The following is a 288358-nucleotide window of genomic DNA, read 5'->3' as shown; positions in this document are numbered from 1 at the left end:
ATATAAATGTAATAAAAACAAAAAAGAGGGGAAGGCATACAGCTCTATAAAAGTACAGTTTCTGTTTCTATCTGGAATGAACCTAGTAAAAATCTGAAGAGATTCTGAGATGTATTACATAAGCCCTGGTGCAGCCATTACTCAAACAATGTGGTTAAAAATCATTAAAGGAATTACATGTTACAGTAGAAAATATCTACTTACTATAAAAGGAAAATGGAGGAACAATAACAAAAAAACAAAAACATGAGACATGTAGAAAACCAAAGGTAAAATGATAGACATAAATAAATCCTACCATATCAATAATAAAAACTAAATGTAAATGAATTAAACAATACAATCAAAAGGCAGATATTGTCGAACTGGGTATTAAAAAATGTTTTCTATAGCAGGCACTGCTTGGATTCAAAAGTCTAATGTGTACAAAGTAAAAGGATGAAAAAATATACATCATGCAAATGGCAACCGTAAGCATTGCTGAAGTGGCTATACTAATACCAGAAAAAATAGACTTTAAAACAAACAAAAAAGTTACTAGCTATGAAAAGGGACATTTTATGATAAAGAAAGGGAAGATACAAAAATCTTTAACATATTTGCCCTGAATAAGGTAAAACCAAAGTACATGAAGAAGAAAATACCAAAATCCATGAAGAATTGAAGGAAGAAATAGATAATTGCACAACATTAGGTAGAGGCTTCAGTACTCCACAGTCAATAATGGATAGAACAGTTAGGCAGAAGGTCAACAAAGATATAGAAGACTTGGACGAGACTATGAATCAACAAGACCTAATAAATGTTTACAAAACACTCAACCAAACAGTAAAATACTCATCCTGCTCAACTACATGTGAAACGTTTTCCAGCATAGATGACATGCTAGGCTGTAAGAGAAGAGATTGAAACCCACATACATTGCCGGTGGGAATGTAAAATGGTGCGGCCATTTTACAAAACAGCTTGAGAGTTCCTGCAAGTGTTAAACATAGAGTTACCCTGTGACCCAGCAGTTCCACTACTAAATATATACCTAAGAGAAATAAAAACTTATGTCTGCACAAAAGCTTCTACGTGAATGTTCATAGAAGCATATTTCTAAAAACAAAAGGTGGAAATAATTCGAATGACAACCGGATAAATGAATAAACAAAATGTGGAATATCCATACAATAGAATAGCATTCAGCTATAGAAAGGAATGATCTATTGATCCATGTTACAACATGGATGAACCATGAAAGCATTATGTAAAGTAAAAGCAGCCACTCACAAAAGATCACATATTGTACGGTCCCATTTACATGAAATGCCCAGAATAGCAAATCTGTAGAGACAGGAAGTAGATGAGTGGTTGCCTAGGGCTGAGAGGGTTGAGGAGATTGAAGAAAGCTTGTTAATGTGTAATGGTTTTTTTGTGGGGGGACAGAAATCTAAAATTGGATTCTGGTGATGCTTACACAAGTCTTTTAGTGGTGACACTGAGAACCACTGAATTGTATACATTAATGTGTTGAAATTATGGTATGTAAATTACATCCCAATAAAGCTGTTAAAATTATGATAATTTTATATTTATAAATTTGAAAATTCATCGAAAATGACAAATTCATTAAAAATGCAAGCTAACAAGACTAACCCAAGAAAGAAAAAATATCTAAAAACCCTATATCTACTGCAAAAGTTGTTTGTATAATTAAGTACCTTTACAGAAGATGATTTCCAGGGATAAATGGCTTTCCAAGTAAATTCTTCCAAATATTTAGGGAAGAAATATTGGTAATCTTACATAAAAATCTTCCAGGAAACAGAAAAGTATATATTGCTCAAAATGTTTATAAGGCCGACATAAGCTTCAGATCAAAACTAAAAGGAATATTACAAGAATAGAATCACAGGCCAATTTCTCTTTTGAACATGCATGCAAAATGTGTAAACAGAAGCACAAACTGTATCCATGGTATGTAAAACAATCATATATCACAATCAAAGTAGCTTTATTCTAGTAATGCAAGGTTGGTTTAATGTTCAAACATGAAACTGATCCCAGGAATGAATTAGAGTGGGAAAAAAAGTCATTTAAAACAGAAGTCTTGGGACTTCCCTGGTGGTCCAGTGGTTAGAACTTTGCGTTTTCACTGCTGGGGCCTTGGGGTCCAATTCCCGGTCAGGGAACTAAGATCCTGCAAGCCATGAGGCAGGGCCCCCCCCCCCAAAAAAAAAGGAAAAAAAGAAGCCTTAACCAGGAGAAGCACAAGATCGAATAAACATAACAGATAACACCTTATGAAAAGTAGGTGAAGATTATGGAATATTCTAAAATTTTAAAACAAAAAGAAACATTTAAAGATTCAAGAGGATGTGACAAATATTGTACATAGGCAAAAAGTAAAATAAAATATACGGATGATGGGAGCCCAAAAATCCAGATGCCCATGTCCTGTCTCTGAAGATTCTCATTCAATGGGTTATGGATTTCCTCTATGTTTAAAAACCTACAGGTGTTATAAAGCAGAAACTAACACACCATTGTAAAGCAATTATACTCCAATAAATATGTTAAAACACAACAAAACAAACCTACAGGTGATTCTGATATGATTCACAGACAATGTAAAGCTTCTGCTTTACAGGAAATAATACCAGATTATTTTGTTATTTTATAGTTATAGTAACAGGTTGTACTATTGACCGGTAAGTCTGATGTCAAAATGCACTCCCCACTAGGGATATAAAAGGAACTAATAGTCTGTACGGCTACTTGGTGGCAGCATGCATGTATTGCAAGGGCAATTATTGTAGGAATCCAAATGAGTGGAACATTTTAGAATTGGAAGACTACATACAGATCATCTAGTCAAGCTTCCAACTATTATAGTTGTGAAAACTAAGGCCCATATAAAAGAAATGATTTCTCTCCAAAGAGCGTTAGTGAAAGAGTATGAAATTAGAAATATCTCTGAACTTTTAATTTAGTGCTGTTTTTATTAATCTCATGTATTAGCTTAAACTTCAGTGTGACAGATTTGGGATTGAATTCTTGCTCAAGTTTACTGATTGCGTGCCTTTTAGGAAGTTACTAAAACACTTTTTTTTTTTAAAAATAGATTTATTTTTGGCTGCGTTGGCTCTTCCTTGCTATGCGCGGGCTTTCTCTAGTTGCGGTGAGCGGGGGCTACTCTTTGTTACGGTGTGCGGGCTTCTCAATGTGGTGGCTTCTCTTTGTTGCTGAGCGCGGGGTCTAGGTGTGTGGGCTTCAGTAGTTGTGGTTCACGGGCTCTAGAGTGCAGGCTCAGTAGTTGTGGCACATGCTCTTAGTTGCTCCGTGGCATGTGGGAGCTTCCCGGACCAGGGCTCAAACCCGCGTCCCCTGCACTGGCAGGCAGATTCTTAACCACTGCGCCACCAGGGAAGCCCTACTAAAACACTTTTAACTTCGCTTTTCACATATGTAAAATGGTGAGCCTTGGCTGATATAGAATATGAGATAACCTAGCACTGTTCTTAACACATACACGTAGTTAACATTTTTTGGCTCTCATCCCTCTTAAACAGCCTCTATCCTCTTAACAATGAAAGTGTGTTTCAGCTAGCAAAGCACCCCAGAGCTGACCACATTCTGGCAAGAGATATAGGATTCTTTTTCTTGCTGGTGGTTCTTTATACCTGATATTTGAACTGCACTGAAACATGAACATCTCTTGTTTATACTGTATTAATGGATTGATGAATTTGATAATTTGATAGATGAATTTTAAAAAGTAATATGCAGGAAAAAAAAAGTAATATGCAGGAATTGAGCTGCCTTACTCTCAAGAAATATAATTCGATAGTGGTGGCTAAAACGATAAACAGTGTTTGGACAGGGAGTTCATATTGGATGTGAACTACCTGTACTCCCATTCGTCTATTAAGAATAAATAGAATCCTTTCAAAATCTGTTTTAAAGGGCAGTTATTTCCTTCTGACTCATTTAAGTTACCTGCAAGAAAAAGACAATCTCCTGAATCCTTGCTTAAAAGGCTTTTAATATAAAGCAGATAATTTTTTGCAACATTTCCCAAACTTTTCATTATCAAATTGGCTGAGGCTTCTCAACGATTATCATTTGACAACAATATCTCCATTTTCACCTTTTTTAAAAGAATTGGCCTCGTAGATGTGCCCTTAAAACAGAGCTTCACTCTCAACTTATTTTAAATTTTGTATTCAAACAGTATGAAGAAAACAGGATCAGGGAATTCAGCCATAAAAGTGAATGGATTACTGATACATGCTACATCATGGATGCAACTAAGTGAAAGAAGTCAGGCACGAAAGGCTCTATATTGTATGGTTCCATATTTATGAAATATCCAGCAGTGGCAAATCCATACACACGGAAAATATTATACATTAGCGGTTTCCAGGGGTTTGGAAGAGAGGGAAATAGGGAATGACTCCTCAAAATGGGTGTGTGTTTCCTCTTGGGGTGGTGAAAATGTTTTGTAGTTGGACAGTGGTGATAGTTGCACAACATTGTGACAGTAGTAAATTCCACGGAATGGTACAGTGAATTGTAAAATGATCAAAATGGTGGATTTTGTGTTATGTTCATTTTACTACAATAAAAAGGAGAAGGAATTAGGGAAAGACTTAGAGTTTGGGAAACTAAGGTGAACTGGTCAAGAAAAAGACAGCTGTACTGTTCAGTGTTCTCTCAGCTCTCCCAGTGCATTAATCCTCAGCAAAAAGTAGCCTGAACTTGTCGATGACAGTCATTCGACACAGTCCAGGGAAAAGTAAATAAGATAAAACCCAACTCTTCTTCTTTAGCACATCTGTGAAAGGTTAACTTGCTGCTCAGCCACGTGGACATTCATGAAGACGTTTCACTTTAGGTGTCCTCTACTTCAGTACTTTACTCACAGCTCATTCACACATGTAGGCAACAGCATTCCTTAATTGGATGGAATCTGCAGTGCTGGTTGTGATCGGTCTCATGAAAAGAAAAGGGAAGGAGGAAAAAGCCTCCACATTGACTTGGTGGTCTTGACGAAATGGATGCAGAAGACAGCTTGAGTGTCAAACTGGAAACTGTTATTTTCCTTTTCCTTTTCTTTTTATCTTTGCTATCAGGTCTTCTGCCCACTTCCCACCCCCTTCTTTCAAACAGGAAAGACACTAATTAGCTGCTTTTTTGTGTTTTTGGTAAAACACCTATTGTTTTGCGTTTCTTGTTGTTCGGTGAACATTATTGTTTTTACTGCCAAATGAGCTTCAGTGGTTGATGTAGGGGGTCTCTTGGGAACTTAACTTCTTCCAGTTTAAGTGGAAAAGCTTTTTTGTTTGAATTGGCTTTTACTGGGTGCTTCAGGGTTTGCTCTTGGCTCTTTGAAGGGGGACTGAATAGCACTGTGTTTCCTTTGAGGTTCCAATGAATAAAGGATCCTATGTCCTGGGCACTTTTTGTTGATTTTGCTGTGTGTCCTCTCTAGTAGCCAGATGCAGATTCCAGGAAAATGACATTTAAATGAATATAAGTAATCTAATATTTTTACAATTTGCTTTGGCCATACTCCTGGTCTTATTCTACTTGTAGCAGATGGCTTTAAAGAGCATTAGCTCTGTATATATTAAAAATAATATAAATATACCAATATTAAATATTATATTGATGTATAATTGTAATATACTAATATTTATATTAGTGTATAACAATTATGTATTATATTAATATATATTTTTGCCTAGCATATATTATATACAAAATATATGAGTAATGAAATGTATTTCTATGGTTAATATGTTCATAATATTAATATGATATATCCTGTAATATTATAAAACAATTATATCATAATATATAAATATATATTATTATCTGGTATAATACACTATAGTTAATATATTCTATATAACACAATATATAATGTATTAGTATAATTGTATTATATAATATAAATATAATACATATATAAAACTATATATCTTTTAGTTATACATTACACATACGAGTATGTATAGCTATTTATAATTTTATTTACATAGGAATCTGGTCATCATAACAATTGATGTAAAAATATGCAATATTTTCAGTCAAATGGGCCTTAACCTCACTACCTACACATAACTACTTTTAAAATCTTGAACCCTGTCTAACTCATGCTTCCATATCTCTCAACCGGCTTTTCTACACATGCACGTAGACACACATTTATACACGATATACATGTATACTACCAGTTTTCAGTTCAATGTATATAAATATGTAATATATAATTATATTCCTGTGTATGTATACAACTATAAATCAAAGGTATGTGTATAGGTATGTATTTCATATGTTTATATAAATATATCATACAAACAATGTATGTGTATATCAATACATGACTGTATACATACATACACAGAAATATACTTATTTAAACAAAAGGGACCTAAATAAACATAGTTCTCTAAGAATAAAAAGTTATGTCTCACTGTTTCAATAACAGTTTATAGTTTTCTACTGTATGTGCTTCTATAATTGTTATGAACATTTCCCATTTTTGTTGAATGTTAAGTTGTTTTAATTTTTTGCCTTTTTTTGTTTTATGTTTGTTTTTTTTTTGGTACGTAGGCCTCTCACTGTTGCGGCCTCTCCCGTTGCGGAGCACAGGCTCCGGACGCACAGGCTCAGCGGCCATGGCTCACGGGCCCAGCCGCTCCGCGGCATGTGAGATCTTCCCAGACCGGGGCACGAACCCGTGTCCCCTGCATCGGCAGGCGGACTCTCAACCACTGCGCCACCAGGTAAGCCCAGTCTTTTGCCATTATTAATGAAGTTCTGAAGAATACGGTGGGCAAGATTACTTGAAAAACTCTCCTAAAAGAAATGGGTTAGGTATGCTAGGTTAAATGTACACAACTTATTTTTAAGTGCGTGGTTGATTTTGGAAGTGTGCAGTCGAAATTTCCAGGACCCATGAAGGAAGGGTGGTACATGTGTAAGAGTTATAGCTCTATTAAGAGTGGATTGAAGATCTTGATAGCTTAGAACAGAAGTTGGAAATCCTGTTTTTATGGAGCCAAATGGCAAATATTTTAGGCTTTGTAGACCAAAGAGGCAAAATTGAGGATATTATTTAGGTACTTAGGTAACCATTTAAAATGTTACCAGTTAAAACGTGAAAATTATTCCTAGCTCATAGGCCATAAAAAATAGGCAGCTGTCTGGATTTGGAATACAGGCCGTAGTTGAATGACACACCTGGTATAGAGACTTGTTTTTAAATGGCCATGACCACATGGGAGGCAGGAGGTAAGACTCCATCCCTACTAGATGGGAAGTTAGAACTAAACCTATCTATCCCTAGCTTCACCTTTAATGAAAGGGTGTGCCAGGAGAAAAAAATATCTGCTGGCAAAGGGAGACTAAGAGCAAATTCTCTTGGCCTCTGCTCTGGGTAGGAAACAGGTAGGAAATCTTGAGAATTCTGAACCGCAGATCTGTGTTCACAGTGTTTGGGTTGCAAATTTATTTGCGGTCTTGCAAACAGAAGCCAAGAAATTAACTTAAAATGCTCCCAAATCGGTGGTATCCCAAACACAAAACTAAACCCTTTCTGGAGAGGTAGACCCTCAACACAGGCCTATAGCGTTCCCACAGATAAAGTTTAGCTAAACGTGAGCTCATGATCTAAATTTACACAATAATGAAGAAATCAGCTCCAAGTGGAGAGAATCAGCAAAAACAATCAATACCAGAATGAAATTCCCAAGGCCATCCATCAGATGTTGGAATAATCAGGTGCCAGGCAGAACATATACATAAAACTAGAACTGAAACGAGGAGCAAGGATGTTTTAAAAGACTGGGTAGGATCTTTCAAACATTTTTAAAATACATGTCATTGATAAAGCTAAAAACTCGAAGGTTGTGTAATACAGCAGATTAATCGTGGAGAAGAGTGAAATGATGCTGTTTTTTAAAATATGGCAGATCAGATTTCCTGCCTAATTATATAAGTTGATTTATCTTAAAAAATACACAGTATTTTAAAGACTTATTGGCTGTAAAATAAGTTGAGGGTATTTCAAAGGGCTTCTCTGCAAAGAAAAGTGAGAAGTAGCAAAACACAGAAAGTCGAGGGGAAAAAATGTCAATATATACATTGCTATAGGGTGAACTAAGCCTTAGGCCAGCAACTATGAGGAGGAGCGGACCCTTAGATACGTACAACTAAGCTGGAACCTTCAAAAAGTTCAACTATTTATAAGTAAAAAGATTTATTAAAATGAATAACCAAGTGTTTTAATTGACATCAGAAGAGTAAAACAATAAACCCTGAGAACATAGAAAAATAGACAATAAAGATATGAGCAGAACTTAATAAAACAGAAAAAAGTATAAAATTGAGGTGATTTAGTAAGTCAAAAGAATATTCTTTGAAAAGATTTAAAAAAACAAAACTTTGATTAAGCAAAACAAAAACGTAAGTAAATAATATACAGAAAGAATCAGGGCAATGTTATAGCAGAGAGTACAAACAGAGAATATATGAAATGCCAGTAAATTTGAACATTTCTGTAAAGTGGACAATTTCCTAGCTCCTAAAGTTTACCAAAACTGACACAAGAGGAAATTTGTAGCTGGAGTTCTTGCACCAGTAAAGGAATTAAGTCAATAGTTTACAATCTTTCACCAAGAAAATACCAGACCCGGCCAGATCATTTGGGAGGTGAATTCTATCAAACTTCTGTTAAACAGATAACATCAATATTAACAAAGAAAAACTTCTAGAGAGTAGCAAAGGAAGAATGCGCCTTTATTCATCTTATGAAGTCTATATAATCCTAATACTGAAAACAGATTAGGACTGTAAGGAAAAAGAAATTTACAGGTCAAATTTACTTGTAAATATAAAAGGAAAAATTTAAAACTATGATATTAGCTACCCAAGTTCACTAGGGTAAGAAAAAGCATGAGCAAGTTAGGTCATCCAATGAATGAAAAGGTAGTTTAATGTCAAGAATATATATCAATAGATTGAAATCACCACATTTTATTTCTTTCATCTGTCTCTTTAAAAAATTGGTAAGTACTTATATTGATCTCTCTTGTAGTAGGCACTGTGCCAAGTCACTTACATATTTACTCCTTTAAACCTTCTATCATCCCTGGGGGAAAGTTCTATTTTGCTTCCATTTCTTAGCTAAGACTCTAACCCCCAGGAAAGTAAAGCAACATTTGTAAGTTTTTGTGGATGGTCAGTGACGGGACCAGTACAGGAACATCCAAAGTCTGTGCTTGGAAACAGTGCCCCATGTTGACACTCACATTACAGATGAAAGGAAAGGAACCATGCACTTACCATATAGATTAAATCTCACATTACAGGTTAAAGGAAAGGAACCATGCACTTACATTATAGATTAATACCCACATAACAGGTTAAAGGAAAAAGAAACATGTGCTTCTCTCAAAAGTTGTAAAGAAGGCATATCCATTTCTAAATATATTTCCCAATTTCTTTGGCTTGTTTTCTGACCTTTGTAGTGCATTTTGCCATGAGGAGAATTTTAATTCTTATATAATTAAATGTATCCTTTTTTCTTTGTATCTTAGAAAGGTATTCCTCATGAATAATTTATTTCAAGTCTCCCAGGTTTCTGATACTTTTACACTTTCATTATTTTTTAACTTTTAACTCGTTGCTGTATCTAGAATTTACTAATTCTATGATAGCTATATTTTCCCACTTTTGTTGAATAATTTTTGCTGATCCAAAACGTGAATTTTATTTTCATCTCAATTCCCTTATGCTCTTGCATCTAATTTTAAGATGCTTCCTATTCCACTGGTTGTTTTGTCTATCTAAAACAAAATGCTACCTTAAAAATAATGTAATTATAATATAATAAATGTCATTAGTAAACAGAATACAATATATGATAAATAACATAATATAAAATAACAAACTATAATTTACCATATAACAAGGTCAAAGGAGAGCAAAACTATACAATCACTTGAAATATCCCCCAAAAGATATTTTATAAAATTCAATATTCATTTGTAATTTAAAAGAAAGAGTAAAATAGGGATTGATGAATGCTTCCAAAATAAGAAGAAATTATATGTCTAAAAGAGAAAGAGGTAAGTGGTAGACTTTAGTGACACTGGCAATAAATGCAGGACAAGAGGTGGATGCCTGATATAATGTTAAAGAAAAAGTATTATGTAACATTGTTTTTGCAGGACTGATGAGTTCAGTGAAAAGAGAATCTCATAGAAAAGAGTATCTCGTTCTTCTTAATGTATGTGCACTTGTCCATTGCATGAACATAACAGCTTATTTAACCAATATGTTACTGATCTGCATCTGGAGTTCTAGGTTTTCATGGAATTTTATTATGCACAGTTGTTTCAAACACTAGGACTTCCTCTTATGTTTATATCTTTTGAAAGAAACAATATCTCCACAGATGATTTATCCGTGCTGGCTGCTAGCTGACTTTGGGTACTTCTCAGTTCTTCCCTTTACCTTCCTAGTCAATATGAAAAGGGAAGGCAAGAAGGTCTCCTGTTTAGAGACTGTAAAGATAGGTCTTGGTGATAAAGTCTTGGTGGTAAAGGCTAAAAGTATTAACCCAGAACAAATGTTTTTCCAGCTGTAACTGTGTGTGATTCCCTTGGCTTGATTCCGTAGAGGATGTAAGACAAGACTGTAGAATCTGCCCTCAAAGTGCTTCCGGTGGGACGAGCTAAGTCAAGTATGGTGGCATATCTAATTCAAGACAAAATATAACGTCTCCTTTTCTCCCCTGGCAAAACTTGGTGGAGTGAATGTAGAAGTCACTGTATGCTTTAAATTAAAGCAACACAATAAATCTTGTATTGGAAGGTGCTTATTCTGGTCTCTTTGTGGAGACGAATTGGAAATTGTCTAGAAGAAGGAAAATTAGGTTAACCAAAGTTAAACTCATAAATAATTGAGCATTAATTAAATATCTGTGGTCTATGTTTCTCTTTGATCATAATTTCTGCCAATTTATAGACCTCTTTGATACCTGATTAATCCTTGTCAAAGATGCAGTTAACAATGATTATTGCTGTGTATTAGGTTTTGCCTGGGCCCTGAAGAAACTATCCTAAATCACCAGCTATGATTGTCACTTGATTTCCTCACAGAGAACAATCAGAACTCCTTGTCTTAAGTGGCTTGGGATGAGAAACTAGTTAGTCTCTTAGATACTGTTAGAGGACCCTACAGAGCCCATTGGTGAAAGTTTGGAAAACACTGGGCTTCTTAAAATTGATTCTTGTAGTGCTTCAGGAAAGATCACTGAACCAAAAGGATAACGGTGTTTCTGGTTCTGTTGTTAGTGCTCTCCATGGAAACATTGCTGAAGCTTCTGGACTCAATTTCCTTCCCCATGTGTGAATGTCACTGAAAATATCCAACTCCATTCTATCCCCATATAACTTCAGAAACTAAGCAAAATGAAGACTCAAAATTCATTTCAAATAATGAAATGAATATATAATGTAGAATGGAACTGGGAAAATACCTGGTTTAAATTCTGGAAAGTACCAACTCTACAATTCTGGATAAGTTGCTTAATCTTGCTTAGTCTAATTTAATGCCCATCTCACAGGATGTTATGATGATTAATTTAATATCTTTGTATAACATACAGTGTTACATAATTTCTTCTTGTTTTTCTTGAGTAAATTCATATCCTTAAGCAACTCACTGTAAACAACAGTTACTTACTTGCTTAAATTACTCTTATCTTCTATTATCAGCTGAATTGTGTCCTGCTCAAGTTAATATGTGGAAGTCTTAACCCCCAATACCTCGTAATATGACTGTATTTGGAGATAAGGCCCTTACATAGGTAATTGAGGTCAAATGAGGTCAAATGGGTGGGTTCTAATCCAATATGACTGGTGTCCTTATAAAAAGAAAATATTAGGACACAGACATGCACAGAGAGAAGACCATGTGAAGACAAAAGGAAAACATGGCATGTACAAACCAAGAAGAGATACTTGAGAAGAAATCAATCCTGCTGACACCTTATCTCAGATTTCTAGCCTCTAGACCTGTGAGTGAGTAAATTTCTGTTGTTTAACCTCCTCAGTCCCTGGTACTTTGTCATGGCAGCTCTAGGAAACTAATACAACTTTTTGTGGCCTCCTTGTCTCAAGTTGAAAGTTCAATATTTGGCATCATAGCTAGGAAACAAAAATATCATCTACATTCCTTGTTGTAGTCTTTCTTCCCCATTCTCATTGCTAGTAATTTCCATATTTGGGTCTGTTTTCTGTGCCTTGTAAACAGAGCGTTACGCTCATTTCTGGTCTTACCGCTAATATACAGTAAATGTACAGATACTGAATAGATTTTGGAGAAGTGCAACATATAGTTGGCACATGTGTGTATGTGTGTGTATTCATATAATTTATACTTTCTCTTTTTTTCCTTTGGTGTGAGCTAAGATTCTCTGCTTTTGTGACGAGTACTCCTGAATACTAATCCCTGAATTTAATTCACCAAAAATTGCCAAAAATAATAATAATATGGGGAAAGAGAGAGTGATGGAGAAGAACAAACAATCAGGCAAGGGCAGTACTGTGAATTATTAGGGTCTTATTAATAAGATTATGTTAGTCTAGAGGAAATGACCGTAAATATCATCAGTGAGCCCAGTTGGTCTTTACTGACTGCTAGACACATCCCTGAGTTCTGTTCTTAGTCTCCAACTGTATGATTACTGCTGTCTGGAAGTATTATTTGAACAACTAAAGTCACTTAATGGAAAAGGAATATGTCTTTAGAGAATCAACAGTAATTTTTCTATCTGATTAAAAAGGACTGTTGACTGTCTGGAAACCTCAGTCATATTTGTAAGCAGGAAAGCATTGGCTATTAAAAGTGGATGATGTAAAGAGATGAGCAGAAACTTTGGAGATAGGTATACGTGGATTTAATTCTCACTTCTACCACTTGGCAGCTGGATAGCCTTAGGCAAGTTTCATACCTCCCTGAAATTCACTTAATTCAGTCTGTAAAATGGCATAATAACTTATTATAGCATCCTTTTAGGAATTTTAAATCAGTTCTTGAAATAAAAGTACACAATATATAGACAAGTATGGATTCCTCAATAGGTGTTTGACCTTTCATTTCTCCAGTATCCCACCCGCATCAAATAAAGAAAAATACTTTTTAAAATTTACGAATATTTCATTGTTCTAAAGGTAAAGCCATAAAAATAGAAATAATCAAATGGCCTACTATCATACCATTAGAAGAAAAAAAAAACGGTGTTCATGAGAGTTCCATATTAGAATACAAGTTTTCCTTAGGTACCTGTTTATGTATGCTATTCTGCTCTTTACAATAAATAATTATATTTAAAAGACTTAATTCCTCACTTTTAAGACCTTATTAGTTTACAAATTACATATTGACCTATGCTAAATTTTATACCAACCCATGCTAATGAATTCAGTACAGAAAACAAAAAACACTGCACTCAAGCAAACTATATATATATATATATATATAACTCAAATGCATTTATATCCTACCGTGTCTCATAAAGCATTGTGGTATCTCAGCGGAATACAGACAATCAAATATAATGGCAAAAGCACTTAATATAAACAGGGCCAAGGAAACATAGACAGAAGATGAAGAAAAGATGAGGGAAATGTGAACAGGAGGACGTGTAGTTAATCGAGTTGTATGTTTTGACCTTAAGATTCTCTGTGTGGGGACTTCCCTGGTGGCACAGTGGTTGGGAATCCGCCTGCCAGTTCAGGGGACATGGGTTCGAGCCCTGGTCTGGGAAGATCCCACATGCCGCGGAGCAACTAAGCCCGTGCGCCACAACTACTGAGCCTGTGCTCTAGGGCCAATGAGCCACAACTACTGAAGCCCGCGTGCCACAACTACTGAAACCCCAGCGCCTAGAGCCCGTGCTCTGCAACAAGAGAAGCCACAGCAATGAGGAGCCCGCATACCACAATGTAGAGTAGCCCCCACTCGCCCCAACTGGAGAAAGCCCATGTGCAGCAACAAAGACCTAACACAGCCAAAAATAAATAATAAATAAATTTATTTTTAAAAAAAAGATTGTGAATAAAACAACATGTAAATAATTGGTTACAAAGCCACGTTATTTGAAGGTGCCAGACTGCACATTAACAGTCTGACACAAAGGGACAGCACAGGAAAACTATTCAAACATAAAGATTTTTAAATCTTTGCAGTTTGAAACCTTTTAGAGCAAGCATAATGAGCTCGACACACATTTCAACACTCAACATGTTAATCACATGTTCAAAGTATGTCTCAAAGTCATTGGAAATAGTTGCTGTCTCTGTCTCTGATATGTAAAACAGATCTGTGATGTGTAAAACTCAGGAGGTATTGATACCCACTTTTTGGCATCTGAACAGGAAACAAAGTTGTTTCGCAGTGATAATAAAGAATGAAGTAAGTGCAACAGTCAAATAAAAGACAAAGTACTGAAGGAATGTATTAACAAAACGAATCCAACTAAATTCTGGTGACCTGGGGCCTACGATTGTACACACTGCATGGAAATACCCCAGCCTAAATACTGGCATAGGAGGAAGGGTACTGCTAAGCCCATCACAGTATAATCCTTTTAAATGTCCCTTTCAAGGTTGTCTGCACTCAACACTGAGTATAGGAAATCTTCCCATCAGGCAGAAACACTGGCTGCCCAATGATTGACCAAGAAATTAACACACTAATGAATAATTGATGCTAATTTATTTCTATCCCTGACGACGGGAAACAGCACACACTCTGTGTCAATGATATGTCCTCTTTCCCACTTTTCTAAATGGTCAGTTATGTTTTTCCCTTCATTGCTTTATATCATGTGTGGCAGGCATGATGGGAAATGGCTACCAATGGTTCTGTTATTGATTTCTACCTTCCTTTCACTGTGGTTAAAGAAGATACTTTGTATGATTTCAGTTTCTTAAAAATGTATTGGTACTTGTATTGTGGCGTAACATATGGTCTTTCCTGGAGAATGTTCCACGTGTACTTGAGAAAAATGTGTATTCTGCTGTTGTTGAGTGGAGTGATCTATATATGGCTGTTAGGTTTAGTTGGTTAAATGTGTTATTCAGTGCCCCTACCTCTCTACTGATCTTCTGTCTAGATGTGTTATCCATTATTGAAAGCAAGGTATTGATCTCCAACTATTATTTTAGAACTATCTATTTCTTCCTTCAATTCTGTCAATGTCTGCTTCACATATTTGGGGGATGTTTGGTACATATATGTTTATAGTTGTTATATCTTCTTGATAGATTGAACTTGTTATCAACATATAGTGGCCTCCTTTTCCTCTTGTGATAGTTTTTGATTTAAAGTTTATTTTGTGTGATATTAACGTAGCCATCCCAGATCTATCTTCCTTCCTTCCTTCCTTCCTTCCTTCCTTCCTTTCTTTTTCTCTCTCTCTCTTTCTTTCTTTTTGTTACTATTTGCATGGGATATTTTATTCTATGCTTTAACTTTCAACCAACTTGTGTCTCTTGTAATCAAGTGAGTTTTTTGCGGACAGCATATACTTGGATTATGGTTGTTTTTAAAGTCCATTGGCCAATATGTACATGTTTATTGGAGAGCTTAATCCACTTACTTTTTCAAAAATTACTGATGAGGAAGAACTTAATTCTGTCTGTTTCCTGGTTGTTTTCTGTATGTCTTATGCATTTTTTGCCGCTTATTTACTCCATTACTGACTTCTTCTGTGGTTTGCCGATTTTCTTGTAGTGAACTCTTGATCCCTTTTTCATTTCTTTTTGCATATAGTCTATTGATATTTTCTTTGTGGTTATCAAGAAGATTACATTTACCCTTCTAAAGTTCAACCAATGTCATTTGAATGGAAACCAACTTCAATAGCACACAGAAACTCTGTTCCTCTACAGTTCCATTCCTCCTCTTTACATTATTGTTGTCACAAATTACACCTTTATACTTTGTGAGCCCAATAACATGGACTTATAATTATTTTATGCATTTGTTTTTTCAATCATGTAAGAAATAAAAAGTAGGGTTACAAGCCAGTAGCGCAATACTGGCTTTAGTATCTGCCCATGTATTTATCTTTACTGGAGACTTCTATTTCTTTATACAGCTTCGAGTTGCTGTCTAGTGTCCTTTCATTTCAACCTGAAGGTGCAATTTAGCATTTGTCATAGGGCAGTGTTAGGAAGTTGTAAAACAAACGCCCTCAGCCTTTGTTCATCTGGGAATGTGTTAATTTCTCCCTAAGTTTTGAAACCATTTTGGCCAAATATAGAATTCTTGGTGGACAGTTTCTTTCTTTCAGCACTTTAAATATGTCTGGCCTCTTGCTTCCGTGGTTTCAGATAGAAAATTAGCTATGAATCTTTTTGAGGATCCCTGCTTTGTAACAAATTTGTTTTTTCTTTCTCCTTTGGGAGAAAAGATTCTTTCTCTGTCTTTTGGCATCTGAGAGTTTGATTATACTGTTTCTTGTTGTGGGGTTCCTTGAGTTTCTCTTAGTCCTGAAATCAGCCAAAGATTTACAGCAACCACACACATACTGAACCAGGGAAGAGGCAATTGGAAAATGGCAGGAAAGCTTTGTGGCATTTTTACTTGCCCTTGCCCCATCCACTGTTAGTGTAGAGATGGTCTTAAAGTGGTGGAGTCTTAATGCAGTGATAGTCTTAAAGTAGCGGCAGACCATTCGTAGTATGGGACCCTCAATCCTGCTTCAGGAGGGAGCAGAAGAGACCGTACTCTCAGATTATTATGTGTATCTGTTGTAACCTGTCTGGGAGCTACCTGAAGGACTGACACAAGATGCTTATCTCTGTCTTAGCTAACCTGGAACACAGTCTGGAAAAGCAGCGGTCATTGCTGAAAAAAAGTGCAAGGTGAACTAACAAAGCACAGATGGCTGGGGCAGAAGACTGTGCATTGAAATACAATAGACCACATAAGATGCAGGAGCAAAAGTTGGGGGAGATTCTTTGGGAACTTAGAACATACAAAAAGTACACATGTGTCCAGAGAAATTAGGAAAGCCGCATGCATACTCAAGATAAGATGCGTGTTCTGAAAACACCAGAGGAGTCTCTAAGCTTTCACCATGGGCTGAGCCCTGAACTCAGTGCAGGTCAGCTAAATGTTGAAGGAGTGATCCAGCAATCTGCACAATGGGGAGAGGTGTGTGGTTTTGAGTGTGCATGTGGATGTGCTTGTGTATATTTGTTTTTGTTTGTCTTAGGTGCAGGAATTCAAGGACATCTCTGTCAAAACATTAGCTAAACATGAACTAAAGGGACAGAGACTTCAGTGCCTACATACGATAAGGAGTCATTGCAAAGCTATTTTGGAAAGTCAAAGTCATTACAGTCATTGCAAAGCTAGTTTGGAAAGGTCCCTAAACAAACAGACTACTACAGCCTTCAACAATCAAAAGCCCAGAAAACCCTGGGAAAGTGGGAGAATCTGATTTCCATAGACACCACATTATAATATTTGAAAGCCAAATGTTCAACCAAAAAACTCACAAGGTATACAAAGACATGGAAAAGTATGGTCCATTTAAGAAAACAAATTAATTGATGAAACCATCCCTAAGGAAGCCCAGACTTTTCTCCATTGCATATTCTTGCCTCCTTTGTCATAGATTCATTGACCATAAGTGCATGGGTTTCTTTCTGGGCTCTCTATTCTGTTCCAGTGATGGATGTTTTTGTGCCGGTGCCATACTGTTTTGATTACTGTAGGTTTGTAGCACAGTCTGAAGCCAGGGAGCATGATTCCTCCAGTTGTGTTCTTCTTTCTCAAGACTGTTTTAGCTATTCAGCATCTTTTGTGTTTCCATACAAACTTGAAAATTATTTGTTCTAGGTCTGTGGAAAATGCCCTTGATATGTTGATACAGACTGCATTGAATCCGTAGATTTCCTTGGGTATGATGGTCATTTTAACAATATTAATTCTTCCAATCCGTGACCATGGTATATCTTTCCAGCTGTTTGTGTCATCTTTCATTTCTTTTATGAGTGTCATATAGTTTCCTGGGTACAGGTCTTTTACCTCCTTAGGCAGGTTTATTCTTATGTATTTTATTCATTTTTGTGCGATTGTAAATGGGATTGTTTCCTTAATTTCTCTTTCTGATAGTTCACTGTGAGTGTATAGAAATACAAAATTTATATATAGAAATCTATTGTATCCTGCAAATTTACCAAGTTCATGTTTGAGCTCGAATAGGTTTTTGATGGTGTCTTTCAGATTTTCTATGTATCATGCCATCTGCAAACAGTGACAGTTTTACTTTTTCCTTTCCATTTTGGAGTCCTTTTATTTATTTGTTCTTGTCTGATTGCTGTGGCTAGGACTTCCAAAACTCTGTTCAATAAAAGTGGTGAGAGTGGGCATCCTTGTCTTGTTCCTGATCTTAGGGGAAATGCTTTCAGCTTTTCACCATTGAGTATGTTAGCTATGGGCTTGTCATATATGGCCTTTATTATGTTGAGGTATGTTCCCTCTATGCCCACTTTCTGGAGAGTTTTTACCATGAATGGATATTGAATTTTTTCAAAAGCTTTTTCTGCATCTATTGAGGTGATCGTATGGTTTTTAGTCTTCAGTTTGTTACTGTGATGATAAGAGACCTAAGACAGCTACAGAGGCTAAGTGACCTTTCCTTCCCTGAATGGGTAGGTATCCTTGTTCTGCCTTCTAATTGAGTTAGTATCTGAGGAAAGAACTGCCAGGTGTCATTTAGTTCACAATACACTGCTGTGGCAATATAGAAATGAATTTGCCTAAGTCATTTGGCTTTTCTCAATTATAGTAAATGAATATACTGAATGAATACTTCAACTTAAGGAAATGCTCTTAAAAATATATTAATGTAGGCAACTTCAGTGGAGAACTGAAAACAAAACAAAACATTCAGGTAAAGGGTTGAAATAAAAGTACACTCAGTTGTATCCAGTTTCCTCTTGTAAATCTCTCTTTTTCATTTGAGTGGACAGTCACTTGAGAATATCTGACTTGGGGCTAAGGCAATCTAAGCCTTCTTGGCCGCACTGTATTCTCTTATGTCATTTACTAAAGACACCAGTTGGGTTGCTGAAAAAAGCGTGGGAAAAATCAATCCCTCACATCCAAAGGGCGGCTCTTGAAAATATGTGGGTTGTTGTAGTTATTTTGCTCTTCTGGCCTCAGAAGTTCTAATCTTAACCTTAGCCCCTCATGGAGAGAGACTTTGTAAACCAATTGCCACATTACTCATTATGTGACTGTTGAAAAAAGAGAAACCCAGCTCTTTTCCTGTGCTTTCAACCAGTTATCTTCTTCAAAAATCTGTTTGGATTGTTATACCTTAATCTCGCCTGGCAAGGGACTTACGGGAAGGTTCTTATTGTTTGAAAGTTTGGTGCCAGTATCTGCAAAGAAAGAAGAAAGATGTGTTTATCAAACATCCCAATAGTGAAGGTGTGTGAAAGCAACTTTTGAAAAGGTTAAACTGTCAGAGTTTAGCCGTATTATTACATTTTATTTTATTCATTGAAAATAAATAATTATCAATGAATCCTTTCTAGATGTTCTAGTTTCCCAAAGTTCCCTGCATTCACATTCTAAGAGAAAAAAATGGTATTTTAAGTCACTGCTCTCCACCTTATATTATTTATAATCACTCCTCGTGACCTCTTCCTTCCAAGAAACGTGATCCTGAGAAGTGTCCTTTGTTTGTCTTTGTGGAATAAGTGATGAGGATGCATCCTGGAGACCTGTGAGATGTTCAACTTGTGGCATAATGAAACTAGGATGGAGAGTTGTGGAAAGATCTGGAAAGGTGGCTGGTAGAGTGTGGCCAGATGTGGGAGAAGAGAGACATACAGAGAGAGGGAGAGGAAATTTTCAGAGGGAGAAAATGAAACAAATAATTAAATAAGTTTTGTTGTGTGGTGTGGGATGCAAGCCTTTCTCTCCCCCTTTCCTTCACAATGTCTTTGTTAAAGACTGTGTTTTTCATTAGTTTTACTAAGATAGGATTTGCCGTTTTGTTTGGATACTGAGAATGGACCCATGGAAACAGTTACATTTGGGTTATCTCTGACTGTCTTTAATGAAGAACGTAAATATTGGCCACACTATCTATGCACATGCTATCACCATGCCTTTTTTGTTCTCTGTTCATATATCTAAGTCCTCTTCTTTCTTTAAGGTCAATCTCAAATCTCATCTGAAATGTACATTTATTGATAGATTCAACCCATAATGAACTGTCCCTTCTTTGTCCTCCTTAGGCTCTGATTATTTATAAAAACTCATTTTTGAACTTAGAAGCTGTCCAATATGATATATTAGTTATTTCACCAGCATGTGTTATATCCTCAACAGAATTATATGCTTTTGTGGGGCTGGGATCGTACATTCTGTAATTTTTCTCAGTACTTACACTTACTTTGATAAAAAGCGCATTCATTCATCTAAACATCATTTATTGGGTGTTAATTAAATATCTCAACTCAGTAAATATTGTTTGAATGAATGCATGCATGAACGAGGGAGTGTGCAATAGGTAGCCTAATGTACCGCCCAATGTGAGAAAACCAAAAACATAAACACAAAAGCAAGCCAAAAAGTGGACCAGGACTTCCTGTAAGATATCCTGCTTTTTGTTGGATGATGCCATGAAAATCAAGATGCTCCTGAAAGGTCTTAATAGCTGACCAAGAATAGTAAACAATTGAAATTCTCTCAGGCTTCTTCAACCCTATCACTGGACACATTTATACCTCTCAGGAATGATATTAAAAGAAGAGATTAATAAAGCTTTTATAGATGAGTTGATAAATCTCTAAAGATTTAAGTCTTCATTGCCTCCTAGGTTTTCTCTATTTTGGGTTTCCAAAAGATTTCAATAAACCACAGGATAATTAAAAATTAGACATTCTCTTTCTTACCTTGATGTTTTTTGATGGTAAACACCTTTTTATTGTCTCCATAGTGCTGCCCAATTTCCACCAGTACAGTACTTAAGTGAATTTTGCTCTGGATGGTCGGATATATAAGATGTAAACGAATTGTTCGTATATGTTTTAGAATTCTTCAAAAGGGCCTGGCCATGGAAATGCATTGAATATTACTTAAATAACTAAAGTAACTTCCTCAGAATTATTATTCTGTTCTGGTTAGGATACTCTCTGCTCTGGTTTGTTAAAATTTCCCTTTAGAGTGGTTTTAATTTTGTTTCTGATAGGGTCCTAGGATTTATTGCCACACCCATCCTGCATCTGTTTTTCTTTGAATTACTCTCCTTGCAGTTTCTGATTCATACAGGGCCTTACAGGTTAGTGACAACCTGGCCATCACAACGCTGGGAAGGACAGGCCTACTTTTCAGAGGTGTTGATGTTTTCTGTAGCTGAAGGTTTTCAAGAGATATCAATCTTCCTCACCACCGCCCTTGGCCCTCTTAATGGACTAAGCAGTTCCTCATGAAATTTCTGTAGGATATCTGTACCAACTTCTCAGTATTGTTCCATCCTGAGTCTAAATTCCTGGCCTCAAGGTAATGTTAGATTTCTAGCTCCAGCCCCTATTTACATAAGGCCTATACTAAGGAACGGAACCCACAGACATCAGTCCGCTCTTCTTTCTCTGGATTTAATTTCTCTGTTACTTTCTGAAACATGCAGGTGTTCCTTTCTTTCTTTTAATCTCAGCTAGGTGCTTTTAACTTGTTCAAAATTGACCCAGAATTTACATGTGTCTCCAGTAAGAGTACATTAAATTGAGCTTAGTCTGCTATTCTACTGGCATGTTTGAGATCCAGATAATTTGCTACTTAACTGGATTCAATGACCTGTATATTTCAGGCATCTAAAACTCACCATGTTCCAAATTTCCCTCCTTATAGTTAGTAATTTTCTTGGGAATCTGGATGACATTAAATGGAATAAAGTTAGTGAGTGGCCCAGGAATGCCTGAAAGTTTGTTTGTCAGAGTGGCCAGGGAAAGTGAAGCAAGGAAGAAAAGCAAATGAAAAACAGAATCACATTATTATGGCTGAGTTTACTCCCAGGATTCCATGCAGAGCTCTCTGTAGACCTGGGTTGGGTTATAACTTATGCCAGAGCTCTACGTGGGGCTGACACCATCTCATGCCAAGCTCTCAGTTCTGGGCTAACGTCATCTCTGGTCCACTCTGTGGAGTGGAAACTTTGGAGGAATGGCCAATGTGTTCCGCGGCATAGGAAGAGGGAAACTGTGAATGTGACTTTCTAAATTGTGGAGGAACTAACCACTGTAAATGTGTCTTGAACTATGTTGTTTAATTTGACCAGTCAGATCAATGACTTTCCCCTTGAATGAAATGCTGCTACGTATATGAGCAGAAAAACAAAACTGGTATAAGGAAGAGATAGCTAGTGGGAAGCAGCCGCATAGCACAGGGAGATGCGCTCGGTGCTTTGTGACCACCTAGAGGGGTGGGATAGGGAGGGTGGGAGGGAGGGAGATGCAAGAGGGAGGAGATATGGGGACATATGTATAACTGATTTACTTTGTTATAAAGCAGAAACTAACACACCATTGTAAAGCAATTATACTCCAATGAAGATGTTTAAAAAAAAAACTGGTATAAGGAGATGGAGAGACTGGGAGTCTTATTTTCCCACCAATTAACTTTGCCTCTGACCATGACCTTCCCTTTGAGTTTCCTAGACGTTGGGGATGATCGCAGCCCCTTGGGTTGGGTGACGGCAACCCCATCTTCACTAGAACCTCTATAGTTAACTTTGATTTTTCCCACTCCGTCTATCCATCCCATGTATGCAGTCAGACATTTGATCTTGGACTTTTCCTGACAAAATATGCTTGAATATAACCATTTCTTTTCACTCCCACTGCTACTGCTATTGTCACTGCCTTAACTAGGGCTTTATCTTTAAGTTCTTTATATAAATATATAAATATCTATATGTAAATATAACATACAAATAAATAAAATATAATATTAATTCTGATGATTTTGAAGTCTTTTCTTGATAAAGACTCTTCCTGATAAAGATACACAATATCTTATATAAATATTTTTGTATTATCTGTTCTTCTCTTAGAATTTTAGCCATATGATTCTATCTCTTGGTTTGTCTAGAACTTTTTGATTGAATGCTGGCTATTTCATTTGGCTTTTTTTGTTTTTCTCAGTGGAAACGTTGTTTTGCTTCAAAATATTTTATTCTACCTGGAAGTAGCAAATCTTCAAATTACAATTTTTTAAATGCTTTCAAATATCAATACTATAGGTGTCACAAAATCTAGAAAAATGACATTTAAAAATTAACTACTGCCAGATGTGTCTCTATAAAACTTTTCCCCCACTCTTTTAGCTATATATTCTTTAACTGCCTCCTCATACGACAGTTTATGTATTTTCGAAATAAAATTTTAAGAAATAAACTTTGCAGTTTTTAGACATAGATTTCTTGTAACATGGTTGATTAGAATTTGCTTCTAGTTATGAATAGTTTAGAAAAGTTTATTTCAGCTTCACAATTTATTATTGATAATGTCACATTAATTTTCATGGTTAACTTTGAGAAAACCTCTATGGATTACTTCCTCATAAGTATTTACTATTATAAATGCATTACTGATTTCAGTACTGCTATAGGTCTGTGCATTACAGGGATTCTGATAAAATACACCATTCCATTACACACATTGTTGATGGAGTATATTCATTTATTTATTTATTTTTGGCTGTGTTGGGTCTTCGTTGCTGTGCGCAGGCTTTCTCTACTTGCAGGGACTGGGGGCCACTCTTCGTTGCGGTGCACAGGCTTCTCACTGCGGTGGCTTCTCTTGTTGCAGAGCACGGGCGCTAGGCACGGAGGCTTCAGTAGTTGTGGCTTGCAGGCTCAGTAGTTGTGGCTCGCAGGCTCAATAGTCGTGGCTCACGGGCTCTAGAGTGCAGGTTCCGTAGTTGTGGCACACCGGCTTAGTTGCTCCGTGGCATGTGGGATCTTCCCGGACCAGGGCTCGAACCCTTGTCCCCTGCATTGGCAGGTGGCTTCTTAACCACTGCGCCATCGGGGAAGCCCCTGGAGTATATTCCTGACAGAAGAAAATTTCCGTTTTGACTAAGCATTGATGAGAACTGAATCTTTGACTTATCTTTCACATGCCTGATGATTGAAATAATTTTCCACAGAATAGCTTCTGGTTTTGTACTTTTCAGTTGTTTTTTTCTTCTTCAAACGCACATGCTTTGAGAGCTGTGAAGTGCAAGACATGGCTATATTGTAAGGTGGTTTTTGTCCTTATGCTTCTGTGTCTTGTGCTAGGTTAAGTCAGTAGAGTAGTCAGTATGAGTACTGGAAGTTATTCCTGTAATGGGATAGTATATAGTCAATTACATACGGCGGTGTCTGAAAATCACATAATAGCCTCACTTAAAACATCTCCTTAGGGCTTCCCTGGTGGCGCAGCGGTTGAGAGTCCACCTGCCGACGCAGGGGACACGGGTTCGTGTCCCGGTCCGGGAAGATCCCACATGCCGCGGAGCGGCTAGGCCCGTGAGCCATGGCCGCTGAGCCTGTGCGTCCAGAGCCTGTGCTCCACAACGGGAGAGGCCACAACAGTGAGAGGCCCGCGTACCACAGAAAAAAGAAAATCTCCTTAGCCAGATTTCAAAAAAGCCTGTGGCCATTCCAATATGATCCAACATAGCGGAATATGATAGAAGGAAAATTGGCAAAGAAAGAGACGCTGGTCTTACCTGATGGAAGTTAAAATATCTCACTTTTGACAAGTTTGCAAAAACTTATAATTCCATGAACTAATTCCTAGGGTTCTTCATAGGACCTAAAAAGGAACCCATAGAGTTGTGGAACAACAATAGAAGCTGCTGTGATGAGAAGCCCGGGCACCGCAACAAAGAGTAGCCCCCGCTCGCCGCAACTAGAGAAAGTCTGCACGCAGCATTGAAGACCCAACGCAGCCAAAATAAAAATAAATAAAGATAAATAGATTTATTTTTAAAAAAGTAATACTCGGGTTTGAGGCATGAGAAATATGATGAGGAGAAATTAGCTAATCCTTTCAGAACTTTTAAAATATCAAACTCAGTCTCTAAGATTTGAGCATTATATACAACGTTGGTTACTTATTAGTGGTTTGGGAAGGCCAATTTAAAATTTTCTGATCTTACTGTATTGAAATACACGGCCCTAATGTTTTCCACATTGACTACATGAATGATGAAGTAAAGTCAATCATGTATTTCCTTTCCAACTGGACAGAAAACAAAAATTTAAAAAGTGTTTGGACTACTGACTTTTGATTTCTTCTAAGGCAAGTGTATAGGTAATTTTTATTCCCTGATTAGGAGAAAAATGGTGGAGGAGGGCAGGGTTAAGAATTAAGATTTCAAGAGCGTGAGAGGTAGATGGCCAACCAGAGTTCCTAAGGTTCGGTGCCTGTAACTGTTGCCGCCGCTTAAGCCTGCCAAAGCAGTGGTACGGCTGCTGCCCTCGTATTTGCTACCTCTGGAAACATTCTTGCCAGTAGTGGCGGCAGCGGGACTCAATTACCCCCTTTTCTCACTCTCTCCAGAAGCTCCAGATGGCGTCTTCTGTGGGCAACGTGGCCGACAGCACAGAACCAACGAAACGTATGCTTTCCTTCCAAGGGTTAGCTGAGTTGGCACATCGAGAATATCAGGCAGGAGATTTTGAGGCAGCTGAGAGACGCTGCATGCAGCTGTGGAGACAAGAGCCTGACAATACTGGAGTACTTTTATTACTTTCATCTCTACACTTCCAGTGTCGAAGGCTGGACAGATCTGCCCACTTTAGTACTCTGGCAATTAAACAGAACCCTCTTCTGGCAGAAGCCTATTCGAATTTGGGGAATGTGTACAAGGAAAGAGGGCAGTTACAGGAAGCAATGGAGCATTACCGGCATGCATTGCATCTCAAGCCAGATTTCATCGACGGTTATGTTAACCTGGCAGCCGCTTTGGTAGCAGCAGGCGACATGCAAGGGGCAGTACAAGCTTACGTCTCTGCTCTTCAGTGCAATCCTGATTTGTACTGTGTTCGCAGTGACCTGGGGAACCTGCTCAAAGCCCTGGGTCGCTTGGAAGGAGCCAAGGCATGTTATTTGAAAGCAGTGGAGACGCAACCGAACTTTGCAGTAGCTTGGAGTAATCTTGGCTGTGTTTTCAATGCACAAGGGGAGATTTGGCTTGCAATTCATCACTTTGAAAAGGCTGTCACCCTTGACCCCAATTTTCTGGATGCTTATATCAATTTAGGAAATGTCTTGAAAGAGGCACGGATTTTTGACAGAGCTGTGGCAGCTTACCTTTGTGCCCTAAGCTTGAGCCCAAATCATGCAGTGGTACGTGCCAACCTGGCTTGTGTATACTATGAGCAAGGCCTGATGGATCTGGCAATAGACACCTACAGGCGAGCTATTGAATTGCAACCACATTTCCCTGATGCTTACTGCAACCTAGCCAACGCTCTGGAAGAGAAGGGCCGTGTTGCCGAAGCAGAAGATTGTTATAATACAGCTCTGCGGCTGTGCCCCACCCATGCAGACTCTCTGAATAACCTGGCCAATATCAAAGGAGACCAGGGAAACATTGAAGAGGCAGTTCGCTTGTATCGTAAAGCATTAGAAGTCTTCCCAGAGTTTGCTGTTGCCCATTCAAATTTAGCAAGTGTATTGGAGCAGCAGGGAAAACTGCAGGAAGCTCTGATGCATTATAAGGAGGCTGTTCGAATCAGTCCTACCTTTGCTGACGCCTACTGTAACATGGGAAACACTCTAAAGGAGATGCAGGATGTTCAGGGAGCCTTGCAGTGTTATACTCGTGCCATTCAGATTAACCCTGCACTTGCGGATGCCCACAGCAATCTGGCTTCCATTCACAAGTATTCAGGGAATATTCCAGAAGCAATTGCTTCTTATCGCACTGCTCTGAAGCTTGAACCTGACTTTCCTGATGCTTATTGTGATTTGGCTCATTGCCTGCAGATTGTCTGTGATTGGACAGACTATGATGAGCGAATGAAGAAGTTGGTCAGCATTGTGGCTGACCAGCTGGAGAAGAATAGGTTGCCTTCTGTGCAGCCTCATCATAGTATGCTCTATCCTCTTTCTCATGGCTTCAGGAAGGCTATTGCTGAGAGCCATGGGAACCTCTGCTTGGACGAGATCAGTGTCCTTCATAAACCACCGTACGAACATCCAAAAGACTTGAAGCTCAGTGATGGTCGACTGCGTGTAGGATACGTGAGTTCTGACTTTGGGAATCATCCTACTTCTCATCTTATGCAGTCTATTCCAGGCACGCACAATCCTGATAAATTTGAGGTCTTCTGTTATGCCCTGAGCCCAGATGATGGCACAAACTTCCGAGCGAAGGTGATGGCAGAAGCCCATCATTTCATTGATCTTTCTCAGATTCCATGCAATGGGAAAGCAGCTGATCGCATCCATCAAGATGGTATACACATCCTTGTAAATATGAATGGTTATACCAGGGGTGCTCGAAATGAACTCTTTGCTCTCAGGCCAGCTCCTATTCAGGCAATGTGGCTGGGCTACCCTGGGACCAGTGGCGTGCTTTTCATGGATTATATCATCACTGATCAGGAAACTTCACCTGCTGAAGTTGCTGAGCAGTATTCTGAGAAACTGGCTTATATGCCCCATACTTTCTTTATTGGTGATCATGCCAATATGTTCCCCCACCTGAAGAAGAAAGCAGTCATCGATTTTAAGTCCAATGGGCACATTTATGACAATCGGATTGTGCTGAATGGCATCGACCTCAAAGCATTTCTTGATAGTCTCCCAGATGTGCAAATTGTCAAGATGAAATGTCCTGAGGGAGGAGACACCGCAGACAGCAGTAATACAGCTCTTAATATGCCTGTCATTCCTATGAATACTACTGCAGAGGCAGTTATTGAAATGATTAACAGAGGACAAATTCAGATAACAATTAATGGATTCAGTCTTAGCAATGGACTGGCAACTACCCAGATCAACATTAAGGCCGCCACTGGAGAGGAGGTTCCCCGTACCATTATTGTAACCACACGTTCTCAGTACGGGTTACCGGAAGATGCCATTGTGTACTGTAACTTCAATCAGTTATATAAAATTGACCCATCTACTTTGCAGATGTGGGCAAATATTCTGAAGCGTGTTCCCAGTAGTGTACTGTGGCTGTTGCGTTTTCCAGCAGTAGGAGAACCTAATATTCAACAGTACGCACAAAATATGGGCCTTCCCCAGAACCGTATCATTTTTTCACCTGTTGCTCCTAAAGAGGAACATGTTCGGCGAGGCCAGCTGGCTGATGTCTGCTTGGACACTCCACTCTGTAATGGACACACCACAGGGATGGATGTCCTTTGGTCAGGGACACCCATGGTGACTATGCCAGGAGAGACTCTTGCTTCCCGAGTTGCAGCTTCCCAGCTCACTTGTTTAGGCTGTCTTGAGCTTATTGCTAAAAATAGTCAAGAATATGAAGACATAGCTGTGAAACTGGGAACTGATCTAGAATACCTGAAGAAAATTCGTGGCAAAGTCTGGAAGCAGAGAACATCTAGCCCTCTGTTCAACACCAAACGATACACAATGGACCTAGAGCGGCTCTATCTACAGATGTGGGAGCATTACGCAGCTGGCAACAAACGTGATCACATGATTAAGCCTGTTGAAGTCACTGAATCGGCCTAAATAATGACCGTGTGCACAGGAGAATTACCCTGTACCTGAGCCTCAACCTTCTGGGGGAAAGGGAACTACTTTTTCCTTATCCGTACAATACCATGTTGCAGATGGGTGACAGACAATGATAAGAAATAGCACAGCCAGACTTGCTTCCTGCATGATCATGATCGTGATAGGGAGAGACACAAGAGATGGGAAACTGCTGTTCCACAAGGAGTCTCCATAGAATTTTGCAGCAGCCAGGTGTCTGGAAGGTCTGGAAGGTAAGTCTGGAAGGTCTGATCTCCCTTGGTCTTCCATGGGATGGATGGTTAGTGTGGAAGGGAGATAGAGATTGCCCAGCCGTTTTGTGATTATCATGGATCGATTGAGTCTTCTGGATTAATATTTTTCTTTATATTTTGGGTATTGGAGCTTTTAAAAATGTTTGGTTTCAGGTATTTTTATTCATGTGAAGTGTATATGATTCTCTTGAGATAAGGTTTTAAGCTAAAATATTCCTTGTTTTAGTTTCTGAACTCTACAGATAAATGGGGACTTTGCTGCTGTAGTCTTTTTATAGGTTTTATAAACCACTTGAGCCTACATCAGTCATTTTAGTTTGTGACATAATGTTTGGAACTATCAGTGCTTTGTTGGTTTATAGATGATGGCTTAAATTCTTTTCCTGGTCCGTTTCCTTCTTCCCTTCCCCCCACTTTAAAAATTCTCCTGTAACTTGGCGAACAAAAAACCAAGTCTGATTCAAAACCTCCCAGAGTGTTTCTCTTAAACACATCTTCTGATGCCAAATGAAGTTTCTTAGGAGCGATTATTAATTCTGAAGGGCACAGTTGTGGTACTGTCACTGATGATAATAATAATGGATTTTTGGCCTAGAGTTTTGACCTATTTCACCAGTGTTTTACCGTTGACTGCCCCTCTATGCTGCTTCCAAAAGTGATAGTGTGTGTTAAGATTTTTACTTTCATTGCTAAAGTTTGTTTTCTTTTTTAGTGGGTCCTGTCCTTCCTTTTTCTTTCAGCAGAAATGAAATCCCAGGTAAGTATAAGTATTCAGATATTTGATCAGTAAGTCACAGTTATCTCCAGTACATTAAATAACTTTCATCAAAAAACATGTTATAGGTAAAAAGCTCTGAAGGACCAGCTATGTATATGATAATTATGTTTCAGACCTTCTAGGGTATTATATATAATAACTTGTCTTCTGGACGTGGTCTTGAAGCCTTTATGGATTCAGCCTCAGTAGTAGCGAACTGCACTGCTACTTGGTTTGGAGTACAAATTAGACTTTAGCCCTCCTGGAGGCTGAGTTTTTGGTATTGAAAACCATAGGAATGAAATTATTGTATTTCTACAAAGGATCGAGGGCTTGAGGCTTAAACAAGGCAACATATGTTTGGGAAGCAGTCAGCCTTGAGAGCAGGTAAGGACATGCCAGGCATGCGGCCGCTGCTTGAAGGGACTGTCCCTACTTGTTCCCCTCCTTGTTCCATTCCATGGGAGATAAATCACCAGGGCCCAGAGATCAGAAAGAATGTAAAATGAGACAAACAAAGCTGTCTCCCCCCTGCACATGCAGGTTATTTTTGATGCTTCTGGTTTTATGGGTTTTCTCCCAGGGAATTTAACCTTGAGCCGAGACAGTCTGTAGATAATGTAAACCACCATCTGGCCACCTTCCGATTTCTAGTCTATATAATCTGCAACTGTAGCATAATAAAATTTGCCTTGCAACCATCAGTTGTCTTGGTCCTTCTGACCCCATCCGTCGGTGCTACTTCAGTTCCTTACCCCTTCCCTTCTGACCCTGGGCGGTGAGATCCTCTTTCTCCGGCTGGTCCGCGGCAAGTGGCACTCGAACAGGGACCTGAAGCGTGAAGGCAATTAAAAGAAAAAGAAAGTGCAGGTAAGAGAACCCTTATGCAAAATATGTGTGGCCACCAGTAAAAGTGAAACTAATAGAGGCATAAGGCAATAGTCAGAAGTAAAATAAGATGGGGCAGAAGGGCTCAAAGGAGTGTGAATTATTTGCTCAGGTTTTACTTTCGATGCTTAAAGCTCGGGGTAATAAAGTTTCTACCTCACGGTTGACTGAATTTTTACAGCATATCCATGGTGTATCTCCCTGGTTTCCTGATGGCGGCTCTGTTGACATAGAAATCTGGCAGAAAGTTGGAGAAGATTTAAAAAATTATTATGAGTCTCGAGGGCCTACTCATACTCCTGTTGTTACATATAGTTTGTGGACTCTGATAAAAATATGTTTAGATTCTTCTCATGATAGTGTTGATTTGAATGTAAAGTCAGAAAGACATAAGCCTCTGACAGAAGGAGAGACTGTATTATCAGCTACTGTGTCGCCACTTCCTAAACCGAAAGAGCTAATTAATTTAAATATTTTAGATGAAAAGGAACATTTGGACTTAACAGATGAGGCTTTTAAACATAAAAGAGAGAAATATCCTGAGGATGATTTTCTAATGGCTATGATAGATAAGTCAGTGAAAAAGCTGCAGGTTAATAAGGACTGTCTTCCTCAAAAATCTACATCTGTAAAAATGCTCAGTCCCTTGCAGCGCGCTGTACAAGGAGCAATAAAACGAGGAGAAGATCCTATTTTCCGTTGTCCCGTCATAGAAAGACCTGATTCTAATAATCCTCAACAAGCTACTAAGGAGCATCAGTCTCTCCCTTTTAAAGTTTTGAAAGATTGAAAATCTGCCTGTGCTCAATATGGGCCCACTGCTCCTTTTCCTACTGCTATGGTTGACAGGAGAAGCTCTTCCCCCCCGCCGATTGGAAGTCTATTGCACGAGCTTGTTTAAATGGTGGAGATTATTTAATATGGAAGTTTGATTTTTATGAACGGGCTGCTGAACAAGCAGAAAAGAATGCTGCCCATAATATTCCAGTTGATTATCATATGCTGATTGGGGAAGGACAATATCTTTCTTTACAAGATCAATTAACTTATCCCTTTGTTGCTTATCCTCAAATAAATCATTTGGCATTACAAGCCTGGAGGAAATGACCTTCTACACACAAAACTGAGGATCTTTCAACAATTAGACAGGGACCTGATGAACCATATGCTGATTTTGTAGATAGATTGTCACAGGCGGTGGGGAGACTCATTGTGGACGGACTCACTGGTACAATTGTAGTTAAGCAGCTTGCTTTTGAGAATGCTAATAATGCATGTCAGGCTGCGATTCGACCTTGGAGAAAACGGGGAACATTGGAGGATTATATTCGCCTTTGTGCAGACATTGGGCCTACTTACATACAGGGTGCTGCTGTGGCTGCAGCATTAACTAAAGTGGGGTTTAAAAACAGTCAAAAGAAAACAAAGACTTGTTTTAAATGCGGAAAGGCAGGTCATTTTGCTAGAGAATGTAGATCTTTTAATTCTAACCCTAGTCCTTCCTTCCCTACTCAAAAACCTCCAGATGGTCAGAAAATCCCTGGTTTATGCCCTAAATGCAACAGGGGAAAACATTGGGCACAAGATGGTTGCTCAGTGGCCCACAAGGATGGGCCACCACTGTCGGGGAACTCCTCCCGGGGCCTTCCCCGGCCCCAACAAATAATAAGGGCAATGTCTGTGTATCCTCCTCAAATTATCAATCAGACATTAACCAAAAACAAAAACATACAATATCCTCGCTCTCCAGAGCAACACCAGGAAGCGCAGGACTGGAGCTCAGTACCTCCGCCCGATATGTATTAACTCCTGAAATGGGTCCTCAGGCCCTCTCTACGGGCATCTGTGGACCTTTACCCAAGGGTTTGATGGGACTATTATTGGGAAGAAGTAGTGTCACCATGAAAGGTTTAACTATTATGCCAGGAGTCACAGATTCTGACTACGAAGGAGAAATAAAAGTCATGGCACAAACTATTAAAAATATAATAACTATTTCTCCTGGTGATAAAATTGCACAATTGCTACTTTTGCCCTTTGTACCTCATGGACAAATTTGACAACATCAAAAGAGAGAAACAAAGGCTTTTGGATCGTCTAATGCTGCCTACTGGATTCAGAAGATAGGGAAAGAACGTCCAGAAATGAAATGAACCATTAATGGAAAGGTTTTTTCAGGTTTGTTAGACACTGGAGCTGATGTCTCTGTTATGACGCAGATACACTGGCCTAAACATTGGCCCATTAGTCCTACTATTACAGAACTTCACGTAATAGGACAAAGCTCTTCTCCTATGCAAAGTAGTCAGTTTTTATTATGGCAAGATAGTGAGGGCCATTCAGGATACTTCCAGCCTTATGTTTTGCCTGGGCTGCCTTTAAACCTCTGGGGCCGAGATATATTAAAAGAAATGGGAGTATTACTTTATAGTCCAAACTTTCAAGTCTCTAATATGATGTTGGATCAAGGATTTCTTCCCACAAAAGGGCTGGGAACAAATCAACAAGGAACTGTCTATCCTATTGATGTGATAATAAAAAATGATAGACTAGGTCTGGGTTTTTCTTAGGAGCCTTGGATTCTCCTCCACTCACTGCTGATCCAATTACTTGGCTGACTGATGACCCTGTATGGGTGGACCAGTGGCCCCTCACAAAGGAGAAATTAGAAGCTGCAGAACAATTAGTACTGGAACAATTAGGGCATTTAGAAATTTCCAGTAGTCCTTGGAATACTCCTATTTTTATTATCAAGAAAAAATCTGGAAAATATAGGTTATTACAAGATCTAAGAGCTGTTAATAAAACTATGCTAATAATGGGAGCTCTTCAACCAGGCCTACCCTCTCCAACAGCCATACCACACAATTATCATCTTTTAGTTATAGATTTAAAAGATTGTTTTTTCACTATTCCTTTGTTTCCTGAAGATAGAAAACATTTTGCTTTTAGCTTGGCTTCCTTAAATTTTAAGGAAGCCATGAGGAGATTTCAATGGGAAGTATTGCCTCAGGGCATGGCAAATAGTCCTACATTATGCCAAAAATATGTGGCTCAGGCCTTGACTCCTGTGAGAAAAAGGTTTCCATCGTTATATCTCATACATTATATGGATGATATACTTTTAGCCACTGATAATATTTCTTTATTAGAGACTGCTTTTCAGTTTTTACAACAGTCCTTGCAATCATTTGGCTTGGTCATTGCCTCAAAAAAAATTCAAAGACAATCTCCATTTTTATATTTGGGAAAATACATTGATAAGACTACTATTAGGCCTCAAAAACTGCAAATTCGTGTTGATAATTTAAAAACATTAAATGATTTTCAAAAATTACTTGGAGATATTAATTGGCTAAGGCCTTCCTTAAAACTTACTACTGCTCAATTACAGCCTTTCTTTGATGTTCTTAAAGGTGACTCAGATCCTTCTTCTTCATGCTCTATGACTCCAGAAGGATTTCAAGCTTTACAAATAGTCAATAGATCTATCAGTTCTACACAATTAACTAGAATTCATACTCACCTTCCAATTTTCTTCATAATTTGTCCAACTCCTCATGTGCCTACTGCCGTCTTATGGCAAACTGTTGGAATTACTGAATAGATTCATATGAAAACTACACCCTCTAAAGTTATTAACCCTTATTATGAACTTATTAGTAATTTAATAATGCAAGGTAGAACTAGACGCTTACAACCTATAAGTATAGAACCTTCTCAAATTATTATCCCTTATTCAGTTAGTCAACAAAATTGGCTTTTTCAACATAGTAATGAATGGGGTCTTGCTCTTGCAGGATTTTCAGGTACCTTGGAATGCCATGACCCTGCTGATAAATTGATCCAATTCAGCAAACTTAACTCATATCTTTCCTTCTATAATTAGGCAACAGCCTGTTCCTCATGTACCTTTGGTTTTTACGGATGGTTCTTCTTCAGGAGTGGCTACTGTAATCATTGACGACGGAGCAAACCTCATTAAAGAAACTTCCTTGACTTCAGCTCAACGTGTTGAACTGTATGCTGTCATTATGGCTTTTAAACATTTGCCTTCTATATCTTTTCATTTGTTTTCTGATAGTAAATATCTTATTAGCTTATGATTTCTTCTGGAGACTGCGACATAGGACATACTAATAACCCTGAATTATCATCCTCTTTTCGTTTGCTTCAACAGCTTATTCGTTCCCACGATGGTCCTGTTGCAGGTCTGTATATCCGTGCTCATTCTAACTTGCCTGGTCCATTGACTAAACTTAATGCGACTGCAGATGTTTTAACTCGATGTAAACGTGATCTTTATCCTGTACATTTTCCTCCCAAGAATAGAGTTGAAGTTACTCCTCCTCCTCAATCTCTTTTCCCTAAAGCAGGACATGTCCCAATTTACTGTACTCCTCCTTTCCGTTCGTCATGCTGTCAAGAATGGCTAATGTACTGCATTCATTATCTTCATACTGTTGATACTCATGGTCCATGTCCTGGACACCCTCATATTACGGTAAGTTATGATCAGACTGCTTCCCAAGCAGCACAGCCGTTGCACGCTCTACACCGTCAGTCGACGGCTACATTACACACACAATCTTCCCTTACTCGTGAAGCCGCCCGACAAATTGTTAAGCAATGCCCACAATGCTTACCTCACCTTCCTGTTCCACATTATGTTGTTAATCCTCGTGGATTATTACCTAGACATTTATGGCAAATGGATGTTACTCATATCCCGTCTTTTGGGAAATGACAGTTTGTTCATGTCACTATCGATACTTACTCTGATTTCCTCTGTGCTACAGCACAGACCGGAGGAGCTACTAAACATGTTATCACTCATTTATTACACTGTTTTGCTTTCATGAACCTTCCCAAAATTATTCAAACAGATAATGGGCCCGCTGCTTTTGCAACATTTTGTAATTCATTACAAAATTACCCATATTACAGGCATTCCATATAACCCTCAAGGACAAGGTATTATAGAACGTGCAAATAGATCTTTAAAGCTAACTATTGAAAAAATAAAAAGGGGGGAATTGTCTAGAACAACACCACGTAACCTTATAAATCATGCTCTGTTTATTTTAAATGTTCTCACTGTTGACAAATTTGGCTGCTCTGCAGGGGGAAGGTTTGTGGCTGAGCCAAGATTGGCCTCTTAATCTCCGGAGGTCCTCTGGAAAGATCCGTTAACCAGCACTTGGCGTGGTCCTGATCCTGTGTTGATTTGGGGACGTGGTCACGTGTGTATCTTATCCCAGATCAGCGCCTGGACCTTGCTGGCTTCCTGAGCGCTTAGTCAAGCAAATAGATGGCTCGCCACAGCTCACCTAGTTCAGAAGATGAAGAAGCTCTGCACCTCTCCGGAAAATTTGACAGTGTTGATTCAGAAAAAGAAGAAGAAGAGGAGACCACTTGCCAGGACGACTCAAAGGAGTGATGTTCCAACTTGGGGACAAATTAACTGGTTTCACGAGCTCAAGAGTCAGTGAAACAACAGAATAATCCTGTTACACCTGTAACTTTATTTTTGGTTCTGTTGGCAACCATTTCATGTGTTCCCTCTGTTAATGCAGCAACTTACTGGGCCTATGTACCTGATCCTCCACTATTACAACCCATATCTTGGTCTGAAGCACAGTGTCCTGTATTTTACAATGATAACTGTTTATGGGCCTCTTATTGGGAATATAAAACAAATCAATATGTAAATTATACTAACTGGTTTAGTACCTATCCTGTCTGTCTTAGCCCATTGCATCTGGAAACTGGATGTGTAAAGGCTATTAGTTATGAGCATACAGATGTTTATGAGGGAACGGATCAATCAATTAGTTTGTCAGGCTGTCCAGGCATCCTTCGTTTTACAGGAACCAACATTACTCTTACATGCCCGGCTACCAGCCGACGAGAGGATCTTAATGATACCATCATTTGGTATAAAATGGGCAAGCTATTAATATTAGAGGTCAAATCTCATACGCCTCACCACTTAGGGATTCCGCTATTACTACAGCCAAGGTTACAGGTGAAGATTCAGGAAATTATTTCTGTATGAAGCGTTTACTTGGAGGACAAGGGATACTTATATCTGGACATAAGGTTACTATGCTTAACAGAAAATCAAAAAACCAATTGCCTCCTTTTATGACTGTTAACTTTCCTGGATCCAGTTTTGAACGTTGCAATGCATCTTGGAATAATAACCAAATATGGTGTACTATAGATTATACCAAGGTGTCAATTCTTATCTCTTCTTTTCCCATCATACATAGGTTTATCACATTTCAAAAGAACAGGGATATATGGAAACTAGCTCTAACTTATTCCAATACACCTGTTAAAACTTGTGTTGCTCCTCCATATACACGTTTGTGTGGTTCTATTAACATTGGTAATTCTTCCAAAGGAGGATATAATATTAGCTGTGTTAATTGTACTTTTAGCAGTTGTATGTTCCCTTCTGCAGGAAGGCAATCTGTGCTTATACTAAAGCAACCCATGTATGTTATGGTGCCTGTACATCTGAGAGAACCTTGGTATGAAGATACTGGAGTACAGGCATGGGTGGAACTCTCTAAAGCCTTGCAGAGAAGGAGACGCTTTCTTGGGTGGCTAATAGTAAGTTTACTTGCCTCGGCTGCTCTGTCTGCTACCGTGGCTACTGCCGGTCTTGCTCTTTCACAGAGTATTCATCATGCTCACTTTGCTAATCCGTTATCTCAACATACCAGTCTTGCTTTATCTTTACAAAGTCACATAGATTTACAGATTAATAACAAGTTAGGTGAATTTAAAAAGGCAATTTTGGGGATTGGAGATCAGATGGCAGCATTAAAATTGAGGATGCGTGTAGCTTGTCATGCAAAGTATACATGGATGTGTGTTACTCCTTAAAAGTACAGTGACTGTATTTGGGAATGGGAAAAAGTAAAAATGCATCTGCTGAGTGTTTGGTCAGATAATAATATTAGTCTTGATCTTAAGAAATTAAATGCTGAAATTCAGGATATACAAAATACACATCTTGTTGATGTTTCGCCAGAAGATGTAATTCAAACTTTACTGGATCATTTAAAGTGGTTAAACCCTCAGTCTTGGATTACCGGAAGGTTGTCAGGATTTATTACCCTGGCCATAATTTGCCTATTATTGATAATAATCTTCTCATGGCTGTTTCGTATCCTCATGCAACAGTATACTACTCTCGGCACTAAACTTCATGGAATTATTTTGCAGCAAAAGTTAAAACATAAAAAAGGGGGACCTGTGGGAAGCAGTCAGCCTTGAGAGCAGGTAAGGACATGCCAGGCATGCGGCCGCCGCTCGAAGGGACTGTCCCTACTTGTTCCCCTCCTTGTTCCATTCCATGGGAGATAAATCACCAGGGCCCAGAGATCAGAAAGAATGTAAAATGAGACAAACAAAGCTGTCTCCCCCCTGCACATGCAGGTTATTTTTGATGATTCTGGGTTTATGGGTTTTCTCCCAGGGAAGTTAACCTTGAGCCGAGACAGTCTGTAGATAATGTAAACCACCATCTGGCAACCTTCCTTTTTCTAGTCTATATTATCTGCAACTGTAGCATAATAAAATTTGCCTTGCAACCGTCAGTTGTCTTGGTCCTTCTGACCCCATTCGTCGGTGCTACTTCAGTTCCTTACCCCTTCCCTTCTGACCCTGGGCGGTGAAATCCTCTTTCTCCGGCTGGTCCACGGCACACATGAATATATGGTTTTGTCTTGCTGTACTGCACCTGTGCTGTCTAGTAACAGATGTTTTGTCTGCTAGTAGCGTTCTGGATTATGTCTCTCCACAGCGCTGAGGCAGTGCACCTATTCTGTAGTTGCAGCTCATGCCTGAATGTATCCTAGCTGACAAATTATTGATTAATAAGAACTTGAATTTCTGAAAGATTTGTACTGTTAACCAAAATCTGAGCAAGGAGTCTCAAATGTAATTCTTAGCCAGAATTACATGTTAATGAACCATTTAACAGTGTGAATCAAGGAACATCAGTGTAAGGATTTCTTTTAATTTATTTTTTACCTGCTTGAAATATCAGTTAAAGTTTGCCAGCTTGGTTGCAGATGAACGGACGTTTGAAGTTCACCAAACTACTTGATGTGGGATAGGATAATAGACTTCCAGTGCCCTCAAGGCTGTGACCTTGCAGCCATTTTACATAGCACATCCTCCTCCTATAGGGATGAACCTTTCCCTGGCCCGAAAAGTAGCAGCTCTGTTGAAGCTTTGCTTATTGTAACAGGCTTTTGTTTCCAGGTTACATGTCTGTGGAAGACTTAATTCTGCATAGAGATATAGATATTACTGGAAACTAATTGTTTTCTCTATTATACTCTGATTTATCAAAAAAGTAAAACATTTAAATTGTGCTACATAAATTCAGAAGTTGTCTTGCAATCTGTAAACAATAAATGAATGAGTTGCCCTTAAAAAAAAAAAAAGAATTAAGCAGTTAGGCTTTGTGGGCCTTATACAGTTTCTGTAACTTCTACGCTTTTTTCTTCAACAACCTTTCTAAACGTGAGAACCATTATTAGCTCACAGTCCCACAGATCCAGGCTGAGAGCCTGATTTGATTTGTGGCCATTTTTTGCCGATTTCTGCTCTGCGTCCTTACTGATGCAGAGGAGGGGGACCATGTTTGAGTAATCACTTCTTTGAATCAACTATTGGTCTTCTGGGGCTTGTCCTTACTCTCCTACAGTCTCTAATCAACATGGCGTCCAGAGAAATCTTGTTAAAACATAAGTGAGATTATGTCACTTAAGTCTCTTCAATGGCTCCTTCACAGGAAAAGCAAAGTCCTCAAAGTGCGTCCACAGCCCTAGAAATGTGGGCCTCTGTTTCCTGTCTGACTGTTTCCTTCTCCTCTCCACTTTGCTCCCTCTGTTTTCCACACACTGACATCCTTTCTGCTCCTTGGATACTCCAAACCCACTCTTGCCTCATTGCCTTTCCATCTGACTGTTCCCTCTGCTTGTACTATTCACTTCCCAGATATGCACCTTGCTCCCTCTCACAACCTTAAGTTCCCTCTTATATTTTATCTTCCCCAGAAAGCCCTCATCGACCACTTAGTTTCAGATTGCAGCCTCCTCCTACCAGCTAACAAACAATCTCCATCTCCCTTCCCTGCTTGCTGTTTTTCTCCAACACTTACCTGATATACTATTCTATCCATTTATTTAATTTTTATTTACATATTTATACTTATGATCTTTTTTTTTTTTTTTTTTTGCGGTACGCAGGCCTCTCACTGTTGTGGCCTCTCCCATTGTGGAGCACAGGCTCCGGACACACAGGCTCAGCGGCCATGGCTCACGGGGCTAGCCGCTCCACGGCATGTGGGATCTACCAGGACCGGGGCACGAACCCGTGTCCCCTGCATCGGCAGGGGGAATTTCAACCACTGTCCCACCAGGGAGGCCCTATACTTACGATTTTATATTTGCTTATTTACTTTTCTCTCCCCTCTCAGCTCAAGAGAGACTATATTCATCTGTGTTAATCACTGCTGTGTTTCCTGAACATGCCTATAAATCATACTGAAGAATGGTGCCTGAAATTTGGTAAGGGATCAATCAATTTTCTTGGCTGGATGAAGAAATGTGTTCATAAATTAATGAACAGATCTTCGGGGCTTCTGACTTGAGGACTAATGGGAAGAGGATGGCAAATGGTTGGGACAGGGTACTGCAAGAAGTAATATTTGGAGTACTCTGATAGCTATCCTAACAGATAAGATTGTGTTCATTTAAGTAGTTTTAATGAGAGAGCTGGGAACTAGGGACACACAGCATTAAGGTTTTTATAATGCATTCTGTAGAGTTCTTTTTAAGTCTGTACAAATATCATTGAAAATATATGCATACATATACACCGCTGTTACTTTACTTAGTGCTTTACGAGAGCCCCTCAAGGAAGGGGTAGTAGCAACTCTCAGCATCCTTCCTTTATGATGAGCTTAATTTATTCAAAGTTACATCATAATTTATTTGTAGCTGTGAAACTAGACTTAGTTATTTAATAGACCCTCCCTTGAAACGTATGACATTAATAAAACCAACAAAACTTTGTTCAGTTTCCAATGATAGACACACTACAGACTCAATTATGGGCCATCCAGTTTAATGAAGGGAAGAAGTGATTTAACAAATATAGAGCAAACGGAATATGAAGTTTTATCCTCCATTAATATTAGTAATGGATAGTGTGGGCTCCAATGCCTTCAAGATAGCGTGAGACCATCATCTCTGTGTCATGGGCAGGGGGATGTTCAGCCAGGATGTCTTTCACTGTCACTGAGAAAAATTTCCATAGTATATAATGATACCTACTGAAACTGATATGGGGCATTTGGGTAATAAGGAATCCATTAGCATATTTTTCCGGAAGCGTTGACTACAAAATGAAGACAGTAGATTTGGACACTTTCAGCCATGAAGAAGTTGTTTGGATATTCATCTTTATGCCTAGTGAAATAAGCTTATTTCATCTCTGCAGCTTCCCGTATACCATTTTCCCACCTCTGTTTTATGTTTGGCAAGACTTTTAGAAATTCAAAGTCAAGTTAAAAAGTGAGTGACAACTTAAATGATATATGGAATATTTTGCTGACTTACAAGAGCATGCAGAATTAAATATGACCCAGTTCAAATGTTTATTTTAACGTGTATGTTGAGGTGGAGTTTTCAAGGTGCCAGAAAACGAGAATTCACCTTCCAGTGTGTGTTACCAGTTCTGTTCATTGCACAGAATCATCTTCATAAAACATACTGTTTTCTATGTACCTGGTATATATCTCAATTAGTTTGAAGAATTTCTCAGATACCTCTTAATATGTAGTGCTCCAATTCCAATCTTGCCATGCCCTGTACCAGTGACACAGCACACAGGAGTTTTGTTTCTCTTTATTTCTCTGGGTTGTTCAGAACCCAATGAAAGAACAATGGAATGGGATCCAAGAGATCAGGGTTCGTGTCCCAGATTTACCATAAAATAATTGTGTCCTCTTGGGAAAATTATAGTCATTCTAGGTCCCTTTTCTTTACTTTGACAGAGCTGCACTAGATGACCCCAAATAATATAGCACTCTTTCAGTAGTAGCTTAGATGTCATTGGTATTCTGAAACAAAGGAAGACAATGACACATGGAGCTGTGCAACATCTCTGTAACTCTGTTGTCTTAGAGTTGCCTCCATTTTACAGATGATAAGATGACTGTGCATAGAAGTAGATGTTTGGAACCAGCGGTTCCAAAGTAAGTGGAGGTAAACCACAAATTTCCTTCCTTCCTGAAGCTCACTTAGCCAAAACATAGGCTTCTGAATATTAAGCTGTAAAGCATATTATCAGTACATTTTAAAAGAAGCTATTCTTCTAGAATTTCCAATTAATAGCAGGAGGTTTTGAAATTATTAAAAGATCATTTAATTTTGTGAGATTTACAGTTCTATTTTCCTGTCAGGCAAGTTGTATTAGTGCCAGACAATCATCTGAGCTTCTGGATGCTTCTCTGAACCTCTTGAAGTTTTCTTCTTGCTATCTGAAATTCATGCCAGATAAGCCTTTTTCTAGAGCGTATGTACAGACTTGTGTATTTTTATATAGGAAAGCGATGCAGTGAGTCAAGTCGGGGGTTCAGCCCTCATTCTCAGAGTGGTATTGAGCTCCTGGTGAAATATCATCATCATTTCGTCAGAATCGAAAAGCAGTTATCTCAGGTGTATAATCCCATTAACTAGTTATACATTTACGTATGACACATGTATTCATTGTACCTACGAGGTGTGTTCTCTCTGGGAAGTACAAAGCTCTTAGAGACATAGGTTGTTCATTTTTTGGTTTCCCACAAATATTGTGACCCTTTGAGCAGGAAGGTCTATATTTTACTAACATCTAGAAACAGCAGTTAACACGGTGTCTAAGATGTAGTCAATAAATATGAAATAGATAAATGAACACATTTTTATGTAAGGGCCAGGACATGGACAAATAGAAATTTTTCATTTTCAGTCACAAAGCAACAACAGACATAAAAATGATACAGACGACAAGTGCTACGGTCGTTCAAAGAAGGCATAGAACAGATAGAAGGATCTCCTCTATGGCACAGGGAACTATACTCAATATTTTGTAATAACATCTGTATGGGGCACCTGCTCCCCACCAGGCCCTATGACAGGTGCTTACATACTTTCCCTCTCCCCCATCCTATGGGGAAAGTACCTCTGCTATAGATTTAACATTTGCCTCCCCCAAAATCCATATGTTGAAATCCTAACCCCCAAAGTGATGGTATCAGGAGGTGTGGCATTTGGGAGGTGATAAGGTCATGAGGGTAGAGCCCTCATGCACAAAATTAGTGCCCTCATAAAAGAGACCCCGCAGAGGTCCCTCGACTTTTCTGCCATGGGAGGTTACAGAGAAAACACGCCAACTGTGACCCAGGAAGAGGATACTCACCGGACTGTGAATCTGCTCGCACCCTGATCTTAGACTTCCAACCTCCAGAACTATGAGAAATAAACTTCTGTTGTTCATAAGCTACCCAGGCTCTGGTATTTTGTTATAGCAGCCCAAATGGATTACGATAACCTCTGTCCTTAGGTTTCAGACCCAGAAACTCAACTTTGTAGAGGTTACGAGAACCCTAAAGCCACTCAACCAGGCAGAGGCAGATTTGAAATTTAAGTCTCCAATTCCACATGTAAGTCTATCAGACCCTGTCTCCAGACATGATGTCATGAACAAGAGCTAATGCAACAAAGAGTTTACATGCAGCAAAACAATTAGCAAACCAAGTAAGAATATAGTAGACCGACTGTTTTGGTCACCCAATAGCCATTCACCACTCTTCCAGTTGAACAGAAGCCATGCCCCGTGGGCACATTCAGCCCTGCTGTTTTCACTTCCCAGATTTGAGGGGTAGGAAATTATTATCCCTCCTGGCCATCAGCACCCTGACCTCTACCACCCACCGGGCCAGCTTCAAGAACAGCTGGATCCACCTGTTCAAATGAAACAGGTCTGCTCTCTGTGGTGTTGGCTTCTAGTTCAAGCAGCTCTCCCCACATGATAGCAAAGCTGGCTCCCAGCGGTTGCAAGCATGAATCCTACCAGCCTAGCAGTCCCAACAGATACCTTTTAAGTATTTTTTCCCCAAAGCTCCAGTTAAAAGTCCTAGGCTGATTCCAATTTGATCTGCTCTGGACATTTTCTTTAGAACCTAGAAGGCTGCCAGACAAAACACAGGATGCCCGCCTCGTTAAAGCTGAACTTCAGATAAACAGTAATTTTTTTATAGAAGTATGTTGCATGCAATGTTGAAGACACCCTAAAAAGTCGTGGTTTTCACCTAAGGTTCAGCTTTAACTGAGCGCCCCGTGTGGGCTTTGCCGGCTGTGGTGGGCGCCGAGCGGGGTCGGCGGGGACGGGGGTGTGGGGGTGGGGTGGGGGTGGGGGGACTGTGGCCCGAGCCGTGTTGCACACCCAGCCCACAGCGTGCAGGGAGAGAGGGGCAGCCTCGTCTCCGCTGCAGGAGCTGAGACGGGGAGAAGGGGAGCGCCCCAAAAGGAAACCAGCTGCCCCTCCCAGGAGAGAGGAGATGGCTGTTCAGCAGCCAGAAACAGCAGAGGAGCCCGAGCACCGAAGCGGCGGCCTCTGAGGGCGCGGCGCACATATTTCAGGTGGGCGAGCGGCACGCGGGCCGGTCCGTGGGAAAGAGGGGAGCCCGCGCCGGCCCCTCCGCCTCCCGAGCCTGTGCGTTTCCCTAAAAGAGCAGCAGCTGTGCAAACTGACGGTTCACAGTTGTGATAAATCTCCTTAGGAAAGCACTTCGATTAAAGTCACATCTAACTAGAACGCAAGAAGTCACCCCTGAACAAACCAATTGGGAGAGGGGCAGCTCTGGGCGCGCACCCACCCCGCTGCTGTTTTGCTTTCCCCGCAGGACGAGGGCCGCTCACTGGGTCGCGGGGACAGCGCGCTGCCTCAGCTGGGGAAGAGGCGCTTTCTCAGGACACATGCAAAACCCAAAGTGTGAAAGGAGGCCTTTATTCCATTCCTTTGGGGGATTTCTTAATGATGTAAAGCCCAACTTGGTTTCAGATCTGCCTGTCGTTTCCGTGACAGGACCTTCCTGGGGGGTCCACCAGCAGCGGGGTGGCCAGGCGCCACAGGGCTGTGCTCTCCTTCCCAAGCCAGTTCATCTCCATCTGTAGCATTTTCAGAGAAACTCTCGGATAGGTTTTCTCCAACAGGTTCTTTTTCCTTCACTTTATAAAGTCATTCTCCTGCACAAAATGAACGGCCTGAAGACATCACTGAGCCTCTTTTTCTCCCAGGGTCAGGGCCAGCACGGCCCCCAGACCACAGGGGCGCAGGACCTCACAATGGGCTTCAGGCCTTCCCCTCCCCTCCCGCCCCTCCCACCCTGCCCTACCCCTCCCCTCCTCCCCTGCAGAAATCACATCCCTTTCTCCAGACTCCCCACTTCAGCTTGAATTCCAGCAGATCTTTACCCTGCCAGTTAGTAATTCAGGACTAATTAGATGATTGCTTTCATTTATGGTTGCAGTTGGGGCGGGGGGGGGGGATGAAATGGCTTTGCCCCTATTCTTGTTGGAAAAATAAATCACACCCACTGTCACTTGAGATCTTATTTTTGCCCCCAATCAAGCAAATTAGCAGCGTGGTTCATTTTCCCAGCATTCACTCCTGAACAGACGGCAGTGCCCTGGAACGTGGCTTAGAGCTGTGTGGTCAGTGCAATTGTTTGGGGCTGTTTGTGCCGACAATGACAGGAGACGCCTGCCTCCCAAAAGTAGAGTGGCCCTTGTCTTGATTAGGCCAACGAGCTGCCCGGAGCGCTGCCCGCCCGGCTTCTGAGGTAGATGTACTCCGCCATCTAGTGGACATGGGGGCTCACTGCAGTGTGCTCGCTCTCCCGCCTTTCCTTCTGGCCGGTAAGGACAAGCAATAATGCTTCTTGTAAATTCCTAAAAATAGGGAGGTCTCATTATATCACCAGGAGTGAAATGTTTGCCTCAACGTCTGTAATGAAAGTGCAACCCCATGCTTGCACAACGTCTGTCTTGTCAGTAGCCCTCTTTCATCCCGATGTTTAGGTCCAAGACAGGATCGTCATTGTCTGAGCAATGGCTATCTCTGTGAAGCTGGGTGATTCTCCCCTGTCCCAAGTAGTGTGGGAGGAGACAGTGAGCACCTTCAGAGGCGCCTTCATCTCTGCAGCCTCGCCATCACTCCTCATCTCGCCCACAGCAAGCCCGATTCCAAAGTGCACAGGGTAGAGGCGTTCGAAAGTTGGCTTGTTCAACCAGGGGCATTGCCACTTCCCAGCCGGAGCCACAAACACACCCACATCCTAAGACTCTTTTCACTCTTGGCGTTGAGGAGGTTCCCACTCTGTCCCCTGACTACACGCAAGTCAGTGTCTTTTTCCTTTCCGCTCATTCTACCTACATGAAGAGCACGTTGATCTCCCCAGTTTTAACACAGGAACCATGATTTTCTTGGGTTTTGTGTACTGGGGAGGGGGGGAAGAGATTGGGAGAGAGAGCAAGTACATCCCAATATGGAAGGGCTTGGGGCCGTGGTTCTCAACCAGGGGCAATTTTGCACCCAGGAGACATTTGAAAGTGTCTTGGGACACTTTGGATGGTCACAGCTTACGCGAGGCTAAATGTTCTTCCATCACAGGACAGGCCCACAGCAAAGAAGCATCCAACCCCACCCAGCAGTCGTGCTGAGGCTGAGAAAGCCTGGTTTAGGCTCTCAGATATCACCCTCCAGCAAGCCGGTGAGAGCACTGATTGTCCTCAAATGGGCCACACTGCAGAGGCTGTGGATAGATAATTCATCCTCTCCCAAGTCAGTACTGACCACCGTTTTTCTTCTTTTAGACTCTTCCATTTTAAACATAATTTAGCTGTCTCTTTTTTGTCCCTCTGCTCTGCTGGGAAGAGAAAGGATTGGAAAGGGAGAGGGGAAGGTGACAGAAAAGGGGGATTAGAGGCCTCACCTGTTTCTCCTGGAGAAGCTGGGCACATTCCTCCCTCACAAGCTTTGTGACACAGCAGGGTACAATTAAAAGCACAACAATTTGCTTGTTATTCAAGTCAGGCATTAGTCTGGGTAATGGCATGCTTGGTAGAGAGATGGACTTCCTTGTTTGGAGCTAAGCACAGGACTAGCTGAATTCTCCATGGAGAAATCTTGATTTGTTCAGGTCTTTCACGTTTTCTACAGAGAAGGGATTATGTCTTCCTAAAGAGGGGCCTTGCTTAAAAAGCTACAAAAGTATAAGAAAAGGATTTAGGGCAGAGGAGGCTGTGGTTACGTAGCTGAGGGGTACAGGGAATTTCAGAGCCAAGGATTATTTAAAGCCATAAAGTTAAAAAAATAATTGGTTTAGGGACTCCCCTGGTGGTGCAGTTGTTAAGAATCCACCTGCCAGTGCAGGGGGCATCGGTTCGAGCCCTGGTCCGGGAAGATCCCACATGCCACGGAGCAACTAAGCCCGTGCGCCACAACTACGGAGCTTGCACTCTAGAGCCCGCGAGCTACAACTACTGAGCCCAAGTGTCACAACTACTGAAGCCCACGCGCCTAAAGCCCGTGCTCTGCAACAAGAGAAGCCACCCAATGAGAAGCCCGCGAACCGCAACGAAGAGTAGCCCCCGCTCACCGCAACTAGAGAAAGCCCGCGCGCAGCAGCAAAGACCTAAGGCAGGCAAAAATAAAAATAAATAATTTTTTTTAATTTATTAAAAAAATTAGTTTAGCACTACTGCATCCGTGCTGGCGAGTACGCTGTAAAGGCAATTAAGCATGAGCTAAAATTCATTTTACTTTGGCTAATTACTGCATGGATCCAGGAGAGGGAGCGGAAAGAAAACATGCCCCCTCCCTGGCAATCAGGGAGGACGTTGGTTTTGGTTTCTTTGCCTTATAGGCACGCTTATTAGTTGGGGTGCCCAGAATCCAGCCATCACAAGGGCCTTATTAGTTAAAACACAGGAAAATTGTTCCCTCAAGGCAGAACAGTGAATGCTCTGCTGTCCCAGTGACCAAGCAGAAGCCACTACTAGTTTTAACTCCATCAATTATTGTTAGCCAGAGAGGACATGACATACACAGTCCAGACTTCACCCATGTGCCTGCTGAGTCTGGGTCAGGGGCTCTCAACCCAGAGCAACTCTGCCCCCCTCCCCCCAGCTCCCCGCCCCCCGGACAATTGACAAGTTCAGGAGGCATTTCTGCTGTCACAGCTGGGGAAGGACTGCTGGCGTCCGCTGGGCAGAGGCCAGGGATACTGTAGGAGCATCCCACAATGCCCAGGACAGCCCACAGCAAAGAATTATCGGACACAAAATGTCACCAGTGGCAAAAGTAAGAGGTCCTGGTGTAGACAGAGGCAATTTCCTCTCCTTGAGTAGGTGAAGGTCTTCAGAATCTCCACTTCCTCAAATACATAATGGACAAGTCATCAGATGACCATATTTCATGCTAACACGCTTTTCTTCCCCCTTTTCTACACTGGGTATTCATTCTCCCACTTCAGGAAATCGAGTGACACTAAGAAAAACTTGCCCTGGAAGGATGGTCCGCGGGGGCGAACCGAGACCCAAGTCGCTGCCTGCCCTCTCCTTCTCCGATTCACACACACACAGCCAAGAGAAAAGACAGCGAGCTTCTCTGCAATCCCCTGGTTCGGAGTTTTGAGAAGTTTTATTCCCTTCTCTGAGATTACCCATTCTTCCCTGCATGAAGCATGTTCAGCGAAGTCATTTGTCCTGCAGCTTTACAGGAGTTCAGATCCCGCAGCAGTGAGATATCAATTTCCTCCCTGGAGAATGAGGACTCCCCCTGAGGGAGGTTAATGCTCAGGACAGGAGCATCCCTGGAGCTGGTGACAGCCAAGGGGCTGTGACTCAGGACTGTCCCAGGCAGGCCATCAACTCTCTGGGAGAGCCTCAGGGATGTACTTAGCCTCCCTTTACAGGAGGTGAGGAGGGCAGAGTGCTGCAGACGGGAGCGGGGCGGCCACACCCAGACTAAACCCTAGCTGGCACCCTGCAAGAGACAGAAAACCTCTCCCCTCAGGTCCCACCAGCCCTGCTCTCCCCTTCTGTGCACGCCTTTCAAATGCGTTTTCCTGCGTTGCCCCCTCCCATTCAATCCGTTCTAGGTACAGCAGTCAGGGTGATCCTGGTGAGTCCCAAGTCAGATCCTGTTGCTCAGAGCTCAAAACCCTTCAGAGGCTCCCATCTGGATTCGAACAAAAGCAGTCTTCTCCCCCTCTCCCCCTCCCCATTCCTCTCTCTCTCTGTCTCTCTCTCTCTGTCTCTCTGTCTCTGTCTCTCTGTCTCTCTGACACACACACACACACACACACACCATCCCTTCCCTTCCCTCAAGCCCTTCCAGACACACTGGCACGCTGTCCCTGGCTGTTCCTAGCAGCTCCCTCCCCATATCCCCCTGCACTTACTATTCTCTCTGCCTAGAATGTTCTTTCTCTCCATAACTACAGGGGCTGCTCTCTCCGGTCTGTCCACATGTCCCCTTCTAATTAGGGCAGCCCTCTTTCCCTTTGATGCTTTATTGTTCCCGTAACCTACATCATCTGGTAACATGCTAAAAACTTCCATGCTTTTATTTGCGGGTCCTTCCCTACCCCACCTCTCACTCCCAGATTGCAAGGATCTCTGTATAATTTTTTCACAGCCGTCTATCTCGAGGACCAAGTACAGTGCCCGGCTCCAGCAAGCACTCAGATATTCGCTAAAGAAATTAGGAAATGGACCAGGCTACTTAGCTTCAGAAGCTCTTTCATGGAAGTTCCCATCCCCTCCGTACCAGTTCTCAGCTAGTTGACTGAAGACTAGCACCCTGACAATGAGGCAGCTCTAAACTGTGAACGACAAAAATATTTACTGTGTCTCCGAGGGGCACTTTTGTTTGGTATTTTATTTTTTAAATAATTTTGTAAATTAATTGTTAAATTTATTTATTTATTTATTTATTTTTGGCTGTGTTGGGTCTTCGTTGCTGTGCGCGGGCTTTCTCTAGTTGCGGCGAGCGGGGGCTACTCCTCGTTGCGGTGTGCGGGCTCCTCACAGTGGTGGCTTCTCTTGTCGCGGAGCACGGGCTCTAGGTGCATGCAGTTCAGTAGTTGTGGCACACGGGCTTCAGTAGCTGTGGCTCGCAGGCTCTAGAGTGCAGGCTCAGTAGTTGTGGTGCACGGGCTTAGTTGTTCCGCGGCATGTGGGATCTTCTCGGACCAGGGCTCGAACCCGTGTCTCCTGCATTGGCAGGCGGATTCTTAACCACTGCGCCACCAGGGAAGTCCATGTTTGGTTTTTATTTGTAGTGAAATGCACATAAAATTGTATCATCGTATCACTTATGAGGGTAGAGTTTAGACACGTTCAGGACATTCACGTTGTGCGGCAGCCAAACTCCAGAACTCTTTTCTTCTGGAAAAACTGGAACTCTCTGCCCTCCAGCAACCGCTACCCCCAGCCCCTGGCACCCACCATTCGACTTTCTGTCCGTATGAACTTGACCACTCTAGGTGCCTCATACAAGTGGAATTGACAGCATTTGTCTTTCTGTGACTGGTAGATTAGCATCATGTCCTCAAGATTCATCCATGTTGTAGCCTGTGTCAGAACTTCCTCTTCAAGGCTGAATAATATTCTGTTGTGTATATACCCCGTTTTGCTCATCTATTCATCTGTCAGTGGGCAGTTGGGTTCCTTCCACATTTTAGTTATTGTGAACAATGCTGCTATGAACAGAGGTATACAAAGTATCTTGCAAAACCTGCTTTCAGTTATGTTGGGTATATACCCAGAAGTGGAATTGGACCATATGGTAATCCTACTTTTAATTTTGAGGAACCACCATGATATTTTGCACAATGGCTGTACCATTTTACATTCTCACCAGTAGTGCACAGGGTTCCAATTTCCTACATCCTCATTAACCCTTGTTATTTTTTGTTTTCACAGTAGCCACCCTAATGTGTGTAAGGTGGTATCTCACTGTAGTCTTGACTTGTACTCTCCTAATGATCGCTGATGCTGAGCATCTTTTGAGGTGTTTATGGGCCATTTATGTATCTTCTTAGCAGAAATGTCTAATCAAGTCCTTTGCCCGTTTTTTAGCCAGGTTGTTTGCTTTGTGGTTGAGTTTTAGGAGTTCTCTGTACACTCTAGATATTAATCCCTTATCAGATATGTGATTTCCAAACATCTCCTCTCATTCTGCGATTGCCCTTTTCCTCTGTTGATAGGGTCTGGATGCACAGATTTTTAAAAATTTTCATGAAGTCCAATTTCTCTATTTTCCTTTTGTTGCCTGTGCCTTCGGTGTCATATTCAAGAAATCATTGCCAAAATCTAATGCCATTAAACTTTGGGGCACTTGTGCTTTTTAAAAGACCTTTTAATGACAAGTTCCCCAGTTTGGGGAGTTCAGAGCCCTGAAACCTAACTATAAGTGTTCCCAATGCAGAAAGTACATAAGAACCAGAGTGCTTAATCAACATTTCTGTTGGCAAGCGAGGTCCCAAGGAGCCTGTGGAAGCACAGCAGAAGTAACATGGAGGACTTTTAGGCATGTTCTCTGCCACCTTAGTTTCCTCCCTCTTTCTCCATATATCCCTCCCATTTTTCATTCCTTCCTTCCTTTCAGATAACATGTCTGGGGAAGGATATGGTGAGGAAAATGCTTTTACCTCACTCCCCTATAACAACACTGACCACCCCATGAGCCTTGGAGAAACAATTTGCCTAATTTGGAGAGAAAAACTCCATTCAAGCCCTGCTGGGATGCACGTTCAAATCTGCGTGACCACAAAACCCACGTTCATGGACCCACTTGCCTCTATTGCTTTTTTAAGCTATAGGAATGCTGGATGAGGAATGTTGTCTGTTATTAACTAGCAAAACACGATCCCCCTTTGAGCCTTCATGTCATTATCTATAAGATGAAAATGGACAAGAACATCTCCAGTGTTACTTTTGAAATTTTCAGTGCTATCTTACATGAAAATAACATGAAGACACAGAAGCAAACCTGCCTTATTCCCCCTTATGCCTTGACTTCTTGGCCTGCAGAGAGGCCTCCAAGACCCTCCTTGGACGATCCAGGGTTCAGCCCAGCACTGAGCTAGACGACCATGGGCTCCCCTTCCGTGAGTGAGTCTTTGCATGACTGTTTTGGGTTTCTTTCCCTAGACTCCCATTTCTTAAACGTTTAACAGGAGAGCCAGTCACAGATCTCCCTTTCACCCGAGGGCTGGCAGGTCACGAGGTCGCCAATATTTGTTTTATGTACTGCTAAGAGATTAAGGGGCAGTATAATTTCAGAGAAAAGTTAGGTTCTCTGGAAGTCAGGAACCCCAGCATCCTGCCCTTAAACACTCGAATGACCTTGAGCAATGAAAGGTCCCCAGACCTTCATTTCTCATCTTCAAATGAGAAGACAAATTGGACAACATCACTGTTTCCTAAAGTGTGGTGTGTACACCGCTGTGGAAAGTAAGCAATAGGTAGAAAAAAGTTAGGTGCTTTTATCTTATGTATATATCTATAAATACTTAAATAGCCTCTCAGCTCTACAGTATCTTAGCTATTATTGCTACAGCAAGGCTGAAGTCGGTGACACACACACAAGCAAGACCCAATGCTAGTACATGCGGTGAAGGTATCGCACCTTCAGGAATTGTCCTTTCCACCCAAACTGTCCAGAAAGATTGACACCGATGAAATGGATCGCTATTGTGGATCCTCATGTACCAAATTCCCATGAGCTTTGCTGAGAAGACCTCAGCAGTGCATCAAAGCATCCCTTTGATGCAATGTGAATAAGGTTTAAAAAAGTTATTAATGTGGTTAGTAACTGACTGCAGTTTGGGAAATCCTACACTTGATTTCTTGGTTTCTTCCACGTCTAGCTGTCTTTGACGTGTGACGTGTTTAGACAAAAGTCAGTGTGCTCTCTTCAGGTCAGTCTTAATCTATAACCTGTGTTATACATGTGCCTCATTAAGGACAAATTTCTAGTTCCAGATGGGGAATTTGGAGCGGGCTCTTTTTTCTCTAAATGAATGGGGCTCTACTCCAAGAACACAGACTTCACATATATGGGTATAAACACATACATACACCAGTCAAGTCACTTTCTATCCCTCTATTCACTGTTTAGGCCCTGAAGGTATTGTTTACAGCTGGACACTTGGCTTGCAGGGAAGAATCTCATCCACCTGAGATCTTAGGCCCAGTGCCTCCAATCCCCTCCTCTCTTTCTGTTAAATTTCTGCAAAGGCAGGAAGTACCAGAGTGATGCAGAGGTTGGCTGGAAGGTTGAGAAGAGGCCCCAAAGATGTAAGGCTTAGGATGACCCTGAAGAACAGATGGGGTTTGGGCAGTCGGCATGGAAGCTAGAGAAAATTCCAACTGGGCAAGGAAGGAGTGGGCACTATAAATGGGGGACAGGGAAAAGACTGGAACACAGGGTTTGGACTGGGAAGTAAAGAGGATGCTATAAGGCAGGTTCGAGGGGTGGGTTAGAGAGAGCATGATGGCCCGCTAAATCTTTTAAGCTCCACTCTGTGCCACTCACGTGCTACAGAAGGATTTATTTCAGTGTGAGGTAAGATGTAAGTGCTACTTTAAGAATTTAACTGAACCAAAATGACCTGGGGACCAGGATGCTAGTCTACTGTTCTAGGTACCGTTCTCCTGGGGAAAAAAGCCAACATACAATGGTGCATTAGTCTGTTTGGGCTGCCATAATAGAATACTAGAGACTGGAGGCTTAAACAACAGAAATTTCCTTTCTCGCAGTTCTGGAATTCTGCAGTCTAAAATCAAGATGCCAGCAGAGTTGCTTCCTTCTGAGGCCTCTCTTCCTGGCTTGCAGACAGCTGCCTTCTCACTGAGTCCTCACATGGTCTTACCTGTGTGTGTGCATGGACAGAGAGAGGCCGCTGATGTCTCTATCTTCTTATAAGGACACGAGTCCAGTCTGATTAGGGCTTCACCATTATGACTTTATTTAACCTTAATTACCTCCTTAAAGACCCTATTTCCTAATACAGTCACATTAGAGGTGAGGGCTTTAACTCAGGAATTGGCGGGGGCGGGGCGTTTCTGCCCTATGTGAGAGGGCTGGGAATGGCACAGAGCACATCCCGCTGAAGGCTGTGCCTGTGCTGCCCTTCCCACCTTTTCCAGTGGTAAGATATAGGCAGAGAGGGAAGAGCGTTCTAGAACAGGCTTCATGACTTGCTTCAGTTCAAACCTATTCAAACCCAAGGACAAGCATTCACTCTTGTGGACCAGCACAGCTTACCAGATTTTCAGGGGTTGGGGGAGAGTTTAAAGCCCAAATAAAGTGTTAATTTCTCGTTGGCCGGGGCCACAAGCCGCCCACACAGTGTGGGCAGGTAGCTCCCTCAGCATCCAAACTCCCTCTGTGGGGAAATGAAACCCCCGGGGTCATTTGGAGGAAAGGTGCAGTTTCAATACACCCATACAAAGGGAGTAGAGTCATAAGATTTATTACTTTCAAAAATAGATAACTAATGAGAACCTACTGTATAGCACAGGGAACTCTACTCAATGCCCTGTGGTGGCCTAAATGAGAAAGAAATCTAAAAAGGAGGGGATATACGTACACGTGTAACTGATTCACTCTGCTGTACAGCAGAGACTAACGCAACACTGTAAAGCGGCTGTGCTCCAACAAAAATTAATTAAAAAAAAATGATTTATTACTTATATATCCCAGAAGCAAAGGGACACAGTGAGCCGGGGGAAGGGCAGTCTTCCACCCCAGGTCACAAGCCAGCAGGAGATAGAGCAGGGTAGCAAGCACCTAGTCCTTACAAGGTGATTGGGGCAGAGGCTACTAACTTTTCACAGGCTTAACTCTAAGTGGTTATTTTTTTTTTAACATCTTTATTGGAGTATAATTGCTTTACAATGGTGTGTTAGTTTCTGCTTTATAACAAAGTGAATCAGTTATACATATACATATGTTCCCATATCTCTTCTCTCTTGCGTCTCCCTCCCGCCCTCCGTATCCCACCCCTCTAGAGGGTCACAAAGCCCCGAGCTGATCTCCCTGTGCTATGCGGCTGCTTCCCACTAGCTAGTTTACGTTTGGTAGTGTATATACGTCCATGCCACTCTCTCACTTTGTCACAGCTTACCCTTCCCCCTCCCCATATCCTCAAGTCCATTCTCTAGTAGGTTTGTGTCTTTATTCCGGTCTTACCCCTACGTTCTTCATGACCTTCTTTTTTTTCCCCTTAGATTCCATATATATGTGTTAGCATACGGTATTTGTTTTTCTCTTTCTGACTTACTTCACACTGTATGACAGACTCTAGGTCCATCCACCTCACTACAAATAACTCCATTTCGTTTCTTTTTATGGCTGAGTAATATTCCATTGTATATATGTGCCACATCTTCTTTATCCATTCATCTGTTGATGGACACTTAGGTTGCTTCCATGTCTTGGCTATTGTAAATAGAGCTGCAATGAACATTTTGGTACATGACTCTTTTTGAATTATGGTTTTCTCAGGGTATATGCCCAGTAGTGGGATTGCTGGGTCGTATGGTAGTTCTATCTGTAGTTTTTTAAGGAACCTCCATACTGTTCTCCATAGTGGCTGTAACAATTTACATTAAAAAATTTTATTTTATACCCGCTTAGCTCTAAATGTTTTTAAACTTTTATTTATTTATGTTTTCTGGCCACACAGTGTGGCATGCAGAACTTCCCTGACCAGGGGTCAAACCCATGCCCGCTGCAGTGGAAGCTCAGAGTCTTAACCACTGGACCACCAGGGAAGCCCACTCAGTGGTTATATTAAAAGGTTCCACCAGGGAAGGCAAAGCAGGAACCTGTGGGGATACCCTAAACCTATCTAAAAGTCCAGACTCTGAACTTTTGGTGTTAGTAGGGTCACCATACTGTAAAATGCCTAGGCAGCCACTCAGAAAAACAAAATCGTTTTCCTCAAAGTTGTTTTCCTCATCACCCCTTTCTAGTTTTGACCCTCTTGCATTATGATCCCAGCTAGGACAGCAGGTGACATGACGCAGCTGCAGGAAGGGCTTGGGGAATAAAGCTCAGTGAGGGCAGCCTGGAGTGGAGTAAGATAGATCCTGGGTGAAATCCCAGCTTCACCACTAGCTGTGTGACCTTGGGCAAGTGACCTCACCTCTCTGAGCTTCCATTAAAAAAAAATTTCCATTATCAAAAATTTTAAACAGAAAAATAGAAAGAGAATACAATGAACACTTATACATCCGCCCAGATTCAACAAGTCTAAACTCTGCCATATTTGCTTCAACTAAGCCACTTTAAAGTAAATTACAAACGCTAAGGACCATCGTCCCTAAATACTTTAGCATTTGTGTCCAACAAAAGAGAACATTTCCCCCCATAACCACAAAACTATTACGCCTCAATAAAACAGTTCCCTGGGGCTTCCCTGGTGGTCCGGTGGTAAAGAATCCACCTTCCAATGCAGGGGACTCGGGTTCGATCCCTGGTCAGGGAACGAAGATCCCACATGCTGCAGGGCAACTAAGTCCACGTGCCACAACTACTGAGCTCCCACGCCTCAACTAGAGAGCCCGTGTGCCGCAAACTACAAAGCCCACACACCCTGGAACCCACGCGCCACAACTAGGGAGAGAAAATCCGCACGCCACAACTAGAGAGAAGCCCGAGCCCGCACGCTGCAACAAAAGATCCCGCATTGCCACAACTAAGACCTGACGCAGCCAAGAAAATAAATAAATATTAAAAAAACAATTCCCTTATATATATATATTATTTAATATTCTGGCCACATTGAAATTTCCGCAACTGTTCCCAAATTATATTTTACAGATGGTCCATTCACACCAAGATCCAATCAGAGACCTTGCATTGCATTTGGTCATTATGGATCTTAAATCACTGAGTTTCCATTCTGCTCATCTGTAAAATGGGAAAAGAATAATACATACCTCACAGGGTACACAAATTAGACATAATACATGTTAAGGGGTTAGGCTAGTGCATCCAAAAATGTACACTATTATTATTAGCTTCCTTACTGGACTTGCTCTGCTCAAGGCAGCAGTGCATTGGGATGGAGTGTCTTGAGATGTCAGTAGCATGGGCTAGAGATAATGAGGCAACAGGTCCCAGCATCCTCAGGGATGTAGACCCACAAGCTGCATTTTGCCCAGCCCTGGCCTGGGGATGGAGGGAACCAGTCTCACCTTGACCACCTTCAGCACCCCCGATTCCTGGTCCAGCCCATGCTCCCCCTGGAAGCTCTGCTCCCTCAGGAACTGCTCCACAGCCTGCACAGTCTCCAACACCTCTTTTTTCCACTTCTGGCTGGGATGCAGGCAGTGAGCCACGAAGGAGTTCAGCCTGGAAGCTGGGGTGACAAAGAGCTTCGGGGGCACTGCCATCTCTGTCTTGAGAGTACCACTGGTGGCTAGATATATACCCACACACCTACCCAGCTCCTGGCACACACACTCTTCTTTAAGGGGACTCCTCCTCAGCTGACCTCCAGCACCCTGTGGAATAAAGGACCAGAGTGCAGAGGAAACAAGGGGTGTCTGGCTGACCAGGGGATCCTCTTCCTGGAGGCCATTCACTGCAGCTGGGGTATCGAGGGACCCTGGGTGAAACCACATTAACAGGCGGGGCTTTTAGTCACCCTTTCTGCTGTAGGTTTCATTTCTCACCTCTTAATTTTCCTTTTACAACTTGGAAACTGAAACTGGCTTGAGGATGGCTCTGGGAAAGGCAACTCCCCCAGGAGATGGGAGCTGGATGGTATCCACCAATCCCATCCCCACAACCTTGTCACCCAAAACAGGCTCAGTAAGAGCAGGCACTCGCTGGAGGTTGGGCTGAACAGTGGGAATTCTAGGGTTCCGCAGAACAAACTCTGGAATTCCAGTCTGCCCTTTGCCAGACTCTTAACCTCTCTGACCCTCACAGAAATAATCCTTAAAATGGGTTTAAGAATAATACCTACCCCATAGGTTGTGTGGATTAAGCAAGAGAACATTTAGCAGAGAAAACATTAAGTAAATGCAAGTATTGTTATTCGTTCACTGGACATCTATTGAGTGCTGGCTGGGTGCCAGACATTGTGCTAAGAAGACAATGTAAGACGTGGTTCCTGCCCCAGGGGCTCCCAGAGCAGTGGGGGAGACGCAGGAGACACAGAGAGTCCAGTGTCCTGTGTACTAGGAGAAAAGAGGGCACAGAAACTTGGTGGAAATTCAGGCAGAAGAGTTTCTTTGGGGTCACCTGTGGTGTCAGTGAACACCTGCTTGAGATGAGTCTTAAAAGACTGGGAACGCGGCCAGGAGACAGAGGGCACAAGACAGGATAAGGCTGAGAAGTGTGAATCATCCTGGTATGTGCCAGGACTCGGCTGTCAGATCCACGTTGGCATGGAGGGCAGGGAGGGGAGAGGTGAGAGCTGTGCCTGGACAGGTGGGCAGGGATTGAAACTCGGAATGCCATTCATTCATTCATTCAACAAACATTTGTTGCGTGCCTGCTATGTGCCAGGCAGGTGTCCTGGGGATACAGCAGTGAATAGGCAAAATTCTCGGACTGCAGAGAGCTAACCCTCTAATGGTGGAGACAGATAATAAACAGGATAAATAAGTAACATTATAATAATTAAGACGGTGATAAGTGCTAATCAGGAAAATAAAGCAGGGAAAGAGGTTAAAAGATACTGACTACGTGTGTGGGGGGGGTGAGAAGTGGCAATGTTCAGGGGTTCAGTCTCAAGAAAGGTGGCTAGGGAAGGTCTGAAAAGGAGACATTTGAGCAAAGACATGAAGGAGGCGAAGAGTGAGCGGTATGTATGTCAGAGGGAAGAATGAGAGAAAGTGGGACTTCCCTGGTGGTCCAGTGGGTAAGACTCCACTCTCCCAATGCAGGGGGCCCAGGTTCGATCCCCGATCGGGGAACTAAATTCCACACGCATGCCGCAGCTAAGAGTCTGTATGCGGCAACTAAGAAGTCCACACGCCCCAACGAAAGATCCCGTGTGCCGTGACTGAGAGCCGGCTCAGCCAAAAATTAAAAAAAAATAAAATAAATTAAAAAAATTAAAGAAGAATGGGAGAAGGAACAGCAAGTGCAAAGGCCCTGTGGCGGCAGTATGCCTGGTGGGATTGAGGAATAGCAGTGTGACTGGAATGGAATGATCAAAGGGGGAGAGTGGGAGGGGATGAGGTTTGAGTACAAGTGTAGGGGGCAAATTGTGTAGGATCTTGAAGACTACTAAGACTTTGGCTTTTACTCTGATTGAAATGGGGAACCACTGGGGAGTTCCAAGCAGAAGAGGGACATGGATGGACTTTCATTTTAACGGTATCACACTGGCTGTTCGTGGGAAGATTGGATTAAAAGCAGAGGGTGGGGAGTGGAGGTGAGAGCAGAAGCAGGAATTCAGTTAAGAAGCTACTACAACAGTCCAGGCAAGAGATGTGGCGCCTTGGATCAGAATGGTAGCAGTGAAAGGTAGGGAGAAGTGGTATGATTCAATTTTCTTATTATGGAAAATTTCAAACAGGAACAAAAGTAGAATAATACAATGAACCTCCATGTACCATCCCCCATCTTCAACAATTATCAACCTGTAGACAGTTTTTTAAATGTTTATTCAGGTCTTCTGCCCATTTTTATTTTTATTGGCCACCCGGCACGCGGGATCTTAGTTCCCCAACCAGGGATTGAACCCATGCCCCCTGCAGTAGAAGCACAGAGTCCTAACCACTGGACCACCAGGGAAGTCCCAACCTACAGACAATCTTGTTTCAATGATATCTCCATCCACATCTCCCCTCCTGTATTATTTGGAAGTGAATCCCAGACCTCATATCATTTCACTGGCTATATTTTGAGTATAAACAGGTCTTGCTAAAGGATAGAGTGTGATGTGAGAGAAAAATTAGAGTCAAGGACCACTCTAAGGCTTTTGGCCTTAGCACTGGAAGGATGGAATTGTCCTTAACTGAGAAGGGAAAGACTGGGCCAGGGCACAGTGTAGGCATGAAGGTCGGGAGCTCGGCTTTGGAAGCAAACTTGAGTGTCTAGTGAGAGAGATCCAAGTTGGCTAGGGAGTTGCATATTTGAGTCTGGATTTCAGGGACGAAGTCTGGGGTTGAGATACAAATTACCAGCATAGATATATTTAAAGCCATGAGGCTGGATGGGTTCACCAAGGGAGTGAGTATAGAGCAAGACAAGAAAAGGACCAGTGACTGGGCCCTGAAACACTTAATAGTATTAAGTGATTGGGGAGAGGCAAGCATCCGGCAAACAAGAATGCGAAGGAGTAGCCAGGGAGGTGGAAGAAAAATCAGCAGTGTGTTTTGATAGCCAAGTGGAAACATTGTTCTAGGAAAGAGAAAGTGATCCACTGGGTCACATATCAGGTGAATCTGCGCTGACTTTGTCCTGAGGGCAGTGGCAAATCAGAGGAGCGACCAGAGGTGAAATGACCATTCTGGAAAGATTGGTCTGGCTGCTTCTGTGGGGAGGATGGATTGCAGGGGCCAGGGGTAGATATGTAGGGAAACGTGTCAGGACACTGTACAGTGATCCAGGTGAGAGGGAAGGTGACCCGGACTTGGCCGGAGAAGGGATGGGATTCTAGGTCTACCTTGGGGGGAGGGTGAACAGGACTTGGTGACTACAGGTAGGAGGTGAGGGAAAAGACAGGATGGCTATCAGCTCTCTGGCTTGGGTACCTGGGTAATGGATGGAGGGTACTGTTAACAAAGGGAGGAAGATAAAAGGAGGAGTGGGAAGTGGGGAGGTCTACAAGGGTAGCTGTTTAAGCCAGAGAGCTTAAAAAAGTTGTCCACATTGCCTAATGCTTCCGATAAGTTCAGGAATATAGGTCTGAGAAGCACCCAAGAGGCTACTGGTGATCATTGTGGGTGAAATGTAAGGGAGAGCTGGGAGCAGAAGCCAGATTTTAGGTGCGGGGTTGAAGAGTAAGTTGGGTGAGGAGGATGGAGACCAGGAGTGTAGATAACACTTTCAAGAACTTTGTCGTGAAAGGGAGGAGAAAGACCAGGTGTTAGCTGGAGGAAGTGGTGGGGTGGAGGGTGTTTGTTGTCTTAAATACCATTTGGGGGAAAAAAAAAACCCTCAATCATGACACGTTTCAATTTAAACTTTCCAACTGGCTAACCCCAAACGGAAAGAATCACATTTTTAATTACATAAATTCTAAAAGTCTCCATATTTTCAAAGTTTGGTAGTGCCTGGTCCTTAAACAGTCCTATATTATAACTGTTTAAAGAGCAGTGGCAATTTCGCAAACCAAAGTCAACAATAAAGTGAGATTCCAAACATTTGTCCTATGTTTATAATGACAGATAATGAGCTTCAAGGCAATATAAAAGTTATTCAAACAAAAGTTATTCAAACATTCAGACCTTACATCTTAGTTTAAAACTTTTTTTGAAGTATAATTGATTTACAACACTATATCGGTTTCAGGTGTACAACATAGTTATTCAATATTTTTACAGGTTGTACTCCATTTGAAGTTATTATAGGCACTTCCCTGGTGATCCAGTGGTAAAGAATCTGCCTTCCAATTTAGGGGACACAGGTCTGATCCCTGGTCGGGGAACTAAGATCCTACAGGCGGCAGGGCAACTAAGCCCGCGTGCCACAACTACTGAGCCCATGTGCCCTGAAGCATGCAGGCCACAACTAGAGGGAAACCTCCACACCACAACGAAGAGCCCACGTCCTGCAATGAAAGATCCCGCACGCCTCAGTGAAGATCCTGCGTCTCGCAACTAAGACCCAATGCAGCCAAAAATAAATTAAATAAATAATAAACCTTTGAAAAACTAAAGTTATTATAATATATTGGCTCTATTCCCTGTGCTGTACAATATGTCCTTGTAGCTTATCTATTTTATACACAGTAGTTTGTACCTCTTAATCCCGTCCTCCTATTTTGCCTCTCCCCACTGGTAGCCACCACTTTGCTCAATAGACTTTACATATTAGTTTTGATTCATTTCATTATTCATTTTCATGAGATATCTGGGAGTTCAGCAGCTTTCAAGATTTCGAAAGGGGGAATTCCCTGGCAGTCCAGCGGTTGGGACTCTGGGCTTTCACTGCCAGGGACCAGGGTTCAATCCCTGGTCTGGTATTTAGGAACCTGCAGGCCTTGCAGAGTGGCCAAAATAAGGAAAAAAAAAAACGATTTAAAAAGGGAACATGGGGCTTCCCTGGTGGCGCAGTGTTTAGGAGTCCGCCTGCCGATGCAGGGGACATGGGTTCGTGCCCCGGTCTGGGAAGATCCTACACGCCGCTGAGCGGCTAGGCCCGTGAGCCATGGCCGCTGAGACTGCGCGTCCGGAGCCTGTGCTCTGCAACAGGAGAGGCCACAACAGTGAGAGGTCCGCGTACCGCAAAAAAAAAAAAAAAAAAAAAGGGAACATGCAGTCGATTGTGTATTGGTTTTATGGTTTGTAGAAATGCCACGTAGTTGGGCACATTTCTATGGCGGTGGGGGAAGAGCTAGTAGTTAGGAAGGGTGTGGGCTGGGTTTTAGGAAGAGGAAGATACATAAAGATGGGTTTTCTCTTAGCTTGTGTTCCTCCAAATGCAGAGCCTGAGACAAGGAGTTGCATGAGACTTGTTTTGGGAAATGATCCCAAGGGACAGGTGTGGGGGATTGAGAAGGAGGAAAAAACAGTCCAAGAAATATCATGAAATTGATCAGTACTGTGGGCAGCTGAGCTTTGATCCCACTGGGGACCCTCTAAGGAGCAATGCAGAACGTGCCTCAAAATTATCCACCTGAGAGGTGGAGGAGGGGAGTATGCACTCGCTGCACTCACTGGTTCCTGTCTTTCAATGCGCCAAGGCTTACCCCCTGGGGTGTTAACTCCCTGGAACTTCCATATTTGCTCAGAATTACTTGGAAGGCTTGTTAAGACACAGATTGCTGAGTCCCACTACCAGAGAACCTAACTCAGGTAATTCTGGGCTAGTTGCTGAGAAGTTTTATTTCAAAGAGGTTCCAGATGATGTTGATTCTGCTGGTCTGGGGTCCTTACTTTTGAGAATCAATAACTTAGAGGTTTGAGCTTTGAAAGGTGACAACATGGGGGAGAAGGAAAGTTGACTCAAAGTCATGGAGTTGTGAGCCAGCATTCAGTGTTCTGGAATTGCAAGTGTTTGGCCACGTCTGGTATGTTTTGAGAGTGACGAGGAGAGACTGAGAGGTCAGCAAGAGCTAAATGGTCAAGAACCCTGAATGCCAAGCAAAGGAACTTCAACTTGATTCTGTAGGTAATAGGAGCCATTGGAGAATTTTAAGCAGGGGAGGATTCTGTTTCTATTTATGCTTCAGAAAGAGCACAGTGGTCTGGGTAGAAAGGGGTGAGCTAGGGGGACATGACCATAGAAGTCTACAAAATGAACAGCCTGATCTTGGCACTCGTGGGGACGTGGGGCCTCTCTTAACGAGCATGATGGTGTCACAATCCTTGATGTGCAGTCTGAGAAGCTATTGATTCCACAGTTTCTGGCCCCGGAACCTGAGTATCTGATCCTCCATGTAAGGTCCTCCAGCCTCTTCAATCTTCTCTTTCAAGTCGTGGATGGAGTCATCAGGGTCAATGGTGTAAGGCTTGCCCTGGCCACTGGAGTCCTTCATGAAGACCTGGATCTCAGGGGGGAAGGTCTCCAGCACCTGGAGGCTCCTGAAAGGAGAGACAGTGGTGTCCACTGGGGCCACATGTCCTCTTGTTTTCATAGTTTTGCCTTTCCCAGAATGTCATATGGTTGGAATCATCCAGTGTGTAGTCTTTTCAGACTGGTTTCTTTCAACTAGCAATATGCATTTAAGCTTCTTCCATGGCTTTTCATACATCACCACTCACAGTAACAAATTATTTTTTTCTTGTGATGAGCGCTTTTAAGATCTACTCTCTTAGCAACTTTCAAATACACAGCAATATTGTTAGCTATAGTCACTACATTATACATGACATCCCCAAGACTTATTTATCTTATAACTTGAAGTTTGTACCTTTGGTCCACCTTCAGCTATTTCACCCACCTCCCACCTCTGGCAACCAGTCTATTCTATGTATCTGTGAGTTGTTTCTTCTTTGCTTTTAAAGATTCCACATATAAGTGATCTCATACAGTATTTATGTTTCGCCCTCTGACTTAATGCACTTAGCATAATGCCCTCAAGGTCTATCTGTGTTGTCACAAATGGCAGATTTCCTTCTTTTCATGTGGCTGAATAAAATTCCATTATCTATCTATCTATCTATATCTATCTATCTATCTATCTATCTATATCTATATGTCACATTTTCTTTATCCATTCACCTGTTGGACACTTAGTTGTTTCCTAGTCTTGATTTGCCTATTTTATTTTATTTTTTTACACACACTGCATGACATGCGGGCCTTAATTCCCTGACCAGGGATCAAACCCATGCCCCCTGCAGTGGAAGTGTGGAGTCTTAACCACTGGACCACCAGGGAAGTCCCCTGCTTTGCCAATTTTAGAATCAGGTTATTTGTTTTGGTTTGTTTGTTTGTTTTTTGCTATGGAGTTGTTTGAATTCCTTATAGATTTTGGATATTAACCTCTTATCATACATGTGGTTTGCAAATATTTTTTCCCATTCCTAGGTTGCCTTTTCATTTTGTTGATTGTTTCTTTTGCTCTGCAGGAGCTTTTTAGTTTGATGTAGTCCCATTGGTTGCTTTTTGTTTTTGTTGCTTGTGGTTTTGTTGTCATACCCAAAAAATCATCACCAAGACCAATGTTAAAGAGCTTTCTCTTTATGTTCTCTTCTAGGAGTTTTGCAGTTTCAGGTCTTACATTTAAGTCTTTAATCCATTTCAAGTTAATTTTTACAAATGGTGTAAGATAGGGGTCCACTTTCTTTGTTTTGCATGTGGGTATCCAGTTTTCCCAACACCATTTACTGAAGAGACTATCTTTTCCCTGTTCAGTATTCTTGGATCCCTGTCAATTAGTTGCCTGTATGTGTGTGGATTTATTTCTCGGCTCTTGATTCTGTTGCATTGGTGTATGTGTCTGTTTTCATGCCAGTACCATACTATTTTGATTACTCTAGCTTTGTAGTATAATTTGAAATCAGGAAAAGTGTTGCCTCCAGCTTTGTTCTTCTTTCTCAGGATTGCTGTGGCTTTTGAAGTCTATTGCAGTTCCATACCAATTTTAGGATTGTTCTTCCTATTTATATAAAAAATGTCATTGGAATTTTGATAGGGATTGCACTGGATCTGTAGATTGCTTTAGGTTGTATGGACATATACTCTCTGCGTGAGATGTGCATGTAAATGATTTGCCTAAGACTTATTAAAGCAAAACAAAAAAAGTCAAAGAAACTGCTACATTAGAAAATACTAAACATGTAGAGTATGGGCGGCTGGTGTGTGCTCGGGATGACCCAGCCCCCTCCAGGCCAGAGAGGTGGGTGGGAAGCAGCAATTACAACAGACAAGGATGACCCTCCCTGTTTACCCCTCCCTCTGGGCCCATTTTCTTCCGGGCTGCATCGTTTAAACTCAAAACACACTTTTAATATAGGGCCCTTGTAGCCATCTTGTTGTGCTACTCTTCACAACCCATGAGCAGGGTCACAGGAAACTGTAAACGGGTCTGGCTTTCCATGTTACCACTCATACAAGCCAGTGCTTTTCCCACTTGATCTACAGATCACAGACACGTGAGGATTATGCAAAAGAACAAGAACAAAGCTTTATTATAAGTTTCACATCGAAACAGGGTCCACACGAGGTCCAGCCTGGGAGGAGGTGGACACTGAGGGCCTCGCCACAAAATTATTGGCTCAGGCCAACTTCCTCCTCTTAAACCCCAAGGTAATGAATCGTGACCCGGAGGAGAATGACTTGGTCGATGGCCCAGCGGTTTGTTGTCCAGCCAAGCGCTTGGCAGGTGATGAGGGGGCCCTAAGAGCAAGGCTGCACCTTGCTGTGCCCACTGCGGAGCTGGGGCTGATAGTAGTAGAGGCCGGAACCGACACACCCCTAAAGTCAGTCTTGGCTGGGCATGGGTTGCGCCCTCCGCTGGAAGTAGGGGGGCCCTGCCTGGGTGCGCCCACGGGGATGTGACCTAAGATGGGCCCTCCCGTAACACTGAGAGCTGCAAACATGCAGCTCAGATCTCGGGCAGCCGCTCTGCTCCCAAAACCCAGCTGTGTGCTGGCATGGGTGCCCACGGTGGAACTTGTGGATGATGAACCCACAGAAGATGTTTGTGCGGGGCCGCCCGAAGCTGGGGGGCCTGGAGCAGAGGCAAAGGCTGAAGCTTTCCTTTTCCTATGCTGGGGAGAGCTGCCACAGGCGGTGGTTCCTCGCTGCTGCCAATCAGGGCCCCCAGGGATGTGACTTAAGATGGAGGCAGTAGTGCCTCCAAACCCAGGCTTCTTCTTAGGGCTGGGTCCCGTGGTCACCATGGGGTGGCTCTGGTGAGGAGGGCCCCAGGAGTTCAGGCCCACGCTGCCCCCTTTGCTGTGTGTGGTGCTCGGGGGTCCCCTCGTTGCTGTTGTAAGGCTGAGAGCTGCAAACATGCAGCTCAGATCTCGGGCAGCCGCTCTGCTCCCAAAACCCAGCTGTGTGCTGGCATGGGTGCCCACGGTGGAATTTGTAAATGATGAACACCCAGAAGATGCTTGTGCGGGGCCGTCCGAAGCTGCGGGGCCTGGAACAGAGGCAAAGCCTGGAGCTTTCCGCTTCCTATGCTGGGGAGAGCTGCCACAGGCGGTGGTTCCTCGCTGCTGCCAATCAGGGGCCCCAGAGATGGGCTGGGTAGTGGCTCCAGGCTGCAGAGGAAATCTCAGAGTTTGGGTGCGGGACCTGAGTGCAAGCAAGCTGGTGGTGACTGTGACTGAGGATGTGCTGTCACTGGGGGGCGTCTGCCGGGCCTGGGTCGAGGAGAAGAGGCTCCCACTGGAGCCAGGGGCGGACCCCAAGAGGAGAGGATGGGAGGGTGGAGTGGTGTCCATGGGGGTGACCTCAGGGTCAGAAGCGGCCTGGGGTGCCAGGCCCGCAGATGTGCCGGGTGAGGGTCTGGAACTGACAGTACACGTAACGGGCAGGCTTGGGGAGGGGGCAGTAGGGCTGGTGACGGGAGGGAGGTTCTGTGGGGTGAAGACAGGAGAGTCCACACACATGGGTTTCCTATGCTGGGGAGAAATGCCCAGGTCCCCGATGGCATAGGTCTCACCCCGCAGCGCACTGTTGATGCGCCGGAAGGCTGCTTGCTTCTCCGAGTCTAGGTCTTCAGCGGTGACCCGGAAACCCGGCTCAGGGGCTGGGGGCAGCCTCAGAGGCTCCCCTCGCCGGTGCGGCAGCAGAGGAATCCTGCGTTTTCGGGGCCTGGGACTGTCAGATGTGCGGGAGCCCTTCCTCCAGGGTCCTTTCTGCCCTCTTGCTGTCTCTGCATTTTTGTCAGGCTGGCTTTTCCTCCGGTAAACCACCGGAGCTGCAGAGGGCGATGGAGGGCCCTCCTCGCCCCCTGTCTTTGTAGACTTCTGGGGCAGCCCTTGCGGTATAGCGGGACCCCTCCTTCTTTCCACTGGCAGGAAACCTCGGGTGGAGCTATATGAGCTCGTGATGGCGTTTCTTTGGGGGCAGGAGCTCATACAAGAGGTCTGCTGTTTCCTGGCGGATCTGTCCTCTGCCCACTTGGCGTGGAGGTCTCTCTGCAGAGGTCCAGACCTGGGCACGAAGAAAGAGCCCCCCAGGGGCCTAAATGCAGATCGTGCGTCCCCGGTGTCATTGGGGCCGCTTCTCTGGTCATCGTTCCTCACTGTGACTGTGGGGACTTCCTCCTGCTTGGCCATCCCTTGCCCCCTCTCTCCCAGGGCCCTCAACACCGTCTTCTCGGTGCTGTAGTTCGGGACACAGCTGGGTGTCGTGGCCGGCACTGGCTGCCCCTGCGCCACACTGGCAGTGACTGTGTCCACTGCGGACACTGAGCTGCGGGACGTCGTGGAGGTGCGAGCACCCATCACTGCCTTCTTCCGATGGCCTCGCCTGAAGATGGAGATAAGGATCCCCATAAGGAGTGCAGCGTCTGCGGGATGGTAGAATGGGGTCTCAGAGACTCTGTGGCAAAGCGCAGATGCAGAGTCACTGGACACTTGTGGGCTGGCCTGCGAGTGGGTAGCCGGCCATAGACAGCTGGGTGGCCCGGGCCGGCCACGGGAAGTCGGTGGGCGCGGGGAGCGGGCTGGGGGCAGCCGAGCCCTCCTGGCAGGTGCTGGTCCCCCAGTGCCCGGGGCGGGGGTGAGGGGCAGGGCCTACCTAAGTAACTGCTCCTAGAGAACTTAGGTGAGGTCGGTCCGTGGATACAGAGCTGGGCTCTGAGCACTCTCCTTCAGCTGCCAACTCGGCCAAAAGTGGAGTGCGCTCTCTTTGGCCTGTTGCCTTTTTATACTCTGAAACCTGTGAGCGAACAATGGGCGTGCGTTGGTGGGGCGCAACAATTTAGGGAGGGGTGGCGCATGCGCAGGGTACACGTCAGGCCCTGGGGCGCACAGGTGAGGATGCGCGCCCCTGGACCGTCTAGCGCTTCTGAATCCCCCGGGGGTCTGAGGGCTGGAGGTGTTTGCCTTGAGGGTGATGAGCTTCTTGGCAGGACAGCTGGCCCTTCTCCCCTGGCCGCGCCCCAGTGCTGTCGGGGTAACTAACTGTACTGGACGGGATCCCCGCCCAGCAACGTGGAGCAAGGTTGCTGGCTGTGCAGCTCCCACAAGAGGCGGCAGCTTTGGCAGCAGCGCCTCTGCGTTCCCCTGGCGCCACTGGAGGGGAGAGCCGCTAAGAACGGAAGTGCCCACACCATCCAGATCCTGCTGGGGTGACACCTGAAGTGGTGGCCAGGGCTGGCTGAGAGGGCCATACTTACCATATGACCCAAAAACCCACTCCTAGGCAGTTAACCAAGAGAAAAACTTTCCACAAAACACAAATGTGAATGTTTTAGCTATCTTGTCCACAATTCCTAAATATAGGACTATTGAGGTTATCCAATTTTCTTGAGTTTGTCATTTTTTAATTGTTCTTGGAATAACACTATGTATACGTATTGTTTCACAGTCTAGAGTTAATATTTTACCAATTAAATAAAATTCAGAAGGCTTACATCCATATAGATTCTTTTACCTTCCACTCTTTGTTATAGCTGTCATATGTGTCACCTTTATATGACTTCAACGCCACCCTCTGAGACTGTGGTATCCTTTTTTCATACATATACAGGGAACTCCCTGGCGGTCCAGTGGTTAGGACTCAGCACTTTCACTGCTGGGGCCCCGGCTTCAGTCCCTGGTAGGGGAACTAAGATCCCGCAGGCCACGCAGGCGTGGCCAAAAAAAAAAAAAAGTCATACATATATAAAATAATGTAAGAGGATAATTTTTCCAGATACTTGCCATTTTTGTTGCCCTTCCTTTGTTCCTGAAGTTGCAAGCTTACTTCTTTCTTGTGTCATTTCACTTCAGCCTGAAGAAGTTCCTTTCATGTAATGTTTTTATAGCAAATTGTCTGGTGATGAATTCTCTTAGTTTTCTCTCATCTCCATCAGACTTCATTTTGGCTTTTGTTTGGCTTTCAGTCTTTAAGGATATCCTTGCTTTAAGGATATCATATCCTGGTTTGGTCTTTTCCTTTAATACTTTAAAGATGTTATTCCATTCTTTTCTGGTCTCTGTTTTCTGATGAGAAATCACAGTCCTTCAAGTTGACATTCTGTGATGTATAACAGGTCGGTTTCCTTGACTGCTTTCAAGATTATTCTTCACCTTGGCTTTTTTATCAGATTGTGTGTCAGGGTGAGGCTTTCTGAGCTTAGGTCTGTGTCTCGAAATCAGTGACGTTTTCAACTATTCTTTTCCTCATATATTTTCTTCTGCACCTTTCCTTCAGACCCTCCAACGGCACAAAAGGTAGAACTTGCAATATTGTTTCACATGTCTCTGAGACTTAATTTTTGTTCAGTCATGTATCCTCTTTGTTTTTCAGATTGTGCCATTTCTATTGATCCATAAGTTTTCTGAATCTTTCCTCTGTTTTCTCTGTTCTGTTATTCAGCCCATCCAGTGAATGTTTGCTTTTGGATATTGCAGGTTATTTCAGGGCTGGGTCTGTTGATTGCATTTTTCTCTTGAGAATTTGTCACATTTTCCTAGTTCTTTGTATGCTCCGTTGTGTGATTTTGGGTGGTATCCTGGAAAGTTTGCTTATTATGTTTCGAGACTCTGGTTCCTATTAAAATCCTCAGGAGATTGATACTTTTCCTTTTTCTGTGCTTTTTATTAAGCAATTCATGAACCTATGGTCAAACAGGTACTGTGCCTTGTCTTCTGAGTTGTTCCAGTCTTGGTGCAGTTTTCAGGACACTGCTGTGCTGTTTGTGTCCACATGGTGCACGTACCACTCAGGGGTTAATCTCGGAATTGAGTGGCAGTTTATACTGTAGTTCACTTCCGCAAGCCTCTATTCTGCCTCGTTGGCTCTGTCTGTGCATGAGGCTCAGGGGGATCCCAGGACTTATGTGGGCTCGTACACAGACCTAAATAATCTCCTCCTATAGCTCTCTCCTCTTTGGAATTCTACCCACATTCTCAGGCTTCAGGGGCCCCTCCTACATGTTCCTTAAAGTGTTTAAGCCGCCATGCTGTCATGCAGTTCCCTATGACCAGGTTGACCTTTCAGGTGAAATAGCAAGAGAAAAGAAAGGAAAATAACGGCATGCCCCCACACTCTTCAGACAATAGGAGCCTCTTAACCTGTTCCTTTGTCCAGAGACACAGGCCATTTCTCAGTGAAGGCCTCTGCCATCACTGAGGTTGCAGGGGAGATGTGGTAACTGGGGAGAAAAAGACCAATGGGGATGACCCCCTCACTCCTCAACATCCAAGCCCCCCACTTTCTCACTTGTCTGGCTAGAAATAAAAGGTTGATCCCATGGTTTTAACTTTCAGCTGTTGCTGGACTTTGCGTGCCTTGCGTAAGCTGGGAGACAGAGGCAGGAAAAAAACCCACCATAATCACCCTGTTACGGGCTGTTATTCAACTTTGGACTTCCAGGCCCCATCTGCCTGTTAGCGTTCACTTCTTAGAGTTTCAAGTGCATGCTGTTTGTCCTCTATCTTGCTCCATGCGGCTCTCAAGCCCTCGTAATATGACCACAGTTCTCGTGCCACATGTAAACATTCGAACACTTTGCAGATACTGAATTAAAAATCTATTATTTACATTGACTCCACCATTTTTATTTTCCTGGTGTGTTCATTAGAAAATTCAAAATTACATATGTGCCTGGCATTATGTATTTTTTGGTGAGCAGTGATCCAGAGGATGGAAATGTATGCCTCCTTCGACTCCTTCAACTTAACCCCACTCTGGGGCAATGTCCCAGCCAGGCAGAAACTGCAGGTGGAGCTGGAGACCTTGAAGAGTTTGGCTATACTTCCAGCTCAGCCCAAAGCCCAAGGATGATTCTGGACTTTCATTCTGACTCGTGCATTTCAGATCTTTCTGGGTTTGGACCTGGTATATATGTCCCTCCCAGCCCGCCCTGCCTGCCCCTTCAGTTGTCACCCCAGCAGGATCCGGTTGGCTTGGGCACTTCTGGTTTTTTTTTCTTTTTTTTGCACTTCTGTTCTTAGCGGCTCTCTCCTCCAATGTTACCAGGTGGGAGGGCAGGTGGACGCACAGGCGCTGACGCCAAATCTGCCACCTCGGGCGGCGGCTGCTGAGCCAGGTACCCTGCTCTCCAGCTTTCCTGCTCTGGTGGCCGGGGACCCATCCTGTACAGTTAGAGCCGGCCGGGGGAGAAGGGGCAGCTGCCCTGCCAAGAAGCTCATCACCCTCAAGGCAAACACCTCCAGCCCTCAGACCCCCGGGGAGATTCAGAAGCGCTAGACGGTCCAGGGGCGCGCATCCTCACCTGTGCGCCCCAGGGCCTGACGTGTACTCTGCGCATGCGCCACCCCTCCCTAAACTTTTGCGCCCCGCCAACGCACGCCCATTGTTCGCTCACAGGTTCCAGAGCTGCATCCCAGCAACAGGCCAAAGAGAGCGCACTCCGATTTTGGCCGAGTTGGCAGCTGAAGGAGAGTGCTCGGAGCCCAGCTCTCTATCCAAGGACCGACCTCACCCAAGTTCTCTAGGGGCAGTTACTTAGGTAGGCCCTGCCCCTCACCCCCGCCCCGGGCACTGGGGGATCAGCACCTGCCAGGAGGGTTCATCTGCCCCCGGCCCGCTCCCCACGCCCACCAACTTACCGTGGCCGGCCCGGGTCACCCAGCTGTCTATGGCCGGCTATCCACTCGCAGGCCAGCCCACAAGTGTCCAGTGACTCTGCATCTGCGCTTTGCCACAGAGTCTCTGAGGCCACATTCTACCATCCCGCAGACCCTGCGCTCCTTTCTGGGGGTCCTTATCTCCATCTGCAGGCGAGGCCATCGGAAGAAGGCAGTGATGGGTGCTCGCACCTCCACGACGTCCCGCAGCTCAGTGTCCGCAGTGGACACAGTCACTGTCAGTGTGGCGCGGGGGCAGCCAGTGCCGGCCACGACACCCAGCTGTGTCCCGAACTACAGCACCGAGAAGACGGTGTTGAGGGCCCTGGGAGAGAGCGGGCAAGGGATGGCCAAGCAGGAGGAAGTCCCCACAGTCACAGGGAGGAACGAAGACCAGAGAAGCGGCCCCGATGACACCGGGGGCGCACGATCTGCATTTAGGCCCCTGGGGGGCTCTTTCTTCGTGCCCAGGTCTGGACCTCTGCAGAGAGACCTCCACGCCAAGTGGGCAGAAGACAGATCCACCAGGAAACTGTAGACCACTTGTATGAGCTCCTGCCCCCAAAGAAACGCCATCACGAGCTCATATAGCTCCACCCGAGGTTTCCCGCCAGTGAAGAGAAGGAGGGGTCCCGCCATACCGCAAGGGCTGCCCCAGAAGTCTGCAAAGAAAGGGAGCGAGGAGGGCCCTCCGTCGCCCTCTGCAGCTCCGGTGGTTTCCCGGAGGAAAAGCCAGCCTGACAAAGATGCAGAGGCAGCAAGAGGGCAGAAAGGGCCCTGGAGGAAGGGCTCCCGCACATCTGACAGTCCCAGGCCCCGAAAACGCAGGATTCCTCTGCTGCCGCACCGGCGAGGGGAGCCTCTGAGGCTGCCCCCAGGCCCTGAGCTGGGTTTCCCTGTCGCCACTGAAGACCTAGACTCCGAGAAGGAAGCAGCGTTCCGGCACATCAACAGTGCGCTGCAGGGTGAGACCTAGGCCATTGGGGGCCTGGGCGCCATGCAGCCTTCCTGTCCCTTTCTGCTGCCTGCCGCAGGGGCTGCTTCTCCGCAGAAAATGTTTCATAGTTATTTCTATGTTAATATGATCATGGTACATTAAAATGTATTAGTGCTTGCCTGTGAACACTAAGGTCACTTGACTTGTAATTGTCTATGTTGTTCTATATTTTTGTGACTAAAGGCATTACTTGGGGGAATGAAAAGAATATCTTGAAGCGATTTTGGCTTTTGATCTGCCACTAACTCCTATTTAACCTTAATTCAGGGGTCGGATTCTTTGACCCAAGGAAACAGAATAGTATAAAAAGAAAGAATGTGAGTGTCAGATGGTGGCAGTGATTAAGTACAGCAAGAGACGCCTTTGCAAAAGTTACTCTTGGTCCCAGAAGACTCTCACTTAGCTGTGTGACCGTGGGCAAGTCACTTCACCTAAATCTCTGAATTATAGGGCTGTGCTGATGATTTAAAAGTGACTGAGCACGGTGGACACTCGGAAATCCTGGGTTCTCAATAAAGCCACTGCCCTGCTCTTTGGTCCTTTGGCATTACTATATTAGTAAAATTTATACTTGACAGTAATTTTAGCTTAAAGTTTATTTTGTCTATTTCATCTCAGGCTTTTGGCTAAGATCAAGTGTAGTATCTGTTCTTGTCAATTTAAATAGCAAGAGAAAAGAAAGGAAAATAACGGGCATGCCCCCACACTCTTCAAACAATAGGAGTCTCTTAACCTGTTCCTTTGTCCAGAGACACAGGCCATTTCTCAGTGAAGGCCTCTGCCATCACTGAGGTTGCAGGGGAGATGTGGTAACTGGGGAGAAAAAGACCAATGGGGATGACCCCCTCACTCCTCAACATCCAAGTCCCCCACTTTCTCACTTGTCTGGCTAGAAATAAAAGGTTGATCCCATGGTTTTAACTTTCAGCTGTTGCTGGACTTTGCGTGCCTTGCGTAAGCTGGGAGACAGAGGCAGGAAAAAAACCCACCATAATCACCCTGTTACGGGCTGTTATTCAACTTTGGACTTCCAGGCCCCATCTGCCTGTTAGCGTTCACTTCTTAGAGTTTCAAGTGCATGCTGTTTGTCTTCTATCTTGCTCCATGCGGCTCTCAAGCCCTCGTAATATGACCACAGTTCTCGTGCCACATGTAAACATTCGAACACTTTGCAGATACTGAATTAAAAATCTATTATTTACATTGACTCCACCATTTTTATTTTCCTGGTGTCTTCATTAGAAAATTCAAAACTACATATGTGCCTGGCATTATGTATTTTTTGGTGAGCAGTGATCCAGAGGATGGAAATGTATGCCTCCTTCGACTCCTTCAACTTAACCGCACTCTGGGGCAATGTCCCAGCCAGGCAGAAACTGCAGTGTGTCTTGGAGAAGGTCTTTTGCATTGAGATAGTAGGATGCTCTTTTAGCTTCAAGAACTTGGATGTTGTTGAGTTTAACCTGGTATAAGTTCAAATTAGAGTGTTTTAATTTTAGGATGTTAAAGGTAATCCCCATGGTAAACACAAAGAAAAGAGCTATAGAATATTCCCAAAAGGAAGTGAGAAAGTAATTTAAATATTGTATTGTAAGAAATCAGCTAAACACACACAACGAAAGAGAGGAATGCAGGAAATGAGGGGCAAAAAAGCTTTGGGCAGATGGAAAAGAAACAGCACAATAGCAGAAATAAGTCTTTTTTTTGTCAGCAATTACTTTAAATGTAAATGCATTAAACTCTCCAATCAAAATACAGAGATTGGCGGAGTAGGTAAAAACATATGATCCAACTATATGCTGTCTACAAGAGACTTACTTGAGATCAAGACTCAAGCAGGTTGAAAGCTAAAGGATAGAAAAGGGAATTCCAAACTCAGCGAGAAAACTCAAATAGTAACCAAGAGAGCAGGAGTGTCTATACCAATATCAGACAAAATAGACTTTGAATTTAAAATGGATCAAAGAGTTAAATATAAGAGCTAAACTATACAAATTTCTGAAGAAAAAAAGGGATAAATCTTCATAGTCTTGGATTTGGCAATGAACTCTTAAATATGATAGCAAAGGCACAGACAACAAAAGGAAAAAGAAATTGGACTTTATCAAAATTAAAATCCTTTGTGTTTCAAAGAACACCATCAAGAAAGACATAATACAACCTTCAGAATGAAGGAAAATGTTTGCAAGTCATATATCTGATAAAGCCTAGTATTCAGAATATGTAAAGAACACTGGCAACTCAACAATAAAATGTCAAATAACCAAATTTTAAAAACGAGAAAAAGAATCTGCACAGATACTGCTCCAAAGAAGACACAAATTGCCAATAAGCACATGAAAACATGTGCAAAATTATAAGTCAAAATTATGCAAACTGAAACCACAGTGAGACACCACTTCATACCCACTATTGTGCCATATAATTTTTTTAAAAACAAGCGTTGGCAATGATGTGGGGAAATTGGCACTTTCAATCATTGCTGGTGCAAATACGAAAAAGAAAATAGTTTGGCCGTTCCTCAAAAAGTTCAACACAGAGATACAATATGGCCCAGGAACTCCACTCCCAGGTATATGTCCAGGAGAAATAAAAAACATACGTTCACACAAAAACTTGTACATGAGTGTTATATTGTCGTATCATTATTCATAATAGCCAAAGAGTGGAAACAACCCAACTATTCGCCAACTGAGGAATGGAAAAATAAAATGTGTTATATCCATACAATGAATATTATTCAGCCATTAAAAGGGTGAAGGACAGATACATGCTACAACCTGGATGCACCTTGAATACATTTTGCTTACTGCAAAAGTCAGACACAGAAGTCCGCACATTGTGTGGTTCTATTCATATGAAAGGTCCAGCATAGGAAAATCAACAGAGACAGAAAGACCCAGGGCTGGGGTGAAAGGGGTGGACAGAATGAGAATGACTGATACTAGGTATGAGGTTTCTCTTGGGGATGATGAAAATGTACTGGAATTAGAGATGTTGATTGCAAAACCTGAGTACACTAAAAGCAGCTGAATCACACAGTTAAAAAAAATGTGAATTATATCTCAATCAAAAGATAATATGACAACCTTTTTATAGTCATTACTCTTGATCAGTTTCAGGATGGAATTCTCACAGTGACTTCAATGGAGTGGCTTGTATGGGATGATATTTGAGGCTCAACCCTTTGGGACTAGATGTTCATTTTGAGCTGTTGAATGACGGTGAGGGCCAGCCAGTATATTTTCTTCACGGAGGATCAATCCCCATATGGTATCCTTGGTTTGAATCCTTGTCTTTTTCTCTTCATATTCCTGAAACAAGCTCCTAGGAAATACATTCACAATAGTGAGAGGTGTTGACATCTTCCTGGCAAAAGTCTTATTCACAGGTGAAACTTCAGATCTCCTTATTACTAGCTGCCCGGGGAGTCCCCTGAATCAAAGTAGGGCTTATGAAGATGGACCTTGCATTTTAGCGTGCACTTAAAATACCCAACAGGCTGATCACATGGGGAAAATAACTTTATTTACATGAGACAAGTACAAAGTCAGCACAACACAATGAGGGAGAGTATGGGTGCTGGTGCCTGATGGCCTGAAATCAAATCCTATTCGAACGCCATGTGTACCTGGGAAGGTTAGTTACTTAGCTCTTCTGTTTCTCAGTTCCCTGGCCAGGGATATGGAAATATTAGTAGGACCTGCTTATTCGTATTATGTTCTGAGGCTAAAAATTAGTAAATACAAAGCCTGAAGAAAAATGATGGGTACTTCATAAGTGCTACCTACATAAATGTTCAAGTATTAAATGCCTGGAAGAATAAGTAGGTTGTCTCCAGAAAGGGCACCTAGGAGGCTACAAATAGGAGGATAGAGCCTACTTTTTCACATTGATGACACGAGTAAGAAGTTTTAGAGCTCATGGAAAGAATATTATTTCTTGTGATGCACTGTGGGGTGGGCAGAGTAGGGGCTGTGACCCATATTTTATGGTTCAGGGCACTGAAATTTAGACAGATTGAGTAACTTGTCTAGCGTCACAACACTGATGAGTGATGGGTCTGAGGCAGGGGAGGGACAGAGATTCCGGAACACATGGACATGAGATCATACCCTGGATACACAAACCAAGAGCTCTCCTCACTCCCTTTCCCACATCCTCCTGCCCCAAGAATGCTGCAGGGAGACAGCTGGTACTCGGAGGAGGTGCCTGGCCCAAGAGAATGGCTCAAACCTGGACCCACCTCCTGGCTCTACGTTTCAATCCCTGACCCCAAATACAGTGTCTTTCCCCCAAATGCAGACCCCCTGATGGACCAGGGTATCCAAATATGTGTGCATCTCCCCTCCCTTCCCCCTCAGCACTTGATTCTAGCAGCTGATTTGCAGTGAGACTTCCTGGTGGTCAGGTGACCACCCTGAATGACCAGTAGTCTACTTGACTCCCTAACTGACTCAAAACCCAGGACATTCCAAACCAACTGCCCACATGACAGTTGCACAGAGAATTAGCATCATCTTCAACTGATCAAACCCGGATGATGAGCAGTTAATATTCATTAGCTGGGAACAGGGTCTACTGGGCTCGTGTTTTGGTGGCTTAACACATGAAGGTTACAGGCCCCCAGGGTCTCACTGACTAGAAACTGACCAATCGTCTGAGCAGCTTGGACTAAGGCCTGGCTAAGAGCGGGCAGTGGCTGCACGGGCTCTGAGTGGGCACCTTCCCTGCCCAATCCTCCCTCAGCCAGATCCAGGCTCTGCTGTACAAACTACAGCCATTGCTCCTGAATCTACCTGCTGGTATTAGTTCCACAGTACCTTCAATGGAGTGGTCAGTGGGGGTGCTATTTGGGTCCCTACCCTGTTGTTTGGCCAGATGCTGATTCTGATGTGCCTGAACCACCGCTGCGGATGGCCAGCAGATTATCTTGATCACAGATGATATTCTTGTGCATCCTGTGTTTGATTCCTTTATAATCTTCCTTTTCTTCTTGGTACCCGAGTCATGATCCTGGAAAACACAACAAAAACTGAGAGAACTATTGATATGTTGCTGGGAGAAGACCATGCAGAGGTGTCAATTCATTCCCAGGTCACACGTCTGTTCTCTTTGTTCACCAGCCTCCTAGGGGAGTCTAGGGGAGTCACGTGAATCGAAGCTGGGCTGAGAAGAGGGTGTTGCAATGTGGTGTGCACTTAAAATAGCCAGCAGGCTGACTGCACGGGACATGACTTTATTTAGTGAGATAATATAGAAAGGGAGCACAGCACAGTGACCGACAGAGTGGGGGCTGGTGCCTGATGGTCTGGATTCAAATCATACCAGAAGCCACATGAACCTGGGAAAGTTATGCAGACCCTCTGTCCTCAGTTCCTTGTTCTGTGATAGTGGAAATGTTAATAGGGTCCACTTATTAGTATTACATGATGAAGCTTAATACAGCAAATCAGGTAGACCCTGATGAAAAATGATGCTTACTTCATAAGTGCTACCTAAGTGTTCAAATATTAAATGTCTGGAAGAATAAGCAAGAAATGTGGTAGTGCTGCCTCCAGAGAGGGGACCTGGATGCCACAGGGCAGGGGAGTGGGGAAGGTTATGGGTGTGATGCTTTAGAGCTTGTGAAGAATATCTGTCATCATCTCCTGTGATCCCCACATCAGCCCCGTGGGGAACTCATGGCAGGTGCTGTGAACCATATTTTATGGTACATGGCACTAAAATGTTGAGATTTTAAGTGACTTTCCCGGAGTCGCAAAGCTGATGACAGATGGATGTGGGACAGGAATGTAGTTGGTTCCCTGGGACAGAAATCCCTGAACCTCTGAATCCTCTAGATGGTGCTCTGGACTCCTGAGCCCAGGGCTCCCCTCCCTCCATCCCCCCAAGCCTCCTGCCTGCCCCATGGTTGCTCCAAGGACAGGAGGGGTCTGAGCCAACAGGAGGGCCCAAGCCTGACCCACTGCCTCCCTTACATGTTGATCCCTGACCCCACAGCTCTTAAATATCCCTGAAAGAAGGTCCCTTGAAGGATCAGGGGGTCCCATCTACGTCCCTCCTCCCTCAGCGTCTTCACACACTGGGTGAGCCTCCTGGTGGTCTGACCAGTGGTCGGCTTGTCTCCACGTGGCTCAGAGCCCTGGTCTCTCCAAGCCAGTTGCCCACATGGCACGTCTCTAACAAATTAGCTTGGTCTTCAACAACCAGCCCTGGATGCACAGTTAGTGCTGATTAATCAGGACAGTGGCCTGCTGGGCTGTGCTTGGTGGTTTAGTGGGTGAAGCTGGCGTGCCCCACTGTCGCCTGACTATTGATGTGAGCAACTGTCTGAGTAGCCTGGGCTACGGCCTGGCTGGGGAGGGGCCGTGGCTGCACTGGCTCTGAGGGCGCACCTTCCCTGCTCATCCTTCCTCATCAAAATCCAGCCCCTACAAACTCCTCATCCATCCCTAGACCCTGCAGTGGCACAGGAGAGAGGCCCATGCCCTTCTAGAGGGACCCCTCCATAGCCACAGCCTAGAGACCCCATCCCAGGACTGTCTCTGAGGATGACCCAGGCCCTCCTAATCTCTGTCACCAAATGTTCATTCCACTAACCCGATGGCATTGTCCCTTCTCTCCACGTTCCCACGCAGCGCCCAAACACCCAGTGATCCTGTCCACATCAACCACTGGAAATACCGCCACGAAATCCCAGTTTCCTTCCTTTCTGAAAACCTCTAGGTTTAGACTGCTAATATTTGCTTTTGGATTTTGACATCGACATTCAGAAGTGTTTAGCCTGGAATTTCTCCTGTCCTGTAATATCTACTGCTGGTATGACATCAGTATTCTCCTGGTCCGATGAAAGCAGTGTGGGTGTGTTCCCTCTGTATCTGTTCTCTGGAAGAGTGTGTAGGAGACGGGCATCGTTTCTGTCTTAAATGTTTGGTAGAAATCAGAGGAAGCCACCTGGCCCTGAAGTTTGTTTTGTGGGGAAATTTTTTTGGCATCTCTAATTGAAGTTTACTTGGTGTATTGTACAGGGCACAGATCTTAAGCATAGAGCTTTATGGTTTCTTGTAAATATAAACACATCTGTTACCAACACCCAGTTCAATATACAGGACGTCCCCAGCACCCTGGCCACCCCCTGTCGAAGGGGAGAAGAATAAGTGCTAACTTATTCGGTTATAAGAATGAAGTCAGTTACTCCATGTATATTCCAAGTGCAGTGATTTACACACAAATAACTCAAAATGAGTGTGGCAGCACAATGAGAAAGTAGTGGAGGGTGCTGGAGGGCTGGGAGAATCCAGTCCCTTTGGGATTTCCGCTGTGGAGGTGGGGCCAGAGTAAGGAAGCTGAGAGGAGCTTCTCTGAAGCATCTGGGCTTTTACAGAGGGAAGAACTACTGCTCCCCAGAGTGCAGCGCCCATTGTAATTCACTGAGCCCTCCCTTTGCGGAGGGTGCTTTTCTAAACTTGTGTGTTATTTTACATAGAAATGTTTAAAAAAAAAAAGAGGAGATCAATTTTGTTTGATGTAACAGCCTTTCACTGTTAAAAGTAAGACATATATCTAAAATTATGCTAAATCTGTACAGCTCCGACAGGAAGTAACCGGCACTCACTACCTGACTCAGGAGCGGAGGCGGAGCAGAGAGGCGGCCCTCCTTCCTTGGCCTCGTGTCTCATGTAAGCTGCCAGACGCTGCACAAGCTCCATCCCCTCTGAGTCTCAGGCTGACGCCTCCAGGTCACAGTCTTCACAGGTGTCAGACGAGAACCTGCCACACAAAGGCAGGGACTGGAGTCAGTGGGGAGGTGGGCTCCCTGGGGTCGGTGTGTGGGACCCAGGGGGCTACTCAGACCCTGCAAGTGACTTTGGGCCCTGACATCCCCAGGGCTCACATCCCCAGGGCACTGGGGCCTGTTTGCTGCTCTTTGCCAAGTGTGTTCTGGTAGCAGAGAGACCTGTCCTACAGGGGCGATTTAACCTGGGCATTTGGCCGGGCGGCGTTCGAGCGACTGGTCCCCTGAACAGTGAAAGTGATGCAGAGGAAAGGGGAGGCTCTGGGGCTCCAGGGTGAAAAGTGTGCGTCCCTCCCACCTGGGCGCTGTGAGGAGTGGGAGGTCTGATGACACAGGTGGGAGTAGTGACCCTGTCCCTCCAGCCCACACGCAACACGGCCCATCATGAGACCAGCACAGTGGAAGTGGGCAGAGAACCGCAATGTTCCCTTTTCCCCTAATAATCGTTTTTCTTTCTTTAACACCCCAGCCAAACTTGCCTGTGCTTTTTCATTTAAAAATATCCTGATGCTGTGGTCACAGAATCATAAATTCTATAGCTTTGCTGTATCCCAACATGAAAAGTTTGTAGAAGACACTGCTTTTCAGCATGTAATAAAACCAGATGTATTAGTTATCTAATTTTAAGGTCATAATTAATTTGGAATCCTGGCCCTTTAACTCATCCTAAATTAGCATTGCTTTGAATTGCCTTCATTTTGTGTGTGTGTTGTATTCAATTTTTACACATCTATGAAAAATCTATAGAACCTCAGGTTGAGAAATGGTGCCATGAGGTGACCCAGGCCCTTCAGTGGGGCTCCACAGAGGCTGAGGGGTCCCCAGGGGTTGGGCAAATCCCAGCCAGGTGTGGATCCTGCAGTGTCCCCTACCGGATGACAGGGCTACTGTGTGCCCACAGGGATGCAGCAGCGCTGGGCCAGGTGAGCTGTCTGCTTGCATGAGAAGAAGCCCCGGTTCCTCTGTCCTCCTCACCCTTTCCCCAGGACGCCTGAACTGGGGGGTACCAGGGCCACTCCAGATATCTCACTACACCTGGTGATTAACTGGGGATGTTGTCTGCTGACCTTGGCGGGTTGGGAGGGCAAGGCTGGGTCCTGCAGAGGGAGATGTTGAACCTCACCAGGGACACTCTTTACAAAGAACACAATGTGAACAACACCTCCAGGAGTGATGTATGTGATGACTCCACAGACACCTTCGGCCCCCCATCTAAACATAAGAGCCTGGCATCTTCAGGGATTCTATGGAACGGGGACTGTTCCCTGGCGAGATGCACTCAGGTCATCCTCCAGTTGCCTGCGCAGATTACCACCATTCTCTTCTCTCCACCTTTTTGTTCACATGCAGTGGTGAGCACCTCTGTGCTCTTCTCTGGCTTTTGGGTTTTCCTGAAGCGCCAAAAAAAAAAAAAAAAAAAGTCAGGGATGGCAAGGGAAGCACATACACTTATTTGCCTTCTGCTCTTCCTCCTACCCTCTCCACGCTCACATTTCCTCTTCTTGTTCTTCCTCATCCTTTTACTTCATCCCTTCTCTTGAATCCAGGATGAGAGAATTTCTTTTTTTTTTTAATTGGATGAGTCAGTCTTCTTTTACTTATTTATTTATTTTTAACGTCTTTATTGGAGTATAATTGCTTTACAATGGTGTGTTAGTTTCTGCCTTATAACAAAGTGAATCACCTATACATATACATACATCCCCATAACCCCTCCCTCTTTTGTCTCCCTCCCACCCTCCCTATCCCACCCATCCAGGTGGTCACAAAGCACCGAACTGATCTCCCTGTGCTAAGCGGCTGCTTCCCACTAGCTATCTATTTTACGTTTGGTAGTGTATATATGTCCATGCCACTCTCTTTGTCACAGCTTAACCTTCCCCCTCCCCATATCCTCAAACCCATACCGTTTTTATGCTAAGTTATATTCTACATGTACCTGGAAAAATGTTAAAAAGATTTTTAAAGAACTGCGCATCTATTTTTGCAGCTGATTTGCCTGTTCAAGGCTCGCTAGCACTTTATCCATCTCAGTACTATTTCGCTTAGTAAACAAATGCAGTTACCATAATTGCTGCATATGTGTCTGTGTTCCCTTCTAGGTTATATGTTTTTGAAGTTAGAAACTATATTTATATCACAGCCCCTATGTATGGCACAATATCCATTGCTAATTCAGATTGTGTTTTAAGATATGAGACAAAATTTAAGACTTTTATTATAGTCATAAACATCTAGCAAATCAACCAGAAAATAAAAACTAATTTTCAATTGGTTGGCCAAGAACAAAAAAGGGAGGAATACCTAGTGCAAAATCATATCTCTAATAACTACTGTTGGATTTAGAGCACACACATGCTAAACTTATTTTAAAATATCTTCTTATCAAAGATTTGAGGTTGGACCGGAAAAAATTATATCAGAAGTGAAAATAATTATGTGGTCTGACCAGCGTGGATCACAGAAAGTAAGGGTATACTATATATAAAGTAGATAAACTACGAGGTCCTGCTGTATAGCACAGGCAACTATATTCAATACCTTGTAATAACCTATAAAGGAAAAGGATCTGAAAAAGAAATATATATATATCTGAATCACTTGGCTGTACACCTGAAACACAACATTGTCAATCAACTATACTTCAAGGGAAACAAAACAAAACAAAGTAAGTGTAAAGGGAAGTATAGTTTTATAAATTCACCTCTGATATCCAATGGACCAACTGAAAGAAAACAGAAAGTACAACTTTCTAGGAGACAGGACATGGCCAGCAAACCAGGCCGTTACCCTCGGTAACGGTCATACCTGCCAAAAAATATACAGACTAGCCTGCATTCAGGAATACATAGGAATTCTTCATTTATCTGGCATTGTTAGGCAATGAGGTATTGCATGTTAGGAGAAGTATTTTTAAAATGACAAAATGAAGAGGAGTTGTTTTAACCTTCACTCGGTAATTTTTTTCTAAAATTAAGAAATGTATCCACTGGTGTATTTAATGTTTCCGTGATAACTCGGGGTCATCAGTTCAATCAACGTTTGCATGAATAATGCAAATGGAAACAAGACAGGCATGCTTACTTACTGAAACTGAAAATGACATGGCACTGGCTGGAATAACTGATGAGAGAGCACGAAAAAAGCAAAAACGAAAACAAACCGTGATCAAGAAACAATCAGTCAAGTTCTGACTTTCTGTACTTAGTTTCAAAATGAGATACCACAAATCCCAGCGAGAGACTCCAGCATCATCAGCTGTCTTTCTCCTTTGTTTCCACCTTCCTTTCCTTCTCCTTCTATCCTAGACTGTTCCAGGCAGTGCTTATGGCTGCTTGCAAGAGAAATTCTAATACTTGCTTTCTCTCACACAAACTTCACAATATGTCCATGTGATAACTAGTGTGGAGGTAAAAGACAATTCATCACAGAGACATCTCCTATGAAAATAAAATTAGAAACTAGCTTTTAAACATGCAGAGAGAAGGGCGTGGAGTCAGGCACTAATTTCCTTGCGAATTCCTCTCCATTTCTAATAGACGTTCTTCTTTACCAAGATCCCTTTTTATTGGTGTGCTGTTCCAGACTGCTCCACTCCGCCCATCCTCATTCTGTAAAATACATTCACACTCTTTTGTGACCCTACTTATTTGCCCATTAAATAATCAATCATAGAACTGTCGGAATTATTTACAGAGTGAAATTAAAATGCTGGAGTCACTTGGAGGGTTTAAGCAACTCCACCAGAAAATACTGGGCATGGATTTAAAAGAGGCTGCGTGGGACTTGCTCTTGTCCAAGTTCTTTCTCAAGAAGTATCTGAAATAAGCCTAAATTCAGAGTTAATCAGACTGGCCTGCTTTCTCAGGTGGACTGGAACTCATTGCTCTTTCCCCTCAACTCCCTGATGTCAGCGGCACTTTCCGGAGAGGAGGTGGACTTCTCTGCCTACTGCAGAAGCTCAGTTCCCCCCGGGCCCACTCCGTGTCTGAATCCCACACTTGAGGCCACATGCCAGCCTTCCCAGAACACTCGTCGTCTCATTTCAGTTTTTGACCTGCTCAGATTGAGTCCCTCTAGACTCTTCCTCAGCTTGAAACCTGATCTTCCACCACTTTCCCTGACCTCGATGGTAACCTGCCTACTTTAGGCCTCAGGTGCTTTAGCTATAAATTGATATATTTGCCCTTAATTCTAAAGTCTTCTTTCTAAAGCTCTACAATGTGGTGGCTCCTTGAAAATGTTTCTCTTTGCTGGTTATAATTTTGTACAGAATTAAAAGCACAGCTACTCTAAAAGACAGTAAGTTGCATTGGATAAGGAAAGTGTGCTCTTGTAGTTAGAGTAACAGGGATGGAAGACGACTTAGTATGTTTTAAGATACTCATGATCCATTCTCGTGAGAGTCGGGGGAAGAAGGGGAAGAGAGTTAATAAAATACCAAATGTTTGTGACAAATTAAGTTCAAGATGTAGCTGATAAGTTACTACTTGAATAAGCCACACAAATCCAATTCAAGTTTTGCTTTATTTTTCTAAGAAGGGATCCCAGTGAACTGAGTCCCATGTTCAGTAACTCCACGTTCAATGGCTTAGTCTTTAAACACTGTTATGTTGCTGGAAGAAGAAATATTGCCCACCATTCCTAACTGATGTTTAGCTATCACGCACATTTGAAATAAATTTATTACTTTGCCTGATCTCAGGGTAATACATTCCAAAGGGGCAAAGAACACACGAAAAGTTATGGAGTCTCCATCTTCTACACTAAAGTGTGCAATAAATTACATATTATTTGGCCGTTAAGTTCACAAGCCATAGAAACCATTCCATTTGCAATGTATACAGTGGTAATCAGCAGGTAATGAGAATGATATAAAACCAAACAGACCGTGTATGATGGCACTGCTGCCAATAAAGCAATCATTAAATGCATTCATATGCATCTACGATAGGTAAGCTCTTTGAGGGCAATTGCTATGAATTCTACATACCTGTCAGGATACTATATATAGCCCACTTTCTATGGCCTTTATTCAAAGACGCTGAGAAAGGGTTACTCTGGGTAAATACAGACCTTTTCTCAATATAGAATTTGGTCAACATGCATTCTGAACAGCAAAATTTCACAGTATTTTCCTACACTAAGTGCCACCTCAGCAAATGCAGGATTAAGTATAATGGATTATAAGAAGTGAGAAAGGAAAGATGGAAGAAAAGAAGGTAGGAAAACGGTGGGTATGGAGTACTTCAACATTTATGTAAAGAGTGGAACTAAAACTAACCTGAGGTTACCCTGAATTATTAGCATACGCTATAGAAACTTAAATGAAAAAATAAAAAAAACCCAGCAAGGGAAACCCAAAGATTCTCTGTTTTTTCACTTTACTGCATATACACGTCCATCTTAAACAATCTATATGCTTATATCCAATAAGAGAGCATTGTTTTGCAAGGCTATTTGGCTTCTATCAGCATGTAAAGGTCGGACAACTCAACTTTAGCAGAGTCAGCCTTCAGGTGAATAATTGCTTCTTTCAGGTTGTGAACATTTGAATTTTCCAGAAATGTTTCCCAAAAAATGAAAACTAAAAGAGTCCTAGGACAGCGTCCTTTAGAAGTTTTATAGTACCAAGGTTTTTGGAAGAAGAGTATTCTTGTCAATTATCAACACAATGATTCCAAGCAGGTCAATTTTTGCTGAGAATATTATATAACAGAACCCACTTCACCTCCATTATACTGACAATGATCTTCCTTACTTCAACCTTGTGCTTCTTAGTAAAGTTGAAAATACGGAGCCAAGAACAGACAGTGACAATGCCAGAGACTCAGATGTACCTATAAGTGCCTTCAGACAACATCAGCCACCCAGGCTAAAATCCTGGTTTAAAACATCCCAACATGAATGAATCTCAAAAACTATATGCTGAGCAAGTGAAGCCAGATCAAAAGGGCACCTACTGTATTATTCAACTTACATGAAATTCTAAACTGGGCAAAAGTCATCTCTAAAGATAAAAAACAGATCCGTGGTTGCCTTGGGGTGGGAGATGGGGATACTTTTGCAAAAGCCTAGGAGGAAACTTTCTAGGGTTTTAGAATTGTTATCTATCTTTATGGGGGTGGTAGTTATACAAATGTATACATTAATTAAAAGTCACTGAACCGTTGACTAAAAATGTCTGCATTTTATTGTATGTAAATGATACCTTAATAAGGATGATTACAAAATGAACCAAAAACAAAACAAAGCAGAAGAGAAACCTCTCAAGACTTCAAAGGAAATACACTGTTTTCTTCCAGGGTACCAGATTGGAAATGAGGCATTGGTCTGTTCTACCCTCAGCTTATCCCTAGGGTTATCTAGTCTATTTTAAAGCACTAGAGTCCCCTATCAGGAAAACTCACCCCATGTTTAATTACTTTGATTTCTTCTCTGCCTCTTCTCCCAACACACTGAAGTCATTCACGGAAGAAAAACCAGCTTTTTCCAACTTTGCATCATGACACATTCTTTCCAAAGCTATTAGTTATAGAATAAAATTTGGGTACACTTTGTAAAAAATCTAGCTTTTTGAGCCTTACAAATCTTAACAGTTAACCTATTGTCTCCACTGGAATTTGGAAAAAAATTATTTTGAAAAGGAATAGCTGAGACTTGACATTTTTGTGTGTGTGATTTTCTCTTCCCCTAAGAGAGAATTGAGTAGGAATGAGAAACACATACATAAAGAAAAAAAATTACCTTGCTGCCTTTGCATGGTTATAATTTATAGGAGGCCCTTTTCAACAATAATCTATTATCAGAATCAATAAAATATAATCTCCATGAAGGCCAGGCCAGGATACTTGTCTCTTTTTCAGCAGATTGCAATACAAACCACATTCATGGATATGCTTCTTGATGATCTTTGTAATACTGTAACAGTTGACCATTTCCTCATGCCTCTTCACCTTAACTTCAACCTGGTTTTTCACTAATGACTTCACATTTCCTTCTCTAACACTTGGTTGTGGGCCTCTTTTCCAACTCCAACTCCAACGCGCATTTCACTCTGGAACCAAAGGAAGACTCACACCCTCCTGCTAGAGTTGCAGATTATATAGACTAGAAAAAGGAAGGTGGCCAGATGGTGGTTTACATTATCTACAGACTGTCTGGGCTCAAGGTTAACTTCCCCGGGAGAAAACCCATAAACCCAGAAGCATCAAAAATAACCTGCATGTGCAGGGGGGAGACAGCTTTGCTTGTCTCATTTTACATTCTTTCTGATTTCTGGGCCCTGGTGACTTATCTCCCATGGAATGGAACAAGGAGGGGAACAAGTAGGGACAGTCCCTTCGAGCTAAGAGAAACACTCCGGGAAGTTCTGAATCAGACTTGGTTTTTTGTTAGCCAAGTTACAGGAGAATTTTTAAAGTGGGGGAAAGGGAAGAAGGAAACGGACCAGGAAAAGAATTTAAGCCATCATCTATAAACCAACAAAGCACTGATAGTTCCAAACATTATGTCACAAACTATATAAAACCTATAAAGAGACTACACCAGCAAAGTCCCCATTTATCTGTAGAGTTCAGAAACTAAAACAAGGAATATTTTAGCTTAAAACCTTATCTCAAGAGAATCATATACACTTCACATGAATAAAAATACCTGAAACCAAACATTTTTAAAAGCTCCAACACCCAAAATATAAAGAAAAATATTAATCCAGAAGACTCAATCAATCCATGATAATCACAAAACGGCTGGGCAATCTCTATCTCCCTTCCACACTAACCATCCATCCCATGGAAGACCAAGGGAGATCAGACCTTCCAGACTTACCTTCCAGACCTTCCAGACACCTGGATGCTGCAAAATTCTATGGAGACTCCTTGTGGAGCAGCAGTTTCCCATCTCTTGTGTCTCTCCCTATCGTGATCATGATCATGCAGGAAGCAAGTCTGGCTGTGCTATCTTATCATTGTCTGTCACCCATCTGCAACATGGTATTGTACAGATAAGGAGAAAGTAGTTGCCTTTCCCCCAGAAGGTTGAGGCTCAGGTACAGGGTAATTCTCCTGTGCACACAGTCATTATTTAGGCCGACTCAGTGACTTCAACAGGCTTAATCATGTGATCACGTTTGTTGCCAGCTGCGTAATGCTCCCACATCTGTAGATAGAGCCGCTCTAGGTCCATTGTGTATTGTCTGGTGTTGAACAGAGGGCTAGATGTTCTCTGCTTCCAGACTTTGCCACGAATTTTCTTCAGGTATTCTAGATCAGTTCCCAGTTTCACAGCTATGTCTTCATATTCTTGTCTATTTTTAGCAATAAGCTCAAGACAGCCTAAACAAGTGAGCTGGGAAGCTGCAACTCGGGAAGCAAGAGTCTCTCCTGGCATAGTCACCATGGGTGTCCCTGACCAAAGGACATCCATCCCTGTGGTGTGTCCATTGCAGAGTGGAGTGTCCAAGCAGACATCAGCCAGCTGGCCTCGCCGAACATGTTCCTCTTTAGGAGCAACAGGTGAAAAAATGATACGGTTCTGGGGAAGGCCCATATTTTGTGCGTACTGTTGAATATTAAGTTCTCCTACTGCTGGAAAACGCAACAGCCACAGTACACTATTGGGAACACGCTTCAGAATATTTGCCCACATCTGCAAAGTAGATGGGTCAATTTTATATAACTGATTAAAGTTACAGTAGACAATGGCATCTTCCGGTAACCCGTACTGAGAACGTGTGGTTACAATAATGGTATGGGGAACCTCCTCTCCAGTGGCAGCCTTAATGTTGATCTGGGTACTTGCCAGTCCATTGCTAAGACTGAATCCATTAATTGTTATCTGAATTTGTCCTCTGTTAATCATTTCAATAACTGCCTCTGCAGTAGTATTCATAGGAATGACAGGCATATTAAGAGCTGTATTACTGCTGTCTGCACTGTCTCCTCCATCAGGACATTTCATCTTGACAATTTGCACATCTGGGAGACTATCAAGAAATGCTTTGAGGTCGATGCCATTCAGCACAATCCGATTGTCATAAATGTGCCCATTGGACTTAAAATCGATGACTGCTTTCTTCTTCAGGTAAGGGAACATATTGGCATGATCACCAATAAAGAAAGTATGGGGCATATAAGCCAGTTTCTCAGAATACTGCTCAGCAACTTCAGCAGGTGAAGTTTCCTGATCAGTGATGATATAATCCATGAAAAGCACGCCACTGGTCCCAGGGTAGCCCAGCCACATTGCCTGAATAGGAGCTGGCCTGAGAGCAAAGAGTTCATTTCGAGCACCCCTGGTATAACCATTCATATTTACAAGGATGTGTATACCATCTTGATGGATGTGATCAGCTGCTTTCCCATTGCATGGAATCTGAGAAAGATCAATGAAATGATGGGCTTCTGCCATCACCTTCGCTCGGAAGTTTGTGCCGTCATCTGGGCTCAGGGCATAACAGAAGACCTCAAATTTATCAGGATTGTGCGTGCCTGGAATAGACTGCATAAGATGAGAAGTAGGATGATTCCCAAAGTCAGAACTCACGTATCCTACACGCAGTCAACCATCACTGAGCTTCAAGTCTTTTGGATGTTCGTACGGTGGTTTATGAAGGACACTGATCTCATCCAAGCAGAGGTTCCCATGGCTCTCAGCAATAGCCTTCCTGAAGCCATGAGAAAGAGGATAGAGCATACTATGATGAGGCTGCACAGAAGGCAACCTATTCTTCTCCAGCTGGTCAGCCACAATGCTGACCAACTTCTTCATTCGCTCATCATAGTCTGTCCAATCACAGACAATCTGCAGGCAATGAGCCAAATCACAATAAGCGTCAGGAAAGTCAGGTTCAAGCTTCAGAGCAGTGCGATAAGAAGCAACTGCTTCTGGAATATTCCCTGAATCCTTGTGAATGGAAGCCAGATTGCTGTGGGCATCTGCAAATGCAGGGTTAATCTGAATGGCACGAGTATAACACTGCAAGGCTCCCTGAACATCCTGCATCTCCTTTAGAGTGTTTCCCATGTTACAGTAGGCGTCAGCAAAGGTAGGACTGATTCGAACAGCCTCCTTATAATGCATCCGAGCTTCCTACAGTGTCCCCTGCTGCTGCAATACACTTGCTAAATTTGAATGGGCAACAGCAAACTCTGGGAAGACTTCTAATGCTTTACAATACAAGCGAACTGCCTCTTCCATGTTTCTCTGGTCTCCTTTGATATTGGCTAGGTTATTCAGAGAGTCTGCATGGGTGGGGCACAGCCGCAGAGCTGTATTATAACAATCTTCTGCTTAGGCAACACGGCCCCTCTCTTCCAGAGCGTTGGCTAGGTTGCAGTAAGCGTCACGGAAATGTGGTTGCAATCTAATAGCTCACCTGTAGGTGTCTATTGCCAGATCTATCAGGCCTTGCTCGTAGTGTACACAAGCCAGGTTGGCATGTACCACTGCATGATTTGGGCTCAAGCTTAGGGCACAAAGGTAAGCTGCCACAGCTCTGTCAAAAATCCGTGCCTCTTTCAAGACATTTCCTAAATTGATATAAGCATCCAGAAAATTGGGGTCAAGGGTGACAGCCTTTTCAAAGTGATGAATTGCAAGCCAAATCTCCCCTTGTGCATTGAAAACACAGCCAAGATTACTCCAAGCTACTGCAAAGTTCGGTTGCGTCTCCATTGCTTTCAAATAACATGCCTTGGCTCCTTCCAAGCGACCCAGGGCTTTGAGCAGGTTCCCCAGGTCACTGCGAACACAGTACAAATCAGGATTGTACTGAAGGGTAGAGACGTAAGCTTATACTGCCCCTTCCATGTCGCCTGCTGCTACCAAAGCAGCTTCCAGGTTAATATAACCATCGATGAAATCTGGTTTGAGACGTAATGCATGCCGGTAATGCTCAATTGCTTCCTGCAACTGCCCTCATTCCTTGTACACATTCCCCAAATTTGAATAGGCTTCTGCCAGAAGAGGGTTCTGTTTAATTGCCAGAGTACTAAAGTGGGCAGATCTGTCCAGCCTTCGACACTGGAAGTGTAGAGATGAAAGTAGAAAATAAAAGAATAGGATGTGATTTGTAGTCGATACTACTTTTGCAAAAATTAGAAAATACAAAACAATTCGGTATTTCAAATATATACATATGTTTAAAATAACTATAAAGGTGAGTTGGGAGATTACATATTAAATGCCCCAAATGGTGCTATATAGGGGAAAATAAAGGAAATAAATCTGGCAGAGGAACGTCGGGACCAAAACCAATCTTAAAAGTATTAGAAAATAGAGTGACCATACACGCTGATGATAGAGTGACATGAACTGAGGCATATGGTCCCTTTTGAGTAAATGCCTTAAATACAAACTAAAAAAATGTCATAAGATTTACAAGCACTATAAAAATATTTAGCAGTATTGCAGTAGATAGTAGAAATATATAACCTTTCAACTTAAATAAAAACAAGACTGATGAAATATCATCTTTGTTTCCATGTCATCCATGCTAAGGAAGAAATAATAAATCAGCTTTCAAGATAGAATTTTTTACAATGAGAGATACAAAAACAAAGAAAAAGAAACCCTAACTGTTTATCCCATGAAGGGAGGAAAAAACAATTTGAAAAGTCAGAGTAGAACTCTATGAGGATAATATTTAACATCAATTTTTTTTTGTAAAACAGAATTTTAAGCTGGTTTTGAATTGTTTATAGAGTTTTTAATTGGCATGCTGAGGAAATACAGGGTCCATCTTAATCCAGAAGCAAGCAAAAAGTTCTGACTCTTAAAATTCTAGGCTCTAGAGTAGGTGTGTGCTGGTGTGTATGTGTGTGTGTGTGCACATTTGCTGTGTGTTTTCAATAAACTCAAGAGTACATAAGGGTGTATGTTACTACATTGTAACAATTCTTGAGCAAGTCTAACTGAAGGTCAGTAGCAAACAAGTAGATGCCGCTTGGGTGGCCCCCCAAACTCTCAGGTAATGCGCAGATCTGCCTTGGCAATCATGTTCTGCTTTTAGACATAATGCATTTTTATGTTCTTGTTAGCACTGAAAGACTAACTTGAATATTCTGCAACTGATGAAATGGACAACAGAGCAGTAACCTAGAGTTTACAAGTATTTGGGGCAGTAAAACTTTAGTTCTAGATTTAACTTGGATTTTAGTCCTAATTTAACTTGGATTTTCTACAACGCATTTTTTTTCTATAAACTGGAGGTGTATACCACCATAATCCTAAAAAACCTGTGACTTTGGGCTTCAGGGGTCTAAGCCTTCTCTCTAAGTGACTGAAAGGTACAACTGGATATTAGACCTGTCTAAAAATTGTCCTTTTCTGTCCTCACATACAAGGGAACGCTTGATTTTTGGATAGCTGTCATTAAAAAAAAAAAAAAATGTGCAAAGAGCTAATGTCTTTTGCTACAAGACAAAACAATTTCTCCTGGACATGCAGTAATAGGAGGCAATGCCATGTGTTGGAAGCACGCACATATTTTATGATAGATATTAATCTGGAGGTTAACAGCTAGGTGATCTGGTTGAAGCAGTTTATTTCATACATATAATGTTAGTCCACTTTGTAACAAAGCCTTCAACATTTCATATGCAAATTCGTTTTTCTTTCTAGTTTAAGCCCAAGGAAATCCCTATAAATCTTGTCTCCAAAGAGAAAATATAAAGAATTCATAAGATTAAAGAGTTCTTATCAATTGTATAAAAAACTAAAAATGTACTAACTAGATAAAAATGTAGATGTCTAAGAGAACGTCCAACAAATAGAAAAGTAGAGGACTGCACTGAGATTGCAATCCTGAGAAAAATATATTATTTCTAAATGAAGAAGTTAAAGGAGATAGCATAAATTAAAGCCAGAAGAAAAATTTAAAACCTACAAAAGTACGAGTCGATACAAAGTTAAAAACCCATTAATTTTACTATATACCCAAAGGCTTCACAAAAGATCTCATGAATATCACAAATTAAAATAAACAAAAGCCAGAAATATTGTTTTCCCCAAATTGTACTACTACCTGCTTATTGCTTCAGTGGTAAGAAGAAAAATTATCTTCAAATAGTTGAATTGTATACCTACTTATATTTTAACTCTTAGGTGGATCTTGTTATATAATATATATGATCTTTAAAGAAAACCTGTTGATTGTTTATTTTGGCATCTGTTAGGAAATTCCTATTTAATTAGATAAATCTCCTTAGATAACTGTTAAATAAAAATAGATGCAAATATAGTATGTTTCCTATCATTCATTTTAGACCTCTAAGAGTTGGAAAAGCTCAACCTGGAGAAGAAACTAGTTTTACTGAGGGAAGAAACTACTTTCCAGTTTAGAAGAGGAGGGATTATCCCATTTCTGTAGAGGAAGCAATCAGGAAGATACAAAAAGAATGATCCTTGCCTAGTGCTAAGGCCAGAACCACTGTGAATATTGTACCAGATCTTGTAAAAACAGCCACTGTGCTGGCACTCACAGGCCTGGGTCATGGTGTGTTCAACAATAAAACTTTGTTCCAAAGGATGGAACTCCTTCGGGCCAAAAAGCTTTCACCTGCATGATTCCATTAACCTCACTGTTTTGTTATGGGAAATGCGTTTATTTTTTGAAATGACATTGAAATATATCCTTAAAAGAACACTTTAGGTCTCAACAAGATTCTCTTCTCTTTCAGCCAACACATTACCTTTTAGAAATCAACAGTCTACTTCTTTCTTTAAATCATCACATTTCAAAGCTGTAGCAGCTAATAAATGTTAATATGATTTTTCCAAAACTGCAATCTCCCTAAATTTCTATGCTGTCTTCTTTATCCTGTCTTTTCAAGGTAAAGGTATCTTTCCAGTTTTCTTAGCATTATCAGGATTATGGATTTTGTTCATTGTTAAAGTTCATTATTTATGGACATAAGTTAATGTAAATGCAAAAATATCTCGTATTATTCACAAGCTGGCTGACTTAAATCACTCGCTCTTAAAACAACTTTACTGCTCTCCAATCTGTTCAAATGCACGGAAATATAAATTCAGGATGATGTGGCTTTTCTGCAATGCTTTCTTTTCAGGCTGCAGTCTACATGACAGCGTTATATCTTATCCTTGCTGCTGTTGTTGTTCAATCTATAAAACCTCTCTTGAAGACCCCCAAAACAGCTTGTAATTTAAACTTTTACTTTTGGTGACTCACTGTTTTCAAATTGCCATCTCTGACCATATCCCCCTTCCAGGGGAATTTATGCAGACTCTTAACCCATAATTGCTTTACTCTTTACCTCTATTTCTGGGTTCTTAAATTAACTGTTACATCAGTGTTCTTCATTACTCAAATTATTTTTTCTTAAGAACTTTTCCTGGAAGTAAGTTCATGCTCTTTTTGACAAGCAAACATTTGACTTCTGAAAGAATTCTTATGGAAATGGGTTTATATCCCAAATGTACCACCAAAAATCTTGGTGACCTTGCATAAACGTCCCTTACCATTTCAGGTGCTATCTTTGCTTGACTCCAAAGGGAACTGATTAAAACTATGAGCATCTAGCTGTTATGCACTTTTGTCTCAGTTTGGTCAATGAAACTCTTAAAAATCCATCAGATTTTCATTATTTTTATCATTAGCCTGTTTGTGTAAAATAAGTTACCATTTATGGAGCCAGTGTTCTCCTTTATTCCGGCATCCAATCATTGTAAATATTTCTCATGGACACATTCTTAGAAGGCCTATGAATAACCTGGCCTCTTACTGATTCTCCCTTTTGGAGTCTTACTAGCCAGACTTCCCCAATAACTTTCAGAGAGAGTTCTCCCCCTTTCCGGGTCTTCTTTTTGACTTCTATACGCCATAGAACTTTCAAAAGTCATCACACCAATACTAAGATTACCACATACCCTCCAAAAAGCTCCAAGCTGTTTATGCCTATTCATTAAGTTAATACTTTATCAAAACTTGCCCAATTGAGTAGTTTTAGCACAGATATTTTACACATTTTAGCACAGACATGCTCTGTTTAAGGCTGACAGATCCATTAGGAATTAACTTTCCGGTACATTTTCCCTCTGACATTTTCCTCACAACTGCATTTCCTCATAACTGAGCCATCAGTTATCTCTTGCCTATAGAAAGGCAGATAAAAGAAAGCTAAGTGAGAAAAGATATGTAAATAGACTAGCACAATATTGGACACATAATAAGTATTCAATAAATGATAGCAAGTATTCTTACCCTTATCCTCACATTAGTTTATATGTATTAAAAACTGATTACTGGACTCAACTCTTACTTCCATTTCTCATTAGATCCTCACAGAAACCTTGGAGGAAGCGAGGTTTTATCCCCATTTTACAGGTTGGGAGACTGCAGCCTAGAGGGCTTAAGTACCTTAACTGAAGTCATATAGTCAAGAAATAAGCCTATATTTGTCACAATCACTTGCCCATGCTTTGACGTGACACCACCACCCATCATTTACCCAGCTTCACCAAGGTACTACTAAATTTTTTACTCTTATTCTCCTCTCTTTGCTTCATACTGCCATTGCCACCAACCCAGTCAAATTCACTTTTAATTTTCCAATGTTAGTGAAGGGAGTAGAAGGTGGAAATTGAGGTTAAAGGAGGAAACTTTAATGTTATTCAAGGATGACTTCATCTTAACTTCCAGCCTTTGTCTACCCATTCTCTGCTCCAGTCACACGCAGAGTATTTGCTATCTCTTCCGTAAGTCTTGACTTTTCTTGTCTTTATGCCACTTTTCTTTTCTCCATTTGCAATGAATCTCCCTTTCCCTTGGTTCTTCACCATTTCTTACTCCATACTCTCCATTAAAATTCAAATCTACCTTTAAAGCCCAACTCATATACCAGTTCTGTCCTACAGTCTCCTGGATCTGCCAAGTCAGAACTAACCACTTGCTCCTCCGTGCTCCTGCAATGGCAATGATGTTAGAAGGGTGAGTGATTTTACAGCTCGCTCACCACCTGCGGGAAATATGTCCTATTTGCCCTTCCACATCCTTTCTCCACCCAACTCTATATGGATGGCTTGCATGGCCTATCTTAGTAAGTGTCCTTGCTCTGGCTTCTGTTTGGCTCACCAATGAAGAGTACCAATAGAAGATTGTAGGGAATGAAGGAGGGGAGTGAAGTTAGGGTATTAATTCTTGCCAAATTGCTGGGAGTTGGCTGCATCCCCCAACTAACGTATAGTGCTTCTCTGTGGGGCATCACAGCATCTTTGGGGAGGACTCTCTCTCCAGCAAGGCTTCCTTTCTCTTTCATCTCCTATAAAGTAGCCACACTTTTACTGAACCCAGGGCACTACACTATCTCTTGATTCTCTACATTGGGCTCAATTTATCCCTATTGATGTACCCCTGATTTCCTGCTGAGACCCTGTCTGATGAACTTCGTAATATGCTCTTCTAAGCTGTTAATTTTACAAACCACATTATTACACTTATTAGAAGAATGTCTTCAGGATGTGTCAGTAAGCTCTGATTGATGATAATGGTAAACAGCTAGAATTTATGGAACATAACGTATGCTTTGGTTACTCTCTTGAGTACACCGTGTGCATTCTAATTAATTAAAATCACTATTAGCTAAGCAAGGCACACAGATGCTAAGAGGTTCCCAGAAGTAACTTGCTCATGGTCACTCCAGTGTCTCAGTAGTGTTTAGGACTCAGATCTGTCCAAAGCCTAAACCTTAAGCTCTAGGTCTAAGCAGTGGCTCTCAAACTTGAGTATGCATCGGCATCACCCAGAGAGCTTCCTGAAACAGGTAGTGGGCCCCACCCCCAGAGTGTCCGAGTCTGCAGGTCTGGAGCAGGACCCAAGACTTTCACTTCTAAAAATTCCTACGTGCAGCTGATGTGCTGGTCTGGGTACCAGACTTTGAGAACCACTAGTCCAGGCATTTTAGGTCCAGAATTTCAGGTGTTAGAATAATTTTCTGGTGATAAATTGTCGAAAAAAAAAAAAAAAAGCACTGCATTTTCCTGTTTGTAAGGAGGTAATACATTCAGTCTTAAAGAGTCAATAATGGGGCTAAGTATTTCAGAAAGAAGAGTTATTCTCCAGGAAGATGGGAGGAGATGGACATTCTAAGGACAGGAATGCCCTTTCAGGAATCTTGCAAAGGGAACAGAAAAATAACAGTAAGATTCTGCTATCCAGTGTTCACAGAACATGAGTGGGATACTCTTGACTGTAAAATGGGAAGCCAACTTTTGCTCACCATATACATACCTTATTCAGTACAAATGTTTATTAAGAATCTCCAAAAGCTAGACACTAGGCATCAGGGCTACACTGATAGAGCAGATAAAGTGCCTGGCCTCAGGGAGCTTGTGCTTCAGAGGATGTACATCAGCTAGATAGACTGAATGATGGATACTATATTGGGTTCACACTTCGTCTCAAGAAAAAAATATATCCATAGACGTGATCCAGGAGTCAAATGGCAAAAGACCGAGCCTCAAAGTGAGTGTTAAGTTCATTAAATGGTAGGTAAAAATTATTTTATATGCCGAGATAGGCTCTGCTTAAAAGACACACTATTCCTCCAAACGTATTATACAAGCCAGCTTATAAACCTGTGACTTTTTCTAGGAGACATGTTGCCTTCTTTCCCAAGAAGGGAGCAGTAGGGGTCGGGGTGGAAATAGTTTCATCATCAGAGGCACAGTGTCACTACTACTGCTCAGCTCCAATTCGCAACCTTCTGAATGGTTTCCAGACTAAGAAATTTAGCAAAGTGATGAAGAAAACATGGCCCATTAATCTTATGATGCGTGTTATAACTTAACTCTGGGTTTAGCATAGGAAAAATATTATTTGCATTGATTAGAAATATGCTTTATGGCTGCATATATTATTCACTCTGAACATTCTAAAATTATTAGCTGGGTTGACATGATGAACTGCACAGGAGTACTTCTAGATGACATCTCAATGTCATCTGTTACTCACATCATATAGGTCTAGGAATCAATACGTATTTTACTCAATACGAGATCTTATTCCAAACACCAAAATATGCCTGTTTTTATTCGATGGTTATCATCATGAAACTACCAGCTAAACATCATTTAGAAAATTCAAAGCAAGTAAATTACTGTATTAACTGTCCAACTATGATTATGACTTTCCTCCACTTATAGCTGAACCTAATATAATGATCTGGTCAGTCTGACTAGGAGGATTTATTCATTAATTTACTCAAAGGTTCTGAGGTATATTTTGAAGGACTTAAATTATGGTCTGGTTGGTAGGATCCAACAGTAAGGGTGCAGGTTTATCTCCTACAAGCTCTGTGACCTTGCCCAAGTGACTTAGCATCTCTGAGACTCACTTTCCTAGTCTGTAAAATGGAAACAATAGTAGAACCCAAGTTGTAAAGCTGAAGGAAAAAAAGGAATATGGTAATGTATTTTGGCACAAAAGAGCAGTTACGCTGACGGTCATTATTTGTGAATACTGTTGCTAAGATTATTGAAAACCTGTTGTGTGTTAGGTGCTGTTCAAGGACTAGAATTTTAAGACTGTTCTTCACCTTTATCCCAGTTTTACCTGCAAAGTTCTGCCATGCACTGGAAAAACATACTGGTATTTCTAGGGAAGGGGACCACTCAGGTGACATTTTTGTTTCACCAGGTATATAAAGTATACAGAGGTTATAGTGTATCTTTTAAGTCCTTTGGACGTCTAGTTACCTTTCACTAGAATGATTCTAGTAGATCCTGATAGATACCTGAGACAAGGTCACGTCAGTGATGTTGGTACCTTTTCTGGCTTAAGAGCATAGGGCAGAAACACAGGAAGGGAGGTCTTCCTTTTCCACTCCTGTTACTAAGAACCCTCTCGAATAATGACAATCTGAAACAGATCACTACATTGTTGTATGTTGTAGAATCAAAGCAGTGTACAAAGCAAAGAGCACTGGCCTCCATTATACGTGCATTTCACTTGAGATTCACTTTTCTAGACCGTGGAGAAAGCAGATGTTCCAACACTTTCCAGGCACTGGAATATTACAATCTGGCAATCTCTACCACTGCATGTTTGATCACACTATTCCCTGCAAATGGAATGCTGTTCCATCAAGGTCAGATTGACCAGTGCAAATACCTGATTTTATCGTACGGTCAGAACCAAATTAACTTACTGAAATTCTGCCCAGCTCAGGGTCTACCTTCTCTGTGAAACCTCCTGTGAGATCCCAAGTTACAAACAACTCTATCTTCTTCAGAAGACATTGTATACTATATAGTAATTTACATATAAATATATGTATATGTGTGTGTATTTTTTTGTTACGTTAAGTTATAACTCCTGTGGTTTGTTTCTCTTCTTAACTAAACTGGACCCCCTTATCATCACAGTGGCCATGTACATCATTGTATCCTCCAAAAAATCCAGATAATAATATCATGGATTCAGTATATAGTTGTTTAATAGAAAACAATTAACTAACCACTGCAGAATACTAGTGTGTCTCAAGTGTGTTCAGTGGATCATAAATCCTATGAGGCAGTCCATGAAGGAAAAGATTTCAAATAAATTTGGGATCTGTTGTCCACTACATCTCCTTATCAGAGACTCATAATTCACAAGACTGGTAAAAAGCTCTGTAGCAAAGAAACTGTTGACTTAGTTTGACCCAGTATTTCTCTTACAAGAGTATCAGTTCTGGAGGTCAAGGACATTTTCCACCTCTAATACAACAGCTCTACTGCCTAGTAGAGTGCCTGGCACTTAGTAGACACCTAATAAATATTTGAATAAGTTTCAACATACATTCCCCTTTTAAGCTATAGAAGAAAAACACAGTATATAGATTTTGATTTACTTGGGGAGAATAATAATATGAATAGATAAATGTACACAAATCATTTTAAAGTATATGTATTTGATAATACTTTTTTCCACAAATCTACACAATTGCACATTTAGTGGTGATAGTAAACGAACTACATTTGCTTCTGAAAACTTGCTAAGAAGGATGGCTACTAAAAACTACAACTTGAACCCAAAACAATTGATTTAGTTCATGGGTCCCCACTCCTTAGCAGTTTTAATATAGAAGAAAATAGACGCATATATTTCTTTTCTACCATAATATGACATCATATAAGGAATGCTATTTTATTAGCTAGAAATAAGATTTGCTTTTGTTATTTTAGTACATTTGATCACATAAGAATAATTCTAGATTTTGTCCTAGACTGCTTACTATGTGCTTTCACTATAGATTTTAATGTCAATAGAGAAAGGAGAAGGAAAAGTCAGAGGGAAATGAAACAGGTGTATGCAACACCCCTCTCTACTACCGACATTTCTCAGAATTCTGGGGGAAGTTGCATCTATAAGGGGAAAGTTTTTCACCATGGAACTCACGGTGGTTGAACTTCTCATGAAGAATTTTTTTTCACTACTGAAGAAAAATATGTTTGATTTTACCATAACTGAAAAGTTCTCCTGTTTCTACTTCTGAGGTTTGCCCTCAAGACTACTGTTTACCTAATGGAAGTGACTCCTATGCATGGAGGAAAAAGTACACCATTTGAAGGAAAAGCTAAAGGAGTGATATTCAGGTAGCTCCTCATTCCACCAATGAAAACGTACACATAGATTTTCCACTTTACACCTCATTTTCCACCTTATTTTCATGATTTTGAAATGAATATGTAGGGTCTGATGAGTTTGTCAATAGTCTATAATTATTAGTGCTATTAAAATAGAATACAAATGATAAGCCATATGTAAAAATGCTGTGTGAATAAACTGCTATACCCCAAATAATACAAATGAGTGAATGGCAGTAAATGCTAAGAGGGATTAACAACATAAAGGATATTAAAAAAATGATGACCGTATTTCATATTTATGTGTCTTTTTCTCTCTCACTCTTTTTTTTTTTTGCGGTACGCGGGCCTCTCACTGTTGTGGCCTCTCCCGTTGCGGAGCACAGGCTCCGGACGCGCAAGCTCAGCGGCCACGGCTCACGGGCCCAGCCGCTCCGCGGCATGTGGGATCTTCCCGGACTGGGGCACGAACCCGCGTCCCCTGCATCGGCAGGCAGAACACTCAACCACTGCGCCACCAGGGAAGACCTTCTCTCTCACTCTTACTCAACTCCTAAATAACTAAGAGAATATGCTCACAAATGGTAAGCATGTTTTGGATGTTCGATGTGTGTTTGTGGGAAAGAACAAAAAAAATACTGCCTCAATTAGGTCAAATATACAAGAGATGAATGAGATTAGAGATGGGATTGGGATTTGTGTTAGTTACTCAATAGCTAACCAATCACAGACATGAGAGTGTAGTGCAATATGCAAATATACTTTTAAACAACTTCTCTTAAGTTATCTACTGTCTGTAAAGACAATCACACTCAACTGCTCTGCACTTAAACCCCAGAGCTTCTGAGTTAGAATCTCTTAGAAATAGGTACACGTTTCATTGCTTTGGCAACATTTACATGGCTCTGCATCAGGCAATACAACTGCTAAGATCACACTCTGGGAATTCAGGAAAGGCTAGTGTCCAGTTCTGGTCGTTCTACCACCCAACTGTGATCTAGGGTAAATTCCTGATTAAAAAAAAAAAAAAGAAAGAAAAACTCTGAAGATGCTGAAACAGTATTTCCTACTTCACAGGGTCGTCATGGGGATAAAAGGTCATTAGGATAAAGTGCCTCTCACCCAGGAAACACTGATAAATGCTACTGCTGCTACCATCATCATCATCGTGACCGATCAAGAACATATGGCCACATGGAAATTCAACATTCCCTGGGCCATTCACAACTTTCCTTTAAAGGACTCATATTCTATGTGGGGTCTTAACACCTTCAAATAACAGAAAATACAAGTCTTTACACCTTTTTTTCTGTAGCTAATTTTGGCATCTTTCACCTCTGTCCACTTAAGTATTGGTTTAGCATATTCTTGTCACACAAAGAAGCTACTTCCCAAAGAGAGGAACAATATGTCAAGTGACAAAGACACTGAGTGAAGTCTTTCACATCCTAGATTGTCCACGGTACAGCTCAGCTGGTCTCTGGGTTGGAAGGCCTGGGTCTACTTTGCTCGTCTGTTACAGGGGAAGGGACACGGTCCTTAGCATGTGGTCTGTGAAACAGAGGCAGCTGCGGGTAGAATTATAACACAAGCAGAACTGGCTTCAATTCTTCCTTCTTAGGTCTTTTTCTTCTTGTTCAGCTGTTCAAGGAACTTGCCTGCCCTCTGTCCCCGCCAGGACGATGTTACATCTGCCTGGATAAGTAGGTCACCATTGTATATCAGGAAAGGTCTTATTTGTAATCATCAGGAACCAGATACGGCTAATTTGAGCAGAAAAGGAAACTTCTGGAAGTTTATGGTTAGGTCTCAGTAACTAGAAGCAGACTAAACAACCGAAAGCCAAGCCTATGCTATTGCAATTATAGGATCAGGCCAAAGTGATGTTATAAGTCCTAGCTGGCCTTGCTACCAAGCAGGAACAGGAAACAGGAGGTTGACCCAGCACTGCTGGCCTTGCTTCTTTACATCATTTATTTGTAATTCAAAATCCAAGAGAAGGGTGCAGTTGGCCAACCCGAGGTCGCCCGACTGTTTTCCATCTGTAAGGGAGACTGAGCATGTGAGTAAACAGTGTATCTGACATGTTCAGCTTGTATAACGAGAGGAAGGCTCTGTTTCTCACCAAGACCCACAAAGTGGAAAATTCCCCAAAGAGAAAGGAATTTCACATCAGATGCTTGGAAAGTTAAAAACAACAACAACAAACAAATGCAGATGTGGAATTAAAGACATGGAGTCATTAAGAACCTATATGTGGAGTGATTCAGACCTGAGTTCACATCTGGAGCAAGCTACTCAATCTTGCTGAGCTTCAATTTTCTTTAAAGGAAACAATGTGGAAGATGATATCCACATGTAACTTGTGGTGCACATGAAGGAGGATAGTACAGTATATGATGACTGGCACATCCTATGCATTTTCTAAAACTACTAGTAGTACTATTATTATTGTTACTTATTATACAATTTATTGTAGAAATTAACAGGGAGAGTATTAATAAATGTTAATACAGTGCTAAGTGTCACATTTATGATCTCAACTAATTATCTGTTTATTCAACAAACATTCCACATATCAGAAAATAACCTGTGTGTGTATATATATATATATATTTTTTTTTTTTACAGAAGAAAAGAAACCCTGAGGCTTAGAAAGTGTAAACAATGTACCAAAAGTCACCCATTTAAGAGGTAATGGAATATTATTCAGCCTTAAAAAAATGAAGGAGATCCTTTCATTTGTGACAATATAGATGAAACAGGAGTGCATTATGCTGATGAAATAAGCCAGACAGGATAAATACGAATGATATCATTTATATATGGAATCTAAAAAGAAAAAAAGCCACACTCATAGAAACAGAGTAGAAAACTGGTTGCCAGGGGCTGGGGTGTGGGTGGGGAAAAGAGGGGAAGACTGGTAAAAGGGTACAAACTTTCAGCTGCAGTATTGTATAACTAACATTTTCGGAGAGAATAGAACTTAAGTGTTCTCACAAAAAAAAGAAAAAAAGCAAAAAGGTGTCATGAGCTGTTAGATGTATTAATTAACGTGATGGGAAGGATCCTTTTACAACGCATATGTATAGCAAATCATCATGATATACTCTTTGACTACAATTTTGTCAATTATACCTCAATAAAACAGAAAAAAAAAGAGGTAATAAATATGAGACTCCAATCCAGGATTATCCAGCTCAAAAAACTACACTCTTAACCATTACAATATAGTATCCATCCATATGTTGTAACTGTAAAATGCTTAACACAAAGGAAACGTTAAATAAATGGTATCTATTCTAACTCTAATGCTTACTAGGTATTAGTTATGTGGTATGCTTTACTTCTAACTACAAGGGTATAAGGTGCAAATTCTTGCTACAGAACATAAAAGCCCCTGTGGTACCCTGTAGGATAAACACAGTACCTGTAAATCTCTCATCTCTCAACCCAGAGTCTCCTCAAGTTGGAGGTCTTTACCCCCTTTATAATGTGGGAATAATGCCTTTCCCACATTTGCACTGGGCATGAAAATCCATACTTCCAGGTGTATACTGAACATCTGCTTAGCTCCTCATCACCTTGGAATCACCAGACCAAAGATCATTTATTCCATTAAGATAAATGATGTAGGGATAGAAGTACAGAATATACAGAGAGTGTTGGAGGAATCCAAACAGCAAGTCCTCCACTCTCAAAACAAATTTTACAGTTCCAAAAGTAAAGAGCAATGTTTGGAAATAAAACTAAAAATGAAACTAACATCTACAATTAGCCAAGTATTTATTATGGGCCAGGCTACTTACTAGGCACTTGATAAACATTACAGCTCATCTTCCTGCAGCCCTTCAAAGCATATAATATTGTTTCTATTTCATAGAGAAGAAAATTGTATCTCTAAGCAGGTTAGTGATTAGCCCAAGACCACAGGGCTAGGCTGTAAGAAAAGAAGGCCAAGTTTCAGTGGTCAAAATGGTGATGGATGTTAGAACTAGAAGATTATGGCTAATCAAATAAAAATATTCAAAACGGTCCTAATGTATTATTAGGATTTCTTTAGAATAACTTGGGTGCCTTAGTGAATACAGCAGTGGTAGGCACTACAGTCTCTTTAATTTGCTAATCATACAAATCTACTTTAATATTCTTGGTGACAAGGAGCTAACTATTGATAAGACAGCTTCTTCAGTTTTGGGGCTACTCCAGGGTGAAATGCCGAACGTCTTACTGCCTGCAATGTCACCTAGTTCTACCAGGGGGAATAAAGCAGAACAAGTAGCCACTGTTCTTGACAAATGGATACAGTTTCAGTTTTTCAAACTATGAGTGTCAGATTCATTCATTGTATCAGATAGATCTGTCAAACGGCTTTGCCCATTTACTAATGGATGGCACACTGCAGACACACGTTGGGTCAAAGGACTCAATGTCACCTCATTGATACTGTCATCAATATAATTTGTATTGGCATTTTGTCTCACCCTGACTTTTAGGACTATGTGAGGAGATCCAAGTCTCCAGACCATGGACTGATCACCTCTGCTTGACACAGTATTCTCTGCTCATTTCCAGAGGGGACCAAGGATGAGCTCTTGTACTTCTGAGTCTATTCACCCTACCTGGCAACACATACTAGCTGGGCTGATTGGATCAAGCAGGAGCCCCACAGTTTAAATTTCCAGCTGCATTGGAGGAAACAGAGGCTATGCCCCAATCCCATAACCCCTCACTTCTTACCGCTAGCCTATCCTAGGCTGTTCTTGCTGATAGGAGTACTTCATGCTAAAAATTAATTTTGCTTACCTGATGGCAGTCACACAACCTCAAATGCTATTTTTATAAATAAGGCAACCACCAATGGAGTGTGATTTAGGGTTTTTTCTTCTGTAGACCCTGCCTACCCTATAAAATCTCCCATTACTGCATCATGGAGACTATAATCCCTTTCCGAGGGAATAGATTCTTTCCAACCATAAGATGAAATAAGAACTTACATTTCCATACTGCCCAAAAGGAAATACATTGATTACAAAATGCAGGAGAGTGACTGATTTTCCACATTTGTTGTGTTCATTAAAGGGTTTTTGAATAGACTTGACAGTATTAAAGAAGTTCAACACACACAAAATAAAAATTAATAAATGAAGAGAAAAAAATTGCATTTACAACAAACAAAATAAACACATTGATATATAAAAGGTTGTTATACATCGATGAAAAATGGATGTCATAAAGTCACAAACTAAAAAGTATTAACAGCCAATTAAGATAGGAAAATATGTTCAACCTTGCTATTATTAATCAAAGAAATACAAATAAAATAATTCAGGTGTCATATTTTACTGACTAGAATGACAAAGTTTTAAAAAACGTGATAATACTGGTATTGATATTGATAATACTGGTACTGATGAGTGTGTGTAAGAAACCACACTGGATGTTAAATTCCTGGTAGAAATAAAAAGCACGGTAACCTTTCTGGAAGACAATACGTCAGTATGTACCAGAACTGACAACCAGCCATTCAAGTTCTAGAAGTCCATTCTAAGGAAATAAACAAATGCTCAAAGATATATGAACAAGGATGCTTGTCTCATTGTTTAGCAAAGCAAAACAGGAATAATCTAAATGCTGAACAGTAGGGACTGGTTAAATAAATAATAGAATGCTGTTCAACCATTAAAAATGATGCTGCAGATTTTTATTAGGTGATGAGTAATCATACTTATATTACTAAATAAAAATGTTATAGAACTGTTTTGTAGTTGGATATAATAATTAAAGGTATTTTATGCTTGCATTGTATTTATATGCACCCCGTCACAAAAAAGTTTCAAAAGATACCCTCAAAAATGTTACAGAGATGATTTATCAGAAATGGAATTTTGAGTTATTTTTCCTTTTTTCTTTAAATCCTTTCAATTTTGGAGTTTCTGCAATGAGCCTGTATTATTTTTACAATTAAAAATATTTAAATTTACAATAAAAGGATCTAAATTCCTCCAGTTTTCCATTTATTTTCCACTCTGGCTCAGGGCATTTGTGTAAAAAAAAAAAAATCAGCTTATTTTCTCTTTTGTATCAATCTAAATTTACTTTTCATAAGTTAACTATTTTAGTCTGGCAAAAGTTTCACACAGGAAAATTGTTAAGGTCTGAGTATTCTATTACCTTTAAAAGCACTGGAAACTTTGAAATTATTTCTTTCAGAATTTTCATATAATACTGAAAGGTGGGGGGGAGGTAGCAAAATGAAGGGAAATAGATAGTAGTAGTCAACTTCAATTAAGAAAAAGCAACAAGAGGCAGTTTGTACTCTTTTGATACGGCAGAAGCCCCCTGTGTCAACTCATGCTAAAAAATGTATATATACACACACATATATATGTTTGTGTGTATTATATGTATATGTGACACGCACACATAATTAATCCACAGTCTTAGGCTAATCACTCATTGTGGCAGAAACAACGAGCTGTTGACTACACTTTAATTAGCTCCTCCAGCCTGTAGAGGCATCACTAGGACCAAGATAGGAACAACATTCTCCATCTCCGCTTGCATCTGGGTATGGTTCTATCCCAAAGAATGTGACCAGAGGTGACCTGAAGAGTTTATGTCTGAAGGATAACGAGTTGATAATTGTAGCTTGCAGCTTCCTCTCTCCTTTCCTTTTTAGGACAAACGTAGAGCCACTTGATGAAGGTGGTGGGTCCCTGAATAACTGAGCAGAAAACTGACCCTCAGACCACCAAAGTCCATACTACACTCCTGAGTGAGTGAGAAATGAACTGTCCATGTGTTGCTCCACTGAGGTTTAAGGTTTATTATTTAGTGTTTAACTAACGCATTTTTTCTTTAAACCTCAGTTGCCTTCTCTGTAAAATAAAGTCTTTGAAAAGGATCCACTGTAAGTTTTTTCCATTGCTTATGTTTTTATCTTAGTTTTTAATTCTCAGAAACACTGCGCACATTTTACCTTTTAAGTTAGTAAGTCTACTTTTTTTCTCACAAAGACGGGCTCTTCAAGTTATGGAGAAGTCATAGCAGACTGTTGCTTCAGTTTAAGATACGCATTCACATATGAGATGAGAAGGGTGAGGACCCAGAGAAACGCTTTGACAGAGGGGAGTGAGAGCATACTGAAGAACGTTTAGTAATAAAGAATTCAGATGGGAGAAACGGATGGGTTACATCTAACAGATTTGCTCAAAGGAATTCTGGAAAGGCAAATATGTGAAAATGTATAGCAAAGACGTGAAATGCCTTTTGGTCCCTAAATGGATTTCATTTCAAAGATGTGCATATTGCAAATACATGTACCATAACACTTCTCTGTCCACTTCTAGAATTTTCTAAAGCCTGACAGAACATCTGCAGAGAGAGGATGTCATTCCAAGATAATCGACAGCAAGTTACTAAATTAAGATAAAAATGTCCTTAACCTTGAACAGTTTTTAAAGAGATTTTAGAAGAAAGGAGCCCTCCAGGGGGTTGTATAACTATATAATTGTACCCTTTCTAAAAGGCTATTTACAGATACATAATGTTTCCCCTCCATTCTTTAAAGTAAAATATAGGATAAAAAAAAATAGTTTGGGGATAATATTTGTTTGGGACAGCAGGCACTGCTAATCAGTACCACTCTCTCCTTATCCCTTACTATCAGAGCCCTGGTTTAGGAGACCCCATTATCCTTAAGGCTAAGGTGGCCAGTTTAAAATCCGAGCTGATGAGATCTAAGTGCAAGTCTGCTGACCATCTGTGGTAAAAAATTTGCTCTCTGAGTTAGACACTGCCTTTTTTTTCTTACTTAATTTCTTTTTTTTTTCCTTTTCTTTCTTCCTGCCCAAATTGTTGGAACACTATTGAAGATTCTGGGGTCACTTTGAAGCTATGTGGACGTGCTAGAGATGTGGAAGCTGGAAGAGCGAAGCAACCCAGTCCCCTGGTGATGCCCTTCAGCAGCTGGACTAACGCTAGAGGGACTATCTCCAAACTTCCTGCTACCCGTGGAAAGTAAGGTAAATCACTCATTCACTTTCTGTTACCTACTAACTGATCCAGAACTCTAACCTCAGGGTTCTAGAACCCTTCTCAGTATCCCATAGTCATACTCATGTTCCGGACTCCTGATCATCAGACTTGCTTATAGCAGATGTATGGGGAGGGCGGGCTCTTCTGGAAGCCCTCATACTTCCTCCCCGACCCCCACCACACACAAATAATGATCTTTATGTCCACTCATCCTTCTATCTACACTCAGAGGCCAGGGCCCCCAGGAAGGCTTCACTGACAACCCTTTACTCCTCTCTACATGCAGAAAGGGTAGAGGTGTGGGCTCTGGAATCAGACTTCCTAGACTTGAATTCTTAATCTGTTACTTACCAGTTTAGGACGTGGGCAAAGTAGTTACCTTCTCTGGACACCCCTGTAAAAGAGGAACACTAAGTAGCACCTATGTACCTTACTGAAAGGATTAAATGAGCAAATGCAGGTAAAGTTCTTATAATTTTTTCTTGGGTCAATCAATTCTAGCTGCTATTGCTACCTTTGACTAATTTAGGGCAGTCCCTTTGCCCTCCTTTGGTTCTCTGGGCCCGTCTCATTCACAACACACACAACCGCATACTGCATTCACAACACACACAACTGCATACTGCAGAGTTTTGAAAGGTGGTTCTCAAAATGTGGTCCCTGGGCCAGCAATATCAGCCACACCTGGGAACTGGTTAGAACTCTGGCACTGGAGCCCTGCAATCTGTGTTTTAACAATATTCTCAGGCAAATCTGATGCACACTAAAGGTTGACGACAACTGAGAACATCTGTCTCAGACTCTCCTGGAGGCATTCACCAAAAATACAGATACAGGACTTACACCTGACCAGCTGGAGAAGGGGTCTAGTAATTGCTCTGGTTATCATGCTTGTCATGATTTTTCAGCACATAAATGTTTGAGAATCACTGCCATTTTGAATGTGTGTTTCACTTGTCTGTTTTTCCAGTGGACTTTACTTCCTTGCAAGGAAGGTTTGTGAAGATCTGTTGTTGTTGTTTGCATTATTAGTTTTAGTATGCTAATTCTAGAATCTCTGGCGCATAGTGCAATCTCAGGCAGGAAGTAGTGGCTCATTAAAACAGGTATCCCAAAAGTCTTAGTAGAACTTCAAGATTAATTCCTTCGGGAAGAGGTAAAATTGTCATTAGATGCAGATGATATGATACTATATATAGAAAACCCTAAAGACTCTACATGAAAACTACTACAACTGATAAACGAATTCAGCAAGGTAGCAGAATACAAGATTAACATACAGAAATTGGTTGCATTTCTTTATACCAACAATGAAATATCGGAAAGGGAATGTAAAAAAACAATGCCTTTTAAAATCACAACCCCAAAAATAAAATACTTAGGAATAAACCTCACCAAGAAGGCAAAAGACTTATACGCTGAGAACTGTAAGACATTAATAAAGGAAAGTGAAGATGATTCAAACAAATGGAAAGACATCTCATGTTCTTGGGTTGGAGGAATTAATATTGTTAAAATGCCCATACTACCCAAAGCAATCTACAGATTTAATGCGATCCCTATCAAATTACCCATGACATTTTTCACACAATTAGAACAAATAATCCTAAAATTCATACAGAACCATAAAAGACCCAGAATTGCCAAAGCAATCCTGAAGAAAAAGAACAAGGTTGGAGGCATAGCCACCCCAGACTCAGACAGTACTCCAAAGTCACAGTAATCAAAACAGCGTGGTATTGGCACAAAAACAGACATATGGATCAATGGAACAGAATACAGAGCCCAGAAATAAACCCACACACCTCAGTTAATCTTTGACAATTAATCTTTGACAAAGGAGGCAAGAATATATAATGGGAAAGAGACAGTCTCTTCCGCAAGTGGTGTTGGTAAAGTTGGACAGCCTTATATAAACCAGTGAAGTTAGAACACATCCTTTCACCATACACGAAAATAAACTCAAAATGTCTTAAAGACTTAAACATAAGACCTGACACCATAAAACTTCTAGAAGAGAACACAGGCAAAATATTCTCTGACATAAATCATACCAATATTTTCTTAGGTCAGTCTCCCAAGACAATAGAAATCAAAATGAAAATAAACAAAGGGGACCGAATCAAACTTACAAGCTTTTGCACAGCAAAGGAAACCATAAACAAAATGAAAAGACAACCTACAGAATGGGAGAAAATATTTGCAAATGATGCGGCCAGCAAGGGCTTAATTTCCAAAATATACAAACAGCTCATACAACTTGACGACAATAAAAGCAAACAACCCAATCAAAAAAATAGGCAGAAGACTTAAAGAGACATTTCTCCAAAGAAGAAATACAGATGGCCAATAGGCACATGAAAAGATGCTCAACACTGCCAATTATTAAAGAAATGCAAATCAAAACTACCATGAGGTACCACCTCACACCAGTCAGAATGGCCATCATTAAAAAGTCTACAAATAACATATGCTGGAGAGGGTGTGGAGAAAAGGGAACCCTCCTACAACACTGTTGGTGGGAATGTAAGTTGGTGCAGCCACTGTGGAAAACAGTATGGAAGTTCCTCAGAAAACTAAAAATAGACCCACCATATGATCCAGCAATCCCACTCCTGGGCATATATCCAGACCAAACTATAATTCAAAAAGACACATTCACCCTGATCTTCACAGCAGCAATATTCACAATAGCCAAGACATGGAAACAACCTAAATGTCCATCAACATATGAATGGATAAAGACGATGTGGTACATATATACAATGAAATACTACTCAGCCATAAAAAAAAGAATGAAATAATGCCATTTGCAGCAGCAACATGGATGCAACTAGAGATTATCATACTAAGCAAAGTAAGTCAGAAAGAGAAAGACAAATACCATGATACCACTTATATGTGGAATCTAAAATATGACACAAATGAACCTATCTATGAAACAGAAACAGAATCAGAGACATAGAGAATAGACTGGTGGCTGTCAAGGGGGAAGCAGGTGGGAGAGGGATGAACTGGGAGTTTGGGATTAGCAGATGCAAACTGGTATATATAGATTGGCTAAACAACAAGGTCCTACTATATAGCACAGGGAACTATATTCAATATCCTGTGATAAACCATAATGGAAAAGAATATGAAAAAGAATGTATGTACATATGTATAACAGAGTCACTTTGCTGTACAGCAGTAATTAACACAACGCTGTAAACCAAGTATACTTCAATAAAAAATAAGTTAATTAAATTTTTAAAAAGATTAATTCCTTCAGAAGAACAAGTACTACACATTCACAAAAAAAGCACCCTTTGAAAGTTTAAATTTTTGAATTTCTTTGCCACTTCCTTAGTTTTGATCATCTTGGACAATATATTTTTAATATTGACTTTTAAAAAGAATTGTGTTTCAGTGTTTGCTATCCTTAGAGAGACAGAAACAGATAAGTACAACTAAATACTTATTTTTCAAAAGTCTCAAAAGTATAAGGGAAATGAAAGTAATTTATCTTCAAATGATTTTGGGGTATGTTTCTAATTTCATACTTCTGATGGGATTCAAGATTAAAACTGTATTAAGACATTTGAGACATGCCGCATCGGTATTAAATGAATGTAATTTTGTGTAAAGTGGTAGAAATATTTTCTTCAGCAAACATACCTGCAGATATAAAATCACAACCATAAATCTACAAAAAAGCAAGCTATTGAATGAAATCTGATTGGTTATTTCCCTGCAGTATGGATCTGCTAATAATTTAATTTACTACTTGCTAACACAAGCCAAAATTTAAATATACATATATATATATGTGTGTGTATATATACATCTCTTCAATTTTAAATCATTCATATATATGAACAAGTATACATACACATATATAACAATTGTTCATATATATATATATATATATATATATATATATATATATATAAACAATTTAAATTAAAGAAAGTACATCTGGTGGCCTATTTCCCCCCCCCGATTTCTAAAGAACACCATATTCTATTCTAGGCAGTGGAATGTCAATCCACCTTAAGGGTTGTTCAATGAGCATATCTGAGAAACCACTGGTTTAGCCAATGATGTACTTATTCAGGGAGGTCCTAGTGCCACTGTCAAGAGCTTATCCACAGGACAGATAAGAAGGTACTTGTTTGGTTTGTGAAAAGAAGGAGTAGTGAGGAATGGCAGGTAGCTGCAGGCTGATGACACGTGATGTACATATATATGTAGAACCAACACGCCCATAATTGCACCCATTTTCCATACCCAAATCCAAAGCCTTTATATCATTAATCCCAGGCAAAAATGGTAAGATTCATGTGTGTTACTATCCCACGGCTTCAAGATGCCTATAAACTCATATGAGTATGTCTTAGTTTTATCAGTGGAGGACAAACCAGGCTTCTATCACCAAGCCCCATTCCATAACAGGCAAACCAGTCCAACACTTCTCTGAGTGCTGCAGGAGAGTCTATGGAAGGGGCGCTCACTCCACTGTGATGCCTAAAATGCCTTTGCACAGAGCAAACATTCAATACATGCTGAGTGAATGAATGAGTGAACTGGTGTCATAAAACAGGCTTATTTCAGGGAAATTCCATTCAACAGGCTGGCATTCCTTCCTACCCATCTTAACTGTTAAGCTTGCCATCAGACAAAAAATTAATTATAAAACGTTAGAGCTGAGGAAATTTTAGAAACTATCTACTCTCCAGAGGTATACAACTTTAATTTAGTGGTAAAAATCACTAGGAGTGATTTAGGAGTCTATCAGACCTGAGTCCAAATTCCACATCTACCATATTTTTGTGAGCAAATAACCACTTCTGGGGCTCTGTTCCATGTATGCATTATGGGATATCGTAATAATACATACATTAATTGTATGACTATCAGGGGATGAAATGACACAATCCATTTGCCATGGTCGGCTAAGTAATTGGCACCAAGTAAGCACTCAAGACATTAGCCAATATTAATAGCGGAGAGATGATAACAAAACTCTGGGACTGATGCCCACCCTAGTGGCCCCAGTGGTCATAATGACTTTCTTCCATTCAGCCTGCTCTCTTCTCACTAAGACTAAGGAAGAGAAGATGAACAAATTAGGAATAACAATTTGAAAATGGTTTTATACTCCCTGAATGAATGGACTTATAATAAAATGATTCATGAGTTCTGCAGAAATATGATGAGACTTTAGATCTTTATGTTAGTTCTCTGCAAAACCAATTTATGGCCCTAAGATGTACCTTCCCACCCAGCCCCATCCTTACCAGGATCAAATATCATTGTAAATGGAAAAGTCAACAACACATAATCAACAAGCTAAGTTACAAGCCAGTGAAGTCTCGGAGGTTTCATAGAGAAAATTCAGATTTATCATTATATGTAAAAATAAGATGATATGAAGAACTCAATCTAAAAAATATTACCTGGAGATCTATAATTCTACAATAGTGCTATAAAAAGTAAAGAGCTAGAAATCTATTTAGATGGTTTTCCTTATAAGAAAGCACTTTCTGTATAACTTTTAATGTACTATTGATGAGAACAATTCAACAAAATTCAAATAAATACCTGCAGATGTCCTACAAGAAGAAAAGAACAGAGTTAGATGTGACGGGATAACTGGACTTCAGGATGAGTAAGACCCTATACCTGACCTCAATAAATTACCATGAAATACAGTGGATGAGTCATGTACAGAATGTCAGAATTCCAAAAGGCCAAGCTAAGTACCAAAAGGAACATGTGGGGACTCTTAAGAAGGAAATAAAATATTGGTTAGTTGATTACGAAAAGGCAGAAGGGAGTAGGTTCCCTTTGGCTGCTCTCTGAATAGATCACTTCCTTTCCCCTCTAGTCCTGAGGCTAGGGTGGCATGGGCAATAGAGGAATGTGGGGACTGAGAATCATTTCTACTCTCACCAGAGTGGCTGGAAGCAGATTTTCTTACCAGGATGTAGTAGTATGCTAATATTTAAGGGTTCTTGAGGTCAGAGAGAAGGGTTTGAATACTCCGGCTCCATCTCTTGCTGTGGGTCAACTTTCTTACCTTTCCAACACCTCAGCGTCTTTATCTGAAAATTGGGGATGACGATAATGTCTCCCACCTGAGTGTGAGAACTACATGATATAGTGCATACGCAGGGCTAAATTTGGTGCCTGGCAAACAGAAAGTGCTCAGTACGGCAGGCGAGTGTAGTGACAATAAAGGCAAAGATGACGGGGGTAGTGCCGGTGTTGCTTCTGCCCCCAGAACAGGCTCTGACTGGGAGAGAGTTAAAGCACCTTTGGGTTCATGGGGGTTTATATATAAGCAACGGTTGATCAATGGGAGCTGGTTGTCCAAATGATTATGTGCAATCTAAGAAAAAAATGGGCCTCGGATCTGCTCAGCTACTTAATATTAGCAGCGGTAGTAGTCAAAGAAGCTAAATTTTATTACGTGTTTATATGCCAAACAACGTGCTGAACGTTTTAAAAGGATTTACTCACTTACTACAACGAGGCTATACGCTAGGTCCTGATAATGTTATTCGTCTCTTCCAGATGTTGACTGAGCCTCAGAGGGGTTACAAAAGCACCTAAGATCCCGTTGTCAGTACATGACGGAAATGAGTTCAAATCCAGCCTGTCTGACTTGTTCTTAATCACTAAGGTATGAAATTAAGCATGTTGCCCTTTGCCTGATTCTCCTTCTGAGGCCTGAATATTTCACTTAGCTCTCTGTGTGCAGAAGAGAGAAAATTCTCTCTCCTTCACCCAACTTGGCATCAATATCCAGCTCCCCTTCTCAAAATGGGTTGCTTCAACGAGCAGCAATGAATGCCGGGTCGTGGACCAGTCACCTTGATGACTAAGAGTCAGACACTAGGGAAAGAAAATGCTCTGTGACAAACCTACCCCTGTACAGAAACAAGACAGAAATGGGGGGACAGGGCAGAAGATAATGGAATAAGGCATAGGAAAAATAGCACCTGGCATCGTGATAGTAATAATAATAATAGTAGTAGTAGTGGTAATAGTAATAATAATAGACTTTACTATGCTCTAGGCATTGTATTAAGTGCTTGGTGTAAGTGACTTCATTTTAACATTGAAAACAAGTCTATGAGGATGAAATATTATTAACATCATTTTATAGGCAGGAGTATTGAGGTTCAGGTAATCAGGTAAATTGCCCAAGCTCATATGGTTAGCAAGTGGAAAGCAGAGATTTGAACCAGCACCTACACTCCTAACCATTATGCTATAACCATTATGCTGAAGACATAAGAATTCCAATGGTCTTTCCCCATAACCCACTCCTGCACTCCAGACCTCAACAGTCCAAGATCAAGAGAGAGCAAGCTTGGAGTTGCCACTCTTCAGTGAGTGTCAATCATTTCAAAACAGTGTGTTTGCTAACATGATGTAGTTCCTGTGATAATCTTCTCAACCAGGTATCAAGAAACAGGAAGCAAAGATTCAAGTAACAGTATGCTCGTACTTACGAGGAAGGTGGGACAGCATAGTTGACACTGGGCTTAACTGTTCTGGAAAACGTGGTCCCAGTAGGCATACACGCTGGTACATTTTCCCCACCTACCAAATACAAAAGAAGTATTTCATTTCCATGTTGCTCTTCCAAGTTCCACCTCATTCGTGCCTGTCATTCATCCTCTGGCCTCTTCCTGTCTCCATTTCTGTACAGAAAGGTGCTGAGTCTCTGCTCTCGGATACGAAAGGGTGTGTTAAGGAGAGGGAGCCATGGTACCTCAGTCTTTTGTTTTTCTTCTTAATTCTATTATGCCAACTCCACTGAACTTAATTAGAGTGAATACAGAATTACACAATTACCCTCTGTTCTATTCTTCGGATGTTATATTTTGATAAAATTTACGACATGCTGCTCTCCCCTTGAACACCAGATGAACACTAGAAATGGATGTGTGTTGACATAAAATCTGTTATAATTACAACTAAAGTATAGCTTACATAATGATAGTGTTAACATAAAATTATAGATGTGTAGAGACAACGTGGTCATGCATTTTTTAGTATAAGTACATGCTTAGACCAATATCTGTTAGCGGAATGAAGATGGAAGAGAATTTTGGTTAAGCCACAAAGGCTGTTTAAGGACTTGCAGATAGCTAAGGGGAACTCAAAGACCAGTAAGATAGTATTTCCCCTGCCATGTTTTCAATTGCAAAGTGAAGGGAAGATGTGAAAGTAAGTACCCCTATGGAAATGACAAGACAAGTACCTTTTTTTCCTTGAATACCGGGGTAAATGCTTAAATTCTAATGTATATCAGTGATGCAAATTTTCAACTGAGTTTGATAAATCATAAAATAGTAATTATACATATATGTATATAAAACTGCATGGAACTAGACAGTTCAGAATTACTTCTAATTAAAGAGGTACCCTATGACAACTAACTTAAACCTTACAAAATATGGTTCCAAGTACCCTATCAGAGTGAAAAGTAGGAGACTGAAAGGTTTATTGTAAATGTTTGTAGTCATGGTGTCTTACCTAAAACTACTCTGTCACAAATACTATTAAAATAATTGTGACATTTTATTCACTTTTACTGCAAACAACAAAACAAACTATAGGTATTTTTTCATTTCAGGTAATTATTTTAGCTAACAGTTACTAAATGTTTTGAGAAAGCAGAGTGCTAACTGCATGACTTCATTTTATCTTTAAAATAGCGCTTCCATGTCATTATTCTTAATATCTCCATTGTATTAAAGTGTATCTCTAGTTCAGACCTTTCTTCAGAACTGCAGACTTGTGTATCCAACTGTGTACGCAGCATCTCTACTTGGACGTCACGAAAACATCTCAAATCTTACACCTCCAAAACTGGTCTTTAATCCACCAAACACGCTCTACCCCAAACTTTTTCCATCTTAGGTGACAGTAACCACACCTTTCCAGTTCCCCAGGCCCTAAATCTCGAATTCACCCTTGACCCCCTCTTCCTTTCCATTCTTGCATTCAATCTACCACGAAATGCTGTCACAACCTTCCCAATGTGCCACTTCTGAGAACTACCAGCCGCTAGCAGCCTGGTGCAGGCCACCAACATAGACCTCGAGGATCCTGTCGTCGCCTCCCGAGATTCTCCCTGACTCCACTCTCTCCCCACTTCCTCAAGACCACAGATAGAGTTATGCTTTTCAAACAAGAGACAGTTCATGCCACACCTCGGCTAAAATCCTGCCCCTGGCTGCCTACATTTAGAGTAAAAGACACAATGCATGTGATGGCCTCCCAGGACTTACCCAATCCATCCCATCACATATCCGACCTCCAGCCCTCCTGCTGTCTCTTCCTCCCCACTGACTAAGTCAGCCAGGGTGGCCTCCTTGATATTCCTCCAAGCTGCCCGGCATATTTCTGCCTTAGAGTTTTGGGACTGGTTATTCTTGCTCCCAGGGAGTGGTCTCCCCATCATACATTCTGACAACGCCCTCACTTCAAGTCTTTGCTCAAATGTCATCCACCCTGACTACCCTATCTAAAATCAGAGCCTACCTGTACACTCCTCCAGCACTCCCAACCCAAGCCTCTTCAGTGAGCTTCACATCCTTTTCCTTATCCCGTAGTGCCCATCAACCTGTGACAAAGCATAGAATTTATTTATAACATCCGTTTCCACACGAGAGTGTAAGGAGGGAGAAAGCATGCAAGAAGGAGCACGCAGGCAAAGGCTCTTGTCTAATCTATTCATTGATACGTCCAAGCATAGAGAACAGGAAGATGCTTGATAAATAGTCCTGAAAAAGATACAGATGAGGAAACCAGTAGTAAAGCTCAGAAAGTTTAAGAAACTTCCTCAAGGTTCTAGAGCTAGAAGAGGGTCACAGTAGAATTCACACTTGGGGATGTCTAACTTCAAATCTCTTAGCCTCTCTGCTATCTTTTTTTTCTTCTTTGCGGTACGCGGGCCTCTCACTGTTGCAGCTTCTCCCGTTGCGGAGCACAGGCTCCGGACGCGCAGGCTCAGCAGCCATGGCTCACAGGCCCAGCTGCTCCGCAGCATGTGGGATCTTCCCGGATCGGGTCACGAACTCTCAACCACTGCGCCACCAGGGAAGCCCCTCTCTGCTATCTTAAGTCCATGCAATTCAGGATTTGTTTTAATCAGTGCCATGGAAATTCTCACTCCACTGAATAGGATCACTAAAGTGTTCTCTGTCTAGATTTATATATATATTTTCCATTTAAACAAAGGAAACAGAAGAGGGGAATTCATCATGGGTTATTGCGGTAATTTTACAGCAATTTTAGCAATAATGACATTTAAGTAATAGTGATATTTAATGATAGCATAATAATAATAAAACAATAGCTCTTAAATGTATTGAAGATGAATTGCATGCTAAACTCGGTGCTAAAATATTTCCATGTATATTTTGTGCAAAATCCTTATGAATATTCTATCGGATGAGCTTTATGTGTAACTCCACCAGGCATACTTCTCTTATTCCGCTTTCAAAGATAAGGAAATTGATGAGAAGTGTGGTAACCATTTGATCAAGATGAGACTGGTAATAAGTTGTGAGTATGAATTTAAATTCAGGTCTAACTCCAGAATTTGATTCTCAATCCATACATGAAAATTCTGATAACTCTTTTGATAAGCGTATGTTCTCTCCTGGAAAACATCCCCCATTATGTCTGCCTGTGCTCATACCTTCAGAACACAGTCAAGTTTGAAACATGATAAAAATGTTTAAATAGTGTGCTTTAATAAATGGAAATATCTTCATCTAAACAATAACACAAAAAGGCAGGCTGAGCCCTTTGAAGTGGCTTCGTTGCTATCTTCCATCCAGAGCAAGAGAAGGAATCAACAGCTGCAGAGTAAAGAAAGCATGAAACCCAGAGATGGAGGATTCTGTAAATGACCAATTACAAGACTATTAAGCCACACTTTCATAGCAAGAGGCAAAATATTCCGTTAAACTGAAAATTCTTCGACCCCTCACTCCAAGGCCCACACAAACATTAATGGTGCATTTATTAGGATGTATTTCCTGTGCTCTATCAACTTGACTTTCAGCAACTGTATTAATACAGTCCTTTCGCTTTGCACATATATCTGAATGACGGATTCCATTACTGGAGTTTTGTAGAAAGAGTGGAGTGAATGAAGTAAAGTTTGGGAAGAGCCATCATAATCCATAATGATGGGCACTGAATCAGGACAAGAAGAAACCTCTCTTCTCATTTATTTGAATGAAAATTCTACTATATATTTATTGCCTCTGTACAGGGCCATCTGTTGAATAATGGAAAACAAGCATCTTTCATTTGGAGGTAGGATTTGTGTGCTCAAGTTTCGATGGGCCTGCAGAATTAATCTTGTTTTAGAAATGAAATAAAATGTAATTTCTTACTGTAAGTAGATGTGCTTAAGCAACTGGCAACTTTGATGTCTTTAAATCACTGCAGTTTCAGGGTAGGCAAATCTATAATTATTTCAAGCACTTCTTTATTGGTGCAACAATTGAGCAGTGTACATAGTGGTCAACAACCTGGGCATTGTCAGAGGACTCTAAGTTTGAATCTAGACTTTGCCACTCACCAGCTATGTGACTTTCAGCTATGAGAATCACTTTCTTCAGCGTTACAGTATGGATTATTATATGCCCTTTGCAGAACTACTGTAAGAACTAAATGTATATGGGCACAGTGGCTCATAGTAAGGGCTCAAATTAGTACTGTGGTCACTACTAGTAGTATTGAAAAGAAATTACAACTTCTATTCTCATAAAGTGGGATATGTGTCCCTTTATCATTGTAATTTCATATCATTTTACTTTTGACCTTATAATTTAATAGCTTGATCCAGGAAACATTTAGCAGTAAATATAATTGAAAGAAGGTTACTTGTCAAACATGAAATACTGTAGTATCAAGTGTGCTGGCACAATACTCTGCTCAGATAATTAACCTGTAAAAATATGTTATTGTCTTCTTTTTAATTAAGCACATTGAACATATATATTTACTGTGCCAATTGGCGAAAGGTCCATTAATTAATCAGTCTAACTATATGTTGCATAAATGTCTTCTAAACATAATCGTATATGTATTTTATTTGTTGGGAAAACGTGTTTGAGATTGTTCTTTTCTGCCTATTTAAAGTAAAAGAGGGCGAGAAGTAGAGTTAGGCTTAATGTACTTTGTACTCCATTATGCCATGAAAATGCTTCTGTGCCCCGGAGACAACAACAAAAGATCTGCTTTAATGACAAGAATCAAGTATGTTCTAAAGCTTCCAGGTAGGAGGCGTATAGGTTGCAGTTTATATCAGAAGTCTTTGCTCTCTCTCTCAACTGCGTCTAGATGGGAAAGATGTGGTCACAAATGCTTCAAGGTGATATAGTAAATGTTGGAAAAGAGGGGGGTAGGAGGCAGAGTTTTGAATATCTCAAACCTGAGCTAGAAGGATTTTATTTAAAGAAAATAGCGGATATGATTTTTCACTTAAGGAATGCCAGTCAGCAAACCTGACACTAATGTAGGAAATTAGCTCTTTTAGCTATGATGCTTTCAAATGCACATGGCTGAAAACAAATTCAAAATAGTCCAAGGAAATTTCAAAACAAAAACCAAACAACAACAACAACCTCAACAAACAAGTACTAGAAATTCAGGGATGCAGCCATATTCAGATACAGTTGGATCTGGAAATTCCAGAGTATCAGCAGGGTTCCAGCTCTCTCTCCATCGCTCAGCCCTGCTTACCTCTGCAAGACTTTATTTTACAGAAAGTCTCTTCTGGTGCTGGATGGTCACTGGGAGTCCCAGAGTCATATCTCCCCAGCTTAGAAATTCCAGAGAGAGAAGACAATTCTTCCATTTTGCTCTGAGAGAAAAGTCCTGGGGAGGAGTCTGATAGACTTAGCCGAGGTCAGATGCCTACCCATGAGCCAATCACCTGCTTTACTGGAGTTCAGTCCCTGGGCGACTCATCCCCGGGGCCCGTGAGGAGGCAGGATGGCATTATCTGGCAGTTCTCCAAGAAAAGCCTGCTGTTTTTGTAAGATGAAAGGGGAGAGGACATGGATAATGAAACCTGTATCTGCTTCTGTAAAATCCACAGAATCTTACTCCCTGCCCTGTGTCGATGACCATGCAGTAAGCTGACCCAGGAGGTCATTTTTCCCACAACAGTCTTTATATATATGACTAAGGAACACACTGGTAAAAGAATATGGGAGAAAGTCTGAGTATGACAAGTCAGCTAGACTGATATTAACTAAAAAAGCTGTGTAAAAATATCCTTAAAAAGTTGCCCCCAACTCACTCAAAGTCCAAAGTTGGAGCTGGAAATACAATGTCATGGAGTTTGGATAAGAACAGGTTTTCTCCAAGTTGAACTATGACACAGAGATTAGAGACTTCTAGAAACTACACTTTTTCAAAGAAAAAACATCACATGAGAAAAATGAGGCCTAGAAAAATTAAATGACTTAAGATAACATAGCTAATTAATGGCAGGACTGAGACTAGAGTATATACTTTGTGTAATTGGCTATGGTTTAGTTAGTTAGTTTGTTTTGTTATCACTTCAAAACGAGACAAACTTAAAGAAAGGAAACACAACCAAAACTCAGTGGTTGGAAAAGAGATGGATGTGAACGCCCACTTGTTTCTTACGTATAAAGTTACCCCTCGCAGTGTTCTGGAGGAGAAAACGCTGGCTCTTCCCAACGTTGGTTACATACACAAAGATTCCAAAGACAAGACAAGTGCTTTACAAACGAAGTAACTAGAACCAGCTCAGGCTTCCCCGCGCCGGGTCCTACGTTCCACGGTCAGAACCACCAACTGTATCCCCCCGGGTAACAAGGTGATTCAGAAAAGCTGGCGTCTTCAGAGAAGGGAGAAAACTTAGCCGGGAAGAGAGGAGAAAACTTGCTCAGCTTCTTGCTGGGGTCTGAAACGATCCCAACAGAGTCCTTAAACCCCTCAGGTTTCCCCAATCAAGCACCCTCGCCTCCAACCTGGGCCACCCCAGATCTATCAGACGACAGAAGTATGCGGACGCACGAAGAGCTAACCACCCCACGAGAGGAACCTACGCGCGGCCGCACTCACTCACCCGCCGCTCCCCGGGAGACGGGAGACGAGTCCGGGGTCCAAGTCCTGGGCGTGGCACACTCGCCCCTCTCCGGGCCCAGCTCCAGCTCACCTCGGCGCAGCCCGCCTGGGCGCCGCCATCTTGACCACAAAGGGGGTCTCGCGCCGGAGGCCCCTGAGCGGGCGCCCTGAGCGGAGCCGGAGCTCCGGGGAGCCCCAGGTCGGCGCCCTACGTCCCCCGCGCGCTCGCGCAGCGTCCACGCGCGACGAGAATCCCTCACGCAGCCCCCGACCTAGGCTTCCGCGGACCCGGCGCCCCGCGCAGCCCGCACCGCGACTCAGGCGGCGCCGAGGGCGGCCCGGGCGGAAGAGCGGGCGCGGGGCACGCGCTCGGTAACCTGGCAACGCGGAGCAACCCGGCGTCTCTGGCGAACCCCTGCCTTCCACCGCGAGGAAGCACGGACCCCCCCCCGCACCCGCTGCCCAGCCCTCGCCGCCCCTCGGTCGCTCCGCCCGCCGCTGCCCGCTGGCTATGGTCTTTTAAATCCATGATACAACGTCTATATGTAACAAATCTGTTAAACCCTAAATGTTTATGATATTCAAGTAATCCAGTATCTGAATTATTCTTGAAGATAAAACATCCAAAGACTTCTTAATTGTATGGGTATACATACATAAAATACACGTGGAGGTAACTTCAAATATAGTATGTGCCTGTCTCTATTCCTTCCCTCTCCGCTCTTTTAAAAAATGCCCCTTTAAAAATTGCCCACTCACCATCTGTTAGGTAAATTTGCTGAAACACAGTAAATGTGGAGACAGAAATTGTTATAGAGACTATTCCAAATGGCACTGACACCTGTATTTATGAAAGAGTTACTATTTTTATTATTATCCTAATTTTAGACAAGAAATTATTGTAATAGCTAACACTTATCTGGAACTTACTATGCCCCAGGTACTGCTTGAATGGTTTACACATGTTAATTTATTTAATCCTCATAATAAACGAAGGATTTATCTCATCCCCAACACATAAAGGGCAGGTATTATTATTCATCACCCCTATTTTTCAAGATGAAGAAATTGAGGTACAGTGTTCTTAAGAGACTTGCCAAGGACATAAAGCTAGGAAGCACAGAGCTCAATTTGAAGTCAGGAACTATCTTCAAGATCTATGTTTCAACCCCTCTGCCACCTAGCTCTTGGGTGCAGAAACAGAGCTCATACCCATGTCTAATCTCAGCAACAACACTTTTAACTATTGTACTCTGTTGTCTGTCTATGTATTAGACAGTAATCCCTATCAGCAGTGTTTCCAGAACTATTCCTCTTGGATGATCACGTTCTGGGTATGTCCAGTGAACAACTGAACATAAAATGTTTAAATTATTGGAAAGTTCTCTCTGGGGAATGTCTTACGAGACCATCTACCATACTTAATTCCACTAATCGAATTAAATGGAATTTTAGACCATCTATCATTTTTTAATATTCACATCTCATTTAATATTCAAACAATATTCCTTAGGGTAATTACTCATATTCTTTGCATATCTTGATTCTTTGTGATGTGGGCCCATTTCTCATGATCGTATCTGCTTTGAAATTATTTAACGTAAGTTGATACTAGTATCTTCCCCATGCAAGTTATTTATCTTACAATGATTAAAAAAATTTTTTATCATTGTGTTGTGAATTCACAGCAATTTAAAAATTAGTTTTTATTTTATTTATTTTTGACTGTGTTGGGTCTTCGTTGCTGTGTGCAGGCTTTCTCTAGTTACAGCAAGCAGGGGCTACTCTCCATTGCAGTGTGCTGGCTTCTCACTGCGGTGGCTTCTTCCGTTGTGGAGCACGGGCTCTACGCGTGCAGGCTTCAGTAGTTGTGGCTCACGGGCTCTAGAGCACAGGCTCAGTAGTTGTGGCGCACGGGCTTAGTTGCTCCAGGGCATGTGGGATCTTCCTGGACCAGGGATGGAACCCGTGTCCCCTGCATTGGCAGGTGGATTCTTAACCACTGCACCACCAGGGAAGTCCCTATCCTATAATGATTTTGATTCTTCAGTTCCTCAACCCTCCACCCCATTAAAATAAAATCAGAAGTGGGATCAAGTCTCATTTCTGTGGGGAGAAGGTAGCAGGTAAGCTCTTGTAGACATTCATTCAGTCAATCAATCTCAGTTGAGGACTCCTGCTTCTAGCCATTATGGAGTAATTGGCCCCAGAATTTTCCTCTCAAAGCTAATCATTAGAAAATTAGAATAACTTAAACAACCCTTTTAAGACACTGGGCAGCTAAGAGCTCAGGACTGTGTTCCCCAAAGGAGGGGGAACAAATGAGGCAAGCCCTATGAATGTTCCTGCCTGGTGCCACTTTTCAGACCCAAGCTGAGCATTGTCAATGGGCTAATTTGAGAAAACAGAGATCAGAGTTCAGAGAGACTCAGGAAGCTGCAACTTGCAGGCAAGAGTACAAGATAGACAGGAGGTACACAGAGAAAGAGGGCTAGAAATATGTATGGTAGTCCCTTGAATTTTGGCTCAACACTAAACTGGGAAAACATAGGATGAGGATATGGGACCCTAGGAAAATAACAACTATTAGGGAACTGTAACAGAGCTCACGCAGCACTGGGAGACACTGAAGTGCTAACCCTCTGGAGGGGAGAAATCTTTCTGAAGACTCGGACAAATTAGTAGAGACCCAGAAAGACTTTAATAGCAGGGCTAAATACCCACTGGAAAAAGTCTTAAAAACCAACCTGGAAAGGTTCTAGCTGACCTGCAAGTAACCTAACATCTGCTAAAACAAGATTCAATGCTTTTTAAAGGAAGACAGTGAAATGAAGACACAACCACATTATTTTTACACTGTACAGAATCCAATAAAAATTATAAGGCATGTGAAAAGGCAGGAGGAAACACTAGTCAATAAAAACAGATCTAGAAATGACAGATTTTAGAATCAGCACAAATACAAAAAAAAACAGTGTGACAGAATTCTAAAATAGCCCCCATAATTATATAGTGAATGGGATTTTGCAGGTGTAGGTGAGGTTATTAATCGGTTGGCTTTGAGAGAGATTCTCCAGGTGAGCCTAACCTAATCACGTAAGTCCTTAAAATAAGACTTTTCTTTGGCTGGTCACAAAAGAGTATGTCAGAGAGATCCTAAGTGTGAGAAGGATTCAACATGAAGGAGGTTCTCTATTGCTGAGAGGGAAGGAGCCATCTGGAAGGGCCTGAGAGTGGCCCTAGCAGCTGTCTGGCCCCTGGATAACGGCAAGAGAAGACAAGGACGTCGTCCCTACAGTTGTAAGTAACTGAATTCTACTGACAAGCTAAATAACCTTGGACACGGATTTTTCCCAGAGCTTCCAGATAACAGCTCAGCCTGGCTGACACTCTGACTTCAGTTCTGTAAAAGAGCCTCAGGAGAGATCCCAGCCAAGCCGCGCATACTAGAGTACCTAAAGATCTGTGAGATAAATGAGTATTGTTTTAAGTCACTAAATGTGTGGTAGTTGTGTCACAGCAATAGGAAATAAATATAAACAGCTAGTGTAAATATGTTCAAGAATTTGAGGGCAACATGAACCCAATGAGGAGAGAAGTGAAAAATATAAAAATAAATGGAATGTGTAGGGCTGAAAAATACATTGTTTGAAATTCACTGCATCTGTGTAACAGCAGTTGCACACCGCAGAAGACATACTTGAACATTGTTCAAGATAGACCATATATTGTTCCATAAACAAGTTTCAGTACACTTAAAATTATTGAACTCATTCTGATAACAACGGTATTAACTTGAAAATCAATAACAAAATATCTAGAAAATCCCCTAATATTTGATATTTAAACACACTTAACTCACAATTTTTTTAAAAATCCAGGTAGGGGCTTCCCTGGCGGCGCGGTGGTTGAGAGTCCACCTGCCAATGCAGGGGACACGGGTTCGTGCCCTGGTCCAGGAAGATCCCACATGCCACGGAGTGGCTAGACCCATGAGCCATGGCCCCTGAGCCTGCGCGTCCGGAGCCTGTGCTCCGCAACGGGAGAGGCCACAACAGTGAGAGGCCCGTGTACCGCAAAAAAAAAAAAAAAAAAAAATCCAGATAAATTAGAATATATCTTTAATGACTGATAACAATAACAGCCTGTCAAAATCTGTTGACTCTATCTAAAGCAGTTCTTAGGGAGAGATTTATAGCTTAAAGCCATATAGTAGAAAAGAAAATATACATTTAATTCAATCATCTAAACTTCGCATTCGAAACTAAAAGAGTAAAATAAATTAAACTCAAAGTAAAAAGAAAGAATAAAAAGTATAAATCAATAAAATAGAAAAGAGCAAAAAGAGATAAAACCCAATAATACCAAAAGCTGTTCCTTGTAAAGACCAGTAAAACTGAAAATGTCTAAGCTGGACAGATTAAGAAAAAAAGAAAGAAGAGAGAAATGACCAATATAAAAAGAAAAACCATCACTCTAGACCCTAGACTCATGGAAAGGAAAATAAGGAAATGTCATGAAAATTTTATATCAAAAAATTGATAACTAAGTGAAATGGACAAATTCATTGAAAGGCACAACTTACCAAAATTGACTCAAAAAGAAAGAAAAAAATCTAAAAACTTTATGTTTGTTACATTTCCTTTACAGTGAAAAACCTTCCCGTGCCTGGGGCTGGTGGTGGGAATGGCGATAAACTGGAAATGGGCATGAGAGATCTTATTAGGGTAATAAAAATATTATAAAACTGATTCATGTTGATGGTTGTATAATTTGGTAGTTACTAAAAATGACTAAATTGTATCCTTGAAATTAGTGGATTTTATAAGTAAAATTCATCTCAACAAAGCTGTTTGAATAAGATAAACAAAGTAACTATAAAAAATCATTCCCACAAAGAAAATTCTAGGTCCAGATGGCATTCCTTGGTGAATGTGATCAACAATCTAAGGAAAAATGTCAATCTTACAGAGACTCGTTCAGAAAATAGGGGAGAAGGAAGCAGAAATGGTGAAAATTTCACAAAACATATATTTTACAAAGAACTTGTACATAAGGAAGGTTATATACTACACACACACACAGAAAAAATATATGTTCACTAAAGAAGATACACAAAAGGCAGTAGGCACATGAAGAGATGTTCAGCACCATTAGTTTTCAGGGATAAGCAAATTAAAACCAAAATGAGATCCCACTACCTATTACAAAGGTTAAAATGAAAAAGGCTGACCATTGTGAGTGTTAGAAAGGATACAGCAGAACTAGTACTTTTATACACTGCTGGTCAGAATGCAAAATGGTGCAACCACTTTAGAAAAGTCTTTCTCAGTCTCTCATAAAGGTAAACATACACTTACCATTCAACCCAACATTTCCACTTCTACCCAAGGAAAGAACAATCCACAGGTATTTCTGTATAAATGTTTATAGTGGTGTTATTCAAAATAACTATAAAATGGAAACAACACAAATGCCCATCAAAAGGATAAATACAAGTGGTATATCCATACAATGGAATACTACTCAGCTATAAAAGGGAACAACTACTATACACTAAACAGATATATCTCAAAAATGTTATAGGAAGTAAAGGAAGAAAGACAAAAGACAGTGTATGCAATATGACATCTTTTATATGAAATTCTAGAAAAGTCAAAGTTAATATGTAGTGAGAGCAGATCAGCCTGGGTCTGAGAATAGGGGATGGATTGAGTAAACAGGGGTATAAGGTACCTTTCCAGGGTGATGAAAATGTTATATATCTAATTTGTGGTGGTTTTTAGTATATAAAGTTTTATGCTTAGTTTATATTTTATAAGCTCATCAATCATATATTTAATATGCATATACTTTTGTTTATGTAAACTATACCACAATAAAGTTTATATATAAGGTTAAGATCCAATTATCTGGGCAAATTTTTCAACTCATCCATTTTTATTATCTATAAACTGAAGAGTTTTTTTTTTTTTGTGGCTCTCTGAGATTTAACATTTCTTTCAGCTCTAATTATATGCCATGATTTTTATATAAGTTTTGATAAAATAACTTGCATGATGCCGCCTCATGAACTTTTACACTTATATTTATGTTGCTTCTTGTAAAACATTATTTCCCTATAAATCCAACAGTGATTAATATTATAATTAATACTTTAAAAAAGGAATTGATAAAAGTGCTTTAGAAACCTCTTTCGAATACTGATAATGTCTTACTTAGGATGTTAAGACCATACCTGTCTTGCTCCTACTTCAGGTCCACTCTTAGAAATCTCTGAATATAAAATGCGGTGGTATCCCATGATATTATCCACAATAGTCTTCTCTAAGCCAGATTTGTCACAGTCATGTCAGCCTTCTTCACATCCTGTCACACTTTAGCAGTTATAAAGATTGGTTCCTTGTGATTTTTCGTTAAGTCTCCCTTTCTGAGGCTTGTTCATCCTGGTGTTCTTACCTATAGGACAAGGTTTCAAGTCCATGGGATGGTAAGTCTGCATTACCTAGTTATTCCAGTCAGGAAAGATATATGGAGAGATGGCCAGTCTATAAAAGGTAACCTGATAGAGTCAAACATAGTTAAGAATCTGGTTATTTATTTCGAGAGCAGCTCAAAATTGTGATATGTCTGCTAAGAGTTGGGGCACTTCTGACTCAATCATAACTGAAAGGATTCTTTAGGGACTCTATGAAATCAAAAGATTAAATTAAGACAAGTTAAAACAACTTTAGAAGGCTGACAGAAATGTTCTACATCTTGAAAGGGATAGTGGTTACATGGGTAAATATATCTGTCAAAAGTCATGGATTCACACACTTAAAATGTGTGCATGTTCTCTGTATAAACATAACTTGAAAAGGTTAACAACCATTTTACAAGAGTAACTTTACAATGGAGAAACACGTCAAACACTACCTCAGCCAGGTGATCAAGGTTAATATCAACAATGATAAGCCACATTGATAGTATACACCCTTGATGTTATGTGATAAAATTGGCACTTTACCTCTGTGATCTCCTCCCCCAAACCCATAACCCCATTATAATTGTGAGGAAAACATCAGAGAAATCCCAGTTGGGAGACATTCTACAAAACACCTGGCCAGTACTTTGCAAAAGGGCCAATGTCATCAAAAACAAGGAAAGCCTGAGAAACTGTCACAGTTAAGAGGAGCCTAAGGAGACATGATGACTAAACATAATGTGATATCCTGGATGGGATCCTGTAACAGAAAAAATACACTAAGTGAAAACTAAGGAAATATGAATAAAGTATGAACTTTAGTTAATAATAATGTATCAATATTGTCATTAATTGTGACAAATTAATATAAGGTGCTAATAATAAGGGAAAGTGGGTGTGGGGATATCAGAACTCTCTGTACTATCTTTGCACCTTCTTTGTAAATATGAAGCTCTTCTCCTAAAACAAAAGATTATTAAAATCATTCTCAATGAAAGACAAGAATATAAAATACAAGGGAGCTCAAACATATCCATGAAGGAGGCAGTGTTCATGTTATATAATTTATTGTCAAAATCTGAACATGTTTTGAAGTAGAAGGGGATGCAATTAATAATTGTATCAGGACAAGAGGCATAAACTGAGATGTATGGTCCCCCTAAGTACAAAGTCATATTAAATATCCAAGCTCTTGTTTCACACTTCCTGTGTCTCAATCCAAACTCTACCACTTGCTAATTAAGTAAATTATTTCACCTCACTGAGCATTATTTGCAATTTGAGAAAGAGAGTAATACTTACCTTGTAAAATTTGGGAGAATTAAATGAGATGATCAAATTAAAGAGCTTACTTAGCAAATGCCTGGCACATAATCAGTACTCAATAAATGGTAGATGACAATTTGTGTATATTTGGACATTAGCGAATTTTGCTAAAGCATGCCTGCATAATTACACTGAATCCTCTACACTAATGTATCCTCTTGTTTTTCACCCTAACCAACAGTAGTCATACAAATACTTACTCTTTAATAGTTAGCTCAGATGTGACATGACAACTTCTAGGTCCCACCCAGGATGTGTTAGGAGACTGAATGTCGTCTAGAATAATGATGATGAAGGTTATCATCATAACCATCATCATCATAAATGATACTGACTACATAGCTTCTTTTCCTTTCAGTAACTCTCACTTCACCTTATCTTGGTGGGTCTGTCAGTATCATGGTCCCAGCACCCAGCTGCAGAAGTGGTACATGGACAAGGCTGAGGCACATCCTCTTAGATACAGAGATTGCTCCAGAAATGGGCCTAAGACTAAAGCAGAGTCAATAAATGTCATGTGAGGAAAAGAGGTAACTTTACCTTTGGAGTCATGACCTCTAATGACATTAACCCAGATCTGCTAATTGTCTTCTTTGCAACAATGTGGAAAGACAACTCAGAAGCAAACAAAATTAAGAGGTAGAGAAGGAGATAGAATTCAGGTGCCATGGTTTGAACTCCTGAGTCCAGCTGTGCATGCACTCAGGAGTTCAAACCAGGAGACCAGCTGTGCATGGACTCAGGAGTTCAAACCTGAATGCAACCTCATGCAAATTTTTTTTCCTACTTAAGCTAGTTTGAATTCCTTTTTCTGTCACTTACAATTGAAGAAGCCATAAGTAATAGAGTGAATTGTCTGTCTCACTCTGCACTTGCCTACAATAGCTTTTATACTATTCATGGTTTCTTGAATTTTTTTTCCCCTCCCTGGACTTACATCTTGGATAAAGACTGAAGTTCAGAGACTTGGTGTTTAACAACTTGGAATCCTTCCCTCTTGGTTGATAATTTGTAAATGTTGGCTGAATAAATGAATTATACAGTTCTTACACAGGTGAACTCAATTACTCGTCCTCCATCATTAGAATTTGCAAACAGTATGTGAATAGAAGGACACACTCTCTGGTTTGATTCTGGACATTTTCCTCCTCCATTATCGTCTCTATTTCAATCTGTTATGAGGTCATTTTTCTCTGATGCCTTGCTTCTCCTTGAAGAACAGGTTTTTGTGAGATAGCTCACACATACTCTTTATTTGTTCATTATTCCTGCATTAAAGTTCAAGGGGCTTTTCTTGTTGTTTCGTGTTAGTCTTTCATCTGTATAGCTGTCATTTTATTTCTATGCATTTGCAATTCCTTGCTCACATTTGCTCAATGGGAATATTCTCCATACTCAGCAGACCTCTTTCAATTGTAAGTGATGCAAACCTAACACAAACTAGATGAAGCAAAAAAAAAAAAAAAAAAAAGGTTACTTTGTTGACTCATGTAGCTGGATGTCCAAGGGGCAACCTGAGCTTCAGATACAGCTGGATCCAGGTGATTAAAGAAGTCTTGAGGTGCTTTATCGTTCAGGGTCTGTTTGCCTTTGTATCTTTTTGCTTGGTGGCTTAGTTCTCTCCTGTTGTGGCTAGGCTCTTTGCATTGACAGGTAAGATAATCACTGTCCCAGCTACTTTATAAAATCATTACAGGTCAAAATGCTAAAGTAATAGTTACCTCTATGCCAATGACCATAGAACAAGTACAGAAAATAGCATGAAAGTAATCTAGTTGGGCAAAGCTGAGTCATGCTTTACACCAGGAAGTGATCAGACACTGTGGCTGAGAGACTCAAGAGAACTATGTGGGTGATAGAGGAACAATTCCACACTGGGATTAATAGCTGTTCACTAATACAAAGTAAAAAAAACCAACAAAAAACAAAAAATAATTCCCTTTTATTGTAACTAGGGAAAGCTAGTCCTCAAGATAGCCCTTTCTTCATGACTTTTTCCGTCTTTCATTCTAAGACACATCTGGACATCAAAGTGGCAAGCTTAAAATCCCCATCACCATCACCATACTCTACTCTAGAGTCTGACTGCCTTGTCCAGCCATCAAAGACAAATATTTAACTCTTTTTGCCTATTACATGTAGGGTCACATAATACAAAAAGTTAACAAGAACTGAGTTCAATTAAATTAGAATATTAAATATTTTTGTGGACTCTCCACACCCACCAAGCACATAGTCAACACTCATGCAGCCCACTTCACCTGCTTGCATTAAGGCTTGACTCCCACACCTGCCTCACTTCTTACAGCCACGACTGTTTTCCTTAGAATTTCTAAAATATCACAATGGACTGCTTAAAATCTTGGAACAAGTGTCTACTCACAATAGCTAACATATGGTAAGATTATCTTCAGTTTGGTGTCTCAGTTTGGATCTAGACTGTACATTATTTAGATCAATCGTTCTCAACCAGGGGTAGTATTGTCTCTGGTGGATATCTGGCATTCTCTGAGACATTTCTGATTATCGTGACTGAGTAAAAGACTGTCATATCTCCATGTATCTGGTGGGTTGAGGCCAAGGATGCTGCTAAACATTATACAATGCATAGGACAGCAAACAACAAAAAAATGTGTCACTCCAAAGTTTTAGTGCTGAGGTTGAGAAACCCTGATCGAGATGAATACATTTTGGGGAAATTTTTATTTTATTATTTAAATTCTTTATCACATACAGTATGAAGAATATAAACAGGTGAAGAAATAATTATTTGAAGGAAAAATGCAGTAGGCAAGAATAATTATTGATGATTTTAATTCTCTTTATAACTCTTTTCTTTCATTCTTTCTATTTTTTTTTTAAGCCATCATGTCCTATTATGGAATTCCAATTGGGTTCTTAGATCTTTAATAGAACAAAAACATGAAATAAAAATCAAAAAGCACTAAAACACAAGAAACCATGTTCCTAGTTCCCATTGTATCTTTTAGTAGAGTTATGACTTGGGAAAATCATTTAATCCCTTAAAAACTAACTTTCCAACTTTTCAATATGAAATATTTATATTAAATTATTGTTTTAAAATAAAATGTTAATCTACTAAAGAAAAACACAATGTAAAAAGAAACCCAAAGAAATGCTATGAGGGGAGAAAACCAAGGAACCAAAAACCCTAATTTAGCTTACCTTCTTTCTCCACAATGGTACTGAAACAGAAATTCTTCTAGAGTCATCTCACTAATCACTGAATTCAATGAACTCTATTTTCCTTTCCAGCTCTAATGTTTAATTACTAAATCAAACTTTATCTGTCCTAGGCTCCGTTTTTAAAATATTTTGCTCTCTATCAAGGATTAAAGTTTGACCTAATAAAATAACCAAATCTATCCTCTTAGAAACCATCAGGGAGTAATATTTCTGAGATAAACAGAGAGGAATCTTAGAGCATTATTCGAATACTTATAATCTCAAGAATAATGCCAGTCTAGAGCAGGTGACATTTTACATGAGGATGCCATTTTGCTTCTGCCAAATTATGTGAGAAGATGGTTTATTCAAGACTTGTCTAAAAGGGACAGCTCCAAAATGCCAAGCCACAGAGCAAGCCATGTTCCAGAAACAGGAACAAGTGATGGAAGATCACTCCCGACAGCATTCACTTGATATAAGAAAACAATATGTCTCACATACAGAAAACCAGTTATGAATTGAAAAGAAAATTTTAAGTATGAAACAAAATTTTCTTTGTTAACCAGTGGATTCTTCTAAGAATGTTTATGTCCAAAATTTCAAATAAGATTTTGGAATGCCAGAAAATGAGCAGGAATGTAAGACCAGTAGAAGTACTTACTAAGAATGTGTTCATCTCTTCTAGTTTGTCCATTTGTTGGTGCATAATTGTTCATAGTAGTTTCCCATATTCCTTTCCATTTGTGTGGTATCTAGGTGTAATGTACCCTCTTTCATTTATAATTTTGTTTATTTGAATCCTCTTTTATTTTCTTGATAAGTCTAGCTAAAGGTCTGTGTGTTTTGTTTATCTTTTCAAAAAAACTCAAGTTTCAGGGATCTTTTCTATTTTCTTTTTAGTCTCTCATTCATTCATTTCTGCACTGATCTTTATTTCTTTCCTCCCACTAACTTTGGTCATAGTTTGTTCTTCTTTTTCTAGTTCTTTGAGTTGTAAAATTAGGTTGTTTATTTGAGATCTTTCTTTTTTCTTCATGTAGGTATTTATCACTAAAAACTTCCCTCTTAGAACTGCTTTAGATGCATTCCATAAGTTTTGGTATATTGTATTTTCATTTTTATTTGTCTCAAGAAATGGTTTTGATTTCTCTTTTGATTTCTTCCTTGACCCACTGGTTGTTCAGTAGCATGCTGTTTAATCTCCACATATTGGTTAATTTTTCAGTTTTCTCCTGGTAAACTAGGAGAAACTAGGAAACTAGGAAAACTTTTAGTTTTATGCAACTGTGGTACGAAAAGGCTTTTGATATGATTTCAATCTTCTTTATTTTTTTCAAAGAAGACAGTCAAACAGGTACATGAAAAAGTCCTCAACATCAGTAATCACCGGAAAAATGCAAAACCACAATGAGATACCATCTCATACCTGTCAAAATGACTATTATCAGAAAGACGAGAAACAACAAGTGTTGGCGAAGATGTAGAGAAAAGGAACTCTCCTGCACCATTGGTGAGAGTGTAACTTGGTGCAGCCACTATGGAAAACTAAGAGGGTTCCTCAAAACATTAAAAATAAAACTACTACATGATCCAGCAATCCCATTTCTGGGTATATATACAAAGGAAATGAGAACAGGATCTTGGGAGAGATATCTGCACTCTCATGTTCATTGCAGCATTATTCACAATAACCAAGATATGGAAACAACCTAAGTGTTCCTCAGCAGATGAATGAATAAAGATGAGGTGGGGGGTGTATATACATATGTACATATTATTCAGCCATGAGAAAGACACCTTGCCATTTGTGACAACATGGATAGAGCTTGAGGGCTCTATGCTAAATGAAATAAGCCTGACACTGAAAGACAAATATTGTATGATCTCATTTACATATGGAATCTAAAAAAACCAAACAAACAAAACCCAAAATTCATAAAACTTGTAGAAACAGAGAAAAAAAGGGTGGTTACCAGGAGCTGGGAGGTGGCAGAGAAGTGATATGTTGGTCAAAGGTTATAAACTTCTAGTTATAAGATAAATAAGTTCTGGGGAATCTAATGTACAGTATAGTAATTTACGTTAATAATACTGTATTATACACTTGAAAGTTGCTAAGAGAGTATATCTTAAATATTCTCACCACAAAATATAAATGGAAATTATGCTACATGATTCAGGTATTAGCTAATGTTATGGTAGTAATTACTTTGCAATATATACGTGTATCAAGTCAACATGTTGTACACCTTAAATATACCCAATGTTATATATCATTTATATTGAAATAAAGCTGGAAAAAAGTACTTACTAAGTTTCTTTGCTTCATGCTTTCTCCTCTCTTAATCAACCTTACCAATTATTTTGGTTTAAGATTTTCTGCTAGGTTTCCCCTTTGATGCATCTTTCCTGGATGTCTTTGTGAAGAAAACACAAATGAATAGAAATTCTGTTGCATGGCTCTGTCACTATCTGAGTGTACACTTGACTTCAGAAGGTCTTTATTTGCACTGAACCTTTAAACATATTGAAATTCCAATATTTGGGCTTTCAAATCTAATCAAACTTATCCTGGAGTAGAAGGGATTCACACCTCAACACAAACAAGGTTTCTTTCAACCTATCACATGGGTGGACTTTGAGGGCGCGATGCTAACTGAAGTAAGTTGGAGAAAGACAAATACTGTAGGATATCACTTATATGTGGAATTTTTAAGAAGTCAAATTCATAGAAACAGAGACTAGAATGGTGGTTACTAGAGGCAGGGGGTTGGGGGTAATCAGGAGATGTCAGCCAAAGAGTACAAACTTCCAGTTTTAAGATGAATAAGTTCTCTGGGTCTAATTACGTTACGGTGATTTTAGCTAATAAAACTGTTTAATATACTTGAAAGTTGCTAAGAGTAGACCTTAAATGTTCTCACCACAAAAAAGAAATGGTAGTTACGTGACATGATGGAGGTGTCAGCTAGTACTATGGTAGTGATCATTTTGCAATATATAAATGTATCATATCAACATATTGTATACCTTAAACTTACAAAATGTTATATGTCAATTATATCTTAATAAAGCTGGAGAATTTTTTTTGAATTCCTGTTGTTTCTTTCTCTTCTTTCTTTTTCTATTAGTGTTAAATATCTTGGCTTTTTCTTTTTATTCCAAAGCAAAATTTCCCAAGTGACTAATATAGAATAGTAATCCCAAAGACTGTTTTTTTTTTTTTTAAAGAAAATAGATGACCAAATATACCCTCTTTTGGATATTCTCCATTCCCATTTGCCAAATAAATTTTCTGAAGTCCTGCAGCAAAATTAACTTTTTAAATTGTTTCCTCAAGATATCTCACAAGTGAACTCTCTACCCCAACGCTCTCCTTTATATTTTTCAAGTAATAGCTACTAAAACCTGTGAAGATAGCAGAACTCATTCTGGAAAATGCTGGTCTTTTATTTGTATTATTTCTTTCCTCCTCTTTCCTTCTTTCCAAGAATTTGCAATCTTCATTGTGGCTCATATGTTACTCCCTTTGTAGCAAAGCACTTTTGCAAGAATCCCCAGTGATGCTGAATGTCTGATTTTAATAGTGTCTTTTAAGTCTTCATCATAATTGAGTTTTCTGCAAGGTACAAGAAACCTCCCATCATTTACTACCTGGTTCTCTTTGTCCCTTGATTTTCAAGGAACTATTTATCATCTGATTCTCACTCCTTTTATATGTCTCTTTTCCCCCTTGATTCTCTTTGTATCATCTTATAAATACGTCTTCACCAGGAATCCACTAGTTCTACTCTTTCTTTCGTTTTATTTCCTCTTCTTGTGTGATCTCATTCACTGCATCCGTTCAATTACAAGTGTATACTAATGACTCTCAAATCAGTATCGCCCGCCCAGACTCCAGTCCTGAGCCTAAGAATCAAATTTCAGTGGTTCCCAAATACTAGTCCGTAGTTTACAAACTTTGGGTAGGAATTTCGTGTTTCTTTTTTTTTTTTAAGCTTGGCGCTCATTAGAGTGCCTTCATCATTACACATACTAATACATGTTGGTTAAATCAAAACTTTGAACCAAATTAACTACATGGCTTAATAATACATCTGAAAGTTTGAAGTCTATTTAACTTGCCATTGGTTAAATCACTTAATTTCTTTGTCAGCTCCATCTGAAAATTGGAGAAGATAGACGAGATAATTGCTATGATTCCTATTAACATTACCTTTCAGTTTCTAAAGTCTCTATTATCTCTTTTAAAATGAAAAGAATCTTGTAAAAAAACACCTAAAACAAGAGAAGCCTTAACTAAGCAGTTACGTTATTTCAGTTTGAATGCATTCATTTAATACACTTTTCTGAGTGCCAAATATGTGTCAGGCACTGGGCTCACAATTTTATTCCGATAACTAAGAAATACTGGGTATAAACAGAAAGATAATTCTAAAGAATGTGGCTTACATTTCCTTTTTAGGTCTTATATTTTCTTATATGAGTTTAAAAAATATTCCACCAAATCTTAATTGAAACTAAAATGAGTTTGAAAAGTGGCCTAAAAAACTCATAAATTCACTGTTAAGGGTACCACTAAATAAATATTTATGCTAAAATATTTTCATAATTTTTTAAACTTGTAATAAAGTCGATCCTAGTTGCAAGGGCTTAGAGGGCAGTCAAAAAAAAAACTGTACTGTGTTAAACATTAAATAATTACTTCATTTTGTGTTTGCTATAAATTTTGAAAATATAAAGGAAAATCAGAGAGAAAATAATATTAGCCTGATATTGATCAGAAGTGCTGGAAGGCAAAATAATGACATCTACTCATTATCAGAGTTAAGAGATGTTATGAATGGGGCATCTGGCACATAGCAGTTCACGAGCAGCAAAAAAAAAAAAAAAAAACAAACTCCATAAAAGCATTGAATGGCACCCTGCTCACAGTATTTCAGAGCTACATATATGAATCAGAAGTCTCAGGAGACTGAGAAATATTTAAATGTAACCCTCCTCACACTGGAATGAAGTACTTTAAAATAAATAGTAGCTGATGTAGACTGACAATTAGTGATAAGGGCACATACTTTTATCCAGATATTTTTACATCTTTAAAACTTGATCTAAATTATCAAGTAAAATTTTACATAAAATACTGAAGAAAAACTGGCATAAGAATAAGTGACATAGGGGCCTATTTTTAATATGTGAAACGATGTACTTTTAGTTTTTGTGCTTGGTGGGATTTACTACATAAAACATGGATGAGTGTTTGTTATCTCCCTTTTAGACCCTCACTGCATTCAGAGTCCAGTCCTTATTTGCCTTGGTCTTCCCAACACATAGTTGAGTAGGTGTCCAGGAGAAGGGGCTCCAGAAGGCTACTGAATTCAACCAAGCTAAAAGACAAAAGAAAAGAAATACAAAATACATGCATGATTGATATGATTATATAAAATGTGTGTAAACATGGGAGAAGCCCTTTCAACTGGTCTCAATTTAACTAACCTATTGGGTTAACTAAGAATACCAATTTTCTTTGCAAGACTTAAAACTTATGTTCATCAACCAAGGACTGCACCAGGATACTAAATTATGGTCTAATACTCTCCCATTTCTGCCACCACCACATAAGCTGCATGTTTATCAAGAATAATTTGTGCTTTTTCTCAATTTGTTTCCCCCAGGTGTCCTTTTTATGACTTCTTTGTTATTTATATAACCTAATGGAATATGAGCATGGAAAGAGCAGTTCTTTTGAAGTCTGTGCTTAATGGTTTCAAAATACTTAAGCAGGTTACAAACAAAGTCTTGAATTATGTATAGAAAAACATAAATTTAAAAAATTAGGCAGAGGAATATAAAATCTATGAGGATTATAGTCTTGGATCATTTTACAAATACATTTACGTTCTCATTTCACTTAAAAAAGACAAACAACATGGAAATAAAAGACAATGCATTATAAATACAGTTTATACAAGATAAGTAAATTCATGTTAAGATACAAAATAAAACAAAAACAAAAACCAAATAACAGTAAATGTAGCCCTGCTTCAAATTATTATAAAGTGAATGACAGTTAAAATAGTACATCTATATCAAACATTTTTAAATGACTCCCCTCTTTAAATTATTTCTGTCATTAATTGACCGGTGAGGCCAGTCATAGTGAATAAGAAAAGACTACTCTGTCCAAACTAAACATAATATATGATACCAGATGGCAAAATTTAAAACACTTTCCTAGTACCTCTTCTTACTGGTAAGCCAATTTCTTTCTTTGTGCCCATTCTACCATGAAGGCTTGGCCATGAAGTTTGTTACCTCAGGTAAAAATAGAGCAAGTTCAGCACAGAATAACACAGTCACGATTCAGCTTCAAGTCTCAATGCTGACTTGTTTTTTTTCCTATTAGAAAAAACTTATCTAATACCCTATGTCAACAACAATATCAGAATCTCAAAATTCCAAGGGATCTTGTAGCTAACAAGGTAGAAGGCAGTGTTGGATTAAAAAATATATATTAATTAGATGTGTATTTTAGTTAGTGGTCTCACAGTCATTTATATATAACTTTTAAAAAAACCTCTTCTTGCAAGAGAGGTACCTAGAAAATTATTTTGCTTTGAAGGTCTGCTTTTTAAATTGCATGGTGATGCCTCTTCACTTGCTAAGTACCCTGAAAGTTCTTCCCTCTGAAAAGGATTTGCTAGCTGTTGTTTATAGCTAAGGAAAGAGAGTGGCTTGATATGTTTAAGAAGAGAGTAGACATGAGATACTGTCAGGTCTGCACAGGATTGGAGAGGGATCTAGAAGGCCTGGTACACCCCCAGTGGAATTGCTGAGGATTGAGAGCTAAACTTCCTGGGGAGGCTGAGACCACCATGGTAAGGGAATAGGTAGCCATGGGATGGATGCCTTGACATGAAGAGTCTATGCCAGGACCTGGAAAGCAGGCATTTCAGATGCTCTCAGAGCATCTGAAGCAAAGAAAATCAAGATGGAGCCAAGTTACTGCAGAAAGGGAACCACTGTACTCTGAAAAGACCATGAGTTATACCAGCTTTAAGCTACTTCAGCAGCAGGTAGAGCAAGATGTGAAACCATGACTCAGAGTCTAGTTAAGATCACTTATGGTAATCTAGAATTTATTATAAGTCAGGAAGAGAAGAACATGCAGACCATAGGCCCCTTTGTCAAATCTCTGGGCACAGGTAGGTATCCCCGTGCACCTAGAGCGGGCCTGCATTGGGAAGGAAACGATGGAACACCCTTTGAGATGGGATGAATAACCTTGATAGTAAGTGTGAACTATGACTTCACTGAGTATTCACCTCATAATGAATTACATTCCCTTAGGAAGTTTAAGTTTTTCTGAAGTACACTTATGGAGGAATAAAGCATCATATTTTATTCTTTCCACATTTGAGTGGGAGCAAATACAGTTTTTACATATATATATATGTATATATATATACACACACACATACACACTCAAAGATATATACATACAAATCTAAGAATAGAAAACTAAAGTATCTGGGAGGAAAACCATCTTGATCTCTCTGCAGAGAAAAAAATATTTGTTCGATTGATTCTATGGAAATTGGAATGAATGAAAATGTGTAGCTCTAAGAGTCTTCGTTTTACTTATTAAAATGATTTATGAACAGTTTTGAAAAACAGAAACTCTTTGGTATACACCCTCAGAATGTTTTCAGACAGTCATAAGAATTCATGTCCCAGAGTTAAATTATTCTGATAGATGTAAATATCAATATCAAAGAAGTGCAGAATAAAAAATTCTTACTTCTTAAGTGAAAATGGGATATTGAGGCAGTTAACAGCTGAGGGTAAGACGGGGGAACCCATCTTAGATGAGGTGCACAGGAAAAGTATCTCCAAGTAAGAAACATGTCAGGCAGGACAGAAACATGAGAAGGGACTAATTACAAAAGGAGCTGAGAGATAGAATAAAGAAAAAGAAAAGAGAAAGGAAGACAGAAAGGCTGATAGGAAGGCATTCAGGTTAAAGAAAGGAAAGGAAGGAAAGAAAGGGAAAGAAAGAAAGAGAAAGATCCTTCCTCTGGGGGAAAGTGTGAGGCTAGGTGTTGGAAAAGAGATCGGAGCACAGAACTAAAATAAGAACAGAGTAGCTGCAGTGAGACGAGCAAGGTGGAAAGTGACACCAGATGACACTGGAGCAAAGGTCAGCAGCCAGGACATGGCAGTCATGAGAAGGCCTTGCTGTAACTGCAAAAATGTAAGAGCTGTTCATTTTTGAAATACCAAATGTCTGACAGGGCAAAAAGAAATGAGTTCTTTGCCATGATTTAAGAATTCTGTGATCACACTTGCCTTCTAAAGTACGAAAATCCTTTCTATCACAAACACTTCTCACAAACACTTCTCCACTCTGTCGAGCTATGATGCTCTTCCTACCATCAATTCCTAATAATGCAAAGATGCCCAGTGTACGAGCACTGTAGAGTGTGTGTGTGTGTGTGTGTGTGTGGTTTCAGAAAATAATAGTGTTTTTTTTTTTCCAATAGGAACGAGAATGTTTTGAGGCTCAAGAGTCTAGGCACACACAGTTCAACGGATTTACTTTGGGTCATACGCCTGGTCTACCACCTAGATCTACTTTACCATTTTCCTAACTGTGGTCCAGAATAGCCACAGGCCATGAGTTCTAACAGATGTGATTTCCTCCTGTATTTATAATGACTGCTTCCATATTTCTTCCTCTTCTCTTATAAACTCTGCGTCCACAGTCTAATCCCCACCCTCCTTGGAGTCAACTAACAAACCTATTTCATACTCTATTAATGATTCTTTCTTTTTTCATTTTTCCAAATATCTTTTCCAAAGCAGAGATTATTAAATAAATTATTTCCCAGAACACTCAGAAATGATTGAATTAATCAGAAAGTTTTAAGTAGAATTGATTTCTGAGGAATACACGAATTTCTGGAAGGGGGCAAATCATGATGAGTTCCTAGACTCTTTTGCAAAATTTGGCAGTTCATAAAATAAATTAGAGGTTTCAGAGGTTTCAACCTGTTTTCTGAGGAAAATAAAACAAAACAAAACACAGTAACTGCAAGCACTATAAACTCTTACAATTAATAAAGTTTCCAAGGTTTTTATTATCTTTATTTTATTTCTATTATAAATAATTGTAAAATATAATGTACTATGAAAGTCCTTTTGTATTCATTAATTGTATTTATACTTAATAACCACTGGAGTTCCCTGATATTTAATTAGATTATTTATTTTTCATTTTGTTAGGTCAGATTTCAGTATCTAAAAGATGAGTGGGGTAGCTGTAACTTCTACTAATGAAGACATTGAGTTTTTGGAGACATTTTCTCTAACCCGTTTTCCCTCAAGTGCTTTGCTTAAACTATTTTTCCAAAGTAAGATAAACTTTTTCAAAGGCTGAATTAGGGTAAGTTGAGACAAACGTATTTCATTTCAGATATCCAATGAAGAATATATTCTTAAAATTGCCAGCAGCAGTAAATGACATACAAACAGAGCAAACAGCACGCTGAGCCCCAGCAAGTCCACCTGTCCTTTGTGTGCATTCTTTTCATCTTTCCCACAGTCTTTAGGTGTCGCTAAAGAGGCTCCTAATAAATTGTTATATAGTCTTAGTATTCCAAAAATTGCAAGGAGGAATCATCGATGTCAAGAATTCTTTGAAAAAGCTACGTAAGAACCGAAGGTTGACACACACTCTCTCTCTCTGAGTGTGGTTCCCAACAGGAAGCCAATGTGTACTGCATGCCTAGGCTTCAGTCCAAGCAATTATCTCTTGGCTAGAGTCAGGATGAGCAGAGATCCAAGTGTCATCGCTAGATGACACTGAGAAGAAAGTGGCATTTGGTGGCTGAATCAAGCAAAACTCTGATCTTTGATTCATGGTGCTGTCTTGTATCCTGGGATGAGCTAAGAAATTAGTGTGTTCCCTTTCATTTGTTGAAAGGAGCAGCCAAGTCTCTGTGGGTGATATTCTGTTAGGAACTGGAAAATTCACTACACCAGAAATGGGCAGCCATCCTAAATTTTCTATAAGATAAATTAACTTGGACAATATCATTGGAACTTCTACCTGGGGTGATCCAAAAGTAATGATAATTTCGATCAAAAAGTATAAATTCAAGTGTATTTGAGTTAAGAGGGCTCATAATCACTAAGAGAAAAACAACAAAAATCTTTTCCTTCAGACTATACTACAAAGCTACAGTAATCAAGACAGTATGGTACTGGCACAAAAACAGGAATATAGATCAATGGAACAGGACAGAAAGCCCAGAGATAAACCCACCCACATATGGTCACCTTATCTTTGATAAAGGAGGTGAGAATATACAATGGAGAAAAGACAGCCTCTTCAATAAGTGCTGCTGGGAAAACTGAACAGCTACACGTAAAAGAATGAAATTAGAGCACTCCTTAACACCATACACAAAAATAAACTCAAAATGGATTAAAGACCTAAATGTAAGACCAGACACTATAAAACTCTTAGAGGAAAATATAGGCAGAACACTCCATGACATAAATCACAGCAAGATCCTTTTTGACCCACCTCCTAGAGAAATGGAAATAAAAACAACCAAATGGGACCTAATGAAACTTAAAAGCTTTTGCACAGCAAAGGAAACCATAAACAAGACCAAAAGACAACCCTCAGAATGGGAGAAAACATTTGCAAATGAAGCAACTGACAAAGAATTCATCTCCAAAATTTATAAGCAGCTCATGCAGCTCAATAACAAAAAAACAAACAACCCAATCCAAAAATGGGCAGAAGACCTAAATAGACATTTCTCCAAAGAAGATATACAGACTGCCAACAAACACATGAAAGAATGCTCAACATCACTAATCATTAGAGAAATGCAAATCAAAACTACAATGAGATATCATCTCACACCGGTCAGAATGGCCATCATCAAAAAATCTAGAAACAATAAATGCTGGAGAGGGTGTGGAGAAAAGGGAACCCTCTTGCACTGTTAGTGGGAATGTAAATTGATACAGCCACTGTGGAGAACAGTATGGAGGTTCCTTAAAAAACTACAAATAGAACTACCATATGACCCAGCAATCCCACTACTGGGCATATACCCTGAGAAAACCATAATTCAAAAAGAGTCACATACCAAAATGTTCATTGCAGCTCTATTTACAATAGCCCGGAGATGGAAACAACCTAAGTGTCCATCATCGGATGAATGGATAAAGAAGATGTGGCACATATATACAATGGAATATTACTCAGCCATAAAAAGAAACAAAATTGAGCTATTTGTAATGAGGTGGATAGACCTAGAGTCTGTCATACAGAGTGAAGTCAGTCAGAAAGAGAGAGACAAATACTGTATGCTAACACATATATATGGAATTTAAGAAAAAAAAAATGTCATGAAGAACCTAGGGGTAAGACAGGAATAAAGACACAGACCTACTAGAGAATGGACTTGAGGATATGGGGAGGGGGAAGGGTAAGCTGTGACAAACTGAGAGAGGGGCATGGACATATATACACTACCAAACGTAAGGTAGATAGCTAGTGGGAAGCAGCCGCATAGCACAGGGAGATCAGCTCGGTGCTTTGTGACCTCCTGGAGTGGTGGGACAGGGAGGGTGGGAGGGAGGGAGACGCAAGAGGGAAGAGATATGGGAACATATGTATATATATAACTGATTCATTTTGTTGTAAAGCGGAAACTAACACACCATTGTAAAGCAATTATGCTCCAATAAAGATGTTAAAAAAAAAAAAAAAGAAAACAGATCCTGAATTAAACGCATGTGACTTTGTTGCCTGAGAGAAGGCAGTGCTGATGATTTCACATATATATGAATGTAAACTGAGACTCTAAAGTCTATGCCTGGGACCAATCCTGGTGCTGCTCTGATTAAGGTTAAATGAGAAATCTCTTTCCCAAAATGGCATCTTTTAACTTTTAATAAAAATTAACTGAAGTGCCTACTATATGTGATGTCCTATACTAAGTATCAGGGATTCAGAGGGAAACACAAATTACCCATAGTCTTTCCATCAAGGGTATCCCCTGTCTGAGGGAGGCGGACGTTAAGCATGTTAAGGCACAAATAAAAATCTAATTATAGGTGGCGATTAGGACTCTACTGAAAGGTGCTGGTGGGAAGTGAGGAGCTAGTGAGAACAAAGAAGTGGAAGTACTGTAGCTTGGGGCGGCAGTGTCTCACTCTGTAGCCAAAGCCCCACCTGAATTTTTTCTCCCTCTTATATGATCACCTTAACAAACTATGCAGTGACGTTTGGTGTGTTTTGAAGACATAGCTGGTGTCTTTGTATGCAATGTTTTAATCTGCCGTAGGGGTTTGCCATATCTGTAAACTCCACTACTAGGTCAAAGGTTCCTGACCAGCCTGCTTCAGATACCTTAATCCGAGTGTCTAAAGAGCCGATGAAAATATTTACTTTTTAATTTTGATATATTTATATACAGCAAAACCAAATTAATGTTCTGCTTAGCAAGAAACATCAACTGAAGCATAATTTAAAGTTTATGAGAACTTTTAAATAATGTCCTTGACTACTCAGCTTTAGAATTCGGCACAAATTATATTTTCAAACTCTCATAGCAAATCTAAACTTAATTAAAAGAATATTCTAAGTGTTTTTTAAAGCCAGTGATAACACTATGATGTCCAAATCCTATACCATTAATATGTAAATAACTGTAAATGTAGTCACATACTTGAAGTATGTTTTCTGTCAAACCCGTTCAGCTGCAACATGCATTTATTGTAGTACAGTGAAATAAGAAAAAAAACGTAATTATTGGTCATTCCCACCACGACAGTAGGAATCAGAGATATGGGAATAATACTGCTCTCTTGTTAATTCATAACACTCAGAAGCCTTATAGCTAAATCCCTGTGTGCCTCTTTTCCTATAACAAAATTTTAGAAAAGGATGATAAAAAGCAAATAAAAAGGGAATACAGTTTTCCCTTAACTTCAATCAAAGTTGGGTAAATGTCAACATTCTGGAAGAATCCAAGAAACACTTGACAATGGCAAAATGATCAAGAGTGACATAATCAACAAAATTCTATTTTTTTTTCTGTTCTGAAGTTTGAGGAGTTGCACTTACTAACAAGATTACACACTCTTTCGTTTTCATTAAAAAAATAAAAATAATCATGGATGATACAGAGGAGAAATTTACAATCTGTGCCTTTTATCCTAAGTTACACAGTTCAAGTTGCAACTGTCAGCTCCAAATATATTTTATAATAAGGGCACAGAGTTAAAATCTTGATGGACAATAATATATCAGGTTGCTATGGACAAAGAATAAGACATTTCCACTATGGCTTCTGGAAACAACCATTATATTGGTGGTCTTCCCTATTCCCCAAGATTAATCAAAAATGACTGTCTTATGTTTGCTTTACACAGGCAGACAAAATCTTTTAAATTCATGATTCAATGTTCAAATAATCTAGTTGATTATTTTAATCACATCACACACAGAAGTACTTCAGTCATCCAATATTTCCCAGGAGGCACAGCCTCAAGTGCCATCTCTAATCTTTTTAGAGCACCCTCTTCTGCTGCCGTTCATTAATTAAACAGAGTTTTGCTGATGATTCTTTTGGCTGCTGTTCCCCTAGAAGCTGCCCGATCTCTTGTCATCATATTGTTTCCTTCATCGCAACCACGCTGGTTCATCATCAATTATTTTCCTCCTTCAGAACTATTTTCCTCTCTTTGACGACTTGATAAATCTTTACAACCAAATTCTGCCTCACTTATTCAAATTACTTTTCTTCAAAGGCACTACCGCTCTGTCTTTGTAATCATTTCCTTATTCCCCAAAGGAGTTTAAGACTCCAACATCAACTACAGACATACATAAGTAAGTGCCCAGATTAAAGAGCAAAATTTCAAGCCAGGAGCCAAGTTTGATACTAATATCCGTGTCATTCAGAAAGGGTCAGGAACTGGGGTAGCAATAGTAATCTATTCATTTATTTTCATTCACTCAATGTATTCAGTGCTATAATTCATTCAGAGCTATATTTATTAAGTACCCGTGTTGTGTCACCACTGTTCTGGACACTCTGGTGGGCAAAACCGAAGTGGCATTTTTGGCAGATTGTGTTTCTCAACAGAGTCATACCCACATGTCCCTCTCATCATGTAACTTTGACATTTCCACCATAGAGGGATGAGGGCCTATGTTCTTTCCCCCTGAATGTGGATGCACTTGCAACTATGGCAGAAGTAACGTTATTTGACTCCTGAAGCTAGATTTACAAAGCCACACAGTCTCTGCCTGGTACTTCTGTGACACTCACGAGTGGCAATAAGTTACTATGTAAGTAGTCTGACTGCTCTGAGGTGGTAGCCATGCCGTAAGGAAACCCAAATAAGCAGCCAGCAAGAAATGAGTACTCCAGTTTTGATTGAGTTCACTACCAAAAGCCATCACCACCTTGCCAGCCACATGAGTGAGCCATCTAGAAAGTGGATCTCAGCCTCAAGTCAAGCATAGAGCAGAACAAGTCATCCCCACAGAGCCCTGCCCGAAATGCAAATTCCATAACTACTGTTGTTTCAGTCACTAAAAACAGTCACTAAGTTTTGGAGTGGTTTGTTACTCAGCAATAGATAACTGCTACATCCCAGACCTCAGAATACTTACAGCCTACAGTGGAAGATACAAAATGTTACCAACTTACATCTCTATGACATACTGTGATATACACCCTGTTGTCATATAGTTCACTCTGTTTGGGTCAGTGGGGTAAGAACAAACACCCTAGGAAGCCACACTTCCAACTGAAACTTCACCTTTGTGTGAAAGAGAAAGAGCTGTTTCTTCCTCATAAACTTCACTGCCATTTTCTGGAACACATGGCATATAAACCCAGGATCATCACGAGCATGAGAGTTATGTTTGCAATTCAGTTACAGCTCTAGCCAAAACCTTGACATTCAGAAGGCTCCACAAAGTCAAAGTCCAGGAAACCAGAAAATAATTTAACCCCTTTTGCCAGAACACTCTTCCTAAACCTTAATATAATCATGGACTATTAATCCCACTGCTGGGAAGCTTTCTTTTTAAACTACCACACCTGGAATCTAATGATAATGATGATGTTCCTACTCTATTGCACCTACTACTGATAATAATACATTTATTGATCGATTACTACTACTAAATATTTTACTAAGCATTGAGTATACATTTTCTCACTTAATCATCAAGTAACCCTATAAGATAAATGCTAATGTTATCAACGTTTCATGGAAAAGGAAATTGAAGCATAGTAAAGTGAACTCAGTTGCCCAAGGCCACCCAACGTGTGAGCAGTGGTATTGTGTTTGAACTCAGATAGCTTCAACCCACAGCCTGTACTCTTAACCGCTGTGTACACTGTCCTCTTTTGTACTACGGCAATGCCTTTCTCGGTTTACTCATCTTAACTGCCCAATTGATAGCAAGTTCCTGAGGGCAAGAATCAAGTCTTAGTCATATTTTATCTGTATAACCAATAATGAAGTGCCTGGTAAAAGTATGTTTGGTGCTATGTAAATAGACATTACATAAACCCATGATGGGATGAACTGTATAAGTCACTTCTCCTTCCTGGTAATATCCTTAACAGGAAGGTGAGGTGATTACAGTAGGTAGTCAGAAATATCCGTTTCAGCTCTGAAATTCAATTATTCTCTGACCTCTACTACCTATTTTTTTTTAAAAAAGAAAAAACCCTTCACCCTTAACATTTTTTGAAATTTATTTTATTTATTTTTGGCTGTGTTGGGTCTTCGTTGCTGCGGGCGGGCTTTCCCTAGTTGGGGCGAGTGGGAGTTACTCTGCCTTGCAGTGCATGGGCTCCTCATTGCAGTGGCTTCTCTTGTTGAGAAGCATGGGCTGTAGGTATGTGGGCTTCAGCAGTTGTGGCACGTGGGCTCAGTAGTTGTGGCTCACGGGCTCTAGAGCACAGGCTCCATAGTTGTGGTGCACGGGCTTAGTTGCTCTGCGACATGTGGGATCTTCCCGGACCAGGGATCGAATCCATGTCCCCTGCATGGGTAGGCGGATTCTTAACCACTGCACCACCAGGGAAGTCCTGACCTGTACTACCTCTAAGTGAGGCAGGAACTGAGAATTTTCATTGCCTTACCCCTAGACTAGAGAATAAGATGTTTCATAGGGTTGTACTGAGACTGGCTTCTCCTCTTAGCATTGGGATTTCCTGTGCTACTTTAATGAAAGAGTTCATTCTCTACAGATCCTTGAGAGTCACTCAGTTGAAAGAGTCAGTCACACCTTTGTTCCTAGAGATTGGGGGAGAAACAGAAAATTCCTCAAGGCCCACAGGGCTTGGCAGTTCTTAGGGGAGACAGAGATCAAGGTTGGGATGCCATTATCACTCTTTGGGTCTCTTTGGTCCTCAGGAACGACCCATTCAAGGCCTCCTCATCACAAGGTAAGAGAAATGAGAAGCTGAAGCTCCTTTTGCAAGGTGGCAAAATGAACTCCACATTTTATAGCCTAGTTCTTGGAATTTGATGTATAAATGCTGTGGAATGCTGAGTCGGCTTTAGGAGGGAGATGATCTACCTCTGCTACCTAGTTTAATTTTGCTTTTTTTGGGGGGAGGGGAAGAGGAGGGAGGTATTAAGTTCATTGCCAAGCAAAATTACTCAGCACAACCCTCCCTATTCGAGCTCTCACAAATGAGAGGCATGGATCTCTGCCTCAGATTCTCTGCTCCACTTAGGTGTCAGAGACATCACATCAAAGCCTTTTACTTTTCCTCTCAGAAATGCTTGTATTTTTCCCCTGTGACATCTACTGACTACTCTCTCATATAATTTACCTGGACTTCCTGGGTTGTAATGTTTTACTATTTCCCCAGCAATGACTTTAGAAAAGCATTTTGTTACCTACAGGACACAGTTCATGCCCTCCTTTTCTTACTTATAGTCTTGCCAAGTTGTCTGTAAAATGAGTCATTTCCCTTACTCACTAACATGGTAAAATGAAAGTTGCCATCTTTGGCAGGGAAGGAAGATAGCCTAAATGGGTAGAAACCGTGTTTGACTAAAGCGTTAATATATGGCAGTTTGACACTACAGATATTTAAACATTTTCCCTGTCTGTAACCACAAGTATTATATTACATTCCTATTGGATCTGCCTACAGTAGTACTTGGCTCTCTTTTCTTCATGTGTTAAATATACATTTCCTTTATAGCTAACAGTTTGGTCAACTCCTGGAATTTATATCTCTTCTATGAGCCTCACTGCTCTGTGATTTCCTGGGGACCACTCCTAGACTCATCTTACTACTCATCCTAGTGGACCCTTGTAAATATTGACCCTTGGTATCTGTCATTACAGTGATGATCGACACAAGCAGGCACTTCTGCAGAGCCTGCCAAGACGACTCATTCTCCCAGGGTTACCCAACTGCCTTGCTCACATTGGATGTTGGCCAATTTCCTCCAAATCAATGTGGGAGAGCACCAAACTTCTATTTTTTGTCCCTCCTTTGTTCTTTGACAACAGCATCTAATGACCACACTCTCCCTCCTCTGTTTCCATGGCTAGTAACCCTGAGGTCACTTTGACTCAGATTCTTTCTTTGAGATGAACATTAGTCAGACTGTTAGGAATTCATGTATGTATAGCTTGGCAAAGAGATATATAGAACATTGGAATGACAGTCACACACCGTCCTGGGCTTTTGGTTTCCCTTATTGCTTTCAGTCTGCCTCACTGTGTGGAAACACTGAGCTCCCTGCTTCTTTCTAACCTTCAATGGTTTGGTATCTTTGATTGCTTAGTCTCCTTATAAGATCTGAATCCACAAATCTCCTCTTTTACACCTGTCATGAAGAATTACAGCATTTTTGAAACATGCAAATAGTCTCTTTACTGCTTGGCCTCCTTCCAAACCTCTACCTTCCTTTCTTCCATTTATTCATTAGACATTTATTGAGCACCTATTATGAACTGGTATTGTTCCACATACTGTAGCTAACTTGTTCTACAAAAGAAATGAGATTCCTGGTGCTTATATTTCTGGAAGGCAGGGAAAGGAGGGACCAGAAAAAAGAATAAACTATAAACAAGATAACCATTAAAGAGATGAATTAACTAACAGCAATTATAAGGGGTAAATGTAATAGAGAGTGACTGGGGGCAGTAGCACTATCAAAGAAGATTTCCGAGTTCAGATGAAATGATCCTGAGAAGGAAGGGAGGAGTTCCATATTTGAAAGAAGCTAAGATAGTAAATCTTAGAAGTTCTTATCACAAGAAAAAAAAATTGTTTGTAACTGTGTAAGGTGACAGAGGGTAACTAGACTTATTATAGTGATCACTTAGCGGTGTATACAAATACTGAACTATTAGGTCATACACTTGCAACTAACACTGTACGTCAGCTTTACCTCAATAACAAAAGGAGTTAGTCATGCGACCAAAGTTTTACAATAAGAACATATTTCAGGCAAAGGGAACAGCATATTCTGTGATGGGAAAAACTTAGCTAGACAAAAGAACAGAAATAATGCAATAAAAATGGTTGAACCAAGCATAAGAGCAGGAAGGCATTGCATCTCACCCATATTACCAAAGGTTAAACAAAGAATTAGTAACGATAAAGATGACACTGATCATTTACTTCTTCTATTCATTTGTTTCAGTGACACGTGAAGGAACCCAGCTTAACCCATTAGATACTGAACCAAAAATCTGTGAGACTGCAATCAGGCAACCAATTCAGTACATCTGGTTCTATTATGTTACCTCAGCCTGTCCTTCCTTTCCAACTTTCTTTCATAAGAATATATCTTTGAATTCTACAGAAACATGAGTGTGGGATATAGCATAACACCAAATTTTGAGAATTAGGAGATAGAAATATATGCACATGTGTTCCAAGAAACAAGCACAAGACTATTTAGAGTTATGCTATTCATATCAGTCAGACGAACAAATGCCATTTATTCTAAAATGGATTAATTTTAGAATACTTACAGTAGAATAAATTGTGATACATTCATACAATAGAATGAAAATGACCAAGGTAATGCTACAAAAAAGAACATGAATTACTATCACAAATGTTGAGTTGTGTGAAAGAAGATAGACATCAAGGCATACACACTACTACAAATCAGTTTATCTGAAGTTAAAAGTACATTTAAAAACATCATTTTTGTTTGTTTGTTTTTGCGGTACGCGGGCCTCTCACCGCCGCGGCCTCTCCCGCCACGGAGCACAGGCTCTGGACGCGCAGGCTCAGCGGCCATGGCTCACGGGCCCAGCCGCTCTGCGGCACACGGGATCCCCCCGGACCGGGGCACGAACCTGCGCCCCCCGCATCAGCAGACGGACCCCCAACCACTGGGCCACCAGGGAAGCCCTAAAAACATCATTTTTGAATGCATGTGAATGTGTAAAACTATAAAGAAAAGCTAAATTATAATCATGACCCTCAGAAGAAGGGCAGTAGGGAGGGGGGAAGGAATGGAGTCAGAAGTGGGCTGGGCTGCTCAGCAAATCTGGGAAGCAAGCAATTATCCATTTCTTGACCTGAGTGGCATTACATACGTGTCTTTTTTCTTTTTGATAAATCAGTGACCTACATATCTTTTATTATAGACTCATCCTTAAGGATACTAAATTTCACAATAAAAATTGGTTAAAAGTAGAGAATAACATAGTTCCTAGCATACACTAAATATTCCATTCATTTAAAAAGATGGTATTATTAGTTTAGATAAGACATTTCTCCTTACCTGGAGAAGGATTAGGTGAAAAGTTTTCTAAATACCCTCATAGCTCAAAGGAAAAAAAAACCAAACCACCTATTTTAAGAAACAGTTTAGGGACTTCCCTGGTGGCATAGCAGTTAAGAATCTGCCTGCTAATGCAGGGGACATGGGTTCCATCCCTGGTCCAGGAAGATCCCACATGCCGCGGAGCAACTAAGCCCATGCACCACAACTACCGAGCCTGCGCCCTAGAGCCCGTGAGCCACAACTACTGAAGCCCGTGCACCTAGAGCCCGTGCTGCACAACAAGAGAAGCCACCGCAATGAGAAGCACGCACACCGCAATGAAGAGTAGCCCCTGCTCGCTGCAACTAGAGAAAGCCTGTGCGTAGCAAGGAAGACCCAACGCAGCCACACATACATACATAAATACATAAATATACATATATATATATTTATATATATATAAAAGAAAGAAACAGTTTAACCTACTGAGTCTACTAGCCTACTCTGTACACAGTTCCCTCGGTGTAACATGAAATCCAGATTTATGTTTGTACAAACTAACATTTGGAAATAAGCATTAATAAATAAAAAAATATATTCATCATTGCTAGGGTAATTTAGATCTTACTGTGTGTTCCATAGCCATTGAATTTCTATTTTGCCTTTCTTTACATGTGCATAACTAATAGACTCATTGCAATAGTTTTTGTCTGTTTTCCCTGCTACTTTAACAACTGAATGGAGGTAGGGCCCTTTCTTGTTTTAATGACTGTAGAATCCTTGGAATCTGCAGTACTATGTGGCACACAGCGGGCAGTGAAGAGTGTTCTGTGGTTCCACTGATTCAAGTTATCCTATCACAGGGCTCACGGTACTTTTAGAAGTGAAAAGTAATACTAGCTGTTAGAACAGATGCACGCAAATTCTCAGTGATGGATAGTAGCTTTACTGGCAGGGTCTGGAACAGTGGTGCTCCTGTGTCACTAGTGATGGGGGCACAATGAGAAATCCTGGCAGAGCCTCCATCACCAGCGACACACAGGAGCACCACCGTTCCAGACCCTGCCAGTAAAACTATTATTAACTATTACAGTTTGGTTGAGCCTGCAAAAACTACTCAATTGACTTTTTTCACCCAGCCTTATACACCCTTCCCCACCAGAAAGCAGGTGAAGGAAAGATATTGAATCGGCATTTGAAAGGATTTCACTTCTCTCCTTTCCAAGCCACCCTTCAGTGTGACCAATATCAGTGATTACTTTATGTTATGAAACTAGAGAGTAAACATTTAATTTATGTTTTTGTTTGGTTGTGAAGACGTAGATGTACACACACACACATACACACACACAAAGAGAAAGAGAAAGAGAGAGCGAGAGAGTACTTGCAAGAGTGTTTTAGAGAATGTCTCAAAACATTCAACATTCAAAACAGAGAACAGTTCTGCTGGAAGATTAATATTCATTCTCACATAGTGCTGGGTAAGTTTGAAATTAAAACCTCAATTCCTTGATTCATATCAATAAAGGGATATTTCCAAGAACCTCTTTTTCACATCAAAACCTTAATTTGTCAAAGCAAACAATGTCCTTCTTTTTGCAAATGCTTATTACCTTTTCAGACTATTCCTAAACTGCACGTTCTTTCTTATTAAAATTCAGCTACAGATATGTTGGCCATTCAAGACAGATGCTGACATTTTAAATTTTCTAATAGGTTACCTTCAAGTGCTGAGTGATCACCAAGAACTGGAAATGGTGGATAATCTGCCTCTGTGATTCCAGACTAGAGCTCACAGAACCTTTGGGTAATCAACATATAGAACAGCATCACAGCACTGGGGTGGTTTAAACATGGACAAACTGGCATAGGTAATGTGGTTGAGAATCAAATCACTGAAGTACTGAAGATTAAACAGAATTAATGAATATTATGCTGCAGTCTCCATAAATGAGCCAACAAATATGCAGCAAAATCCTGAACGGCAGCCTTGAAATAAGGAGCTTAATGTAATTCCATGTTTATTGGTTTGCCTAGAAACTAACTTAGAAGGGGGTTGGGCAGGCAGGACTACAAAACGTGAAGGGTTCATAGGTTTAATAAGGAAATTATTAACTCTGAACTGCGTGGCGATGTGAGATATAAGTTCTCCAGTGGTCTCCTCTTCCACAAGCCCCTTAATATATTAGAAGGCAAGGTTAGAGGGCATGCAGAGAGGCTGCTATACAGTGACAGAGCAGTGGTTAGGGCTCCAGACAATCATGGACAGCAAACGTCATCATATTCAAACCTGCCGTCATTGCAACCAGAGATTATCTCCCCTTCTTGACAAACTGCATCTGTGGGTAAAGCTTGCTTATTGATTTTTCCTAAAATATCTTTCTCGAAACATACCGCTTAGGACTTGGTTATTACATGAGAAATTTCACCAGTTAATTAGATTACTAAGGATGCTAAACATTTAAAAAAGGACAGGTAGGGGATGGGAGAGAGGGTTAGAAGACAGTTGAATAGCTCTTATGATAAGAAAATTAACAGGCTGTGAAATGGGGCATGCGACTTCATTCAAAAGCCTTTTGGAAGAGGAGGGATTAGTTTTTAAGTTTTAATTGCAAACCACAATGCCTTAAGGAGTCACTGATATCACTCATGTCAGAATCCCTGTCGTTAGTTCAGCTTCTTGTATTTATTCAGATATAGAAACTGAAGAGCTGATGCCCAGGTGGCAATTGAAGAGGTATCATTTTAGCATTTCCTCTAAAACCATTAAGTAAATAGCCCTCTCACTTTTAGCACAGTGCACACGCAGTGCACATGCAGTGCACACACAGGAGACATCGTGCTTTAGCATCTTAGCTTGAAAGAGCTGCTCAGGGAGGACATATTTTCTCCTAATTATTCTTGACAGGAATTGGGTCAGATTAATTAGTTTAAAATTCACCTGAACAACAGCGTCTTTGCTAATTACTTCAGGGCATATACATAATTCATTTACAACAGGGAAAAAAGGAAAAGACTAGGGGAGAATTCAAACCCTGACTCCTTTGGTGGACAATGCATAAAAAGAGGTCCCTTTGTGACCTAAAAGGGGACATAGGGAGCAGAGAGTATCTGGAGCCTTTACTTCAGAACGAGGATAAATGTTTCTTTATATAAATATCCCTATTTATATATTTATGTGTTTTAAAGTATCCATATTTAAATTATTTTTAAAGATACATTTGAAACTAGTTCAGAACATATATGTCAGAGTAAGACAGTGAGTGGTTAAGAACATGAATTTTAGAGAAAAGATTTTCCCAGCTCAACCTCTTGCAAGCTTTGCGACCTTGGGCAACGTACATACCTCTTGAAGGTTCAGGTTGTCCTTGTTAAACTAATAATAGCATTTAGCACCTACCTTACGGCTTGTTGTAAGAATTAAAATATGAGATATGTAAACCACAGCATGTGACAAAGAGTAAGTAATATTTGTTAGGTATTATCATTTCTACAGAAACATAGGAAATTAAATAAATGTTTGCCTAGACACTTTGAAGCTAGTCCTAAAAATTACCTTTAAAATGAATTATACCTGTTGGCTTGAACTGCATTAGAAAAGCCCCTTTAAATTTAGGTTCAAATTTCTACAGGGAAAGATGGATTAAAATATTTCAGTAGACTAAATATCCATTGATATTAAGCAAAAGTCAAAACTGTCCAGGGGCTCTCAGGCTGATAGGAGAGTGTTAGTGCGTATGACTTGTCCAGGCCCTACTCAGGTCTCTGAAAGCATTTCGAAACCATTGATTTGTCAGAGAAGCCCAAAGGAAGATTTTTTATATGAAATCTCCTAATATTTAAATGCTTGCTCAGAGGTTTTTTAATAATCATATGAGACAAACTTATTCTCACATCGGTTTTTATTAACTGAAGAATTCTAGGGTAAATTACGGATTTGGGAACTCATAATCCAGCATTTAGATACATATAAACTGAAGACTAATTTTGCTGAGAAAACAAACTAGGTTCAGCCTCTGTTACAAAGGATCGTTTTGATTTCCTTTTCAAATACTAGAATATATTTACAGCTTAAAAATTAGATGGAATAGAAGCCATTAAAATTGATGACATTGAAGGAAGGAAATAGTAGAAATATTTTCCAAATGCAGACCCAAGTTGAAAATACAACTTGTAACACCATCTGCATCAGCGCCATCTATTTTGTTGCCTAACACATATGTTAACATCATTGTCACTACTTTAATTTACACATCTCTCTTGAAAAACAACTGGATACTGAAGAGAATGCACGCCTCACCAGGCATGTGAGGCAGAAGTCTGGATGGTGCTAATCACATGTGGCCAAGAAGACGCTTTCTTACTTTCCATGAAGGAACTGTGTGTCTTAACACTATCATTAATCTACAAGGACAAAATGTGAATAGAATCCTTTGACTATTTTAGGGTGAAACTCAGCTATTACAGTGAAAAAAAAAGGAAATAAATGTGCTTAGGGTGGGGTGGGAAAAAGAATGCAACTATCTTAAATTGCCAAATGGCTGATTGGAATAATCATCAGGTACTGGCCATTCCTGGTGTTGTGTCTTCTCTTCTCCAGAGTAACAAACGCTCGTGAGATACTGAGTCTGAGGAGGTCACAGATGCCCACATTTCTCCTCATTGAGGAGGTAGCTGAGTTGGTTGGATGTGAATAAAATGCTCAGAAACAGAATAATTAAAACAATAACAAGACTTCCCTGGTGGTGCAGTGGTTAAGAATCCACCTGCCAATGCAGGGGACAGGGGTTCGAGCCCTGGTCCGGGAAGATCCCACATGTCGCAGAGCAACTAAGCCCGTACACCACAACTACTGAGCCTGCGCTCTAGAGCCCGCGAGCCACAACTACTGAAGCCCACAAGCCTGAAGCCCGTGCTCCACAACAAGAGAAGCCACCGCAATGAGAAGCCCACGCACCGCAACGAAGAGTAACCCTGGCTCGCCACAACTAGAGAAAGCCTGCGTGCAGCAACTCAGACCCAACACAGCCAAAGATAAATAGCTAAATTAATTAATTTTAAAAAATAAAATAAAATAACAACAGGCGCCCTATTATCTTTGCGGAAATGAAAGAGGCAAACAGATTTTCGCTCATTCTGTTTCTGTTTCTCAGGGGTAAATAAGCGGTAGCTGGCTTTGGGTAAGAGCTAGCTTTCCAGAGTGAGGAGGCTCACCCGAGAAAAGGCTAAGCTTTTCAGTAAAAAGGAGATTTAAGCTTCTTTTACTTCACAGCCTAATGTTTTTGTTAAACTCTATTACAGTACCTAGGTCCCAAAATAATTTTGGGTTGAGTTATAGGAGCAGAAGGGGTAATAGGTCAAGAGTTATGAGGGTGTTTTCTCATGTAAATGGTGGTTTGATATTGTTGGTATGATACATATATTTACCTCGTTGTGTTATGATTAATACAGAGAGAGTGTATAGGGCGGTAATACTGTCTTAGCCCCTGTGAGGATAATAGTGATATTGGACTAGAAGAAAGATATTACTACAAATAGTTCTCTGATTAAGTTGATTGTTGGGGGCAGGGCTAGGTCTGTAAGATTTACTAGTAGTCATCATGTTGCCATTAGTGGAAGAAATGTTTGTAGACCACGGACTAAAATTATGTTTCAGCTATGAACACGCTGATAATTTGAATTTGCCAGGCAAAATAATATAGACGATGTGAGGCTGTGGGTGATTATTAGGGCCCTAGTTCCTATGGAACTTGAAGGTGTTTGGGTAAGAAGAGCTACTATGACAAGTGACACGTGCTTAACGGAGGCGCATGTGATGAGCTAGTTTAAGTCTGTTTGGTGCAAGCAGATTGAGCTCATTATAATTACTCCTTAGAAGGACAATATAAGGAATGGGTACCCTACATACTTTGCTATGGGTTTCAGGATTATTGTGATTCGTAGCCACCATGTTTGCGTTGTAGGGCTGCAAGAATCATAGATCAGGCGATAAGGGCTTCTACGTGCATTTTTGACATCATAGGTGTAACCCATAAAGGGGTATTTTTACTATAAAAGCCACTTTACACACTAATCGTGTGAAAATATGGGATCAAAAGTTAGATATTGTTTGGGCTCAGTACTGCATTGTTAAAAAGTTTAGCGAGCCTGTAGTATTTTGGATAGACATTAGTGCAACTAGAAGTGGAAGGGATGCCACTAGTGAGTAAAATAAAAAAGTAGAGTCCTGCATTAAGCCGTTCTGTTTGGTTTCCTCATCAAGTAATAATAACTAATGTTGGGACTTGTGTTGCTTCAAATCAGCTGTAGAATGGAATCATTTCCATGGCCTTGAATGTTAAGATTAAGAATATATGTAGTATGATTAATATAGTAATAGACAGTTTGTTTGCTTTTTTCCCAAGCCAGTGATTCTTTAGGTAGCTGGAATTGCCTAGCTCTGAGTGTTAGTGGTAAGAGTCATGCCGTTCGAGTTGGTAAAGGTGCTGACAGAGGGTCAGAGAAGATTAAAGTTAAGGCTGCTGTTAGAAAGGTAAAGACTAACAAAACTAATTAGTATGCTGTAGGTTGTGGTGTGAATTCAAATTATATTGCTTTTCGATAAACGTGTTAGTGGCATGAATATAATAGTTAGAACAGTAATTTTAACACTGGAGAAGGTTTGTATTTCGATGCAATCAGTGCCATAGGTGTTTGATAATATTCCTAGCAGGGATAACCTAGCGCAGCTTTTCAGGTTATGAATATTAGTCAGATGACGAGTATTATGCTAGCTAGAGTGAAATGGACATTTAGAATTATTAGGGTTGCTATAATGAATAATGATAATATTATTTCTTCCTGACATAGCAGAGAAGATATTAAGTGAGATCAATAAATTAATAGCCCTATAAGGGAAACTGTGAATGCTGGAATAATATTTATGTAGACAAAAGATACTCAGTAATTATGAGTTTAATCATAGTTTAACGAGACAAAATCATTTGTTTTCATTTAAACTAATTATCATATTTGTGTCATTCTGATCCCTTTTGAGTTCACTCACAGGCTATACTTACTGCTAGTAGTGAGATCAGGATTAGTGCTATGATGAGTATTGTTTTTAGGTTGCTAGTTTGGACTGCTCAGGGCAGGGGCCGAAGGGGGGCAATTTCTCTCGATCAAGGGGAGAAATGTAACGGCTACCAGGAAAATCTTTATGGAAAATCCTATGGGGTCAAATCCGCATTTGTAAGGACTTGATTCTTCTGTATCTGTCTTTAGTCGGGGAAGTCAGAATTCGCTAAGTACAAGTAGTGAAGCTAGTACTATGTTTGTGGTTAATGCTATAAGGTTTATTATTCTTTTCAGATTGTACTAATTGACTGGAAGACAACTAATTGATACTAAAAGAACACACCCTCAACTCCATTTCACTGTACAGTAGAAACTAACACAACATTGTAAAACAACTCTACCCCAATAAAAGAAAAAACAGAATAGACCCTCATCAATAAATGGGGATGTATAGAAACAGCCATACTATGTCTACAAAGTGTATCAGGCAGTGGCTTCAAATCTGAAATGATTTGAAACTGTAGTTGGCACAGGCAGCAGACAATGAGGAAAAGTAGAGCCAATGATCATGTGTAGGCCATGGAAACCTTTGGTTATGAAGACTGTTGACCTGTGTACTCCATCTGAGATTGTAAAAGCTGTTTCATAATATTCTGAGGCTTGCAGTAGTGTAAAGTAAACTAGGGAGATTGTAATCAAAAGAGCTTGAGGAATATGCTTACAATTTCCTTCTATCAAGCTGTCGTGAGCTTGGGTAATAGGTACTCCAGAGGCCAGTAAGACAGGTGTTGAAAAGTGGTACTTCTAATGGATTTAGGGGGTGAATGCCTGTTGGTGGTTAGCAACCACCTAGTTCAAGTGTAAGGGCAAGACTTGAGTGATGAAAACCTCAGAAGAAGCCTATAAAAAAGAGAACCTCTGAAATAATAAACAGAATTATGCCATATCAACATCCTTTTTGAATGAAACTGGTGTGTGATGGCCTTGAAAAGTGCTTTCCCTGGTGATGTCTCATCATCATTGACATATTGTTAACATACTAGTTAATCAGCCCGAGGATAATAAAAAAGTTGAGTTAAAATGGAATCATATGACTAGATGGGATGCTAAGAGAAGGGCTAAGAGGGCTCCTGTAAGAGGTCAGGGACGAGGATTTACTATATGATACGCATGGGTTTGGTGAGTCATTAGGTGTCATTGTGTAGGTAGAGGCTCACTCACAGGGTGAGCACGTAAGCTTGAATAAGGGCTACTGCATATTCGAGAAAAGTGAGAAGAACAAGACTAATAAATATAATGAGGGCTGTGGGAGGATTCATGCTTAATAGGGAAAGGGATGCTCCTCTGATTAGGTGAATTAACAGGTGACCGGCTGTGATACTGTCTGTTAGTCATAGGGCTAGGGCTATTGGTTGGATAAATAAGCTAATAGTTTCAATAATTACTAGCATAGGGATAAGAGGGATTGGTGCCCCGGGTGATAGAAAGCGGCCTACAGATGCTTTTGCTTTATGGCAGAAGCCAGTGATCACAGTGCCTTCTCATAAAGGGACCACTGTGCCTAAGGTTATTGAAAGTTGCGTAGGGGCGCAAATGAGTTCAGTAAGAGGCCTAGTAAGTTTGTTGGCCAATGAATAAGGGACATAAGGATTAATGTTCTGGTTTGTCCTTTATAGTTCTGGATGTTCATTATTTGTTCTGACATAAGCTGAAGAAGTCATTGTTAAAGAGAAATTATGTGGTTATTAATCAGTCGGTTGAGTGCGGGGGAAAAATACCTGGAAACATAATAATTAAAAATAACAACAGTCAGCCCTAGTATCGTTGGGGTAATAAAAGAAGCAAATAGATTTTTGTTCATTCTGTTTTTGTTTCTCAAGGGTTAAATAAGAGGTAGCTTTTTTTCTCGGTGAGAGCTAGCTTTCTAGAATGGAAAAGCTCAAAGAGAAGAAAGCTAGCTTTATCAATATCAGTATCAATATCAATACTTTGTACATAATCTTTGTATTTCTTGTATCAACCATCTGTAACTGATATTATCATTGCCACTGGCAGGGCCAGCACATCAAGGAGTCAAGATGTGGGGTCTGGGTGAAAAAGATACAGATGAAAATCTTTAACATAGACCATCTGAGATCTTTGCCTACCTCATAAAACTGTTTCAGCATTAAATTTTACATAAGAAATATTTTAGCAATGTCTTGATATATAGTTACTCTAAAATAATAGAGGATGTTATTGTTGGTATGGTTGTGGCTTTTATCTTTATCAAATAAAACCCAGTCCTAAATTTAAAGAGGTTCCAATTGAAATAGAGAACATTAACATGGAATGCAAGCAAATGAGAACCAGAAAAAAAAATATCATGAATAAAATTTCATTGTAGGATTTGACTACATTATTGATTGTTTTTATCATTATGAAATATGAACACCTGCTCTTTCGTGAATGTCAACTCTGGGCTGAACTGTGTTAGGCGCTTTACATACACAATCTCATTTAACCTCACTTAATCACTCTAAGGTAGGTATTACTATAATCGTCGTTGTAAATATGAGGAAATTGAGCTTAAATGAAGTTCAGTATTTTTCTCAAAGTCCCCCGGATGGTGGTGATGCTGAAGCTAGGACAGCAGGTATTGATCTCAAGCAGGTAGCAGGGTGTAAGGACTTCCCTCCTTCTGCCCCACTGGACCCCGCAGTACACCATCTAAATTTGTTTGGGCATATTTACACCATCTCTCTACTGTTATGTGTTTGCAAGAAACGATGGAGGTGGAGTGGCAGCTCATGTGATGGAAAGCGTAGAAAAAACTCAGTTCCACGTTTAGCCCCATGGATGTGGACCACCACTAGGGGTCAGGCTAATATTCAGGCATATTTCAGTATTTTTTGGCATAACCATAATGCACAAAACACAAAGCAGCACCTTAATTTGCTCCCCAATATCCAAATGTAAAACAGAACAGCTCTGTGGAAAAGTATTTGGTAGTTTCTTAGAAATTTCGACATAAACTTAACACACAACCCATTCTTTTTATTGCTGAATTGTATAATATATCCATTCATAAGTTGATAAGACGAAAAGCTCCAAAAAAATTAGAGATAAGAGCAGGCCAAGGGTGAGATAAGACTTTGACTCACGCTGTTTCCTTCCTAAAACATTCACCCCTACCCATATCCTGCTGTAGCAACCTCCTCCATCCCTTCTAACTACTTGTAAAAGATTTTGTCTCTGCTTCATGTCTCTTCATCCTCATATCATATTCAACCCTCAACCCACTGCAATCTGGCTTCAGCCCACATTATTCTACTGAAACTATTCTTGCCAACTTTGTTATGACCTCCTTTTTGTTACATGTAGTAGGTGTATTCCAGCCTTTATCTTTACTTCCTGTCTCAACACTTCTGGCCCTGTCGATGATTCCTTCTCTTATACTGATTCTCTTTCCATGTAATTAGTGATATTTTATACTTTTAATTTTCCTTCCACACCTATGGTTACTTCTTCACCAGCCTTCTTTCCGGGTTCCTCCTCCTCTGTCCATCTTTTATGTGCTGATACTACTTAGGCTCCTATGCAAGATCCACTTTTCCTTTTACTTGAAAGTGGGGTCAGAGGATCATCTGCATCAAAATCATGGAGCTCTATTTGTCAAGCGTGTAGATTTGTGAGCTACATCCTATAACTACTCAGTAAGACTCTGGAGTTGGTGCCCAGGATTCTGAATTTTATCACACCTCCTGGGTAATTCATCTGACCCCAAAGTTTGAGAATCTCTTCAACATCTTCCTTGGGTAATATCATCCATTCCTAAATGCTCAATTACCATCCACCTGATAAAAGTTCTAAACTTTATATCTCTAGGTCACATCTCATTCCTGAGCTTCAAAATCCACAGGCCCAAATTTCTGCTAGCCATTTCATTTAGAGTCCTACAGAAACATAAAACTTTCTATGCCCCCAAATGATCTCACTACCTTCACTTGCAAACTTCTGTGTTTTCTATCTTTGGAAGTGGAACCAGCCACCACTGCTGCAGATTCCAGAAATCTAATTAGCTTCCCTGACCTCATATTCTCACCCTCCTCTACTTCCAAACAGCTGTGAAGCTCTCTCAATTTAATCTTCTAAAAAATGATGATTCCAGCTACTTCTCTCCATCAACACTTAGTGCTATTCTAGTTGAGGCCAGCATCATGTATCATCTGGAACCACTGTAGCAGATTCCAAAAGAGTCCCTCAGCCTCTAGACTTAGGCTCTCACCTAACCGTGATCTTTTCTTTACACTGAAATGACTTTTCTAAAATGTGAACCTGACCAGGCAGCTTCCTTATTTAAAACCTTACTACAGAATCCCAATGCTCTTAGAAGGATGTTCATGCTTCCATGGTACAACCTCAGCTTACTGCCTCAGTCTTATTTATTATCCCCAGTCCCTGTTTTATCTTTTAAGAATTCTAACTTTTAGTTAAATTTAACTTCTCTTCGAAGAACACCACATCCTCTTTTGTCTCCATACTTTCACATATTATGCTCACTGTGACTGAAAGATTCTTCTCCATCTCTTTGCTTGGCTGAATTCTACTAATACTTCAGGTATCACCTTCCATATCACTTTCCCTGGGAACTCTCTCTGACCAGCCCCCCCACCAAATTCAAATAAGAGGATCCTGCAGTGTGTGATTATAATACGCTGTACCAACCCCATCATAGCACTTATTATCGTGCATTTTAAGCTTCAGTTTACTTAACCTTTCCTGCACTAGACTATAAGTCTAATGGAGGCTGGAACCACGGGACCACAGCTTGGAATGTGCCACTATATATCTACTGAATGATTCAACAGGTGAATGACTTTTTAAAAAATAACCACAATCTAAAAAAAAGTGTTACAATCTTATATTTTCAGCTTTCATATAATCGAATTAAAATCAAGACTGGGAAATTACATTCTAGATCTTTAAATGATAATATGAACATTATTTTAATATAATATTTGAATTTTTAAGAATATATAAGTATAAATTTATTAATATTTTAGGGAAAAGTATTAGACAGTGTTCACAATTCATAATTTCAGAGCCACCTCAGAATGAGCCATAATAAATTATATAAAATTCTTTTCACATATTTGGATATAAGAAATACCACTATAAGTTTTAAGCTATTTAATATTGTATTCCTATTTAATAGTACCACAAATTGAATAAAGTTCTTATTTAAATAGACATGAAAAAGAGTCTTGTTCAAGGTCTTTTATCCCTGTTTATTCACTTTCTCTGAATGAATGGAATTTGAAAAGCTATAATATACATTCCCTTATTTGAAAACATATTTTCCTCCTCTAAAACTCATTTTTTTACTCTGTAGATTTCAGGATGACCTCTTCACTGGCAATTTCAAGGTACTTCACTTACTTTTGCATGTGGGCTTTTTAAATAGAACCTGACCGCTTTGAATTTTGTATTTGAAATCCAGAAAGCAAATTCTCCTAGGGTTCCACATTAGGATTCTTCAGCTAGAAGCTAAGACTGGATATGCATAAAATCAAATATTCAAGCCCTAGAAGTCTGTTCTCATGCCTCCTCACTCAGTGGCCATTCCATAGCAAACTCAGCTCTGGACAGCTCCCTCAGAAATTCACCAAGGTGGGGGAATTCACCATAGATCCAATTCAAGGTGTTGTCACATTGCCACCTCATGACAAAACAGAGCTATGCAACTTCAGAGGACATTGGTATATCCACTGGGATACAGAAATTGATAACAGAGCTGGAAGGTTAATTTTTGCCTTCATATAAATGCTAAACAATTTTTAAAAATGCAAATAATGGAGTTTGGAAGACTGGTTCCTTCACTTACTAGTTGTGTGACCCTAAAGCAAGTAAGATAATGTTTTTTAATGAGCATATATCAAATTAAAAATAAAGTGTGGCTTAAGTATACCACAAATGACATCACACAGGTCCGAAATTGAGTTCTTTTCAAGGGCTGGTTTGTGAATTACATAAGAATATGAGATATAACTCAATATACTAGCATACTCCCTGGTACTGTACACCATTCTGGTTAGCACCAATGGCTCCCAATGACAGGACACCGCACTGCCTGGAAGAAAGTGTCATGATATCAAACAATAGGGCAGAACTCCACCAAGTAATACTGAATACTTTTATTAAGGAAACAGAAAAAGAAAAGAAAATATGAAATAGTGGCAGTTTCTTTGCACAAAAGCTGAGTAAAACTTGTTACCCTCAGGGTAGAAAAGTTTCTTGAATTGGGAAATCATACCCTGAGCTGAGAGTTTGGAACATTTGTTCACAAACCTATTAACTTTTCTATAGCTTCACATTAAACATCGCAACTAGTTTATTCCCATCTGGGCCAGTAGGCCAAATTCTACCCTGAATTTTTCATTGCTATATTCCCTGTGGCTGTTTTTACTGATCTGCACGCTCTTTCTCAACAAAAAGTGGCTTTACTCCTCCCTTTCTAATTTTCAGAAACATCTTTGTCATCCTTATGACCTTTCAGTGAGGGACATTCAGCATAAAGGGGAAAAAAATATGTAAAAGCATCTTTGTGATGGTTGGCAGAAGATGTAAGAGCTGATATCTATGCCCTTGGGTGATTATGTACCCACTGGGGCTCCAGGTTTCTCATCTGCTCATCTGTGAAATCAGGAGAGTGATCATAAATACTATTATAAGTTTTTGTTTCTCTAACAAAGTAACTTTCATATACATTATCTCATTTAATCCTTATAACATCCTTATATCCCTATGAGGCAGATAACACACCCAGCAACATTTCATAATGGTATTATACAAATCCGCAGAGGTGAATATGAATCACTGCGCCAGTCAAAAACTCTCATTTAAGGCTGGAGGGAAGATTACTTGTTAACATGCAACAAATATTTCCTGAGCACCTACTGTGTGTTTACCACTGTATCTACACAATAAGGATGGAGTAATGAACAAGTTAGAACACACCCCTGTCCTTAGCAAGCTTACATACGAGAGTGGAGAAAGACTATAAAGTAGGAAACCAGATAATAAACTAGATGATTTAGAGAGGGACATAGCACCGTGAAGATAATAAAGCAATATACAACTTGGAATGGATTTGAGGCAAATTGTGCCAGAAGCAGATTTTCTTTAAGTGGCTAAAACAAAGTTTAAAAAGCAAGTAACAATAAAAGAAAATGTTTCCGGTACAGGACCAGCAGTACAAAAAAATAGTGTACGAGTACCTGGATAAAACACCCGTTTTGCAATAGTGCAACTTTTAAGTACATATTGTTGACTGTCCACAGTCCATGCAGAGTTACAACTCCACACTTCAACAACAACATGCTGACAGTTCCTAAAGAAAACTACTTAAAAAAAAAGGCATAACCCAGATGTTCCCTCATTTGACCAACTCCATCTAAGTTTAGATGTGCAGAAGGGCTTATTAGATATATCCAGAGTAAGCCACATGCAGCATGTTACTTGATCAATTTTTCTAAAATAAGGTTTCAGGACAATGACAGTAAGATAAGGGAAGAAAATATGGAGGAGTGAAGTCCTAATTACTATACACGCATATTTTTTGACAATAGGGGGAAACCTTTTACAGATAAGTTACAAACAAAGAAAAGTCAAATAAACGATTTTGTACAAGAAATTTAACACGTTCTGTACAATGTGTTCACTTTGCTGTCATCTGTACAAACTCTTCTTAGTTTACTTGGCCATCACCGTCAATATCTGCTTCCCTGACATTTCATCAACCTCTTCATCTGTTAACTTCTCTCCAAGGTTTGTCATCACATGGCGGAGCTCTGCTGCACTAATATAGCCATTACCATCCTCATCAAACACAAGGAATGCTTCTCTAAGTTCTTCTTCACTGTCTGTGTCCTTCATTTTTCTTGCCATCATTGTCAGAAATTCCGGGAAGTCAATTGTGCCGTTACCATCAGCATCCGCCTCATTAATCATGTCCTGTAACTGCTTCTGTGGGATTCTGCCCAACAGACCTCATTACAGTTCCCAACTCCTTTGTTGTTATAGTTCCATCACCATCCTTGTCAAATAGTGAGAAAGCTTCTTTGAATTCTGCAATCTGCTCTTCAGTCAGCTGGTCAGCCATGCTGCAAGCGCTACCGGTCTCCGGGACTCGACTACTCAAGCACTCAGCTCGCTTGCTCCACTCGGACTAATTCTGTTCTGCTACTTTAATAGACTTATTTTATGCCTAACAGAAACTCAATACATGGTTGATGAGTAAATCTCCAATCAGAATTCATCCCTCCGTTACCTCTATGCCTAAGGAACAGAGTCTGAATCTGTTGTAACAATACTCCCTGTGTGGAAGTCTGGAAAGAAAGTAGAAAGATTTTTGACAAGGACAGTGATTGAAGAAAGAAACAGATTTGAGAGATTCCAGAGAAAGAAGCAAGGACCACGATGATGAGGGGGAGGTGAAATTTTGGGAGGATTCTGGGTGGGTGCAATGAGGAAGGAGGAAAGTTCCAGAATGATGGCCAGGTTTGGCATGAATAAATGGCTAAACTATCAGTTCTCCCAAAAGAGGGTAACCTGATTTATAATGTTTGACACATCCCTTATCACACAAAAGTGCTCGATTGCTTGAATTGTTTTGAATAGTATGTTTTCATTAGTGCTAATAATGAAAACATAATTAAAAGCATGTTTGTAGTGAGAGGCAATAAGTTCATTTTTGCACATGACAAATTTAAAGTGCTTATGGGACCACTAGGCAAAGAGGTCCCATTGCTTGCTGGATATATACGAATGGAGCAGATGGGAAATAGGGTCTAGATTTGTAGATGTGATACTGATGAGGTTATTGAAAGCAACACAGTATAAAGAGAATACGTAACCTGAGAAGAGAAGGAGTCAGACATTGGAATATCAACATTTAGTGAAGCGATAGGTAACTATGATGAGAGAGGGGTGGAATAGCCAAAGGTGTAGGAGAAAGACCAGGGCAAACTGGTTTCACAGAATTCAAGGTGGAAAAAAAATCATGTAGAAGAGAGTACTCAACTGTGCATTTCACTGGATATAAATTTTATATCAATTAAAAAAAACCACTTACCCTCAGACATCCTTTACTAATTTGTTTTGGCCTAGATTGTTTTGCTTCTAGAGATTCACTGCCTCTGTTGGTATGCTGAAACAGCAGCCTCCAGTGGTTATGGTCATGGAGAACTACGATTTATGGACTAGGTATGGTTTTTTCACATAGTACATGCTCAACGAAGTGAGTTGAACTAAATTAATTGTTCTTCAGTCACAACGAAACAAATGCTTTGCGTGACGCTCTCTTAGGGCAAAGAACATTGGCTTAAAGTGAAGATCCTGGGATTATGCTGGTAAAACAGTCAAGACTGTTTGCTTGAAATACTGATCCACGGTCCAATCGTTGTTTGCTGGCTGCTGTGGCAATCTGAAGCTCACAAGATCAGCATCTTTGCTCTCCCTTCCCCTCAATTTTTGGTTGTTATGGGAGAGACAGCAAGCCAATAGTTATGCTTAGCTCTGAGTATATGATCAATTATTTCTTTCTTCATAGTATGCTTTCTTAAAAAGCCAAAAAGTGCATTTTTACCCTAACAAGCCTTTTAAAAGTTGCTCATAGTGTGCCACTGACAACAATAGTCCTAAATTTCAATTTCTACTCCACCTCTCAGACTTGCTTTATCTTTTTTAGATCTTTTCTTCTCATCTGACGAGAACATGTTTTTCCAGACCTCAAGAATCTTGAGAACTCCACTGAGTCCACAACACCAGGCACTGGGGTCTTGCAGAGGCGCACAGTTACTAAACAGTTGCTGACCCTTCCTTATAGCTCTCTATCACTTTCTTGTTTCCACTCGTCCGACTTCGGAGCTCTCTTGAAAGCCCATCTCCCTTAAGCTACATTAAGCCCCTCTCAATTCCACCCAACATTTTTCAATGGCTCCCTGCTTCCTTAATCTCTACTTCCCATCTATTCCCCTGGTAAAATTTAGCTTCTCTAAATTCTTCACTTATGTTTTGCATTGACATGCCTTATGTCCAGTCATTTCAGTGAAAGGAAATATCCTAAAAGGGAAGGATTCACCAAGAAGAATGAGGACCATTGATGGATTATACTTTTGCGTGTGTCTTTGAAATTCCAAATTCATCTTCATTTTCAGCACGTGGTTATATCATATGATGAAGTGAAATATCAATATGTTAAAAAATATAATTTTGCATTTGTGACGAAATCTAATTTATTGAAGCTATATTTCTATACACACACACACACACACACACACACACAAATGGCTATGTTCACAGTTCCCTAAATCTACCATATTTTAGAAATGTAAACATTTTTATATTGGTAGCTACATTACCCCACTGTTTTACTTATTTTACTTAAAAAAAAAAGAAAATATTTGCCTTCTTGTTAAAGGAAAGCTATGTAAGGAAAAAAACGTTACTTTAAAACTATAAAAAGATATATCAGAAGAAAAAGAAGTATGAGAGGCATCTAGGAATTTCAGAGTTCTCTCATGGGCATGGTGAAGTGAACACTACAATCAAGTTAGAGTTCTACCACATACTATTCCTATGTTTCTGGAAAAGTCATGGAGTCTATATTCATGATCCATAGGGACGCTGTCAGAACCAACAAGATAACCTACCTAAAATTGCTGTGTGCTCTTATGTTCTCCCAGAATTGTAGTGAATGGGAATTATTTGGATTGTGTGGAAACAAGTATATAAAGCAAGCTCCAGAAGAATTCTGTTTTCTTTGTTTTTCTGATCAGGTTCGATACTATGATCAGATGCATTATATAACCTCTAAATGCTCTTGTCCACTGTAGAATATAACTAAGTACTTCTATTCAAAACCAAGTCATGTTACCCATCTGACTATAATAACTCACACACTGGGTTGGCCAAAAGTTCCTTCGGGTTTTTCCGTGGATGTTACAAAAAACCCAAAGGAACTTTCTGGCCAACCCAATATTTTGAATTGAAAAATCTTTGGATTAGAATGCCTACATGCCAATAACTCTAGCCATTGGTGTTGACATATAAAATGAAGGTAAATGCAGCATCTTTCTTACACATTTCACTACTGCTTAGCAAATGGCCCACAAAAGGAGTATAATACATATACTAAATTTGATGGCATAAATCAACGGATAAATGAATGACCGAATGAATGACATACAGAAGCTACGGCACGTTGAGGCAATGAATGCACTGAGTGACTGATGGGAGTCATGGGGTTGTGAAGTTGCTGGGAAGCTCACCTCACACTTCACATCTGGGAAACCATCACTCATTTTTGAAGCCCCAACAACGAAAATAATCTTCCAGCTACACAGATTCTGAACCTCAGGCAGGACTGCTCACTCAGAACTATGTCTATCCCTCCTTAAGATCACCTGCCATGCTGCACGACAACTGGCACTGGCATTTGGCCTGTTAGACCACAGACCCCCTGGAGGAGGAGCTGTGCATTTCTGAACACACAGAGCCTGGGACCGTGCCTGACACACACAGGAGGTCTTAACAAGAAAGTAAAGAGTTAGTTGAATAAAAGAGGACTTTACATTTCACTTGAACTCCTTACTGAATAAAGACAATAATTTACTCTTCAGGGAAAAAAAAAGAAAATGAAAAACCCATCAATTAAGTAATAAGCTCAGTAGAGTTGGGAAGGAAAAAGAGTAAAACAGGCAGTCATAGCACAGCTGAAAAGCAGACTCGACCATTTATTCTTCTTCTGCACTTAAAACATTTGAGAATGCCATTCTCAGAAAATTACTATAAACGTTCTCATTTATATAATAGGAGAAGCCAGTGCGTGTTTTCCTTCTGTAATTACGGTTATCCAAGAAATCCCATTCAGTGCACTCCCCCCACCCCTTTCCTTCCCAAAACCACAAAGATTCTCAATTACCATTTAGTAGGTTTCCTTGTATATGGGCACTAGACGATGAGAAAGTAAGTTCTACCCCTTCCTCCTTCGAGCATAAATAAAATGAGGGCAGGGGTTTCTCATTTACTTTGTTCTCTGCTCCTTCCTCAGCACTTCGAACTGTACCTGGCACAGAGCAGATACTCAATAACTAACTGTTGCTTGAATGACTGACTACATATTTGATAATAAAGTCATAAATCCTCTCAGCTGAAAAATCTTTGTTTTCCATTCTTAGTACTTGCTTTTTTTTTGGCATGATATCTAAATGTAACCAAAGAAAACTAATAGAAAAAATTTTAAAGATACCTATAAATTTTTATACATATTCTTCATTCATTCTCTTTACTCCAATTTAAATCTGAAAATTCATATTAAGCAGCCAGAAGCGTCCTAACTAAACTCAAGAAAATGGAGGCAATGTCTTCAGATTTAATGATTTTAAAATCAGTGTGTGAGTTGACTAAATTTGTTTATAGCATTTTTTGTTGAGCAGGAAGTTTTAAGCATATTTCTTAATGCTTTCATTGTGCAACTTAACTTTTTTCCACTGTAAACATATAAAAATGTAAATATGCAGTGAATCCATAGATGATCTGAGTCCTCTTAGTTCACTCTGCCTTCCCACAGGTGTGTATTCCTCTAGCACTAATCTTTGAATTATATTCAAAGCAATCCTGATCAATATAGAAGTCCTGAACTTAACTACTTCGTTACTGCAGAGTTTACAGAGGTGAATTCTGGGTGAAATTTCTAAATCATGCCTTGTTACCACTGGAGATATTAAGTATAGGGCAATTTACCCTGTGTCGCCATACATTTCACAAAGCTGCTAAGTTAAACACATTGCAAAAATAACTGCAAGGGCAATTTTAAAATTTCTAAACATTTAGAATATTTCAAATAGACTAAAACTTACCTAGGGGAAAAAGTAATGTATATTCATATATTCACCACACCACAGATTCAGTTTGCCAAATTTGCCTCAAAACTTTTTGTTTTTAATGGACTAGGTCTTCACAGATATAGAGATATAGCTAAAGCTTTCTGTGAACTGCTGCTCAATCTCCCACATCCTCCCCCACCAGCCCTTTCCCAGGCACTCCCTCGAATGACTTTGGTGATTATCATTACTGTCCATATTATTCTTTTACAAAATATTTCTCCCTAAACAATATTTGCAATATTTTCCCTGTTACTTTAAACTTTATATAAACTGTATTTACAATATGCTCAACATAGAATAACACCCGATAAATGCTGTTAGTCTTTTTGTCTTTTTGCCATGGCATATGCTTTTTTTTTTGTCTCTTGACACTGCATTTGAGATTTACTATGTTGAGACATGTAATTATGATTAATTCCCTTTAGCTGTGTCACTGGGCTCTAATCAAACCACTCCTGTCTGAAAGCATCTTTTTCTTTCTTTCGCCCAGCAGCTCCTGGGATCCAGCCACCAGCTCAGGAATGCCTCTCTCCCAAGACTACTTCCTTTGACCTTGGTTTTTTAAAACACTTTGTTGGTATAGAGTGATTTTTTCTTGTAATTTAAACAGGCCTAGCATTACTGTTTCCATTTAATGGACATGAGATAATTTAGAGGTTTTAAAGTGATTTTATGTATAGACCATGTAAACTGAATAAATAAATACATGAAAAAACAAGTAAAAGAAAGACCTTGTAATAAACATTATGTACTGTATTTAATGTTTTAATGCAAATGATTCCATAATTAAGTCTGTATATGTTTCCCTGCTCACATACTAGGGAGTTTTTCTAAAATCACAGCTAGTAACAGAACTGCTAGGTTAAAAATGGGTACAATTTTACTTACTAGATACTACACAATTGTTCTGCAAATTAGGCTTATCAAGCTATGCAAAAGACAACAGGGTCTAAAAATGTCCCTTTCTAAACACCCTTACCAACATTTGGTATTGTAAGAATTTAAAATATTTTACCGATTTCCTAGATCTCCTTGTTTCTCATATATTTCACCAATTTCTAGTGAAGTTGAACATCTTATCAATTCTTTATCCATCAGTCCAGTATGGTCCCTTCTAGAAATTGCCTGCTTCGATCCTCATTTGTCCATTTTCCTATTAGTTACTGTCCTGCTAATTTATAGAAATTCTTTATAAATATGAAATATTGATCCTACATTGTTTACATGTGTTGCAAACATCTACTCCCAGTTTGTGACTTGGCTGTTTATAGTGATTTTTATTGAACAGGATATTTTTATGTGGATCAATGTGTCAACTCTTTTATTCAAGGTTTGAATTTTATATTTCATTAAACAACCTCATTCTTATTTTAAGTTTATAAGAAATCATCTTACATTTTATTTTTAAAATTTTAATATTTTATTTACATAATTAGGTATTTAACCTAAATGCAACAGATTTTTTTTATATTTGAATGGTATAGATTTTTTTTTCTATATGGATAACATAGTACTTCCAGGTTAGTTATTTACCAGTCCATTTTTTTCTTCAGTGATCTGTAATGTCATCTCTATTATGTATCACGTTTACATTCACATGCAGGCAACAGCATTCTTTCCCTGGTTTAAAAAATCTAGATCAAGAGGACAGTAAGTTGTTTTAGTCAGCTCAGCCTGCCATAACAAAATGCCACAGGCCAGGTGTCTTAAACAACAGACATTTATTTCTCACAGTTCTGAAGGCTGGGAAGTCCAAGATCAAAGTGCCAGCAGATTCAGTGTCTGGTGAGAGCTGATTCCTGGCTACAGAGGGCCTCCTTCCAGCTTGTGCGTACATAGCCTTTCCTCCATGTGTGCTTGTGGGGAGGGAGTTGACTCTCCTGTCTCTTCTTCTTATGAGGACACGAATCTCATCATGAGGGCATCACCCTAAACCTAACTACATCCCAAAGGCCCTCCAACCATCACACTGGGGGTTAGGGTTTCAATATATGCATTTCGAGGGAGCACACAAAACACTGAGTCCGTAACATAGGTGCTCAATAAGTGCTCTTTGATGCATCAAAAAGTAATTTAGGGCTTCCCTGGTGGCTCAGTGGTTGAGAGTCCGCCTGCTGATGCAGGGGACACGAGTTCGTGCCCTGGTCCGGGAAGATCCCACATGCCGCGGAGCGGCTGGGCCCGTGAGCCATGGTCGCTGAGCTTGCGCATCCGGAGCCTGTGCTCCACAACGGGAGAGGCCACAACAGTGAGAGGCCCTAGTACCGCAAAAAAAAAAAAAAGTAATTTAAACTGATTCTCTGCAGCAGCCTATTACTGAAACATCTTTTAAATCATCTTTCCCCTCTATGAATACAGAGCTAACCCTAGCTATAGAGGAGCCACATCATTTGGGTATTTAGCTTATAATATTCTAATTGTACACATCTAGGGAGATAAAGAGAGAAGGAGAGAAACAAGAATTTAAGTAGCCTGAGTGAGTCTGCCTGCCCTTCCATGCACTAAATATAACCAGGAGGGTAGTGAACAGGGAGACACAAATTAACTGTGCCTACAAGGTATGTCGGTCCCTGGAACCTCTCTCAGAGTAATCAGCTTGCAGTGTGTGCAGTGTGGTTCTAGTTTGAAGATATGCATTTTTCATATACGTATTTTACTTCATAGAATTGTACACAAATCTACTTACGCTGCACTTTATGTCAAACTTAACGGATTTCTAAAGGCATTTTTTTACTATACATGGTTTCTGCCCTAAGTGCTGACTAAACCCTAATTGCTGAGGCAGACACTACTCCACCGTAATCAGTGTGTCAACAGAACATCAAAATACTCTTCTTCTTTAAACAAGAGGTCAGATAAAAAGAGAAGTTTCTAGTCTTCACTCACAGGTGAACCAAGAGGTGCAGGGATAAGAGTGATTTCTGAGATAAAGCCAGCATGAAATAGAAAACTAGTGAGGATGTGCTGTATAGCAAGGGGAACTCTACTTGGTGCTCTGTGGTGACCTGGATGGGAGGGAAATCCAAAAGGGAGGGGAATATGTGTATACATATGGCGGGTTCACTTCACTGTGCCGCAGGAGCTAGCACAGCATTGTAAAGCAACTATACCCCTGATTAAAAAACAAAAATAAAAACAAAAAACCCCAGCATGTCTTAGTTTCCAAGGTAAACACAGGTATACCAGGACCCTGAAAACCTGGAAACAGAGCCTCTGTCCACCAGCAACAACTGGGCAACAACAACTTGGCCCTTTCCTCCTGGATGAAGAAATGAGTTTGCTGACACTGTGTTTGTTTCAAGACCCAGAAAGTGCCAAATACTATGAAGTCACAGAAATGAACATGACACGTTATGGTGGAAGCTCTTCTCAAAAGATGGCAGACACATTGAATAGAAAAGGGTTTGGCTGTACCAAGAAGTGAGTTTCTCAAAGCTACAGAGAGAATGACTTTGCAGGGACAGTGGCATTGCTGAGAAGGTGATTCCTTTAGGAACACTGTTGACAAACAAAGCTTTGCTGATAGTGGCTACACCTGCCAATTCTCTGTGTGGCTAACTCACTTCTGATAACCTTTTATATCAGCTTGTTATGTCAGGAACTTAATCCAGCCCAGCAGTGGTTTTGTGGTGCTGTCCAGACAAGCTATTCTCACCTGAAATGCTTCAATGGCTGTATCTATCCAACGGCAAGGAAAATTAGAATAATTTTCCCAACAATTTATTATACCATAGTAATAGTTTACCTGAGGAACTGGGAGCAGAATTCATTCCCCATTCTTTAAAGCATGATTCCTTTCTGAATCAATCACAGGATATTAGCTCTTCTAGGTATCTCAGAGATTACCAAGTCCCATAATTTGGATAAGAATCTGCAAAGGAGAGGCACTGAGTAGTCCACAGTCGCAACGCTAAGAGGCAGAGCTGGTCTTAAACACCGCTTTCCTAAATCTTTGCATCCTAGATCTTCGCTCAGCATTTGCATCCACAAAGCCAAATGCCAATAAGCTAATCAGGATCCTATCAATGCAGCTATTTTCTTGCTTAAACAATTTACTACTTTAAGAGACTAGAGACCTAAAACTTTGTGCTCCTAAGAGCTTAAATGGAATGACACAAGAAAAAATCTGTATAACTGGGGTTATCTGTAATGCTCTTTTTTTAAAGTTAAAAAAAAAAAGGAAAGAAAATGGCTGTAATTCTTCTCCACTGACTAGGTTTACTTGGGGTTGGTTATTATTTCAGAGTAGCATGTTTTAAAGGGACAGTCAGGTCTCAACGGCATGAAGAAAGGTGCACAATTTTTTCTGAAGCTCATCAAATTAATAATGACAATAATAATAAGACTAATAATATGATAGCTAGCTTTTATTGAGTTTGTGGGGTTTTTTTGTTTTTTTGGTTTTTTTTGGCCACACCACACAGCATGCGGGATCTTAGTTCCCAGACCAGGGATTGAACCTGTGGCCCTTGCAGTAGAAGCACAGAGTCCTAACCACTGGACTGCCAGGGAATTCCCTATTGAGCTCTTATTAGTATCTAAGTTCTATTTATCATTTAATCCTCATAATAAACTATATGGTAGATATTATTTACCTATGAGAAAACTGAGGCATAGAGGAATTTTAAACCTTATGGAGGAAGGAATTGAATCTAGGAATGCCTCCTTAAAAATCACAACCTTAATCATTCCTTACTGAGATGATCCTCTTACAAAGATAGGGAGATGGACTTCAGAACTCTCATCGTCTTTTCTGGATTTAGAATTTTAGTTCACAAAAGGTGAATCTGCTACCTGGTTTGCTGGTACCCTCAAAGAGTTAATGATCCTTCCAAGGCAGAAATTCCCTGGAAGGGAGTAATTCACAGCCTGGGGAAATGCAGACCAGTACGTATAACATGGTAAGCAAATGAGTTCTTTCTATTGCAGTGTCGAGGCTGACACATTACATAGGATCCTCTCTGCATCCTGTGGATAGCAGCATCTATATAATGTACTCAAAATAAATAAGGCTTTGAGTGTATGGGAAAGATAATCACAATTCAATTTACACAGAGACATGAATCGTCTACTGTACGTTACAGTGACTGCTCAACTTCTCAAAGAAAACATTCGTTCTTCTTCTTTCCCAAAGAGCATCTTGCTCATCTACTAACTTCATATTTTCAAATACAGCTGTTTCCCTCTCAGAGGTCAGAAATGCCACCACACATACTGGATCCCCTTGAAGGGATCAAGAGAGAGTCAAGTTCTCAAAAGTGCCTCATGAGCACAAGAAGAAGGTCCAAGTAGTGTATGAAGGGGGATGAGACAGTTTCCATTCTCTTGAAAGATGGCTACTCTCAACTGTAATGGATGGTCAGAGAGTTGCTGGTGAAGAGGGACCGACACACTGCTGCGGCAAGGCACACAGGTGCAGAGTTTTGGAGTATCTACAGGAGAGCCTTCCATCCCTCAGAGCCAACAGTATGGCAGTGATTCCAAACATACAGGCAAAGCTCCACCCTCAAGGCCGTATTACACGTACGTGGCTAAAAATGGAAACTTTCCTACTGTCCCAAAATGGGGACGCTGTTAAACACATATGGTGCATTCTCGTTAAGGAATACTATGTGGTCACCAAAGACCACACTTAAAAAGCACAAACAGTAAAAGATAACAATAAATATTAGATTCTACTACTTTTATAAGTTTTGTAGTTTTAACTCATTCTCTCCTTTTTTTCTCTCTCTTCCTTTCCTTTCGTTTTCTTCCCCATTAATTCAAACAAAAAACTACATTGGAGATAGTGTGGTAGGGAATATACCAAAACGATGAAAGGAGCTCTCTGTGAACTGGTCATCATTATTTCACTTTAAAGAGGGGAAATGTAAGGATCAAAGCGGTCCAATGTCTTTGACCCTGGTGTACAGTACTGGTAAATTGGGGTGATATAATACCATGCTGCTTCACACCTACCCACTGAATTTAACACCCCCCACCCATTCCTCAGTTGTGAAATGATGACCTTTCTGATCTCTTCAAATGCTGGTGTAAAGGGGTCCAGACACATATGACTGTGAGACTTACATGTTCTTACCATAAAAAGTTCACCAAGTTAAACGTATTATAATTTCAGAAGTCATATTATGAGAATTAAAATTATCAGGTCTTTAGTGTGTATATTATAAAAACAAGTTCTAGTTGAAATGAATTATTTTAAATTAATGAGCAGACCTGAAAATCCATTTTCATTCATTCACTCATTTGCCATATATTTATTGAGCACCTTTGGTGTCCCAGGTCTTGTGCCTGACTCCAGGAATATAAAAATTAATAACATAGGCCCTACTTTCAAGAAGATCAATGGCAAGTGAAACATGATATACACACACACTAAAGTTGCACACACATGCTATGGTAATTATAATGATAGGGATAGTCCCAGGTATGAGTTAGAGAGGCATGAAGAAAAGTAACAGCCTGTGAAGGATTCCTGAAGAAAAGAAGGGAATGCCTTAGTCAAATTATATAGTATTAATAGAGATATCTAGGGGGACAGGGATAAGAAAGAACATGCCAAAGAGCTGGAAAACACTGAGTTCAAAGTAAAGAGAGACAAAGGATGAACTTTTCCACCTGGAGCAGATGACAGCAAAACTTGTTCACCAGTTATAGTTCAGATGTGAACCACTACAGGGAATTGACAAGATAATCAAATTAATGCTTATATTCATCTTTACCATGTATTTTCCATAGCTGCTAGAGCTCTCCAATGGTTATATAAAAGATGGCTTTAGTGGGACAAGCCATGTTCCCCCACCCAAGTACAACAAACCAATTTGTGTAAGACATGCTGAAGCCTTGAATTAGGGAAGTGGTGACAGGGATAGAGAAGGAAGAACAAATTTAGAAATTAAGTAGATTAATCTATATGATCAAGGTATGGACCATCCCAATATACATACAACCTCAGGATTTGCATACTATTTCAGGGAGTCAAATAATTTAAAGCTCATCCTAAGTGTCTATGAATACTCAATTAAGAATGCTTCATCTATAATAAGTAAAACTGTGATGAATACCTGTGGAAATTAATTTTCACTTCAAACTATCAAACTACCATTGCTGTTAAACACCTACAATGAAGACTGGCCTACTTCTCAAACTGATTCAGTGAAATTTTATTTTAGATATGGTTTATTAGGGGGCTTCCCTGGTGGCACAGTGGTTGAGAGTCCGCCTGCCGACGCAGGGGACACGGGTTCGTGCCCCGGTTCGGGAAGATCCCACATGCCGCGGAGCGGCTGGGCCCGTGAGCCATGGCTGCTGAGCCTGCACGTCCAGAGCCTGTGCTCTGCAACAGGAGAGGCCACAACAGTGAGAGGCCTGTGTATCGCAAAAAACAAACAAACAAACAAAAAATGCACATGCCTTTTGACTCAGAAATTCCGCCTCTAGGAATTTTATTCTAAGGAAAAATTGGAAATTGGCACAAAGATATGAAACACAGATGAATTCATTTTTGCAGAATTATGGAAAGAGGGGTAAGACGACTAGGTAAAAAGCCAGAAAACTGCAACAGGAGTTAGAAAGCTAAATCATGGTACATCTGTGGGATGGAGTACCTTGCAGCTTTTTAAATTGTGGAAGAATATTTTTAATGACATTCAACGTCTCTGATGTTGGATTACATTTCTGCATGACTGTTATACTTCAAAGAAAAGGTTACTCTAAAAAAATTAATAATATATCTGGCCATTCTCACTTAGTATGTGGTTGTATCATTTAGATGTGTTTTTCAGAATATGTGTTTTTCAGATTTTCAGAATATGGAATGCTAGTAAAAACCAACAGTCAAAGAATTAAACTGTAGAATATGATAACTTCAATATTTTATTATTTGGCCTTTGTCTACACTCCCCTCAGCTCCATATACATCTCTAAACTATGGCTAAGGAGGTGAGAATTAATATAATTAACAAAGGAGGCCAACATTATGAGCATCATGAAGGAAGAAAATAAGAGAAAAACTGATAATTAAAAAACTGTCTAACTATTTCTTGAATAAACCAAAATTTACTCAGTGAAGCTTTAAATTTAATCACATTAAAAAAACAGAAAGAACCTAAAAATCTACTCTTTCAAAAACATTAATTACTCAATAAATACAATTATAGCAAAGGATATTCTGTTTCTTGACTTTAGTTAGGGTCCATGTATGGGTTCACTTTGAGATGATTTACTGAGCTATAGGCGCTTTTGTTTATGTTAACTTCATATGTTTTCTTTATGTTAACTTCCAATGAAAACATTTAATATCTAAGTATTGAGAAGTAAATATGGTTGCAAATGCTTTGTATGTTGTGGATCCCATGTGAAGAAGAAAACTTTGAAGGAATTCATATCTAGCTGAGACAAAAAGAACTGAAATTCAAAGATTGAACCCTTTAAGTACAATAACAAAAGAAAAACTTGTCTGAATGGGTATATGACAAATAACATCTATTTAGAGAACTTAACAGAAATGGCTTTACTGTAATTAAGGCAACTGCCAGTCCTTTCCAAGATAACACTCTACGATGATGGAAATGTCCAAATCTCCATTGCCCAATACAGTAGCCACTAGCCACATGTAGCTGTTGAGCATCTGAAGTGTGGCTGGTGTGACTAAGAAACTGAGCCTTCAAATCAATTTAAGTTAATTGAATTTTAATAGTCATATTTGGCTAGTGGCTACAGCACAGCTAAGAGTAAGCAATGGGAAACCAACTATTTAGCTTTAATTTTCAAGTTAATAAGATTGTATGTACTGGAGAAAATAAAATGAAACCACACTCTTCAGTCTCTACATCCCCTAGTCTGAAGTGCCTCGTTACTGCTGATAACACCTGCATGGCTGACCATTTACTCCCTAAGAGAAGAAAACTGACACTGCTTATACGTTCCAAATGACACTGCCAGTGAGCTTTATTTTCTAATGGAACAACTGCTTTCTAGTTAAACGGGTTTCTCAAAAGGTCTAAGGATTTGCTGTCATGAAAATATATGTTTTATCACCATCTTTCTCTTTTCTTTATTTTTTAAGTCACTAAGAAGCTACAACTACTAGAAAATTATTTACTTTTTCTTGAAAATATTGGGAAAATCACATTGTCCCTGTTTATGGCTCTATGAAGCTAGAAATTTGGTTATAAATGTCCAGCTTTCCAATCATGCACTGTGTCGTTTTCACTCTAGAATGGACCATTTCTCTACAACCTTGGAACCTTACATAAACTTCCTCTCCCTATATTTCTCCTACATTTGGACAATTTCAAGTAGGCCTTCTGAATGCAGAGTTCAAGTTCTCCAAATGCCTTCCATAATATTCACCATTTGATTTTGTCTCTCTACTATGACCTGCTCTACGTTATATAGTAGTACTGAATATTTTGATAAGGGATTGTGATGCCTATTTAATTTTCTGTCTTCACAAACTATAAGCATGTGAGGTCAGGGGTTGTACCTTATTTGCTGTACACATATATAGTTTATTAATATTTTCTGGGTAAAATGAATGAAATAAATCAAATATTACTAAATTAACTACATCACTAGAGGGGTGAAAAACAAAGGACATATGTTAATTGTATTATTATTATTTTGTTTTGCGGTACACGGGCCTCTCACTGTTGTGGCCTCTCCCGTTGCGGAGCACAGGCTCCAGACGCACAGGCTCAGTGGCCATGGCTCACGGGCCCAGCCACTCCGTGGCATGTGGGATCTTCCCGGACCGGGGCACGAACCCGTGTCCTCTGCATCAACAGGCAGACTCTCAACCACTGTGCCACGAGGCAAGCCCTGTTAATTGTATTTAAATTCATTTGATTACACACATGAGCAACAACACACTCTTCTCTAGTGCTTATGGCATATGAAACAAGAGAAGGGTAATAGGCTGCAAGCCTAAGGAAAAAATGTCAGAGCTGAAAATGAGAGATTTAACAAAAGAGGAACATTTTGTATGTTTGCATATATAAATGCCGTCAGATATAACAGGGATCTGCCAATTTTTTTTTCTTAAATGGCCAGATAGTAAATATTTTACACTTTGCATGGCACAAGGTCGCCATCACAGATTCTTTTTTTTGGGGGGTAACAACCTTGTAAAAATGTAAAAACAATTCTTAGCCTACAGGTTATAGAAAAATAAACTGCAGCCTTCATTTGGCTGACAGATTATAGTTTGACTACTCCTGACATAGAGGATTAGCACTCCTAATGTGAACACTTAAATGATTTGTCATGCTTTGCCTCAAAGAAGAAAATTGGCACATATGGATGATAAATGTTACGTTAGTATGAATCTGAGGCTTCACATCCCGTGTTTAAAAAGGAAAGACAAAGAAAGAAAAATAGTCATGGTAATTTAATCAGAACAACGTTGACCCAGTTACAGATGTGTTTGCAGATGGCAATCTGTATAAAATGGTCTGATTAATAAGGCCTGACATATGATAACACCAGGAACCCACACTCCATAGGATGTTAAAAATATCTAAAAATGCAAGTTGCAGAAAAGGGCTCTTCCCAATAGGCTCATGGAGCTTCACTGAAGTAGATGAATCGTTCTTTGGAAAGTCTTATCACCATTGCTGGTTATGAAAGATATTGTATCCCATATCTACATTGTGTTTTTCTTTGGATTTTACTTAATCAGAGAAGTAAATATTTTAAAAGGGAGGCAATGTACCTTTTCTTTGTTCTGCCTCTAGAATTAGTGTATTATTCTCCAAATGATGCCAATTATTAGATTTTAAAAAGTGAACACAGTGTTATACTTAATAAATGCCTAAAAAGAGAATTCTCTCTCTTCTTATAACTGAGCAGGACCTTGTGGGGCCTTCCCAGGACAAACGTCCCCACCACCCCCACCCCGGCCACATGTCCTCCGCCTGCCTCTTGTTTGTAGAAAATATTTATTCCCCCAGGCCTCCACTGAGTCATAAAAGGCTGGCTCAAGAATTAATGATTGAAAGAATGTGAACACGTAGTAACAAAAAATAGTAGTTGGACCAGGAGAAATGGTAACAATTTACAGTCACAGAATCTTTAGTTCCTCCCTGAAGGACATAGATAACAGCATCTGACACATACTCTTGAGTTGTTTTGCATATACTAAAACCCCCACTAGACAGAAGAAGCTAACTGCATGATGACTATAAGCACGTAAGTCCCAGACCAGCTGGGGCCTGAGGACTGATGATGTTAATCCCTTGTTGCCATCCTGTTAACTCACCATCAACCAATCAGAGAATTATGCAGGAGCTTACCAGGCACCCTGCAACTATCTCCCTCATCTTGCCTTTAAAAACCGTTCCCTGAAATCCATGGGAGAGTTCAGGTCCTTACTTGGCCTTTCAATAAAGACTGCACTGTCCTTCACAAGAGCTTGGCTTTACTGTGTGTGGGCAAGTGGACCCAAAGGTCTAGTTTGGTAACACTCTTTCTGGCTTATTGAGTGAATTCTCCATTTACATCTTCTTTGTAGCTGCATCTTACAGGCTTAAGAACAATAACTCACTACAAAGCACGTAAACAGAATGTATCTATTATCTCAATACCTTCAGACATGGTTAGTACTTACATATTCAAGTACAGAACAGACAGTCTCCTAGAGAACTTTAGTTTTTCAAGAAACACTGTAAAATGGTTCTAAAATAGCCCCTTAATTTTGAGGGAGAGAAATGTCTAGGAAAAAAAAAATAGTGTTACCCACAGAATAAAAAAAAAAAACAGGTTAAACAGAAATCAATCTTTTTTTTTTCCTTTTGGATTGCAAAAATTGCTAAAGTGGTTAAGGTAGCATACGATTTTTCTTTCTGAAGAACTTTGTCCAGTCTGACAAGTAAATAAATGTGTAACTCTCTCTCTCCTTTTATTGCTGTTGAAACAAGAAATGGAAAATAACTGCAGCGCATTTATGACATACTAGTTTCTTTCTCTACATGAAACACACAATGACAACAATTTATAGATGAACTGTACCTTTGATTGAACACAGAATGGTGGACTAGCTTCACTTTTGTGGAAATGGATAATCTGTCATAGTTTCTGCCCCTGGAAAAAATTACAACCCAAAGGAAAACTACTGGAAAGCCTTTTTTCTAACAGTGATAAAATATGAAACTGGTATTTTTGGTGTACATAAAATATTTTTTAAAAATTCCTAAGGAATGCTATCATCATCAAAGAATGCTTGAAGAATTTCATGTTTCAACACATACCACTTCTCATACGTCAAACCATATTATTTACCAGAAAATCATTTTGAGATTGCTTCATGGTTATCATACTCTTGTCTGATCATCCATTCTTTATTATTACTTACTATTACCATTACTATTACTTTTGAAATAAATATGTATTATTAATGAAAATCTGCTTTATATATGGTATATATGTAAACTTAATTTTCCTCTCATACCCTGTAACCTGTAATATGCCAGATCAGTTAAAAGAGCATTTAAATGTTAAATGCTCCTATCACAGGAGTATAAAGTAGAAGAGGTAAAATTTCCCCAACCTCAGAAGAAAAGCATGATCAACTGATGTCCTTTTATGGAATTATAGCAACAAATTCCAGCCAAAAAATTTTCGATTTGTTATTTAAAAGATATTTTTCAAAAAAATAGAGTAAAAAGAATTTGTTTCACAGCATTGCTAAACAGTTTCATAAATCCAAATTTGAAAATAATGCCAAAAATCATACTGATGTTTTTCTTCTTTAAATAATAGTGAAGTTCCATTGAAACTGTTTTTTAAAGATTAAAAAAATACTTCTAAAAATGCATGATTTTACTTTCAATACCAGTTTAGCTGGTCAAGAAATTTTGGTGAATTTTGGTATGAGAGTCTTTCTATTTCCCCTGCTCCAAAAAATCAGTAAAATAACAGGTTACAAAATCTGAAAAGTCTGGGTTTAATAAGCCAAGGTTTCTAGATTTAATTTACTCTGAAAAATAATTGTGCCTATAATACACTGGGATTTTCCAAAAACTTTTGGAGTTGCCATTTGGGAAATTATTAGAAGAATATAAGTTTTCTCAATCCAGTTGAAATTTGAAGACTAGGTATATATACTTTTGATAATTATTCTTTACTTTTTTTGGGGTCTCTCTCTCCTATGCTAACACAAGCTGATTAAAAGTATACCGATCTTAAAGGAAAAACTGATATTCTACAATTTCTTCAATACTCTTTGTATACAACTCGTTGTCTGATTTTCTCCTTGCCAAAAATAACCCTGGGCCACATCACTGCTATGAAGATTAAAATTACTTTTAAATATATTCATTAGGTAATTTCTATATTTAGGATACATAGTCAAAATCATTATTTTTCATATTTACAAGTTGTCCTTAAGTATATATTTGGTTCTAGTTATAAATCTAAATGATTAATCTCCAAAATATACAAACAGCTCATGGAGATCAATATCGAAAAACAAACAACTCAATTAAAAAATGGGTGGAAGACCTAAATAGACATTTCACCAAAGAAGACATACAGATAGCCAAGAGGCACATGAAAAGATGCTCAATATCACTAATTATTAGAGAAATGCAAATCAAAACTACAATGAGGTATCACCTCACACCAGTCAGAATGGCCACCATCAAAGTATCTAGAAACGATAAATGCTGGAAAGGGTGCGGTGCAAAGGGAACCCTCCTACACTGTTGGTGGGAATGTAAATTGATACAACCACTATGGACAAGAGTATGGAGTTTCCTTAAAAAACTAAAATTAGAACTACCATATGACCCAGCAATCCCACTATTGGGCATATACCCTGAGAAAACCATAATTCAAAAGGAGATATGTACCACAATATTCATTGCAGCACTATTTATAATAGCCAGGACATGTAAGCAACCTAAATGTCCACTGACAGATGAATGGATAAAGAAGATGTGGCACATATATTCAATGGAATATTACTCAGCCATGAAAAGAAATGAAATTGAGTTATTTGTATTGAGGAGGATAGACCTAGAGTCTGTCATACAGAGTGAAGTAAGTCAGAAAGAGAAAAACAAATATCGTATGCTAACACATATATATGGAATCTAAAAAAAAAAATGATACTGATGAACCTAGTGGCTGGGCAGGAGTAAAAATGCAGACATAGTGAATGGACTTGAGGACATGGGGAGGGAGAAGGGTAAGCTGGGATGAAGTGAGAGAGTGGCATGGACATATATACACTACCAAATGTAAAATAGATAGCTAGTGGGAAGCAGCCACATAGCACAGGGAGATCAGCTCGGTGCTTTTCGAAGACCTAGAGGGGTGGGACAGGGAGGGTGGGAGGGAGACTCAAGAGGGAGGGGATGTGGGGATATATGTATGCATATGGCTGATTCACTTTGTTGTACAACAGAAACTAACATAGCATTGTAAAGCAATTATACTCCAAATAAGATATATTAAAAAAATAAATAGGGGACCTGGTCCGAGGAGCAGGGGTGGGAGCTGCGAGACCAGGGTGGTGCAAAAGGAAGTGGAGTTTCTAAGTTATCATTAAAGTGAAGAAACGTTATTATTTATTTGAACCTTCTTCTTGTCATAATCTTTGGAAAGATAGGTGTTTCAAGTAAGGGATCAGGACTCCCTCTTGCCAGAACACCAGAATCACAACTAATTGCTAAACAATCGTCGACAGGAAGACACTGGAACTGACCAAAAACGATACGCCACTACCACAGATAAAGGAGAAACCACAATGAGATGGTAGGAGGGGTGCAATCACAATAAAATCAAACCCCATAACTGATGAGTGGATGACTCACAAACTGGAGAACTATACCACAAAAGTCCACCCAATGGAGTGAAGGTTCTGAGCCCCATGTCAGGCTTCCCAACCTGCGGGTCCAGCAATGGGAGGAGAAATTCCTAGAGAATCAGATTTTGAAGGCTAGCGGGATTTGATTAGAGGACTTCGACAGGACTGGGGGAAACAGAGGCTCCACTCTTGGAGGGCACACACAAAGTAGTGTGCACATCGGGACCTAGGGGAAGGAGCAGTGACCCCAGAGGAGACTGAACCAGACCTACCTGCTAGTGTTGGGGGCTCTCCTGCAGAGGCATGGGGTGGCTGCGGCTCACCGTGAGGAGAAGGACACTGGCAGCAGAAGTACTCCTTGGCGTGAGCCCTCCCAGAGTCCGCCATTAGCCCCACCAAAGAGTCCAGGTGGGCTCCAGTGTTGGGTTGCCTCAGGCCAAACAACCAACAGGGAGGGAACCCAGCCACACCCATCAGCAGAAAAGCAGATTAAAGTTTTACTGAGCTCTGCCCACCAGAGCAACAGCCAGCTCTACCCACCACCAGTCCCTCCCATCAGGAAACTAGCACAAGCCACTCAGATAGCCTCACCCACCAGAGGGCACACAGCAGAAGCAAGAACTACAATCCTGCAGCCTATGGGAAAAAAACCACATTCACAGAAAGAGAGACAAGATGAAAAGGCAGAGGGCTATGTACCAGATGAAGGAACAAGTTAAAACCCCAGAAAAAAAAACTAAATGAAGTAGAGATAGGCAACCTTCCACAAAAAGAATTCAGAATAATGATAGTGAAGATGATCCAGGACCTTGGAAAAAAAGTGGAGGCAAAGATTGAGAAGATGCAAGAAATGTTTAACAAAAACCTAAAAGAATTAAAGAACAAACAAACAGAGATGAACAATACAATGACTGAAATGCAAACTACACTAGAAGGAATCAATAGCAGAATAACCGAGGCAGAAGAATGGATAAGTGACCTGGAAGACCGAATGGTGGAATTCACTGCTGCGGAACAGAATAAAGAAAAAAGAATGAAAAGAAATGAAGACAGCCTAAGATACCTCTGGGACAACATTAAACGCAACAACACTCGCACTATAGGGGTCCCAGAAGGAGAAGAGAGACAGAAAGGACCCGAGAAAATATTTGAAGAGATTATAGTCGAACACTTCCCTAACATAGGAAAGGAAATAGCCACCCAAGTCCAGGAAGAGCAGAGAGTCCCATACAGGATAAACCCAAGGAGAAACACGCTGAGACACATAGTAATCGAATTGGCAAAAATTAAAGACATAGAAAACTTACTGAAAGCAACAAGGGAAAAACAACAAATAACATACAAGGGAACTCCCATAAGGTGAACATCTGATTTCTCATCAGAAACTCTACAAGCCACAAGGGGGTGACATGATATACTTAAAGTGATGAAAGGGAAGAACCTACAACCAAGATTACTCTACCCGGCAAGGATCTAATTCAGATTCAATGGAGAAATCAAAAGCTTTACAGACAAGCAAAAGCCAAGAGAATTCAGCACCACAAAACCAGCTCTCCAACAAATGCTACAGGAACTTCTCTAAGTGGGAAACACAAGAGAAGAAAAGGACCTACAAAAACAAACCTAAAACAATTAAGAAAATGGTCATAGGAACATACATATTGATAATTACCTTAAACGTGAATGGATTAAATGCTCCAACTGAAACACACAGGCTTGCTGAATGGATACAAAAACAAGACCCATACATATGTTGTCTACAAGAGACCCACTCAGACATAGGGACACATACAGACTGAAAGTGAGGGGATGGAAAAGATATTCCATGCAAATGGAAATCAAAAGAAAGCTGGAGTAGCAATACTCATATCAGATAAAATAGACTTTAAAATAGAGAATGTTACAAGAGACAAGGAAGGACACTACCTAATGATCAAGGGATCAATCTAAGAGGAAGATACAACAATTATAAATATATATGCACCCAACAAAGGAGCACCGCAATACATAAGGCAACTGCTAACAGCCATAAAAGAGGAAATCAACAGTAACACACTAGTGGGGGACTTTAACACCTCACTTACACCAATGGACAGATCATCCAAAATGAAAATAAATAAGGAAACAGAAGCTTTAAATGACACAATAGACAAGATAGATTTAATTGATATTTATAGGATGTTCCATCCAAAAACAGCAGATTACACTTTCTTCTCAAGTGCACATGGAACCTTCTCCAGGATAGATCACATCTTGGGTCACATATCAAGTCTCAGTAAAGTGAAGAAAATTGAAATCATATCAAGCATCTTTTCTAACCACAATGCTATGAGATTAGAAATGAATTCCAGGGAAAAACAGACACATGGAGGTTAAACAATACGTTACTAAATAAGAGATCACTGAAGAAATCAAAGAGGAAATCAAAAAATACCTAGACACAAATGACAACGAAAACGAGATGATCCAAAACCTATCGGATGCAGCAAAAGCAGTTCTAAAAGTGAAGTTTATATCTATACAAGCCTACCTCAAGTAACAAGAAAAATCTCAAATAAACAATCTAACCTTACACCTAAAGGAACTACAGAAAGAAGAACAAACAAAACCCAAAGTTAGCAGAAGGAAAGAAATCATAAAGATCAGAGCAGAAATAAATGAAATAGAGACAAAACAATAGCAAAGATCAATAAAACTAAAAGCTGGTTCTTTGAGAAGATAAACAAAATTGATAAACCATTAGCCAGACTCATCAAGAAAAAGAGGGAGAGGACTCAGATCAATAAAATTAGAAATGAAAAAGGAGAAGTTACAACAGACACTGCAGAAATACAAAGCATCCTAAGAGACTACTACAAGCAACTCTATGCCAATAAAATGGGCAACCTGGAAGAAATGGACAAATTCTTAGAAAGGTATAACCTTCCAAGACTGAACCATATAGAAAATATGAACAGACCAATCACAAGTAATGAAATTGAAACTGTGATTAAAAATCTTCCAAAAAACAAAAGTCCAGGACCAGATGGCTTCACAGGTGAATTCTATCAAACATTTAGAGAAGAGCTAACACCCGTCCTTCTCAAACTCTTGCAAAAAATTGCGGAGGAAGGAATACTCCCAAACTCATTCTATGAGGCCACCATCACCCTGATACCAAAACCGGACAAAGATACTACAAACAAAGAAAATTACAGACCAATATCACTGATGAATATAGATGCAAAAATCCTCAACAAAATACTAGCAAACAGAATCCAACAACACATTAAAAGGATCATACACCATGACCAAGTGGGATTTATCTCAGGGATGCAAGGATACTTCAATATACGCAAATAAATCAATGTGATACACCATATTAACACACTGAGAAGAAAAACCATATGATCATCTCAATAGATGCAGAAAAATCTTTTGACAAAATTCAACACCCATTTATGATAAAAACTCTCCAGAAAGTGGGCATAGAGGGAACCTACCTCAACATAATAAAGGCCGTATATGACATACCCACAGCAAACATCATTCTCAATGGTGAAAAACTGAAAGCATTTCCAGTAAGATCAGGAACAAGCCAACGGTGTCCACTCTCACCACTATTATTCAACATAGTTTTGGAAGTTTTAGCCACAGCAATCAGAGAAGAAAAAGAAATAAAAGGAATACAAATTGGAAAAGAAGAAGTAACACTGTCACTGTTTACAGACGACATGATACTATACATAGAGAATCCTAAAGATGCCACCAGAAAACTACTAGAGGTAATCAATGAATTTGGTAAAGTCGCAGGATACAAAATTAATGCACAGAAATCTCTTGCATTCCTATATACTAATGATGAAAAATCTGAAAGAGAAATTAAGGAAACACTCCCATTTACCATTGCAACAAAAAGAATAAAATATCTAGGAATAAACCTACTTAGGGAGAGGAAAGACCTGTATGCAGAAAACTATAAGACACTGATGAAAGAAATTAAAGATGATACCAACAGATGGAGAGATATACCCTGTACTTGGATTGGAAGAATCAATATTGTGAAAATGATATCTACCCAAAGCAATCTACAGATTCAATGCAATCCCTATCAAATTACCAATGGCATTTTTTACAGAACTAGAACAAAAAATCTTAAAATTTGTATGGAGACACAAAGAACCCTGAATAGCCAAAGCAGTCTTGAGGGAAAAAAACGGAGCTGGAAGAAACAGACTCCCTGACTTCAGACCATACTACAAACCTACAGTAATCAAGACAATATGGTACTGGCACAAAAACAGAAATATAGATCAATGGAACAGGATAGAAAGCCCAGAGATAAACCCACGTTCCTAGATTGGTAAGCTAATCTATGACAAAGGAGACAAGGATATACAATGGAGAAAAGACAGTCTCTTCAATAAGCGGTGCTGGGGAAACTGGACCGCTACATGTAAAAGAATGAAATTAGAACACTCCCTAACACCATACACACAAAAAAACTCAAAATGGATTAGAGACCTAAATGTAAGACTACACACTATAAAACTCTTAGAGGAAAACATAGGAAGAACATTCTTTGACAGCAAGATCTTTTTTGATCCACCTCCTAGAGTAATGGAAATTAAAAAATAAATAAACAAATGGGACCTAATGAAACTTAAATGCTTTTGCCCAGCAAAGGAAACCATAAACAAGACGAAAAGACAACCGTCAGAACGGGAGAAAATATTTGCAAACAAATCAACGGACAAAGGATTAATCTCCAAAATATATAAACAGCTCATGCAGCTCAATATTAAAAAAACAAACAACCCAATCCAAAAATGGGCAGAAGACCTAAATAGACATTTCTCTAAAGAAGACATACACATGGCTAAGAAGCACATGAAAAGCTTCTCAACATCACTAATTATTAGAGAAATGCAAATTAAAACTACAATGAGGTATCACCTCACACCAGTTAGAATGGGCAGCATCAGAAAATCTACAAACGACAAATGCTGGAGAGGGTGTGGAGAAAAGGGAACCCTCTTGCACTTTTGGTGGGAATGTAAATTGATACAGCCACTATGGAGGACAGTATGGAGGTTCCTTAAAAAACTAAAAATAGAATTACCGTATGATGCAGCAATCCCACTACCGGGCATATACCCAGAGAAAACCATTATTCAAAAAGACACATGTACCCCAATGTTCATTGCAGCTCTATTTACAATAGGCAGGTCATGGAAGCAACCTAAATGCCCATCGACAGACGAATGGATAAAGAAGATGTGGCACATATATATTACTCAGCCATAAAATGGAACGTAATTGGGTCATTTGTTGAGACATGGATGATCTAGAGAGTGTCATACAGAGTGACGTAAGTCAGAAAGAGAAAAACAAATATCGTATATTAATACATATATGTGGAACCTAGAAAAATGGTAGACTTGAACTGGTTTGCAGGGCAGAAGCTGAGACAAAGATGTAGAGAACAAACGTATGGACATCAAGGGGGGAAAGCAGCGGGGGTGTGGGGGTGGTGGTGTGATGAATTGGGCGACTGGGATCGACATGTATACGCTGGCGAAAAATAAATAAATAAATCTAACCACTTATGCTTTAAATAATGCCAAGGGAAAAAAGTTGCTTAAAAATATTCATTTAGAGCAGCAGTAATTGACCTATCGCCATTTGCTGGGTACCAGGAAAGCTGATATTTAGCCTTTCCAAGAATGTAATAGATAACTAATATCACAAACCAGACATCTATTCTATTCTGGCAGTAGCACCAAGGGTTTTATCCTGCAGAAATCTTGCACCAGCTTCCCTCCAAGTTTTCAGTCTCAAAATTTTAGGCTGGATAAGCTACCTCTCTCCCAGAGAAGTCATTGGCTCTGAGACTGCCACAGAAACAAAGCATACTTTTCTCTATTTGCCTATTTGCCATCCAGACTGTCCTGAAACTTGAGATCACTGCTGGGAACAAGTGAGAAAAAGGGTGTAAAAACTTCTTATTCCTCCCTCTTCCCAAGTCCATCAAACATAAAATCTTTGTTATACTGCTTTAGTCAACTTATGTTACCCCTATTTGTGCAATGGGTTAAAAATAAATATGGTAGAGATTATTGAAATAAAATCATAAACTAAACATTAATCTTCAATTATGAGAAAATTTCCATAAAATACTCATTATGAGCTTGAGACTCTCTGGACACTCTAAGAAATGAGTTAATTTTTCCTTATGGGAAGTAAAGAGGATTGACCAAACATGAATTTTTCCTTTTAAGGACGAAGCACATGATTTGATATGTGTGTACCTTTCCAGAAGGTAGGTCTTATGTACTATCCCAAAGGAAAAGAACATGTACATTTTGAAGAACTCCTTTGAAAAACATCTCTTTGATTAGAAATGATGTTTGCTTCTTTTCAAAATATTTCTTGGGCTTCCCTGGTGCTGCAGTGGATGAGAGTCCGCCTGCCGATGCAGGAGACACGGGTTCGTGCTCCGGTCCAGGAGGATCCCATACGCCGCGGAGCAGCTGGGCCCGTGAGCCATGGCCACTGGGCCTGCACGTCCAGAGCCTGTGCTCCGCAACGGGAGAGGCCACAACAGTGAGAGGCCGTGTACCGCAAAAAATAAAATAAAATAAAATAAAGTAATAAATAAAAATATTTCTTATACAGAATAAACAGAAATCTACCTCTTAGGGTACCAAATGTGGGAAGAGAGTTGTGATTCTCTATCATCACGGGTCCTTGAGAAATGTTAGGGATAGAGTCAATCACTTTCCTTTTGACCTTAGAATTGTACCCTATAAGCCATACAAAGACTCCCCAGTAAGGCAAAGACACCTCTATGAGATCTACCCTCAACCATCAACAATGTAGGTTCTGGAGCTAAAATGGTGAATACTACAAGGGATCTCTCCTTCAAGAAGAGAGCTTATAGAAGTATGAAAATATCCATTTATTGCTTGTTGCTTTATTTGAAGGAACTCTAAGGCCAATTCAAAATGTAGTCTAACATAAAGAGGGGGGAGGCAACCCCAAGTTTCCAGAAACTAAATACTTTCTCTTTCACAAATGAGGAAATGTAAATGAGAGGCCTCATCAGGATAGCCCCCACGTTTCCCCAAGTCTAGTGTATAATCTCTCAATGACAAGTGAAATATTTTGTCTTAGAACTGTTAAAAATATAACAAAAATGTCAACCCAGTATGGATAAAAGTAAGTTCAACTAAGGTTTTTAAAGTAAGCATTTTACAGATGGTAATCTAAGGAAGATGCATAGTTTTCCATGCAATACATCTTTCTTTTCCACACATGACTGCTAAACAAACAACTGAACCTGAGACTGATATAACAGAAATAAAGGCTCAAGTCCCAGGAAGACTACAGTCACCCTCTACTGCATGCAAGTAAAAACACATCTACAATAAAATGTGAATTCTAGAAGTAAGTTTGTTACAAACAGAACTATCCATTCTTACCCCAGCCCCAAGACCTTCCCCCTCACCATAAGTCTTTCCTATTTCAGGTCAGGACAACAGTGTCCACCCAGCTACTGAAATCCCCAAAATAGAAAGCATCTCATTATTCTTTTTCAATAACCATCCACCCCAACTCAAAGCATAAGTTTTGTGTAACATTTGAGTTTTTATTTTCATAACGTCAGAACAAAATTGGTAATCATCAACCCATCTCACAATCTACCTGTTTACGTGGCTCTCACAGATGCCATAAACATATTAGCTATATCAATCAATAAATCTATGCTTCTTTCTTTGTGAAGTTTTCAATTTGTCAACCAAAACTCTGTTTTCATCTATAATTCCTCTAAAATAGTCACATTCAAAAAATGATTTATAAGAAATTAAAATATTTGTTAAAGTTTGCCAGGCCTGGCATAATATTTTTTAAAAAGTCTTACAAAATAAACGTTAGATGAACTTATTTTTTGTAAATTAATTGTGTCATTTAATCTTCATGATTTATATTTTCAATGTTAATAATAACTTATACAAATGATACCTTAAAATCAATTAATGTTATATGAGTACAAAAAGTGCTTGCACAGATACAGCTCTGGAAATGATATTATATCGTTACCTTTTTTGACTTATGAATCACAATTTTCTAAATATTTAAACTGCACCTTTGCCAAAGATGCAATGTTTCTTTTTCCTTGTCAGTGAAGTACGTTTTCTTCTTCCTTGACAAGACAAAAAATGAACCACTCCAATTTATGAGTCATGAGCTAATCTTTTTTAAAAGACAGTTTTAGAATATAACTTCAAGTAAGTTTCCTCTAAGAATTAATGAATTACAATCTCTCAGAACCTTAGTCACTGAAGTATACACTTCTGAGAATAGAGGCAATGTATGAATTTGCTTAGAAACACTCAATGATATCTTTCATTATTGACAAACTAATTCTGTTGTACACAAAGTGTCTAAAATTTTACTAAATGGCTTGTGGAAGCTCAAAGACTGATCATTAGAAATTCTCCCTTCCACTAGGAGGATGCAATGTTCTTGGGGCTGAGGTATAAAATGAATCATTTGACATTTGAATTCATAATTGTACTGGCAAAATTGATTCTGGGTATTTCACATGAGAGTCCAGAATTTTTCTGGGAAATTGGCATCATATGAAATGAAATGTGTTAATGTCACATTATTAAATACAGAATTCGGGAGCACAACTTTACAGTAGTTTGTGTGAAAATGTATGGGTGTTCATCTGCCCAGGAGAGCAATATGAGCCATTGGTGAGAACTGTGCTAAAAGATCATTTTTAGGAAAAAGTAAAGCTATGATTCTCATACAGATATAAAAAGGAATGCACATTAAAGATTTTACTTTACTTAGATGAGGAAATCAAGCAGATGTTGTAACTGAATGAAGGGAAAAGGAAGAAAAATTCATATGGAGTAAAGGAATGTTGAAATTAATTGCAAATGTGGACAAAACCAGTTTTCCACAGAAAAAAGGTACTCAATTAAAATCACTACTGCACAGAGAAGAGTTTATATATCTATTAGTTACCTGCAACTTACAAAGAGTTGCAAAATAGCTCAGAGACAAGAAACAGAGCTAGAATCTGATAACCAAGAAGGGAAATCTAAGAAGCCTGCATTAAAAAAAAGTACGTGTCTGTGTGTGTGTGTGTATATATATATATATATATATGTATATATATATATATATACATATATATATATATATATATATAGAGAGAGAGAGAGAGAGAGAGAGAGAGAGAGAAAGGATGCATAGTTTTTCACTGAATACATTTTTTTCTACACATGACTGCTTAATAAACAACTACAACCTGAGGCTGATATAATAGAAATAACGGCTCAAATTCAAGGGAAACTACTGTTACCCTGTACTGCATATAAGTGAGAACACATCTAAAACAAAATATAAATTCCAGACATAATTGTTTTAAAACCAGAACTACCCATTTGTCCCCAGCCCCAAGACCTTTTCTCTCACCCTAAGTCTTTCCTACTTCAAGTGAGGACAGCGTTGTCCACCCAGCTACTCAAATCCCCAGCTAGGAAGTGTCCAATTCTTCCCTTTCAATCACCATCCGCCCCAACTCTAAGGCAAGACAATGCATCATCAAGTCCTTGTTTGAACATGATAATCTCTTTTGGTTTACTGGAAGCCTCTCACTAGTCCCCAGACTCTACTCTTGCCTCCCCACAATTCATTTTTCTTAAAACAGCCAGCGTATTCTTTTAAAAATGAGATCAGATCAAGTCTCTCCACACTCAAAACCAATAGATAGCACTAGGATTTAGAATAAAATCCAAATCCCTTTTATGGGGCATCCTAAGGCCCCAGAATATCTGTCCCTGCCTATGTCCCTAACTTCAATTCTTCTCATTTGCCCGCTTATTCAACTTAGTCCTTATTTATTGGAATCCTCTTGATCCTTTGATCACACCAGCCTGGCTCCCATCTTTGCACTAACATTTTCCTTTATTTGGCTCTCTCTTGTCCCAGATTTTTGAATGCCTGGCTCCTTTTTTGTCTTTCAAAGGCAATTTCCTCAGGGATAACTTCTTGCTCCATTCAATATAATATAATGCTCAAGAACACTGTTTTTTATTTTATTTTTTTCATGGCAACTTACTGCTGAATAAAATTTTAAATTATTTCATGAATATCACCTATGTCCCTGCCCTAATAAGCAAATTACCTAATTTCAAGGACTGTATCTTTTTTGTTCATGACTGTACATAAACACACAATAAGATTCTAATACTGTTGGCCATCAGTCAATATTAGCTGAGTGAATTATACTTGTTTTCTTTCTTCAGGGAAGTGGATAAAGTACATTTTTCTGACGTATGATGAAAGTTCTAGAATTTGTGATAGATAAGTTCAGACTACTGAGGGAAGTCTGATTTAGAGAAAAGAGTAACTTAGAAGATCTGCAGGTATGTTAGCTTTAGGGCTAATGGGGAAGAGGAATTAGACTCATTTTCTTAGGTCTATCAGCATCTAATTCAAGAAAGACTAGCAGGAGTTTATTTATTTATTTATTTTTTGTGATACGCGGGCCTCTCACTGTTGTGGCCTCTCCTGTTGCAGAGCACAGGCTCCGGACGCGCAGGCTCAGCGGCCGTGGCTCACGGACCCAGCTGCTCCGCGGCATGTGGGATCTTCCCGGACCTGGGCACGAACCCATGTTCCCCGCATCAGCAGGCAGACTCTCAACCACTGAGCCACCAGGGAAGCCCAGGAGTTTATTTTTAAAGAAATCAGAATAAAGTCAATGCTGGGGAAATGCTGTAGGCTTTACAATGATAGCAAGAGAAGCTCCCCTACATAACAGTGAGAGCTGGAATCAATGTCTCCAGTTTAGCCTGAGTATACATCTGATAGAGAAACATCAGCTTTCTGATTTGTTATACGGAGATAACAGTCTTATATTCTTGTTTCTATTCTATTTAGTTGTATAGATCCAAGGAGATTATTTATGAGGATATACTTTGAAAAATGAAATACAGTACTAACATGAAGCACCACTGTCATTAAACCCATCACTTAACCTCTAAATCTCCATTTCCCTATTTAAACTATCTCAAAATGCCTCTCCCTCTGCTTTTTGAGTCAGAGGTAAATGGAAAAGATTTTATTTTGCTGCTGATGGTAGCAATACAGGTTGCATTAGAAATGAATGGGATGGAAGGACTCTGTTGATTTTGTTTAACCCTGCAATCGGATCCACAAATGCACAGGGCATTCACAGAGTGGAAATTTATGCCTCCAACTAACAGTAATAAGGTAAGTTTACTTTAAAAATGATATTTGGGGAGTGTTCAATTACTGTGAAGTTATGCCCCCAACCAAAATGTCATCCAGTTCCCTAGAATCATCCACATGTCTTCTGAAAAGGTTTCCTCATTTGCCTCATCCTTCTGGCTTGACTGATGGCTCCCACCCAGCCTAATCACTATCACAAAGCATATGTTGGTTTAGGCAATAACAGACCTTCATAGATCATTTACTGGATTCTCCCTTGACGTAAATTGTTATTTTTCTTTGTTTCTAGCAATAATAATACAGGGCATTGTGTAAAACCAGGTTTTCAAGCACTGAGCTAAAAGCTCAACGTGCATTAACAATGATAATAACATTTGAGACAGACACTGTCACAAGTGCTTTGCAGTCATTATTAGTAACTCATTTCTTTCTCAAAAAACCCTGTGAAGCAGATACAATCTTCCCAAATTTACAAAACAGAAAAGTGAGGCACGATAATATTCCAGAACATGACAGCATTCACAGAACTGGTTACGTGGTTAAGTTGCACTGGAGCTGTGATGGAAGCTCTTAAATGTCTTGCCACAATGCTGGAAAGCAGTTATTGTCTTCAGTAGAAAGATACTGAGATCAATTCTCAAAATTCTGAAGTGACTGGCCCTATTTGCATAGTAAAGACTATGTGATAGGCCAAGGACTCTGTCAAAGTAACCAGATTAGGTCCAAGATGGAATCACTCATGCTAAGCCCCACATCAGCAAACCAAAATTTATCTAAGTTTCCCTACCTGGGCTCTCCAAGCAAAGGAAGGCCCAGGTCAACCAACCAATCATGCTTGCCTGCTTACCAAACCCTTATCCAGCTCCTTGTTCCATATAAGGAAAGGAACTCTCATTAACCCATTAGCAAATGACCAGTACATCGTCCTTGACCCTGCTCACTTTGGTCTATAAAAAGCTCTCACCTTGTACTGCTCTTCAGAGCTCCTTTCTACCTGCTAGATTAAACAGTACCCAAGTCATGAATCACTGAATAGAAGTCAACTAGATCAGTAAGTTATCTGTAGAAAATTTTATTTTAACAACTCTATGGCGATCCTTTCCAAATCCATGATCTCAGCTCTTCCACATGCCTCACGAGCTTTATATCGTGAGAGAACGCTGTGACCTCAGTTTCCTCAGGAAAGTGACTCCTCTCTGCCTAATCATATCATAAGGGAAACCAGGGCTAGAATCAGTAAATGTTTCCCAACAAATAGAACTAAACAGTAAAGTGTTTTAATCCCAGCACATCATTCATTCTAATCACTATATTCTCAGGGGCAAGTACTCAGCAAGCTGTGTGGGAATGACATGCACTGTTTCCATTAAAGTCATAACAGAATCTGTGCACAACACTCCTTCGAAAACAGCTCCCTTGCTCCTCTTCTAGTGAATATTAGCATCTACAATGTGTTCTGCTTTGCCTCTGCATTCCTGGTCTGAAACTCTTTTCTGGAAAAAAGGCTTACAAAGAGTTCCTGGAAGTAAGAATTATAGACCCCCAGGGTACCTAAGGATAGGAAACTCACAAATTAATCCAATATGTAATTAGTTTTTTCCTTTTTCTCAGAGATAATAAAAATTAAGTGTTCTCACAAATATAGTAACTGAATATCCAAAACAATATTACTGAATCATGTTGGCTTAAAATGTACATGATAGAAGACTCACTTGATTTTTGTCATCAATTAAAAGTTATTAAGTATTAAGGAAATTATATTTTATTTTTTTGGTCTGAACATGTTTTATGATTCCTATCTAATCACATCTCCTTCTAAAAAAATTATCTACCTTTTTTAGAGACAAGAGCTAACATGTCCATGTTTTATTTTATAATCATAGCTGATACCTTGTGAGTCATAGTTGTTCGGGTTAGACTAAGGAACTTGAACCCTTGGACTGGCAGAAGGCTGTGCTTTGTGGAGCTTAGTTCAAAAATAGGCTTCACCATTCATATCTTTCCCTGGGAATCTGGAAGGGTGTAATTGAGAGATTAGATAGTTAGAAACGGTAATAAAATAGTTTTTGAATAAAAAGGCAATAATTAATCTCAAACCCTTTACTTCTCGTATGGCAGAATTTTTCAACTTTGGCACTACTGATATTTGGGGCTAGAAAAATTTTTTTTAATTTTTACTTTATATTGGAGTATAGTTGATTAACAATGCTGTGTTAGCTTCAGGTGTACAGCAAAGTGACTCAGTTGTACGTATACATGTATCTACTCTTTATCGAATTTTTTTTCCCATATAAGTTATTACAGAGTATTGAGCAGAGTTCCTGGTGCTATACAGTAGCTCCTTGTTGGTTATCTATTTTAAATATAGCAGTATTATTATTGTTATTTTTAACGCGGGTTGTTACCTGGTGCATTGAATGATGTTTGGCAGCATCCTTGAACTCTAATGACCAGAAGCCAGTAGAATCTCCTTCTTCAGTCCTGACAATCACAAATGTTTTCTGACATTGTCAAATGTCCCCTATCAAAATCACTTCCAGTTGAGAATCACTGCCTTATGGATCTTGAACCAGTAGATCAATATACATAGAAATCAAAAGGGAAAATTTAACAGCTGTCATTCTGGTAAAGCCAGAATACAGCTTGGAATTTAAAATCAAGACTTCTTTCAGGACTTTCCTGGTGGTCCAGCAGTTAAGACTATGCACTTCCACTGCGGGTTCAATCCCTGGTTGGGGAACTAAGATCCCCCATGCTGCGTGGTGCGGCCAAAAAAAAAAAAAAGGATTTCTTTCTTTCCCTCTGAAGTGAAACTAGTGAGAAACAGAAAGAACAAGAGAATGAGAATAAGAACGAGTGGTAAATTCTTGGCAGCCCAGGTCCCAATTCCCTCAATCATATTAGTTACATATTCCCAAATGAAGGAGTTGCTCTGAGGAGAAAAGAGGAAAATGCTTTCCTTACCCCAACAGAGGCAAGGCTTCCTATGTTATACATGAGATTAAAATACAAGTTAGAGAAAAAAATGTGTGCTGTAGAAAGGGGACAAAGATAATCTAGGAGAAGTAACCTACGCAAATAGGCAAGCTGGACAATGAAGATGTAGAAAACCAGCGTCAGCAGATAAGTTCCAGAGGTTGGAATGGGGAATACAGCAGATGGACACAGAGCACCAAAGACTCAGAGAGGGAGCAAAATATTTCTCTCTATGCCTAAGCTTCCAGGTCCAGTCAGAGTCCATATGTAATTATAACAACCATTTGTCCACTGCAATAATCTGACTGAATTCTTCCTCGTAACCAAATGAGCCAGATTCAAACACTGATACTGCTATCATTTGTATGAAAAGAAGAGTAACTAGTCAATAATGTCAATCCAAATCTGAACCCATGTCATTTTTTTAAAATTCAATTTTAATAGCTAAAAGGCAGGCTTGATTTTTTCGTGGATTTTTTTTTTTTTTTTTTTTTGCGGTACGCGGGCCTCTCACTGCTGTGGCCTCTCCCGTTGCAGAGCACAGGCTCCGGACGCGCAGGCTCAGCGGCCACAGCTCACGGGCCCAGCCGCTCCGCGGCATGTGGGATCCTCCCGGACCGGGGCACGAACCCGCGTCCCCTGCATCGGGAGGCAGACTCCCAACCACTGCGCCACCAGGGAAGCCCTTTTTCGTGGATTTTTAAAGCAGTTTTGAGAGAGAAAGAAAAAGAATAAATGGCATTTTGCATCTTTCCTGGCATCCCAAGACCTTAAACAGCTTAAGACTAGGAGATAACTTCCTTTCCTCTACTGATTTTTCCCTTTTAGTTAGGTGCCTTTATAATAAGTTCAGTTATCTTTCTCTATTATATTTTTGTGAAAACTGCTTTTCTCTGCCAGAGATTGTATCTACTTCCTACACCCTTAAGAGATTCTATTTTCTTCTACAATTTTCAGTTCCTCAGAGTGCCTCTTCTAAATTTTCTAAATGTAGCACTGTAATCAAGGTTTCTAACTGTAAAAAAACAAAAACACAACAACAACAAACAGGCCTCAAGTTTCATATTTTTAGAACAATGACCAGGTGTTACTATGAAAAACCAGTTTCAGTTTGTCACTGATAAGACAAACTAAACTAAGAGGACTTTTTTCTTTACCCTCCCAAATGCGTTGAATGTACTATCCTCACCTCTATTTTTTTTCTTCCTTGCATTGCTTAATTCACCTTTTATGATGGCAAGCATCAGGCAGGTCTTAAAAAAAACAAAAACAACTTCATCGTTTGCTATCATACGCCTTAAACAATGAGTCATCTAAAGAAGTGAACATTCTTGTTATTTCAAATCATTACTGAAAATTAGAAGCAAATGAAGCTAGAATATAAGTCTCAGAATTTTAAAAACTTGAGAAACATTAAAGAAAACGCAGTTCATCTCCCACTGTAGCTGGAACAAATAAACCCCAGAAAACTTTGCTCAAGGCCAAACAATAAGTAGGTCTGAGAGTTGAACCTAGATCATTTTACTCTAAATACTGTTCACCACTCTCTGGCCCTGCCATTATAACACACTGTCTCTATGTCTTTCTCTACTGTGTCATATGTAGTCACCATGTAACTAAAAAGTATACTGAGGATTTAATTTTTCTATCAGGTAGGTTCACATTGAACCACCCTAGGCATTATGAGGGGAAAAATAGAAGCTAATATTTATTATCCACTCTGTGCCAGGCATTTGGCTAAGGAAACTGTATGCAAGTATCCCATTTAATCACCAAAATGTTTGCAATCTATGAAGTAGGCACCAAGGCAGTCTTACTCAGGGTTCAGCTGTAGAGCATAGAATCTTTCCTAGATACCTGAAGTAGAAAAGCTTATAATTAGAGAGAAGGGAAGCAACAGACCCTAGACTGAGGTTCTGGCCACACCAGGCTGCCACAACAGCTACTGCCTCTGCAATGGTGAGGAAGCAGATTCTCAAATCAGGAAACACCGCTGAAGCTGGTGACTCCAGCAACTGAGAACCTCTGCCACCATCTGCACCAGAAAATTCCAAATCCATGTCCCCGTGAGAATGTGTGACTTGCAGAACTAAAATCACATCCAGAACCATAGCTGTAAAGGAGCTGGGGAACATCCTGAAGAGACTGGAAAGGGAAGAAGTATAGGAAGGCACACAAGAAAGCAGTGGGAGTGGATACTGCAAAAGTCAATATAAACAAATTTATAGAAAACTCCAAATGCCTTCTGAACAATTTCTGATCCTCAGGATCAAAATCCCCAAAAGTATAATAACATCACTTTTATAATAAAATAATGAAAATTAATTTGAAGACAATATTAGATTGAAAGTCACTGTAGGAGAGAAAGGGTTTCCTAAAAGAAAATTGTAATCTGGAAAAAAAAAAAGAAGAAAGTGTTTCTTTTCTGAGTTAATGTCATGTTAATATAAGTGTAACTTCTAGAAGTAACTTGTAATTACAATCATTTATTTTATTTATTATTTTCTGCTTTTACTAAAATGAATTTAGTACATGGTTAGGTTTTGGATAGCTGCCATCCACACTAAAATGAACAGTAATGAAACTTGCTATTAGTGCTTTTAAGAGCATGCTAATGTTACTCATTAAACACTGGATGGATTGTTTCTCAGCCCATGTTCCATGGTGGCTGCATTTGATTATGTATATGTTGGCCGAAATGCTGGCAAATGACATGGACTGTCCTCCCAGAACACGCATGGAAATGAAATGTGTGCATCCTGAGGCGAGCTGGGTGAGAAAAGTTCGACACTTAATGAAATCAACAAAGAGCCTGTTTGTCAAGGGTGACTTGAAGTGTGTGTAAATGATCCTTGCCTCCATGAGCACGATGAGGTGATTTTACCATCAGTGATTTTAGGTGATTAAACACCTCTGGTCTGCTGCTCCCATTAAGGGAGATTATTCTTACTTTCATCCTTGCAACAAAGCTAAGGTTTATGCTTTATTAGGGAGTCTGTGGTGACTAGATGTGTCATTATCTGTCCTACCATCCACCACTGGGTTTAGAATTTTTACTTCAAAATGACCACCATTGACTCTTTCAGATTCCTTCTAGTTTACTATTTAATGTGTGCTTGTTCTGCACTATTCTCGATGGAGCTCATGCTGTTTATGTTTCCAGAGCTTCTTAAGACTCATCCTTGAATAAAGATTAGGAAAAAGTCATTTGCGTTTCCTCCAAAGAACAGCTATTAGATGGGTAATGGATCCTGGAGCTCAGGTTATTAAATATTCAACTGTCCTTCTGGATCATCAGGAGGTGCATATCCCAGTTTGACAGGGACAAAGTTAGCCTATAAAAGGACCCAATTTCTCTGGTTAAGGGCTGTGAATCTCATTTTATAGGGTATGCAAGAATGATCAATGATTTTATTTTCATTTAATCAAATTATATTCAGCCTCAAAAGCCTAATGGGCTGCTAGGAAATTCTGATCTCTGCCATTGCTGGGTGTATCACCTTCAGGGTTCACCCATAATTTAGGACATTCTAGAGAAAGAGCTTCATCTTGCAGTCTTCTGCGGCCACAGCAGAAATCCTCATTATGCAAGTCTATAATCTAAAAGCTATTTGATTTTACGCCATGTATGTACCTGGGGATGTACGCTGAGACTAGGAGCCTCTAGAATCTCACCTTCAAACTGCTTCCCATTCCTTCCAAAATCCTGTCACCATCAATGTGCATCCTCCAAAATTCCAATCCTAAACATAGGCACTTAGTATCATCTTTCCAGGATGCTCAGCCTTTAAAGATCAAAACCCAGGAGAGGAATATATCATCCAGGAAATTTCTGCAAGCTAGCACTGAAATACAAGCCTGCCCTGAGACAAAAGAGCATAAAAGGTGCTAAGATACTTTTGTGAAATGTGGCTGGGGAGGATTCAGATGAGGAGAAAAAAATTAAGAAGAATTATTTCCATAAATTATTCTGAATACTTACTGTGTGCCAGGCACTGTTTTAAGTGCTATATTTGAATGGTGTTTTACTAAGCTCTCAAGATAAGTCCCAAGTGAGGATTAAATGAAACATCACTAATACATGCCAAACAACTATTTTAAGCACGTTCGAAATATCATTACCTCATATAATCACATAACAACTCTATCAGGTAGGAACTACTGTTATCACCAAATGAAGAACTAAGGCATAGAAAGATAAGTAAGGTGCTGAAAAGGGGTCACTGGACCTGTATGGAAGAATGTTTTTTAAACGGGACATTGGCCTTAAGCACTTAGAAATCTAAGATAAGCATTTTAAAGTGATTCCAAACAGGGCTACATGAATGGCCAGAGTGGACAGCTTCTCTGTGCCAAAAGATACATAATCATAGATCAAAAAACAATTACCACTTTCAGTGTGTAAGATATTTTAACAGCTATTTTGTTCTAACAGTTATTAAAGTGAATATAGAACTGACTTATATCAGTGGTTTCACTTTTCATACTTAATTACCCAGTTACCCTTATAAAGCACTAAAGAAAATATGGGGGAGTCAAGATGGCAGACTAGGAGGGCATGAAATTCGCATCTTGGCACAACTAGGGCACCTACCAGGCACCGGTAGGGGACCACGGACGCCTAAGGGGACGGGAGGAACCCCCAGCAACCAAGTACGACATGGGGCATGGGGAGAGTGAGTGGGGAGGAGAAGTGGAGGTGAGACTGGACTGGCGCCCCTGAGGGGCAGCTGGGGGAGAGGAAGAGATCCCACACCTGGAGGGGGAAATTGGGGGACCACTGGGAGGGCAGAGGATCAAAAGGGAGGGTGGCTAGGTTTCCCCTACTCTCTTGGGCCCCAGAAGCCTGATGAAATCCCGGACCTGATCCTCTGCCCACCTAAACCCCTCCAGCTGCGTGGGTCCTGACGGAGTGGGAGGGAGGAAAGGGGGATCAAAAGTAAAGGCCAGACCTCTGGGACCTGCACCCCTGAGGGGCAAATGGGTGGGGGTAGGAGTTCCTACACTCAGTGGGACCAGCCCACAGTTAGGGTCCAGCGGCGACTGTGGAGACCCTGGGAGAGACCATGGGGGAGGGCGTGGAGGAACAGAAAGGAACACGGCCAGCGCTTTCGCTGCCCACTTAGGCACCGGGGAGCCTGTTGGGCTCCCAGGCCTAATCCTCTGCCCTGGGAGCCTCCCTCCTACCAGGTAGAGCCCAAGCCCTGCCCCTACACCCCCACCCAGGGCCCCACCTCTACACTCGGAGACCCCTTCTGAGACCCCCTCCAAACACCCTGGGCCTAAGCCCCGCACACACACCCTCACCCATGGCCCTACCTCCAAACTCCCGAAATCCACACTCCAGAGAACCCCTTTGGATGTGCTGCCTCTCCCATTCCGTGTAGGTCCTAGGCAGAGGCCCCACCACACACTTGAATGTTGCCCAGCCTAGTCCCCACACCCAAGGCCTTTTCTGGCTGTGTGGGTCCTGAGTCTAGGCCCCGCCCCACACTCAAACGTCACCACCCTGGCTAGGCCCTGCCCAACCCTAAACCCTGCCCCTGCCTAAGTTCCGCCCCCCCACCTAAACTCCACCCCCAAGAGCCAAGGCCTTTTTTTTTTTTTTCCTTTTCTCTTCTTTTAGGTCAGGGTGCTGTTTTACCTTCTTCTTGATAATTCATTAATATAATTATTTTTTTCTAATAAACCTTTTATTTTTCTAATTTTATTTTATTCTCTATACTTTGTTATTGTTCTGCTCCTTTTGGGTTGTTCCCCCCCACCACTTTTTTTTCTTGTTTCTGGTGTGGTTTTGTTTTCCCTTGTTGCAGTTGCAGTTGTTTCAATTATATTTTTATTTTTCCTAATACATTTTTTATTGTTCTAATTTTATATTTATTCTTTGTTATTGTACTGCTCCTTTTATTCTTTTTTATTCTTTTTTTTTAATGATGCTATGCAGCTTGCAGGTTCTTGGTTCCCAGGCCAGAGGTCAGGCCCGAGCTCCTGTGGTGGGAGCACCAAGTCCAAGCTGCTGGACTAACAAAGAACCTCAGATGCCAGGAAATATTAATTGAGGTGAGGCCTCCTGGAGGTCCTCATCTCGGCACCAAGGTCCGGCTCTACCTAACTTCCTGCAAACTCCATTGAAGGAAGCCTCAGGCCAAACAACCAGTAAGACAGGAATACAGCCCCTCCCATCAAAAAAAAAATGAAACAACAAAAATTATGTTACAGATGAAGGAGCAAGGTAAAATCCTACAAGACCAAATAAATGAAGACAAAATATGCAACCTACCTGAAAAGGAATTCAGAGTAAGGACAGTAAAGATGATCCAAAATCTCAGAAACAGAATGGAGAAAAACACAAACATTTAACAAGGATCTAAAGGAACTGAAGAGCAAACAAACAGTGATGAACAATGTAATAACTGATATTAAAAATACTATAGAAGGAATCAATAGCAGAATAACTGAGGCAGAAGAATGGATGAATGAGCTGGAAGATAAAATGGTGAAAACAACTGCCAGGGAGCAGAATAAAGAAAAAAAAAATGAAAAGAACTGAGAACAGTCTCAGAGACTTCTGGGACAACATTAAACACACCAACATTCGAATTATAGTGGTCCCAGAAGAAAAAGAGAAAAAGAAAGGGTCTGAGAAAATATTTGAAGAGATTAGAGTCAAAAACTTCCCTAACAAGGGAAAGGAAATAGTCAATCAAGTCCAGGAAGTGCAGAGAGTTCCATACAGGGAAAACCCAAAGAGAAACACACCAAGACACATATTAATCAAACTATCAAAAATTAAATACAAAGAAAAATATTAAAAGCAGTAATGGAAAAGCAACAAATATCACACAAGGGAATCCCCATAAGGTTAACAGCTGATCTTTCAGCAGAAACTCTGCAAGCCAGAAGCGAATGGCAGGACATATTTAAAGTGATGAAAGGGAAAAACCTACAACCAACATGACTCTACCCAGCAAGGATCTCATTCAGATTTGACAGAGAAATTAAAACCTTTACAGACATGCAAAAGCTAAGAGAATTTAGCACCATCAAACCAGCTTTACAACAAATGATAAAGGAACTTCTCTAGGCAGGAAACACAAGAGAAGGAAAAGACCTACAATAATAAACCCAAAACAATTAAGAAAATGGTAATAGGAACATACATATCAATAATTACCATAAATGTAAATGGATTAAATGCTCCAACAAAAAGACACAGACTGGCTGAATGGTTAAAAAAACAAGACCCATATTTATGCTGTCTACAAGAGACCCACTTCAGACCTAGGGACACATACTGACTGAAAGTGAGGGAATGGAAAAAGATATTCCATGCAAATGGAAATCAAAAGAAAGCTGGAGTAGCAATTCTCATATCAGACAAAAGAGACTTTAAAACAAAGACAAGAGACAAAGAAGGACACTACATGATGATCAAGGGATCAACCCAAGTAAAATATATAACAATTGTAAATATTTATGCACCCAACAAAGGAGCACCTCAATACATAAAGCAAATACTAACAGCCATAAAAGGGGAAATCGACAGTAACACAATCATAGGAGGGGACTTTAACACTCCACTTTCACCAATGGACAGATCGTCCAAAATGAAAATAAATAACGAAACACAAGCTTTAAATGATACATTAAACAAGATGGACTTAATTGATATTTATAGGACATTCCATTCAAAAACAAGAGAATAAACATTCTTCTCAAGTGCTCATGGAACATTCTCCAGGATAGATCATATCTTGGGTCACAAATCGAGCCTTGGTAAATTTAAGAACATTCAAATTGTATCAAGTATCTTTTCCAACTACAACGCTATGAGACTAAATATCAATTGCAGGAAAAATGTGCAAAAAATACAGACACATGGACGCTAAACAATACACTACTAAATAACCAAGATATCACTGAAGAAATCAAAGAGGAAATAAAAAAATACCTTGAAACAAATGACAATGAAAACATGATGACACAAAAACCTATGGGATGCAGCAAAATCAGTTCTAAGAGCGAAGTTTCTATCAATACAACCCTACCTTAAAAAACAAGAAACATCTCAAATAAACAACCTACATGTAAATGAATGAAATTAGAACACTCCCTAAAACCATACACAAAAATAAACTCAAAATGGATGAAAGACCTAAGTGTAAGACCAGACACCATCAAACTCTTAGAGGAAAACATAGGCAGAACACTCTATGACATAAATCACAGCAAGATCCCTTTTGACCCACCTCCTAGAGAAATGGAAATAAAAACGAAAATAAACCAATGGGACCTAATGAAACTTCAAAGCTTTTGCACAGCAAAGGGAAACATAAACAAGACGAAAAGACAACCCTCAGAATGGGAGAAAATATTTGCAAATGAAGCAACTGACAAAGGATTAATCTCCAAATCATACAAACAACTCATGCAGCTCAATATCAAAAAAATAAGCAACCCAATCCAAAAATAGGCAGAAGACCTAAATAGACATTTCTCCAAAGAAGATATACAGATTGACAACAAACACATGAAAGGATGCTCAACATCACTAATCGTTAGAGAAATGCAAATCACTAATCATTAGAGAAATGCAAATCAAAACCACAAGGAGGTATCACATCACACTGGTCAGAATGGCCATCATCAAGAAATCTACAAACAATAAATGCTGGAGAGGGTGTGCAGAAAAGGGAATCCTCTTGTACTGTTGGTGGGAATGTAAATTGATACAGCCACTGTGGAGAACAGTATGGAGGTTCCTTAAAAAACTAAAAATAGAACTACCATACAACCCAGCAATCCCACTACTGGGTATATACCCTGAGAAAACCATAATTCAAAAAGAGTCATGTACCAAAATGTTCATTGCAGCTCTATTTACAATAGTGAGGATATGGAAGCAACCTAAGTGTCCATCAACAGATGAATGGATAAAGAAGATGTGGCGCATATATATATACATGGACTATTACTCCACCATAAAAAGGAATGAAATTGAGTTATTTGTAGTGAGGTGGATGGACCTAGAATCCGTCATGCAGAGTGAAGCAAGTCAGAAAGAGAAAAACAAATACCGTGCGCTAACACATGTATATGGAATTTTAAAAAGCCATACTGATGAACCTAGTGGCAGGGCAGGAATAAAGATGTAGACGTAGAGAACGGATTTGAGGGCACAGGGGAGGGGGCAGGCGATGCTGGGATGAAGTGAAAGAGTAGCACTGACATATATACACTACCAAACGTAAAATGGATGGCTAGTAGGAAGCTGCTGCATAGCACAAGGAGGTCAGCTTGGTGCTTTGTGACGACCTAGAGGGGTGGGATAGGGAGGGTGGGAGGGAGGCTCAAGACGGAGGGGATATGGGGATATATGTATACATATAGCTGATTCACTTTGTTGTACAGCAGAAACTAACACAACATTGTAAAGCATTTATACTCCAATAAACATGTGAAAAAAAAAGAAAATATGGGGCAATCTAAATAAATTATGTAAATTACAGGTTGCACAGGGATTTGGAGAAAACAATGGCAGTGGTACACAATCCCTGTCGTTCAGACAATTCTGCTCTTGGTATCGGTAGGCAGGAGTGTTAGGTATGTGAAAAAATGATGGAAGAACACATGCTAGCATGTAAAGGAGGCCAGGATTCCTCCCTGTGAATGGAGGTGTTCAGAGACATTACTATACACTCACATGAGGCATATTCAGGAAAAGGGAGATTGCTTTGGCCAAAACAGAGTTAGTAAACCAGAAGCAAACTGCAACTGATCCTAACAAAGTGAACAGTAATGGTGGAAATATCAGCAGAGGCTAAATTATGAGGAGCTTTGAATATTAACTTTAGACTTGCTTATATAGTTACAAACGCTCATGGTATATGTCATTTTTTTCTTTCAATGTTACATATAAAAGTGATACAAGCTCCTAATGAAAATTTCAATCAGTAAATAAATGTATACATTTTTAAAAATCTATTTACATTTATTTCTAAGAGGTAACTGTTTTAATAAAATAGGGTATATCCTTCCAAACTTTGTCTGTACATACACAGGTACATATGTAAACACATACTTATTTTCTCAACTAAATTGTGTATCTACTCTAAAATCCCTCATAGCTTGCTTTCTTATTTGACAATCCATCTTGGGGATTTTTCTATGTTAAGCCAGGTAGATTTATCTCTTTTAATAGTTACATAGTATTCTACTTTGCAGATACAGCATTATTGATTCAACCAAGCCCCAGTTGATTGGCATTTGAGTTCACTGATGATTTTGAATAGACAACAAAAACTTTAAAGAAAAGGAACTGTTTAAATATAACCATTAAAATATCTCACATACTAAGAGTGGTAATTGTTCTTTGATCTAGAATAAAACATCCTATTGCACAGATGAGCTGTCCACTCTGAACATCCATACAGACTTGTATAGAATAATGTTAAAAATTTAAAGCAATGTGCCAGAAGATGATTTACAGAAGAAATCTTTAACTTTTTTCTAATCATAGATTTCCTCTAAAAATCAGATCAAAATCTGATTGTAGTATTTTGCATTCAACGTCAGGGGCTGAACCTTTGAAATTTATAAGTGGAGAACATCATGTATTATATAGAGCCAGGACTCCAGATAGTGAAAATAGCTGATTATTGCAAGTGCTTAATTATGGTAGCAACAATTAGAATAAGGGGGAAAAGACTGATGAGATATCAAGGAAAACTATCAATACAGCTTGATAACTAATTGCACAAGAAGAGTAAAGGGGAGTGTATACTTAAAAGTGGTTTCAAGGTTCTGATTTGGGGTGAAATAATGATGGTTTTAATTGTCACTTGACAACTCTTTCACATCAGAAAGAAGATAGAAAGAAAGACAGAGAGACAGGAAAAGGAAGGAAGGGTGGGAGGAAGGGAGGGAGGGAAGGAGGAAGGAAGGGAGGGAGGAAGAAAGGGAAAGAAAGAAAGAAAGAAGGAAAGAAAGAAAGAAAGAAAGGAGGGAGGGAGGGAGGGAGGAAGGAAGGAAGGAAGGAAGGAAAGAAAAGAATACCTCTAATGTCACTTGGTCAAGAAAAGTGGGAAAGGTCGTTACATGATTAAGGCAAATTCATATTAAAAGAACCAGGACCCTACAAGAATCTGATACAAAGGGGTAATACTACTACACTGAACGGAAAGACTTTCCTTCCAAGGAGACACTTTTATTTCCCTAAAATATCAAGATGCAATAGAATCCTCTTCTAACAAGTACTGTGAACCATTAGGTTTCAGGGAAGTCAAACAAAGACAGTCCTACAAACAAAACCTGCATTCTTTGAAGGAAGTGTAAATTGAGACAAGCTGAAAAGAAACCATTTCACTGATCTCAGGGTATCAATAATTCACAGGTAATGATCAATAACTGGCCACCCTAGTTGATCTGTAAATCAAAGCTGTACCACACAGCACTCCATTGCTCTTCATCAGCATCTTTATACATTATAATGCAACTTTTACTCTGTGCTTTCAATAATCAAATCTGCTGATATGAGATCTGGTTGCAGTTTCTAAGAACAGAAACCCATGGTGGTTCTAAATTATTAAATGCAATTTTAAAATGCAAAATGTTCATTTTTCTTCATCCAAAAAAACCCTTACATACCGTGTTGATAGCAAAATGGATGGTATTAAAGTTACAAACTAATGATTAAAATCACAAAAGCAGATAGAATGGACCTGATTCTGGTTGTTATGAGGAGAATGTTAAGGAGATGGGGCATGGAGGGCTTTAGAGTTTACGGCTCATCACCATTTGTTGGAAACAAGCAATCAATAGGATATATGACTCTGACAAAGATGGGAAACATTTTGAGCCATTATTTTCACCCTCTCTCACAGATGAACGGGATATGAGCAAAGAAGTGTGGGCCTGTATATTTTCCAATGACTTACAAATTTAATAAAAAAGAAAGAACATCCATTGATCCTTTTTATGGGTCCTAAAGTATGGATGTTCATAGAAAGAATTGTAAGAAATAAAGCATCACATCTTTACTCACTACTTTAACTGCATGCTTCTAATGGCGCATTTGTTTGAATCAATTTTTAGACTGCTATTCCTTTTAGTAGTGTTTCCCTCCCTCACTAGCAAGATTCACTATGGAAAAATATTAACTATTTCTCAAGTATGTGCTATATTATAGTATGAAAAGTCTCCAAAGGTGTTTTGGGGGGTAGAAATTGGTTTAAACCCAGCATGTCTTATCCTATCGAATTGCTCTTCCTTACCTCCCGCTAACTCATAAAGTCAGCAATGAGGTAATAAGAGCTGCACCCAGAAAGCTTTCTCCCAAAACTGTCATTAGGCTATCTAGTAGAGCAGGTCATATGGTACATGTCCTCACATCTTTTGGAGACAACTATTAAAATACCCTCAGAACAAAAGAAATAGGCTTGTGTTTTGAGAGCAATCTTTTGTTTGAGATTAAATTACAGAACCCACCCAGTAAAGGCAATTTCAGTGTAAGCAAACTTAAGTTTGGTGACCTTTTCCAGGTGTCTGAGGTACCACAGGGCACTTCTGATAGCTGGGGCAGGGGGCGGGGGCAGGTCAATGTAATACTGTGATGCTAGAGAACTGTCCGCAATACCGCCCTTTCTTCTGACACCATCTAAATAGTCTGGGCATTTCCCTAATCACCCTCACTTTTGACACAAATTACAAGTTCAGAGATCCCCAAGACCACCCGCAAGTTCGATAATTTTCTAGAAAAACGGACAAATATCACTGAAAGCTATTATACTCATGGCTATAGCCTATTACAATGAAAGAATACCAATTAAAATCAGACAAAGGAAAAAATGCAATTGGTAGACTTTAGAAGGTCTCCAAACACGGATCATCCAGCTGTCCTTTCCTGGTGAAGTCATGGACAGTGCTAACTCCTCTCATCAATGACGTGTGCTAATAGACATGAAGAATTTGCATTCAGGAAAGCTCACCTAAGCTTTGGTTTCTAGAGTTTTAACTGGAGCTTAGTCACAGACCCAGTTGACTGCCTCCTGGAGGAGTTGGTCGGGGTTATTCTATAAAGACATTATTAAGAAACTGACAAAATTGAAAGATGCACTGTAGATTAAAGGATTATATTCATGTAAATTTTTAAAGTTGATAACTGTACTATGATGTGAAAATGTAAGAGGATAACCCTATTCTTAGGAAACACACACTGACATATTTAGCGATAAAGGGTCAAACTATTATACATGTGTAACTTACCCTAAAATAGCTCAAAATATTATGTGCATATGTATACATGTATATATATATAATTACATATATACTCTGTGTGTTTATATAGAGACACATATATACATATATGTGTGTATACATGTGAGTGATCAGTCTGTTCAAATAATCTATTTCTTCCTGATTCAGTTTTGGTGGACTGTAAATGTTTAGAATTTTGTCCATTTCTTCAAGGCTCTCCAATTGTTGGCATACAATTGTTCATAGTATTCTCTTATGGTTTATGTAGTTCTGTGGTATTGGTTATTGTTTCTCCTTTTTCATTTTGTATTTTGTTTATTTGGATTATTTATCTTTTCTTCTTGGTGAGCCTGCCCAGAAGTTGGTCAATTTTGTTTACCCTTTCAAAGAAACAGCTATTGGTTTTATTGATTTCTTTTTCTATTGTTTTTAAAATATCTTTTATTTCCTCTGATTTTTATTATTTCCTTCTTTCTGCTAAATTTAAGTTTTGTTTGTTCTTCTTTTTCTAATTATTTTAGGAGGTAGGTTAGGTTGTTTATTTGAGATTTTGCTTGTTTTCTGAGGAAGACCTGTATCACTATGAACATCCATCTAAGAACTGCGTTTGCTGCATTCCGTAAATTTTTGTATGGTTGTGTATTCACTGTCATTTATCTCAAGGTATTGTGAAATTTAGTCTTTGGTTTCATCGTTGGCCCTTTGGTCTTTTAGTAGCATGTTGTTTAGTTTCCATGTAATCATTTTGTTTTGTTTTCTCATTTACTTTTCTGTGGTTGATTTCTAGCTTCATGTCACTGTGGTAAAAAAAATGCTTGAAATAATTTCTATACTCTTAAATTGGCTGAGGTTTTTTCTGTGCCCTAGTATGTGGTCAGTCCTAGAAAATGTTCCATGTGCACTTGAAAACAATGTGTATTCTGCTTTTTTTTGGATGTAATGTTCCAAAAATATCAGTTAAGTCTAATTGTTCTATTGCATCATTTAGGATCTCTGTTGCCATATTGATTTTCTGTCTAGAAGTTCTGCCACTGATGTGAGTGGGGTGTTAAAGTCTCCTACTATTATTGTATTTCCATCAATTTCTCCCTTTATATCAGTTAGTATTTGTTTTATGTATTTGGGTGCTCCTATATTGGGTACATATATATATATATGTTGACAAGTGTAATATCCTCTTCTTGTACTGATCCTTTTATCACTATATAGTGTCCTTCTTTTTCTTTCTTAATGGCCTTTGTTTCGAAGTTTATTTTGTATCATATGAGTATTTCAACCCCCAGTTTATCATTTCCATTTGCATGAAGCATCTTTTTCCATCCCCTCACTTTCAATCTATGTGTGATCTTTGACCTAAAGTGGATCTCTTGTAGGGAGACTATTGTAGGCTCTTATTTTTTTAATGCAATCTGTTACTCTATGTCTTTTGATTGGAGCGCTTAGTCCATTGACATCTAAGGTGATTATTGATAGATATGTATTTATTGCCATTTTAAACCTTGCTTTCCAGTTGATTCTGTGTTTCTTTGTTTCTTTTTGTTTTTTCTTTTGTACTTTGATGCCTTCCTTTTGTATTATGTTTGTGTTCTTTTTTGGTTTCTGTGAACCTATTGCATGTTTTTGATTTGTGGCTACCCTGTTTTTCAAAAATGTTAACCCCTTGCTATATCTACTTGCTTTAGACTGATAGTCATATAGGCTCCAACACATTCTGAAAAAAACCCCTACATTTTCTTACTCTCCTCCCCAACATTTTATGAGTTTGATGTCCTCTTTTAAATCTTCATGTTTATCATCTTGCTGTTCATTGTGGTTACCATTGCTTTCACAAATTTTTTTTTGATTTTTTTCTTTTTTTACCATACAACCCAGCAATCCCACTACTGGGTATATACCCTGAGAAAACCATAATTCAAAAAGAGTCATGTACCAAAATGTTCATTGCAGCTCTATTTACAATAGTGAGGATATGGAAGCAAACTAAGTGTCCATCAACAGATGAATGGATAAAGAAGATGTGGCGTATATATATATATATATACATGGACTATTACTCCACCATAAAACGGAATGAAATTGAGTTATTTGTAGTGAGGTGGATGGACCTAGAATCCGTCATGCAGAGTGAAGCAAGTCAGAAAGAGAAAAACAAATACCGTACGCTAACACATGTATATGGAATTTTAAAAAGCCGTACTGATGAACCTAGTGGCAGGGCAGGAATAAAGATGTAGACGTAGAGAACGGATTTGAGGGCACAGGGGAGGGGGCAGGCGATGCTGGGATGAAGTGAAAGAGTAGCACTGACATATATACACTACCAAACGTAAAATGGATGGCTAGTAGGAAGCTGCTGCATAGCACAAGGAGGTCAGCTTGGTGCTTTGTGACGACCTAGAGGGGTGGGATAGGGAGGGTGGGAGGGAGGCTCAAGACGGAGGGGATATGGGGATATATGTATACATATAGCTGATTCACTTTGTTGTACAGCAGAAACTAACACAACATTGTAAAGCATTTATACTCCAATAAACATGTGAAAAAAAAAGAAAATATGGGGCAATCTAAATAAATTATGTAAATTACAGGTTGCACAGGGATTTGGAGAAAACAATGGCAGTGGTACACAATCCCTGCCGTTCAGACAATTCTGCTCTTGGTATCGGTAGGCAGGAGTGTTAGGTATGTGAAAACATGATGGAAGAACACATGCTAGCATGTAAAGGAGGCCAGGATTCCTCCCTGTGAATGGAGGTGTTCAGAGACATTACTATACACTCACATGAGGCATATTCAGGAAAAGGGAGATTGCTTTGGCCAAAACAGAGTTAGTAAACCAGAAGCAAACTGCAACTGATCCTAACAAAGTGAACAGTAATGGTGGAAATATCAGCAGAGGCTAAATTATGAGGAGCTTTGAATATTAACTTTAGACTTGCTTATATAGTTACAAACGCTCATGGTATATGTCATTTTTTTCTTTCAATGTTGCATATAAAAGTGATACAAGCTCCTAATGAAAATTTCAATCAGTAATTAAATGTATACATTTTTAAAAATCTATTTACATTTATTTCTAAGAGGTAACTGTTTTAATAAAATAGGGTATATCCTTCCAAACTTTGTCTGTACATACACAGGTACATATGTAAACACATACTTATTTTCTCAACTAAATTGTGTATCTACTCTAAAATCCCTCATAGCTTGCTTTCTTATTTGACAATCCATCTTGGGGATTTTTCTATGTTAAGACAGGTAGATTTATCTCTTTTAATAGTTACATAGTATTCTACTTTGCAGATACAGCATTATTGATTCAACCAAGCCCCAGTTGATTGGCATTTGAGTTCACTGATGATTTTGAATAGACAACAAAAACTTTAAAGAAAAGGAACTGTTTAAATATAACCATTAAAATATCTCACATACTAAGAGTGGTAATTGTTCTTTGATCTAGAATAAAACATCCTATTGCACAGATGAGCTGTCCACTCTGAACATCCATACAGACTTGTATAGAATAATGTTAAAAATTTAAAGCAATGTGCCAGAAGATGATTTACAGAAGGAATCTTTAACTTTTTTCTAATCATAGTTTTCCTCTAAAAATCAGATCAAAATCTGATTGTAGTATTTTGCATTCAACGTCAGGGTCTGAACCTTTGAAATTTATAAGTGGAGAACATCATGTATTATATAGAGCCAGGACTCCAGATAGTGAAAATACAATGAAAGAATACCAATTAAAATCAGACAAAGGAAAAAATGCAATTGGTAGACTTTAGAAGGTCTCCAAACACGGATCATCCAGCTGTCCTTTCCTGGTGAAGTCATGGACAGTGTTAACTCCTCTCATCAATGACGTGTGCTAATAGACATGAAGAATTTGCATTCAGGAAAGCTCACCTAAGCTTTGGTTTCTAGAGTTTTAACTGGAGCTTAGTCACAGACCCAGTTGACTGCCTCCTGGAGGAGTTGGTCGGGGTTATTCTATAAAGACATTATTAAGAAACTGACAAAATTGAAAGATGCACTGTAGATTAAAGGATTATATTCATGTAAATTTTTAAAGTTGATAACTGTACTATGATGTGAAAATGTAAGAGGATAACCCTATTCTTAGGAAACACACACTGACATATTTAGCGATAAAGGGTCAAACTATTATACATGTGTAACTTACCCTAAAATAGCTCAAAATATTATGTGCATATGTATATATACAATTACTTACATATATACTCTGTGTGTTTATAGACACATATATACATATATGTGTGTATATATGTGAGTGATCAGTCTGTTCAAATAATCTATTTCTTCCTGATTCAGTTTTGGTGGACTGTAAATGTTTAGAATTTTGTCCATTTCTTCAAGGCTCTCCAATTGTTGGCATACAATTGTTCATAGTATTCTCTTATGGTTTATGTAGTTCTGTGGTATTGGTTATTGTTTCTCCTTTTTCATTTTGTATTTTGTTTATTTGGATTATTTATCTTTTCTTCTTGGTGAGCCTGCCCAGAAGTTGGTCAATTTTGTTTACCCTTTCAAAGAAACAGCTATTGGTTTTATTGATTTCTTTTTCTATTGTTTTTAAAATATCTTTTATTTCCTCTGATTTTTATTATTTCCTTCTTTCTGCTAAATTTAAGTTTTGTTTGTTCTTCTTTTTCTAATTATTTTAGGAGGTAGGTTAGGTTGTTTATTTGAGATTTTGCTTGTTTTCTGAGGAAGACCTGTATCACTATGAACATCCATCTAAGAACTGCGTTTGCTGCATTCCGTAAATTTTTGTATGGTTGTGTATTCACTGTCATTTATCTCAAGGTATTGTGAAATTTAGTCTTTGGTTTCATCGTTGGCCCTTTGGTCTTTTAGTAGCATGTTGTTTAGTTTCCATGTAATCATTTTGTTTTGTTTTCTCATTTACTTTTCTGTGGTTGATTTCTAGCTTCATGTCACTGTGGTAAAAAAAATGCTTGAAATAATTTCTATACTCTTAAATTGGCTGAGGTTTTTTCTGTGCCCTAGTATGTGGTCAGTCCTAGAAAATGTTCCATGTGCACTTGAAAACAATGTGTATTCTGCTTTTTTTTGGATGTAATGTTCCAAAAATATCAGTTAAGTCTAATTGTTCTATTGCATCATTTAGGATCTCTGTTGCCATATTGATTTTCTGTCTAGAAGTTCTGCCACTGATGTGAGTGGGGTGTTAAAGTCTCCTACTATTATTGTATTTCCATCAATTTCTCCCTTTATATCAGTTAGTATTTGTTTTATGTATTTGGGTGCTCCTATATTGGGTACATATATATATATATGTTGACAAGTGTAATATCCTCTTCTTGTACTGATCCTTTTATCACTATATAGTGTCCTTCTTTTTCTTTCTTAATGGCCTTTGTTTCGAAGTTTATTTTGTATCATATGAGTATTTCAACCCCCAATTTATCGTTTCCATTTGCATGAAGCATCTTTTTCCATCCCCTCACTTTCAATCTATGTGTGATCTTTGACCTAAAGTGGATCTCTTGTAGGGAGACTATTGTAGGCTCTTATTTTTTTAATGCAATCTGTTACTCTATGTCTTTTGATTGGAGCGCTTAGTCCATTGACATCTAAGGTGATTATTGATAGATATGTATTTATTGCCATTTTAAACCTTGCTTTCCAGTTGATTCTGTGTTTCTTTGTTTCTTTTTGTTTTTTCTTTTGTACTTTGATGCCTTCCTTTTGTATTATGTTTGTGTTCTTTTTTGGTTTCTGTGAACCTATTGCATGTTTTTGATTTGTGGCTACCCTGTTTTTCAAAAATGTTAACCCCTTGCTATATCTACTTGCTTTAGACTGATAGTCATATAGGCTCCAACACATTCTGAAAAAAACCCCTACATTTTCTTACTCTCCTCCCCAACATTTTATGAGTTTGATGTCCTCTTTTAAATCTTCATGTTTATCATCTTGCTGTTCATTGTGGTTACCATTGCTTTCACAAATTTTTTTTTGATTTTTTTCTTTTTTTACCATACAACCCAGCAATCCCACTACTGGGTATATACCCTGAGAAAACCATAATTCAAAAAGAGTCATGTACCAAAATGTTCATTGCAGCTCTATTTACAATAGTGAGGATATGGAAGCAAACTAAGTGTCCACCAACAGATGAATGGATAAAGAAGATGTGGCGTATATATATATATATACATGGACTATTACTCCACCATAAAACGGAATGAAATTGAGTTATTTGTAGTGAGGTGGATGGACCTAGAATCCGTCATGCAGAGTGAAGCAAGTCAGAAAGAGAAAAACAAATACCGTACGCTAACACATGTATATGGAATTTTAAAAAGCCGTACTGATGAACCTAGTGGCAGGGCAGGAATAAAGATGTAGACGTAGAGAACGGATTTGAGGGCACAGGGGAGGGGGCAGGCGATGCTGGGATGAAGTGAAAGAGTAGCACTGACATATATACACTACCAAACGTAAAATGGATGGCTAGTAGGAAGCTGCTGCATAGCACAAGGAGGTCAGCTTGGTGCTTTGTGACGACCTAGAGGGGTGGGATAGGGAGGGTGGGAGGGAGGCTCAAGACGGAGGGGATATGGGGATATATGTATACATATAGCTGATTCACTTTGTTGTACAGCAGAAACTAACACAACATTGTAAAGCATTTATACTCCAATAAACATGTGAAAAAAAAAGAAAATATGGGGCAATCTAAATAAATTATGTAAATTACAGGTTGCACAGGGATTTGGAGAAAACAATGGCAGTGGTACACAATCCCTGCCGTTCAGACAATTCTGCTCTTGGTATCGGTAGGCAGGAGTGTTAGGTATGTGAAAACATGATGGAAGAACACATGCTAGCATGTAAAGGAGGCCAGGATTCCTCCCTGTGAATGGAGGTGTTCAGAGACATTACTATACACTCACATGAGGCATATTCAGGAAAAGGGAGATTGCTTTGGCCAAAACAGAGTTAGTAAACCAGAAGCAAACTGCAACTGATCCTAACAAAGTGAACAGTAATGGTGGAAATATCAGCAGAGGCTAAATTATGAGGAGCTTTGAATATTAACTTTAGACTTGCTTATATAGTTACAAACGCTCATGGTATATGTCATTTTTTTCTTTCAATGTTGCATATAAAAGTGATACAAGCTCCTAATGAAAATTTCAATCAGTAAATAAATGTATACATTTTTAAAAATCTATTTACATTTATTTCTAAGAGGTAACTGTTTTAATAAAATAGGGTATATCCTTCCAAACTTTGTCTGTACATACACAGGTACATATGTAAACACATACTTATTTTCTCAACTAAATTGTGTATCTACTCTAAAATCCCTCATAGCTTGCTTTCTTATTTGACAATCCATCTTGGGGATTTTTCTATGTTAAGCCAGGTAGATTTATCTCTTTTAATAGTTACATAGTATTCTACTTTGCAGATACAGCATTATTGATTCAACCAAGCCCCAGTTGATTGGCATTTGAGTTCACTGATGATTTTGAATAGACAACAAAAACTTTAAAGAAAAGGAACTGTTTAAATATAACCATTAAAATATCTCACATACTAAGAGTGGTAATTGTTCTTTGATCTAGAATAAAACATCCTATTGCACAGATGAGCTGTCCACTCTGAACATCCATACAGACTTGTATAGAATAATGTTAAAAATTTAAAGCAATGTGCCAGAAGATGATTTACAGAAGGAATCTTTAACTTTTTTCTAATCATAGTTTTCCTCTAAAAATCAGATCAAAATCTGATTGTAGTATTTTGCATTCAACGTCAGGGTCTGAACCTTTGAAATTTATAAGTGGAGAACATCATGTATTATATAGAGCCAGGACTCCAGATAGTGAAAATACAATGAAAGAATACCAATTAAAATCAGACAAAGGAAAAAATGCAATTGGTAGACTTTAGAAGGTCTCCAAACACGGATCATCCAGCTGTCCTTTCCTGGTGAAGTCATGGACAGTGTTAACTCCTCTCATCAATGACGTGTGCTAATAGACATGAAGAATTTGCATTCAGGAAAGCTCACCTAAGCTTTGGTTTCTAGAGTTTTAACTGGAGCTTAGTCACAGACCCAGTTGACTGCCTCCTGGAGGAGTTGGTCGGGGTTATTCTATAAAGACATTATTAAGAAACTGACAAAATTGAAAGATGCACTGTAGATTAAAGGATTATATTCATGTAAATTTTTAAAGTTGATAACTGTACTATGATGTGAAAATGTAAGAGGATAACCCTATTCTTAGGAAACACACACTGACATATTTAGCGATAAAGGGTCAAACTATTATACATGTGTAACTTACCCTAAAATAGCTCAAAATATTATGTGCATATGTATACATGTATATATATATAATTACATATATACTCTGTGTGTTTATATAGAGACACATATATACATATATGTGTGTATACATGTGAGTGATCAGTCTGTTCAAATAATCTATTTCTTCCTGATTCAGTTTTGGTGGACTGTAAATGTTTAGAATTTTGTCCATTTCTTCAAGGCTCTCCAATTGTTGGCATACAATTGTTCATAGTATTCTCTTATGGTTTATGTAGTTCTGTGGTATTGGTTATTGTTTCTCCTTTTTCATTTTGTATTTTGTTTATTTGGATTATTTATCTTTTCTTCTTGGTGAGCCTGCCCAGAAGTTGGTCAATTTTGTTTACCCTTTCAAAGAAACAGCTATTGGTTTTATTGATTTCTTTTTCTATTGTTTTTAAAATATCTTTTATTTCCTCTGATTTTTATTATTTCCTTCTTTCTGCTAAATTTAAGTTTTGTTTGTTCTTCTTTTTCTAATTATTTTAGGAGGTAGGTTAGGTTGTTTATTTGAGATTTTGCTTGTTTTCTGAGGAAGACCTGTATCACTATGAACATCCATCTAAGAACTGCGTTTGCTGCATTCCGTAAATTTTTGTATGGTTGTGTATTCACTGTCATTTATCTCAAGGTATTGTGAAATTTAGTCTTTGGTTTCATCGTTGGCCCTTTGGTCTTTTAGTAGCATGTTGTTTAGTTTCCATGTAATCATTTTGTTTTGTTTTCTCATTTACTTTTCTGTGGTTGATTTCTAGTTTCATGCCACTGTGGTAAAAAAAAATGCTTGAAATAATTTCTATACTCTTAAATTGGCTGAGGTTTTTTCTGTGCCCTAGTATGTGGTCAGTCCTAGAAAATGTTCCATGTGCACTTGAAAACAATGTGTATTCTGCTTTTTTTTGGATGTAGTGTTCCAAAAATATCAGTTAAGTCTAATTGTTCTATTGCATCATTTAGGATCTCTGTTGCCATATTGATTTTCTGTCTAGAAGTTCTGCCACTGATGTGAGTGGGGTGTTAAAGTCTCCTACTATTATTGTATTTCCATCAATTTCTCCCTTTATATCAGTTAGTATTTGTTTTATGTATTTGGGTGCTCCTATATTGGGTGCATATATATATGTTGACAAGTGTAATATCCTCTTCTTGTACTGATCCTTTTATCACTATATAGTGTCCTTCTTTTTCTTTCTTAATGGCCTTTGTTTCGAAGTTTATTTTGTATCATATGAGTATTTCAACCCCCAATTTATCCTTTCCATTTGCCTGAAGTATCTTTTTCCATCCCCTCACTTTCAATCTATGTGTGATCTTTGACCTAAAGTGGATCTCTTGTAGGGAGACTATTGTAGGCTCTTATTTTTTTTAATGCAATCTGTTACTCTATGTCTTTTGATTGGAATGCTTAGTCCATTGACATCTAAGGTGATTATTGATAGATATGTATTTATTGCCATTTTAAACCTTGCTTTCCAGTTGATTCTGTGTTTCTTTGTTTCTTTTTGTTTTTTCTTTTGTACTTTGATGCCTTCCTTTTGTATTATGTTTGTGTTCTTTTTTGGTTTCTGTGAACCTATTGCATGTTTTTGATTTGTGGCTACCCTGTTTTTCAAAAATGTTAACCCCTTGCTATATCTACTTGCTTTAGACTGATAGTCATATAGGCTCCAACACATTCTGAAAAAAAACCCTACATTTTCTTACTCTCCTCCCCAACATTTTATGATTTTGATGTCCTCTTTTAAATCTTCATGTTTATCATCTTGCTGTTCATTGTGGTTACCACTGCTGTCACAAATTTTTTTTTTATTTTTTCTTTTCTTAATCTGTATACTACCTTAATTTAAGTGATATACTTTCCAAATGTGATTTTCTCTTTCCTATAGGTTCTTGCTTCTTTTCTGTTTAGAAAAGACATTTCAATATTTCTTTTAAGGACAGGTTTAGTATTGCTGTATTCCTTTAGCTTTGTTTGAGAAATTCTTTATCTCTCCTTCTATTCTAAATGTTAATCTTCCTGGGTAGAGTATTTTAGATTGCAGAATTTTCCCTTTCAAGACTTTGGATATATTTTCCCCCTCCCTTCTGGCATGCAACATTTCTGTAGAGAAATCGGCTGATAGCCTTGTGGGGGTTTCCTTGTAATAAACTCTTTGTTTTTCTCTTGCTGTTTTTTGAATCCTCTCTTTAACTTTTGCCATTTTAATTATAATATGTCTTGGTGTAGGTCTGTTTGGGTTTATCTTGTATGGGTCCCTCTGTGTTTCCTGTACCTGGATATCTGTTTCCTTCTTTAGGTTTGGGAAGTTTTCAGCCATAATTTCTTCAACTACATTTTTGATCCCCTTTCACCTTTCTTCTCCTTCTGGAATCCCTATTATGCATAGACTGGCATGCTTTATATTATCCCATAGGTCTCTTATATTGCTTTCATTTTTTTTAAATTTGACTTTCTGTCTGCTGTTCTGCTTGGCTGATTTCCATTATTCTATCTTCCAGATCACTTATTCTTTCTTCTGCATTATTCATTCTGCTGTTCATTGCCTTTAGTTCAGATTTCATCTCTGCAAATGAATTTTCTAATTTTTCGTGGCTCCTCCTTATAGTTTCTAGTTCCTAGTTCCTTTTTATAGTAATCCACATTTCTGTCGATAGCTTCTCTTAATTCCTTCAATATTTTCATTATCTCCTTTTTGAACTCAGTTTCTATTAGACTGAAGAGGTCTTGTTTGTTTGTTCTTTCAGGGGAATTCTCTTGATCTTTTCATTGGGAGTGGTTCCTCATCTTCTTCACTTTACTTTTATTTCTCTTACTCTATGAGTTTAGGAGAAACAGCTATCTACTGTGGTCTTGGAGGGCTATTTTTGCATGGGAACATCCCTGTGTAGCCTGCATGGGTTTAATGTTTTTTGGTGTGAGGACTGTTTTTAGTATGGATGCCTGTGACCTCTTTTCTCAGTGTGTGCTGGCTGTTATCCCCTCATTCGGGGATGTGACTGTTGTGGTGTCTAGCTAGAGCTTGCACTGAATGTTGAATGGGGCCTCTTCTTTGCTCTATGGTTGTCACAGCCCTGTTGGGGGCAGGATCTGCTCCGTAGTTGTTGGGCTAGAAGCCCCCATATCTGTTTGTGAGCTGTGGTTTGAGGTAGGCAGGATTGGAGCACTCCCACTGAGAGAGAAGCCACTAAGTATTCCTCTGCTGGAGCTGTCCACTGGAGAGTGTGCTCTGTGGTGTTACCTATCACCTGCCTCACAAAGTACACTGTTGTTGGCACTTCCCTCAGACCTGCCTCAACTGTGAGAATGCCAGAAATCGGCCCTGGTGTCCCTCAGGTGTTGCTTTCACAAAACCATCAGTGCAGATCCATAGGCACAGATCCACTGAAATCAGGTAACAGGGCCACAGTTGTTGCACACTTGGACCCACGATGGGAGCTATGGAAACAGCCCAGACCCTGGCCATGCCTCCACATATGCACACCCTATAAGCCCACAGATTCTAAGGCCAGACCTGTCCCGGCTGTGGGAGTACCCATTGTTCACTTGAATGTCCTGCAGGTGCAGATTTTACAAAGCTGGTGGTGGCAGTTTAAATCTGTGGATTGCATAGCCATGGGGAAAGGGCTCAGATTTCAGCCCTGCTTCCTAAGTTGAATGGCCCCTGGAGATCAGCTCTGATTTCAGCTCCACCTCTGCCTGTGGGCAACATGCTGGCACTTGCACCTGTGTGCTCCCAGAGCTTGTAGAGGTGGGACCAAGCTGGCTGAGAGCTCACTGAGAAAGAGGCTGTTATGGCAGGCCTTGCCCCTCCCTTCACAGGCCGCTTAAAAATGGTATTTCACTTCTATGGCAGGCCCAGGCTTCTTCTGCATACATCCGTGATTGCAGCCTGTACCAAACTCCAGCCCCTTCATGCTGTCTCTGTGCAGCCAATCCCAGTCCTGTCCCCAGGTCTGTCCTCTAATATCCGAGTTTCAGCACCCAGCCCCCACCCACACCAGTGGAGGCACTTATCGGGCTAGGGAGTGCAGGGTGGTGGCACGGACCATCTGTGCAGGTCTCTCTCTGTTCTGCCTGCCGAAACTGGTTGCTGTACTTTCCTCTGAGCTTCTGAAGTTCTCTTTCTGTCCCAGGTGATCTTGCTGCCAGTGCGGGGGCTTCCCAGGTTGCAGGAATCTTTCCTGTTTCACAGCTCCCTTCCAGGGGTTCAGGTCCTGTCCTGCTTCCTTTTATTTTCTTTCATCCTACCTGGATACATGGAGATCTTTCTTTCACTTTTGTGTGTCTGAGAGCTGCCAGGATTCAGTAGGTATTCTGTGAGAATTGTTCTGCATGTAGATGTATTTTTGAAGTATTTGTGGGAAGAGGTGAGCTCCACATCCTTCTATTCTTCCGTCTTGATTGGAGCCCTCTGGTTGTTTTTTTGATAAGGAGTTGTATGTGTTGTTTATATATTTTAGATATTAATCCCTTATTGGTCATATCATATGCAGATATTTTCTTCCATTCAGATATTTTGTCAATGTCTTCCTTTGTTGTGCAAAAACTTTTAAGTTTAATTATTCCCCATTTGTTTATTTTTGCTCTTGTTTCTTTTGCCTTAGGAGATAAATTGTTGCAGTATATATTTTTTGGATCTATGTCAAAGAGTGTTCTGCCTTTGTTCTCTCCTAGGAGTTTTATAGTTTCTGGTCTTATATTTAGGTAGGTCTTTAATCCATTTTATTTTTGTATGTGGTGTGAGAAAATGTTCTGATTTCATTCTTTTTCATGTAACTGAGCAGTTTTCCCAGCACTATTTATTGAAGAGACTTTCTTTTCCTGCCGTATATTCTTGGCTCCTTTTGTAGATTAATTGACCATAGATGTGTGGGTTTATTTCCGGGTCTCAGTTCTCTTCCATTGATCTGTGTGTCTGTTTTTGTGCCAGTGTCATGCTGTTTTGATTACTGTAGACTTGTAGTATAGTCTGAAATCAGGGAGCATGATAATTTGAGCTATCTACTTTTTTTCTCAAGATTGCTGTGGCAACTTGAGGTCTTTTGTGGTTAGTTCCATATAAATTTTAGGATTATTTGGTCTAATTTGGTGAAAAGTGTCATGGTTATTTTGTCAGGGATTCCATCAAATGTGTAGATTGCTTTGTGTAGTATGGACACATTTAACTATTAATTCTTCCAATCTAAGAACACAGGATATCTTTCCATTTCTTTGTATCATCTTCAATTTCCTTCATCAGTGTTTCATAATTTTCAGAGTTTAGGTTTTTCTCCTCCTTGGTTAAGTTTATTCCTAGGTATTTTATTCTTTCTGATCCAATTTTAAACATGATTTTGTTTTGCTTTCTCTTTTTGATAGTTCATTATAAGTGTATAAAAAAGCAACAGATTTCTGTATATTAATTTTGTATTCTGCAACTTTACTGAATTCCTTTATTAGTTCCAATAGTTTTTGGATAGAGACTTTAGGGTTTTCCACATATGGTATAATGCCACCTGCAAATAGGATTTTACTTCTTTCTTTCCAGTTTGGATGCCTTTTATTTCTTTTTATTGTCTGATTGCTATGGCTAGGACTACCAGTACTATGTATGTTAAATAGAAGTGGCAAGAGTGGGCATCCTTGTCTTGTTCCTGATTTTAGGGGGAAAGTTTTCAGCTTTTCACCATTAAATATGTTAGTCGTGAGTTTGTTGTAAATAGTCTTTATTATGTTCAGACATGTTTCCTCTATACCAATTATGATGAGAGTTTTTATCATGAATGGATGTTGAATTTTCTCACATGCTTTTCCTTTGTTTATTGAGATGATCATGTGAATATTCTCCTTCCTTTATTGGTTTGCAAGTGTTGAACCATCTTTGTGACCCTAGAATAAACACCACTTCATCATGGCATATATATCCTTTTTATATATTATTGAATTTGTTTTTCTAATATTGTGTTGAGAATTTCTGCATTTATATTCATCAGATATATTTGCCTATAATTTTCTTTTTTGTAGACTCTTTCCTTGGTTTTGATATCAGAGTGATGGTGACCTTGTAGAATGAATTTGGGAGTATTCCATCCTTTTTAAATTTTTTAGAATAGTTTGAGACAGATAGGTATTAGCTTTTCTTTATATATTTGGTAGAAGTCCCCTGTGAAGACGTCCAGTCCTGGACTTCTGTTTACTGGGAAGTTTTGTTTTTGTTTTTTTTTTTTTTATTACAAATTCAATTTCACTACTAGTGATCGGTCTGTTTACATTGTCTATTTCTTCCTGATACAGTCTTGGAAGATTGTATCTTTCTAGAAATTTGTCCATTTCTTCTAGTTTGTCCAATTTCTTGGCATATAGGTGTTCATAGTATTCTCTCATGATTTTATTTTGTATCTCTGTGATATTGGTTGTTACTTCTCCTCTTTCATTTCTTATTTTGTTTATGTGAATCCTCTTTTTTCCTGATGAGTCTGGCTAAATTTTTCTCAATTTTGTTTATCTTAAAAAAAATCAGCTCTTTGTTTTACTGATGATTTCTCTTTTTTTGTCTCTTTTATTCATTTCCCTTCTGATCTTTATTATTTCCTTTTCTCTACTGACTTTGGACTTTGTTCTTCTTTTTCTGATTCATTTAGATGGTACTTCATCTTGTTTTTATGACGTGTTTTCTTGTTTCTTGAGGTAGGCCTGTGTCACTATAAACTTCCATCTTAGAACTGCTTTTGCTGCATCCAATGAATTTTGGAAAGTTGTATTTCCATTCTCATTTGTCTCAAGGTATTTTCTGATTTCCTCAATGAATTCTTCATTGACCCACTGGTTTTTTAATAGCATACTGTTTAGTCTCCATGTGTATGTTTTTTCCCATTTTACTTCCTGTAACTGATTTCCATTTTTATATCATTTTGGTCAGAAAGGATGCTTTGATATAATTTCTATCCACTTAAATTTGTTAAGACTTGGTTTTTGGCCAACATGTTGTCTATCATGGAGAACATTCCATGCATGCTTGAAAAGAATGTCTATTCTGCTGTTTTTGTATGGAATTTCCTATAGGTATGTATTAAACCCAACTGGTCTAACGTGTCATTTAAGACCACTCTTTCCTTATTGATTTTCTATCTGGATGATCTGTCCATTGATGTATGTGGTGTACTGAAGTCTCCTGCTAATATTATTGTCAATTTCTCCCTTTATGTCTGTTAATATTTGCTTTTAGTTAGGTGTTCCTGTATTAGGTTCATATATAATGAGTGTTATACCCTCTTCTTTTATTGATCCTTTTATCATTATGTAATATCCTTGTTTGTCTTTTGTTATAGCCTCTGTTTTAAAGTCTACTTTGTCTGATATGAGCACTGCTACCATGCTTTTTGTTGTTTCTGCTTACATGAAATATCTTTTTCCATCCCCTCAACTTTCAGTCTGTGTGTATCTTTAGCTCTGAAGTAAGTCTCTTGTAAGCAGCATTATAGATGGGTCCTATTTTTTTTTCCAATAACCACCTTTTGTCCATTGAAAAAAATTTAGCCCACTGATATTTAAAGTGATTATTGATAGGTGTGTATTTATTGTCATTTTTTTAAAAACTTGTTCTCTGGTTCTTTTTTGTAGTTCTGTTTTTTAATTCTTTTTCTAGTTTCTTCCTTTTGGTTTGATAATTTTAAGTAGTATATTTGTGTTCCTTACTCTCTAGTTTTTGTGTATCTATTGTAGGTTTTTGATTTGTGGTTACCATGGGATTCATATATGTTGATCTATAACTATATGTTTTAATCAGGTAATCATTTCAGTTCAAACACATTCTAAAAGATTTACATTTTTAACTCGCATCCTCTACATTTTGTGTTTTTAATGTCACGTCTTCATCTCTTTACTGATTATTGTAGATGATTTTACAAATTTTTGCATTTTATTCTTTGCACAATTTAACTGGCTGATCCTCAGCCTTTACTATATATCTACCTTTGCTAGTGGGATTTTTCATTTCCTATATATACTTACTTCTTATTATAGCCTTTTCATTTCCAGTCAGAGAAAACCCTGTAACATTTCTTTTAGGGTAGGTTTAGTATACATGAACTCTTTTAGCTTTTGCTTGTCTCAGAATTTCTTTCTCTCTCCTTCAATTCTAAATGATAATCTTGCTGGGTATAGTATCCTAGGTTGCAGGTTTTTTCCTTTAAGCTCTTTGACTATATCAAGCCACTCCATTCTGGCCTGAGAAGTTTCTGCAGAGAAATCAGCTGATAACCTTTGGGGGACTCCCTTGTATATAACGGTTTTTCTCTTGCTGCCTTTAAAATTCTCTCTTTAACTTTTGCCATTTTAATTATGGTATTTCTTGGTGAGGATCTGTTTGGGTTCATCTTGTTTGGGATCTTCTGTGCTTCCCATACCTGGATATGTTTCCTTCTTCACGTTTGGGAAGTTTCCAGCAACAATTTTATCAAATACATCTTCTACCCCCTTTTTTCTCTCTTCTCTGGGTCTGTGCTGCCTTTGTCCCTAACAGCTGAGCTCTCCTCTTGGCCACTGTATCCCTCACCCTAGTGTGGAGCTGTGCTGTGGAGTAGGTGGGGCTGGTGCAGGTGCTTAGCATGGATTGTTGAGAAGGCTGAGGGCAGTCCCAGACACAGTCAGAGACCTGGATCACTTATGATGCACTGCCTGAGTAAGCACCAGTAATTGTTGCCCTTACCCTGCTCAGATGCAGCTCCTGGTCTGAGCTGCCTTTGTCCCTCACAGCTGAGCTTTCCCTGCAGCAGTGGCAGCCCTTGCCCCAATGTGAACCTATGTCATGAGCAGGTGGGGCATGAGTGGGCACTCATCTCAGGCTGGGGTGCACGCCAGGGCGGTCTTAGGAAACCAGCCTGCATCCTGTGCAGTTTCAATCCACTCTCTCCACCCTGTTTCAGAAGTAAGCAAGCATGTGTGCACTCTCATGAGCAGAGTCCAGGCTTCCCACAGCTCTCCTGTTAGTCCCACCAGTCCTCCAACCAGCCAAGGGGACTTGTTTTCCAGGTGTCAGACCCCAGCCCTGGGGCACCCAGTATGTGACTTGAGCCAATCACTCTCTATGGGAGATCTCCACTTGTGTAACCTCCCTCCTCTTCTGAGTCCCCTCCCAGGTGCACAGGTCCAAATCTGATCAGTTCTCTTCCCTTCCTTACCTAATCCTGTGTGGATCTTTCTTACAGCCTTGGCTGTACAGGAGTCTTTCTGCAAGTCTACAGTTAGTTTTCAGTGAGAATCATTCCACATGTAGATATATTTTTGATGTTTTTGTAGGAGGAGGTGAGTTTTACATCTTCCTACTCTACCATCTTCATCTCCACAATAATTTCAAATTTTAGTTCGATCGCTCTGACCAATACATTAGCGTAAGAAAATTCAGGATCCCAATTAGGTAATAATAGCAAGTGCCTACATTGCACTTACCATGTTTTGGCCACTTATTCTAATCATATTACATGAATTAACTCATTTTAGTTCTCACAATAAAAATAATTAGAAGAAATTCGGTAATAAAAACTTATCCTCCTTGGCTTCAACTTTTTTCATACCATGACTTTGGCTGTTATCTTTGTTTAATTAATTCTGTGTTGGATGTTATGACATAATTTGTAAAGGACTCTAATGACAACAGAGCTTGTAAGTCACTAATCAGCTGACCTTAGAGGCTAAGTGTGCTTTGTTTGCCCTGTGTCCCTATAAAAAGGAAAAAAAGTAAAGTAGCCTCAAAAGGAAATTCTCTTTCTTGTCTGTCTGAAAGATGGATCACTTGTGTAATAGTTTGCTAGAGCTGCCGTAACAAAATATCAGGAATGGGTGGCTTGAACAACTGAAGTTTATTGTCTCAAAGTTCTGGAGCCTGGAAGTTCAAGATAAAGGTGTCAACAGGGTTAGTAACTTCTAAGGGCCTCTCTCCTTACATTAAAGACAGCCATTGTCTCTCTGTGTCTTTTCACATTATTTTCTCTCTGTACTTGTCTCTCTGTCCAAATTTTTTTCCTTTTCATAAGGATACCACCCATATTAGATTAGGGCTTACCCTATCCACCACATTTTAACTTAATTACCTCTGTAAAAACTATCTCCAAATAAGGTCACACTCTGAAGCACTGGGGATTAGGACTCCAACATTTGTGGGGGGGAGGACACATTTTAAATTACAACAACTTGGCTTAAGATATGAGGAGTACTATTACTTTAACATGAAACATCTGAAATCTCACGTCCTTGTGCCTCCAACTAGCCTGTTTTATCTTCACCATTGATTTGTGTCTCCTCTATCTTTTCTATTCTCTATCCCAAATTCCTTTAATTGATATAAAGTCAAGACCCCTGGGCACCAAGTGTCTACATTAATCTACTTGTCAGTCCATCATGAGAAGAAAAGTGGTTAAATATCTTCAAAACACAATACTAAGAAACATTTTTAAAATGAGAATAATTTTCATCCAGGACTAAATAAAACAAGGAAAGTAAGGCAGAACTTAGATCAGGCTATATCTTACACCTTATCATTAAAATTTGATTAGACTAAAGTTGCAAGGTTGTGAAAACAGAGGGGTGCATTAATAGGATAATTTAGTACTACTTTTTATGATTCTTTTAAGCAATATTTGGTAGACTTGAAAGCTAATGGAACTTTCGGTCTCTCTCCCTCTCTCCCCCACTCCCTCCCTTTCTTACTCGAATGGAGTAAAACTTTAAATAGTAAATTTATTTGGAAAAATAAATAAATTAATGAATTGAAGGTTTGGGAGATTTCTTAACTGCAGCTGCATTAATTAGGAAATATCATTGCTTTGACTTCATGTAACCATTCACTATCTTTTTCTGCAAGTAGAATATGTGTGTTGTCCCTGTTTGTTTTAACTGAAATTGACCTCAAACTGTGTTCCATAATGTATTTTTTATGGTTCCTAATCATTTATTAAAAGTATAACACTTTGCTATTATCATACTTGTGACTTTTAAAAAATTTCTATTGCAGTGTAGTTGATTTAAAATGTTGTATTAGTTTTTGCTGTATAGCAGAGTGAATCAGTTGTACATATACATATATCCACTCCTATTTAGAATCTTTTCCGGTACAGGTCATTCGAGAGTATTAAGACGAGTTCCCTGTGCTATAGAGTAAGTCCTTATTAGTTATGTATTTTATATATATATATATAGTAGTGTGTATATGTCAGTCTCCCAATTTATCCCCCCCGACCCCAGTAACCATGAGTTTGTTTTCTGCATCTGTGACTCTATTTCTGTTTTGTAAATAAGTTCATTTGTACCATTTTTTTAGATTCCACAGGTACGTGATATCTTATGATATTTGTCTTTCTCTGTCTTCACTCAGTATGACAATTTCTAGGCCCATTCATGTCACTGCAAATGATATTATTTCATACTACTTTTATGGCTGCAGTGAACATTGGGGTACAATGTATCTTTTCGAATTATGGTTTTCTCTGGATATATGCCCAGGAGTGGGATTGCTGGATCATATGGTATCTCTATTTTTAGTTTCTTAAGCAAACTCCATACTGTCCTCCATAGTGGCTGTACCAATTTACATTCCCACCAACAGTGGAGGAGGGTTCCCTTTTCTGCACACCCTCCCTAGCATTTATTGTTTGTAGATATTTTGATGATGGCCATTCTGACCAGTGTGAGGTGATACCTCATTGTAGTTTTGATTTGTATTTCTCTAATAATTAGTGTTGTTAAGTATCTTTTCATTTGCTTTTTGTCCATCTGTTTGTCTTCTTTGGAGAAATGTCTATTTAGAGTTTCCACCCATTTTTTGATTGGGTTTTTTTTTATATATATATATATATTGAGCTGCATGAGCTGTTTGTTTGTTTGTATATTTTCGAGATTAGTCCTTTGTCACTTCATTTGCAAATATTTTCTCCAGTTTGGTGTCTTTTCGTTTTGTTTATGGTTTCCATTGCTGTGCAAAAGTTTTTTTGTTTTGGTTTTGGGATTTTTGGCTGTGCTGCACAGCATACAGGAATTTAGTTCCCTGACCATGGATCGAACTCGTGCCTCCTGCAGTGGAAGTGCAGTCTTAACCACTGGACCATCGGTGAAGTCCCCGTGCAAAATCTTTTAATTAGGTCCCATTTGTTTATTTTTGTTTTTATTTTCATTACTCTAAGAAGTGGGTCAAAGAAGATCTTGCTGCAATTTATGTGAGAAAGTGTTCTGTCTATGTTTTCCTCTAAGAGTTTTATAGTATCCGGCCTTACATTTAGGTCTTTAATCCATTTTGAGTTTATTTTGTGTTAGAGAGTGTTCTAATTTCATTCTTTTACATGTAGCTGTCCTGTTTTCCCAGCACCACTTATTAAAGAGGATGTCTTTTCTCCATTGCATATTCTTGCCTCCTTTGTAATAGATTAGGGGACCATACGTGCTTGGATATATCTCTGGACTTGCTATCCTGTTCCATTGATCTATATTTCTCTTTTTGTGCCAGTACCATACTGTTTTGATGACTGTAGCTTTGTGGTATAGTTTGAAGTCAGGGAGCCTGATTCCTCCAGCTCCTTTTTTGTTTCTCAAGATTGCTTTATCTATTCGGGGTCTTCTGTGTTTCTGTACAAATTTTAAAAAATTTTGTTCTAATTCTGTGAAAAGTGCTATTGGTAATTTGATAGGGATTGAATTGAATCTGTAGATTGCTTTGGGCAGTATAGTCATTTGGACAATATTGATTCTTCCAATCCAAGAACATGGTATATCTCTCCATCTGTTTTTGTCATCTGTGATTTTTTTTCATCAGTATATTTTTTCTTTTTATTGGAGTATAATTGTTTTACAATATTGGGTTAGTTTCTGCTCTAGAACAAAGTGAATCAGCTATATTTATACATATATCCCCACCCCACCCCTCTAGTTCATCACAGAGCACCGAGCTGAGCTCTCTGTGCTATACAGCAGCTTCCTACTATCTATCTCTTTTACACATGGCAGTGTATATATTTCAGTGTTACTCTCTCAGTTCATCCCACCCTCCCCTTCCCTCCCCCTTTGTCTACAAGTCTGTTCTCTACATCTGTATCTCAGTATCTTATAGTTTTCTCTGTGCAGGTCTTTTTCCTCCTTAGGTAGGGTTATTCCTAAGTATTTTATTCTTTTTGATTCATGGTAAATGGTATTATCTTCTTAATTTCTTTTGATGATTTTAAGAAAATTGAAATCATATCAAGCATCTTTTCTGACCACAATGCTATGAGATTAGAAATCAATTACAGGAAACCTTTTCTTCTCGAACTCTTTCAAAAAGTTGCAGAGGAAGGAAGACTCCCAAGCTCATTCTATGAGGCCACCATCACCCTGATACCAAAACCAGACAAAGATAGATAGCACAAAAAAGAAAATTACAGGCCAATATCACTGATGCACATAGACACAAAAATCCTCAACAAAATACTAGCAAACAGAATCCAGCAACACATTAAAGGGATCATACACTATGATCAGGTGGGATTTAGCCCAGGGATGAAATGATTTTTCATTATCCACAAATCAACGAGTGTGATACATCACATCAATAATTTGAAGAATAAAAATCACATGATCATCTCAATAGATGCAGAAAAAGCTTTTGACAGAATTCAAAACCCATTTATGATAAAAGTTCTCCAGAAAGTGGGCATAGAGGGAACCTACCATAGCATAATAAAGCCATAGTCAACAAGCCTAGAGCAAACATCAATCTCTGTGGTGAAAAGCTGAAAGCATTTCCTCTAAGATCAGGAACAAGAAGACAAGGATGTCCATTCTTGCCAGTATTATTCAACATAGTTTTGGAAGTTTTAGTCACAGCAATCAGAGAAGAAAAAGAATTAAAATGATCCAAATTGGAAAAGAAGTAGTAAAACTGTCACTCTTTGCAGATGACATAATACTATCTATAGAAAATCCTGAAGGTGCTACCAGAAAATTACTAGAGCTCATTAATGAATTTGGTAAAGTTGCAGGATATAAAAACCATACACAGAAATCTCTTGCATTCCTAACAACAAAAGCTCAGAAAGAGAATTTAAGGAAACCAGTCACTATTTTAACATATTAATCAATAATTTATATTATTCTTACTTTATAAAAGAGATTTTGTTTCTTTATAAAGGAGATATAGTTTAGGAATGTTATCCAGTGTAGACCTTTTTAATATCTCTATGCCAAACCCCTGATTTAGTATTATTGTTAATAGGTCTTACCTTAAAAATTAAAAGTAACAATAACAAGCTGGTTATGGAGTAACAACGCCACACTCCCTTGTATGACTTATCAAGAGGATCCTATGAGAATTAAAATAATTCATAAGTATACTGTCAAAAGCTCAGAGATAACAGAAGTAAAACCAATGAATCACTGAAGTAGTAATTAATAAAAGTTTGTTGTGCACACACCAAAAAGATAGTTTGCAAACCAAGCACACTCAAAGCAAAACATAGAGGCTCATAGGCAATTGTTATAAAGCAGTTTAGTGAGAAGACAGTGACTGCTTATTCTTCAGTGATTGGTTATAATATTAGAATTTAAGTGATAGGGAATTGGTTAGTTGTTACCTCTTATTAAGCTTGAGAAGAAGTTTAAGTCTTGCTAATGATTTGCAGAAGCAGAAACAAGAAATGAGTCAGGTCAAGCGAGTAATTAAGCTTTGTTTGTATGGCTAAATTGGTTTTGTCTTTTCAGGGAGTTTTCAAGTTTGGTCTCTTTTTTATTTTAACAATACTTAGCACATAAATTATCTATAAGTCAGTATGCATTGCATATTTAGTAAAAATAGGAGACTGAAGACAATTTTGGATAAAACTTTTTTTAGTGACTACAATTTTGCAAAAAGAAAAAATGTATTGTTTAACAATTGTAATTTGATATTTTCCACTTTATGATAAATATATTAGCATAAATCAGATATAATCATGTTGGAAACAAGAAAGTGGTTAAAAATAATATCTCACAAAACAGTGATGTATGTGATTTTTAAAGTAGCTTTATAAAGAAAATACTTCTTGTAAAACTGATTTGTTGTTTATCATACACAAAGGCCAAGGGAAGAGAAGGTAGATTAGTTTATTATTATTCCACATTTTCTACATCTATTTGACAATAGAATGTTTTTCTCTTATAATACATGTAACAAAATTTCACATCACAGACCTTAATTCAGGAAAGGAGAAAATAATTACAAAACATGAGTAGACTAACTGTTCCTGAAATAAAACTAGTAAAAGTGAAATAAGCAATGTGAGAAAAATAGTCTTCTTGCAAGGTTCCTAGAGCTGCCTATTGCCAATTCCTAGCATATAAAATGGAAATAAGGAATCAATATTATAATAAATCTGACCTGTAAAATATTAATCTTTATGAAAATATTTGAGTAAATAGGACTACCACTGGATAGGGTCAAGAGGGTGGACCCACTGCCCTAGTGGGGTAAGGAGACCAAGCATTGAGCCACAGAGTGTTATTCTCTGGTCTTGGCACCTAACAGAAATTGCTATACTGAGCTTTGGACTTCCTTGAGACCCTTGACTTTTTTTTCCTTCCTATTCATCCCTTTTAAGGTAGGAATACCTACCCTATACATATCCCCCATTATAATTTGAAAGCAGATAACTTTTTTCTAGGTTGGCAGGTCCATGAGTAGAAAACAATTTTTCCCCACAATGGACCATATCAGAGCTTCACCCATGTCTGACTTAAATTATTTAGAAGATACACAATTTGAGACTTTTGAATTAATTATATTGAGATGGTATTTTGAACTTAGAGTTGATACTGGAATGGATTAAGACTTGGTGACGATGGAATAGTATGAATATATTTTGTATATAGAAATAATGAAAATTTGGAGGGAACAATGGAAGAACTGTACTGGGTTGAATAATTCTCCCCAAAATTCAAACCATCCTAAATGTGCACACGTGGCATTATTTGGAATAGGATCTTTGCAGATGTAATCTAGTTATGATGAGGTCATATTTGATAAGAATGGACCATAAATCCAATGACTAGTGTCTTTGTAAGATAAAGGAGAAGGATATGTGAATGCAAAGAATAGAATCATACAGAGAAAAGACGGTCACGTGAAGATGGAGGCAAAAATTGTAACGATGTAGCTATGAGCCAAGGAATGACAAGGACTGTTAGCAAACCACCAGAAGCTAAGAAGAGGCAAGGAAGGATTCTTCCCTGGAAACTTCAGAAAGAATATAGTGCTGCTGACACTCTCATTTCAGCCTTCTAGCCTCCAGAACTGTGAGAGGACAAACTTCTGTTGTTTGAAGTCATCTAGTTTGTGGCAAACTGTTATGGCAGCTCTAGGAAACTAATGCACTGTTCATCCCTCTGGTTTCAACTGACATTGAATATCCTCTATGAGCCTTCTCTAATAGTCACAAAGCTAAGTGCCTCTCCATAGTACTTCTCACTTTTCCCTTTGCATTGTCATTCATAGCACTGAATATATTACATGAAAGATCTGTTAATGAGTGTATCTACTTACTCTAGTGTGCCTCAAGGTGACAAGTATCTTATTACTCTTTGCAACAGTAGCACCTAGGAAATTTCCTGTCACTAGAACAAAGTTAAAAAAAAGAAAAAAAACTACAGAGAATAACTATTTGGTTACGGTACAGTCACCATGCAACAATCTGTAAGCATATGAAGTGTACTCTTCAACAGGTACATTCGTATGTCAAAACTCAGCAAAGGGTTATGTAATCAAGATACCACACTGTCTGGCTGAGTGAAACATTTTATAGTTTTGATGAAACAAATCTTTATAATTTATCAGTGAAAGTAGAATGATTTTTGTCCACTGGTGTCCTTACTTGTGACAAGAATAACATTGGCAATGATATAAAGTACATATCAAAATAATATGAAATATTAATGTTAACTTGATCATTAAAGTAGAAAAGGCTTGTACTAACTGCAATTTATAATACATTTTGACTAGTATTAATGGAGATCACTTAGAAAATGAAATGTGTTTGCTATTTGGCTAACAATTTGCATCTCAGTATTAATTGATTGTGAAAGATAAATATACAAAATAAAAACAAGCTCATTAAAGACAGATTCACTCCATTATTTTCTTAATTATTTTTAACTGTTTTATATTCTCTTTGGAGAAATAAAACTTGAAATTTGCAAATATTTAAATGCTCATTTTCTTCACAGTTTATAGAAGAGCATCACACAGTGCAGTCACACATAAAATGCTTAAAGAGTGCAAACCCACATTTTAATTATACAGTATCAGCTAAGATAACTCAATAATATCAATAAACTTACAAAACAATTTCAGGAGAAATGTAAAACTCTATCAGAGTTTTAAAATCAAACAATAGATTATCAAATGGCAAAAGGAAGATAATTTACTGGACTGAAATTTGATAAAATTTGTAAATGAAATAAGTATGTAATTATAAAGCATGATATAATAATTTTCACAAAATAAATCATTTCTCAGCTCCATTCCTTTTGCTTTAGATTGAATTCAGACAACCTATTACTAAAATTTTTTCTATTTTATGAATGTTACCATTTTTGCTTTTACCTCATTACTTACTTCAATTACAATTTAAAATATATATCTAACAGGACTTCTGGTTTCAGTCCTAACACATAAAGAATATTGAAATCAAACCTTTAATACTCACAACAACAACAACAAAAACCCTGAAAACCAATGTATCTTTTTGGACTCAACATGGACTAGAGCTTACAGGGCAAATCACCACTCCAAAGTCTAGAAACACAGGTGAACCCACGTAGTCACAGCAAAGATCTGCTTATCTGGAGAAAAAAGTTACGGGAGCCATAAAATGGTAGGGCCCCTTTAATCATAATATTGCTGAACTGCTAAACACTGAGTATGGAACCAGTGTGAGTAACTCCCGGGTGCTACAGTTTTAAGGGAATCCCAACATTTTGTGGGCTTTAACCTACAGAAATACACACAAGTTCTCACAATAAAGAGTCAGGAAAAATTTCCTCCTGGTGTTAGGAGTGGGAGTCGGAAAAGAAAGTCCTTAGGGCTGCTATAACAAATCATTACCAATGTGATGGCTTAAAACAGTAGAAATTTACTCTCTTGCAATTCTGAAGTACTGAAGCTGAAAATCAATTTCACTGACCTAAAATTAAAGGGTTACCTGGGCCATGCTCCTTCAGGAGACATGAGAGGAGAATCCATTTCTTCCCTCTTCCAGCTTCTGGTAGCTGCTACATTCCTTAACTGTGACCACATCATTCCAATCTCTGCTTCTGTGGCCACATTGCCTCCTCTTTTATATGCCTCTCTTATAATGACACATATAATTGAATTTAAGACGCATCTGGAAAATCCATGATAATCTTCTTGATGTCAATATATTAACTTAGTCATGTCTGCAAAAAGCCCTTTTCCTTATAAGATAACATTTACAGATTCCATGAATTAAGACCTGATATCTTTGGGAGGCCATTATTCCATTACAACACTAAGCATTTTGAAATATGCACAGAATAGTCTCTGTAACAATGAGCTAATCCATAAGGAAAGACTTAACTATAGTCTTATCCCACCTGGGGAAGAACATTTATCCCAAAACAGCCCCATTTAGTTTTCCTGTCTCACATAAATGGGAAGAAGAAAAAACTATTCAAATAAAGAAACACTTGTAAAGGTCACAGCTCAGAGACACAGGCCTTTGGAAACACTGAGATTTAATTATAAGATAATAGAACTTGTTCCTTCCCTCATACCATACCACCACACCAACATTGCTCTAGTATAGTAACAGTGGATTATAGCTGAAACATTCCAAGATGCAGACTCACTGAGAAGGAGTAATTAGAGAAGCCCAAAACTAAGATAAAAACAAGGACACAACATGAAGGCTCTGGAATCTCTAGTTACAGAAAATATTAAGGGGTCCAAATTCTATCTGTATTAACATAAATCCTCACTTTAGTGGCCTATGTAACTTAGTTCCTATTGCCTGATATACGTCCTACTTTCAATAAAAAATTAAAAGTCATTCTAAAATGCCAGAAAAATTACTCTGCAAGGAGAAACAAGCTTAAGGACCAGACTTACACATGATATAAATGTTGAAATTATCAGCTAGATAAAATGACAATGTTCAATGTGTTTAAGGTTCTAATGAAAAAGTAGATCAAATGCAAGAAGAGATGAATACTATAAACAGAAACATGAAAACTCTAAAAAAGAATCAAAAATAAATGTTAGAAATAAAAAGCAGTGTATCATACCCATATCTTTGAAGGACTCATCCGTAGGATGGACATGATTAAAGGAATAATCAGTGAGCTTGGTCAATAGAAACTTCACAAGCTGAAATGCAAATAGAAGAAAAGTTAAATAAAAGGATGCAATGTCCAAAACAGTGGGACAATTACAAAGGTGGAACATAATCATAATTGGTATACTATAAGGAGAAAAAAGAATATAGAATTATTTGAATTTATGCTGATTGAGAATATTCCAAAAGCAAGGACCGTAAGGCAGTGAACCTAAAAAAAAAAAAAAAAAAGGAGAATCCAAATAATTAAACAACAATAAAGTACATCTAGGATTATCATACTCAAAATGTAGGAAACCAGATGTAAAGAAAATCTTGAAAGGAATTAGAGAAAACAAACTCAAAACAAATACATACATTTAGAGTAACATGGATAAGAAACTCATGGGGCTTCCCCCCAAAACCATACAATCAAGAAGAGAATAAAATGAAATATTCAAAGTACTGAGAAAAACCTAGAATTCTATAACCAGTAAAATTATCCTATAAAATTGAAGGAGAAATAAAGACTTTATTTTAAAAAAGCATAAGTAAATAAATTACTGAAGAAACTCATTGCCAGCAGACTTATATGGAAGAAATATTTTTAAAAGTTCTCCAGGATTGAAAATAATTAGGTCAGAAATTCAGATCTATATTAATCAGAAATAGTGGACAAGGAAAATAAATGAAGAGAAAATTAATTATTTTTTTCTTATTCTTAATTGATCTAAAAGATCATTTTAATGTAATTATAATAATCATGTATTAGGTGATTATATCATAAAATATGTGAAACAAATGACAGCAAGGTAGTAAAGGAGATAAGGGAGAGAGAATAATCTGTTATATCTGTACTACAAGTGAATTTAAAACATTATAGGTATATATATGATTTAAATAAAGCATGTCTAAATAAAACTTGACACTACAAAGTAGAAATCTCAAAAGAAATTTTTTAAATGGGAACTAAATTAAAATGAAAATAGAACATCAAAATTATGGGATGTAGTAAAAGTGGTGCTAAGAGGAAAAATTTTACCATTAAATACATATATTAGAAAACAAGAAAGAACTAATCAATAATCTTAGTGACCATCGTAGGAAGCTAGGAAAAGAACAGAAATTTAAGACTAAATCAAGAAGAAGAAAAGCAGTAATAAAAATTAAAGGAGAAATTAATGAAACTGAAAACAGAAAACAATAAATCAAGGAAACCAAAAGTTGGCTCTTTGAAAAGTTCAGTAAAATTAATAGATAACCTCTAGCCAGGGAGAGAGAACAGATTACCTGTATCAAAATTAAAATAATGTAATGGGGGCATCACTGCTGATTCCACAGGTATTAAAAGGAAAGGCATAGAACGCTATGTACACTGTATGCAAACTTATTTGATAACTTAGATAAAATGTACTTATTCCTTAAAAGATATATATTACTAACACACACAAAAGGAGGAATAGATAATCTGAATAGGTAAGTAATTATTATTGTAGACAGAATGATGTTAAAGTTGACACTAAAAGGCAAAAGGTTTAGAAGTGTCAACACAATGCTCAAGAAGAACAAATTTGGAGTACTCACGTTCTCCAGTTTCAAGAGTGATTATAAAGCTATAGTAATCAACATGAGTGAATTGACACATAGACCCATGGCAACAGACTCACACAAATACAGTGAACTAGTCTTTGAAAAGTAGCAAAGGCAATTCAATGGAGCAGGGATAGTTTTTTCAACAAGTAATTCTAGAAAAATTGGATGTCCATAAGCAAAAAAAATAAATAAATCTAGGAACAGGTTTTACACCATTCACAGAAACTAACTCAAAATGGATCACAGACCCAAAAGTTAAATGCAAAACTATAAAACTTCCAGAAAAAAATAAAGAGAAAAATCTGTGAGACATTGACTCTTTTAAATAAGTTCTTAGATGCAACACCAAAATTATAAAACATGGAAGAAAAATTAATAAGTTTAACTTTATTAACTTAAAATCTACTCTTTGCAAAGGCACTATTAAGAAGTTGAAAAGACTAGCCACATATTGAGAGAAAATGTTTGCAAAACGTATCTGATAGAGAACTTGTACCTATATACAAAGAACTCTTAAAACTCACCAGTAAGAAACCAAAAACTTCAATTCAAACATGCAAAATATGTTAATAGACACCTCTCCAAAAAAGATATTCAATGGTAACTAATCATATGAAATTATACTCAAAATTATTTCTCGTGAGGGATTTGCAAAATACAGCAATAATATAACACATGTACCTATTACAAAGATACCCATTACAACTGCTAAAATCCAAAAACTAGCAAAACCAGTTGCTGATAAGCATGTGGAGTAGTAAGAACTATTTATTATTCTAATTACATGATATTCTGGAAAAGGTAAAACTGTAAAGATGGTAAACAGATCAGTGGCTGCATGGGGTCCCCATGAGTATGTGGGAATAGGTTGAATAGGGGAAATGCAGAAGAATTTTACTATGGTGAGACTATGTGCATAAGACAGTAATGGTGATTACATGAAACTACAGATTTGTCAATACTCAGACTTTTAGAGCATAAAAATTGAACTTTAATGTATGAAAAAATGTTAAAGTCCTATAGAAGATCAGGGGATTCCAGGATAGAATGCAGAATATTAAAATCAATAACTGTATTAGAAATGCATTAAATAACTTCACTGGAAAGTGTACAAGAGATTAGCAATCCAAGTGACTTTGGAAATGAGTGTAATCCATAAGACTAAAGGTAAAGAAAACTGCACATAAGAACTGTATCTAGATGATAGTCATGTCTTTCAACTAGAAATGACTATCAAGTGGGGTGTGGGTTAATAATTCTGATACTAAAATACACATATACTAGCATTCAAGAATTAAGTAAATGGGTGGAGAATGGTAGGAATCAGTTTCCTCACTTTGGGAATAGGAATTTACAGATAGAGAAGGATGCTAAAATGATACATGTGGTAATGAATACTGATGTATCTGACTCTAATCAACTCATGCTTAACTTGATGTGAATACCATTTAGAAATATATATAGATCTCTACATACATAGAATTGTATTGTTTGGCACACAGTTGAGCTGGAGAAGGATCTGAGATGCCAAATATTGGAGTAATTGATTAAAAACAAAAAGCCAATATGAAAGTTAAGGCTTTAATCGTTTACTGCCATGAAAAAAGCAAGAATCTAAACAGGAGAAAGTACAAGCACCCCCATTTCGTTTTCCCCCAACAAATGGTTTGCCAGTCAAGGGTCAGATGGCTCAGCAGAGACATGAAGGAATCCTCTCACTGTGGAGGGATCCTTAAACAAAAAGTTTTTGCAGATTTATGTACCCTGAGGCTGGGGGTAGGGGGAGATAAGATAGTAGGAAGAAAAGAGAGGGCTACAAGTAGAAAAGTACTGAGTATTGAGTCAGACTCAGGAAACGTGTCTTCAAGGTATATCCCCCTGCTCCCCTGATAAGGAGGTGCCTGAGGAAGACGTTGGCTGAGGACCCCAGGTAAAGAAACCTAGGTATGAATGCACTGGGCATTCAGCATTGTGTATTTTATCTTGTCCTACTATCATCCCTCTCTCTATGTTCTAGAGTAAAAAACCAACAGCCTAAAATTACAGTGAAAAGCAGCAGCATGACAGCATTAAACCTGCAAATGGGATAGAGCTCTTTCAAAGCCTCATTCTCATCAATATTTGACCTGTCTGGTAATTCCCTAAAAGATGCACTTAAAAGGCTTGTATTTATTTGACCTAAGTCAGAGTTAACCAATTGCAAGATAAATTTTCTTGGTGGGCATTTGTTGAAAACGATCAATGGCAATTGTTTAACATTACCGATGTCTGAGGCAGTAACAACTGGGACAAACAATAGACTAACAAAAAGACTTAAATGGAAAAGCTGGGAAAATGAGATGTCCATACAGGGCTTTGAATAGCTTTGACATATTCCTAGAAGGCTATGCACATGTGAAGTTCTGAGTGCTTGGCTGAGGGTTGCATGTGAGACATAGTCCATGTGCAGAAATCCTCAGCAAAGAATGGAAGCCTAATTAATCACAGACATTTAAGGGATTCTCTATAAAATCATTAGCTGCCCAATAAGGTAAACAAGCAGAAATTTAAGTGGCAATGCAATTACAAAATTTACGTAATTCAGAAAAGTCACTAAACAAACAGCAAAAAACAACAAATGCTAGAGGGGGAAATATCTGATTTCCAGAATTGCCATATTATATTATTTAACAAATGTATTTTAAAACACAAAATACAAAAACAAACCGTGGCCCATAAAAGGAAAATAAACAGTCAAAAAAAACTGTCCCTTAGGAAGCCAGATGTTGGACTTACTAGACAAAGATAGTGAATCAGTTACACATGTTCAAAGAACTTACAGAAAACATACCTAATACTAAAGCAAAGAATTATGTTTATCAAATATAGAATATCAATAAAGCATTAGAAATCATAAAAAAGAACCAGATAGAAATTCAAGAAGTTAAAAGCACAATAACTAGCATGTAAAATTCATTAGAAGCCCTCCAGAGTAATTTTTACTTGGCAAAGGAAAGAAACAGCATACTTGATGAGAGCTCAACTGAGATCATCTCAATTATCTCAGTTAATCAATAACAGATTATGTTACTCAGATAGTCTCAATTATTTTAGTCCAAAAAATGGAAAGAAAAAGGAATTAAGAAAAATATAAGAGTCTCTGAGATCTGTGGTGAACTATGACATGCACCAACATAGACTTATTGTGATGAACAGAAGGAAAGGAGAGCGAAAAGTGCATAGAAAGAATATTTGAAGAAATAATGGACCAAAATTTCACAAGTTTGACGAAAAATGACAGAAACTATAAAAGCCAGCAGGCAGTGGGATGACATAGTCAATGTAATGGAACAAAAGTTTGTAATTCAATAATTTTATATCCAGAACACCCATCCATCAGAGGAGAGGTTTAGGGATTCTCAGATAAAGAAAAACTGAGAATTTCATTGCTAGCAGATTTGCTAGCATTGATAATTGATAATTATCAATTGATAATTGATATCAATTGATAATATTAGGAATCTTTCACACTGAAATAAATGACACTAGACAATTCATAGAATCCACTGGAAGACAAAGTTACCAATAAAGGTAGCTATATACATAGATTTTGCAGCTCTTTTTTCTCCTATATGAATTAAATGACAGCTACAAAAAAGCAATATTTATAAATCTTTGTTGATTGCATTGTAGTGTATAAAGATGTAATTGGTATGGCAATAGCCACACAAATAAGAAAGAAACAATGAATATAAAGGAAAAACATTTTGTATACTATGGAAAATGTTAGTATTAATTGAAGAAGACTGTTATAATTTAAGATGTAAATTGTAAGAGCTAGGACAACCATTAAGGAAATATCTGAAAAAACATAGTGAATTAAATAACAGGTGAGTGAAAATGGTAAACTAGAAAAACACCCTTGAGATACAAGAGAAAGCAGTAATTGAAGGACAGAGGGACAAATGGGACATAAAACAGGTAGAAAGCAAATAACAAAATAGAGGACATAAATCCTACCTCATTAGTAATTATGTTAAATTTTAATGGATTAAACTTTACAGTCAAACAGAAAAGACCTGCAGGATGAATAAAAATACAAAATCTAACAATATATTGCTTTCAGGAGACACATTTTAGACTCAAAGACACAAACAGAATGAAAATAAAATGATAGAAAAACTATTTCATGCAACAGTAATCAAAAAAACCTGGAGTGGCTAATATCAGAAAAAAATAGACTTTAGCACAGAAATTGTAACTAGGGATAAATGGGGTCCCTAGAAACATGGGGTTTTAATGTTAATGGGGTCATTTCATTAAATTATGTAAGACTTGTAAACATATATGCACCTAATAATAGATTTCCATAGTACATAAACCAGAAATATAAACTTAAAGGGAAATAATTTAAGTCACATCTGAACATATAATTCCTCATTGTCAATAATGGATTAATTATATAGGAAAAGGATCAATAAAGGTTTGGAAGACTTGAACTACACTACAGACCAAATAGACTTACACATATCCACAGAACACTCTAGCAACATCAGGAGAATACACATTCATCTCAAGTGCACACAGAATATTCTCTTAGATTATATGTCAGGTCGTAAAATGTCTCAATAAATTTAAAATAAATTAAAATCATATATGTTCTTCTAATAATGGAAGAAATTATGAGAACCTGAATAATGTTTTCCAAAATAACTACTGGGTAAAATAAGAAATCACAAGTGAAATCATAAAATAATTTGAGAGGAATGGAAAGGAAAATACAGCACATCAAAACTTATTGGATGCTAATAAAGCATTGTTTATGAGAAATTTATTGTTATAAATGTTATTTTAAAAATTCTTTCTTAAATCAATAACCTAATGTTCTCAATTGAGAACTAGAAAAATAAGGGTAAACTAATCCCAAAGCAAACAGAAGAAAGGATATAAAACAAGAGCAGAGATAACAGAACAGGTGTTATATAAATAAAAGATGAATTCAACAGAACTAAATGTTAGTTCTTTGAGAAGATCAGCTAAACTGACAAATATTTAGATGAACTAACGAAGATAAAAAGGGTGAAGACTCTAATTTTATAATCAGACATGAAAGAGGGGACACTACTACTGACATTATAGAAATAAAAGAGATTATATGGGAACACTATGAATAATTGTATTCCAAAAATAATAGAAAATCTAAATGAAATGGGGAGATTTCTAGATGAACACAAACAACAAAAACTAACCCAACAAGAAAAAGACAATCTGAATATGCCTGTAAGTAATGAGATTGAATTAGTAATCAAAAAATATTCTACAAAGAAAACACTTAGACAAGAAGATTACTGTAAAACTATACAAAATATTTAAGATGAATTAATGCTGATACTTAATCTTTTCCAAAAAACAGAAGAGGAAGAAACATTTCTTATCTCATTCTATGGGTCCCCTATTCCCTTGATAACAAAACCAAAGATATGACAAGAACAGAAAGTTATAGAACAGTATCTCTATGATATAGATGTAACAATCCTCAATAAAGTGTACAAGCCAAATCCAGAACAATATTAAAAGGATTATACACTATGACCAAGTGGGATTTGTCCAAGAAATACAAGATTGTTTCAACACATGAAAATATATAAATGTAAAATACCATGAAAATAGAACAAAAGACATGAAAATGGTCTTAATAAACAATGAACACATTTTGACAAACTCACAGCAAACTTGATAATTAACAGTAAAAAAACAAAAGTTTTCTTCCTAAAATCAGGAACGAGACAAGAATGTCCTCTCTTGCTACTTCAATTCAAAATTATTCTGTAGGTTCCAACCAAAAAAATTAGAGAGGAGAAAATAAGGAAATAAAGAAAACACATTTCTAAAAAACACATTGCTAAAATCACACTTAATAGGATTGGATTTGTTTCCCCTAAGGTCAAGAACAAGACAACAATGTCTGCTCTCAGTGCATCTATTTTATCAAGTCTTGTAATATAGGTTCTAGCCATTAAAAAGAATAGGAATAAAAGGCAACTAAATTGAAAAGAAAGAACTAAAACTATCTCTATTCACAGATAACATGATATTGTGTATGGGAAATTATAAGGATCCTCAAAAAATAATTAGACCTATAAAGAAATTTATCAAAACTTCAGAATACAAGATTAATAAACAACTAAATTGCACTTATATACACTGGCAAAAACTGTCAGAAAATAAAACCAAGTTAACATTTTCATCTATAATAGCATCAAAAAATAAAATATTTAGAAGTAAATTGAATAAAAGTAGTACATGATTTTCATGTGGAAAACTACAGAACACTGTTAAAAGACATTAAAAACTAAAATGAATGTAAGGGCATATTGTGTTCATGGATTGGAAGACTTAGCATTGTTAAGGTAGCAAATCCCTTAATTAATCTACAGAGTTAACACAGACTGTATCAAAACTCCAGGTGATTTTTTGCAGAAATTTCTAATCTGTTACTAAAATTCATATAGAATTGCAGAATACACAGAATAGTCAGAACAAACTTGAAAAACAAATTAAAAAGCCAAACAAAAATATTTAGAAGTCTCACTTCCTGATTTTAAAACCTAAGACAAAGCCACAGAAATCAAGGCTTCATGGATTAGCATAAGGTTAGACATACAACAATTAAATAAAATTTACAGTGTAAAAATAAAGTCATTCATTTATGTTTAATTAATTTTTCCTAGGGTATCAAGTCAATTCAATAGGGAAATAATAGTTTTTAATAAATGTTTCTGAGAAACTGGATATACATATTGTATATATGCAAATGATGATGTTGAATCCTTACCTTACACAATATACAAAATAAACCTCTAGATGAATCAAATTATAAGAACTAAAATTATAAAAATCCTTAGAAAATATACACCTGAATCTTTCTGTTGTTGGATTACATGATGGTTTCTTTTATGCAACATCAAAACACAATCAACAAAAGAAAAATTAATAAACTTAGCTGCATCAAAAAAATTTCTTTCTAATATCTGCAAATCAATCCGTCTGATAGACCACATTAACAAGTTGAAGATTAAAAGCTATATGATCATCTCAGTAGATACAGAAAAAGCTTTTGATAAAACTCAACATCCATTTATGATAAAAACTCTCTAGAAAGTGGGCATAGAGGGAACATATTTCAACATAATAAAGCCCATATATTCAAGCCCACACCTAACATCATACTCAAAGGTGAAAATCTGAAAGCATTTCCTCTGAGATCAGGAACAAGACAAGCCCAAGCCCACTCTCACCACTTTTATTCAACATAATATTAGAAGTCCTAGCCATAGCAATCAGACAAGAAAAAGAAAACTATCACTGTTCGCAGCTGTCATGATACTATACAGAGAAAACCCTAAAGATGCTACCAAAAAACTAGTAGATCTCATCACTGAATCTGGTACAGTTGCAGGATACAAAATTAATACACAGAAATCTATTTTCCTTTTATATACACTAACAATGAACTATCAGAAAGAGAAATTAAGGAAACAATCCCATTACAATAACATCAAAAACAATAAAATACCTAGGAATAACCTACCTAAGGAGGTAAAACACTTGTATTTGGAAACTATAAGACACTGGTGAAAGTAATTGAAGATGACACAAACAGATGGAAAGATATACTGTGTTCATGGATTGGAAGAATTAATACTGTTAAAATGTCCATACCACCCAAGGCAATCTACAGATTCAATGCAGTTCCTATCAAAATACCAGGGGTATTTTTCACAGAAATAGAAAAAATAATTTAAAATTTTGTATGGACACACAAGAGACTCCAAATGGTCAAAACAATCTTGAGAAAGAAGAACAGAACTAGAGGAATCATGCTCCCTAACTTACACTATACTACAAAGCTACAGAAGTCAAAACAGTATGGTACTGGCACCAAAACAGACACATAGAACAATGAAACAGAATTGAGACCCAGAAATAAATCCACAAACTTATGGTCAGTTAACTACAACAGAGGAGGCAAGAATATACTATGTAGAGAAGACAGGCAGTTCAATAACTGGTGTTAGGAAAACTGGACAGCAACATGTAAAAGAATGAAATTACAACATTCCTAACACTGTATACAATAATAACTCAAAATGGATGAAAGATCTAAATTTAAGGCTGGAAAGGGACTAGAAGGACACATAGGCAGAACCTTCTTTGACATAATCAATTTTTTAAAAATATGTCTCTTAAAGCGAAGTAAATAAAGCAAAAATAAATGTACAAGCTTTTGCACAGCAAAGGAAGCCATGAACAAAACAAAAAGACAACCTAAGGAATGGGAGAAAATATTTGCAAATATGACTGATAAGGGATTAATATCCAAATATATAAAGCATTCACACAACTCATCAAAAAAACAGCTTGGTTTTAAAATGAGCAGAAGCCCTGAATAAACAGTTTTTCAAAGAAGATAAACGGATGGCCAACAGGTACATGAAAAGATGCTCAACATCATTAGACATCAGAGGAATGCAAATCAAAACCACAATAAGATATCACCTCACGCCTGACAGAATGGCTATCATCAAAAAGACTACAAATAACAAATGTCGGCGAGGATGTGGAGAAAAAGGAACCCTCATACACTGTCGGTGGGAATGTAAGCTGGTGCAGCCACTATGGGAAACAGAATAGAGGTTTCTCAAACAACTGAGAAAAGCACTACCATATGACCCAGTAATTCCACTCCTGGGTATATATCGCCCCAAAATGACAACACTAATTCAAAAGAATACATGCAATCCAGTGTTCATTGCAGTATTATTTACACTAGCCAAGATATGAAAGTAACCAAAGTGTGCATCAACAGATGAATGGATAATGAAAATGTGGTGTTATGTGTATGAGTGTGTGTGTGTATACACACACACACACACACACACACACATATACATACATACCATGGGCTACTACTCAGCCATAAAAAATAATAAAATTTTGCCATTTGGAACAACATAGATGGACTTGGAAGGTATTATGCTAAATGAAATAAGTCAAAGACAAAACCTGTAGAATATCACTTATATGTGGGATCTAAAAAATAAAACTAGTGAATATAACAAAAAGGAAACAGACCCACAGATATAGAGAACAAACTAGTGGTTACCAGTAGGTAGTAGGAAGTGGGAAGAGCATGATGGGAGAAGGGTGTTAAGAAGTACAAACTATTATGTATAAAATAAATAAGCTACAAGGATATATAGTACAACACAGGGAATATAGCCAATATTTTATAATAACTATAAATGGGATATAGCCATTAAAATTGTGAATTACTATGTTGTACACCTGAAAGTTACAATATTGTACATCAAATATAATTCAATTAAAAAATTAAAAATAGGGCTTCCCTGGTGGCGCAGTGGTTGAGAGTCTGCCTGCCGATGCAGGGGACATGGGTTCGTGCCCCAGTCCGGGAAGATCCCACATGCCGTGAAGCAGCTGGGCCTGTGAGCCATGGCTGCTGAGCCTGCACATCCGGAGCCTGTGCTCCACGATGGCAGAGGCCAAAACAGTGAGAGGCCTGTGTACTGGAAAAAAAAAAAATAAATTAAAAATAAATTTTTTAAGTGTGCTTCAAAGACACAATCAAGGATGTGAAAACATAATCCACAGAAGAGAAGATGATATTTGAAAATTACATGTCTGATAAGAAGCCAGTGTTCAAACTATATAAAGAAATCTTACAAATCAACAATAAAAAGACAATTCAATTGAAATTGAGCAAAAAGTTTGAAGAGACATTCTTCCAAGGAAAATTTATAAATGATCAATAATCACATGAAAGAAAGCTCAACATCTTTAGTCGTTAGCAAAATAAAAACTAAAATGTGGGTGTGACATCACAAACAATGGCAGATTAGGAAGTTCCAGGAGTCGGTCTTAACACCAAAACAGCAATTAAGTTGTAAAAATTATAAGAATCGACTATTTTGGAACTCCAGAACCTGATCAGACACTTAGAGCAACCAGGGGAGTGCTTAATGAAGGGAGAGACTGCATAAGTCTGGTAAGAGAGAAGAATGTGCAAACCTGCTACCATTCACCATTTCTCAGGTTTACTCTGGCCATAAGGATGGTGGCCTACATTCTTAGAATGGTTGGTGTCAGAATGGAGAGTAAAAAGATAACCTACAGACTGGGAGAAAATATTTGCAAATGATTTGACCGACAAGAGCTTAATTCCCAAAATATACTAATATACAAACAGCTCACACAGCTCAGTATCAAAAAAAAAAAGAAAGAAAACCAATAAAAAATGGGCTCAAGACCAAAATTTCTCCAAAGAAGACACACAGATGGCCAACAGGCACCTGAAAAGATGCTCAACATCACTAATTATTAGAGAAATGCACCCAATCAAAAATGGGCAGAAGATCTAAATAGACATTTCTCCAAAGATGACATACAGATGGCCAAAAAGCGCATGAAAAGATCATGTCAACATCACTAATTATGAGAGAAATGCAAATCAAAACTACAATGAGGTTATCACCTCACACCGGTCAGAATGGCCATCATCAAAAAGTCTGCAGACAATAAATGCTGGAAAGGGTGTGGAGAAAAGAGAACCCTCCTACACTGTTGGTGGGAATGTAAATTGGTACAACCACTATGGAGAACAGTATGGAGGTTCCTTAAGAAACTAAAAATAGAGCTACCCTATGATCCAGCAATCCCACTCCTGGGCATATATCTGCAGAAAAGCATTATTCAAAAAGACACATGCACCCCAATGTTCATTGCAGCACTATTTACAATAGCCAAGACATGGAAACAACTAAATGCCCATTGACAGATAAATGGATAAAAAAGATGTGGTACATAGTACAATGGAATATTACTCAGCCATAAAAAAGGAACAAATCAATGCCATTTGCAGCAACATGAACAGACCTAGAGATTATCATACTAGGTGAAATAAGTAAGACAGAGGAAGACAAATATCATATATTACTCATATGTGAAATCTAATTTTAGAAAATGATATTAATGAGCTTATTTACAAAACAGAAACAGGCTCACTGATTTCAAAAACAGACTTATGGTTACCAAAGGGGAAATGTAGTAGGGAGGAATAAATAAGAAGCTTGGGATTAAAATACACACAGTACTATATATAAAATAGATAACCAACAAGGACCTACTTTATAGAACAGGGAACTCTACTCAATATTCTGTAATAACCTATATGGGTAAAGAATCTGAAAAAGAATGAATATATGTATAACTGAATCACTTTGCTGTACACATGCAACTAACACAACATTGTAAATCAACTATGCTTCAATTTAAAGAAAGAAAAGAATGGAGAGTAAAAACCTTGTCCTCCAAAATTGGGGTTGTGTGTTTTGGTGAATTTGTCATTTTCAATGCATCAGTGTAGGCTCGTGCTTTTGTTTTGGCCTCCTCTGCTGGCAGCAGCTTCCCCGGCACTATCTACTGTAAGATTCAAAGAAACCAACACACTTGTAATTAAATTATTTATACATTTATTTATGGTTCCAGACATTTAAGGACATCCCTTGTAGGTAACAGCCTGACTGAAGAGATAATGGAACAGAAACATCAGTGATCCATCACAACAATATATACAGACTAGGCAAAATTAGTTTGGAAAGCCACTATACAAATGCGTGACTGCATCCCTCAACAAGTGGAAAAAAAGCAGTCCCTGATGAGGGGGTGAATCTGATTTCCAGAGTTACCACATTAATGATACTCAAAACATCCAGTTATCATTTAAAAATCACAAAGTGTACAAAGAAATAGGAAAATATGAATCACTCACAGGAAAAGACACAAACCATCCCTTAGGAAGCTCTGACATTGACATTACTAGTCAAAGAACCTATATCAACTATCTTAAATATGCTCAGTGTGCTAGGAAAAAAAAATGGGAAAAGAAAGAAACTTAGGGAACAGATGTATGTACAGATAGAGAATGTTAACAAAGAGAAATTGTAAAAAGAGCTAAATAGAATTTCTGGGCCTTAAAGTATAGAATTCTGGAACTGAAAGTAAAATAATTAAAATTAAAAGTTCACTAGAGGGATTCAGCAGCAGATTTGAGCAGGCAGAATAAAGAATCAGGAAAACTGAAGAGAATAAGACACTCCAAAGAGCAGGCAAAGAAATTAAGAAAAAATGAACAGAACCACGCAACCTGTTGGGTACCACACAGTGCACCAATATATGGATCACTGGAGTTCCAGAAGGAGAAGAGAAAAAGTGGCAGAAAAAAATTTGACGAAATAGTGGAAGGAGACATTCCAACTTGGATGAAATCTATGAATACACACATCCAAGAAGCTCAATGAACTCCATACATGAAAAACTCAAAGAGTCTGATACATAGACATGTTATAGTCAAATCACCATAAGACAAAAACAAGGAGAATTTTTAAAGCAGCAAGAGAAAAGTGAATCATACATCCAGGGGCCATCAGTACGATTAAAAGTTGATTTATCACCAGGAATCATGGAGACCAGAAGAAATGGGATGACATAAAGTGTTTTAAGTTTAAAACAAAAACAAACAAAAGACAAACAAGTACTCTGTATCTGGAAAACCATCCTTCAAGAATGAGAGAAAAATTAAAACATTCTCAGATAATCAAAAGCTAAGAAATTTTATTATTAGTAGACCTCTCATATATTAAATGCTAGAGGCAGCCCTTCACACAGAAATGGAATGATACTAGCCAGTAATCTGAAGTCATATTAAGAAATAAAGGACTTTAATAAAGGTTACTGTACAGTAAGTCCCCTACATACGAACCTTCAAGTTGTGAACTTTCAAAGATGCGAACGTGCATTCAGACGTCCAATCACGTAAGTTAGTTCACATGTCTGGAGTACATTGTCACATGCGTGCAACCTCTACAAGTGGTTGTGCTTTTGTGTACTTTACTTCTGTGTGAAAAGTATTATAAACCTATCATGGCTCAGTACTATATAGCTGATTGTGTTAGTTGAGTACCTAGGCTAACGTTTTTGGACTTAACGAACAAATTGGACTTACGAACGTGCTCTCAGAATGGAACTCATGTAGCAGACTTACTGTATATGTAAATATGAATGTTAGTATTATTTTACATTTAGTTTATAACTCCTCTTTATTTCCTATATGACTGAAAGGCAAATACATAAAATAATAATTATAAATCTAGATTAATATTCACACATATATAGCATTAATCTGTGAGAATAACAATATAAAGGAGGTAAGAAGGAGATGCATAGGAACAAAATGTTTGTACACTATTGAAATTTAGTTGGTAGAATTCAAACTGTGTTGTTAACACACACACACATAAAAGGAAAGCAGAGGGGGGTCAAAAGTTTACACAACAAAAAATTAACTATTACAAAAAGACAGTGATGGAGACATTGAGAAACAAAAAAATATACAACATACAATAATCAAATAGCTAAGGCAGAAAGAAGTCCTTAACAGTAATTACTTTAAAAGTAAATGTAATAAATTTTTCAATTAAAAGGAAGAGATTTAGGAATGGATTAAAAAATAAGATCCCTCTATATACTGTCTATAAGAAACTCTGTTTTAGATATGAAAACAGACAGAAGTTGTAAGACTAGCAACCTATTATGAATTTGTCAAGTTAACCTTTATCAAGGGGAGGAGAAGGTGCCAGACGGTACATCACCATTCAACAAAAGACCACAAGAGGAACTGAAATAGAGAAGTTTATTACTCACAAGTCCTGGAGGGAGTATCTGGTATAATCTGAGGGACCTGAAGGGGAGATCAAGACAGAGTACAGAAAGAGAGAGGAAGGACCTGGAGCACATGCGTTTATTAGAGTCCATGGATAGAGTGCTTTGGGGTTCCTGGGCTAGGGCTGGATTGGTTAATTCAAACTAAATGAGCAGGGTTTTGGTAAGTTATATGGAGGTCTTACCTAGGGGAGCATAAACAAATGGCAGTGGAAGGCAGAAGAGACTGTTTAATCACAAGGGCTGCTGGGAAATCATATAAGGAACTTACATTTGCTTGTGACTCTGCAGGCTGCTGTTTAGGGCATGTGCTTGAATGAGGGGGCTAGTGTCAGTTTAAAGTCACTGCAGGTTTCTTGACCAAACAAAATGGACACCAAAGCAGTAATACCATGGAGTAGTTTAACTCAACTCTTGACACAATCCTATTAAAAAAGGGACAAAGCCCTTGGGTTAAACATTATCCAAAGAAGATATACAAATGGCCAATAAGCACATAAAAGGTATTCAACACCATTAGTTATTAGGGAAATGCAAATGTAAACCACAATGAGATAGCACTTCAGACCTACTAGGATAGCTATATTTTTTTAATGCAAATTAAAAAGTTTTGGCAAGGATGTGGAAACATTGGAACCCTCATTTATTGCTTGTGGGAATATAAAATGTTACAGCTGTTTAGAAAATCGATTTGAAAATTCCTCAAAATGTTTACCATAAAGTTACTTAATGGTCCAGCAATTCCCAGAAAGTCCACCAAAAAACACTGAACACATCGGTCCACGCGAAAACTTGTGTACAAATTTTTACAGCAGTACTTTTCATAATAGCCAAAAGGTAGAAACAATCCAAATATCTGTCAATTGATGAATCTATAAATAAAATATGGTACATCCATGTAATAATGTTATTCAGTCATAAAAATATAGGAATTATTGATAGATGCTACAGCAACAGTGAATCTTGAAAATATCATGTTAAGTGAAAGAAGCTAGACACGAAAGGCCAGACATTGCAGGATTCTGTTTATATAAAATGTCCAGAATAGGCAAATCTATAGGGATAGAAAGTAAATTATCAGTTGCCAGGCAGAAGAGGGGTATATGGAATAGGTGCTAATGGGTACCTCATTCCTTCTGGGGTGTGAAAAATGGAGAATTAGATAGTGCTGATGGTTACACAACTTTGTGAAGGTACTAAAACCATTAAATTTTACACTTTAAAAAGGTAAATTTTATGCTATGGGAATTACATCTCACCTTATATATATGTAAATAAAGTATGTATGAAACAATATGTATATATTTTCATATATATACACATATATATGAAACAAAACTAAAACTGATAATTGATATGTTTTACCCCTCCATAAAGTTGAGAGAGAGGTTGCATATCCAGAATGGCCACTAATGCTTAATCCTACATCATGAAGATGGTCCTAACCATGAGAATCTTTGTGTTCTGTATTCTGTGTTAACTAAATAGGTATGAGAATGATTGCCATTCTGAGATGTCAAGATGTGAGGTATGATTGGCTTTATATCCTTACAAAGCTGATGTACATGCTTTGGAGCTGGTGATGTTCTTAAGTGAGGGAAGATATAAAAGATCAATTTCCTAGTTCAAAAATGCACAAGTACCCATTAATCATCTTTCTCTGAGATTAAAATGGATTAGAGGAGAATATTTTTCTTTTAATCCTAAAAACAAATATTCCCCGAGTCCACTAGAGGAAAATTAATTTTACTGCATCTCCTTAAACATTTTTAAAAAAAAATTTTTAAGTATTGCACCTACACAAATACAATGTTTTGATTTCATTCCAGAGATACAATTTATAAAGCTTATAACCTAATAAATATATAAGCATGCATTTAACAAGTTAATTTTAGAGAGACATAGTATCAATAACCATGTCCTTATGTGATTTCTAAAAAATAATTCAGTCTGAATTTCTTTACACTGCTTAGATTTCCCATGTTAGAAAATCTGTTTTAAAAATAGCACTTAGTGTTCTAATTCTCCTAATTGAGTGTCTGGAAGCTGCCCACTTGCAACTATATAAATACCAAATTATTCCATCTTATTATCAATTGCTTCATTAGTTTTCTGCAGGTTAAATGCATTTTAGATCATACTTTCAAGTTTCATATTATATCAGCAATTTTCTAGCTCATAGTTAATACAAGCAATTTAATCAAAACGTTGCAAGTGTAATCAGAGTACAGTGATGGACATTTTTTCTTTATTAAATATCTTGCACCCCCCACAGCTTATACTACATAAAGTGTTCATTAGTTCCTAAACAGTACCTCTGTGTTTTCACATTAATGCAGCTAATATTTGGATGTGATGGCAGGGGAAATAAAACAAGACCTCGTAATTGCCATCACATTTCTAGACTCTTCACAATTCACATCTTATTCTGAATATTTATTTATTTCAATAACAGCACCCTTGCTGTCAATAGGAAAGCTGCACTAACCTCTGAACTGATTTCCTGCTTCCATGTTTGTCTTGCAACTCTCCCTACTCCACCCCAGAACTCTTCTCCATTTAGGGTTCTGACTATCAAGTTAAAGATGTAAATGGGATCATGTCATTCCACTACTCAAAATCTTCTAGTCACTACCTATTTTTGAATAAAATCAAAATCTTTCGATGACCTACAAGCATGGATGTTATCTGCACCTCCTCATGATTCTATTACCTTCCCGCTATTTTAGATATACAGTAACTTTTATTTTTTGGACATTAGGCCAAATTTGACAATAAGCCCATTCCCACCTACACCAGTTCTGCTTCCTCTGCCTGGGATTATCTTCTGATATCTACTTAGAGTACTTCATCACATCATTTTACTCCATGATATGCTCAAGTAGCTCATTAACAGTGAGGCCACTCCATTCCTAAGCAATTTTACATCTCATAGCTTATGTTCTTTTCCTTGTGTGGATCTTATTTTCAGCAAGCTTCTTCCCTTAGCCCTAGGGTAGCTACAGCAATGTTAAGTGTAATGTCACTTTAACCTCCTATCTAGTAGGAAGAATAAGTAGGTGTCCTGAGTCTGTCTTTCTCTTACACTAATGATAACAGGATGAACTGTGGTCAAGGGGATAGGATGATTTTGTTCCTTTAGGAAAAAAAAATTGCCTGCTTGTGAAATTGAGAACAGGTTAAGTCCATCCAAACTGAGTGAGCTAAAACTGAGGAATAAACAGTTTCCCACAGAGATGAATATATTCTTTTATCAGTATGTGAGTAGATTGAAGACAGGAAGAAACAAACTCTTTGGTAAATCAGTAGTGTGTAAATATCCTACTAAAACTAAAAATGTATATGTTTAAATAAAGATAATAATTCAGAATTCCAAACTTTTATAAGCTTATTGGAGAAATATTGGACGATCAAGGAAATCAGTGTCTTGTTTAACTCAAAAACCTAGAGAAAATTTTTATTAGAAGTTTGATACATATGGACAGTATAGATACTCTAAAGTGCTTATTTGCCATTTGTGTAAATTTTGGTTTGTCCGTTTTAATTAATGTTTGCTACAGTTTTACTCTTAAAAAGTATAATCTCAAATAATATCTTATATTTTGGCACTAAATTTGAAAACATAAAGAAAACTTTCTTTGCTTTCGTTCATAACAGAAATAATGCTATCTTGTTCACACTCCTTTTTACCACTGTTTTCAGCCTTTTTTCTCAAGAATTACGTTTTCTTATTGTATTCTTGTACATTCAGTCATGAATTTCTGTCTGCCTTAATTTTGTCTTTCTACAAGAGATCTAAAGAACCAAGCCCATCAAAATAGAAGAGTATCAATAAACTATCACCAGCCTTTACAGGAAAAAGTTAGTGTATTTGCCTATTCCGTGTCCTTCTTCGTAGCATATCTGAGAAATGATTATATTAAAAACAGGCCCAGAGTTAGGCAGTAATATTGAAAATGATGGTAGGAAAAGGAAGTAAGTTTGGCATGGAGAAAACACTAGCATGGACTAGTCTTCTGTTCATAACAGGCCTGGCTGGAATGTGGTCAGTGTTCATTTCTATTATGTTTATTTTCTAATTTCCCGAATAGCTTTCAGCTTGAACATTCTTTTAAAGATAGAATTATTATTGGAGGAATATGAAAGTTGTTTACTTTCTTTACCTTTTATTTTTTTTTTAGAAAAATTATTTATTTATTTATTTATATAGGTATATATATATATTTTTGGCTGTGTTGGGTCTTCATTGCTGCACGCAGGCTTTCTTTAGTTGCAGTGAGTAGGGGCTACTCTTCGTTGTGGTGCATGGGCTTCTCACTGTGGTGGCTTCTCTTGTTGAGAAGCACGGGATCTAGGTGCATGGGCTTAGTTGCTCCGCAGCAGGTGGGATCTTCCTGGACCAGGGCTCGAACCCATATCCCCTGCATTGGCAGGCAGATTCTTAATCACTGCGCCACAAGGGAAGTCCCTACTTTTCTTATTTCACCTGTTTTTTTCTTAGGAAATGTATAAAGGCAAAGATAGGAAAAGTATAAATTATTTTTAAAGATATCTCATACATTTATTAAGTGATCTGCACTCTTCAAGTACAGAGATGTGTCATATTATTGCTTTAAGTAAACACTCAATGTACATTTAAAAAACTTGGTTTAGTTTAGTTTTCTTCCACTAAAAAAATTAAGGATTCATAGTTTTCATATTTGGTAGATGAATATTATACTATTAAGAGCCAAGTAATCTTGAAATATCTGAGTAAATTTATTAAGTGAACAAAATTGGGCCTTTTAATCATTTGCAGTTAGGGAAGAAGAGGAGATCACAGCTAACTAAAAGAAAGATTATTTCCCAATCATCTCTTTCTTAGTCCAATATATTCTTGTATAACAAAAGATGCTGCAGTGGTGGTGGATTACGTGTCCCAGCAATGTCCCACACAAGTGTTGTCAGGTTAAAGGAAATTTTACTGACCTCCTGTCAAGATGCAGGAATAGCAAAATACATGCACAAGGAAGGCTAATCCAGAGAGTAACCTGCAAGTTCTCTCTTCTTGGCTTCTCAAATGCACAAATAGGTGATGAGCTCCCTGCCATCTTGCTTACCTTTCTTTGAATTGACCTTTATTCACAATTACTTTAATATTCCATTCCCTGAGTTTGTCTTTGATCCCCCTCCGGAAGGAAGCATGAATGTGCACTTCTAGTTCCAAGGTATATGTAAAACTATCACAAAATCCATAATTTTATGCTCATTACTTTCCTGTTTCAGTTATACAGGCCCTAAATTCTCTAATCTCATATGCTTGTAAAATGAATTAAGAAAAAAAAGTAACTCACGCTTATTAAATTGGGACATAGTAGTAAACACAAGGGACCCTCACTCTTACCTGTGATTGTAAGATTTCTTTGCTATAATGTAGCCCAATGCAATAGAGGGAAAAAAGAGAAAAAAAAAACCTGAGTCAATAAGTGTTTTGCTTTTGAAAAAAAAAGATAAACATTATGTACTTCCATGCAGCTGTCAAGCAACAGAGAAAACTGACTTAATTAGGATAAACTCAAGGTCAGTTTACAAGGCTAGGCATTGATTACTAAAATGTCACCTATTGACCTCCTCAAATAATTAGATTCTCCATTTAAATATTCACTGAGAATGCATTTTAAAAGGCAAAATAACTGCCATTAAACCATTCTGTTTTACTTGAGGTCTCAGACACTGTTTTGTCACCTCCATAGTGTGCTGTTAGGAATTTAAATAATTAAGCTTTGGAAGACTGGTATGTTAATTTAATTAAAACTTCTCTGACAATTGTTCTTCCTGTTTTTTTGCCATGTGTCATTGCTAGTAATTTCATAAACTGTGGAAGCCGTGAGGAAAGAGTTTATAATTTGCAATGAATTGCTCTTTCTGTTGAAAATGAGAATGATTATAAAATTTTATTTAGCCATTTATCCAAGATGGCAATACACTACACCCAGGATTATAGGCCTGTAAGTTTGAAATCTTTCAGTGATTTAATGCTACTGTCCTCTTCCAGCTCCATGGTAACCTGATTATACTGCCTTGAAGTAGTAAACATACTGCCTGATATCTAAATACATGCAGAACTTTTGCCAAAGTCACAGCATTTACTTATGAATTTCAGTGGTGTCGGTCAGGGGAGTGTTAGTGAAAGCCAAGGCTTTAACTTGAGCCTTGATACTGATCACCAAAAGAACTTGGCTGGAGACAATGTCTTTAAGCCACAGATTTTGCAGGTGAATTAGCAAATTAAAGGTGACAATATGAATTTTTTAAAAGTCTGAATAAATGCAAGTGTAGGCAGTGACCCAACCTAGGAATCAGAAGACCCAGAACTAGGCCATGTTCCATACTTTGAAACTTTGCGGAGAAATACATTTACCTTCCAGAATTTATTTACAGAGATTTTGATTTAACATGAAATAAGAAAGCATAGGACCTACTATAAAATGCAAATATAGTTAGGTACTATTTTTTTTTTTTTGCGGTACGCGGGCCTCTCACTGTTGTGGCCTCTCCCGTTGTGGAGCACAGGCTCCGGCCATGGCTCACGGGCCCAGTCGCTCTGTGGCATGTGGGATCTTCCCAGACCGGGGCACGAACCCATGTCCCCTGCATCGGCAGGCGGACTCTCAACCACTGCGCCACCAGGGAAGCCCAGTTAGGTACTATTAACAGATGGGAAAAGAGGCTTAAAGAAATACAGTATTCAGTACAAGTTAGTAATTGGGAGGATAAGGATTTAATACCAGGCCATTGGATGTCATACATAAGCCACAAGCTTAACTTTTTACACAACATTATATTTGCTCCAAACTGATAATTTAGGGGTCAAGTAGTGGAGGTAAAGAAAACTCAAAATGAATAAGTCATCTCAAATATTCCACTTTCTACCTTTCCCAGAAGTGACCTAACTCTCTTTATCTCTTACTGGCCAGGGCCATTCACTCTGGTGCCTACTAGAGAGGCCATGGGATCACTCCCTGCTCCATCCACAACAGTCAAAGCCATCTTAGCTATCTTTATTTACACAAGGAAAAAAGAAGGTAACAGTGAATCTATGAAAAAAAAATCTTTGAAAACATGGGAAAAGAAGGTAAGACCAAGCTAAGTGTTTTGTAATCATTTTAATTCTAAAGTTGGCTGATGAATTAAAATATTATGAATTATTTGACACGCTTACAGTGAAGAGACCTCTCCCCTTGAACATGGGCAAACTGTGTGACTGCTTTCACCCATTGAATATGGAGAAAATGATGTAGTTCCATCTTCTGGGCCCAGGCTGCTTTCACTTTCTGTCTCTTACGACACACATCTTTAGAACCCAACTGTCATGCAGTGGGAAGCCCAAGATACACTAGGATCCATGCAGGGACAGTGCATTCTGCAACTGTAGCTGAGCTCACAACCAACAACCAGGAGTGCTTCTCAGCAATGTGAGTGAGACATCTTGGATATCCTGCCACGTTGGACTTAAAATGGCTCTGTTCCCAACTACTCTTCAACTGTATTCACAATGAAAGGCATCAACCAAGAACTGCCCAGCTGATCCTAGCCAACTCAGAGAAACATGATAGAAAATAATACATTGTTTTGCTTTAAGCCATTACATTTTGTGCTGTCTCAAATAGCAAGAGACAACTGGAGCAGGTTATCATATACCCAGTTATCTATCCATCACAGCAAGTGTAATGCTTTATACCAGCTAAAATATACCTGCACCTGGCATGGCCCAACTCTGGCATCTGTTTAAAATTTGTTACCCAGGATCCTGTCATAACTTGACCCTCAATCAGTATCTTGATGTGCCTCAACTATTTTGGATTTCTCTATGAAGAACTTCTGCAGGCAGTTCAAACTTAAGTAAATTTTACCTTCCTTCACCATGTCTATTTCTTCCTATATTACTTTCTCAGGTTAATGGAAATAGATCTTTAGAGGATATGTGACTCTGAAATTCGTTACTTTTTGCTTGAAACGTTTTTGGAATCTGACCTCTTTCTATTCCCATATATTGAATAAAGCGTTTCATATCCAGAGTTTCTCTGTCCAATTTTCCACTTACCAATTTACCTTCTACATAGTTCCTTGGATTGTTTTTCCGGAAGCAAAACATAATAGCGCCATTACTACACTTAGTTGATTCATTGTAGAAAACATTTTTTTCCCTCAATCTGTAAGATGCCGGGTAAAAGTTGCACTGGACAGATCTCTGAAGGTTCAGACTTTGGGATTAACTAAGATTCAGAGAGCCAATACATGTCTTTGCAGGAATAAAGCCACATTAAAAAAATAGTAAGAAGAAATCCTCAGGTAATATTAACGATGACAGATACTGTTCTAAACATCCTTCATATTTTTACTCATTTAATCATCACAATATTTTTATTAGGTAGGTACTATTATTATCCCACAGAGGTTAAATAATTTGGACCTACTGCACACCTATATCCCTTTAGAATAGGAATGCTTGATAAGCATTTGAAATCTCTAACAGTTTTCATAGATATCATGAGATTTATGAAATACATGAAAAAAAGCAAAGCATATAGATTAGGAAATCTAGGTCTGCTTCAAAAAATCATAGAATATAGATATCAAGTTGCTCCATCAAAGCATAAGAGTATACTGGACAGGACTTCAAAGTCATCTCCAGAGCTAGGAAAATTTTTGAAAGCATACATTTTCATAAAAGGAGGAATTTTATGGGAGCAGCTTCTGTAAAACTGAAATAAATGGTATAGAAGGTGTGTCCTAGAATATAAACTCATGATACTGGTCAATTTTTATTAGCACTTCTCACCTTTTTCCCCTAAATGTGCATAGGTAAAAAGATACATATTAGAACCCAGAGTAAAGGATGTGGGTCACAATATCTCTTTATTCTGTCCCTCCTAATGTATGTTACATGTATTACACATGTATAGTAGAAGTCATAGAAATTTCTTTTTTTTTCTGAGATTTTTGACTCAACTCTGAAATTTGAGGACAATAGGAACTCTTGAAAAAGAGTAACCCAGAAGCTGACAGTGTCACTCACCCTCAAGCCTTGCTGAGAAATACACTAACTCCTTAACATCACTTCCTTCACCCCATCCTATCTATATAATCAGAAGAGACTGGATAATCTATATAATCAGAAGACTGGAATTCACTGATAAAGGGAAATCATTGGAGTGGTGAGTCCTTTGACTTTTCCTATGACTCTGTTGAATATGAATAATGAAAATAAGATTTTTCTTATACTTGAAAATTAAGATATAAGAAGGGTGACTTGATATAAAATGGCTGAAAAAATGATGAAGTGACATATAAAGACACTTCTATTTTAACAGAGTCCATATTTGTTAATATATTAGTATCAAATAGTATAGAGCAGTTTAGGAATAACAATCAATAGCACATGTGACAACCCAGTTCTCCACATATTTCTCAAGGTATATTTTCTTTTTAAATTTCTACTTTAGTTTGTTTGAGAATTAGCTCCATACCTTTATATGGTATAATACCACTACTTTTTTATTTTATAAGAGAGTATTGATCCCTACTATGGAAGATGGAAATTCTAACTCACTTGGCATCTCTCCATTGCTGACCTCAAATATGTTTGAAAGTTATAATATTAATTTCCATTCTTGTGTTTAATGGAAATATCTTAAAATTAATGTTCTTTTCTGTCTAAGTTACCTTTGCACAGAGTTAATTATTTAGTTCTAAAAAAAAAATCAGCCTGACCCAGAATCAAATTACTTTCCATTGCCTACAAGCTATAGCTTTCAACAATTTTAGCTGATCCTTTTGGCATTTTTCCCCTGTCTCTAAATTGCATGCTTATCTTGCTATTCTTTTTTGTATGTTTTAATCAATAATTACATTAACCTGTGAAATACATGAGTTTATTCTACCTTTTCCATTTCTCTGACTTTTCATCTTCCAAGCCTCTCAAAGCTGATATATTGTAAATTTTGTTAGATCACTATTCAGTCATTATAATGTTATTACCACATGAATATGTCCAGCAATGCTTCATTCTTTCATTTAACAATATTCAGTAAGCGCCTATTATGTGCTAGACAATCTTCTAAGCATTTAAGATACATTGGTGAGTAAAAATAAAAATGCTTCACCTTATGGAGTTTACATTAAAGAGAAGAATATAAACAATAAACACAATAAGTAAATTTAAGAGAGTATTGGAAGGTGATAAATACTATGGCCAAAGTAAAAAGTGGAGCAGAAAATAGGATATCTGGAATTGCCTGTAGGAAATGTAGGATACAATGTAAATAGGGAGCCACGCAGTGAAAGCGACACTTGAGCAAAGAAGTGAATGAAATAAAAGGATCACCCATGCAAATACATTGGTCAAATCATTCTAAGCAGAAAAAATGGTGAGCGTTAAGGCCTCTTTGGCTGGAACACATCTAGATTAAATCCAGGGATTTAGCTAACAGGTTAGTAGTGGATGTGGTGTGGGAGAAAATAAATGGCTAGATCATGAAAGGCCTTGTGAACTATTGTCCAAACTTTGGTTTTATCTATGAGGGGAATGAGAAACCGTTGCAATATTGTGAGCAGGTAAATGCTCATACTTAAAAAAAAAAAAAAAATCAACCTGGCTGCTCTGTTGAAAATGGAACGCTGGGCAGCAGCTGAAGGAGTGGAAAGAACAGTGATAAGCTCACAGCAAATAAAAAATGATGGTAGAACAGACTCAGAGATAGCAGCTGAGATGGTGAGAGGTGCTCGGATCTAGATGCATTTTAAATGTGAGCAAACAGGATTTTCTACGTGATTGGACATTAAAAAAAAAATGAGGATTCAAGCATGACATCACAGTTTTTGTGATGAACACTTGAAAAGATGGAGTTGCCATAAAATGAGAGGCATGGCCTCAGGAGGAGCAGATTGAGGTGAAAAAGAAAATTAGGAATTCATCTTTACACATGTTGAGTTGAGATGCTGGACAGATAAACTTGCAAGCTGAAGCTGAGACAAAGGCCAGTATTACCAGTGGAATCATGGAACTTAGAATATAGATTAAATGCATGAGACTGGAAGAGAACACCAAGGAAATGAAAATAGAAAGAAAAGTTCTGAGTATTAAGCCCTGGGACACTTCAACATTAAAAACAAAATGGAGGAAGAAGGAAGAATCAGCAATAGATGACAAACCTACAGCTAACATCATACTCAATGGTGAAAAGCTGAAAGCATTTCCTCTAAGATCAGGAACAAGACAAGGATGTCCACTCTCACCACTTTTATTCAACATATTTTTGGAAGTCCTAGCCACAGTAATCAGAGAAGAAAAACAAATAAAAGGAGTTCAAATTGGAAAAAAACAAGTAAAACTCTCACTGTTTTCAGATGACATGATACTATACATAGAAAATCCTAAAGATGCTACCAGAAAACTGCTAGAGCTCATCAGTGAATTCAGTAAAGTTGCAGGATACAAAATTAGCACACAGAAATCGGTTGCACTTCTATACACTGACAACAAAAGATCAGAAAGAGAAATTAAAGAAACAATCCCATTTACCATCACATCAAAAGGAATAAAATACCTAGGAATAAACCTATCTAAGGAGACAAAAGACCTGTACTCCAAAAACTATAAGGCGCTGATGAAAGAAACCAAAGATGAAACAAACAGATGGAAAGATATACTATGTTCTTGGATTGGAAAAACCAAGTGTCAAAATGACTATCCTACCCAAAACAATCTACAGATTCAGTGCAATCCCTATCAAATTACCAATGGCATTTTTCACAGAACTAGAACAAAGAATATTAAAAATTTGTATGGAGACACAAAAGACCCTGAGTAGCCAAAGCAATCTTGAGAAAGAAAAACAGAGCTTGAGGAATCAGGCTCCCTGACTTCAGACAATACTAAAAAGTTACAGTCATCAAAACAGTATGGTACTGGCACAAAAAGAGAAATATAGATCAATGGAACAGGATAGAAAGTCCAGAAATAAACCCATGCACCTATGGTCAGTTCATCTATGACAAAGGAGGCAAGACTATACAATGGAGGAAAGACAGTCTCTTTAATAAATAGTGCTGGGAAAACTGGACAGCTACATGTAAAAAAATGAAATTAGAACATTCTTTAACACCATACACAAAAGTACACTCAAAATGGATTAAAGATCCAAATGTAAGACCAGATACTATAAAACCCTTAGAGAGAAACATAGGCAGAACGCTCCTTGACACAAGTTGCAGCAATATCTTTTTCTGTCTCCTACAGTAATAGAAATAAAAACAAAAATAAACAAATGGGACCCAATTAGACTCAAAAGCTTTTGCACATCAAAGGAAACCATAAACAAAATGAAAAGACAACCCACAGAATGGGAGAAAATATTTGCAAATGATGTGACTGACAAGGGATTAATCTCCAAAATATACAAGCAGCTCATGCTGCTCAATATCAAAAAAACAAACAAACAAGGCAAAAAATGGGCAGAAGACCTAAATAGACATTTCTGCAAAGAAGACATACAGATGGCCAAGAGGCACATGAAAAGATGCTCAACATTGCTAAATATTAAAGAAACGCAAATCAAAACTACAAGGTATCACCACACACCAGTCAGAATGGCCATCATCAAAAAGTCTATAAACAATAAATGCTGGAGAGTGTGTGGAGAAAAGGGAACCCTCCTACACTGTTGGTGGTAATGTAAACTGGTATAGCCACTATGGAGAACAGTAGGTAGCTTCCTTAAGAAACTAAAAATAGAGCTACCATATGATCCAGCAATCCCACTCCTGGGCATATATCCAGAGAATAACATGGTTCGAAAGGATACACGCACCTCAATGTTTATTGCAGCGCTGATTACAATAGCCAAGAAATGGAAGCACCCTAAATGTTCATCAACAGAGGAATGGAAAAAGAAGATGTGGTACATTTATACAATGGAATATTACTCAGCAATTAAAAACAATGTAATAATGCCATTTGCAGCAACATGGATGGACCTGGAGATTATCCTACTCCAGGTAAAGTAAATGAAGTAAACCAGACAGAGAAAGGCAAATATCACATGATAATAGCTTATATGGGGAATCAAAAAAAAAAAAAGATACAAATGATCTTATTTACAAAGCAGAAACAGATTCACAGACTTGGAGAACGAACTTATAGTTAGCAGGGGAGAAGGGTGAGGGGTACAAAGATTGGGAGTTTGGCATTAACATGTACACACTACTATAGTTAAAATAGATAACCAACAAGGACGTGTATAGCACAGGGAACTCTGGTCAATATTTTGTAATAACCTAAATAGGAAAAGAATTTGAAAAATAATAGATACAACTATATGTATGACTGAATCATTTTGCTGTACACCTGAAACTAATACAACATTTTTAATCAACTATGCACCAATATAAAATAAAAATTAAAAAAAAGAAAAGAAAAAGAAAAAGAGACTAAGAATGAGTTTCCAGAGAATAAGAAAAACTCAAGGAGTGTGAGCTGTCTTGGAAGCAGAAGAGGGACATGTATGGATGAAGAGAGTGATAAACTATCAAATTATGTTCCTAGTTTTCTGAAATGTTATGTTGATACGCTTTGCCGTAGGTCTTCATTGGTTCATTTGTTGGCACTCTAGGCCTGTCACTCTTCCTTTCTTTGGCTCTGTGAACTCCTCTCAATGTTCTCTCTTCTAAAACTTCTTTTATTTCTGTGTATACTTTGCAGATGGATTGTTTGATTTTTTTGTTTTTGTTACTTTCTAATAATTTCCATTTCATCTTTTCTATTTTATTAGAGATTTCTTGTTCTTTTATTTAATGTCTCAAATTATTTTTTGTCCTCTGAATATTGCTTTTAATGGCATCCACTTGACTAATGCTGTAACTTTTTTTTAATGCCCAGAAGCTGGCCATTTTATCTTCCTGAACAGTTTCTGATCTTTACCAACTGTTTTTATTATATCCTTTTTTGTTTATTGCAGTCTCAATCTATTACAATAGAGGCTTTTTGGTTTCATTGTTTGTTTTTTAAAGCAAAGTTCTAGTGATCCCTGGTTGTTTTCTTATCTTTAAAAGCAGAGTTATAAAAACACTGTTTGAAAATTCTGCACTTACAGATGGGGCTTCTTTTCTGTGGTCATTACTGAGGTATCACCTAGCTGAGCCATTTCAGTAGGGAATCCTCTATGTCAGAACTTTTAGTCATTCTTTGAGCTAGTAAGGTTTTCTAGCTTGGAAGAATATATGCCTGGCTAAGTGCTCTCAAAAGTTGTACAATTGTAGCAGGAAAAGACATTAGTGGGTCCCAACATTTATAATATTGGTATGTAAACTTTCCTTTAAACAACCATACCTGTTACCTGTCAGTCCAGGGCCTTTAATTACCCTCTTCAGAGAATAATGCTTAGTTTCTGCTATATAGAAGTGGAATCATCCCCAGGCTGCATGGAATGAGGCAAGTGAAACATGGGTATAATTTCCTTTTAGATATACTGTCAATCAATCTTCCTGTTTTCATATCAAGTCCACCCCCACTTACATGTTTGTTACAGCCAATTCCAGAAACTGATGGGAGTTCAAACCCACAAATCAGATTGCTCCTCGGCACACTATACAGTTTCCAGAACATTGTTCCTGATTTTTCCTCCCCTGTTTCCTTTTTAATTTAGTCCTTAAAACTTACTCAATTGGTATATTAGGAAGGTTTTGTGAGTTTGTGGAGGTTCAGTGCTGTCTGACATGAAGATGTCTCCTGTAACATTTTAAACTTTAATATGATACAATATTTGTGTATTTCCTTTCATTTTTGCCTTATCATCCATGTTACTCAAATTAGCAACATTCTTAACTTTACACTAACACTTATATCCTGTACTGAAATTATAATACTTATCACTTTTCTAAGTTTCCTAAAAATACTAGAAAACCATAAACCTGATTTAATCAGATTTATAGTAACTTTGTCATGTCCTATTGTTTTCTTTCTTTCCCTATGAGTATTTTAAAAGTAGCTCCAGAATATTCGAAGAGAATGTTTTTAGCATCTCCAAAAAGTGGATTTACTTTTCTTACATTCAACTAATTTCTTAAAACCATTCTAAATTATAATGCAGTGATTTATGTTCATTTTTTATTTGGTTGATTGTTTTTGTTATTTATGGAGGTTTATTTGCCCTCTCTGCTAATGGAAATATGAATAGTACGCCTTTTACACATTCTCATGTTTATAAGTTTCATCATTATACCTATTGCATAGAGTCCTATTTATTTCTGGAGATATCCACTTGTGAGACATATCATGTGGAACCAAAATGCCCATCTTCCCCTTATCCTTTTCATAATTAAGTATGCATTTCTTTGAACAGAATTCCTTGGTCTGTTTATATTGTACAGACATTTTTGTTCTACTTTTGGAATTTCACATCATTGTTTTCTAACCCTGCTGGTCTTTCTTCCCTGATTGATTGTTAATCTAATATTTCTGTGATCCTATTAAGTACTGTAAGGTAAAAGAAAACCCGTAGAGTTTATTCAATTTTACTAACAGTAACTCATGTACCCTTAGCTTCTTCAAAAGGCTAAAGGGACAGAGATTAGGCAATAGCTACTTTCCAGAAATAATCCCATGATCTGATATTTATTGCTAGGACAGCTAATATAGTCTAGTTCCTTATGTCGGGAATAATTCAGTATTTATGTGGCACTTCATATTTTCACAATGATCTTCAATCATTAATAAAACATTTCCCATGACATTCCTGTCAGAGAGGTCAGTATAACTATCAGTAACAAGAACCTCTTAATAACAAAACAGTAAAAGAGTTACCATATCCTCTTTGTTTCTTGGTGTTAATTTTTAAGCATGTAAAATTTGAGCATTTATTAAATCCATTGACAATATTGCATTAGATTCATAAATTTTCAGTAAGGATGAGTTACTTTAAGTGATATTGTGAAAAGCTTAAGAAGTAATAATTCCCCTTTCAAAAGCAGGCTGCATTCAATAAAGTCTGCTAATAAACATATAATAAATCCACTCTCAACTAAGGACTATTTGTTTAATTCAGAGGAGAGAATTCTAGAATATCTAGTGTTAGCAATGTCTTGCCCAGAATTGAATAATGTAACAGAGATTGATTAGAGGTTAAAATCATATTTAAGAAAGGTTGTTTTTCAAGTCAGTTTAATGAAAACCTAAGTCAGCATTTTGCAAATAGATAGTGAAAAATAGTAGGCAGTATACCCAGATGTTGATGAACTAAGACATGTGGCAAACATTATGTTCTTGTGCTCAGTTACCACACAATAAAATTGCTACAAAATTTTATTTTTATCTTATTTTTATATTTTATAAAAGACTTTGGAAGTACACCCTCTATTTTTATTCTCCAAAGCTATCTGGACCTGATTTTTTTGTTTGTTCTCTTTTTATTTAATGCAGGGTAATCAATAATAACACTTATTTCTAAGTAGAAATATAGATATTCAGAAATATTTTTTCTTTCTTGGCAGGTTTTTTTTTTGATAAATTTGTTCATTTCATCCCATATGTCAATTGCCTTCCCAAAAAGTGATATTAACATATTATTTTCTAATATTTGTATTTTTACAGGTAACTCCACTTTTTCATTCCTAATATTTTTAATTTGTGTTTCTATTTTGTCTGTGATCAGCCTTTCTCGGGTGTAGTTACTGTAGCAATTCTTTCAAGTAAACAAATTTTGGCTTTAAAATTTTTTTCTATATCAAGAGTTGGCTTTTCTTTTCCTGTAAATGGTTAGATAGGAAATGTTTGGGGCTTCGTTGACCATACAGTCTTTATTGCAACTACTCAAATCTGCCATTTTAGCATGAAAACCATCATAAAACACATAAATGAGTAAGCATGGCTGTGTTCCAATAAAACTTTGTTAAAAAAAAAAACTTCATTGTTGTCATGAGTTCAGTAAACATTTGATAACAGAAATACCAGTGCTTCTTTGAAACATCTCTGTGCAATGTGTCACATCATCTACCTGAATTTTAGAAGTAAAAACTGGCAGGACTTGGCTTAGAGGATGATTCTAAAGTTTCTGACAATGAAAATCAGAACCTATAACTTTCTTTCTTAAAAATCTCCAATCACCACTTGCTTCTCATTTTTAATTAGAGTAAACCTACTGGCTCACTATGGTCTTTAAAACTCTACATGATCTAATTTCTTTGGACCTTGAGTCAGTCTCCCTCAATAACCACGTTCTAACCACACTGACATGCTCTTTATGCCTTGATACAGCCAGTTTATAGTTACTTGGCTCCTTTTGTCCTTCTGACTGACCCATTCTTCCTTCATGTCTCTGTTTATCTGGCTTGGGTGTAATGTAAAGGCTAAGACCACTGGTCTACCACCAGACCATTCTCATGTCTCATAAATTTGACACCTAGAGGTCATTGGTAACATTCTCCTTTCTCCATTTGGCATTTTTAATTTAACTTTATTTTTTTGGTAATAATCATGGGATGAAATAAATAATGATAGTGGCCAGAAAACAAATGTAGGCAGTGAATACTTTCTTTACCAAACTTCGTATCTATAATCATGTACTAAATTAGAATTTAAAATAAATAATAAAATAATAATTTCAATATAAAAAAGAACATAAGAAATGGATTAACATTCTTTAGTTACAAATATGCAGTTCCTGAAAAAAGAAGAAGAAAAAAAAATGAAGACAGCAGCCATGCTCATGGAAGCCAGCATCATGACCAATTACCTGTTGACTGAAACACCACACCTGCCTGTTTGCCCACAGGTCCCTTGGCAGCTGGTCCACCCATGGTCCCTGCCACCTGGCCCACCAGAATCTCTGGCCTGGGCTGACTGTGAAGGGCTTTTCCTTTCAAGGCCAATCTGCAAAGACCAGAATTGGTGACTATTTCTTCAAATGTGCAAGCATCAATAAAAGGATACAAAGATCAATAGAATTAGGAAAGCATGATTCTACCAAAAGAGCAAATTACATAAAGCACCAAAGAAATGTTATTGAACTGCCTGAAAAACAAAAAAACAAAAAATGAACAATCATCTTAAAGAAGTTCAGTCATCCATTAGATAAAAAACTAAATGAAATCAGGAAAATAATACATAAACAAATGAAAAGTTCAACAAAGATATAGAAACCATAAAAAAAAAAAGAACCAAACAAATTCTGGAACTGACGAATAAAGTGTCTGACATAAAAAATTCAACAGAAGGCTTCAAGAGCAGACTTGGTCAACCAGAAGAAAGAATCAGTGAAGTTGATGCCAGATCATTTAAAATTATCCAGTTAGAGGAAGCAAAAGAAAAAAGAATTAAAAAAATAAGGAAGACAGTCTATGGAACTTATGGGACATGATCAAGTGAACCAATATATTCATCAGATGAGTTCCAGGAGAAGAGAAAGAGAAAGGGGCAGAAGAGTTATTTAAAGTAATATTGGCTGAAATTTTCCCAAATCTATGGTGAGCAACCAGCTTCATGAAGCCCAAAGAACAAAAACTGAGGGAACTGGTCACTAGACTTGACTTACAAGAAGTGCTAAGGGGACTTTTTCAAATTGAAACAAAAGAAAGCTAAACAGCAACAAGAAAGCATTTGAAAGCTCCCTATTAAAGTAAATGTATAGTCAAATTCAGAATACTCTAGCATTGTAATGGTGGTGAGTAAATCCCTCTTATCCCTAGTATAACAGTTAAAAGACAAAAGTATTAAGAATACCTATAATCCAAAAATTTGTGAATGAATATACAATATAAAAAGAAGTAAATTTTGACAATAATAATAAAGTGGGGGAGGAGGAGTAAAATTGTTGATATTTTGCATGTGATTATAGTTGTTACCAGCTTTATTTTAACTATTTATATAACTATAAGAAGTTTTATTCAGACTTCATGGTAACCACAAAGAAAAAACCTACAGTAGATACAAAAAAAAAATCAAAATATATCATTACCAAAAAGAATCACAAAGGAAGACAGTAAGAGGCGAACAACAGAACTACAAATCAGACAGAAAACAACAAAATGACAATAGTAAGTCCTTTCAATTATCTGTCAATAATTACTTCAAACATAAGAGGATTAAACTCAAACAAAAGATAAGGAGTGGCTTAAAGTACTAAAAATCAATAAGATCCAACTGTATACTGTTTACCAGAAACTCAATTTAGATTAAATGACACAAATGGGCAGAAAATAAATAGATGGAAAAAGATATTCCATGTAAATGGTAATCAAAAGAGAGTAGCAATGACTGTAATAATATTAGACAAAATAAACTTTAAGTTTAAAACTCTCACCAAGAGACAAAGAAGGTCATCACATAATGATAAAAGGTGAAATCGACAAGAAGATAAAAAACACATATACATATATATATGTATATATATATATATATAGTTGACCCTTGAACAACATGAGTTTGAACTGTGTGGGTTCACTTATACACAGATTTTTTTCAACAAATATAGTACCTTCATTTTAATTTTTACAGATCTTTAAGTGTGTGGGAATAGTTTGTGTTTGATAAAAGATCACAATATGCAGAATCAAAAGAAATTAGAATTTGAGTCCTGATTATATCCAAACTGCTTCAGCTTCCTGGCCTTGGGTCAGCCATTTATCAACCTTTGCTTTTGAGGCAGAGATAGCAGTATGCAGATTTTCAACTGTGTGGGGGGTTAGTGCCCTTAACCCCACATTGCTCAAAGGTCAATTGCACATCCAACATCAGAGCCCCTAAATATAGAAAGCAAGTATTGAAAGATCTGAATTGAGAAATACACAGTAATACACCAATAGTAGACTTCAGTACCCCACTTACAATAATAGATCATCCAGAGAGAAAAGTCAATAAGGAAACAGCAGGCTTGAACAATACTATAGACCAAATTTACCTAATAGATGTACACAGAATATTTCACTCAACAACAGCAGAATATGCATTCTTCTCAAGAGCACACAAAACATTCTCCAGGATAAATCACATACTAGGTCACAAAACAAGTCTTAACAAATTGAATAAGATTGAAAACATTTCACATATCTTTTTCCAACCACAATGGAATGAAACTAGAAATCAAACTGGAGGAAACAGAAAAATTCAAAAATACATGAAAATTAAACAGTATACTCGTGAATAACCATTGGATCAAAGAAGAAATCAAAACAGAAATAAACCTTGAGACAAATGAAAATACAATGTATCAAAACTTATGGGATACAGCAAAAGCAGCGCTAAAAGGGATTGTTTATAGTAATAAACACATACATTTAAAAAAGACTAATTTCAAATAAACAATTTAACTGCACCTCAACATGTAAAGAAACTAGAAAAAGAACAATCTAAGGTCAAAGTTGGCAAAAGGGAGGAAATATTTAAAAATAGAGAAGAAATACAGGAAATAGAAAATAGAAAAGCAATAGAAAAAATGCTAAAATTGAGCTGAACTTTTGAAAACATAAAAATAATTAATAGAAACTTAGCTAGACTAACCACGTAAAAAAAGAGAAAAGACTCAAATAAATAAAATCAGAAATGAGGGCTTCCCTGGTGGTGCAGTGGTTGAGAGTCCGCCTGCCGATGCAGGGGACACGGGTTCGTGCCCCGGTCTGGGAAGATCCCACATGCCGCGGAGCGGCTGGGCCCGTGAGCCATGGCCACTGAGCCTGTGTGTACGGAGCCTGTGCTCCGCAAGAGGAGAGGCCACAGCAGTGAGAAGCCTGCATACCGCAAAAAAAAAAAAAAAAAAATCAGAAATGAAAGAGGAGACATTACAACAGATGTCACAGAAATTTTTAAAAGATCAAGGCAAATTATTATAAATAATTATATGCCAACGCATAGGATGACCTACCAAAGACTGAATCCAGCAGAAATAAAAAGTTTAAAAAGACCAACAGCAGCATAGGAGATGGAATTAGTAATCAAAAACTTCCCAACAAAGAAAAGCCCAGGAAAAGATGACTTCCCAGGTGAATTCTACCAAACATTTAAAGAAGAGTTAATACCAATTCTTCTTAAACTCTTCCAAAATATAGAAAAGCAAACACTTCCAAACTCATTCTGTAAGGCCAATATCACCCTGTTACTAATGCATACCACAAGAAGACAAAACTATAGATCAATATCTCTGATACACATGTAGGCAAAAATTTTCAACAGAATACTACCAAACGGAATTCAACACCACATAAACATACAGGATCATACACTATAACCAAGTGGGATTTATCCCTAGGGTGCAAAGATGATTCAATATACACAAAACAGTCCATGTGATATGCCACATTAACAGAATGAGGGATAAAAATCAGATAATCATCTTGATAGATACAGAAAGGACATTTGAAAAAATTCAACACACTTTTATGATAAAAAAAATTCTCAGCAAATTAGGTATAGAAGGAACTTATCTCAACAAAATAAAGGCCATTTATAATAAGCTTACAGCTAAATTATACTCAATGGTGAGAAACTGAAGCCTTTTCCTTTAAGATCTAGAACCATAGAATTATACCCACTCTCACCACTTCTATTCAACATAGTACTAGAATAACTAGCCAGAGCAATTAGATGAGAAAAAGAAATAAAAATATCCAAATTGGAAAGAAGTAAAATTATTTCTGTTGGCACGTGGCATGATCTTATATATAGAAAACCCTAAAGAATTCCACCAAAAAATACTGCTAGAATAAACAAATTCAGTAAAGTTGTATTATACAAAATCAATATAGAAAATCCAATTGCATTTCTATACACTAAAAGCAAACTATCTGATGAAAGAAACTCAAGTAGACACTAATAAATGGAAAGTTATTCTCTGTGCATGCATTGGAATTACCATCTAATATAGGAATCTCACTTTTGGTTATATATCCAAAGGAACTGAAACCAGGATTTTGAAGAGATATATGAACTCCCTTGATCATTTCATCATTATTCACAATAGCCAAGATGTGGAAACAATCTAAGTGCCTATATGTGGATGAATGTATAAAGAAAAGAGAGTATGTACATATGATAGAATATTAATCAGCTTTAACAAAGAAGGAAATCCTGTCATTCACAACAATGTGGATAATCTTGGAGGACATTATGCTAAATGAAATAAGCCAAAAACAGAAGGACAAGTACTACTTTATACTACTTAGATTAGGAATCTAAAATAGTCAACTCAGAAGCAGAGAGTAGAATAATTGTTCCCAGGCGCTACAGGTAGGGGTGAATGGGGAAGCATTAGTTAAAGGATACAAAGTTTCAATTATATGAATAAGTACAGAGATTCACTGCACACTATAGAGCCTATAGTTAACAATACATATTATACACTTCAAAATTTCTCAGAGGGTAAATCTTATGTTAAATGTTCTTATCACAGAACAATGACAGCAATAATAAAGAGATCATGAGGAAACTTTTGGCGATAATGGTTTGTTTAGGTCACATATTGTGGTTATGGTTCTACAGATGAATATTTATCTCTAAACGCATCAAGCTGTATACATTGAATATGAACAGCTTTCATATATATAAATGAAACCTTAATAATGTGGTTTAAGCAAATGTAAAGAAGTGTTTCCAAAAGAATTACCTCCACAAAGCTCAGAGAATGATTTGCACATATACTGACAGCTTTAGTGCAAATCAAATTGTTTCTTCATCTTTATGAACACTGAGCTATTATTCTTTCTTTGAAAACTACTGCTTAAGCACACTAAAATATCAGACTATAGGGTGTGGGGACAGGAACTGCAACTGGCTGAAACCAAGTGGAACAGTTTCAAATTATTATGTACTGGCTCTGAAAACAAAGGTCTATGGCTGAAAGTGGTAATGTGTGGGAGAGGCTTATAACTGGGGATTCTCTAAATCAGTTTTCATGTAAATTATAATATTTATTAAGGAATAAGTAAAATGTATAAATATAACCTGCCTGTATATTACTAAAATGAACATTACTGACAACAATCATTTAGAAATTAGGACACCAAAAGTTCTTTTTGCAGGAGTGATAGTAATTTATCACTGACAATAATTCTGTTTAGATTTATCAGTAGTGCTGAAAACAAAAAGTAGACTAGTGTTATTTGGTTTTATTCTTGTTTTTACATGCAGACAATGCATTCCCTTCATTTCTGCACCCAGAGCAGTACTACTCCCATTATAGGACCTTTGCCCCATTACCTTGCCTTTATTATGCCACTGAGTAGAAGGGTGACTCAAATCCAGGCCCTATCATTTACAACAATATGACTGTAGGAGAGAGATTACTTAACTTTCTGTAAGTGGGGAAGTTTTTTCTCGTATGATTAGTGTGAGAACTAAGTTAGTACATACATACACATATATATGAATATAAATATTCATTTGAGTATTTATATACTTGAGAAGATATGTCTATTCACACATGAATATTTATATACAAATATGTTGTCTGTGGTATACACACACACACACACACACACAGATAATTTGGACTATTTTACCAAGCCATACATTGTAATTCTAATTCATAATCATTCTCATACTGATATCTTGTTTTATTTATTTTTTCTATATGAAATTATATAATTACAATATTATGTCTATACCATTATGATATATTAATCATTATATCACATATATAATTATTTTCTCTTGCTCTTTATAGCATATGCACATGAAATCAATCCTTAGCAGTCCTTATCTGTCTTTTTACCGTTTAGAATGATGTTTGACAAACAGTACAAAAGTACAAACTCAAATATTTCTTGAATTAAACAGTGCACATATACATGTAGAGAGAGAGAGACAAAGAGATAGCAAGAGAGAGACAGAGAATGATAAAATTATATAAACACCTGGGCCAATAGCTATGACATTTGTTGGTTAGGATTAGAAGAGGACCAGGTTTTAGAGAAGAGTAAGAGTTTTATTTTGAACCTTGTTTAAGTATTACTAAGGACAGGATTAAGAAGATATCAGTGATAGCAGGATAAAACTAGACATGAGTGCTGACACATTATTTAAAAAGAAAGAAATTTTAAGGAAATAAGACATCAACTGTGCAACAAGATGATGAGAATTCTAGTTAGAAAACTTTCCATTTGGTTTATCAACATGGAGATATTAGCAACAGTAGTGATGATGGATTTGTAAGGGTGGAAGCCAGCTGAGAAACGGTAAAAGAGTAACTGATAGATTAAGAAGTAGAAGTTGTTTGTAGAAAACATTTTCGAGAATAGTAATAGAGAGCCAATCAATATGGCCATGGCTGGAGGAATATTTTTTATAATGATGCTTTTAATAAAAAAGAGCTACACTGGTCAGTAAGGTAGAAACTGTTCACAGTGCCTCCTGAGAACTGGAAAAAGTCCAAATTGAGATGTGCCATAAATGTAAAACACATACCAGATTTTGCAGACTTGGTAAGAAGAAAATAAAGTAGATTGTTTCTTACACATATCTTCAGTGCATATCAAGGTGATAACATTTTTAATATGTTGAATTAAATAAAATATATTATGAAAATTAGTTTTTCATGTTTGTTTTTACTTTTTAATGTAGTTATATATGTGGCTTGCATGATATCTCTATTGGACAGGGCTGATGTATAATATATTTGAATGCCTAACTCAGTTGAAGGAGAAAGAAGAAAGGAAGAGGAAAATATTCTCTCAAATTCTCAAGACAAAGAGAAGATGAGATTGTGAACAAGGTAGACTGGAGTTGATCTTTTTTTTTTTTTTTTTTTTTTTTGCGGTATGCAGGCCTCTCACTGTTGTGGCCTCTCCCGCTGCGGAGCACAGGCTCCGGACGCGCAGGCTCAGCAGCCATGGCTCACGGGCCCAGCCGCTCCACGGCATGTGGGATCTTCCCGGACCGGGGCACGAACCCGTGTCCCCTGCATCGGCAGGTGGACTCTCAACCACTGCGCCACCAGGGAAGCCCTGGATTTGATCCTTGAGAGAAGGTAGGGAATGCATATAGATACAGGAAGCCTTCTTGAATTATTGGGGGAAAGTCAAAGGTTTATGTATGCTTTCTGTGTGTGATATTTGTGCCAGTGTTTCAGTAGATTGCTTTAATGTGGTTTGGATCCAAGATGCAAGCTGTGGTGGACATATAGTAGGGTGGCCCCTCATGATTCCCATGCCTTAGTATTCACGCCTTTTATAATTTCTTTTAGGTGTGGGTGGGATTTGTGACTTGCTTCTAGCTAACAGAGTATGATGACAAAGTTGAGATTTTGCCAATGTAATGAAGATCGCCAATAAATTCTATTAGAATTAATCAGATGAACACCCTTAAAAGAAGCGCTGGGACCTCGTTGAGGTGAGATATTGCCCTTGCTGGCTTGACGAAGTAGGCTGTCATGCAGAGGATGCCCACTTGCCAAAGAACTGTGGATGGCCTCTAGGAATGTTAAGCATCTTCTAAGACTTAAGAGTGGCCTCCAGCCTAGGACTAGCAGAAAGCCAATGCCCTCAGTTACACAGTCACAAGAAAATGACTCTTGCCAACAACGTGAATGATCTTGGAAGTGGATTCTTCCCTAGTTGAGCCTCCAGATGAGGATGTTATCTGGCTAATAACCTGATGGTAACCTTTTGAAACCCTGAACAGAGTAGCCAGGGAAGCCATGTTTGGACTCCTGACTCACAAATACTGAGAGATAATAAATGCAGATTGTTTAAAATCACCAAGTTGGTGCTCACGTGTAACACAGCAACAGAAAAATAATAAAAAGGCTTTTTCAATTAAACAGGTTGAATGGTGCACATCAGAGTTCTACAGACCTGAGTTCTAGTCTGAGATGTAGTGTTTAAATATTTTTTAATCTATGCACTTCCCTGTTGTAGATCACTTTCTTCCGCAAAACAAAAACAAAACACGCTGGCCTAAATTCAATCTTTATGATTATCTCCAAATCCAACATTCTATTATTGTTCAATTGGTAAATATTCAGAGAATGATTCTCAATGGTCATTTTCTACAACTTTCAGAGCCATATTAAAACTTGGCACTTAAACTTTTCTGCAACTTTATACCATCCACAGACATTGGCAACAGACATATAATGTACAAAACAGTGTGCACCAAAAGAATAAATATATAATTAATATGATAAAAATGCCATACAAATCCATTATTTAATATGTATTTGGAAGTTTGCCAACAATGACTTCTGAAGATCTTTTTGGAAAGAAAAATCTACTGGTGTTTTATATTAATCTTAGATTTTTAAGTGCTTAAAAGCTTGAGTTTTCTTTAAAGTCAATAATACCTAACCATGAAAATGGAATATTATAGTAGGCATACAACAACATTTTCAATACAAGAAACAACTATTTGTGCCTTTCTAAAATTACCCAGCCAAACCTGTATCACCTGGTAAAAATAAAAACCTGCTTCTCAGCCCTAGAAGTTGAGTCTGATTATGAAGAGACTCAGCTACTTTCTTCCCTTCTTATAAATGTGTGAAATTATAGATGAGCTTACATTTTAATAGCAAACTTAATGAGTGGGTCTTAGACTAAAATGTACACACACACTTCATAAAAGCAACTGGCAGATTTTGAAAATGAATGATGGTAAATAATAAACTCAAGATAGCAAGTCTCTTGTAGGGTGGTACCGAGCCCTATATTTATTCCTGTCAGAGTTAATATTTCCATTGATGATCTGTAAAAATAAGTAAAGCATCCCACTAACCATATTTTCACGTGAAATTACATTGATGGAACGTATGGAGGGAAGAGAAACTGTGCAAAACAAATAGACTGTGACAAGATCATAGCAAACCCCTCTAGTTGTTGACAGTGTAAAACTTCAATCTAAGAGTTCTTCACACAAATCAGAGTAGAAATGAATGCCAATGGGGTCAGTGATGATTTCATTATTTGGAGCTGAAAAACAGAAAGGCATGTGAGAAAGAAATATTGGGATGTGTCAAAAAATGATTCATTATTGCACAAAAATTTAACACAAATATATTCAGGAAGAAATAGAAAGGAAACACAACAGTATGTTTTCTAACTTGAAAATGAACTGTAAAATTTGAAACAGTAGATCTGCAGAAATTAAATGGCCTAACATATGAATTTGTTTGGGTGGGAAAAAGAACCATGAGGCCTGAATTAGTCACAAAATCACTCCTTATGTCATCTGTTATATATAAACTAAAATAACAACATCATTTTTACATTGTGAATGAGGAACTGTTTCTGATAAGTGTAAAGCACATTTGGCACAAAGTTGGGTTCTTCTGGAGATAGGGTCTTTCTTGTGTTTATTCCTATACTTGAAAGCAAACATTGTACTTTCTTTTTCTTTGGGAACTTAATATTTGTGATACATAGTTTCTTCTATCCTTCCCAGGTATTTATAAAATAAAATTATACAACAGCATTTGCCCTCTTTCCAACAACATTATTCTACGAAACAATAACTTTTCAGGTACCGTTCATGAATGAACGGTTGCCTTCAGGAATTAGAAAAAGAGATACTTGGAATGAGGTGAACTCCATATTTTCCCAGCTATGCTTCCTAGGCTAAGTAGCTAAATTTCTCTGAACTTCTGTTTCCACAACAAGAAAATGGAAACACTGATATATAATTCAGTGTGTGAAGAGACTCAAATAAGTTAATTTTATCTGCAAAAGTACTGAATGCATATAAATGATATGTATATAAAATGTTATGCCAACTACATTTCATCCTATCCAGGCAAAAAATACATAAAGTGCTAGCCATCAATGGCTGGGCTGACAATTACTATCTCTATATCCAATGCACTTCCTTTCTTCATAACCTGCTTCCATCTGCCTTCTATTGATTGTGTGAGCAAGTTGATTGTTTCCTCATACTCCCCTGCTCTTCCTCCACACATCTAAAAGTTGTAGAACAACATGAGAGCCAAGAAAGCAGTTATAGAATTTCCCCCTTGAGCAAAGGTTTTTAAAGTTAAAATCTTAAAAATTGAAAGCAAATTAAAATCATAAAGATGAAAACATAAAACATCAATGACATCACATTCTTTCTTTAGACTTACTGTAGAAACACACAATCCAAACTTTCCTGTTTTGCAATAATCATCAAAATTGGAATTCAAAACAGGACATGTGAAGCAAGTTTTGTGAAACTATTATGTATTATTTCTATCATATTATCATATCAAACTTCTGTCAAAGTTTCTGATCATAGGTACAAGAAGAGATGGGGGGAAGGGAGATAAATGTTCTACTTCTTTTCTTCTACCCTTTAAGATTTAAATCACTTTAAGGTAAAGCAATAAAAGTTGTCTAAAGTGGCTTATACACAGTGATGAAACCAGACTACTTCTAATATATCCATGCATTTGAATCTTTTGCAGAGGGTTCATTAATCTTATATCTCTCTCATCTTTCTTTCTTATAATAGTATTTTTGACTAATATCTGTTCATGATTTACTCACTAACTGAA

The 288358-nt window shown here is 38.6% G+C and overlaps 1 protein-coding gene, 2 long non-coding RNA genes and 5 pseudogenes across 6 annotated transcripts; 3 read left to right on the top strand and 5 right to left on the bottom strand.

Moving 5' to 3' along the window:
• The first annotated feature begins 25981 nt into the window (after window positions 1-25981).
• On the top strand, window positions 25982-29192 carry LOC149749764 (UDP-N-acetylglucosamine--peptide N-acetylglucosaminyltransferase 110 kDa subunit pseudogene; annotated as a pseudogene).
• Window positions 29193-61459: 32267 nt separating this feature from the next.
• On the bottom strand, window positions 61460-80817 carry LOC149749761 (2'-5'-oligoadenylate synthase-like protein 2). Its single transcript, XM_089908522.1, has 2 exons — window positions 78071-80817; window positions 61460-63589 (listed from the first exon to the last, which is right to left on the bottom strand). Exons 1-2 carry the CDS (start codon window positions 78163-78165, stop codon window positions 63394-63396), a joined length of 291 nt encoding a protein of 96 aa, XP_089764648.1. The 5' UTR covers window positions 78166-80817; the 3' UTR covers window positions 61460-63393.
• On the top strand, window positions 66699-74056 carry LOC149749762 (putative POM121-like protein 1; annotated as a pseudogene).
• Window positions 73812-73917, top strand: LOC149749763 (U2 spliceosomal RNA; annotated as a pseudogene).
• LOC149749760 (UDP-N-acetylglucosamine--peptide N-acetylglucosaminyltransferase 110 kDa subunit pseudogene) lies at window positions 76712-98982 on the bottom strand (annotated as a pseudogene).
• Window positions 98983-108693: 9711 nt separating this feature from the next.
• Window positions 108694-123743, bottom strand: LOC149749759 (uncharacterized). The gene is made up of 3 exons (XR_016392504.1): window positions 119176-123743; window positions 117135-117225; window positions 108694-110026 (listed from the first exon to the last, which is right to left on the bottom strand). It is a non-coding gene; the product is annotated as an uncharacterized LOC149749759 (long non-coding RNA).
• Window positions 123744-138779: 15036 nt separating this feature from the next.
• On the bottom strand, window positions 138780-245012 carry LOC111171249 (uncharacterized). Of its 4 annotated transcripts, none has more exons than XR_016392519.1 (4): window positions 208895-245007; window positions 203005-203080; window positions 202490-202611; window positions 138780-140124 (listed from the first exon to the last, which is right to left on the bottom strand). It is a non-coding gene; the product is annotated as an uncharacterized LOC111171249 (long non-coding RNA). The 4 variants fall into 4 exon arrangements; XR_016392520.1 differs by lacking the exon at window positions 138780-140124 and adding an exon at window positions 196522-201799 and having other exon boundaries at window positions 208895-245012; XR_016392517.1 differs by lacking the exon at window positions 138780-140124 and having other exon boundaries at window positions 196522-202611; window positions 208895-245004.
• Window positions 167069-170346, bottom strand: LOC149749758 (calmodulin pseudogene; annotated as a pseudogene).
• Window positions 245013-288358: the final 43346 nt, after the last annotated feature.

Source organism: Delphinapterus leucas, chromosome 3, assembly GCF_059928025.1.
Source record: "Delphinapterus leucas isolate spDelLeu-1000000601 "Yukka" chromosome 3, BTC_Dleu_Yukka2, whole genome shotgun sequence".
In the NCBI taxonomy this organism is placed as follows: Eukaryota; Metazoa; Chordata; class Mammalia; order Artiodactyla; family Monodontidae; genus Delphinapterus; species Delphinapterus leucas.
The sequence above is the reverse complement of the archived record's forward strand: the minus strand, read 5'-3'. Positions and strand labels throughout refer to the sequence as shown.

What these genes read in the sequence shown, in the direction of transcription:
- LOC149749761 (XM_089908522.1), bottom strand. Translation starts at nt 78,165, where the DNA reads ATGCACAAGAATATCATCTGTGATCAAGATAATCTGCTGGCCATCCGC. An exon ending in GCATCTGGCCAAACAACAGG is followed by an intron (nt 63,590 to 78,070) that starts GTAGGGACCCAA and finishes CTCTCCTTTCAG; the next exon opens with GAGCCTCCAGGTGCTGGAGA.